Source organism: Sciurus vulgaris (assembly GCF_902686455.1).
Source record: "Sciurus vulgaris genome assembly, chromosome: 5".
Classification (NCBI taxonomy): domain Eukaryota; kingdom Metazoa; phylum Chordata; class Mammalia; order Rodentia; family Sciuridae; genus Sciurus; species Sciurus vulgaris.
Genome location: NC_136465.1, coordinates 73,456,396 through 73,699,437, shown reverse-complemented (window position 1 = coordinate 73,699,437; position 243,042 = coordinate 73,456,396). Strand labels below are relative to the sequence as shown.

Below are 243,042 nucleotides of genomic sequence, written 5' to 3'. Positions count from 1 at the left end.
ACCCCGACTCCAGCTCCAGCTCCTTGCCTTTCTAGGATGGCCCTCCCTTCTTGAGGGCCCCAGAGCCAAAACTGTGTCCATGTCTGGCAGCCACCTGCATGGCCAGTGACCAGGCTTTGCATGAGCAGCAAGAACAGGCCAAGTGGGCACAGGATGAGCAGGGGTGGGAAGAGGCCACAGTGCGGGTGTGATGGGGGAAGCAGCCCACAGCACTCCTGAGGAGACTGCTTCTAGCAGAGGCTCAGATAGAAACATTAACCCTTTCCCCACCAAAGGCCTTCAGAGCCCTTCCATGTTTCTGTCCTAACTCAAAGTATGATTCTTCCCCTTTGCCTCAGGCTTGTCACTTCTCATTACTGTTCCCTGCATCCTGCCTAAAAAAAGGTAGAGAGCTCAGTGCCCATGGAGTGCTAGTAGTGCACTGTGCTGTTGTCATGACAGCAAAGACAGGAAGTGTGGTCATGACGACAGGCTCACTGCCTCCTGTTCCAGGTGACTCAGCAGAGATAAGACTTGGAAAGCTAGAGAAGAGTGGGCAGGCTTCAAGGACACCATGACCAGTGTGACCTGTACATGAAGAGCTAGACCTCCTGCACATCTGTTAACACAATAAGGAATCCCTGGTAGACACACCTTCTTTCCTATAGAGCTAGAGGGGATCATGATGTGCCTTTCTATCAGCAAGGCCAGTAGCTAGTTTTCAGGGATGGGAGCGGGGCACAGTAGGGTATATGGAAGAAATCATTCTTGGTTTAAAGTAGGGTTTCTCAACCTCAGCATAACTGACATTAGGTCAAATAATTCTGTCTTGTGGGCTGATCTACGTATGTAGGATGTTTACCAATATCTCTGGTCTTTACTCATTGGATGCTGGAAGCTCCCTTTCCCCAGCAGGCTGTGACAAAGTCTCTAGGCATTATCAAATGTCTGTTGGGGGACAAACACCCACCTCCCCCAGGCTGAGAAGCACTGATATAGAGCTAGAAACTGTGTAATTCTTCATAGTGGGGCCATCTTGTCACTTGTGCAGGGTGTCACTTGTGCAAGGTCAAAGTGTTGAAGGGGAGCTCATCAGAGATTTGGAGACCAGCACCAGACTGCCTGAATCTGGGCTAATGCGAAGGATGAAACAACAAGCTTAGGACAGAAATGTCTAAAAAGTATATAAAAGCATTTATTCATTAGAAAACAGGAGACTGGCAAACATTATTGCAAAATGAAAGCAGCTCAACCTAGTTCAGGCAGACTAGTTTAAGAGAAATGTATTGCATTTTGAAGATCATATATGTATTTAAAAAAACAAGGTGACAGGCAACAAATATTATACAGGGATAAGAGAACCAGAATTCAAGGTCATCCCACAGGATACCCTGCACAGCAGGGATGAGAAGAGGCAAGATGACTTCCTAAGATCTGTGCCTAAGAGTGGATGCTCTGCGGAGTGGGGTTGTTTTCTTGGGTGTCTCATCTTCTGTCATCTCTGCTGAAAGCTCTGTTCAAAGAATTGGAGGAGTAGGAAAAGCTGAGTCACAAAGATGGTGAAAAAAAATAGATCTCAGAGAACAAAAATGATAGCCCCACACCACACTGTAGAGATAAATCCAAACCGCACAAAACATTATGGAGCAACGGGGCAAAAGGAATCTATACCCCATTGTGCATTACAAGAGGCATCCATCAAAAGTAGTCATACAAGAAGGAGTATCATACCTTCCTCGCTGGACTCATCGCTTGAGAAGACAACCTTGGGTTCTTCTTCCAAGTGTGCTGCTGAGTTTTTGGAAGTTGACGGGTAGTACGGCGAGGCTTAGGTGTGACAAAGTCATTGTCTGCAGAGGCAGAGGCCAAAGGCTGATGCCTAGGGACTAAAAGAGAGATGTGATTAGAAGAAGAGAAAGGTAACTGTTGCTTGTGGGCTTGCCACTGTGGGGCGTGTCCCATACCAGAAGATTGTTTCCTGGCTGATGGGGCTCTCTGGCTACCCTCCTTGGCCAATCTCAAGCTCCTCTATTCCATTTAATCCTCTGGTGTGACAGGCCCGAAGCTTCTGCTCGAATTCATCTATTATAGCCTGGTGGGAAAAAAGTAGATAAACATCATGACTGGAGACATTGTTATTCTATGATTGAAAAGACAGGGCAATGAAAGATGTGGAAGAATGGCAAATGTTTATTGTGGAGTCAACTGAACAGGCTATATACTATTTGCCTTCAACTATATGACATTCTGGAAAAGACAAACCATGAATAAATAAAAAAGATTAGTGCTGCTAAAAGGTGGGAGGATGAAGGGGGGAATAGGTAGAACACAGGAAATGTTAGGGCAAACTAATGATACTCTAATGGTGGCATGTTATGATACTTAGTGAATGCTAATGTAAATTATGGACTTTGGGTGATGATCTGTTAATGTGGTCACTAATCCAATCTTGTCAATGTCAATGTAGACTAATAAATGTATCACTTTGGTGTAGGAAACTGATAGTGGGGAAGGTTATATGTGTGGAGATGGATATACGGGAACTCTGACTTACTATTCAATTTTGCTTTGAATCTAAAACTACTCAGGAAAGTCTATCTCGAGGAGAGAGAGAAAGAAAGAGGAATTGGAGACAGAAAGATCTGGTCCTCAGCCTGTCATGGTAGTGCACACCTGTAATCCCAAAGACCTGGGAGGTTGAGACAGGAAGATCACAAGGACAGCCTGACAACTTAATAATACCCTGTGTCAAAATAAAATAAAAAGGAACTGGGAATATAGCTCAGAGGGAAAGTGCCCCTGGGTTCAATCACTAGTATCACAAAAACAACAAAATTTTAAAAAATCTGTTATCAAGTCACCCTGGTAATTTGGTTATAGTGAAGGTGAAGCTAGGGATAAGTAATGCAGTAATGTGAGCAGAAGAGCCTTAGAACAGTGCCTATAGAGAGCAACCCATATTAAACCATGCTGCTTGCCTTGCCCTCAGGTTTGGCCCCTCTTCGCAATTTGCCTACAACAGACAAAAGAGCTCCGAAGATGGACTCATCTGACAGTTTATCTCCAAAGCAGTCAAAATTGTCGAGCATCTTGCGGAGACCTCGCTCTGTGAGGGGCAGCTGTGACATGCAGTAGGCCACGTCCCGGTACTGTCGCTCAGTTCTGCAGATGGGAAGGGCTTTGTGAGCAACAGCTCAAGGGTTATCCTTCCTCCTAGGTCTTCCTTGGTCCCAGGTATGCCACTGGGGGTTTCTTTCCCCCACATGGCTACTGTTAGCACAAAGATCTTTCAGGGAAGGTAATGTACCGGGCTGTGCGGAACCGCTGACATAGCTTCTCCACCAAGCTCTCGGTCTGCTTGTCCTTGGTGATGTAGGAGAGGAGCTGCCTGCAGAAGGGGAAATGAGGATATGTGATCAGCAAGGAGCACCTCATCCACTAAGGCCTATGCTGGACCCTAACCTAGCACCAGACTTCTCTGCCCTTGCTCAGTAGAAGAATGTTCTTGGTCATGGCCCTCTAATTGCCTCACGATGCTCCTCTTGCCCTCTCCCAGACATTAGAGAACCCACCCCCCAGAAATTTTTATTGTGAATTGAAATTAACAAGAAAAGCTGCCATTTGGGAGAACTACTGTGTGCCTTCTGCCATGGGAAGAATAGTATCTTATTTAATATGAGACAAGTAGTATAAACCTCATTTTATAAAGGAGGAAATAGGCACAGAGAAGGTCAAGTTACTGCTGAAGGCCATGTGGCTAAAAAGAAGCAGACCTAGGGCTGGAGGGGCAAATCGGTGGCTGGGGGCTGGCCAGGGATATGTGAGGCCCATGGGTTCATCCCCAAGTGCTGCCAAAAGAATAAATGGAATAAAGCTGAGCTGGAATTCCAATTCAGGTATGTTTGATTCCTAAGCCTGTATGCTACTGAAAATGTGCTCCAAGGCCCAGGGAACTATACTTCATGATGGTGTGAAAACACTCTTCCTCCACCCCACCCTCGGGGTCTGACAGGCGGCTGATGATATCTGGAAGGAGATTATAGATGGCGTTGCCCTGTAGAGGAGAAAGAATCATGCTAAGAGATGAGGTGATCTACGTACTCCTGCAGCAGGCCCCAAGTTGCCTCTTCACCTCTCACCTTGTGAGAAAGCTCATTGAAGAAGTTCTTGGCTAAGGCAGCGATCTGAGGCTCAGGTCGATGAGCAGCACAGCCATCTCGCTCACCTGCCCCTTCACTTTTACCATGTCCTTTAGGATCAGTGGGTCATCACCAGCCCTGCTGTCTTCCGCACTTGTGGAGCTGGGTCCCTGAGGCTAGGAATGAAATCTCAAGTCATTGGGACCAAGACCTCTCAGCTACATCTTAAAATCAGCAGGAAAGGCCCTCGGCAAGGATCTATTACCCACAGGATGCCATGCTAGAAGCAGTTAGAATGCTGTCTACAGTTGAAAGCTGTAGTTAGGGGGAAAGGCAAAACTTGTAGCCAAAGCACTGCACTGAAGCTTCAATTCCCTTAGAGTCACACTTAGTCAGGGGCCTATACAGGTTAAGTATGAAGTAGATGTTGAAGGTAGTGTCAAGACCAGGGAAATATATACAGTCTTAGTGACTCTCACACTGACATAACAGACTGTGGGAACAATCAGGGACAACTCAAATGCAAGGGATCTCTTACCGAGCATACAGATGAGGTGTCCAGGGATCCACCAAGTTGGGAAAACGGATGGCCAGATCCCCAGTAGCAATCATGAGATTAGACCGAACAATGGGGAGCGAGACTTTTCTAGCATGGTGAACAGAAGACGAAGCTGGGAGTCACAGAAAGTAGCACTAGGGGCAAGGAGAGAAACATCAGAGAAGCCTATCATCTCCGTCCTCTTTTGAGATAGTAACCAACTCGGGGACTACCTGATCATGCAGAACTTGCCAAGGCAAGTGAAGCAGCTGCAGAGAGGTCTGGGTTGCCATAGAGGCCAGGGTGTTGCAGACTTTGGAGCAAAAGTGGAACAAAGGCAGCCAGTATCTGTTTGCCTGTTGGAAGAACAACTCTGTTTGGGATGTGTTATCTCAATTGGGGGAGGTCACCTAGCAATTTTCTTACCATCCAACAGTTCCATCTCACAGATGCTACGGATTAATTCTGCCTCTGTGTCATCAGCGGTGGCCCCCACCAACCCCAGCTCCTCCTCCATGGTGGTCTCAGAGCTTGAATTCTAAAGGAAAAGATCACGGTGATCTGTTCATGAGTGACCAGAGACATCATATATAGCCTAACACTTCATTTGCATGAAGATCTGAGGAAAGGTGATGTCTACAAAACCATTCATAAAATTGCCAAATGTTTGTGTATGTAAAGAGAAAGCTTTTTTTTTTTTGTATTGGGGATTAAACCCAGGAGCACTTAACCACTAAGCCATGTCCCCAGCCCTATTTGTTGTATTTTATTTAGGGACAGGGTCCCACTGAGTTGCTTAGGGCCCTGCTAAGTTGCTGAGGCTGGCTTTGAACTTGTGATCCTCCTGCCTCAGCCTCCTGAGCCACTGAGATTATAGGCATACTGAGAAAGAATTTAAAAAAAAAAAAAAACTTTATTTACTTTTTATGTGGTGCCAAGGATCAACCCAGTCTTACACATGCGAGGCGAGAGCTCTACCACTGAGCTATAGCCCCAACCCAAAAAAGAAATCTTAAATAAGGAAATAACTAGGTTCTCTGTATTTGTTTTTAAGCTGCCAATGCAGATTTCTACACTTTTAAAAAATTCATTCTCATAGAAGAGGTAGTTTACGTATAATGGTAAATAAGTGGATTGATTCCAAACAATGGTTCAAGGTCATAGAGAAGGTCAGACTTTACCCACTGTTGCAAGGCTGTCTTAGTGTTTATAAGAGAGCTGCCTTAGTGGAGAGATATGAGGTCCCTCGATGTGCGGGGCCAGTAGTGAAAGCTGATGGGAAGGGGGCTGGTTCATGATGTTCTAACAAACACTGCCTCAGGTAAAGCCTTTTTTAATGTTGAGTTGCCCAGCTCTGTAGTTGTATTTACCTAATACTCTTCTTCCTAGTGAGCACGGACAGACTGTTCAATCTTTGTTTACACTAATCTTTCCCAGGGTAGTTGCAACAAAGAGGCAGAGAATCTTCATTTAATAGAGAAGCAGAGATCCCCACAAGGAAATGTTTTGACCCAGGTCATGAAACAACTCTGGGAAATTCTGGGGACATGAACCCATTGTCCAAATGCTCTGTTCACCTTCTCCTTGGGGTCCTTGGATTTGTGTTCCTGTTCTTCCCGAAGAACTCGGCGCCTACAGAGCTCTCCACTCACTGCCTGTTCCAAATGCACCAACTGCTGCAGGGCCACATCCCCAGCCAGTGACAGCAGGTTCATCAGCAGAAAAGTGGGGAGCATTGGGACAGTCTCCTCTGAGGAGAGAGAGGAAAGGCGGGAGAAGACATGGTCAAATTCCATCAAACTTACTGTTCCAACTTCAACTTGGACAAAAATGAGACAGTGTGGGCTGAGAGGTTGTAGAAAGGCTGGTAGCAGTAGCTTCTGGCCCTGCAGGGCAAACAGCAGAAGCTGCTGTCCACCCCAAGGCCCAGCAAACCTCTGCCCACTTACTGGGGTCCTCCTGACTGGTGCTCTTTTCCTCCAGCTTCTCTAGGGCCTGCTTGCACAGCCCTGCAACATCTGGGCACAGATAACCTCAGGGCCCTCTGCCAGTTGGTAAGTGAGGGTCACTGCTACCTCTTTGAATGGGATCCAGAGTGGGTCTGGGTGGGCAAAGCCTAAATCAGAGAAGGGACAAGTTGTTCTCTGCAGACAAAGGTCTCGGTTCTGTCCAGAGCCCTTTTGGAAATCTCACCTTTAGTAACTACCTCCTGAAGTCGCTCAAACAACCTATGGTCCTGAGGCAGCCGGAAGGGAGGGTGACGTTTGCCCAGACAAGGCTATGGAAACAAGGAAAACAGAGTGCAAAATGTGTGTAGAGGGTGTATAAAAGGATATCCACTCTCCTTAGTTTGGCATAACCACTCCACATACCTTCCTCCTATCGGATATGTTCGCATGGCATGCACACCTGTTGGGCCAGCCTGTAGTCCTGTGGGAACTTCTCATCCAGCCCTATGCTCACCAGTGTGTCTAAGTTGCTTCCAACAATTTCTGGTTTTCCTCTAGGGGAAAGAAGTCATAAGAGTTAAAAGGCAGGGGGCTGGGGAGATAGCTCAGTCCGTAGAGTGCTTGCCTTATAAACACAAGGCCCTGGGTTCGATCCCCAGCTCCCCCCCCGCCCAAAAAAAAAAGTTAAAGGCAATTATGGACAGACTCTGAGGGACAATGCCAGTAGGTAGGCACCAGCACCCAACATGAGGCTGACACAGGGCTGGCTCCTTGGATCCTTCTGGCTCTGGTGAATCTATTTCTACTAGGCAGGAGGGCTTAGGATATTCTTCATTTAGGTAGCCAACTCCCAGCAGAGCTCAGCCGGGTCTGACTGCTCCTACTAAAGAACAAGTCGCCTTCCAGAACCTTCTTTTCTCTACCACTCTACTGCTTACTGATCTGAGCCTCACCAGGTGCCATCTGCCAAGAACTGACAGAGGAACAGCGCTCCAGAGGAGACAGTGGACCTTCTCAGTGGCCCGCTCCCACAGCACTTGGTCACTGCTGGTTTGAACTCATCCTTTTGCACAACTCACAGAGCTGAGGAGAAAAGAAAGAGGGATCAGGCCAAAAAACAAATCTCTTTGGTTCACTTCTCTGAAAACAAGATTGAGAATCTGAAGCAAGTAAAATTAATCTTTGGAAGTGGAAAAGGAAAAAAATGACACTCAAAATGTAAAATAGGTGCTTCTGTATCCATTTCTACTTTTCTACTCCATGCGCTTTAAAACTACACTTGGTAAAGTGATTCATCACACTGATCTTTTCAAGTTCCATGTGGAGTCCATAGTTCTGACTACATTCTAGAGATTTTCTAGGTTTTTAAAACTATTACCACAAACTCACACTGTCTAAAATGAAAGCCATCATTCTTGCCTGCCTTTTCATTTTGCTAATAGTACCAACTCTCTTATTATATACACTTAAAATTTCAGTCACCTAATTTTTTATGAATTAGTCCTACCTATCTTTCCTTTAATATTTGTCTTTGGCAAGTTCAATTCTGTAGCTATTCCTCCAGGTCAGAGTCTCACCCCTTGTCACTGCACACCTATAATAGCCTCTAGTAACCTTCCCGTACTGTCTCTAACCCCTCCTCCACTACCTTGTATGCGATGCTGGGTCAGTCTCACCAAACATCTGTCTTCTCCCACCATAGTCCTATGGTTTACCACTTTGAAGTGGCACTCCTCTAACTACTGCACAGGCTCTTGACCACTAACCAGCCCGGGCAATTTCAGGCCCCTTACCACCACCAGGATAACTTCTTTTACCCAGGGAAGAGAAAAATATAGCAGGCAGCAGTGCTCCTCCCAGTGGAAGCTGGAGGTCAACACCACCTCTGCCATTCCCACATGCAAATGTGTTCTAGGGAGGTTTGCCTCATTAAAATGCTTGTCCCTGACTAACACAGTTGAAGCTCTAGACTTTGAAAGATATTCAGGGACCTTCACAATTTAGTTCCAACTATATTCCCAACTTCATGTCTGTTCTAGATAGCAGTCTTGAGCCAGAACAATATTCCTCATTTACAAACACAGTTGTCTCCTTGGGTTTCTGACGTGTTCTTCTTCCAGTCTCTCTTTAAATTCTGTTTATCTTTCAAGACTTAAACTCTTAATACCTTTTCACAGCTTCCCTTGGCCATTCTACCACAGACAGCTCTTGTTCCCACTCCATACTTCTCAGAACAGCACAGTAGTTAAGCATGTTTCCTGGAGTTCTCAGGGCCAGTCACTAACTAGCTGTAACTAGCCAAGTTCCTTAACCTCCTACTGAGACTCACAGATTTCTCACTGTAAAAGGCAGAGAAAACTACCTCACAGAGTTGTTGAGGATGAAATATCATTTAAATGTTGTTATTTTATTATTATTGCTATTTTAATCATTACTAGTGCCACCTAACCTAACAATTATCGACTTGCTGCATTATTCTAAAAGTGTTTTATTTTGGGGCTGGGGTTGTGGCTCAGTGGTAGAGCACTTGCTTAGCATGTGTGGGGCACTGGGTTTGATTCTCAGCACTGCATATAAATAAAATAAAGGTTCAGTAACAACTTAAAAAAAAAACTTTTGTGTTTTTGACTATCAACCAGATTGTTTCCTTTATAGTTGGAAATGTGAAAGTAAATAGTCTTACATTTCTTTATGGGTCAAGTAAACTGCTGAATATGTATTTGCTAATATTTGTCGAATGAATAAAAAGAGAGCTAGTGAGAAGACTTACAATTTCCTCAAGACACTGAATGGTCCCAACAGAAGCATCCACTAGCAACAAAGAGAGATTCTGAATCAAAGCCTGGGCCTTGGCCCTGTGGGTATAGCAGAGATAGATGTCATTGAAAGACTGGTAAGTTGAACTTGGAAAATGGGTTATTAGGGTTTTCCCACCACATTGTCAAATAATTGTTTAGGATAGGCTTCACTGAAAATCTAGTCCCACCTGAACTCTATTATAAATCTACTAAATCTATAAAAAACAAAACAAAACAAACAAACAAAAAAACCTGCCTATCAATTTGAAACTCCTCTGGAAGGATGCCACTTTCTTAGCAGACTAGAAAAATCCTGTGAGAAGATAACCTCAGAAAGACAAAAGAAGGCCACGTACCTGGCAGACTCCCCTTTGGGGTTGAGGTAGAGTGGGCGGTAGGCAGTAAGCACAGCTTCCCGACACCAGGCTCCTTAGACCAATGAGAGGCAGCATGCGGCGTACCCCAAACAGGGCCTGGGGTACCCCAAATTGGAATAACCATCACAAAGAATTCTATCACCTCCTGCACCACTGAGAGAACAGATACAAATGTCACCCATCTACTTGGCAAAACTCCCCTAGTATCTACAGAAAAGATCCCTTCTTAACATAGTAACATCCAAGTGGAGACTTTCCTCATTTTCCTGGAGACTGTCAACTCCTCCTATAATGCTTTTATCACAGAATACTATACACATTAAGATATATGAGCTGTACAAAACAAATGGAAGTAAAGATCACTTGCCCTTTAAAGGAGCAGGGAGAGATCAATAAAATATGGATGGGACAAGTTTTCCAACTCTAAGAAACAGTTCGTTCTGAATGAGACCCTGGCCTACCTGTAGTTGTGTTTTCATACATCATCTTGCTGATGATGCCAATGGCCTCTGTAATCTTCCTAGAAAAGCTATATGCATCCTGTAGATACTGCACCAGCATCTCCTGCTTCACCAGTTCATCATTCCCCTCGGATCTCACAGGCTCTGATACACTGGGAGCGTCTTTGTAGTTAATCTGTTCTAGAACCACATTCTTATCAGATCCCTGAGAATTGTTCTTTGTGGAAGATACTGGGCCTAGGAGTTAGAAGTACAGGACAGTTTTTGTTAAGGGAATATGGGGGAATCCAACAGCTATCAACATCCCTGCATTATTTTTTCCCCTGCAACATTAAGTATGAGATTAAAAGCTATTCTAGTGCTGGAATTGTAGCTCAGTGGTAGAATTCTTGCTTAGCACATGTGAGGCACTGGTTCAATCCTCAGCACCACATAAAATAAATAAATAAAGGTATCATGGTCCATCTACAACTAAAAAGAAAATTAAAAGAAAAAAACAAAAAAAACCTGTTCTAAGACATTTTTGTTCATTTCTCAAAAAAAGATTACTGGATAGTCACCCTGTAACAAGGCTGTTCCCATTCCAGAGCAGAAGTATTGCCAACTCCCCTCTGGCCTCTTTTGAGCACCAGTTTCTGTTAGCCAGGACAGTGTCTGACATAAAGTAAATGCTCAATATAGACTAGTTGGAATGTTCATTGACTGAGAAGAAAAAGGATTACCTTTGAAGATAACTCCTAAGATATTTAGAAACCTGGTCTCTTCTGATTCCTCTGGGTCTGTATGACTGAAGAGTTCAGACTCCTGGAAGTGGCCTGTAGCTTCTCGAGCAAGAATGATGGCCTGCCTGAAAGAACACAAACCCATCACCAGTTCAGCACCCAGAAGAGTGTTGCTACAGCCTTTAGTAAGGGTGCCTACCTCATGATTCCATCAAGCTCCTGGGCCTCGTAGCCCAAACAAAAGGAACATATCTCATGTTAGGCACATGCTCTGTCACTGAACAGCATTCCTAGCCCTTGCCTAATTTTCTTAAAAAGATTTCTGCTTAAAAAAAAAAAAAAAAAAAAAAAAGTAACTTAATTTGTACCTACCTAGGGATTAAAAAAAAAAAGTCATTTAAAATATTTTTTTCTAGTTGGCAGTAGTGGCACACACCTGAAATCCCAGCTGCTCAGGAGGCTGAGGCAGGAGGATCACAGATTCAAAACCAGCCTCAGCAACTTGGCTGTAAGATCCTAGTGGACCCTGTCTCAAAAAAGATAAAAAATTAAATGGACTGGGGATGTGGCTCAGTGGTTAAGCACCCTTGAGTTCAATTCACCAAAAAACAAAAACAAGCAAACAAAAAGTTTGTTCTAATATATGCTTAAATTTGTAACTGGAAGCAAAACAACTCTGGATTTGTACTCTGAAGAGTTAGACTCAACTTTGCTATTTACTAGCGATGATCAAAAGTTAGCTAACCTGACCTCTATTTCTATATTTGTAAAATGGGTAGACAATCTGGTATCAGCTACTTAAAAAATCATGGGTAGAGACCATAAAAAATTATACAAATTTAAAGCAGAATATACAAAAAGCAGAGAGGAAAAATTGCTGGTTGTTAGGCTAAAACCTCAATTAGGAATTTGACCCAGCATCTACTGTTGAAGGATTTCTGAAGGGGGTGGGGGTGACAACAGTAACATGAGAAGAAATCTTTGATTGATGGGAGAAAATACTAGAATGCTTAGAGGAAAAAGAAGCAGTCATAAAACTACAGACTTTACTTATGCTTTAGTAAAATAAAAAGACATAGAGAAGTTAGAGGTCAAACTAGCCACCCTTTTTAGTTTTTTTTTTTTAACAGCCTAATTAAGAAAGAATTATGGGGCTGGGGTTGTAGCTCAGTGGTAGAGTGCTTGCCTGGCAGGCATGAGGCATTGGGTTCGATTCTCTGCACCCAATAAATAAATAAATGAACTAACAAACAAATAAATAAAGGTATTACGTCCATCTACAACAAAAAAGTCTTAAAAAAAAACCAGAAAGAAATAAGCAATGTGCAGCTGAAGTTTAAGAGTACATGTTGGCAGTTATAATGGCTTTTGTTGCTAAGCTGCTTTGAAGTTCTAGAGTCACAAAAACACTGGGAGAAATCTTTTCTCTAAGATGGAGATTCAGGTTTATTACTAAAGTAATATTAAGTAAGTTTGATATTTCTTAGTTCGTAGAATTTAGAATTAGAAAGTCTTTAGAAATCATATGAGCTACTCAATTTCTTATTTTAGAGATAACAAAACTGAGTTAAGCAACTTATACAAGATTATACAACTAAAATTGTACTTATAGGTATTCTTCAAATTGATGAGGACTTGTTTAATTATATAATTCTGTTCATATTTTGTTTTAGTAGTTTCAAAAAACATTAATATAAAAGTAGAAAAGCATGCTTAATTGTGGACTATGTCTTTGTTCAGACCATTCCTACAGTGCAAACACCTACCATCATCTGGCAGCAGCATACCTCAGAATATAGTTCATTTTAAAGAGACATTGTGTAACTGTCTCAAGATTAATTCTAAACCCAAACAGATCATTAGAGATCTCATTCTTTCACATACTTGTAACTAGCTTTGGCAAGTAGTTGATGGATGCGTCCTTTCACCTCTTCTGTGGTCTCTGTATGAGCAATTTGCTCAGGAATCTCCTCTTCTTCCTGGGGAAGCTTTAGAAGCTGCTGAAGTGTGGACTTCAATTCTGGCAGCATGGCTTCCCATTCTTCCTCTGGTCTACTGCTGCAGCTGAATGAGAATCTCAGTTAGTTTCTTTCATTGGAGTTTCTGACCATAGGAAGAAGGCTGTCTGGGGTGAGGACTCTTCTCCACACAGTAATTACTCACAAGCAGTGGCAGTTTGTCTCTGGGCTCTCATCTCTTGTAGTTTCTGGGTCTCCTTCTGTAGCGGTCCAGCAAGGTCAGTATCACTAAGCTATCAAGGTAGAGGGAGTATGGGGTTACTAAGTGACATAATTTTGTTTCTGTTTCCATTTCATTCTTTCTCTTTTGAATGGCCCAAGTCTTCTTACCTTGCAGGAAAAGGGATTATTGGCTAAAAAGCTGGCCAGGAGCTGGATGGCATTTTTACATACTAGCACTGACTTGTCTGCCAGACGTCCCACTGCTAAGGCCACCACTGCCTGGAAACGTGTCAGAGGAAGGGCCTAGGTGGGCAGGAAGAGAAGAATCAGCTCACATCCCACTCATCAATTCTGTTCAAGATGATCTTAAAGTATACTCTAAACCAAGCTATTTGTAAAGAAAATTTCTATGGGATATAAAATATGTAAACAGTATTCTCTGTAGTGAGTAAGACACATTACAGTCTTTTTTTTTTTGTAAACAAATGGGATACATATTGTTTCTCTGTTTGTACATGGAGTAAAGGCATACCATTTGTGTAATCATAAATTTACATAGGGTAATGTTGTTTGATTCATTCTGTTATTTTTTCCCTTCCCCCACACCCTTCCCACCCCTCTTTTCCCTCTATACAATTCTTCCTTCCTCCATTCTTGCCCCTCTCCCTAACCCTAACCCTAACCCCAACCCTAACCCCTGCCACCCCCCCATTATGTGTCATCATCTGCTTATCGGCGAGATCATTCGTCCTTTGGTTTTTTTGAGATTGGCTTATCTCAATTAGCATGATATTCTCCAATTTCATCCATTTGCCTGCAAATGCCTTAATTTTATCATTCTTTATGGCTGAGTAATATTCCATTGTGTGTGTGTATATATATATATATATATATACACATGTACATATATATACATATATGTGTACATATATATATATATATGACACATTACAGTCTTAACTAGAGTCATACATCCTTGTCCTTACTAGAGAAATAATTTTATTATTGGTAATAAAAATCCAAATTCTAGACTCTTCTTTAAGGCAAACATTCCTCTTTACTTTGGCCATCTATAGAGGAATACCGTATGACTTTATGACATAGAAGATTGCTTACCTTCTGCTGAACAATTCGAGTGAAGAGCTGTAAAACACGGCTCCGAACAAAAGAGTTGACATCATAGCCATGGGCCTGCAAGGTATCCAAAAACTGATCTCTGGTTTCTCGGCCTGCTTCTTCCAGTTGATCACCATTCAGAACCTGCAGTACCATCTCTGCCATGGCTGCTAACACAGCATTACGCATCATGTAATTCTAAGAGGGAGAAATAAAGTTGGTATGGCCCTCTGTACTTCCATATTAACTTCCCTCTCTCTAAACTTGTGTGCCCATTCAGGCACAAAGGGGGAGCAAGGACTTTAGTCAAGGTTAAGCTTGTATGTGCTTAGCTATGACTTTTCTGGTCACCTGCCTAGGTGTTCACTCCCAAAGTTATGGAAAAAAGCTGAATCTCAGAGGGGACTTGTTTGCTCAAAGGAGAATGTAGAAATACAATAAACAAGAGCCCAAACCAGTTTTGTCCTGTAAGGCTCACTCAGGGAAGCACAGTGGTACAAGCTTTATCTGAAATGCTTTGGACAGAAGTGTTTTGGATTTTTTCTCATTTTGGACTATCTGTATATACATAATGATGGAACTTGGGGATGGAACCCAAGTCTAAACATGAAATTCTTTTATGTTTCAGATATACCTTAAACACACACACTGAAGGTAATCTTATATAATATTTTAAATAACTATATATGAAACAAAGTTTCATGGTATGGAACTTGTGTCATGTTGATACTCAAAAAAGTTTTGAATTTTGGAGTAATTCAGATTTTGGATTAGGGATGCTCAATCTGTAGTTAAATATGAAATCTTATGCACCCACCTACACAAAAGCATTTGTTACTGTCTTTCATCTGAGGTCTCAAAGCCTTTAATTCTTAACAAATAAACATCCTCTTTCCTCCCCACATTCCATCTCACATTTTACTGACAGAAAGTAAGACCCAGGAAGGCAGAAATCAGTCCTAGGGTGCCAAGCAAATCTATTATAGCATCTGGTAAAAATAGGGTTTGGGATTTTTGGCAGACCATGAGCCATAGGATAGAGTCCTCCCCTCTCTCACACTCCAGTACTGGGGATTAAACCCAGGGGCACTCTACCACTGAACTACATCTCCAGTCCTTTTTTATTTTGTATTTTGAGACAGGGTCTCGCTAAATTGCCCAGCTTGCCCTCAAATTTGCAATCCTCCTGCCTCAGCCTCCAAAGTAGCTGGGATTATAGGTGTACAACACTATACATGGCCAGAATAGTCTTTTACAAGAAGTTAAAGTAAATTTGATTTTGAGTGGACTATCTTTGACCTTGACATTCACCTAGGTATGCCCAACATCAGTTTGGGAAGCAGCCAGGTTAGCATCCACGGATGAGAGAAATGAAAGAATTATGGGTCCATTTGAGAACGTTCTTTTTTTTGGATAAAGCAAATCAAGTTAGAAGGTAAGAAGTGCCTTCTTTCTGAGTCTCAGAATTAAAGCTAAGTCATTCTCACTAGACTTAAGCTGTGGACCACACCAGTCAAGAAAGGTGTAGCTCAGACACTGGGTGTATGCTGAGCATGTGCAAAGTCTTGGGGATGATCCTCAGAACTACATTTAAAGAAAAGAAAAAGAAGAAGACAAGGAAGAGGAGAGAAAAGGGAGGAGGGGGAGGAGGAGGAACTGTCTTTTAACAATAGACTTAAAACCCCAGAAAAATCTCAAAGATCCCCAGTGGACCACATACCTCTCCATCCAGATGATCTAGCAAAATGCACATGCTGGACATAAGGATAGCTGGGACTCGTTCTGCAAGTTCTGTCAGGAAGGCTGCAAAACCCTTTGCCCCTAAAGGGTCCCGACTTAGCTCCTGGGGACACTTCTGTCCAATCTCTCTATACAAGGAAAAAAACAGCCAGGGTAAGATTGCTCAATAACGTAGTTCCCAGTGAGAGAAGACTAGTATCTAATACCTGAAAGAATCTTCTATTGTACAGAGAATGTATTTCCCCTTTCTTTATCCCCTTCCTGCAAAAAACAAGAATTAGAAACTTTAAGAAGAATCACCTTACAATTTCTCCCACTATGCTCTTCATTCCATAATCAGTTGCCCACAGACTCACAGCTGCCACCAGTACAGGTGCCAGGTGTTCAAAATGTTGCAGCATTTGGATGATCTTCACAGTGGCACCTGTGGAATACTAATTTTAAGAATTTTATGGGTAAAATGACAAAGTTAGGGCAAAATGGAGGACAACTTACTGAGCATATGGTTATAACGTGTCAAGGCCACCCCAAGCAGGTGTGTTATGGCTTCCCGGGTGGGACGGTTCTTCTGGTGACTAATGGTGGGATTCTCCAGAAGGCGGTAGCAACAGCCAGTAACCAAACTGAGAAGAGATGGAGATCAGCTGTCTGGAGTCAATCATATTGAGGGTCCTGCCTCATTCATTTTTTCCGGATTACTCCCAAAAATTAAGGTCTTCTGTTTTTAAATTTTTTTTTATTATATCACCTTCCATACCAACTTGCTTTGCTCTTTTGACCCCAAATAGATACTCTTTCTTCTGAGATTAGTGACTTTCAACCAGCTACCATGCCAACAAAGATATACACATCAGAGATAGGACAAAGGCACCAATGACTTCTCATTGCTAAATGTAATGGCCAATTCAGTTCTTATCAAAACAGACCTTTCAACTGCATTTGATACGGTTGATCACTTACTTTTTCCCTGAAACATATGCTTCATTTGGCTTCTGGGACACCAACTGAGACACCTTTTTCTATTTCTTTGATTCCTCTTCATTTTACTCTCTTAATGGTAAGGGTGAGCTGGACTATATCCTTAAGCACTGAAAGTGCCCTAGGAGTCCTTGGATTTCTGCTCTTTTATGTTACTTATTGATTTAGTGATCTCACTTAGTTTCAAGGATTTAAATACCATCATCTTTCCAAACATATACCTTTATCCCAGACCTCTGTTTTGAACTCCAGATTTGTACATTCAATAGCTGAATCTGACAACTTTTCTAACATGTCTAATAAGCATCTTAAACTTTGTAAAATAAAAACAGAACTTTTGATCCCTCCCCACAAAACAAGTACCCACAGCCTTTTTTCATACCTCAGTTAACTGACAACCCTATTCTCCCATATGCTCAGACAAAGACCCTGGGAGAATTATCCTTGACTGTACCCTTCCCCTCATACCTCATGCCCAATCTGTAAGCAAATGCTATAAGCTCTACCTTAAGAAAAAAAGTACAGGGCTGGGGTTGTGGCTCAGTGGTAGAGGGCTTGCCTAGCATGTGTGAGGCACTGGGTTTGATTCTCAGCACTGCATATAAATGAATAAAATAAAGGTCTATCAACATCTTAAAAAAAGAAAAAAAAGTACAGAATCCAACCACTTCTGCCCATCTCCAATGCAATTCCATGATCTTGTTTGAGTAACTGGAATGGCCTCATAATGTATCTCTTACTTCTCCTTTTCCTTCATGGTGTGTTTCAATCCAACAACCAGGATGACTGAAAAAACGTTGAGTTAGATCACCTTACTGCCCTGCTTGTGAGTGGCACCATATCACTCTGAGAAAGTTCAAAGTCATCATGTTAGCCTATAAGGATCTGTAGTTTGGCTTCTCACTGTGTCACAGATTACCTCTTTCATCCTCTCAGGCCTTATTGCTTTACTCACACATGCTAAATGCATTCCCTCCTTAGGGTCTCAGTACTTGCTGTTCCTTTTCCTTGCCCTTGCTATTCCTCCAGATATTCTCATAGCTCTCATTCACCTCTTCTGGCTCTTTGTTCAAATGTCATCACCTCAAAGAGGTCTATTTTTTGTACTGGAGATTGAACCCAAGGGCTCTTAACCACTGAGCCACATTCCCAATCCTTGTTTTATTTTTATTTTTGAGACAGGTTCTTGTTAAGTTGCTTAGGGCCTTGCTAAGTTGCTGAGGCTGGCTTTGAACTCATGATCCTTTTGCCTCAGTGTCCCAACCTACTGGGATTACAGGCATACACCACCATGCCCAGCAAAGAGGTCTTGTTTGAACAGCTGATTTAAAAATCACAACTCCTTTTTGTCAACTTCCCACCCCCTACCTCTATTTTGCTCCATAGTATTAAACAGTAAAACATACTATATGTGTTAATTATTTTAAAAATTGTCTTCTAGGGTTGAGGATATAACTCAGTTGATAGAGTGCTTGCCTTGCAAGCACAAGGCCCTGGATTCAATCCCCAGCACCGAAAAAAAAAAAAAAAAAAAATTGTCTTCTAGTCTATAATAATTCTAAAAGGCAAAAACTTTTGTTTCCAAAAGTTTAATATGTAAACTAAATATTTTTGTATACTATAATAATGCTGGCAGTGGGCATTAAGGAAATTCACATCATTTCTAAAATTTATTATCTCATTCTTAAGAACTCCATATTATTATTATGTATTTATGTATTACAGATAGATGGAGGTATGAAATAAAGTCTTTAAAAGGAATATCTATTGACAAATTTCTAGAGACATATGATCTACCCAAACTGATGCAGGAGGACATATACAATTTAAACAGATCAATTTCAAGTAATGAAATAGAAGACACCATCAAAAGCCTACCAACCAAGAAAAGCCCAGGACCCGATGGATTCTCAGCTGAATTTTACAAGACCTTCAAAGAAGAATTAACACCAATACTCCTCAAATTATTCCATGAAATAGAAAAGGAGGGAACCCTTTCAAACTCATTCTATGAGGCCACCCTCATAGAATCATAGAATCACCCATAAGTATCACCCTTATACCAAAACCAGATAAAGATACATCAAGGAAAGAAAACTTCAGACCAATAGTCCTCATGAACACAGATGTAAAAATTCTCAATAAAATCCTGGCAAATCGCATACAAAAACATTAAAAAGATACGGCTTTTTTAGTTCAACATATGGAAATTGATAAATGTAATACAACACATCAATAGACTTAAAAACAAGAATCATATTATTATCTCAATAGATGCAGAAAAAGCATTTGACAAAATACAACAACTCTTTATGTTGAAAAACTAGAAAAAATAGGGATAGTAGGAACATACCTCAACACTGGAAAAGGTAGCTATGCTAAGCCTATGGCCAACATCATTCTAAATGGAGAAAAATTGAAAGTATTCCCCCTAAAAACTGGAACAAGACAGGAATGCTCTCTTTCACCACTTCTATTCAACATCATCCTTGAAACCCTAGCCAGAACAATCAGACAGATGAAAGAAATTAAAGGGATACGAATAGGAAAAGGATTCCAACTATCAGTATTTGCTGACAACACGATTCTATATTTAGAAGATCCAAAAAATTCCATCAGAAAACTTCTGATAAATTAATTCAGCAAAGTAGTGGGATATAAAATCAATACCCATGAATCAAATGCATTTCTATACATAAGCAATGAACCCACTGCAAGAGTAATTAGGAAAACTATTCCATTCACAAAAGACTCAACAAAAATAAAATAATTGGGAATCAATCTAACCAAAGAGGTGAAAGACCTCTACAATGAAAACTACAGACCACTAAAGAAAGAAATTGAAGAAGACCTTAGAAGATGGAAAAATCTCCCATGCTCTTGGATAGGAATTAATATTGTCAAAATGACCATACTACCAAAAGTATTATACAGATTCAATGCAATTCCTATTAAAATCCCAATAATATTCTTCATACAAATAGAAAAATCAATCATGAAATTCATTTGGAAAAATAAGAGACCTAGAATAGGCAAGGCGATCCTTAAGCAAGAAGAGTGAAGCAGGAGGCATCACAATACCAGACCTTAAACTATACTATAGAGCATGGTATTGGCACCAAAATAGACATGTAGATCAATGGTATAAAACAGAAGACACAGAGACAAACACACATAAATATGGCTATCTCATACTAGACAAAGGTGCCAAAAATATATATTAAAGAAAAGACAGCTTATTCAACAAATGGTGCTAGGAAAACTGGAAATCCACATGTAACAAAATGAAATTAAACCTCTCTCACCCTGCACAAAAATCAACTCAAAGTGGATCAAAGAGTTAGGCATTAAAATAGGGATCCTGAGCCTAATAAAAGAAAAAGTAAGCCCAAATCTTCATCATGTTGGCTTAGGACCTGACTTCCTTAACAAGACTCCTAAACTGTAAGAAGTAAAATTAAGAATCAATAAATGGGATGGATTCAAACTAAAAAGCTTCTCAGCAAAAGAAACAATCAATAATTTGAAGAGAGAGCCTACAGAATGGGAAAAAACCTTTACCACACACACCTCAGTTAGAGCTCTAATCTCCAAAATATATAAAGAACTCAAAAAACTTAGCACCAAAAAACCAAACAACCAAATCAAAAAATGGGCTAAGGAACTGAACAGACACGTCACAGAAGAAAAAATATAAACGATTGACAAACATATGAAAAAATGTTTATCATTTCTTGCAATTAGAGAAATGCAAATCAAAACCGTTCTAAGATTTTACCTCATTCTAGTCAGAATGGCAATTATCAAGAATATAAGCAATAATGTGTTGGCAACGATGTGGGGAAAAAGGTATACTTAGGCATTGTTGGTGGAACTGCAGATTGGTGCTACCACTTTAGAGAGCAGTATGAAGATTCCTAAGAAAACCTGGAATGGAACCACCATTTGACCCAACTATCAGACTCCTCGATTTATACCCAAAAGACTTAAAATGAGCAAACTACAGTGATACAGCCACATCAATGTATAAAGCAGCTCAATTTACAATAGCAAAATTATGAAACCAACCTAGATGCCCTTCAACAGATGAATGGATAAAGAAAATGTGGCACATATACACAATGGAATATTACTCAGACTTAAGAATGAAATTATGGCATTTGTAGGTAAATGGATGGAACTGGAGAATATCATGCTAAGTGAAACAAGCCAATCCCAAAAAACCAAAGGCCTTATGTTTTCTCTGATAAGCAGATGCTGATCCATAGTGAGGGGTGGGTAAGGAAGAAGAAGGAGCTTTGGATTGTGATGGGAGGGGTGGGACAGGTGGGGATGGGAAGGACGGTAGATTGAGACAGATATTATTACTCTATATACATATATAAATTTTTTAAAAAAATATTTATCACTGTCAAAAAAAAGACAGGGCTGGGGTTGTGGCTCAGTGGTAGAGTGCATGCCTAACATGTGAGGCACTGGGTTCCATTTTCAGCACCGCATATAAATGAATGAATAAAATAAAGGTCCATCACCACCAAAAAAAAAGAAAAAAAAATTAAAAAAAAAAAAGATAATAAAAAAGTAAAAAAAACAAGTAAACAAATAAATAAAAGGAATATCTAACAGTAGAATCCTTATTACTCACAGCTCAGTATTATCTATAGCCAAAAACTACCCACCTGACAAATTCCTCTTCAATTACTGAGTGGTTCCATAGGTGACGAATGTCTAATTGGAGTAGCTGTGTTAAAAGCTGAAGAACTGGTTGCCTTTCTTCTTCCCAGTCAAAGCCATGAGCTGCTTTGGTTCGGCCTTTCTTACCCTAAAAGGATCATGTATACATTTAAGAAAACATAAGGAAACAAAGAGGGTCAGGATAAGATCTGCCAGTTTGTGTACCTAAATCGTCCAATATCGAGACAAGGTGGAAGGTAATATAGAAGCAAAGTGTAGAAGAACTACTTATCAGGAAAAAAGATGTTATGGCATTTTGGAGTACTTCTTCTTAAACCCTAAATGAGGACAGAAAGCATTTGCATAATCATTGGATTCCCTTCTTTCTCATCAAGTTCCTCATCTCCCATATTAAGTGAGACAGAGACTCCAAATTACCTTCCCACATGGATCCAGGTCCATAAGACTTGTCTGGCTGGCCATGGTCTCAAAGGATTCCAAAAGGCGTATCAAAGCATAGCAGTTCATTTTGAGCAAATTTAGATGGGCACTTCTATCTGATACACTCAAAGCTGCATCATCCAGGATGGCTGGAAGCTCCTGGGAGTGATGGTTTACCACTGTAAGAGATAGAATATGGGAGTTGGTTTCATTTACTTTCTTCATCTACCCTAACTTCAAACTACTCAGAACTTGTAGCCATCAGATTACCAAAGATCTGTGTTTCATCTCTCAGTGGTCAAAACATAGCTAAGTCCTTTGAAACCCCTGACCCTAATACCTCAAACACCCTGTTCCTACTCTCACTCCAGTTACCACAATTTCTCCCTGGCAACTGGAAGAATCACCCCTATTAAAGAGAGGTGGTTCAAAAGTAGGAGAATGTTCTTGTTGGTCTGCCCTTACAATGAGTGCACATAATTCTGTACCACCCACCAAGATTACAGACCTTAATAGGTCAAAGATTCCTGGACTTAGCCAAACCAACTGAATCACAACAGCCTTGATATCATCATGTGGCTGAGAAAATGTAGGAAACAATAAACACACAAACAACAAACACCTTCCATCCCCTACCCCCTGACCCATGAACACCTTTTATCAGGAATTCCAGAGTATCTTCCTTGAGGCCAGGATCTATACTTCGAAAGTGACTATGAAGGAAAGAAAGTGTGGGGGTGAGACAGGAACTGGCAGAGCCCATTTTAACCTAAGGAATCTAATGCTTGAAAAAACACGTGAAATTGCTCAACTATAATAAATATGGTGATGAGCTGGGTAGAGACGCTTATTAGTAGAGATATCAGCATCCACAACCATTTATCAGTGAACCTACAATCTGGAATTTCAGAACTAACATGCAAGATTAGGGTAAATAGCTACCAGTTCTTTTTAAAGTATCAGTTGGGAATTTTACTTACTGTAAAATGCTGTAGATAGTATCAAAGTGCTCCAACATAGCAAGTGGCCCTTGAGCTCGAAAAGCAGACTGAAATACTATAAAGATGAAAGACACTGATCAATTTGGAGGGGAGAGGCCTCTTTGGTAAATTCTATTCAAAATGCCTTTAGTTGACATGTCTTGGTCTTCCCCAATTTTTCTCTTTCATGACCTTGCCATTTTAAAAAAGTGTCACCTAGTTATTTTGTAAAATGTCACTCATTTTGGGTTTGCTTAACATTTCCTCATGATTATACTTAAGTTACACATTTTTGGCAAGTCTATCATAGTAAGGAAGGTCTGGGTCCTTCTCACCCATTGTATCAAAAGATACATGATGGTAGGCTGGGTAAGTGGCTCAGTGGTCAGATGCTTGTCTAGAATGTACAAGGTGCTAAGGTCAGCCCACAGCACTGCAAAAATAAAAAGTATGCGGTGGCAATATTTTATTACTGGTGATATAACTTTGATCACTTGGTAGGCACATGCCACATTTCTTCTCTGTAAAGTTATGGCCCCCTTTGCAATTTAATAAGCATTGACACGTACCAAATAATGATGTTTCAGTCAACCATGGACTGCATATATGACAGTAGTCCCATAAGATTATATCACCTTGTGATGTAGCAGCTATCTTAGTATGTGTAAGTATACTCAATGATGTTCAATGACAAAATTGCTTCTCTTCATCATCTACACTCACTCTAATCTCATGGTTAGATGCAATGTGATTATATATGTACATACAAATCTATATCTTTATTTAACACCTCTCCCTGATTTGATGTCCAGAAGCAGAATAAAAATTTTTTTTTCCTAGCTTATGCTTTTTCTTCTTTTAAAAACTTTATCAGAAGCTTCCCAAAAGACTTAGCCAAAATTGGATCATGTGCTTGTTCTTCTAATGACTAGTAAGGGAAACAGAATTACCTACATTGGTAAAACTGATCAAGATTACTATCTAGGAGCCTTGCTAAATCTGAACAAATAATCAGTTGATCAACAAGGAACAAAGTTGAGTGTGGGCATTGACTGATGGGTGGATAACATCAACAGCATCCATAAATAGACTATTCTGTTCATATTATGTGGGTATATATAGCTGTACACTATAGCATGTTATTCTTGAGTTATTACAGTGCATATAACATATGCGTGTTTATGTGTGCACATACACACACATACACATATATGTTCTTTTTAAGAATTACTTTAACATGATTTTTTGTAGGGCTGACAATTGAACTCAGGGCCTTACATATGCTAGGCAAGTATTCTATCACTAGCCAAGAATCTTTTTTTTTTTTTTTTTAAGAAGAGGTATCATTATGTTGTCCAAGCTGGTCTCAAACTCATGAATCCTATGGAAGGCTCAAGTATTCCTCCCACCTCAGTCTCCCAGGTAGCTGGCACTATAGGTATATACCATCACACCCAGCTGAGATCCATTTTAGAACAATTTCATGGGTATTATGATTTTGGTGTTTAGAATCTAAACATTCCTACTATTATAAACACCAAGATCAAATCATTTACTTCACCAAGCAAGTATTTACTGATCAGATACTATGTGCCAGGCATTGTTAAGAACTTGAGGATATAACAAATAAATAACTAGACAAAATAACAAGAGTTCTTTCTCTCCAGAATCTCAATAAATAAATGTGGAGTATATCAAATGGTTATAAGGATCAGGGAGAAAAATAAAATGAGATGGGGTATGCCAGAGTAAGGACAGACAATTTCTATAAGTGATCACAGAAGGCTTGCTGATAGGTGACATCTGAGCAGAGATCTTAAGGAAATAAGGAGATGACTTATGTAGATTCTTTGGAAGGGCATTCCAAGCAGGCAGAAAAACTAATTCAAAGGCCCTGAAATTGGAAAATGCCAATATAGTTGGAGTGGAGTAAGCTGGGAAAAAGGTCAGGTGGGAAATAGTATAGGTTATGCTAGAGTCTTCTTCCTCATAATGTGATCTTTAATTTGTAGCCTTAGCACCATGATGTGGGAGCTTACTAGAAATACAGGATAAAAAGGCCCACCCAGAGCTACTGAATCTGAAACTATGTATTTCAAGATCCCTAGGTAATTCATAATGATTCCAGCCTATCTCCCCTTGGTGTTTGCTTCATGGTTGTCATATTATCAAGCTGCTGCCTTAACCTACATTTTCTGTTGTAGCAGATAATAAAGGAAGTAGATTATTATTCCTATCTTTATAGATGAGGAAACAGAGACACAGAAAAAATTAAGTAACTTGCCCAAGGTCAGCTTTATAGAGCCAGGCTTTAAATCTGGACAGCCTGGTTCCAAAGTCTTTATTCAATATACCTCTCCAAAGCAACCTGGTACAAAACAATTTCAAGAGGTACAGAGACACTATGGAGTCTTCTTGGTAAAAAACAAGTAATTTTTGGTTATTTGAAGGCTTCTGTAGACAACTTCACTATACACACAATCAGCATAACCTTGTTTCAGTCAATGACAGGCAACATATATATGTGATGGTGGATCTGTAAGATTGCAACAGAGCTGAAAAGTTCCTAACCCCTAGTGGTGCGATAGTCACTGTAATATGTTGCCCAAGGAATTACTCAAATGTTTGTGGTTAAACTGGTGTGAACAAACCTATTGTATTGAATGTGTATAGTACATGTAAAAGTACAGCAAATACAATTATATATAGTATATAATACTTGATAATAAATGTCTATGCTACTGGTTTATGTGTTTACTATACTGTATTTTGTTATTTTAGAGCGTATCCCTACTTTTATAAAAAAAAAGTAGTTTACTATAGTTTGGCACTGTGGAACACTCCTATAATCGCAATGACTTGGGAGGCTGAGGCAGGAGAACTGCAAGTTCAAAGCCAGCCTCAGCAACTTAGTAGGCTCTAAGCAATTGAGTGAGACCCTAGCTCCAAATAAAAAATAAAAGGGGCTGGGGATATAGCTCAGAACAGCATAATCACATGTGGAATGGTTTTTGTTTTGAAATATGGAATGCTTCATGAATTTGCATATTATCCTTATGCAAGGGGCATGCCAGGCTTCTCTGTATTATTTCAAATTTAGTATACATGCTGCCTAAGTAAGCATGGGATGGTTGTTATGAAGTGCTGGGTACGATGACAGCTATGAAGTCTTACCTCTAAGCTGGGATGGCAAATGTCTGATAGGCAGTACCTCTTGCACAACATAGTGATTCACACCTCCACTTTTCAACAACTCCTCTGGGGATAAGGGCAGATGGAACTCATACAGTTGGGGAGACATATTCTTCCACGAGCTCACAAGGCTAGAAATCAAACAGCAAAAATGTCAGGGTGTAAATCTATGACCTATCTTTGCATCGGTTTCAATTATTTCCCCAACTCCAACAAAAATCTGCAGTTTACAACCAGTTGATAACATTATCTTAGAGGATGTGAAATCAACCCTGAACTAGAATCCAATTCTTGTCATGACTCTACCACTGGTCATGTAACTTAATCCCCTGGGTCTCATCGGCAAACCGAAGGTTACTAATTTGATTACATCACAAAGTTGCTCTGAGGAGCAAATAAACCAATGACTACAAAAGTATTTAAGGAACTGTTAAGTGGCATATCGATGCATAAAGTGAGCATTACTATTTTCACTTTAAAGTGCAAAGTTCTTTAGGTATAAAAGAATGTCCCACCAGAGACCAGAACAGTGGCCTAGTATGGGTTAGTTGGTTTCAGAATGTGAGGATCCGCATTGACATTTTTATTTATACGTTGTGTCAGATTTTGTTAGACTTTCTGAATATATCATATCCGATTTTGCCCTCTTAATCGCAATCCCACAGAGGGCATAATAATAAAATTTACTGTACAGATCAGGAAATTAAGGTTGTGCGATTTGCACAAACTACACACTGTATAGACGGGATCTGTCACAGTTTCTAGCACATCGCTCCCCAAAGATATACCTATTACACCTCCCTGCCTATCGCATACTGCCAAAGACTGCGTCATACCGTACCTGACTTTCTCAGCCGCAAACTCCGGGTTCCTCAATCCACGCCTCACCTGTAAACCTTATCCACGGTTCCTCGGATTCGGGTAGCAGAGCAGAAATGGCAGGACGAAAACAGGAGTACACAAAACGCACCAATCAGAGAGGCAGTTTTCAAGTTGGCGGAGAACCCGGCCAATCCTCGGCAGGATGAGACAAAGACCCGCCTGTGAGCCCCGCGGCGCGCGGGCAAAGTCACCACGAACAAGTTCAAATACCAACGGCTGTAAAGGGGCCAATCGCGTCGCTCGCTGGAGCGGCTAGCCAATCACAGAACAGGACCTGGAGCGCGTGTCTGCACTATCCACAGAGCGCACCGACTCCCTCCCAGCCTCCACGTCCCGCGCGCGTGAGGCTTCCTCCGGATGCACAGGGACCCTTTCGCCCTGGTTTTTGGTAGGAGGCCCTAGGAGCGCCTGACAGAGATGTCGCGTTCCTGCTGGACAGTGGTACTGCCTTTGGAATAGTGACCCACTCATTCACCCCCTGGATGAGAGACAAGTCCAGGTTGCGAGTTAGAAGCCTTGGGTTCTAATCCAAATTCTGCCATCTCCTCCGCTAGTGTGACGTCCGGCAAGTTCCTTTCTGTAAAACGAGGGTAGTAAAACGGCTATAACCCAAGACTTTTATGACGCACGAAGAAAAAAGCTTGGTCTGTTAATTCCCCAAAGCTCTAGATTCCAGGTTCTGATCCTTCATCTCCTTCACAGTTGAAGGACGCTCAAAGACACGGGAATGCGTGAATTTTCTTGGAATTTCAATATTCGGAGGCTTTAAGAGCGAACAGTCACCTCCCTTGACCCCGGCGCTCCAAAATTTCCGGTGAATAGACCGGAAGCACCCGGCAGAGCGGGTTGTCCAGGCCCCTGTCGGCCCGAATTCGGGGGGTGGAGCTTGTGTGATTGGGAAAGGAGGGGCCTGTGCCCTAAGCTACCTGGGTAAGGCCCAAGATGGCCGCTCCCAGCTTGGTACCCTTGTGGGGCTAGTGGGGACGGTCGCCTGTGTCATCTCCTTTGAGGTCCCACCGGGCCCTCATTCTGGGGCTTTTTTGGCATTCCGTTGAGAGACAGACAAGAGCAATGACGGGGTTTCTCTCTTGGGCAGGTAGAGGCTTGTGGGGCTTGGTGCCCTTCGCCTGCAGAAGCTTCTCTATGGGTAAGTGGGCTAATGTAGAAAGACGCTTGGAGAACTGCTTCTTAATGGGTAGCTCAGATTTATCCCTTTTCTTCCCTATCTTTAGGTGTTCCGCGATTGTCCGTCCGTATAAGGCTCACCCTCCCGCCCCGCAAAGTGGTTGATCGGTGGAACGAGAAGAGGGCCATGTTCGGAGTATATGACAACATTGGGATCCTGGGTAAGACCCTACCCTCTACGTGGTACGATTTTCAGAAGGGCTGCTACGCGGTAATTACTATCTTTTTCACCTGTGTAGAGATCATGTGGCTGTTTTCAGATTGTTCTGAGTGCCCTACATGAATTAACTCACTTAATCCTCCTTATCTTTACATTTCACTGAGGAACTGAGAGGGTAAGTAATTTTTTCAAAGCTAGTAAATGTCAGTGTCAGAATTTGAGCACCAAGCATTCACAGGCTCCAAAGTCTGTGCTCTTGATACTGTCTTGTCTATAGGTGCTGCTCAGGAAGATGCAACTTTGGGTTGAAGGCTTAGCTAGTCTAAGCTAGGTTCTCTTGTCTTGGTACTAATATGTCCTTTCACATTACACAGGAAACTTTGAAAAGCACCCCAAAGAACTAATCAAGGGCCCCATATGGCTTCGAGGCTGGAAGGGGAATGAATTGCAGCGTTGTATCCGGAAGAAGAAAATGGTTGGAAATCGAATGTTCTTTGATGACTTGCATAACCTTAACAAACGTATCAGCTACCTCTATAAACACTTTAACCGACATGGGAAGTATCGGTAGAATAGAAAGCTGGGAACTGTGGAAGAGGCACATCCGTCACCCTGGAGAAGGGGAACAGAACTTTTCTTTATGAGAAAAGTGTTTCGTATTTTTCTGTAATAAAACGAGGCTTCTTTGAAATCTGATATGCACATAGTTTATTTTCCTCTCCATGCTGCTTCTATTCATTCATGAAAACTATATAAAGTATGACCCTTTTAATTAATTTATTTATTTTTGGTGGTATGGGAACAAACTGGGGCACTGCTCTACCAGCGAGCTACATCCCCAGTCCTTTTTATTTTGCAACATGTCTTGCCAAGTTGCCAAGGCTGGACTTGAATTTGGGATCCTCCTGCTTTAGCCTCCCAAATAGTTGTAATTATGGGTGTGTACCATCATGGCTGGCTCATCCTTGGGTTGTTGGGTCTTATGTTTGTATTTCATTACTTACCCTTACAATCTATGACTGTGGTCTTCAAAACAGAAAAGTTGAGCAGAGTGTGGTAGCACAAGCCTGTAATCCCTGTGACTGGGGAGGCTGAGGTAGGAGGATTGGATTATAGGTTTAAAGCCAGCCTCCAAGTTATCCAGATTCTAAGCAACTGAGTGAGATCCTGTTTCAAAACAAAAATAAATAAATAAAAGGGACTGGGGATGTGGCTCAGTGGTCAAGCACCCCTAGGTTCAATCCTTGGTACCCTCCTCCTTGACCCCCCCCCAAAAAAGTTGGTGAGACTAGTTTATTGTTGGTGCAGAGCCAATATTGAAAGTGTTTCTGTGTGTTTGTGTGTGGGTGTGTTGTGGGGATTGAACTCAGAAACTTATAGATGCTAGGCAAGTGCTTTACTGCTAAGCTATATTCCCAGCCCCTTGAAAGTGATAATTTTTAATTGTTCATCAATGCCACGAATGTTGAGTGTATCTAAAATGAAATATAATAGAGAAATGGAATATAGTTCTTCATTATTCTCATCAAAAAATATTTACCAGGTAACTTCTCTGGGAATTATAGGAAAACCAAAAAAGTCTGAAGTATCCTCCCCATTCTAATGAGACAGTAAAGTACCATGTAAGTAGTATAGATAGGGGATACAAATCCTGACTGATCATCAGAATCATCTGGGTAGTTTAACATTTCAAAAGCCTGGTTCCAGGCTGAAAGTATTGCTTAGTGGTAGAGCACTTACCTAGTATGCATGAGATTCTGGATTTGATTCTTGGCACCACAAAAAAAAAAAAAAAAAAGGAGTCTTTGAAGTCAGACAAGTCTGAGTTTGAATTCAAGCTCTACCTCTCTCTGACCCTAAATAAAGTAGTTATCTTCTGAGCCTTAGAGAGTGTGATCAGTGGAGATTGAGAGTCTTGGGCATCCATGTGGATTTTTAAAAAATTTTAAAGTTTTTTACAAGATTGAACCCAGGGCCTCAAGCATGCTAGGCAAGTGCTCCACCACTAAGATATATCCTCAACCCTGTTTTCATTTTTGTTTTTATTAATGGGTGGTTGAGTGCCCCTGAGTTCAATTTCTGATACCTCCCCCAATAAAATCTAAAAGTTACAAAAAGGGAAATTTTTATTGCAAACTATATTTTCCCCCCCTCTTCAATGACAATCATTCAAGTGCCTCTTTAATCCTCTGACATTTACTGTGCATGCATAAGCTTATATTACCTATCTCCTTTTAAGTGGGATTTCACCAAGTGCAGTCTCCCAGCTACTTGGGAGACTCAGGTGGGAGGATTGCAAGTTTGATTCTAGCCTGGACAATTTAGCAAGACCCTGTCACAAAATAAAATTTTTAAAAAAGGCTGAGGATGTAGTTCACTAGTAGAGTGCTTGTGTAGCATGTGCAACATCCTGGGTTCAATCCCTGGAACTGCCTCCTCCCACACAAGGTAGAATTTCACACATATGTACCTTGGTTTTTCACTTAATATAATTTGGAGATGGTTTTATATATTCACATTATGTACCATATTGACTTAACCAGTTATATTTTGCTATACATTTAGATTGTTTCTAGTTTTGCTTTTTCAAAGTATAACTTCTCTAATTTTAGATAATTCTAATTTAAAAATCCCTCAGGTGATTTATTTTTATTTTATTTATTTTTTCCTCAGGTGATTTTAATTAGCTATGTTTGGAAATCACTGATGTGGATTACAAATGACCTAGATAAGAGAGTATGTCTGACTAGCATAATCGAAAGAGGCTTCTTGGAGGAGGTTGGATTTTGGAAAGCAGAGAGGGAGGACATAGAACATTTCAAGTGGGTAAGAGAAGAATGATCAATGATATTATGATGGAGAGAATATAGATTTGATAGGAGATGGTGAGGTGGGTCTAACTATTGAAGCATACTATGACACTATTCTTTGATAATTACTTGGCTGTGAAACAAATATCTTTGATATTACTAAATTGAGGGGGAAAATGTTTCTACAATTTCTAGAGTTATGTATCCATTATAGTTAAATTTTTTAGTATGTCTCCAGTGCTTAGAATAGTGAGACTTAACAAATATATGTCCAGTGAAATAAGTCATTTGATGTATTGTCTTTTTTTTGGGGATGGGGGGGTACTGGGGATTGAACTTGGGCACTCAACCACTGAGTCATATCCCCAGCCCTTTTTTGTATTTTATTTAGAGACAGGGTCTCACTGAATTGCTTAGAGTCTTGCTAAGTTGCTGAGGCTGGCTTTGAACTCACAATCCTCCTGCCTCAGCCTCCAGAGTCATTGAGATTACATATGTGCACCACTGCACCTGGTTGATATATTGTTGTTGTTCTTTTAATTTCTGAACTCTTATTACATATTAATTCAATTTCTATACGTGTATTGTAATACACACTGCATTCAACCCATACAATAATTTGGGGAATATGACCATCTTTTTTTTTTTTTTTTTTTTTTTTTTTTGCGGTACTGGGGATTGAACTCAGGGCCTTGCGCTTGCAAGGCAAGCACTCTACCAGCTGAGCTATTTCCCCAGCCCTGAATATGGCCATCTTAACAATATGTTTTCTAGTTATGAACACAATATATCTTCACCTTTATTTCTACTGCTCTTAAAGAAATCTTTTATGTGGGCTAAAAGAGCTATTGGTGTTTCTCAGCAAGGTTTTTATAAGTTGATATGAGCAAATCTGTAATACTAATAATAAGAAATAGGGGCTTGGGGTTGTAGCTCAGTGGTAGTATACTTGCTTTGCATGTGTGAGGCACTGGGTTTGACCCTCAGCACCACATAAAATAAATAAATAAACAAAGGTATTGTGAAAAAAATTTAAAAAGAAAATAGGTTTTGGGGGCTGGTGTAGGTTGGTGGTAGAGTGTTTGCCTAATTCAAGGCCCTGGGTTCAGTCCCAGCATTGAGAACGACAATGGCAACAACCACCAAAGAGTCTTTGAAGTCAGACAAGTCTGAGTTGAATTCAAGCTCTACCTCTCTTTGACCCTAAATAAAGTAGTTAACTTCTGAGCCTTAGTTTTATTTTCAGCCTGCTGAATAGGAATAATATGGACCTTTCCATCTAGAGTTATGTTAGGAATAAATAAAATTATGCAGGTAAAAATTTTAATACAGCCAGGCGCAGCACATGCCTGTAATCCCAGCGTCTCAGAAGGCTGAGACAGGAGGATCTCAAGTTCATAGCCAACCTCAGCAAAAGCGAGGCACTAAGCAACTCAGTGATGAATTACTTGTAGATATAGTTTGGGATTTGAAAGTAGAGGAATTAAGGTGATTAAGTATTTTATTTGATTCAAATCCTATAATGTTAAAAGTATCTATGTCAATCCACCCTGAAAACAATTCCTTAATTCATATTCTCTGGGTTAGCTGGTTAGCTGGTTAATTCTTTCCATTTGTTGTGGGTTGAGGTGGATCATATGTTCATGTTCAGCTTTGAACTTATTTTAGACAATCCTGTCCAAAATGTCTTCACTTGTGTTTGCTTCCTCAGTGGGGTAGCTGAGATTCTTCTTACACATGGTCTTATTATTAAGTTATTTAGCCCAGACTTCTTCAGAGGATAAATCCCAGGGCAAAAATAGATGTTTCAAGACTTGTTAGACAAAGGTCAAGAAGTCCTAGTGTCACTTGTGCCACATTCTGTTTGGTCAAAATGTCATAGGCCAGCCCATATTCGAGCTGGTAAGGAAATGAATTCTATATTTTGGTCAGAGAAGCAGCATATAGTGACAGAAATGTGAGAAAATGTTGGCAAACACACACACACACACACACACACACACACACACACACACACTCAAAACTATTTCATGTCTTTGTCGGAACTTTTTCTTAATAAAAGTGAAGTTAGATTAATATGTATTATTAAGTAGATTTTGGAGAAATGAATTGGTGTGTTTATATAAAGTATATTACGGCAGGGAATGGTGGTCTGTAATCCCAGTGATTTGGAATCCTGAGGCAGGAGGATTGCAAGTTTGAGGCCAGCCTCCGCAACTTAGGGAGACCCTCTCTCAGTAAAAAATAAAAAGGACTGGGCACATAGCCCAGTGGCAAAGTGCCCCTGGGTCCAATCACCAGTTTAAAAAAAAAAAGTATACGAGAGGGCTGGGGTTGTGGCTCAGGGGTAGACCGCTTGCCTAGCATGCATGAGGCACTGGATTCAATTCTCAGCACCACATAAAAATAAAGGTCCATTGACAACTAAAAAAAATAATAAAAAAAAAAGTATACAAGAGTGAGTTTTTGGTGGGGTGACTAGAAAGGATTTGGTGGAACTAGAATGAGAAAATCAAGTATCTGAGACTCTTAAGTATAAGTAATGCTAAATAATGTTTTGATAGAATATGTGATTGTTAGTGAAGAGAAAATTAATAGTTAATTTAATAGGTATTTATAAAATACTTCCTGCTGCACAGATACAAAAGATCTTGTTTTCAAGGACAGAACAATTTTGTTTTTGATAGGAAGCAGTATGTGACATTTTCCTTCAATAAACATGGAACTGTTAAGTATAAGGATATTTGGAGAAACATAAATCACCAAGGCAGGGTGAGTTCCTGCCTCCAGGTAGACTTCATCTTACTCAGAAGGTATATGTAAACAAAATATGAATTTGAATATGATAATTATATATGAAAAGTTCTATGAGAGGTTTTTTTTGGGCAGAGTTAGAAAAGATATTGTTGAAGATGAGGGTCTTGAAGTAGATCTTGAACAATCTCAGCTGCTAGAAGTAGGAAGTCAAGTATGTAGGTGTACAGAGGAGGGAAGCATCATGTTGTATGCCATAAGCATATACAATTTTTGTTAATATAAAAAAACATTAGCTGGACATGGTGGTGCATGCCTGTAATCACAGAGACTCTGGAGGCTGAGACAGAAGGATCAAAAGTTCAAAGCCAGCTTCAGCAACTTAGCAAGGCCCTAAGAAACCTAGTGAGAACATATTTCAAAATTTTAAAAACCCAAATAAATAAAAAGGACTGGGGATGTGACTCAGTGGTTAAGCACCCACTTATAAAAAAATAAAAAAAAGAAATTTAAATGTGAAATTAGTGGTGATAGTTGTACAACCTTTTGAATATAATTAAAACATTTGATTCTATACTAAATGACTGAATTGTATGGCATGTGAACTGTACAAAAAAGTGGGATGGGAGACAAAGATTTGTTTTTTGAAATTTTTCTTATTTATTTTTGTGGTACTGGGATTGAACCCAGGGGCGCTTTACCTTTGAGCTACATCCCCAGCCCTTTTGAGACAGGGTCTCCCTGGCCTCTAACTTCGGACCCATCCTGCCTCAGCCACCAGAGTCACTGGGATTAGAGGCATGCCAGGGCAAAGATTTGTTTCTAAGTTAACTTACACTTTACAAATCAAAGCAATACATGCATATAGTTAATTAAACAAATGAAAAGTTATATTGTCACATGTAGCAGCAGTCTTCTCCTTTATCCCAGCCAACCCTCTGGACTAACTTTCCAGAATCAAAATTTCACTTCTTTTAGCTATTTTTATTGTATTTATCATCATAATTTGAAATAGTACACTCAACTGCTCTTTATGACTTACTGGTTTTAGACATCTACTAACTTCTGTTATGGAAATGAGTGTTTAGCTCTCCAGGATTATTTCTTTCAGTGTAGAAAAGAAAATTTTAAAAATTCAACTTCTATTTAGGATTTTTTTTTGAAAAGCTGGGCACAGTGGCCCATGCCAATCCCAGACACTTGGGAGGCTGGGGAGGATTGTAAATTTGAGGCTACCCTCAGCAACTAAGTGAGTTTATAGCTCAGTGATAAAGCATCCCAGGTTCAATACCCTTACTGGGTATTGAACACCACCCCAACACCACCCCAAAAAAGACCCTGTTTCAAAATGAAAAAAAGGCTGGGGTGTAGTTCAGTGATAGAGAACACCTGGCTTAAGTCCTCAGCACCACATATAAATAAGTAAAATAAAAAAGCTTTAAAAAATTAAATGAGGAACAGAAGGAAATTTCCTTAACTTGGTAAGAGTTCCATACTAGAGATTGGCAGCATATATTTAATGGACATGTACTCTTTAAAGTCAGGAACAAGACAATAATGCCAACTATAACTGCTGTGGTTTGATTTAGCACTACTTAGTACTGTTTACTTTTCAGTGGTATTTTTAGAAAAAGAATTTAAGAAATGGAAGCAAATCAAATTGTGATCCTTTTCAGATGATTATGATTTTCATTTTTCTAAACAGGAATTTTAAAAACAATGCAAAGTAAGAAAAATAAAATTTGAAACTATATTTGTGCAAGTTAAAAATACATAAAGGATTGGACGCAGTGGTGCACTCCTATAATCCCAGCGGCTTGGGAGACTGAGGCAGGAGGATCATGAGTTCAAAGCCAGCCTCAGCAGTTTAGTGAGGTGCGAACTAACTCAATGAGACCCTGTTTCTAAATAAAATACGAAAAGGGCTGGGAGATTGGAGAATATCATGCTAAGTGAGATAAGCCAATCTCAAAAAACCAAAGGTCGAATGATATTGCTAATAAGTGGATGAGGACACATAATGGGGGGAGGGAAGGGTTAGTGTTAGGGTTAGAGTTAGGGTTAGGGAGGGGGGCAAGAGTGGAGGAAGGAAGCACTGTATAGAGGGAAAAGAGGGGTGGGAGGGGGGGGGGGGAAGGGAAAAAAAATAACTGAATCAAACAACATTACCCTATGTAAATTTATGATTGCACAAATGGTATGCCTTTACGCCATGTACAAACAGAGAAACAACATGTATCCCATTTATTTACAATAAAAAAAAAATGCAAAGTGAAAAAAAAAAAAAAAAAAAAAGAAAAGAAAAGGGCTGGGGATGGGGCTCAGTGGTTAAGTGCCCCTGGGTTCAATCCCTGATACCAAAACAAAAAACAAATAAAAAACCATACAGGAACAATGCACATTTGCCAAACAAAAGGATGATTATCAATTTAGAATGTTGTCTATAATGGGAAAGGGGAATGAGAAAAAGGGAATAAACAGGTAATGAGGCAGGGTCCTTCCACAGATAAGTGAGATACTGTGTCATGAATTGAACAGCATCATTAACTCCACCTTCTGCATTTGTGGTCTTTCAGAAAAACAGTGTTCTATTCTCCATAGGGACATTTAATAAAAATCACTTGTATTTAAGGACTTGGCATGTGGCATAGGCCTGTAATCCCAGTGCTCTGGAGGCTGAGGCAGGAGGACTGCAAGTTCAAGGCCAGTCTCAGCAATTTAGGTTCTAAGCAAATTAGTGAGACCCTGACTCAAAAATAAAATATAAAAAGAACTGGGGGGATGTGGCTCAGGGGTAAGGTTCCCCTGGGTTTAATCACTGGTTCCAAAACAACAACAACAACAAAACACTTATATTTATTTACTCCTATGTTTTCTTAACCTATTGACTTCTATAACAAGTCAAACACTTTAGCACACTTGCAGGGCCCTTTGATATGTCTACTACCTATCTCACACACAGATATATGTAATGTTTGTTGGGTTTTGTTATATGACACACGCTAATTCAAGAGAGTTGAATTAGGTTGCTAGGTCTGCCTTAACAAAGGATCACAAGTTGGGTAGTTTAAGCAACAGAAATTAATTGTCTCATAGTTGCAGAGGCTAGAAGTCAGAGATCAAGGGGTTAGCAACGTTGGTGCCTTCTGAGGGCTATGAGGGAGAATCTACTCATGCCTCTATCCTAGCTTTTGTGGTTTCCTGGCAGTTCTCAGAGTTCCTTGGCTTATAGATACATCACCATGATCTGTTTTCATGTTCATATGGCATTCTTCCTGTGTGTGTGTCTGTGTCCAAATTCCCCCATTTTATAAGGATACCAGTCATGATCTCTGTTTAACTAATTACATCTGTAACAATCCTATTTCCAAATAAGTTTACATTCAGAAATACTAGGTATTTGGAGGACATAATTTTACCCACAGCAGTAGCCTTCACTCTTCCCAGAGCTGATTTTGTTGTTGTTTGTTTCTGGTTTTTGTTTTTTATTGGGAATTGAACCCAGGGGCACTTTACCACTCACTAAATTGCTCAGGCTGGCCTTGAACTTGTTATCCTCCTGTCTCAGCCTCCACTGGTTGCAGTGCCACCACGCCTGGCTTCCCAGGGTGGGCATTCTTATGGTTTTGTTATTGTTAGTTTTTAAAATTCATGATTCCTTATAGCTTCTATAGTTTCTCCAGTTTTGATTTTTGGGAAAGAGAGCCAATGACCTGTATTAGCTAGTTATCTTGTCAGGAGAATTTATATCCCTCTTCTCTCCCTTTTCTTATACCCTACTGTTTTATCACCATTTTATCACTTCATTATACCACCATTTAAAATCAGTGGTGTTGATATTAATAGAAATTTATACATAATATATTACTGAGCCAAGTGGTATACAGTGGGATAACATGTTTCTTATAAAAATCTTTACATTTTTATTGGGATATAATTTACATATCATACAGTTTACTAATTTCAGTGAGTTTTAGCATATTCACATATACTAAATATATGTACTAGTATATATGCTCCATTACCACAATCAATTAGAAATTTTCATCATTACCCTAAAATGAAATCCCACACCCCTTAGCCATCAACCCTAATTACCCCTCCCTTCTAATTCTAGGCAACTAATCCATTTCTTGTTCTAGTCTGTTCTGAATATTTCATATAAATCGTATCATATAATATGTGACTCTTTAGACTAGCTTCTTCCACTTAGCATAGTGAACCTATGTTGCAGCATGTATTAGTACTTCATTCATCTTTATTCCAAAGAATATTCTATTGTGTGGATATACCACATTAAACTTATCCATAAGTTGATGGACATTTGAGTCATTTCCACTTTTTTGGTTATTTTAAATAATACTGCTATGAACATTCATGTACAGGTTTTGATTTCATTTCTCTTGGGTTTATACCTAAAAGTAGAATTGTGGGTCATATGGTAATTCTGTTTGTTTGAGCAACTGACAGATTCTTTTTTTAAAATTTATTTTTTATTTGTTCTTTTTAGATATACATGAGAGTATAGTGTATTTTGACATAGACTCTTTTCAAAATTGAAAATTCCAAATGCCCCATTTTGCTTTCTCACCAGTAGTATATCAGGATTCCATTTTCTCTAGGTCATTGGCAACACTTGTTATCATCTTAATTTTTTTTTTTTTTTTTTTTTACTATCCTAATGGGTGCAAATTGTGGCCATTTGTATATCTTCTTTGGAAAAATGTCTAGGTGGATTCTTCTCATTTTCTAATTGGTTGATGATGATGATGTTACAAGAGTTATTTATGTGTACTAGATACAAATTCCTTATCAGTTATATGATTTGCAAATATTTTGTCCCATTAAGTGAGGTTTTTAACTTTCTTGATGTCCTTTGAAACACCAACATTTTAAATTTTAATGATGCCTTGTTTATTTTTTCTTTTGTTGTCATATCTAATAAACCATTTTTTTAAAAACCTGTTTTTTAAAAAGTCTATAGTGTTAGTTCTTACATTTAGTTTTTTATGTTGTTGTTTTTTTGATTGATGGGGATCAAACTCAGGCAAGACTAAGCTACATTCCAGCCTGACATTTAGGTCTTTGATACATTTTGAGTTAATATTTGCATATGGAAAGAGCCAACTTCATTCTTTTCCGTGTGGGTATCCAATTGTCCCAGCCCCATCTGTTTTAAGAGTATCCTTTCCCCATGGATGGTCCTGGAACACTTGTACAAAAATCAATTGACATGTGAGATAAACTCCCATTTCTTATCCAACTTTTTGTTTTTCCTTAACAGTTGTCTCTTTTGATTTTTGTTTTAATGTATTTAGTTCTGGCTTGAATTTATTTTATAATCAATCTCAAACATTCTTTTCCTTTCTTTCACATGTCCTGTTTTTCACTTTTAGATTCTTTACTATTCAGACATTTAAGTATTAACTTGACTTTCTAATATTTTAAATTTCCTGCCTATCACCACTGGTTTGTACCTTTGTATCTTGTTCCTTGTTTGCAACTTTTGATTGCAGTTTATTTCTCTTGAAACTGGGAATGTGTATCTGTGGGAATTCCCAAGGCCTAGGTTGAAAATGAGTTCATGTGGGGAGGACTGGCATTGCTTCTGTCAGGTGCATGGTAGTGTTGTCAACCTGAAAACACTTTTAATCCTCTAGCATGTTTAAAAAAATTTTTTTTAGTTGTAGGTGAACCCAATGCCTTCATTCTATTTTTTAATGTGATGCTGAGGATCAAACCCAGTGCCCCACACATGCTCTACCACTGAGCCACAACCCCAGCCCCCCTCTAGCGTATTTTTAATCCACTTTTACATGAGGTTGTAGTCCTTTGGTGTTCCAGATTTATGGGAGGTACCTTCTATTAGATTTCTAACCTTGAGTAAGCCCTAGGCTTTGTCTCCTATGCCATTGTAGCACTCTGTGAAACCACAATGCTCAAGTTCAAATTTTTTAGCTACCTCTCTGGGTACCAGCTTTCCACTTGGTTTTTAAATAGTCTGTGTTTTCTTTCACCTCATAAGTATATTTTAAATGCTTTTTAGGCAAAGGACCTAGAATAGCTAAATTTTGAAAAAGGAGAAGAAAGTGGGAGAAAGTTAAGGCTTACTATATAGCTGTAGTAATCAAGACTGTGATATTGGTTGAAGGATAAACACAAAGGTCAATGTGACTGATATCAGACAGGAACATTCGATTTGGTCACAGTATAAACAAAATCAAGTTGATCACAAATATATGGGCAAGGCTTTAATTGGGGCTTCAGCCAAAGGGGCTAACTAACTGGGACTTCTGCTAAAGGGAGATATCACTGATCGAGCGACCAGGATACTCCCTGAACAAAGGGAGATATAAGCTTTTTATTGATTTAATGGGGGTGGGAAAGTCTAGTATAATTTTCCACTGGCTAGGGATATGGTTCCAAAAAAATGATTCTTATTACACAAGACTTGGACCATGAGTAGTAGTGGTCAATTTGTCCTGGGACTCTTATAGCTGGTGCCGTTATCCTATGCAAACATCCTGGCTTTGTGGCTCCACCTGGGCCTTACAACAGGGCTGATAGACTTTGTGTGCTTGGACTACTACAGCTGCTGCAAAAGCATAGGGTGGGGTAGAAGAAAACACATAACAGTTCAGTGGGTAATCAACAGTCTACATGTAGAATTGCGGAGAATCTGATCCAAAAGTTAAGTAAGTAAAGGGGACAAACATAATATGAAGACAGATCCCATTCCAGTCATCAGACATCTACAGGCCCAAGTGAAGAGTTAATGTTTCTCAGCAAAAGTGGCCTTCAAGTCGCTGAAAAGTAAAGCTAGTGAGACCAATAATGTATTGCCGAGCTGTGTGACCTCCAAAATTAATGATTTTTAAGTTGACTAAGAATAAGTGAAGCCTGAGGTATTTAGGTTTGTCCCTGGTAACAATTTTATCTTGTGCAGATATTCTACTTCTGTGATTTTATCAAGGTCTTATGATGGTTCTTTTTGCAAAGAGCACAAGGGTAGAGAAGCAATTTACCATGCTACAAAGGGCAATAATTTACTGTGCCCAGGGGTTTATTTTATTGTCCCAGTGTGCCTCACCATCGTGGTCTCTTACTGTCTCAGAATCAAAGAAAGAACCCAAAAAATAGACCTGTACAAATGGACCTGATTTTTGACAAAGATACAAAAGCAATCGGTCAGCAGATAAATGGTTAAACAAAGTAGAATTCTACTCAGCAGTGAAAACTACTCATCAGCTAAATTGGGTGACTCTCAAGGGAATTATACTAAATGAAAAAGAAAAGCCAATCTCTAAAGGTTACATACTTATAATCACAAAGAAGTTATATTTCATGTATGTATGATGTGTCAAAAAACATTCTACAGGGCTGGGGTTGTGGCTCAGTGATAGTGTTTGCCTAGTGCATATGAGGCATGGGTTTGATACTCATCACCACATAAAAATAAACACCAACAACTAAAAAATAATTTAAAAAAACAATAAAATCCTATCTTTTAAAAAAATAAAGGTATTGTGTTCATCTACAACTAAAAAAATACATTCTACTGTCATATATAACTAAAAAGAAAAAATAAATAAATTTTAAAAAGGTTATATACTATATGATTACATTTACATAATGTTCTTGAAAAAAGTTAGAAAATGGAAAAGAAATTAGTGTTGCTAAGGGTTAGGAATGGGGGTGGTTGGCTATAAAGAGGTAGCACAAGAGAGCATTGTGGTAATGTAATAGTTTTGTATACTGATTGTGGTAGTGGTTATAAGAATCTATACATGATAAAATTGCATAAAACTACACACACACACACACACACACTTCACAATTGGGTTTATACAAAACTGGTGAATTTTGAATAAACTGTGGATTGCAGCAATGTCAATTTCCTGGTTTAAAAATATTATAATGTATTTATGCAAGGTCTTACCATTGGGGGAAATAAGGTAGGGGCAGAGGGGAAACTCCTTGATAGATTTTTATCTGTACATCTCATATTAATTATCTGAAAATAAAAAATTATGGGACTGGGGTTGTAGCTCAGTGGTAGAACACTTGCTTAGCATGTGTGAGGCACTGGGTTTGATTCTCAGCACCACAAAAAATTAATAAAGGTCCATCAACAATTAAAAAAATTTAAAAGAAAAAATTAAAAGCGCTTTTCTTTTTTTAAAAAAATATGGTGTTTTAAAATTTTTCTTCAGGGAGAGTTGGTAGGGATACTTATATGTTCAGCTTGCCAGGAACTTTTTTTTTTTTTTTTGGGTACTGGAGATTGAATCCAGGAGCACTTTACCACTGAGCTACATCCCCAGTCCTTTTAAGTTTTTTATTCTGAGACAGGGTCTCACTAAGTTGCTTAGGGTCTTGCTAAATTGCTGAGGCTGTTCTTGAACTTGTGATCCTCTTGGCTCAGCCTCCCCAGTTGCTGGAATTTTTAGAGGTTGTTATTTTGATATCGTTTCAGAAAGAGGATGGGATAAACACATATGATTGGTACATTGTGTTTTTAAAAGTAATTTTTCATGATTTTAAGCAGGGTGGTGATATTTGGGTAGATCACGCTGGTTTATAGATTGGATAGGAGGGAAGGCAAGACTGGAAGCAAAATATTGCATTTCATTGATTTCAGGAGGTTCTTTGTTTTTCTTTTCACTTTCTTTTGTCATTTTAAAACCTCTTAAATTGGAATGTTTCACTATAGTTATTAGTCAGACAGTAGTCATACTGTATTTGTCAGAGCTGCTCATGAGCATCAAAACTTGCAAAAAGGGTGCCTGAGACTTGGAAGACAAAAGAGGAAGTCTTAGGAAATGCCATATTATCAGAGTTCTTCATGGCATGCACACAGGACTACATTGTGTAGAAATTCAGGGACATCTAAAACTGAGCCAAAAAACATGACTTATTAAGAATTTCTGTAAGTTAGTAGGTATAATGTCAACTCATTCCTATTTTCCTTTTTATGTAAGCATGAGTGAAATGTGATAAAATCTATATGCATACAAACCTACACTTTCAATAAATGTAAGAAATTCTAAGTGGTAAGAAACAGTCAATTTATTTGTAGCCTTTTCTCAAAGCAGGGCATAAAATAATGGTGAGTTTTATAATTGATGTTCAGGAAAGGGATAATAGAGAATTCTTTAATCATTAAGGAAAAAAATTACTGACTTGGTGAATTTCCTTTGGAGGAGGGGTTAAGATGAAAGGGGAGGAAACCTAGGATGGCTTCCAGGTTTCTGGTCTAGGCCACTGAACCTACCTAGAGGGATTAGAGGAATAGAGTTGGGAGGTGGGGGGTTCAATTTGGGATAGGCTATATTGAAAGAAGCAGATCGAAGCCTTTAGTGTTTGGTCTGACTGAACCCCTAGCCCGAAATTTTGCTCCGGGAGCCGATGGCTCTGCTCTGTCTGTTGGATTCTGCAACTTCAGGGTTGTTGGTCAGAGGCTGGCGGGTGGGGTAAAACGCCGGCCAGGGATGGACTCCAGGGCTGTGCACACACAGCTGAGGCTCCACCTGCCTTAAGGACTCTAGCTTCTGGGCGCCGAGACTAGGCGGGCCCGCAACTGTCAGAGCGAGCGGCTTGATTGGACAGAGCCCCGGGCGATGGGTGGGCCCGGGCCCAGGAACTGCTCAGAGATTGGTTGGGTGGCACCAAAAGGGCCTATCTCAAACCGTTAAGGCAGCTTTCCAGGCTGGGCCATATTTCCACCCCGCCCTATTGCTGAGCTAGACAGGTAAGCAAACTACTGTTGTATTGGTCAGTGAAAATCCTGACCGCAACCGCTCCTTTTCGAAGTCGGAACAGGAGGAGAGTTTTGATTGGCAAATCTGCAGGGACTGGGCGGGATAGTACTGCTATACTTGGACACGAGTCTGGGCGTGGATTGGACTAAGATGTTAACGGTATCCGGGAGGCGTGGCCAGCACTAATAAAGCTGGGGTCCGGCGCGGCAGCTGCAGTAAGTTGCACCGCAGCTAGAGCACCGGGTGGTCTGTGGGAGGCGGAGCTCTACAGTTCCGTTTGCTTCAGCCGCAGCGTTTCTCCGCCGGGTGTCGCCGCCTCAGCCTCCAGAGAGGAGTTGGACTCGCACTCCTGTCAGAAAAATGTGAGTTGACTTTGTTGTAGGGGGCTGGAGACCTCCTTGCCAACTCTCATCCCCAGCGCCCGATTCTGCGGGACTGAAAATGGCGCATTGCAGCAGCTGCAGCGACGCCGGAACCACCAACTCGCGCCGCCCCCAGACCGCCCCCCCCCCCTCCCCGGGAGTGGGGCAGCACTCGGTTCCCGCATCAGCCACAGCTAACCCCCACGGGGAGGGGGTCCCACGTTCATTGCACCCTCTCTTATGCGTGGCGCTTTATTCTGGTCTCAGTATAGTGAAATCCCAGAGAGGGCGAAGGCGGGTATGGGTAGGGAATTTGAAGACCCTATCATGTCATCTGACTGAATCTGTACTTAGAACCTTTGGAAAGACAGTCATGGGTGCACCTGCCAGTGAGTGATTCGGATTGCCTTGAGGCCTCTGGATTTGTGTATGCCCCCCACCCAAAGTGTGATGCACTGTCCTCAAGGCCATAATCAAAGCTCCAGAAACTTATCTGCCAGTTCTCTTTTTGAACCGCACACCTGGCGCCAGGTGTGCAGTTCAGAAAGACTCAAGGGGCATGTGATCCCATGCAACCGTTCATCCCAAAGCCACCCTTATAGGAGATGCTTTCCCGTCATCAAGTCCTAGCCAAGTATTTGGGAGAGAAATAGGGAGAACTATTTCTCCAACATGGCAGAGTTTAGTCTCCAACCATCTTCAACATCATCCCCTTCCCAAGATCTTGAGGGAGAATTATGGCTAGACCAATTAAGTACTTCCCGCTCAGGGCCATAGTATGTTTAATAAAATTTTTTTTTTTTTTTTTTTTTTTCTGATACTACCTGGAATTTTGTCCTGGTCCTCGGTGTATTTGTATTCCTTCTCATAGTGATTTTAAAAAGGGAAAGATTTACTTATATTACATAAGAGTTATAACTCTTCCTGGATGTGATACTGCTGAGTGTTCTACTTAACTCCCAACAAGTAGTAAGTGAATTCAGTCCCCCAAAGGCTTTGTAGCCATTTCGGTTTTTCCTCTTTGATTTCTGCAGTTTTAACTATGGATGATATTCTGTGCATTTTGGACAAGCTCTAAGATACCAATTATTTTCATTTTGGGGAGGGGGATCCTTCTCAGCTGCCTGGTTCTAGATGTTATCCATGTGGGATGAAAGGAGGGATGGAGGAAGCATGGTGGCTATCAGGGAATCACGAGATCTTTGACCTTAATCTTGTCATTGGTGCCACCATCCTGGACTGCTTCCAACACCGGCTGCTACTTACTCATTGTAATTTCTGCCTTCAGTCTAGAACTAGATTGCTTAAATATCTCAGTAGCAGCATAAGAGTCTTAGGGTTCCGGGGCTTTGTATCTTTCCTTCACCCTCTTTGTGACTTGGAGGGAAATACAAAAATGATTCCTTATGAGGCTATCAGTATAATCTTCTAGTATAGAATCTCTAACTGTCTTCCTTTATTTTTAGACTGAAAGAAATTCAGTTAGTTAAGAAAGAGGAGCTTTTAGGTATTAGTTCTGTTGTGATGTATCAAGGAATTTCCTTTTGGGTAACTTTTTTGTGATACATTTATTCTTTGACTCCTCTGATGAATTGTTTTGTGAGGTTCGCCCTCTCTATGAGTTATGAAAATTTATATTCTCCTTCAAATTTTAGAGATTTCCTCCCACCTGTGGTTTTTTTCCTTGGCAGAGAAAATCTCATTCTTTAGGTTAGACTTCTGGAAATTCCTTAGGTGAATTAAGTCCCCATGTGTTGGGACTGGGAGAGAAGTTTATCTTGAAGACCTCACGCTGGATTATTCCCTCCAAAGACTAAGGGATGTCTTAGCCTCCAGTGGTAATGAAAGAGAAACAGTTGCCATGTGTAAAGTAGTGTAAACCAAGATTTCTTTTTGGGACACGGGACTAGGCCAGTCTCCTGAGACTCTGCCAGATCTACAGAAGGAAGGTACAGAATGTCTATAATGCATGTACCTTGAGAACTATTTCTAGCATTTTTGCTTCCTGTCTATGCTCTTGGAACAGTTTCCACAATTAATGCAATTGCTTTGTGCACCAGATTCAATCTAAATGAAACCCCTATCTTCTCTGCCAAAAACAATGCAAACAATCAATCCTGACTCACTCTACCTATATGGAGTTTGCCTTTGGTGACTCTCCAAGTTGTCCTTATAGCAGCACTGATGATATACTGATCACCATGTGAAACAGCCAATAACTGGATCACCATAAGCAGAGTTGGTCAGCTTGCCTTTTCTTTTACATTCAAACGTTGCATGTCCTGAGGTTTAGTGTTTTCTACAGATTTCTCCTATCCGTATTGGGTTTTTCCATTCATCTTCATGTGAAGGCTTCTGACAGCCAGGGAAATGCCATTTAGGCCAAGGCTGGCACATTTGTCCCTGAAGCCATTGCACCAGAAGATGGGCTTCAGTTTGGGTCAGAAGATAGCCCGAAACAGGATCCCTTAATGGTATTCTGAACTCCATCTAAATGTTGTTACAGGATCTTTCATCATTTATTCCTTGCCTCTATGCTGCATCGCTAGAATCCCTTCCATTTGCTTATAACTTAATCATAATTGCTTTGGTGGAATCAGGTGAGAATGCATATGATTCCTATCTTGTCTTGGTTTCTTTGTGTACTCCATCCACTTCTCTCCACAGGTCTGCTCCAGCTCAGCCACCCACTGAAGGGACAGAAGGGACTGCCCCAGGTGGGGGTCCCCCTGGCCCTCCTCCTAACATGACCAGTAACAGACGACTACAGCAAACCCAGGCACAGGTGGAGGAGGTAGGTGGATAGCCATTTCTCTGAGAGTTTCTAAACCTTAGAAGTTTAGAAACAGAAGGGAGCCTCTTGTCTGTTCTCTGTTTTTTATAAGGGTGATATCTAAAGACTCTGGGAGGCAAAGCATCCCGTAGATGGGTCCAGACTTTGTGATTCCCAAGTTGTTGTTTTTTCTTCTATCTCTAGTGGAAAGCTTAACGGCCTTGTTTTTGCACTCCTTTTAGGTGGTGGACATCATGCGTGTGAATGTGGACAAGGTCCTGGAGAGGGACCAGAAGCTATCAGAGCTGGATGACCGAGCTGATGCCTTACAGGCGGGAGCATCACAATTTGAGAGCAGTGCTGCCAAACTAAAGAGGAAGTATTGGTGGAAAAACTGCAAGGTGAATTTCCTTGTCTTCTCTCCCTTCTTTTCCTATGCTTCTACTTGTAGAAGGCAAGAAAACTCTCAGCTTCTACATCTCCTCTCTCTACTGGTGTCAGATCTCTGCCTTGCAGGGTTCTTGGGAGGAAAATCTGAATACCTCCTCCTTGAGATGAGTTACATGAATTGACCACCAGGGTAGGCTAGAGTATTCAGAACCACTTACTGAGAACATGCTACCCTGAGGAGTTTAGAATGGTTATTTGAGTAGCTCTTTCCCATAGGAGTTTCAGGCAAAAAATTTTAACTAGAAGTTTCTTTGACACAACCAGCAGCAGCACAATGATTCAAGTGTGAATGCCCCTGAAATTTTTGAATATGCACTAAACATTTCACAATGAAAACCAACAACTGAATATAAAGATCTAAAGTCTGCTTTTTCATTGGAATTCCTTTTAAAGCCCCCAGGCAACAGGAGCTAAGCAAAAAGGAGCGAATTGCAGGTCCAGTACTGTTTCTGAAAAACTACAGACATGGTGCTGGGGTTATGATCCTATGGGAAGCAAAGGGTTGGGCCTCACTGAGAGGCATGCAGGTGTTTGGGTGATGGGTGGTTTCTTCCACTGTCCCAAGAATAGAGGAAATTCTGTTTCTACATCTTTGGTCCTGGCTCCTTTCCTCCTTCCCCAAGTCCAAAGGCTCATGTTTTGTCCATGTTTCTTCAGATGATGATCATGCTGGGAGCTATCTGTGCCATCATCGTGGTAGTTATTGTAAGTAAGTATCGCTGAGGTTGCTGATGGGGTGAAGAGGTGGGAAGGTCCCGGAGTCTTCTCCCAGCCCTGCCTGCCTGCCTGCCTGCCTGGGGAGTGGGGCTGCTCTGACTGAGGTATGGAGACTGCTGCTGGGGATCATACCTGGTTTGGGAGGGAGGAAGGGCAAAAACAAGGAATTTCCTCAATAGACAAGCCCCTTGCAAGGCATTGTGGGGGATGGCCCCTTCTGTTCTGAGGAAGTGGGGCTATGCTATTTTTCACTGGCTTGGGTCAGAGGGAAACCTTGGGGCTGGGGCACTTGCAACTGAGAGACTTGAATGTCTAGTAACTTGGATGTAATTTGCCCTCTTGTTTTCTCCTGTCTCTTTCTCTTCTCCGTCTGGGACTTCCTGATTCCTGTGTCCAGTCTACTTTTTTACTTAAGAATGTGCCACCCCTTCCCTGTTTTCCGTTGCCATTCAAGCTCATGTCCTTCTCCCTTTGTTTGCTCTCTCAACAAACTTCCCCATCTGCCTTTCTCCATCCCAACCCGGGCCTCTCCATCATCCATTTTTCCTTTTTTGTTGCATTCATTTGCATTCTGTCCCTCAACACTAGAAATGCTGCTCGTGGCACAGTCTTGAAGTCACTACCTGAAGATCAACAGCTGGAGCCTCTTCCTCCCCACTTCTTATGTACTCTTATGTTCCCCCAAGCCCTAAAGGAAATGGCTGCCAAGGGGAGGGAGAATAACTGTGGTTAAGTGCCCAAGAAGCTGTCAAGGTTGTTGGGGAAGAGAAGGATATTTGTATCCATGGTGTCTCCTTGAAAGGCTAGGCCTCTGGCAGGAGGAGACCATGAACATTTGGGAAGTGGTGGCTCGCTCAGTGCTGTACTTGCTAGCTTTTCTCCTGTGCCAGGCCTGTAGAAAGCCCTGGGGTTCTGCCCAAAGGCCAGTCTGGTCCTTTTAGAAAATCCAACCTGTTTTTGGCAGTTATTGCTAATTTGTCAGCCCAAGATTTTCATGTCTTTGGGGAGTCTTATAGTCTTTGTTCTTTGTAGGCCTGGAAAACAAGCACTTATTGATTAAAAAACTACCAGGAGACTCTCATTTCCATCCTAGAAGCAGTTCCATTTACTTCTAATTGGAAGGAGCTGTCTCTCTTTCATGTTTTCTGTATTGTGATGGCATCAAATAATTGCAACTAGCTAGAGTTTGGTGCTTGTGGTTTATTTTAATTATTGGCATAGAGAGAATAGAGAAACAGTGAGTCAGGGGCCTAATTGGAGAATAACAAGCTTGCAGGAAGCCACTTCTTGCCCTCTCGTTAAGGAAGGTCCTATTCCTCCCTTCCTGTTGATAAATGTGAGGTTTCTAGAGGTAAGGTTCTAGACTCCCATAGAATTCTTTCCTCTACACCATCCCCATGAGCCCTGTTTGATCGTGAAGATTTAGAGAAGTCCAGTAGATCCACTAACTCAGTCTTGGAGTGGGAGGGTTGACAATCTGTAACAGGTATGCTTGTATATTGCTATACTATCATGGGGGCCCTTGCATCCAGAGCCACCTCTCTGTTCTTCCTGCAGTATGTTCCCCTTCTAAACTGCCCTCACCCATCTGAATCCCACATTGCTCCCTTTCTTTTCCTCCTCTTTGCTTGCTTTGTGTGCCAGACAGTGGAACCTGAGGAAGGGAGCTTCTTAGCCTATCTTGGGATCTACTGCTGAACTTTAGGATAGCATGTTACATGGGATAAATCCAGATGATAGGGGAGGAGGGCAGGCTGGGAACAGGAGGGGAAATACCCACAGCAATTTATTCCTTCCCTTCTCTGGTCCACAAGCAAAAGAGTTTGAGGACATGCTGGGCTGGATCCAGATACCCACTTTCCATGCAGCAGCATTTCATTGTGCAAAACCATCCTTCCTTTCCTTTTGCCCCCTTTCCCATATTTCCTTCGTCCTGCCTAGGGCAGGACTGAAGAGCTGGAAGAAAACAGTCAGTGTACCCTCCCAGCGTCCCCCTCGAAGGTCTCCACTCTCCTCTGGGCTCCTCCTTGCCTAATGCAGGGGGTCACCGCTGGAGAAGAATCACCACTGTCCTCGATGTGCCCCCAAGCCTGGAGCAAATTCGCCCTCTTAGCCCACCCAACCCTATTATGGGATTTATTTCCTGGGTTTCTGTGCCTCTGAGGCTCACCAAGTATAGTTGGCTTTGCTCTTTTGGGGGTGATATCCCTTCTACTTTCTTTCTCATCCCACCTGGAATCCTCTTTGTGTCTTTGCTATCCCCCTTTTCTTCTACCACCCATGTGCATGAGCAAATATGCAGCTAAACCCTGGGACTCTGCAGTCAAATGAAGCTGAGTTTCCCACATCCCTTTCTTCAGTTTGCCATGAGATGATGTGGGATTTCCACTGTGTGTCTGTCATTACTTCTTTGTCTTTTTTCCTAACCCCAATCTCACACTTGTATAGAGTAATAACAGTTGTACTTCACCAAAGGCATGTGGCATATTTACCAATTTCATGTATTCCGAACAAAGGCAAAAAAAAAAAAAAAATACAAATTCCTACCACTAAACTGGCTTGGTTGTTGTTTGGGTTGGAATAACTGGTGGGGTGGGGGTGTAATTTTTTTCTAGCAGTCTGATGTTGCTAAAGGACAAAAGGACAGCTTATGTGTTTGAGTGGTTTTCATGAAGATTAAAGGTTTGTGTGTTGGCAGAGGAAGTGGTCTGTGCCCTCAATATTTATATCTAAAACAGCCTGACTTTTGCAGGTGCTGGTGAGAGGAAGTGACAACAGGAAGTTGAGTAGGCAAGTCACACTGGCAAACAACTGCAGGTTTTCTTGGGTTTCTTCACCAGCCTCCTTCCTAGTCCCTGGCCTGCCTTTCCTATCCTTGGGGACATGTTCAGATGTGGCCTCCAGCATACACCTTCTCTGCCTATTATCTTCATGCAGTTTTCTTTTTTTAAATATATTTTTTAGTCGTAAATGGACACTTTTTTTAAAAAAAAAATTAATCATTTATTTTATGTGGTGCTGAGGATCGAACCCAGTGCCTCAGGCATGCTAGGCAAGCACTCTACCACTGAGTCATGACCCCAGACTCTTCATGTGGTTATCTTATGCTGAGTTCCATTGTACTGACCAGGCACATTATAGCAGTGAACAATAGGAAAAATCACTTCCCCACAGCTGATGAAGTGGGAGGTATTGTAGGTATTCTGAAGTTCCTGGCAATTGTCTGAAAGATCAGAATCTTAGTTGCAGTTCAGGGTTACATGAAGCAGCAGAGATGAAGTCTTTGTTTCACACCTTTAAATATTTTGCAAGTTGGAGCAGCTAGGATTGGGGACAGGGCTTAATTGTTTTTCAGAGAAAAATAGGAAAATGGAAAAGCTTTGTCTCAGTGGTCACAAAGGACTTTTATTTTTGACAGTTCAAAATTATGTGTGGTGGCCCAACCACTACCCCCTTATTCTATTATTCCATTGTCCCTTACTTGCTCCTTTCTCCATTTCTATTTTTCTTTCCTACCACCTCATCTCAAATATAGCCATTTGTGTTAACCTCCACACAAACATTCTGCCTTCCTATTCCTTCCTCCCTTCCTTCTTGACACATCAGCCCAGGGCACATAGTGAAGGAAGGCAAATACCTGTCCTGTATGTCCTTTTACGCCCAGACCTGGTGCCTCCTTCAGGCTTTTTCTGCTTTGTGACTCAGTATAAGGTCCTTCTGAGAAAACCTGACTACTCTGACTTTATAATTGAGGCAGGAGAGTAGTTATTCAGAGTACTTCAGGGTCTTGGCAGACTTTGGTGAGGAAGCTAGGAGAAAACAGAGGGAACAAGATTAGTTACCAAAAGAAGGAGCCTGTCTGAAGTGGGAGAGGCAGCTGAAACTCAGGAAGTCTGGGCTTCACCCCTGGTGTAGGTGGGGAGGTGGTCAGAATGGGTTGATAACAAGCAGGGTGGGTCAGGGGCCAGAGCTGAGGGTGACCAGGCACTTACCTTGCTGTCTCTGAAGCCCCAGGTATAGTAGTGCAAGAAGGAAAAGACTGCCGACAAAGATGACTTCAAAGGCCATTCTCTGCTCTGTAGGTGAGAGAATATCAGCAGGAATCATCTCATGTGCTGAGCCCTTACTGCCATTGTCCCCCCAGGGAGGAGAAGCACAGACTTGTGCTTTCATTACTCCGCATTGAAAGAGCTGGAAACTGTGCACACAGTAACTTCTGTATTTGTTTAGTGTTGTCTGATGTTTCCGTGTTACTCCACACAGAATTTTCTGCCTCTTCCTATCTTGGTACAACATTTTAAAAGTTGTTTTGTGAGGGAGATTTAGGCATTGACGGGATTTTGTAAATAGCTTTTGTAAACTGGGATTTTGTAAATAGCTGGGAAATGATGTAAACTGGGATAAAACCTCAGTTTTGGGGAAGCCCATAGTTTAGTAAGCAACCAAATAATGCCCCATGTTCCTAATGTTTGCATTTCTTTTTTTTTTTTTTTTTTTTTTGAGGGGCTGGGGGTACTAGGGATTGAACTCAGGAGCACTCGACCACTGAGCCACGTCACCAACCCTATTTTGTATTTTATTTAGAGACAGGGTCTCACTGAGTTGCTTAGCACCTCACTTTTGCTGAGGCTGTCTTTGAACTTGCAGTCCTCCTGCCTCCACCTCCCGAGCTGCTGGGATTACAGGCATGTGCCACCTAATGTTTCCATTTCAAGGTGTAGATTCTTTCCTGACCCTTATCTGTTTAAAACCTTTCACCAACATTCTGTGGCTTTCAGGATGAAGTTCCAGTTTGAAGGACCATGGAGATTGCAGGGTTTAAGTCTGTAAGGGGAGTCAGCCTGCCTGTTTTTCACATTTTTATTAAGTAGGTGACCTTGGGAAAATAACATGTGCAATTGCCAGCTCACACATCTATAAATGGGAGTTGTGCTGGGCATGGTGGCAGGAGGATCACTTCAACTCAGGAGTTCTAGGCCAGCCTGGTCAACATAGTGAGACCCCCATCTCAAATAAGTAAATAAAACAAGAGTTGTAATACATGAGATCATACTTAAAATTTAAGTGCTTCACACAGTGTTTGATTCATGTAAATGCTCAATAAATAGAATTGCCTTTAGTTTCATAGCCATTTTCCCCTTTTCCCATATATCCTTGGCTCTGGCTGTGCTAAACTACTTACAGTTCCCTAAATTTTTAGTAGACTGTTTTATAATTGTACCTTCACATGTACCATTCTCTCTGTCTTGTGTGTTCCCTTCCCCTTAAGCTATCTGACTGGGTTCAAGTATCTTTTCCAGCTCATCTTCCCAGTCTCCCTAGTCTTGTCTCTCCAGCTGAACTAAGTAAGCTTCTAGAGGGCAGGATCAGGTATCTTTCAACCTTGATCTGCAGTCTAAGCACATTGCCTGGTTCCCTGGAAGCTGAGATGGAATGGAATCCCAAGTGATGTGTGGTAGAAGCTGTAGAGGCTGCTACCATGGGAAAGACAAAGCCTGGAGCAGAGGCAGGAGTGTGAAGAAGCTGGGATGGAACAAAGCATATGGGCAGTTAGCACAGGGCTAAAGACAAGCTAGGGACAGGAGAGCCATGAGCCCAAGTGTGGAGGTGGGGAAAGGAGGATACCCTTAGTACCTGTATGTGGGGCAACCCTGGTGCTGGCCCTAAGGGGCTCCTCCAGGGAGATGTGGGTGACCTGGCAGGTATAAGTGGCACCTTCAGGGCCAGGTTCAGCTGTCAGGGAAGAAGAGATGCTATAGGTACCAGCCATGCTTTGCCTGAGGCTGGAGAAGAAGGCACCAGACACCTCAGCTGGGGCTCCATCCAGCTCCTCTCGGATCCATGTCACCACCACATCCAGAGGATAATAGCCAGCAACATTGCAGATGAGAGTGAATGGCAGCACTTCATTTGCCAAGCTCAGTTGAATTTTGGGGGAAGCTGAGGAAAAAAATGAGGAATAAGATTCCAGAGGAATCCACCTGGGGCCAGCAGAGGAACCTGAAGCCTTTCGGCTCCTGTTGATAATGAGGGTAGGTAGTGGAGGCTGAAATTTCTTCCTCAGTGGTGTTTCAAGGGGTTGGGGCTTGAATCCATCTGAATGTAGGCCATAAGGGGGCACATTTTCTAGAAAAGTAGTAGTAAAGTCAATTAAAATTTGACTGGCTAACTTTTTTTTTTTTTTTTTTAAATGAGGAATTGGTGATTGAACCTAGGGCCTCACACATGCTAGGCAAGTGCTCTGCCACTGAGCATGCCCCTAGCCCCTTTGGTTTGCTTCTTATCATTCCTACATGTCAGCAATTGTGAAGGATATTAGTGGCAGAATGCTCTTTTCCTGGTCAAACCTATTCCATTCACCCCTCCTTAGTCTGCTACTGCCCCTCCTTAAGATGTGGTCCAAATGGACTGGGGTGATTGCAGATGTAGAGGATGTACAGGGTAGAGGAACAGGATCCTGGGCTGGATATTTCTTGCTGGAATTATCTTGGAGTTCAGTGGGACACCTTATCTGATGCCATCTGTGCTTCCAGGTTGAAGGCAGCATTAGGTTGTTTAAATGCATCTGCCTCTCAGGAAATTGCCTTTGTGTTTGGATCCCAATCTAGAAAACACTCCCAAGAGACATATTCCCTCTATCCCGAATAACTGGGTCCTAACCTTACCTTGGATGTTGAGCTGGATGATTTGTTGAGCTTGGTACAGAGAGGTGGTGATCTGGCAAATGTAGGTCCCCTCATCTTTTAGAGTGAGGCTGGGGAGGGTGAGGGAGGCATCCCCAGCCATAAGTAGCTGCTCAGGCTCCAGGGTAGCACCATGTCGCTTGGCCTGCCCCTGCCCTCTTATCCAACTGTATACCATCTGACCACTGCCCTTATACTGCAGCCGCCACTCTACGCTGATGAGATCCAGGCCTGGTGCCATGGAGAAGCCACAGTGCAGGGAGGCTGAGGACCCCAGCAGGAAATTCAGGGATTGAGTCTGTGTTGTCACCTGGAATTCCACTGTGGAAAGAAAAGGAGGTGACTTGTGGGTTGCTTCCTCCTTGAGGTTACCTGGTCTATGAGCTGTGAACATACACCTGCCCCATTCTTCTGCCGTGGACAATGAACTCAGTTGAGCTTTTGCATCAAACAACCAAAAAGAAATGGGGCTCTGGAATGGCAGCATGGTACACATGGTGGTCTGAACCATTTTGGGGTAACTTACACTTTAGGTGATCTGATGAAAGCTGTGGACCTCTCACCAGAAAAAAATGCACATACAAAATTATGGGTTGCTGTTGACCTTCAGGTAAGAATGACCAGAGTAGCAAAAAACAAACAAAACCCCTGCAAAAACCCAAAAATAAAACCCTAACAACAACAAACGTGTAGTACCGTGGTTCTTCTTAGTATTTCTGTGATAAGTCCCTTAGTGTTGATAAGCTCATCTGTTTAAGTCAGGTTGCTGTGGCAAACATCTGTAATCCCAGCAGCTCAGGAGGCCAAGGCAGGAGGATCTTGAGTTCAGAGTCAGCCTTGGCAACTTAGAGAGGTGCTAAATAACTCAGTGAGACCCTGTCTCTAAATAACAAAATAGGGCTGGGGATATGAATGGTCAATGCCCCTGAGTTCAATCCCTGTTACAAAAAAAAAAAAAAAAAAAAACAACAACAACAACAAAAAAAGACAATAAAAATAAAAACTACACATACTAGTAGCATTTTTTTTTTTTTTTTTTTTTTTTTTGGTATTAGGGGTTGAACCCAGGGACCCTTTACCACTCAGCTACATCCCCAGCCCTTTTTATTTTTTTTTATTTTGAAACAGTCTCACTAAACTGCTTAGAACCTCACTAAGTTGCTGAGGCTGGCCTGGAACTTGTGATCCTTCTGCTTCAGCCTCCTGAGTTGCTGAGATTATAGGCATGCACCACTGCACCCAGCCCCAGAGCATTTTATTTTTTATTTTGAGACAGGGTCTTGCTGAATTGCTGAGGTTGGCATCAAATTTGTAATTCTCCTGCTTCAGCCTCCAGAGTCATAAATTACTAGGATCACATGTGTACAACTACTCTTGGAGCTGTAATTGTCTTGAAGCATCAAATTAGCTTAGATTTTCACTGGAGGAAAACTGGGGCTATTCTTAATATGACTGAAATGTACAGCATACAATGAATAGTCTCACATGTCCTGTTTACCCACAGATAAAAATTATCTGCACTTTTGAGATAGTACATAGGTTGTCTTTGTGCTTTGACTCACTTGAGTAGGTGCCTCCCAGCATTCTCTTAGGGATGCAGGAATTTTAATTTTTTTTTTTTTAGTTGCAGATGGACACAATATATTTGTTCATTAATTTTTTCATGTGGTGCTGAGGATTAAACCCAGTGCCTCACACGTGCGAGGCAAGTGCTCTACCTCTGAACTATACCACAAGCCTGGAATGCAGGAATTTTTAGGAAGAAAGGACCAAGACCTAGGGAGTACCCTGAGATGCTGCTGTGGTAGATGGAAGTGAACTTATTCTTGTCCTTCTATCCTCCCATCACTCAGGACTTTAAAAAAGCAAAAATTCCATTGTGCCTCTTGTGTTTCATTTTCTCACCTGTAGTCCGCACAGTCCCTTGGGGGCTTTGGGGTAGATTCAGCATAGGTTGCCAGATAGCTCCATTGTCAGCATCCCCAAAAGTTTTCATCACCATGCTGACACTGGGTCCCCCTCTAGATATTTGCACGTTGGTGATGAACCAAGCTGCCTTCTCAATGGTGGCTTCCTGTCTGACTTGGAGAAAGTAGCGGGAGATCTCACAGGTCATCTCTTTCCCACTGCAGTCAGCGTGGAGCAAGGCTTCAGCCTGGGGAATCTGTACCAGGTCCACTGGGAAAAAGGGTGGCACACAGGTCAAATTGGATGCATAAGATGAAGGCTAATGGGAAGCAGGTATGGGGGTATAATCAGAAACGGATGCTCCAGGTGGCTGTCCCAGCAGGGCTAAGAACACAGGATGGACAGAGGGCTTTTACCTGAGGCCTCAAACATAACAAGTTGGTCATCTTTGTCCACTGTACCCCCTTGGAAATCGGTGAAGCTTTCCAGGGAACCATCATCCAGCACTGGTACCTGCTTCAGCAAAAGCAAGGCCTTCTTCCTATTCCCATTGCTGGCAAAAGCCTCTCGGTGCCCACTTTCCATCACCAAGAAGCAGTCTAAGATTACATCCACTGCCTGCCATTGCCTTTCTGCTGCATGGGGTTCTGCAGAGGAAAGGCTGGGGTGAGAACCCTCTTGCCCAGAAAGTCATTCTACACTTGCTTCTCATGCCCATCCCCCAGACTATGGACTCATCAAGGGGTAAAAATTGTCTTATAGGGTCCTAGCTGTCGGTGTGCCTCTATTCTTGCATCATATACAAAACTAGGTTTCTAGGAGGCACTTGCTACTCTAGGTACTTTCTGGTGTGATTCAAGTCCTGGATCTGTCTTGCTTAGAGAGGTATAAGTTTTTACTCTTATTTCTAACTGTGGAATAAAAGACTGTCTTCCGTCACAGGAATTCTTAGCAAAAACAAATCAGTGAGCAAATAGGGCTGGGACACTTGCTGTTGCTAGGGGCAGTAATAGCCATCCGTTTCCCAGCCAGGCTTCTTGAGTCTGCTCTGCTTTCTGCCATTGCTGTGACTTCCCCTCCCCCACCAGTGATCCCCTCCCAAGTAATTTCCTAGCCTGGGGAGCCCCCTTCCTCTTCTAAGGTGTTAGCTCCCAGGTCAGTGCACTCTCCAAAAGACAGTGGCTCTCCTGACACTTCCACAAGCAGGCCCCTTTTTTCTATACCCTTTTCTCAGTTTCTCCCACCCATATAATTGACACCGGCTGCTAAGTCTTTCAACTATTGGGCTTAGAAGGTGATAGGAAACAATTCCTGGCCTCTTTTATGCTTCTAAAATCTTGTGTGTGGCTACCTGGGCCCAGCACTTCCCCGAGCTAGTGCTCCCTACTCACCGGTTCTTTCAGCTCCAGACAGAGCCAAGCAGAGTAGCAGATACCACCCGGCCTCAGTGTCCATGGAGGCTGCTCTCAGGCCCCTCCTCTCCCACTGTGTTTCTCGCTGCCCGTGCCCACCCACCCCCCCGCCCCCACTTGCAAGCCTGGGCTGGAGAAGAGGGGTTCTCCCAATACCCCTTGCTTGGCCAACCACCCCGTGTGTTTCTTCTGTCTTCACTGACTTCTCTTTCGCTTTCACTTAGAGGAAGTGTCACCGTGAGTGCCTTTGCCTCTCGGTGAAGCCATTTGTAGCAGCTGCCAAAGCTCTGCTGGCTGTTGTCCTTTCTCTGTCCACACCCCCAAAAAAACCCCCAGGTGATTTCAAGATCTGGCATCACTGTATTTCTTGCTTCCCATCAGACCCAAGAAAGTGGAGTTGTAACTATGGAAAGGGGGAGGGGTAATAGAACCAGAAGTGGGCTCCTCAGTAGCCTGTCTGCCACACCCACTGTGGCCCCACCACCCTCAGGCTGGCCATACCACAACTCAAACAGGCTGCACTGGAGAAAGTTCCCTCCCCTTTAGATCCCTGATCTGACAGATGAGGCTGGGACTGGCCTTGTTATGGAATTGCAATTTCAGAGAGAAAGCTGGAGAGCTGCAGTGTGGGCGTCTCATTTTTATTTTGCCCATTTTGTTGGTCAAGGCTATAGCATGTGGGGCTTTTGCAGCCAGAAGTGTGTTTTACAGCTAAAGCCTGGGCCCTCCCATAATACAGGGCCAAGCTTGCTGAACCAGTCTCCTGTTTTTTCACTGCCAATCTCAGCAAGGCACTTTTAAGTGTACACAGGAAAGTGTCCTGATGAGAGGACTGTTTTAAATCAGAGGCTGCCAGGTCTGGCTTTCCGGACAGTCAGTGGGGTGGAAAGGAGGCAAGAGCTTTATTGCAACCATGACCTTCCCCTCTACTCCACACCCAGCGCTGACTCAAGGGTAGGAAGCAGGCTCTGGTTTTCGGTAGTCCTCCTGGATGGGTATGGCGCCACCCTCTTCCTCCCTGGGGCAGCTATAAGAACAAGACTCTGCAGGCTCCAGTGGGCTTTCTTTTTTGTCTGCAGAAGGAGAATCAGATGAGAGACTTGGCCAGCAGTGGGGCAAGGGAGTGAAGGGAAGGAGAGATAAGCAAGGGAGGGTCAGCTTAGGGGAGGGTTGCCAGCTTGGGAAGGGTTGCCAGCTTAGGGAAGGTGCCAGTGAACTGGAAAGAGGGGCCAGGTTGTTGCAGATGGGGTTAGGGAGGTTTCACTGAGGTTCCAGGCATGGGCAGCTGGGCTGAGATGCTGGGATGTGGGTACAGGGGCAGAACAGGAGGCCCATATTCTGTCTCTTACTTGATCCATATTTTCTTTGTTGGAGGAACAGGGCTCCTCCCAGGGTGAAAATAAGAAACATTCCAGAGAAGATCACAAAGATGCGGATACAGTTTGAGCTGCACAGGGACCTTTGGTCTGTGAAAGACAGGGCCATATGGTTGTGAGGGTGGGAGTGGTCTAGCCCCTCACTCCTATGCCCAGTCCTTCTGTTTCCCGTGCCTCTCTCCTTTCCCCCACTTTCTATCTCCTCCCGCCAGGGGACCTGCCCTCTTCTAATTGCTAGACTCTGCTTTCCCCTTTTTTCTTAGCTCTATTCCTAGGAACTCCTGGCTGGCTTCTCTCCTGGATGCTCCTGTAAGCATTCTCTCTGGGGGTGGAGATTAGGGAGAAAACTCACGTGGCAAGTAGGTGGAGAGAGTTGGGGAAGGCAGCAGCCTGAAATCAGCCCGAGTCTGCACATGATTAACCGTCCTGGTTTCTGGCATCTCTGGAAAAACAGAGACAGAATGAGTAGCAGCAGGGAACCCCAGAGGGCACTTTGGTCTGAAAGCCTATGGCATCATGCTGCCACAGGATAAGATGGGAAGGCTGTACAGGCTGGCCAGGAAGAGTCGATCTGGGGGTGGGTGAGGTAGAGGAGAGTGCTGGTGGGGTGTTGCCCCTACCTCCAAGTGACTGAACAAGGGGTGGCCTGGAACTTACTTTTGGTGTAAGGTAAGTGGGTGGGTGGTGGGTATGGGCCCAGGACTTCAGATGGATGAGTGGTCAGCAAGGGGTTTGACGGAGGATCACACTCTGTACACTCTTTGTCCCTGCACTGCCAGTCCTTGGGGCAGCCACACTCTGTATTGGCAGTGAGGGTGCAGTTACTAATGAGAAGACCTGGGGGAAGAGGAGGGTTGGGGAAACAAAGGACATACAGATGACCTGTGGGGTCCACTTGCTTAATTCCCCTGACTCTCATCTCAGGCCCACATCTAGGGACATGAATTCCTTTCCATTTCCACTGCTTCATCCACCCCCACAAGGGCCTATCCTTCCCTCAATGTTGCCTATCATCTTTACAATTATTATTAAGAAAGGTGAACCTTTTAGAAAATTCATAGGCTCAGAAATAGAAACAATGAAAGCAGAAAGAGCCTACATAATTTTCTCTTATACTCACTAATGCTTTAATAACTTTTTGTTGAAGTATAATATAGAGAGGGACACATATCATAAGTATGAAACTTAAGAATTAGTACAAATTAGACCCACAGGTGTGCCAAGCAGCATGTCAAGAAACAGGAGATGACCAGCACTGCTCTCTTCTAATCACCAACCTCCCAGTAGTGGCCACTCTCCTGACTTCCTAATACCACAAATCAATTCTGCCTGTTTTTGTACTGTATGGGTGGAATCATGAAGACTGAACTCATTTCTGTCTGGCTTCTTTTATTCAGTCCAGCATGAATTTCATCTATATTGCAGATCATTCATTCTTCTTTTTTGTGGGGCTAGGGATTGAACCCAGGGCCTTGTGCCGCACTCTACCAGCTAAGCTATATCTCCAGCCCAGATCATTCATTCTTATTGCTGTATAATATTCCATTGTATGAATGGCATCATGTATTCATCCATTCTATTAGCAGACATTTGGAGGGTTTCCCAGTATTTAGCAATTAGTAACAGTACTGCTGTGATCCCCAATATATATCTGTATGTATATATATATATATATATATATATATATATACACACACACACACACACACACACACACACACACACACACACATACATACTGGGTGTGCTTAACCACTGAACCACATCTCCAGCCCTCCCCCCCTTTTAAATATTTTTTTAGATTTTGATAACCCTTAATTTTATTCACTTATTTATATGTGGTGCTGAGAATCTAACCCAGTACCTCACACTTGCCAGGCAAGCGCTCTGCCACTGAGCTACAGCCCCAGCCCCTCCCCAGCCCTTTTTAATACTTCGTTTAGAGACAGGGTCTTGCTGAGTTGCTTAGGGCCTCATTAAGTTGCTGAGGCTGTCTTTGAACTCCCAATCTTCCTGCCTCAACCTCCTGAGCCACTGGGATTACAGGTATGCACCACTGTGCCCAGCCCAGTTTTTGACTTTACTAGAGAATTGCTTAATTACAGACATCCTTTGCCTTTAAAGTATAAATTTTGCTCTACTGTAGGGGTCACGTGCTAGTAGCTGCTAATCATTTATACCATGGATGGACAGTTTTGCCCTGGCTGGGGCTGGGTCGGGTTTGCAGGTGTTTGTGATTGAGAGAGGGTGATTTGGATGTGGAACAGGCTTGGTCCAGGGGCCTGGTGGGGGCCTCAGAGCAGCACACTTGTGGGGACTTGGGTAATTCTAGGAGCCCTGGCAGATGAAAGAGGAGTGCAGAAAGGAAGGATGCCAAAGGCCACTATCAACTTAACAACTTTCTTTTGCTTATGTTTTTTTGTCAGGGTAGGGAGAGAGATATATTCCCTCTTTTCATCTTTATGGCCCTGTGACCTCTTTTCAGAATTCTGGCTGTGAGTTGCTACTAGAATTTGGTTTCCTTGTAGCTTACCAGGAACTGTGAGCCAGCCTGGACAAGGATCTGCAAAGGAAGAGTAAGATCAGCCTGGGACAGTGAAGAGGTGACAACAGTGGTGGTGGTGGTGGTGGTAGTGGTGGTTGAGGGGATCATGAGGGCATCTGCTTAAAGGGAAAAGAAAGGCTTAAAGAATGGGTTGAGGATGCTTGAAAATGGAGGAGGTGGCCTGGGGTTGTAGCTCAGTTTTAGAGCACTTGCTAGCACGTGTAAGGCACTGGGTTTGATCATCAGCACTACATAAAAATAAATGAAAAAAGTAAACATATTATGTTCATCTCCAACTAAAAAAAAATATTAAAAAAAAACTGGATGAGGTGCCATTTTTTAAATTTCTTTTTGGTACTGGAATTGAACCCAGGGGCACTTTACCACTGAGCTATACTCCAATTTCTGTTTACTTTTTATTCTGAGACAGGGTCTTGCCGAGTTGCTTAGGGCCTTGCTAAGTTGCTAAGGCTGGTCTCAAACTTGTGAGCCTCCTTCTTCATTCTTCTGAGTCACTGGGAGTGCACTATTGCACCTGACAGAAGTGCCATTATTTTCATTGATGAGTATCCAGAGACTTGGGGGTTCTATTTATTACGTCTAATCTGTGCCAAAAAAAAATCCAGGCTAATTTCAGGCACTTCCTCATCTTATAGATGCGAACAAGGAGATCCAGAGAGGGCCAGACTCACACAGTCTGCTCCCTATCACTTATTCTGGGTACAGTCTCTCTGTAACCTGGTATTGCCTGAGTACTTTGGAATCTATAGACTTAGTCTCACAATGAAGGATCATGGATTGGGCCATCCTGCAGCATAGTGAAGGAACTGAAGACCATCTCAGTAATTGGAAAATGCCTCTTCTGGGGCCTACAGAGTGAGTGGGGGAGACTCTGACAAAAAAATTTCAACACCGCTGAGGCTGCTGGCAAGAGGAGAAAGGCATCTATTAACAGTCATATTTTTAAGTTGAGTGAGAAATATTTTTTTATATATTAAACATATTGCTTTTTTTTTTTTTTTTTTCCTTAATGTGGTGCTAGGGATTGAACCCAGGACCTTGTTAATGCTAGGCAAGCCCTCTGCCACAGAGCTACAGGATGTTGCTCTTTGATTTCTAATGGCAAAACTTGTTTTTTTGGTTTTTTTTAAGAATATAGTATTAGGGCTGGGGAGATAGCTCAGTTGGTAGAGTGCTTGCCTTGCATTCACAAGGCCATGGGTTCGATCCCCAGCACCACAAAAAAAAAAAAAAAAAAGAATCTAGTATTAAAAGACCTAGTGAGACCAAACACATTTGATAATTAAGTAGTTTAGTAGTGAAGTAGTTAAGTAGTTAAGTAGTCCTCCAAAGTATCTTTCTGAAGAACATAAGTTGGAAGGGGCAACTTTAAAGCTTGCTATTCTAGTGTTTACAGACACATAGTTTCTGGATTTCTAGCTAAGAAGGAGAAATAATAATAGAGTTCATAAGTACAGCTGCAGATATTATATCTCTTAATTTTAAAATAAGTTTCTCAAAATATTTTTGTGCAAAAAAAGTTACTGTCAGCTTACATTGTTATTTCCTCAGAGAGACATTTTCCGAGTTCTAAATAACCAACTTACAAATATGCACGCTGGGAACATGGCCAGTTCACTGGTTGGGAATTTCCTGAAATCTGGGGTTCTAGAACCACCTCCTTCTTTTTGTATATCTTTCTTTTCTTTTTTCTTTTTCTTTTAAAGACAGCATCTCACTATGTTGCCCAGGCTGGCCTTAAACTCCGGAGTTCAAGTGATTCTTCTGTCACAGCCTTCCAAGCAGCTGGGATTCTAAGTGTGTGCCACTGTACCCAGCCATATTCCTCTTTTTATTGTATTGATCCTATCCATAGACCCCTTCTTGCTAGTCCCTCAAGTTCTGCTTACCCTCTTCCCTGAAATACTAGATATCTCCTTACATTAATAAAGGCCCTGCCCAGCACCCCCCATTTTTCAGCATTGGCTCCATTTCCTATGAGCCTTGAAGTAGATGAAGTTCTGACTACCTGTCCTCCTTGCTTCTCCATACCCAGTTCTGCTGTCTGGTCTAGCTCCCCCAAATGCTCCCCCAATGTCACTCCCTGCACACCCTTGCCCTTCTCACCAAAGTTACAGTGCCGACAGCTCTCACAATGGCGCCGGGTGTGGTGGTCTGGAGAGAAGGAGACCCCTGGTATACATGGATCACAATGAGCAGCCTTTCTGTGCTGGTCACAGTCCTTCACTAGGAATGTTCCTGTGAGCAGAAGGTTCAAAATCAAGGGCTAATGAAGGTCACTTCTCTTCCCTCTTCAAGTTAACAGACCCCAGATACCTCTCCTTGCTTGAGCTCAGTTTCATCCAATCTTCCCTTCATCTTAAACCCAGTCCCATTTTCCCACTTACCAGTCGCTGCAGAGGCCTGCTCTTACCTGGCTCACACATTTGACAACACAGATTTCCCTGAGCCCAGTAGTGCCTCTCTGGACAACTTTTGGGGGATGGAGTTGCTGAGATCCCTGCCAGGGTCCCCAGAATGAAGAGCCAGTAGGGAGGTGGCCATGCCATGGCTCCTATCCAGGGATCTCTTTCTGGGCTCTGGTTGCTGACCACTGGGTAGAGGTGCCTCTTCTTTGTACCTACTGGGCAGTGGCCACAGTTACTCTCTGAGATCCTCCACTTCAGGTGCCAAGCCAACCTTTGATGTCAGTAGAAACTCTACTGTGGTTGGTTTTTTCTTTTCTCATAACAGCAACCTCAACCCCCTCCTCCCTTTCCGAATGCTGAGGGAAACTCTCAGACTTGCTGCTTTTCAAAGATATCTCCTCTCCGTGGCTTGGCTCCCCGACTCTCCCTGCTTCTCTCTTGGTCCCTCCCTCCCTTTCCCCCCACCTCATATGAAGCATTTAACTCCTCTATGCCTGCTTCTTTTACAAAGAAAGTTGGATATACACAGTTTCTCTCCTTTCCTATTTTCAGACTTGGATATCAATATCCACACAGGGGATCCCACATCAGTTCTCTGCCCAGTTTACAAGCTAATCCACATGTCCCCTCTCTTCCATACCTTTAGCCTTTCTTTCACAGAGATGCCCAATTTAAAGAAGGAAAGGGAGTCAGACTTGCTGTAGATCCACAGACTTTTCTCTGAAACTCTTGGGATCAGATTAATTTCAGATTTCAAATGTTTGAGTTAGAAGGAAATTGGCACTATAAAACACTCTCCTGAAGCTGGGATAGTACTCAAAATCAAACACATCTATGTTGCAAACTATTGAATGTTTACACTAAATGAGAAGTGTAATGACTATAATTGTGTCAATTGAGGTTTTGTTTTATGGCCGAAAGAATTTGCTAGAGCATTGTTCAGAGTTGAAGACAAGGGACTTAGTCTTGTGTCTCTTCTTACCATACTCTGTGCTAGGAGGTCACAATGCTCTCCTTTAATCTTTATGCCAGCCTGTGATTCAGGCACCATACACTGCCCATCAGACCCTTGCTCACCCTCCTCCTTAACCCTAGCACCATCTTTATCCTCCTCTACCTTGAGATTAGTGGTGTCCTGAAGCACCTGGGGTTTCTGGCTCTTGGTGCTTGGGATTAAAGGTGAGTTCCTGTGGGGTCATCTCTCCTGTTTTCCCACTTCTGCTGGGAAGACTGATTTGGATATATTGGACTCTGTGTCCTGGGAACACATGGACTGGGTAGGCTCCCCCTATTCTTTCCCCAGTGACTGTGATGTGGGATGAGTTTTTTCTCTAGGGCACTTCTCATTCAGGGGCTTTACAGTTGTTTTGACACTGCTCATGAAATGTCACAGTCCTGTGGTTGCACCTGGTAGATCTGATAGATTTGTTCTACCTAACTCTTCAGTTTCCTTTCTCTTCATTTTTTCCACCCTTCTGCCTTTCCCCAGCCCCCTCTATAGCTCCTCAGGAGGATCCACTCAATCAGGAAGCCACATATGGTTGTGATTTCAAAAGTTTTTCATGGAAAACCATCCTTCTTGCTAAGGGTGTCTGTAGTCCCAGCAATTTGAGAGGCTGAGGCAGGAGGATTACAAGTTCTATGCCAGCTTGGGCAACTGAGATTCTGTCTCAAAAAATAGTTAGAATTGGGGATGTAGCTCAGTGGTAAGTGAACCTAGGGTTCAGTCTCCAGTAAAGAGAGAAGAAAAGGGAGGGGAAGGGAGGAGAGAAAGAAAGCCATCTTTCATACTCTTTGGCAGGGACCACAGAAAGTGAAAACTATGGGATCTGAGGACTTTTCTGTCACTAACAGTTCTACCCCATTCCCAGGTCACTGTTAATCTTAAACCTTAAGGCAGATGTTGGGAGGTGGGCTGGCTAGCTGACAATAGGCCAATGAGATCTGAGAGGAATGATTAGAAGTTAGGGAGAAAATTCCTGAAATGGGGCTTGGAGTACACTGAGAGCCTAACACCTTGACTAGACCATGAACTTCTTACTCACTTAAGGCCTCCATTGTCTGGGACAAAGCACATCTTCCTCTTCTACATACTAGTTCTCCACAGGGGTCAAAGCAGGTGCAGGGGCTTCCTGGTTTTCCTGGAGTACCTGGTCAGGAGGAGGAGAGCCAGGTTTCTGGACTTTATTCTTTTCTGGGCAAATGAAATGACTTCATCTCGGGCAACTGTGATCGTTTTATCAACTTCTGGCGAGCCTTGCCCTGTGCTAGGCCGGCTCCCTCCACGGTAACTTTTTCTTGTGCAACAGGCCCTGGAAATGCAGCCTGCTGACATTTTCCTTGAAATTATCCATGATCACATTCTCTTTTGGGTCCAGTCTCTCCCCACATCCGTCTGGGAAAGAGATATATGGTCTCTTCCCCAAAATTCTCTGTTTTTCTTGCATCTGCAAAGAGGTCAGTCAACATAAGCCCTTTTCTTTTGAGGACTTTGATCACTTTTTGAAAGGTTCTGACCAAACCCTCTTGCTGTACCACTGTGACCTAGATCTTAGCTGGAGTCACACTGCTCTGTAGTATCCAGATAACAAAGTCCTTGATTTCCACTCAGGGCAAGTCCTGGACAGGGTAGGGAAGAGGGAGTCTGTCTATTGACACAAATTTCAGTGCTAATGTGATATGAGATTGGGGGTGTGAGGTGGTATTTCACTTTAGTTTTGATTTTTACTTCCCTAATGATTAGTGATGTTGAACATCTTTTCATGTGCTTATGAGCTATTTGTGTATCTTTGGAGAAGTGTCTATTAAGTCTTTGGCTTATTTTTTTAAGAATATTTTTTAGATGTTGATAGACCTTTATTTTATTCATTTATTTTTATGTGGTGCTGAGAATTGAACCTAGTCAGTGCCTCACACATGCTAGGCAAACTCTACCGCTGAGCCACAACAACCACCCCTGGCTTATTTTTTTAATCAGCTTTTTTTTTTTGGTTAATGAGTTTAGGAGTTCTCTGTATTCTGGATATTAATCCCTCATCAGAAAGGGGATATTCAAATATTTTCTCCCATTTCATGACTTGCCTTTTTTACTCTTTATATTTGTGAGGGGAGGGGAGTGAGAATGGTACTAGGAATGAAACAGAGGGCCTTGTGCATGCTAGGCAAGTGCTCTACCATTAAGCTATACACCCAGTTCTCCTCTCCCCCTGCCCTGGTACTAGGGATTGAACCCAGGGACTCTACCACTGAGCAACATCTCCAGCCCTTTTTTGTTTTTTATTTTGAGATAGGGTCTTTGTAAGTTGCCAAGGCTGGCCTTGAACTTGTGATCCTCCTGCCTCAGTTTCCTGAGTAGCTGGGATCTATCTATATATATATATATCATATATATATATATATATATATATATATATTTTTTTTTTTTTTTTTTTTTTTTTTTTTTTTTTGCGGTGCTGGGGATCGAACCCAGGGCCTTGTGCTTGCGAGGCGAGCACTCTACCAACTGAGCTATCTCCCTAGCCCCTATATTGTTTTTTGATGCACAGAGATTTAATATTTGTGTGAAGTCCAGTGTGTTCATTTATTCTGTTGTTGCCTATGCCTTTGGTGTCATGCCCAAGAAATCATTGCCAAATCCAATGTTATGAAACTTTTGATTTTTTCTAAGGGTTTTATAGTTTTGGGTCTTATGTTTTGGTCTTTGATCCATTTTGAGTTAATTATTATTATTATTATTATTATTATTTTTTTTTTTTTGCAGTGTTGGAGATCAAACCCAGGGCTTTGTATGTGCCACACGAGTGCTCTACCACTGGATTACACCCTTAGCCCTTTTTCTCTAAATTACTTTTTATATTTAGTTTTAGATAAGGGTATAACTTCATTGTTTTCCATATGGATAACAGCATCATTTGTTGAAAAGACTGTATTTCCTCATTGAATGAAGGGTCTTGGCACCCACATAAAATTTTATTTGACCATGTTTGTGAGAGTTTATTTCTGGGCTCCCTATTCTACTCTGTCCATATATATAACCTGTGTTTTGGCAGTACCACACCATTTTGATTGCTGTAGCTGTGTAGTAAATTTGAAAAGAGGAAGTGTGAGTTCTTCGAGTTTTATCTTTTTCAAGGTTGTTTTGGCTGTTTGGGGTCTCCTAAGCTTCCATATGCATTTTGGGATTTTTTTTTTCTATTTCTGCAAAAACATCATTGGGATTTTGATAGGGGTTGTATTGAATCTGTAAATCATTTTGAGTAGCAATGATATCATAATATTAAATTTTCTAATCCACACACATGATATGTTTCTTTTTATTTATATTTTAATTTTTTTCAGTAATGTTTTGTAGTTTTCATTGTATGAGTCTTTTACTTCCTTGGTTAAGTTAATTCCTTAAGTGTTTTATTTATAATGCTATTGCAAATGGAATTATTTTCTAATTTCCTTTTTAGTTTATTAATTGTGTACAGAAATGCAATTGAGTTTTGCATATTGACTTTGTATCCTATCACCTTGCTGAGTTTATGTACTACCTCTAACAGGTTGTGTGTATGTATATGTATGTGTGTGTGTGTTTGTGTGTGTGTGTGAGAGAGAGAGAGAGAGAGAGAAAATTTATGTGTGTAATCTTGAGGGTTTTCTATGTGTAAGATCACATCATCTGTGAACATAGATAAATTTACTTCTTTCCTTCCAATTTAAATGTTTGGTACAATTCATCCAGGAAACTATCTGGCCCAGAGATTTTCTTTATTGGGAGATATATGATTACTTATTCAGTCTCCTTACTAGTTATAGGTCTATTCTGATTTTCTACTTTATTGTGATTTAATCTTAGTAGGTTTTGTGTTTCTAGAAATTTTCCCATTTCATCTATAATTATCCAATTTGTTGGTATACAATTGTTACAGTATTTTGTAATCCTTTTCATTTCTGTAGAATTTATAGTGAGGCTTCCATTTTCATTTCTGATTTTAATAATGAGTCTTTTCTTTCTTTTTCCTGGCCCGTCTAGCTAAAGGGTTGTCTACTTTGTTGTTTTTTTTTCAAAGAACCAATTTTTGGTCTCATTGATTTTTTTCTATTATTTTTCTGTTCTCTGTTCTCATACATTTTGTGTATCTCTGCTCTAATCTTTATTACTTCCTTCTGTTAGTCTGGGGTTTCATTTGTTCTTTTTCTAGTTCCTTAAGTTATAAAGTCATTTTGGTTATTTGAAATATTTCCTTTTTTAAAAAGTGTTGACAGCTATAAATTTTTTTTGCTGTGTTCTCCTATGTTTTGTTCTTATTTGTATCTAAGTATTTTCTAATTTTGACTGTTTAAGAGTATGTTGCTTAATTTCTATGAATTTGTGAATTTTTCAATTTTTTGTGTCTATTATTCTTATTATTATCATTGATACTAGGGATTTAACCCAGAGGCAGTTTACCACTGAGCTACTTTCCCAGCCCTTTTTATTTTTTAATTTATTATTATTACTATTTTTGGTACTGGGAATTGAACCCAGGGATGCTTACCACAGAGCCACAGGCCCAGACCTCCCAGCCCCCCCCCCCCTTTTTTTTTTGAACAGGGTCTCATTAAGTTGTTTAGGGCCTTGCTAAGGCTTGCTTTTTTTGAAGGGTGGGGTGGGGCTGGGGATTGAACCCACGGCCTTGTGCATGCAAGGCAAGCACTCTACTGCCTAAGGTATATACCCAGGTCACTGAGGCTGGCTTTGAACTTGTCATCCTCCTACCTCAGCCTCCTGATTTGCTGGGATTTGTAGGTGTGTGCCACCGCAAAGTGCCTGATTCTAATATTAATTTCTAACTTTATTCTATTGTGGTTGGAGAAGAGGGAGAAGACCCTGCAGCATGCTCACACAGCCTTTATTTATTTTTAACTAGGCAAAGAACTTTATTAACCTTTGTTTCATACTTAATTTTCCAGGCTTCTTCAGCTTAATTACTTGCAGAGAATAAATTATGTATAAGCAAAAACTGTAAAAAGCTGCCATGTCCAAGGGGCTTGGGCTTAAAAATATTCCAGTATCAATATCTTCAAATGCTACTAAACTGCTACATAGGTCTCACCAATTTACAGCTCTGTCATATACACTACATACACAAATTTTCCATCTTTCACAGCATATTAAAAAAAAATTAGCTGGGCATGGTGGTGCATGCCTGTAATCCTAGCATCTCAGGAAGCTGAGGAAGGAGGGTCGCAAGCTCAAAGCCAGTCTCAGCAATTTAGTAAGGCCCTAAGCAACTTAGTAAGATCCTGTCTCAAAATAAAACATTAAAAAAGGGCTAAAAGGGCTCAGTGGTTAAATACCCCCAGGTTCAGTCCCTGGTACCAAACACACACACACACACACACACACGCACACACACAAATGTTTCTAGTGCTACTTAAAAAAACTTGCATTATAAAAGAGTCGTAAAAATCTTCCTCTAGATTGTATGAGAATGGAGACAGGGACTAAGACATGGTGTATGATTAATCAGACTTGGCTGCTTTCTCTTTTGCTTCATCAGAGGCTGGACTCTCCTTGTTTTTAGTTTTTCTGTCTTCTGCAGGTGAATCTTCTTTAGTTTCTTGGTTAGCCACTTAAGCCTGTGTTCCCTTTGCTCCCTTTTCCCTTTTGTTTGTACTTTGTCCCCCACAAGACATCCTTGCCCACTGCCCTCTTGGACTTTGTGTCCATTTTTGCAGTAGCTATTGGAGCATTTAATTCCTTGAACATTTCTTGCAGAGCGGGTACAGTGGTTAGATGCCCTCAGTTTTGTTTATCTGAAAATGTTTTACTTTCTCCCTGTCTTTGGTATTTTTCTGAATATAGGTTTCTTGGTAGTTTTCTTGTTTTGTTTTTCTTTGTTTTTTTTTGGTACTGGGGATTGTACCCACAGGCACCAAGCTATACCCCCACTCTTTAAAATTTTTTTTTTCTTTTGGTTCTAGGGATTGAACCCAGGGGTGCTTTACCACTGAGCTATCTCCCCAGCCCTTTTTATTTTTTATTCTGAGATAGGGTCTTGTTAAGTTACTTAGGGCCTCCCTGCCTCCCTGAGTTGCTGGGATTACATGAATGTGTCACTATGTCCAGAGATAGGTTTTTGTTTTTGTTTTAGCACTTTGACTATGTTAGTCCACAGCCTTCTGGCCTCCAGAGTTTCTGATGAGGAATGCTGATAATCTCTTTGAGGATTTCTTGTATGTGATGGGTCAGTTCTCTTCTGCTGTGTTCAAGATTTTTGTTTTGGCTTTTGAAAGCCTGACTGTAGTATGTCTTGGTGCAGGTCTCTTTTAGTTCATCTTATTTGGAGTTCATTGAACTGCTTGAATGTTTGTATTCATGGCTTTCATTAAATTTTGGGAGTTTTGTGCCATCATTTCTTGAACTATTCTCTGTGCCCCTTTCTCTCTTTTCTTTGTAACTGCCCCAGTGCACATATTATTCCTCTTGATGATTGCCTGCAGGTTCCTTGATTTTTGTTCACTTCTCTTGCAATGTTTTTTTTTCTGTTCTCTCATTGTTTTATCTTCAAATTTGCTAATTCTTACTTCTATCTGTTCCTATTAACCTTTCAATCCTCCTAGTGCATTTTTTATTTCAGTTATTGTATTTTTCAATTCTAGTATTTCCTTTTAGTTTTCCTTTACTGATATTTTAATTTTGTTCATGTATCATTTTTTTAAACCTTATCTACATCTTTCTTTAGTTCTTTGAGCATTTTTTATGGTAGTTGTTTTAAAGTCTCTGCTTTATTTATCTGCCATCACATCTTTACAGTGACAGTTTCTGTTGATTTGTTTTTTTTCCTTTGAATGGGTTGTACTTCCCTATTTATTTGTAGGCATTTGTGGGGGGTTTTTTTTGTTTGTTTTGTTGTTGTTGTTAAAAACTGGACTTTTGAATTTACTAATAGGGTAACTTGAAAAAGCATGTTTCCTCCCCTTCTCCAGGATTTGCTGCTTTTTTTTTTTTTTTTTTTTAAATCATCAGTTTGCTTTACTGATTGTTGTAAGCTATCTCTGTGTCAAGGATCAGTCTGAAGTGTAAACTTAGTCTTTTCTGAGACTTTTCCTGAGCATGCATGATCACTTTCTAATTTTCCTTGTATGTATAGTTTATTTACTTGTTTGAGCGGTATTGGGGATTGAATCCACAGTTTTGTGCATAGCTAGACAAGCACTCTACCACTGAATTGTATCGTCATTCTCATTTACCAAATAGCCCTATGAAGATATTAACAATATCTTCAATAGGAGACATTATTTTTATCTCCTCCCTGATGTTTTCTGTTATCTATGCTTCACTCAGTAGCGTATTATTTAGTCTCCAGGTGTTGGAGTAATTTCTGTTTTTTATCTTGTCATTGATTTCTAATATCGTTCCATTATGATCTGATAGAACACAAGGCAGTATCTCTATTTTTTTGCATTTCCTAAGGGCTGCTTTGTGGCATAACATATGGTCTATTTTCGAGAAGGTTCCATGTAATGCTGAGAAGAAAATGTATTTGCTCATTGATGGATGCAATATTCTATATATATCTGTTAAGTCTAAGTTATTGATTGTGTTATTGAGTTCTATGGTTTCTTTGTTTAGTTTTTGTTTGGAAGATCTATCCAGTGGTGACAGCAGTGTGTTAAAGTCACCCAGGATTATTGTGTTGTGGTCTATTTTATTCCTGGAATTGAGAAGGATTTGTTTGATGTACATAGATGCACCGTTGTTTGGGGCATAAATATTTACAATCATTATATCTTTCTGATTTATGGTTCCCTTAAGCAGTATGAAATGTCCTTCTTTATCCCTTCTGACTAACTTTGACTTGATGTCCACTTTATCTGAAATAAGTATGGAAACCCCCACTTTTTTACTGAGTCCGTGTGCATGGTAGGTTTTTTCTCATCCTTTTACCTTTAGTCTGTGGATATCCTTATCTATGAGATGAATCTCTTGAAGGCAGCATATTATTGGGTTTTTCTTTTTAATCCATTCTGCCAGTCTATGTCTTTTGATTGATAAGTTTAAGCCATTAACATTCAGGGTTATTATTGAGATATGATTTGTATTCCCAGTCATTTGGGCTTATTTGGTTTTTAACTTGACTTGGTTTCTCCTTTGTTTGGTTTTTCCTTTACAGTAGTTCCTCCATTTGCTGACCTACATTGTTGTTTTTCATTTCTTCCTCATGGAATATTTTGCTGAGAATATTTTGTAGTGCAGGCTTTCTATTTGTACATTCTTTTAACTTTTGTTTATCATGGAAGGATTTTATTTCATCTTCAAATCTGAAGGTTAGTTTTGCTGGGTATAGGATTCTTGGTTGGCATCCATGTTCTTTCAGAGTTTGAAATATGTTGTTCCAGGCCCTTCTAGCTTTTAGGGTCTGGGCTGAGAAATCTACTGATATCTGTATTGGTTTCCCCCTATATGTAATCTGATCCTTTTCTTTTGCAGCCTTCAAAATCCTATCTTTATTTTGTATGTTAGGCATTTTCATTATAATGTGCCTTGGTGTGGATCTGCTATGATTTTGTGCCTTTGGTGTGATGTAAACCTCTTGTATTTGATTTTCAATTTCATTCTTCAGGTTTTGGAACTTTTCTGATATTATTTCATCAAATAGTTTGTTCATTCCTTTGGTTTGTATCTCTGTGCCTTCCTGAATCCCAATAATTCTTAAATTTGTCCTTTTCATGAATTTCCATAGTTCTTGGAGGTTCTTTCCATGATTTATTACCATCTTCTCTGTTTGGGCAACTTTATTTTCAAGATTAAATATTTTGTCTTCATTGTCTGAGCTTCATTCTGTCTTCTAAGTGATCTAGTCTGTTGTCTGTTGGTGATGCTTTCCATTGAGTTTTTTGTTTGGTGTATTGTTTCCTTCATTTCAAAGATTTTTTTTTTTTTTTTTGAGAATATCTCTTTGTTGAAATGATCTTTTGCTTAGGCTTATGGTGACTGTATAGGCTTATAGTGACCGTATGGTTTTCCAAAACCTCTTCTTTAAGGGGGAGATCAATATTAGCAGCACCCAGTACATACAATATGTGGCCCTAAACTAATAGCCCTATGAAGATATTAACAATATTGTCATAATAAACAGAATGAGTTCAATTATTATCTACAGTTTAACAAATAGATTTGCAATAAGATCTGCAGTTTCTAATGGAGGACAAAGAGGATGGGGAGGGGTGTAAGATGTAACTGTTAATGGAATAGGAGAAGAGTATATTGAAGTTCTAGATAATAGAGTGAAAGTATAATAAAAAGAAGTTGGTTGTTAGTATGAGAAAAGGGAGAAAGAGACTCTGAGGAAACAGGTAAACAAAAGGAAAATAGAGTGAGAAAAGTAAAGAAAAACTTAAAAAATTTCAAAAAGGAGAAGAAAAACCTACACTATAACAGTCATATAGTATTCAAACTTCCCAGTCTTCAGTGGCCTGATGTATGAGAGGTACCTGACAATGAGCTTCTAGTCTTTAGCTGGTGTCTCAGGATGGGATTTGCCCCACCTAAAGATGAGATCTACTGCTTCCAGGATAATCCAAGATGGCTGCTCTGGCTTCCAACTGTGTTGGCAAATGGGAAGCTGCAGCTTGGGGTGTGGACATGGTTGGCTAGGGGTCCTGGAGATGGGGTGTGGTTGGTTAGGCAGGGATCTTGGAGATGGGGCTTGGTCAGTCTGGCTTGGGGTCCTACAGGTCCTGGCTGTTGTCTCAAAATGGTGGCAGCCAAGTATAACCACACCTGCAGGTACTGTGACAGTGTACTTCTAGGCAACAGCAGGCAACTGGCAATTCACTGGTGGTCTGTGGTCGGTCTGCTGGCTACCGGTGGACGATCGGCAGGTGGACCTCAGACGGTGGGTGATGGGTAGGTGAAAAGCAGGCAATGGGCAGGCTAGAGGCAGGGAAATGGCAGATAATAGGTGCCAGTCAGTGAGCAATCTACACTCAAAAAGTAGTAGATATGCTAGCAGACTGCAGGTGATCGCAGTAGACAAATGGGTAAACAGCAGGGGAATCGATAATCAGCAAAGACTGCCTCATTGAGAAACAGATATTTTCTGCTTGAAACTCGAGTTATGGAGCAACAAGGAATGCAGCTTCCCTCTAGTCAGCCAGCTTGGATCTCCACCATTTACCTTAAATGGTGCTAACTACAGGTCCTGATTGCTTTGTGCCAGACAAACTTTTTGATTTCCAAGGTAGGGCATTTTGGGAAATGTAGTTTCCCACACTGCCTTATCACTAGGGTGGTCATATGTCTCTCGTTTTTTGGACAGATTGTAGGAAGTGAGGATTGGCCAGGTTGGCCTCAAACTCCTAAGACCAATCAATCCTCCTACCTCAGCTTGAGTAGCTGGGACTACAGACCTGTGCTACCATGCCCAGCATTTTTTATTCTTAAGTAATTAACAGTATCCTTTCACTTTCAAAAGTGTCCTGATTGGATACTGAATTGTATGGTCATGTTACATATTTCAGACTCTATTTTTGGTTTAGAGTCCACATCCAGCCTGCCAGGATACCACCTGCCAACTTTCAGAAGAGCCACTATTAGTGAGGTTTCCTTCTTAAGTTTATAAGGCAGTGAGGTAAGAGTATAGCTTAGAAATCAACTTTTCTGATTAAGGAAAACAGTCTCTTACCTATAATATTAGAGGATTTATTTAATTTAGGTTCTGCTTGGAAGGTTGAAAATGATTTACATGGTTTTAATGTTTTTGTTTTTTGTTTTTAGTCTTTTACCTTGCTAAACCAAACCTCTAAAAGTCAAATGATTGCTTTGATAAATTTTTATAATGGAAAAAAATGGTACATATATGCAATAAATCCAAAGGCTATTAAAAACAAAACAAAACAGGACTGGGGTTTTGGCTCAGTGGTAGAGCACTCACCTAGCATGTGTGAGGCACTGGGTTTGATTCTCAGCACTGCATATAAATAAATAAAAATAAAGGTCCATCAACACTTAAAAAATAAAAAAATAAGTGAATAAATAAATTAAAAATAAAGGTATTGCATCCATCTACATCTAAAAAAAATTAAAAATATCTTCTATCAGTTGGGCATGGTGACATATACCTATAATCCTAGTCACCTGGAAGCTTGAGGTCAGTCTCAGCTATTTAGCAAGACCCTATCTCAATATAAAAAATAAAAGGGCTGGGGATATAGCTCAGTGATCAAGCACTCCTGTGTTCAATTGCAATTACTAAAAAAAATGTATCTTGTATGTATATCTCTATATCTGTTTGTCTACCTATCATTTATCTATCTATCTATCTATCTATCTATCTATCTATCTATCTACCCATCTATCTATATCTGTCAGTTAGCATACTTGGTTTCTCTTTAGTCCCTAATCCCCAAATCAGGTCTTTCCTTTATAAATCCATTATCAGTTGAAGTACTCAGCAGAACCAAGCTCTCTACAAGATCACTCCTTAGAAGGAAGTTCTGTTATATTACAAAGATGTCAAATCATTGTTTCTGGGGCCAAGGATGTGGCTCACTGGTAGAGTGCTTGCCTAGCATGTGTGAGGCCCTGTGTTTGATCTAGTGATAGGGTCTCACTAAGTTGCCCAGGCTGGCCTTGAACTAGTAATCCTCCTGCCTCAGCCTTCTGAATAGCTGGGATTATATGCACTAACCACCACACCCAACTAGTGTTCTTGAGTCTTATCAACCAGAGGCCTTATTTTTTAACTCACTTTGTCTCTCCCTTTTCCATTCCTTCTTCCCCAACTCCTGCTTTATTTGGTGACTACCACCAAAACTCCTGCCCCTACCACTTTGGATCTGTCTTCCCAGCAGGGCTCTGAGAGACTAACTAGGCAGCACAGTGGGGTGAGCTGGTTAATGATAGTCTGGATACTCAGTTCTATAATTTGCATTCCTGATACTCCTCAGTTTGGGTGACATGAGGGACTGAAGAAGTGTGAGCATTTGTTCCATCCTCTGGCCACTTTTTAGAATCCTAGCCCCAGCTCCTAGTGTCTCCTAACTTATAAGGCACTAACTAAATATTAGATGGTCCAGCCTCGAGTTCTGTCCATAATTATCACATTGAAATTTCATGGGCACAAGGTCATAGACTTCCTAAATTTCACTCCCCATTCATTTAACAAGTACTTATTTTTTGCACATCCATTTTGTATCAGATACCTAACTAAGTAATAGGCTATGAAGATTAAAAAAGTTAACAAATGGTTTCTGCCCTTGTGGAGTTGACACACCAATGAGAGTCAGACCTTGATCAAGTACTCTCAAAGACACATTAAGGGCTAGGGTTGTAGCTCAGTGGTAGAGCACTTGACTAGCATGTTTGGTCCTCAGCACCACATAAAAATAAATAAATAAAATAAAGGTATTGTGTCCATCTACAACTAAAAATATATTTTTAAAAAGACATTAAAATAACCATGAGTAATGGTCATTATTGCAGTGCCATGAAAGGGAAAGTCAGGATGCAAGATAGGTGCCTGGAGACTAAGGGGTGCTTTAACATGGAAGCAAAGTTTGAGAACCTCTGAAAGCTGTCTGCTTGAGGATTGTTTCTTCCTTTGGTTTCTGTTTTTCCTTCCTTTGACCACTTCTCTTCCTTCATTCATGGTGTTTTTTTTCTTACATGCAGATTATATAAAATAGGTATACTCTCTTCCTCAAAGCCTTAGTAGAATTTAGTTGTGTATGTGTATTTTGAATGTAGGTATTTCACTATTGATTTAATTCATGTTTTCAGTTTCTTTTGGAGTCAGTTTTGATAGATTATGTTTTTCTGGCAGACTTTATTTAAACTAATTAAAGATTTAATAATTATAAGTTTCAGATTTGTGATCATAAATATATAAAATCTCCACTAGATCTGTAGTTATTTTACCTTTTTCATTTTAATATTGTGTATGTATAATTTCTCATTTTTTCTTGATCCACATTTTCAGAAATTCATCTAACTTATTAATTGCTTCAAAGAACTGCATTTTGATTTCTTTATTTGTTTTCTATTTCATTTTATATTCTGGTATAATCTTAAAATTATTTCCCTCCTTTGACTTTCTTTGTATTTATGTTACTATTCTTTTGCTACCTTCTTGAATTGGATGCCTGATTCATTAATTTAAAAATTTCTTCTTTTCTAATATATGCATTTAAAGTAATAAACTTCCCACTAAGATTTTTTTCCCTCTAAGATCTTTAGCTATGTCTCAAGTTTTGCTATTGCTTTTTCATCATTGTCAGTTTTTATTTTTCCCATTATTACCTATTTTTAACCTATATTTTACTTATAAATATGTTTTAAAAATTTCAGATCTTTGGGGCTTAAATTATTTTTCTTTTTAATTATTTTAAATTTCATTTTATTTTGGTCAGAGAATATAGTATGTGTAGAATAGTGGGCAGAATATTGACCTACGATTCTACATTCCTAGAACCAAATATTTTGTTGTACAGCAAAGGTTAATTAAGGTCACAGATGATCAGAGTTGCTAATCAGTTGACCTTGAGATGCAGTGACTATCTTGCATTATTAAGTAGACCCAATTTAATCACAGGGGTTCTTGTAAGTAGAAGAGAGAGGTAGAAGAAAGAGAACAAGAGAATTGGCAGCATGAGGAGTCTGCCTGATGCTCTTGACTTGGAAGATGGAAGACAAGGCAGTGAACCTTGGAAAAGTGGGTAGGGGAGCTTCTGGAAGCTGAAAAGGATAAGGAGACTGATTCTCCCCTGGAGCATATAGAAAGAATTGCAGCCCCACAACGCTAGCTGAGTGAGACCCTTTTTGTTTTCAGTACTGGGAACTGAACTCAAGGCCTCCATGCATGCCAGGCAAGTGCTCTACCACAGAGCTATACCCCTAGCCCTCCATTTTGTTTTGTTTTGTTTTGCAGGGCTAGGGACCTAACTCAGGGCCTCCAGTATGCTAGACAAGGCCTCTACCACTGAGCTACATCCTCAGCCCATTTTGGACTTTGGACCTGCAGAACTAAGATAATAAATTTGAGTTGTCTTCAGAGTTTAAGTATGAGATAATTTGTTGTAGCAGCTATAGAAGCACATATAAATCCTCTGGCTTTTGTTTGAGATTTGTACTGTGGTATAGTATGTAGCTATAAATATTCCATGTGTATCTGAAAAAAATGTGTATTTTTAATTCTGTGATCTCAAACTTTTTAAAAAAATGTTTTTTCAGTTGTAGATGGACACAATACCTTTATTTAATTTATTTATTTTTATATGGTGCTGAGGATCGAACCCAGTTCTTCACATGGGCTAGGCAAGTGATCTACCACTGAGCTAGAACCCCAGCCCTCAAACTTTTTTGATATTGTACTCCATCAATAAAATTATGTTCAGCATGTATCCTCAAAATATACAATTTTTTTTTTTTTCAGTGCTGGGAATTGAACCAGGGCCTTGTGCTTGCGAGGCAAGCACTCTATCAACTGAGCTATATCCCCAGCCCTATAATTTTTAAATAAATTATATTCATAGATTTGTATGTTCTAATATGTTATATATAAATTTATACAGACACTAAAATGTGATAAAATCTCATAAAATATAAAAAGAATGAGATAAAGATGGAGCAAATGATATTTAAAGATAATTTATGTTTTTTTGTAAAATAAAAGATCTAGTTGCTCTCACTAAAATATTAATATCTTACAATTTTATACAAAATGCTAAAGCATTAAAGTTATTGTACTTAGTAGGAGCACTATGACTTGATGTTTTTCATTATTTAAAAAAAATCTTGCCTTGATACTCTAATAGTGACTAGTAGATCTGATTGTTAAGTCCAATGTTTGATTTTAATGACTGAGTTAGATTAAAAAGGTGTTTTAGGTCATATGGTTTCAAGAATACTTTCTAATTTTGAATCAAGAGTACATCTCACCAGTGGCTTGGGAGGCTAAGGCAGAAAGATTGCAAGTTCAAAGTCAGCCTTAGCAACTTGGCAAGGCTCTGAGCAATTTGGTGAGACCCTGTCTCAAAGTAAAATATAAAAAAGAGCTGGGGACGTGGCTCAGTGGTTAAGTGCCCCGGGGTTCAATTCCTTGTACAAAAAAAAAAAAAAAAAAAAAAAAAGTGTATCCAGCATCTTTAACTAGGCTTTTTCTGTGAGATCTTCGTGACCTTGTTTGAGGACATGTCCCTTCCAAGAGGTTTTGCATTTGCTTTTGTCAGACACTGGAGGAATGTTACTGGCTTGGGACCAATTTCTGTGTTATTTTGGTGGATGAGGTGATGGGCACAGAGTTTGATTTCCAAACCATGTGGATAATTTAAATTTGACCTCCAAATCTAGATGAGCATAGTTCTACAGTTAAACATTTTAAGACATTTTTTTTTTTCTCTACCCAAAAGGCAGACAAAAGCAGACAAACTTCCTTGTTGAGGCTCTGTATTGGTGAGTAGATTTTTCTAGACTTCTTTTAAGGTTTCTACATTTATGTAGAGGAGGGTATCTTTTTGAGTTCTTTTCCAAAGTCCTTTCTGGTGGGTTCCAAGGTCTTCTCCTCCAGACACAGGTGGGCATTAAAGCCTTAGCCTAGGTGACCATGCTGACAGGCCCTCCACCTGCTCCTGTGCTCACTCTGGCAATTTCCATTTTGTCCACTTCTCTAGCACTTGACATTTCCCTTTATTTGTGGAGAACTGAACTCCACATGTGAAAGAATGTTATGCAGCATTTCAAGGTATTGTGGAAGGTAGAAGTCACATCTTCTAGGGTAGTGTTCGGTGGCGATATGACTCAACTCCCTCAGTACTCTATTTTTTATGGCTTGTTGATGCTCAGATTTTATGTGATATATGGTTTAGAGAAGTAACTCTGATCTAAAGTAAAGCTAATTTCCGAAATCAGATATTATGTGAATTGATGTAAGGTTTGAGTGCTGGCTATCGATGTTTTTAGTCTATGAAGCCAAGGAAGGGCAAGACCAGTATTAGAAAATTCTTGAAGAAGAGGTGAAACAGTGAGGGCAAGTGGCTGTAAATGGGACAATCTTGACCTGGAACTGAGGGATGGTCCTAAGACTCAAAATCCTGAGTCAGAAGGATCCTGGGGTTAGTGGAGAGAACCCGACTTTCAGAACTAGACAAACTGGTTGTCCAAATACATCTCTGCCAATTATTACTTGGATCATCTCTGACATGTTCCAGAACCTCTTTGAATTGAGTCTTCATCTGCCTGGGGATAGTGTCCCCCAATACCAGGCAGCAGGTTGGGCCTACTAAGCATAATAGTGTAAATGAAATGCCTTGCTTTGTTGCCTACTTAGTAAATGTTCATTCTTTCCTTTCATTTGTTTTTGAGGCTGCAAATCGCAAGAAATGGGATTGAAGGAATAGCCAATTAACCAGAGAATTAAATCAGTGAAGTGTGAAAGAAACAGAATAGCTCACTATGCTGAACAAGCTGTGCATATGAAGTGTACCTGCTCTATGTATTATTCATTCTCAGAGCTTTCTTTATAATGTGTAAAAGTGATTTTACAGGGAAGTAGGGAGACATTTCCCCTTACAATGGGCTCCTGGCATTTCCTATTTGCTCTTTTTCTGGATGATTTCTTTAGCCTATCAGATGAGTGTAGGCTGCCTAATTACTGCCCTGATTCCCCCCAACTTTTGTTGAGTCTAAAGCAGCCATGAATCCCATGAATAACTTGTTATCTTCATTCCCTCCTCTGACCTATGAGTGTTTCATCTGAGTTTTACCTCTTAGGGTTAGTTCATTTTCCAGAGATGCACTGGAGCCAGCTGCTACTGCCTAGCCAGAGCCAGATTGTTAAATTTTCAGGAATTTTGTAAGCTAATTATACATTGTTAGCTTGAAATTGGCAAATTGGCCATGTTTAGGGTATTTACAACCATGTAAATCAGTCAGTGCTACAAACCAAGGGCTTTTCACCCAGGGAGCAAGCACATTTACCACCTTACTACTATCACTGGCACTTGGATGAGGCCAGTTATTGCCTTTAGTTTAGTTTTTTTTTTTTTTGACCCTGGAGAGAGAGAGATTTCTCTTCTTTCCGTCTTCCAGGGCTTTCATTTTGGCTTCTAACTACAACTACATGTGGTGAACTCTTGTCTGCATACTCCAACCAGTTTAGGATCCCAGACTATCAGAGCTAGGAGGAGGGATTCTGACTCTTGGGTTTGCCACCTCATTTACAGGTATGAGAACCATTGGCTGAGGAGGCTAAATAACTTGTTCTTTGTGGCAGAGTTGGGAAGAACCCAGGTCTCCTGGATCTGAAGAGCCCATATAGAACAGATACTCTCAGATATTCTATGTGTGTTGAATTGACTTTATGCTTGAGGGTACCTTCTGAACTCACCCTGCAGACATGTCTTAGTTGCTCTTCCTGTCCCTTTCTGGTTCCTATCTCAGACACTGTTCCCTTACCCTTTTGCTTTATGAAACCATTCCAACTTATTTTCTTTTGTTAAATTGAAATTTAATTATGTAAGTAATACATTTATAGCATATTCTTATAGAAAATTAAACTTACAGAATGGATATGGTGGTTCACACCTGTAATCCCAGTAACTCTGGAGGCTGAGGTAGGAGTTTTGCAAGTTTGAGGCCAGCTTGGATAATTTAGCAAGACCCTCTCTCAAAATTAATAATAATAATAATAATACAAAGGGATGTGGAATGTAGTTAAATGGTAGGTTCTCTTTGGTTTAATTACCAGTACTGGGAAAAGGAAAAAGAAAATAAACTTAGAATAAAATCCATCAACTCCACACCTATGGATATGCACTAAAAATTTTTGCACATATGCCCCAGGAGACATTTGTAAGAACATTCAAACACTGCTGTTGTAATAGCAAAAGAAAAAAAAAATAAAGGAAAGTAGTTTGACTAATAAATTGTAACACACACACACACACACACACACACACACACACACACACACACACCCCTGGGGAAATATTCATACAATAAAACACTTGTGATGAAAAAAAGACCTAGATCCTAGATACATCCTCATTTGGGTGACTCTCAAAAATACAATATTATACAACAGTGTGAATGTATTTCATATCCTAAGTTGTACATTTAAAAAATGGTTAAAATGGTAAGTTATGTATATTTACCACAATATAAATAAATAAAGTTGGGCACAGTGGCATATGCCTGTAATCCCAGCAACTCTGGAGGGTAAAGCAGGAGGATTGGGAGTTTGAGCTCCTCAGATACTTAGCGAGACCCTGTCTCAAAAAGGGTTGGGTGTAACTCCGTGGTAGAGTGCCCCTGGCTTTAATTCCTAGAATGTCAGCAAATAAATAAATAAATAAATATTAAAATATAATTGGTTAAAAAACATGTGAAGAGATATTGAGTAAAAGAAGCAAGCCTTTGAGAAGTACATGTGTAAGATTCCATATATATAAAGTTCACTGACAGGTGAAGCTAAATTATTTGTTCTTCAGGGGTACACACATAGATGGTAGAAATGAAAAAATGAGGAGATGATGGATACAACCTAGGGCTGGTTCCAACTGGCTGAGGAGAGAATGGTGTGATTAGGGAACTGCTAGGGTTCTAAGGATAACTTGACTTTATGGGTTTTTATATTGCTATTTTTTTATATACCATTTTTATATATGGCATATTCCATGACAAAAATTTCAAATTACTTTAAAAATTGGAGGTGAAAATGAAAAAAAAAATCAAACAATTAGAGATAAGACTCAGTTTCTTTTGGTCAGTCTCCTCTCCCCAGCCTTGGTTCTCCCCTTGCCTCCACAGAAGTAGATGCTGATTCAGTTTAGTGAGTCTTCCAGAACTTTTCTAGACAGGTAAGTTATATGTGCATATTTTAAAAAATTCTTTCAGGAGCATTTATGTCTAAAAATGAAGGGCAACTCCTTCCCTTGTTAAACTGTAAACTAATAAATATAACAAGGAATAAAATCAGAACTCTTAGAGAGACATATCTTTCAGAAAAAATCAGATGGATTTTTCCAGCACAGTCCCTTTTATTTTTTGGTTTATTTTGTCTTGGAATGCTGGAAATTGAACCAGGATTTTATGCATGTTAGGGAAGTACTGTACCAGTGAGCTATGCCCCCACCCTCACTGTTTTATTTTCTACTTGAAATATTATTTACCAATAATCAAATATCTCTCACTCTAATTTCTCAGCCCCTTTCCTGCTGAGGGTCTTCTGCTTGAATTTTTCAGAGGAAAGACAATCCTGTCTTTGGAGAGGTAGGGGAAACACATATAATCCCGTCACTACTTCTCCCTGGCAAGAGGCTTGCCTCTCTCTTTATTTGTGAGATGGCTGACAGTGATGACATTTAACTTTTCCTTTCTCATTTGGGGCATAGCAGGTTACCTCTAAAGGAAATATATGAGGCTGCAATAAATAAAGCCTAAGGAACAAGTCCTGCATTGATTTTTTCCACTGGTTAGAAACTTATCTCTATTCTTGTGTTGCTTTATAAAGTTCATCTTTTTCTGGATAAAAAAGGAACCATCTTTTCTTTATTGGTCTAGTGTTGCAGCCTGCCAGGGCAGAATCCTCCAAGGGCTGCAGCACACTTGTATTTTTGTTTGTGTTTTGATTTTTCATGAATGATGTACAGTGCATATCTTTGTAGGATTTGATTTTTTTCTTTTCTTTGATTATATGTCTCAGAGATCATTTCATTTCATATACATAGACCTGGTCATTTTAGGGAATGAATGTGCAGAGCCTTTTTAGTCATTCTCCTAATCATGACTACTTAGGTTTCTCCTAGCACTCCACTGTTGCAAATGATGTTGCATAAAGCATCTTATGCTTCTCTGTTCATGTGGGAGTGTCTCTAGAATAAATAGTGGGCACTGGAATTGCTGAGTCATAGAGTATGCACATTTTCCTCTTTTTATTTTTTATTTTTTTATTATTATTATTATTTTTTATTGGTGCTGGGGATTGAACCCAGGGCTTTGTGCTTGCAAGGCAAGCACTCTACCAACTAAGCCATATCCCCAGCCCCATTTTCCTCTTTTTAATAGATACTGGCAGTGGCTGTACCAATTTGCATTCCCACCAGTGGGATGGGAGCATATATTTCCTCACATCCTACCACCTTTCCATATTAACAAACCCTTTTTCATAATTTAATTGGAGGAAAGTGCTGTCTCATTGATTCAGTGTGCATTTGATTACTGGCGAGGCTGAGTATCTTGCTGTGACCATTAGCTGTCGATTTCCTCTTCTGTGACTGGTGTCTTTTTATCCTTCTGTCACCGTAAGTGTTCTAAGGTCAACCTTTGGTTCTTCTCCACAAAATTCCTTTTCCCCTGACCCAACATGCAGGACCTCAGCCAGAATGCTTTCTGATATTTGCCATCTGCTTTGAGACTGAGAAAAGCCTGGCAGCAAGGGAGTTTCTCCTTTCCCTCCTTACAAACCTCAGGAGGCTTCAGACCTGCTTGGAGGTCACCTGTCAGGTGGCATTTAGGACTCCTGTGTTAGTACTTGAGACCTTGCATTCTTTAAGATGGCACTGACCTCCAGCTCAGGCTGAATCGCTTCTTAGTGGATGTTGACATTTTTATTGAGATAAAAGGAATCATTTAAAAACATACAGTCCAAATAAAGGTACAGTTCAGCCAGGTGCAGTGGGTGCATGCCTATAATCCCAAGAGAATTTGGAGGCTGAGGCAGAAGGATTGCAAGTTCAAGGCCAGATCAACTGGCCAGCAAGGTTCTAAGAAACTTAGCAAGACCCTATGTCAAAATAAAAAATAAGGGTTGGGGATGTGGCTCAGTGATAAGTGCCCCTGGGTTCAATTTCCAGTACCAAAAAAATAAAAATAAAAAAGGTTGGAGATTTAGCCCAGTGGTTAAGTACCTCTGGGTTCAGTCCCTGATACTAAACAAACAAACAAAAAAGTACAGGGCTGGGGATATAGCTCAGTTGGTAGAGTGCTTGCCTTACAAGCACAAGGCCCTGGGTTCAATCCCCAGCACTGAAAACAAAACAAAAAAAAAACAAAAAAAAACAAACAAACAAACAAACAAAAAAGTACATAGTTCAGTGATTGTTTTGTATATTAAGAAAAACATGGAAATATCACCACAATCTAATTCCAGGACATTTTCATCTCCCCTAAAAGAAATCTTATTTAGGGCTGTGGCTGTGGCTCAGTAGTAGAGTGTTTGCCTAGCATGTGTGAGGCACTGGGTTTGATCCTCAGCACCACATAAAATAAATAAATGGAATAAAGGTATTGTGTCCATCCATAACTAAAAATATTTTTAAAAAATAAATGTTATTTATAGTAATAAGTCACTCAGTTTCCTCCTTTATCCTTTGCAACCACCATTCAATTTTCTCCCTATGAATTTGACTATTCACAATGTTTCATACAAATAGAATCATGCAACATATGACCATTTGTATCTGATTTCTTTCACTTAACATAATATCTTCAAGGTTCATCCGTCTTGTAGCATGTATCAGAATTTCATTCCTTTTTATGACTGAATAATATTCTGTGGTGTGAATATATATTTCATTTTCTTTAGCCATTCATCAGTTGTTTGGACATTGAGTTGTATCTACTTTTCAGCTATTATGAATATACCGCTCTTAACATTTGTGTGCAAGTTCTCATGTTCTTATGTTTTGAATTCTCTTGAATATATACTTACTAGTGGAATTGTTGGGTCATATGGTAACTCTGTATTTAACTATTTGAGGAACTGACAAATTGTTTCCCACAGCGGCTGCACTGTTTTACATTTCCACTAGCAGTAAGTGAAGATTCCATTTTCTCCACATGCTTGCCAACGTGTGTTAATTTCTATTTTAAAAAAAGTTATAGCTACCGTACTTGGTGGGAAGAGCATCTTTTTTGTGCTTATTGGCCATTTATATATCTTTTCTGGAAAAATATCTATTCAAGTCCTTTGCCCATGTTTAAATTGGATTGTCTTTTATTAGTGAGTTACAAGAGTTTTTTTTTTTTTTTTTTTTTTTCTTTTTTTAAATGAATTCTGGTACTATTGTGGGTGGTACTTTTTGCAATACTTTCTCCATCCTGTGGATTATCTTTTTCTTTTCTGTTTTGGTGCTGGGGATTGAACCTAGAATCTTGCACATGGTAAGTACATGTTCTACCATCTTTTTAATTTGATGTTAGTGTTCTTTGAGGTATAAAGGTTTTAAATTTTGATGAAATCTAATTTGTCTATTTTTTTCTTTTTTCGCTTATGCTTTCAGTGTCATGTTTAAGAAACTGTTGTCTAACCCAAGGTCATACAGATTTTCACCTGTTTCCTTCTAAGAGTTTTATAGTTTTAATTCTTATATTTAGTTCTTTGACCTATTTTGAATCTTTCTGCCTTCCTCCCTCGTTGGCCCCTTCCCTTCCTTCCTTCCCTGGTCCTCCCCACATCTATCTATCCATCTATCCATCCATCCATACATACATCCATACATCCCAGGGCCTCATGCATGCTAGATGAGTGCTCTGCCACTGAGCTACACTCCCAGCTGAAGTTAATTTAAAAAAAAAAAATGATTTTAGGTAGAGATCAACCTTAGTTGTTTTTTGTCTGAATAAGCAGTTGTCTCAGCACCTCTTATCGAAAAGACTATACTTTTCATATTGAATGGTCTTGGTACCCTTGTCAAAATTAATTGACCATAGACATATGTGTTGATTTCTGGATTCTTAATTCTTTTTTGTTGATCTATGTTTTATCTTTATGTCATACACAGTTTTGATTACTATAGCTTTATAGTAAGTTTTGGAATTGGAAAGTGTGAGTTATCTAACTTTGGTCTTCTTTTTCAAAATTATTTTGGCTGCTCTGTGTCCTTTGCATTTCCATATGAATTTTAGGATCAGTTTGTTCATTTCTGTAAAAAGAGGCAGTTGAAATTTTGATGAAGATTACATTGGCTTTATAGATAAAATTGGGAAGTGTTGCCATCTAGTCTTTCAATTCTTGAACAGGAAACATCTTTCCTTTTATTTAATGCCTTCTATATGTTTTATAATTTTCAGTGTAAGAGTCTTGAAATTTTTCTTTGTTAAATTTATTCCTAAATTTTTATTTATTTTGATGCTACTGTGAGTGGAAGTTCCCCCAGATTCATTTTCACCTTGTTCATTTGCTCATGTTGCATGTTGACTTTTGAAGGAGGCAAATATTTTCTCCGAAGAGTTGAAAGGTGATGCCTTGGGGTGTAGGTGTGTTGCTATGACACTCTGTGAGTCGTTTCTGGGGCTCTCCTATGACTTATCTGAAGTTGCAGATGGAGCGTTTGATTCTGTGACACAAAGGGAAACATGTCTGACTAATTTTTTCCACAATCCTTTTACTTCTGATGGCTCACATAGCTGGGACAGTGGGGGAGGAAAAGTGGGTTGGTAGCAGGAACCTTACCATTTCTCACAGCTTCTTCCTCTGACCCTTCATTCCTTCAGGGTTTTGGGGCTGTGGTGGCCTTCTGTTTTACCCACAAGTTAGGACAAAATCAGGGATTTATTTTTTGGTGGGGAAATACTGGGTTGAACTCAGGAGCACTCAACCAACTGAGCCACGTCCCCGGCCCTATTTTATACATTTAAAGACAGGATCTGACTTAGTTGCTTAGTGCCTTGCTTTTGCTGAGGCTAGATTTGAACTTGTGATCCTCCTGCCTCAACCTCCTGAGCCACTGGGATTACAGGTGTGTGTCACTGCATCCCTCAGGGATTTTTTAAAATTATTTTATTTATTTATTTATTTATTTATTTATTTATTTATTTATTTATTTATTTATTTATTTTGGTGCAGTACTAGTGATTGAACCCAGGGCTTCACCCATGAAAGGCAAATGCTCTACCACTGAGCTACATGACCAGCCCTAAGATCAGCATCTTGCCCAGTAGAGGAATGTTGAAAAGGCAGGCATAAGCAGGGTCCTAGCAACTGATGAGGTCAGAGGAGTCTAGAGAGGAGTCTAAGGATCAGTAATATGGCAAAGATATGAAGGAGTGCAGGAACATTCAGAATAATTCTGCACAGCCTGGCTCTTGCCCAAGGCTTGCTAGGGGGGCCAGTTGCTCAAGGTCTGTGAATCTGTTTCCTCTATAAGCTGTGGATGCTGATGCTTACCTCATAGGGTGGATGTGACCAATTATGTTTGGTGATATGAATGAACACCCTGCACAGGACATGATGCAGAACAGGTGCCAGTAAATGGTCATTGGAGTATGAGGAAATCACCAGCTTGTTGCCTTTTTGATTAGTACAGGGAGAGCTCAGGATTCCCGGAGTTGGGCAGAGCTGAGAATGGAAGGGAAAGAGTGAAGAAATCCAGGAGTAGGAGGTGTATGGGATAAATTTTACCTTCACTAGAGCACAGAGAAATCAGTGGGACCTTTACAATGGATAGCATTAATGCTTCTGGGGCTGAGAAGACTATCACATTTTCAGACTAAAGGAATGGGACAGGCTAATGAGTGACCATGCAAGAGGTAGAATATTGCAAATTTGTGTATTTTGACATTTGATAACACAAAAAAGAATCACTAAGGATTAAGAAATGTTAGTCTGTTAATCAGTTTAAAAAACTATTGTTCCCTATGCCTTTTAAGTTCAAATTACAAATTTTGTTATCCTATAATGATTCTCATGAAAGTTTTACTTTTGTTTTTCTTTACATTCGAAATATGAATTTTCTAGGTGTGGTGGCTTATGCCACCCAGTGATTTGTGAGTCTGAGGCAGGAGGATTGCAAGTTTGAGGCTGGCCTCAGCAAATTAGCAAGACTCTGTCTCAAAATAAAAAAGAATTGGGGATGTAGCCCTGTAATAAAGTACTGGGTTCAATCCCCAGTACTGCAAAAACAAAACACAACAAAAAGAAATTATGTAGTTTAATTTAGAATCATTAACCAAAGTCATTAAATCACACATCTGAAATAGAATAATGAGGTGAATCAATAGCTTCACTATGTCACATTTTTTAGGAAGGCTGTAAAAAATTTTATGAAAAATTTTCTAAAATTTTTTTTAGTTTTAGATGGACACAATATCTTTGTTTATTTATTTTTATGTGGTGCTGAGGATTGAACCCAGTGCCTCACAAGTACCAGTCAAGTGCTCTACCACTGAGCCACAATCCCAGCCCCTGAGCCTCAACCCCAGCCCCCCAAATTTAATAACAAATGCACACAGATTTATTCTAATAATTAAAAGTTATTTGGAACCTAGCATGAGTTTAATTTGCTTCATCACTTTTTTTTTTTTTTTTTTTTTTGGTACTGGCGATTGAACCCAAGAGCATTTTAGTACTGGCTACAGCCCCAGCCCTTTTTATTTTTATTTTTTAATTTATTTTTTATTTTCGGTACTGGGAATTGAACCCAGAGGTGTTTAGCCACTAAGCCATATGCCCAGTCCTTTAAATTTTTTATTTTGAGACAGGGTCTTGTTAAGTTGTTTAGGACCTTGCTAAATTGCTGTGGCTGGCCTTGAACTAAATTGCTGAGGCTGACCTCGAACTTGTGTGCTTCCTGCCTCAGCCTCATGAGTCGCTGGGATTACAAGCGTGCACCACTACACCTGGCTGTTTCATCTCTTTTGATGTTTGTCAGTTATGCTTTGACTAGAGAGGCAAAACCAATGTGAGTGATGTGGAAAAAGGAACTTATTTTAGAGATAAGACTATGCAATCAGAATTGGCAAAAGAGGCACTGGGAGGCTTTTGTCTCTGCATCTTTTGTGGGCCTGACTGTACTGAAGGTCAGTTGAGAAGAAACACTGGATGTAATGTAGGAGAGGAGCAAGAACCAATTGGAACCTGTATCCCTTACCACCTCCAGTCCTGGGTTGTCTGCAGAAGGGCCTGGCACTCTTTGCTGTGGACCTGCACACATGCCTGGCTCAGGAGTTGAGAGGGGAGGGGATCTGACAGCAGGTGGGAGAGCTACAGATATAGCTGCTGCCATGCAGACAAGGTGAACTAGCTTATCAGTGATGATGTGTGTGAGTGCAGCTACACCTGGCCCCTCACGCTGACTTTCAGAGCATAGTAGCTGATACTCCAGTTCTGCTTTTCTCCTTTTCAAATCTTGCACACACTTCTCTTGTGGTCAATCCTGAACCCAACATCACATTGGGAGGAATTTCTAGGAATATGATTTCATCTTAGTTGAGATAGTACAAAATCACCCCTAATACTTCTTAGAATTAAAAGGATACCTGTCTACTAGGAGAACAGTTTCATTATCTCAAATGGACAGTATAGGACCACAATTTGTGTTACTGTCTCAGGAAGACTGAGTTGTATATTTAGCAGAGATTTCAGGTTTTTGATATCAGAACTGGGGCCCATATACATGTAGGTGAGTCTTCCTGATTTAGTACACTAAACTCCCTTAAATGTTTTAAACCTTTATAAATTTAATATATCTCGGTCTGAATCATACCCTCATTAGAATACCTGGAAGTCTGGAGTCCCCACCCAAACTGCAGCCACCCCTGGTAACTCCTCCCTTTGGCCTGACTACTGAATCCTTTTCTTATTCTTCCTGTTCTGCTGGGTCACAGTTATGTACCCATGAGCACCTGCATACCGCTGCAAGACTCAGCTTACAACCCTGAAATTGAATTAAGGACTCTGAGCACTGAACAGGACTCTACAGGGTCTTAGGAGTAACTGCAGGGAGTGGAAATCACTCAAGATCAGGATCAACATGCAGAGCAGAGATTCTTCCCAGGGAAGACGGGTATTGGTCACCTCTTGGGAAGGGACTGAAGCCAGCAAGAACCAGGCACAAACTTTGTACTAAAAGGAGCAGGTAATCTCCCTGCACCTTCCCCCACCACCGCTAATGGGTATAAGGGCCTTGTGGGTTAGTTACCTAACTTGGAGTTTCAAATTTTGACTCACTGCCTGAGGAGTTTCTCTCCTTTATAGGATCATGTGCTTGTAATAATGGAAGAAGGATGCTCCCTCTCATCTGTCTGTGCTTTGGATGCCCCCTTGTGGCAGAAGAGTGATTTTAGTTTTCAGAGTGTCTCAAGCTCTCTCAGGAACCCAATTCTAGCTTCTAGGACATTACTATTAAAATATAAGGCCAAAGGACTGTGGGTATAGCTCAATGGTGGACTATGTGTGAGGCCCTTAGTTCATTCTAGCACCAAAAAGGCAGAGATGCCAGTCGTCTGACTTCACCCCAGGGCTTTCCTGTGTCTGCAGAGCGGGGTTAGTGTGAGTCTGGGGTTAGTGAGGGATCTGGGGAAGGCCCTAAGGGGGGATGGCTACTGATGTGGACAGAAGGGCTTGGTCCCAAGGACTCCTGTCTATGACTATTTAATATAACCCAAAAGAATGCACCAGAGCCGGGCATGGTGGTGCACAGCTATAATCCCAGTGATTCCAGAGGCTAAGGCAGTAGGATTGTAACTTCAAGGCCATCCTCATCAACTTGGTAAGGCCTTCAGCAATTTAGTGAGACCCTATCTCAAAATAAAAAAATAAAAAGGGCTGGCAATGTGGCTCAGTGGTAAAGTGCCCTTGCGTTCAATCCCCAATATCAAAACAAAACAAAACAAAAAGCACCAGAGCATTATTTGATCTTAAAAACTCCTATACTTTTCAGTCTCTTTTAGCCCAGTCTCTATGCTAGTGGTTCTTAATTAGGCTTTTTTGGGGATCCTGGAGTTCATTTGAGTATCTTAAGAAAGATGTTGGTTGTGTGCAGTGAAATCCTAGCTACTTGGGTGACTGAGACAGAGTATCAAAAGTTCTGGGCCAACCTGGGCAAATAAGTGAGACTCTGTCTCAAAATTAAAAAAACAAAACTTTTTAAAGGCTAGGGATGTAGATCAATGTTGTACCCCTTGGTTCAATCCCCAGTAGCAAGCGGGAGAGGGACAAAGAAAAAGGAAAGAAACATACTTATCTTTTTTCAGAAAATAATGTGCATGCAATATTGTAAATAGAATTTCAAGTAATTGGTGGTTTCTGGGGGACCAGGAGTTATCCGGTTTATACCAGCCCCTATTTTGGATCTCTACTTCTATGAGTTTCTCAGAGGTTTGATGTTCTTAAATAGACTTGCTTCCCTCTGAGGAGATGCATTTGAGAAGGAAAAAGGACTTGGTAAAATTTCTTCTCATGAGATAAGTAGTGCTAACCTCAAAACTGTATAAAGGGTTGCCTTTTGTTCAGAAACAGATGTTGCTTATGAATATATCTGAGAGAGACAGGTAACAGAGATGAATAATGTACATAATCTAAGACAGAGATCATCTCCAGATCATCTAATTTGAGGAATCTTCATGAGATGAAAGGTGAGCCACTCTGGAAGAATTTCCTAAGGCAGATACCACTTTTGACTCATCTCAGATGGTTTGAAATGCTGCTGACAATTCTAAGAGCACCAACTGCTTCTAGCTCAGACACAGTTCTGTGCTGGGTGCTGGTGAGGATACAGTGGGGAATACTCACAGGCCTTGACCTCAGGGGTTTATAGTTAGGGAGTAGTGCAAGACCTGTGAATAAATAGTGAAAATAGAGTAGAATGTGAGTAAGTAGCCAGATAGAGGAAGAAGGAGCACAGGGCTCACATTCAGCACCAGGAGGTGATTTGCTTAAGGCAACATGCCAAAAGCCAGGGTTCAAGGCTTGAATCTGTTCAGTACTAGTATTCTTGTAGGTTTCAAATGCCTTAAAAATGCTCACAATCTGACCCAACAGTTCTACTTCTAAGAATCTGTGCTAAGGAAATAAATGATAGTATGTGCAAAGATTTAGTGAAAAGGATATGAAAAATTTTATGATAGGAAAACAAAACCCCCCAAAATGATCTCAATGTCCAAAAATAAGAGATTGGATAAGTGTATAGTGTTATGAATGACAAAATACATGATAGTTCTTAAAATGATGTTTTAATTAGTTTATTTATTGACCAGGTATGGTGGCACACACCTGTAATTCCAATGATTCAGGAAGCTGAGGCAGGAGAATTGCAATTTCAAGGCCAGCCTAAGCAACTTAGTGAGACCCTATCTCAAAAATCTCAAAATAAAAAATAAAAAGGATTGGAATGTAGCTCAGTGGTAAAGTGCCCCTGTATTCAAAAGTGCCTCTGTATTCAATCACCAGTACTAAAAAAAAGTATATTTATTAATATGGGAAAAGATTAGTGATACCTTATTGAATAAAATAAGAAAATTAAACCACATGCTGAATCTTATGGTTTTTATAAATGGATAAAAGAATTTCTACCTGGTAGGGCAAAGTGGCGATTAACTAAGAGAGATATGATGAAGGTGACTTTTATTTTACACTTTTTGCTAATGTAAGTCTTCTAATTTTTTTTTTTATAATGAATAGGTCTTACCTATGCAGCAACAACAACAGAGAAAGTAATAATAGTATTTACAGAGTTTCTATCTCCTCCTTGGAGATAAGATGGGAACACCTTGTTAGGATTAAATAAGATAAACATTTAAGCATTCAGCACAGGGCCTGACACATAATTAAGCATCATTAAATTTTAGCTACTGATGCTGCTGTAATAACAACTACAATGTCAACTACCACGACTACTCTAGATACTAGTACTGTTACAACAATACTACTACCATACCGTAACATGACCACAACTACTATTACTGGTTGTGGTTCAAAGACAGGGCTTGAGACCATGGAAGAAATAGACTGGAGCTGCAATTGTCATTAAGACTCATTTCAACCTAAGAGGATTCACCCCAGCAGTAACATTTGGATGGCAGAGTTAGGGACTAAACAGTGAGGTTAAGACTCAATTATTAGGTTAGCTCCTGGCCTTGATAATGTCAGGTTCAATGTCAGTGCTAGGTTAGAATTCTGGAAGTGCCTCCATTTTCAGGTCCAAGCAGGCTTGGTCTGAAGGCTTGGGTTTGGGAAGAAGCTGCAGAGGCAGGGTCCTTGGGAGAGCTTCTCTAAGCCTGTTATTGCCATGAAGGCCCAGTCACACTTACCTTTGTCCATATTTCTTTTTTTTTTTTTTAATTTATTTTTATTGTAAACAAATGGGATACATGTTGTTTCTGTTTGTACATGGAGTAACAGCATACCATTTGTGTAATCATACATTTACATAGGGTAATGATGTTGGATTCATTCCATTATTTTTTCCTTCCCCCCCACCCCTCCCACCTCTCTTTTCCCTCTATACAGTCCCTCCTTCCTCCATTCTTGCCCCCTTCCCACCCCCATTATGTGTCATCATCCTCTTATCAGTGAGATCATTTGTCTTTTGGATTTTTGAGATTGGCTTATCTCACTTAGCATGATATTCTCCAATTTCATCCATTTGCCTGCAAATGCCATAATTTTATTATTCTTTACAGCTGAGTAATATTCCATTGCATATATATATACCACAGTTTCTTTATCCATTCATCAATTGAAGGACATCTAGGTTGGTTCCACAATCTGGCTATTGTGAATTGAGCAGCTATGAACATTGATGTGGCTGTATCTCTGTAGTATGCTGATTTTAAGTCCTTTGGGTATAGGCCAAGGAGTGGAATAGCTGGGTCAAATGGTGGTTCCATTCCAAGTTTTCTAAGGAATCTCCACACTGCTTTCCAGAGTGGCTGCACTAATTTGCAGCCCCACGAGCAATGTATGAGTGTACCTTTTTCCCCACATCCTCTCCAACACCTATTGTTGCTTGTATTCTTGATAATCGCCATTCTAATTGGGGTGAGATGGAATCTTAGTGTAGTTTTGATTTGCATTTCTCTTATTACTAAAGATGGTGAAATTTTTTTCATATGTTTGTTGATTGCTTGTAGATCTTCTGTGAAGTGTCTGTAAATATCCTTATCTCATTTGTTGATTGGGTTATTTGTATTCTTTTTTTTTAATCTTTTTTATTTATTTATTTATTTATTTATTTTTATTGTAAACAAATGGGATACATGTTGTTTCTCTGTACATGGCGTAAAGGCATATCATTTGTGTAATCATAAATTTACATAGAGTAATGTTGTTTGATTCATTCTGTTATTTTTTCCCTTCCCCCCACCCCTCCCACCCCTCTTTACCCTCTATACAGTACTTTCTTCCTCCATACTTGCCCCCCTCCCTAACCCTAACTCTAACCCTAACATTAACCCTTCCCTCCCCCCCTTTATGTGTCATCCTCCACTTATTAGCGATATCATTCGTCCTTTGGCTTTTTGAGATTGGCTTATCTCACTTAGCATGATATTCTCCAATTTCATCCATTTGCCTGCAAATGCCATAATTTTGTCATTCTTTATGGCTGAGTAATATTCCATTGTGTATATATACCACAGTTTCTTTATCCACTCATCAATTGAAGGGCATCTAGGTTGGTTCCATAGTCTGGCTATTGTGAATTGAGCAGCTATGAACATTGATGTGGCTGTATCTCTGTAGTATGCTGATTTTAAGTCCTTTGGGTATAGGCCAAGGAGTGGGATAGCTGGGTCAAATGGAGGGTCCATTCCAAGTTTTCTAAGGAATCTCCACACTGCTTTCCAGAGTGGCTGCACTAATTTGCAGCCCCACCAGCAATGTATGAGTGTACCTTTCTCCCCACATCCTCGCCAACACCTGTTGCTTGTATTTTTGATAATCGCCATTCTAATTGGGGTGAGATGGAATCTTAGGGTGGTTTTGATTTGCATTTCTCTTATTACTAGAGATGTTGAACATTTTTCCATATGTTTATTGATTGCTTGTACATCTTCTTCTGTGAAGTGTCTGTTCATTTCCTTAGCCCATTTGTCGACTGGATTATTTGAATTCTTGGAGTAGAGTTTTTTGAGTTCTTTATAGATTCTGGAGATTAGTGCTCTATCTGAAGTATGATTGGCAAAGATATTCTCCCACTCTGTAGGCTCTTTCTTCACATTACTGATAGTTTCCTTTGCTGAGAGAAAGCTTTTTAGTTTGAATCTATCCCAGTTATTGATTCTTGCTTTTATTTCTTGTGCTATGAGAGTCCTGTTAAGGAAGTCTGGTCCTAGCCCGACATGTTGAAGATCGGGACCTACTTTTTCTTCTATAATCTGCAGAGTCTCTGGTCTGATTCCAAGGTCCTTAATCCATTTTGAGTTGAGTTTTGTGCAGGGTGAAAGATATGGGTTTAGTTTCATTCTGTTGCATATGGATTTCCAATTCTCCCAGCACCATTTGTTGAAGAGGCTATCTTTTCTCCATTGCATATTTTTGGCGCTTTTGTCTAGTATTAGAAAGTTGTATTTATTTGGGTTTGTGTCCGTGTCCTCTATTCTGTACCATTGATCTACCTGTCTATTTTGGTACCAGTACCATGCCGTCTTTGTTACTATTGCTTTGTAATAAAGTTGAAGTTCGGGTATTGTGATACCCCCTGCTTCATTTTTCCTGCGAAGAATTGCTTTAGCTATTCTGGGTTTCTTATTCTTCCAGATGAATTTCATAATTGCTTGCTCTATTTCTGTAAGGTACGTCATTGGGATTTTAATTGGGATTGCATTGAATCTGTATAGCACTTTTGGTAGTATGGCCATTTTGACAATATTAATTCAGCCTATCCAAGAACATGGGAGATCTTTCCATCTTCTAAGGTTTTCTTTAATATCTTTCTTTCTTTAGTGTTCTGTAGTTCTCATTGTAGAGGTCTTTCACCTCTTTTGTGAGATTGATTCCCAAGTATTTTATTTTTTTCGATGCTATGGTGAATGGGGTAGTTTTCATAATTTCTCTTTCTGAGGATTCATCACTTATGTATAAAAATGCATTGGATTTATGAGCATTGATCTTGTAACCTGCTACTTTACTGAATTCACTTATGAGTTCTAACAGTTTTCTGGTGGAATTTCCTGGTTCCTCTAAGTATATAATCATATCATCCGCAAATAGGGATAGTTTAAGTTCTTCTTTTCCTATTCGTATTCCTTTAATTTCCTTGGTCTGTCTAATTGCTCTGGCTAGAGTCTCAAGAACGATATTGAATAGGAGTGGTGAAAGAGGGCATCCCTGTCTTGTTCCAGTTTTTAGGGGGAATGCTTTCAGTTTTTCACCGTTTAGAATGATATTAGCCATGGGCTTAGCATAAATGGCCTTTACAATGTTAAGGAATGTTCCCACTATCCCTATTTTTTCTAGTGTTTTGAGCATGAAGGGGTGTTGTATTTTATCAAATGCTTTTTCTGCATCTATTGAAATAATCATGTGATTCTTGACTTTAAGTCTATCGATATGGTGAATTACATTTATTGATTTCCGGATGTTGAACCAACCTTGCATCCCTGGGATAAAACCCACTTGATCGTGGTGCACTATCTTTTTAATATATTTTTGTATGAGATTTGCTAAAATTTTATTGAGAATTTTTGCGTCAATGTTCATTAATGATATCGGTCTGAAATTTTCTTTCCTCGATTTGTCTCTGTCTGGCTTGGGTATCAGGGTAATATTGATTTCATAGAATGAGTTTGAGAGGGTACCTTCCTCTTCTATTTCATGGAATACTTTGAGAAGTATTGGAATGAGCTCTTCTTTAAAGATTTTGTAGAACTCGGCTGAGAACCCATCTGGTCCCGGACTTTTCTTTGTTGGTAGGCTTTTGATGACCTCTTCTACTTCATTACTTGAAATTGTTCTATTTAAATTGTGTATGTCCTCCTCGTTCAATTTAGGCAATTCATATGTCTCTAGAAACCTGTTGATGTCTTCGAAATTTTCTATTTTGTTGGAATATAGATTTTCAAAATAGCTTCTAATTATGTTTTGTATTTCAATCGTGTCTGTTGTGATATTTCCTTGTTCATTCCGAATTTTAGTGATTTGGGTTTTCTCTCGTCTTCTCTTTGTTAGAGTGGCTAAGGGTTTATCAATTTTGTTTATTTTTTCAAAGAACCAACTATTTATTTTGTCAATTTTTTGTATAGTTTCTTTTGTTTCAATTTCGTTGATTTCAGCTCTGAGTTTAACTATTTCCTGTCTTCTACTACTTTTGGTGTTGGTCTGTTCTTCTTTTTCTAGGGCTTTGAGCTGTAGTGTTAGGTTGTTTATTTGTTGATTTTTACTTCTTTTATTGAATGCGCTCCATGAAATAAATTTTCCTCTAAGTACTGCTTTCATAGTGTCCCAAAGATTTTGATATGATGTTTCTTTGTTCTCATTTACCTCTAAGAATTTTTTAATTTCCTTCCTAATATCTTCTGTTATCCATTCATCATGTAATAGCATATTGTTTAATCTCCAGGTGTTGGAGTAGCTTCTGTTTTTTACTCTTTCATTTATTTCTAACTTCAATCCATTATGATCTGATAGAATACAAGGTAGTGTCTCTATCTTCTTGTATTTGCTTACATTAGCTTTGTGGCATAATATATGGTCTATTTTAGAGAAGGATCCATGTGCTGATGAGAAGAAAGTGTATTCACTCTTGGTTGGATGGTATATTCTATAAATGTCCGTTAAGTCTAAATTATTGATTGTGTTATTGAGATCTATGGTTTCTTTGTTCAATTTTTGTCTGGAAGATCTGTCCAGTGGTGAGAGAGGCGTGTTAAAATCACCTAGTATTATTGTGTTATGGTCTATTTGGTTTCTGAAATTGAGAAGGATTTGTTTGACATACATGGATGAGCCACTGTTTGGGGCATAGATGTTTATGATTGTTATGTCTTGCTGATTTATGGTTCCCTTAAGCAGTATGTAATGTCCTTCTTTATCCCTTCTGACTAGTTTTGACTTGAAGTCCACATTATCTGAAATGAGGATGGATACCCCAGCTTTTTTGCTGAGTCCATGTGCATGGTATGTTTTCCCCCATCCTTTCACCTTTAGTCTATGGGTATCTCTTTCTACGAGGTGAGTCTCTTGCAGGCAACATATTGTTGGATCTTTCTTTTTGATCCAATCTGCCAGTCTATGTCTTTGATTGATGAGTTCAGGCCATTAATATTCAGGGTTATTATTGAGATATGATTAGTATTCCCGGTCATTTGGTTCATTTTATTTATTTATTTATTTATTTATTTATTTATTTTGAGACGACTTGGTTCTTCCTTTATTTGACAATTCCTTTAGGATAGTTCCTCCCATTGCTGATTTGTTTCTTTGTTTTTCATCTCTTCCTCGTGGAATATTTTGCTGAGAATGTTCTGTAATGCTGGCTTTCTTTTTGTAAATTCTTTTAGCTTTTGTTTATTATGGAAGGATTTTATTTCATCATCAAATTTGAAGGTAAGTTTTGCTGGGTATAAGATTCTTGGTTGGCATCCATTTTCTTTCAGGGCTTGAAAAATGTTGTTCCAGGCCCTTCTAGCTTTTAGGGTCTGGATTGAAAAATCTGCTGATATGCGTATTGGTTTCCCCCTGAATGTAATTTGATTCCTCTCTCTTGCGGCCTTTAAAATTCTGTCTTTATTTTGTATGTTGGGCATTTTCATTATAATGTGCCTTGGTGTGGGTCTGTTGTAATTTTGTATATTTGGAGACCTATAAGCCTCTTGTACTTGATCTTCCATTTCATTCTTCAGATTTGGGAAATTTTCTGATATTATTTCATTGAATAGATTGTTCATTCCTTTGGTCTGCTTCTCTAAGCCTTCCTCAATTCCAATAATTCTTAAATTTGGCCTTTTCATGATATCCCATAGTTCTTGGAGATTCTGTTCATGATTTCTTACCATCTTCTCTGTTTGTTCAACTTTGTTTTCAAGGTTAAATATTTTATCTTCAATGTCTGATGTTCTGTCTTCCAGGTGTTCTATTCTATTGGTTATGCTTTCTATGGAGTTCTTAATTTGGTTTATTGTTTCCTTCATTTCAAGGATTTCTGTTTGGTTTTTTTTTCAATATCTCTAACTCTTTATTGAAATGATCTTTTGCTTCCTGTATTTGCTCTTTTAACTGTCGATTGGTGTGATCATTCAGTGCCTGCATTTGCTCTTGCATCTCGTCATTTGCTTCCCTGAGCATTTTAATTATGTACATTCTGAACTCCCTTTCTGTCATTTCTTCTGCCATGCTGTCATTGGGTTTCATTGATGTAACATCTAGATTTGTTTGCAGCATTTTCTTTCCTTGTTTTCTCATATTGTTCAGGTATCAGTTGACCGCTGTGATATTGCAGATTTCCTCTATTGTCTTATAATATCCCTGAAGATTTCTATTATATCCCCTCTTAGTCTTCAGTAGCCTGAAGTCTTGGAGGAAGTTGATAATGCAGTGCTCCACAAGGGAGCTGACTCCCTAGGGGTGGTGGCCTTCCGGTGGGGTATATTCCCTGCTAGTGGGCAGAGGTACCTTCACTTGCTGATGAATGGTCATCCAAAAGGGAAGTAGGATGTGGGCTGATGCAAGACCAGTTTGGGCCTGTGTCTCTGATTTTACAGTCCTTTTGGGAGAACCTCACCCGACAGGGAGGAGTCACCCGGTGGGGAGGTCTCGCTGGTTGGTTTTCCTCCCAGAGGTTCCATTCAATTCACAACTACCGCCTGGGCTGGGCAGCCTTCTTCTGCAATGTTCCCAGGGACCTGGACCTACCTCCTGGGCCTGGAAGCCTCACCCTTCGCAAACGAATCTCCTTAGGCTGCCTCTCCTCAGAGAAGCTGCCTGCAGTCCTGGAGCCTTCGCTCCGCCCCTCAGTTTGTCTGTGGGGCTCTTCCACCAAGAATCCGTCTAGGACCCTGCTCTGCACTTTTCGCCTGGCTATGCGGCCCCTCCTCTGAGCAGCCACCTGGAGCCCCTTACAATCGCTCCGAGTCCCAGTGACCCGCCACACGCCTTTTCCTCCGGCAGCCACCTGTTGTTCCGTGCGGTCGCTCTAAGTCCAAGTGACCCACCACGCACCTCTTTCTCCACCAGGCAGTCACCCAGAGATCTGGTGCGTCACGAGTCCCAAGAACTCACTGTGCACCTTCTTGTCCCGACTGCCACCCGTAGCCCTGGTGCAGTCATTTCGAGCCCAAGCACCCCGCCGCGCTCCTCCTCCTTCTCCAGACAACCCCCTTGTGTTCAGGAGCGGATGCTCTGGGACCAAACCACTCACCACGCTGTTCCATTGGATAGCCGCCCAGAGCCCTGGCGCAGCTGTTCCAATTCCAAGCGACGTGCCGAGCCCGTATTTCTCCTTCTCCTCTGGGCAGCCCCCTGTGTTCAGGGATGGTCGCTTTCAGTCCAAACAGCTCACTGAGCACCTTCTCCTTTGGGCAGCCTCCCAGAGCCCGGGTGGGTTGCGCCGAGTCCAAGCGCTGTGGTGAACAGCCACCTCTCCAATGTTCCCAGCTGTCTGTGATCACTGCTCCGGCGGGGGGAGGGGCGTCTCGCCGGCAGCTCTACTTCAGAAAGTTCCCTGCTTTCGGGGCTACCACCCCTTCCGGGACGCCTGCCCAGTGGGAAACACTCACCCGGCTGCTTTGAGTTGGTCCCAAGTCTCTCAATATCTCCTCTTCTTGTGTCCTGAGTCCACGCTGCTCCTCCGGATAGCCGCCTGGAGCCCTGGCGCAGCTGCTCCAATTCCAAGCGACGTGCCGAGCCCGTATTTCTCTTTCTCCTCTGGGCAGCCCCCCCGGCTGCTTTGAGTTGGTCCCAAGTCTCTCTATATCTCCTCTTCTTGAGTCCTGAGTCCCGCGGGTGGGTGCACTCACCCACCTGAGTCGCGGCGGGGACTGCAGGGCAGCCGGGCTGCATGCTCAGTCGCCTCCTGGAAGAGGCAGCCGATCTCAGCTTGGAGATGGGGAGCGGGCGAAGTTGAGGAGCCCCCCACCCATGCTGCGCTTTTCCTGCCAGAGGTGCGCTACCCCCTCCAGGGGTGTCCGCACGCTGCTCTGCCCCAGGTGTGCGCGGGACACCCTCCACGCCCCCGGGACTCGAAAACTTCACCTCAAGTGGAAAGAGTGGGTTGCGAGGGCGGTGCCCGGAGCAGGACTCCTTGTATTCTTGGTGTAGAGTTTTTTGAGTTCTTTATATATTCTGGAGATTAGTGCTCTATCTGAAGTATGAGTGGCAAAGATTTTCTCCCACTCTGTAGGCTCTCTCTTCGCATTGCTGATAGTTTCATTTGCTGAGAGAAAGCTATTTAGTTTGAATCTATCCCACTTGTTGATTCTGGCTTTTATTTCTTGTGCTATGGGAGTCCTGTTGAGGAAGTCTGATCCTATGCCAACATGTTGAAGATTTGGACCTACTTTTTCTTCTATAAGATGTAGGGTCTCTGGTCTGATTTCAAGATCCTTGATCCATTGTGAGTTGATTTTTATGCAGGGTGAGAGATAGGGGTTTAGTTTCATTCTGTTGCATGGGGATTTCCAGTTTTCCCAGCACCATTTGTTGAAGAGGCTGTCTTTTCTCCATTTCATATTTTTGGCACCTTTGTCTAGTATGAGAAATTTGTATTTATTTGGGTTTGTGTCCGTGTCCTCTATTCTGTATCATTGATCTACCTGTCTATTTTGGTGCCAATACCATGCTATTTTTGTTACTATTGCTTTGTAATATAGTTGAAGTTCTGGTATTGCTATACCCCCTGTTTCATTCTTCCTGCTAAGGATTGCTTTAGCTATTCTGGGTTTCTTATTCTTCCAGATGAATTTCATGATTGCTTGCTCTATTTCTGTAAAGTACATCATTGGGATTTTTTTTTTTATGCTGTTATTTTAATTTTAATAAAATAGATAATTTCATATTACATAGAGAGCAAGTCCATCCACACTCATTGTTGATAAAATTTTAGAAATATCTTCTATAAAAAGTTTAGTATTTGATTGGGAATTAGTTCATTATAACATTTCTACACATACAGAGTTCCCATCCTCACCCCCATTCTTAACTTTTGAGAAATCTTAAAAATACAGAAAAGTACAAAAAATAAGACAAGATATCCATATACCACATCCAGAATTAGCCAGTATCTTCATATATTTGCTTGCAGTCTTCAAGAGAAATGGATGTTTATATATAAAAGCTGAAGCCCCCTCCCCACCCTGCCACCCCTACTCATTCCCTTCCCCTCTCACTCTTCACAGGCCATAGCTATTAAGGGTTTGCTCTGTATTTCTCCATTTCAAAAACATTTACATATGCAGAAGTATTCATTACCAATATAAAGAACTGAATTTCATGAATTTTAACTCAAATTTACAAAAAGTCACTATACTAATATGCATAATTCTGCAAATCCTTTTTCCCCCTCAATGCAATTGTTTTTAGATCCTTCTATTCTTCCATTAACATGTGAATCTCATTTGTTGCATTTTACAGATGTAAAGTATCCCGCCATGAGAACTTTTCTTTTTGTTCCTGATGGACATTTGTTTCCAATATCTGGTTACTACAAATCAAGCTACAGTAAATTTCCTGGTACTTATCTCCTGAGCATACACACTCACAAGTAAAACTGTTAAATATTTTTAAATTCGTTAAGATGAAGAAATGTTTCCCTACTCCCAAGGTCACAGCCATTTTTTAGTACGTGGCTTTTTTGTATATCTATCTTCAATACCCATGAATTTTGCTTGTGTGTTCATGGTCTATTTCCTTTCCCCTTCAGAGAACAATCACTTTCAAAAAAAATTTTTAAATAGTTTCGTATTTCCTCATCTGATGGATTTCTTTAATGCTGCATGTTCTACTAAATGCATAGGTCTCTTTCTAAAATCTCTTTCCCTCTGCAGAATGAAACCAACAGTTTTATTACTTATAGATGATCATACCATGTTTTCTCTTCCTTTTTAACACAACTTATTCTTTTATTAAACTGGTGAACAACTTCACATCTATGTTGATGGAGTAACAGGCCTGTTTTTTGTTCAATTTTAGTGGAAATTCGTTTATAGTTTCAGCATTACCCTTATGGTTGACTGCAGGATTTTTGTTTTTGACAGTCTTTTCCTCAATGGCTTCCTCTTCTATATGAATTTTCAGTGTCCTGAAAATCGTGAGCACTTGTGTTCACCTCATTTGTGGTGCATGGTTTCAGAATGACTTTCCAATGCACTGTGAGATATAATTTCTGATGTATGCATTCCCATTTTGAATATATTCTTATTCATAGGGTCTTTAATGAGTATGAATTTTCTGGTGTCTAATATGGTGTGACTTCTGGCTGAAAGCTTTCCCACATTCACTGCACTGATAAGGCTTCTTACCTGTATGTATTCTCAAATGCAGAGCTAGGGTTGAGAATTGAGAGAAAGCTTTTCCACATTCATTACATCCATAGGGTTTCTCACCTGTATGGCTTCTCACATGGACAGTGAGAGATGAACTCTGAGAGAAGGCTTTTCCACATACATTGCATTCATAAGGTTTATCACCTGAATGAATTCTCACATGCACAATAAGTGATGTTCGTTGAGAGAAGGCTTTTCCACATTCATTACATTCATAGGGTTTCTCTCCAGTGTGAATGTTTTGATGCTTTATGAGGTACTTCTTCTGGCCAAAAGCTGTTCCACACTCATTACATTTAAAAGGATTCTCCAATATGAATTTTCTCATGCTCAGTAAGATTTGATTTCCCACTAAAGGTTTTCCCACACTCCTTACATATAAAGGGCTTCTCTCCTGTGTGAGTTCTCTGGTGTCTAATAAGGTTGGACTTCTGAATGAAAGCTTTCCCACAATCTTTGCACTCAAAAGGTTTCTCTCCAGTATGGATTTTCTGATGGGTAAGAAGATTTTCCTTCTGACTAAAGGATTTTCCACAATCATTACATTCAAAAAGCTTCTCTCCAGTATGAGTGTTCTGATGTTTAATGACATACTGCTTTTGGCTGAAGGCCTTCCCACATTCATTACATTCAAAAGGTTTCTCTCTATTATGAAAATGTTCATACTCAGTAAGATTGGATTTGTGGCTGAAGACTTTCCCACATACCTTACAGGCAAAGGGGCTTTGCCCACTATAAATTCTCTGCTGGCTGAGGTGTGACATCTGAATGGAAGCTTTTCCACATTCACAAGGTTTCTTTTCCACTATGAAGTTTTTGACAGATGAGAATTTACTTTTGCCTGAAGATATTTCCACATTTCTTATATTTACAAGGCTTCTCTGTATGACCTCTCAAATGCAGAGGAAGGGATAAAGTTTGTGAGAAAATTTTATTGTACTCAGTTCATTCAGTTTTCTCGCCAATACAAATTTTCTAATATTCAAAGATATTCTGCTATATTCACTGGATTTGCTCCAGCATGAATTTGCTGCTTGATGAGATCTGTCATCTAGCTAAAGGCTTTTCAATATTCTTTAGAAGCACAATGTTTCCCTTCAGCATGACTTCTACATTCAGTGAAATGGGATGTGTGGGTAAAAGTTTTCCCACATTCAATAAATTCATAGGGTTTTTCTCCAGTATGACTCCTCTACTATCAGATGAGACACACTTTTTATACTGAAGGCATTTCCACACTGATTTACACTTATGGGGGATATTACCATAAGAAATAAGCAGTGGTAGAAGACTTAGAGCTAGTAAAAATCAGTGACTGTACTACACACCTTCCCTCATGGTTAAGTTTAAATGTTTTCAAACTCAAAACTTCAAAAATGTGTTTCCTTAAAAGAAACAAGGTCTGTGAACAAATGAAGGATTTTTCCAGTTTTCTTATATTCACGTCCTTTTTTTCCTCGGTCTGTACTTCAATGGATACAACTTGCCTCCCAAGTCTTGTTGGTTCTCTATCTGCTCATCATCTTCTGTCTTCTTCTGACAAGACTTCCACTTTTTTCTCCACCATCCAGTGGATCTTCTTGCTTCAATGGAGGATCATATAGTTTGGTCTCTTTATCACCTGCCACTAGGCAATTCCACTTGGAGAAATCTACTTTAGTGATAGTCCTGCCTCCTATTTTGGCGCCACGTGGATCAAGACACCGTACTGACCCGCGGACAAAGACCAAAATGTCCACTCGGAGGGCCGCGCCTGCGCACTCCCACATTGGGATTTTAATTGGAATTGCATTGAATCTGTATAGCACTTTTGGTAGTATGGCCATTTTGACAATATTAATTCTGCCTATCCAAGAACATGGGAGATCTTTCCATCTTCTAAGGTCTTCCTTAATTTCTTTCTTCAATGTTTTGTAGTTTTCATCGTAGAGATCTTTGCCTCTTTGGTTAGATGGATGCCCAAGTATTTTATTTTTTTTTGAGGCTATTGCAAATGGAGTTGTTTTCCTCATTTCCCTTTCAGATGTTTCGTTGCTTACGTATAAAAATGCTGTAGATTTATGCGTGTTGATTTTATAGCCTTCTATTTTGCTGAATTCATTGATGAGGTCTAGAAGTTTTCTGGAGGAGGTTTTTGGATCCTCTAAATATAGAATCATGTCATCCACAAATAGTGACAGCTTAAGTTCCTCTTTTCCTATTCGTATCCCTTTAATTTCTTTGGTCTGCCTAATTGCTCTGGCTAGAGTTTTGAGGACAATGTTGAATAGAAGTAGTGAAAGGGGACATCCCTGTCTTGTTCCCGTTTTTAAAGGGAATGGTTTCAGTTTTTCTCCATTAAGAATGATATTGGCCATGGGCTTAGCATAAATAGCCTTTACAATGTCAGGTATGTTCCTTCTTATCCCTATCTTTTTTCTAGTGTTTTGAGCATGAAGGGTGTTGTATTTTGTTCGAACGCTTTTCTGTGTCAATTGAAATAACCCATATGATTCTTATCCCTTAAGGCTATTGACATGAATGAGTACATTTATTGGATTTACGGATGTTAAACCATCCTTGCATTAAAAGGATGAGCCCCACTTGATTGTGGTGCATGATTTTCTTAATATGTTTTTGGATATAGTTGCCAATATTTTATTAAGGATCTTCTGCATCTGTATTCATCAAGGCTATTGGTCTAAATTTTCTTCTCCTTGATGTGTCTTTCCTGGTTTGGGTATGAGGGTGATATTAGCTTCATAGAATGAGTTGGTAGGGTACCCTCCTTTTCTATTCCTGGAATACTTGAGAAGTATTGGAATGAGTTCTTTGAAGGTCTCTGTAGAACTCGGGTGAGAACTCTGTCTGGTCCTGGGCTTTTCTTGGATGGTAGATTTTTAATGGCTCCTTGTCATTTCATGCTTGATATTGATCTGTTTAAATTGTGTATGTCCTCCTGGTTCAGTTTGGGAGGAGCATATGACTCTAGAAATTTGTCAATGTCTTCGGTAGTTTGTATTTTTGTTGAATACAGATTTTCAAGTAGCTTCTCATTATGTTCTGTATCTCAGTGGTATCTGTCGTGATATTGCCTTTTTCATCACAAATTTAGTAATTTGAGTTTTCTCTCTCCTTCTCTTTGTTAGTGTGCTAAGGGTGTTTCTATTTTGTTTACTTTCTCAAAGAACCAACTTGTTTGTTTGTCAATTTTCTTGAATAGTTTCTTTGTTTCAATTTCATTGATTTCAGCTCTGATTTTAATTTATTTCCTGTCTCTCTACTAATTTTATGCTGTTATTCTGTTCTTTTTCTAGGACTTTGAGCTGTAATGTTAGGTCATTTAGTTGTTGACTTTTCATTCTTTTCTGGAATGTGCTCCATGCAATGAATTTTCCTCTTAGTACCGCTTTCATAGTGTCCCAGAGATTTTGATATGTTGTATCATCGTTCTCATTGACCTCTAAGAATTTTTTAATCTCCTCCCTGATGTTTTTTGTTATCCATGTTTCATTCAATAGCATATTATTTAGTCTCCAGGTGTTGGAGTAATTTCCCTTTTTTATTTTGTCATTGATTTCTACTCTCAGTCCATTATGATCTGATAGAACACAAGGCAGTATCTCCATTTTTTTTGCATTTCCTAAGGGCTGCTTTGTGGCATAACATATGGTCTATTTTCAAGAAGGTTCCATGTGCTGTTGAGAAGAAAGTAAATCCACTCATTGATAAATGGAATATTCTATATATGTCTATTAAGTCTAGGTTATTGATTGTGTTATTGAGTTCTATGGTTTCTTTGGTTGGATTTTGTTTGGAAGATCTATCTAGTGGTGACAGTGGTGCGTTAAAGTCACCCAGAATTATTGTGTTGTGGTCTATGTGATTCCTGAAATTGAGAAGGATTTGTTTGATGTACAGGGATGCACCATTGATTGGGGCATAAATATTTACTATCGTTTATGTCTTCCTGATTTATAGGTTCCCTTAAGCAGTATGAAATGTCCTTCTTTATCCCCTTCTGACTAACTTTGGCTTGAAGTCCACTTTATCTGATATAAGGATGGAACCCCTGCTTTTTTACTGAGTCCATGTGCGTGGTAGGTTTTTTCCCATCCTTTCACCTTTAGTCTGTGGATGTCTTTTTCTATGAGATGAGTCTCTTGCAGGCAGCATATTGTTGGGTCTTTCTCTTTAATCCATTCTGCCAGTAGTCTATGTCTTTTGATTGATGAGGTTAGGCTATTAATCTTCAGGGTTATTATTGAGATATGATTTGTATTCCCAGTCATTTGGCTTATTTTTGTTTTTTAAGTTGGCTTGGTTTCTCCTTTGAGTGTTTTTTCTCTAAGGTAGTTCTTCCCTTTGCTGACCTCCATTGTTGTTTTTCATTTCCTCCTCATGGAATATTTTGTTGAAAACATTCTGTAGTGCAGGCTTTCTATTTGTAAATTCTTTTAACTTTGGTTCGTCATGGAAGGATTTTATTTCATCTTCAAATCTGAAGGTTAGTTTTTCTGGGTATAGGATTCTTGGTTGGCAACCATGTTCTTTCAGACCTTGAAATATGTTGTTCCAGACCCTTCTAGCTTTTAGAGTCTGGGTTGAGAAGTCTGCTGCTATCCGTATTGGTCTCCCCCTATATGTAATCTGATGCTTTTCTCTCGCAGCCTTCAAAATCCTATCTTTATTTTGAATGTTAGGCATTTTCATTATAATGTGTCTTGGTGTGGATCTGTTGTGATTTTGTGCATTTGGTGTTCTGTAAGCCTCTTGTATTTGATTTTCCGTTTCATTCTTCAGGTTTGGGAAATTTTCTGAGATTATTTCATTGAATAGGTTGTTCATTCCTTTGGTTTGTATCTCTGTGCCTTCCTGAATCCCAATAATTCTTAAATTTGGTCTTTTCATGAATTCCCATAGTTCTTGGAGATTCTGTTCATGATTTCTTACCATCTTCTCTGTTTGGGCAACTTTATTTTCAAGATTAAATATTTTGTCTTCATTGTCTAGTGGTCTAGTCTGTTGGTGATGCTTTCCATTGTTTTTTATTTGGTTTATTGTTTCCTTCATTTCAAGGATTTCCATTTGTTTTTTTTTTTTTGAGAATCTCTATCTCTTTGTTGAAATGATCTTTTGCTTCCTGCAGGTGCTCTTTCAGCTTATTATCATTCATTGCCTGCATTTGCTTTTTAATCTCATCCTTTGCTTCGCGAATCATCTTAATCATGTATAATCTGAAGTCCTTTTCTGACATTTCTTCTAACATACTGTCATTGGATTCTATTAATATAGAATCTAGATTTGTTTGGATCATTTTCTTCCCTTGTTTTTTCATGTTATTCATGTATCTTCCCCTCTAGCAGTGCAGATCTGGGGTATTACAGTTTTTCCCCTATAGGCTTATAGTGGCCCTATAGGTTTCCAAAACCCTTTTTTTAAGGGGAGATTAATATTCAGACAATTCAGCCCAAGTCAGACACTATGCAGTCCTAGACCAAATAGTCCCTATGAGGACAATAACAAAATTGTCATAATAAACAGAATGAGTTCAAATATTATCTTCGGTAAAACAAACAGGTTTTCAGTAAGGTCTGCAGTTTCTAATGGAGGACAAAGAGGATGCAGAGGGATGTAGAATGTGGCTGTTAATGGGATAAGAAAAGAATATACAGAAGTTCTAGATAATAGAGAGGGTGAGAGTGTAATCAAAAGAAATTGGATATTAGCATGCAAAAAAGGGAGAAAGAGACTCTGAGGGAACAGGTAAACAAAAGGAAAAGAGAGCAAGAAAATTAAAGAAATAAAAACTTAAATTTTTTCAATAGGAGAAAAAAGAAAATCTACAGTATAACAGTCATCTGGTAATGAAACCTCCCAGTGTTCAGTAGCCTGATGCATGAGAGGTACCTGACAATGAGCTTCAAGCCTCCAGCAGGCGTCTCAGGATGGGATTTGCCCCACCTAAAGATCGGAGCTACGGCTTCCAGGATCTTCCAAGATGGCCACTCTGGTTTCGAAATGTGTTGGCAAATGGGGAGCTGCAGCTCAGGGTGTGGAGGTGGTCACCTGGAAGTCCTGGAGGTGGGATGTGGTTGGTCAGGCAGGGGTCCTGGAGGTTGGGTGTGTTTGGTGTGGTTGTGGGATCCTGGAGGCCAGGTGCAATCAGTCGGTCTGGGTTCCCGGTGATAGGGCGCAGTCAGTTGGTCTGGGGGTCCTGGCGGCAGGACCAGGAGCAGTTAGATAGGGAGCAGTCAGTCGATGTGAGGGCCCCAGAGGCAGGGAGTGCTCGGTCGGGCTGAGGGATCCTGGAGACGGGGCTCAGTCAGTCCGGGAAGGGGTCCTACGGGGCCTGGCTGTTGTCTCAAAATGGCAGCAGCCACGTGTAACCAAACCTGCAGGTACTGTAGCAGTGAACTTCCAGGCAACAGCAGGCAGCTAGTGCTCCACTGGCGGTTGGTGATCAGTTTGCTGACTGTTGTCGGACGATCGGGAGGTGAACCTCGTGCGTTGGGTGATGGATAGATGTAAGGCAGGCGATGGACAGGCGAGAGGCATGCAAATGGTGGAAGATAGATGCCTGACAGTGAGCAATCTGCTCTCAAAAAAGGCGTTGATATGCTGGCAGACTGCAGGTCATCACAGCAGACAAATGGGGTAAACAGCAGGGGATCAATAAGCAGCAAAAACTGCCTCGCAGAGAAACAGATATCTTCTGCTTGAAACTGGAGTTACGGAGCGACAAGGAACGCAGCCTCCCTCTAGTCCACCATCTTGGATGTCCCCTTGTCCATATTTCATCCACACACATACCAATTGAGAATCCTTCTCTCTTGAGTTCAACCCAGTGAAAATGTTGCCCATCCTAAAAAGGAGATCACACTTCCCTGTAAGCTCTTATCTACCTAGGGGTTCTCCTTCCAATGCCAGACCTTATCTGATCTCACCATCACTTCCCAAATCTGTAGTCAGTCAGTGGTGCCCTCTGGACTGTGCCTTCCTATTGCAATTATCTCCAATTCTGAACTATTGGACTACTCCATAACATTTTAGCTCAAGTCAGTTACATCCTGCCATTTTTGATCATTTAATTGATATAACAGTAGGATCTCTACTTTTTTTTTTTTTTGGTACCAGGGATTGAACCCAGGGGCACTTAACCACCAAGCCACATCCCCAGCTCGCTTCCCGCCTCCCTTTTTTTGTACTTTATTTAGAGACAGGGTCTCACTGAGTTGCTCAGGGCCTCACTAAGTTGCTGAGACTGGCTTTGAACTTGTGATCCTCCTGCCTTAACTTCCAGAGCCACTGGGATTATAGTCTAGTGCCACTGCACCGGACAGGATCTCTAAATTTTAATACCCCAAAGATAATCAATTTTTCCTTCTCTGTTTAACATTTTCTGGGAAGATTTATAATGTTACAGAATATAGAAATGCCTTAAAAGGGCTTGATTTAAAAAAAAATTTTAAGAAGTTGGAATTTATTTCAAACTGTAATTTACATACAATAAAACAAGTATATAGTTTAAGCCAGGCATGGTGGTATAAGCCTGTAGTCCCAGCAGGGATGGAAGCAGGAGGATCGCTAGAGTTTGAGAACAACCTGGGCAGCATAGCAACACCCCATCTCAAAAAAAAAAAATTGTGTGCAATTTGATGAATTTTAACAACTTTATATACCCTCATAACTGTATTCTAACCAAGCTATGGAATATTTCTACCAGTTCAGAAATTTCCTTGTGTCCCTTTCTAATCTATCTTTCCACCCCACCAAATATGACTGCTATTCTAATTTTATTTAGTTGTTGATGGACACAATACCTTTAATTCATTTTATTTTATTTTTGTAGATCACATTTAAAAAAAAAATTCATAACAAATATTCGAGGGTAAGGATGTCTGTCTCACTTCTAGCTGTCCTTCCCATCCCTACCACAACTATTCTGAGTTGATCACCATAGATTAGTTTTGCCTATTCTAAATTCATGTAAATGGAATCCTTATTTTTGTCTAATTTCTTTGGCAAATAATGTTTTTGAGATTCAATCCATGTCATCAGCTTGCCTGTAGTTAATTCCTGTGGGTTACTAGAATATAGAATATAGTGGGTGAGGGCTGGGGCTGTAGCTCAGTGGTAGAGTGCTTGACTAGCACTGTGAGGCAACTGGGTTCAATCCTCAGCACCACATAAAATAAATAAATAAAAAAAAGGTATTGTGTTCAAACTACAACTGAAAAACAATTTAAAAAGAATATAAGGGTAACTACTGTATGAATCCACCACTTTATATCCATTTACCTGTTGATGTGCATTTGGGTTGTTTCCAGTTGGGGGCTATTATGAATAAAACTGCAGTGAACATTTTTTGGGGGAGTGTGTACCGGGATTGACCCAGGAGCACTCAGCCACTGAGCCACATCCCAGCTCTATTTTGTATTTTATTTAGAGACAGGATGAGTTGCTTAGCACCTTGCTATTACTGAAGCTGGCTTTGAACTCCCAATCCTCCTGCCTTGACATCCTGAGCTGCTGGGGATTACAGGCATGCGTCACCATGCAGTGAACATTTTTATACAAATATTTCGTATATATGTGTTTACTTCTTTTGGATAAATGCCTAGGGGTGAAATTTCTTGATCAGAGGGTAGTTATGTTTTTAACTTTATAAGAAATTCCCCTAGGGTTCTTCCAAACTATTGTAACATTTAAACTTGCACCAGCCATTTACAAGAGTTCCAGTTGCTCCACATCCTTGCTGATGTTGGGTGTAGTCACCAATGGATGTCCATTGTAAAGGGGAAAGAGGGATGAGGATGGGCGCAAATGTAGGTATATTTATAAATTTGGTGGTATTTGTTTTGGTGAAGATGGGTGCCGGAACAATCTGTTGACAAGAAGAGAGGAAGGACTTTGACGTTTGAATGGAGAGGTATAAATGGTTATTGTGTGGAGGAAAGGAGTGGGTTGGCCAGAAGTATAGAACAAGATCACCCAGCAGTGCTGAGGGCCACCATGCCTGGTGGGGAACATGACTTAAAGTAACAATATATATTAATATGTGAGACTGCTCCGTGGTACTCAGAGAACTAGTTACATGCATGGAGAAGGAAAAAGTTCAGTTCATCCAGGATTGGGGTGATTTTCTGAAGGTGTGATTGAAGTTCAAAGAGACAAAGAGTTTATAACACTGACTAAAGAGTGATAAAAATAGTGGACTGTATAGCAGGGCACAGTGGCGCATGCCTGTAATCTCAGAGACTCAAGAGGCTGAGGCAGGAGGATGGCAAATTCTAGGCCAGTCTCAGCAATTTAGCAAGCCTCTTCCTCAAAACAAAATTAAAAAGGGCTGGGGTTATGGCTCAGTGGTAAAGTGTCCTTGAGTTCAGTCCCCAGTACAAAAAAAAAAAAAAAAAAAAAAAGAGAGAGACTGGTGAAGATGAAAAGAAGGGAAGTGAAGACAGAAGGAGATGATTACTGAAAATCAAGTAAGAGAGGCAGTGGACTTGCAGACCCTGAGTGAAAACAGGCATGTTGGAAATAGATGAGCAACACAGGAGCTTGTGGTCAAGTTTCTATTTCTGTGAAGTGAAGGGGAATGGCAGAGCTGTAGTGAGGATTGCATGTGACACTAGATGTGCTTCACAAAGTGTTAAACATGACCCCAAGTTTGTTTTTCATAAGACTGTAAGCTTGTAGAAGATAGATTCATGTCTGATCCCTGTCCCCTGGCAGAGTGCCTATGAGTGCCTATTAGAAGGATGAAGAGTTGAACTGATTTCTGTTGCAAACAGTGAGTAAGAAAGGAATCAAATTTGGTTCACAACAAGTGGATTTTATTCATGCAATGCACACTCAACTTAACATTCCTAATAATAGCAATTCACAAATACATTGAAGATTCACTCCCTTGTTCACCTAAAGTCCCCAGAACTTACTCAATGCAACATCTCTTAGCCAAGAAGTCAGTCAATAAGACTGGAGGAGATTCTTCTCAGCTGTAGCCTCTCTCAGCTCCTCAGATGTCTTTTGGATGTCCTTGGGTTTCGGATAAGCTGGAGGCTGAGTGGCAGTCATCGTGCAGGAAAGGTGGTCAGTCATCTGGCCTTGGTTGACAGCGGTCGATCAGCAATCAGCAGCTGTGGACAGCAGCAAGGGCAGTCAAGAGACATAGTGATGTTGAGTCCTCTGGTCAAGGACCAGAGGCTGACAGTTTGGAAGCTGACAGTTTGCTCCAAAGTCCAGGGTTTAAGTAGTGATTTTAGCCCAGTCCATGCTCTGGTCTTCATTGATAAGACCAGAACATGACTAGACTAGGAGCCACCTTTTCAAATCATAGATAAACGTTCATATCGAGATTGTTCAGGAGTGTCATCCTGCCACACAGCAAGTATGTCACCAGGCGTCTTTTAATGATTTACTTTTACAAGTCCAGACAAATACCAAATATAACTTATTATTACTACATAACACACAACTATAGCAATTCCTATTATTTCCTTGTCTCATTACAATTTTCCTTTGAGATTTAGGCTCTGTGAGAATTTTCTGGATCCTCTAGTTTTGAAAACAGCTAGTCCTTCAATATCTTGTATACAAAGTATTGTATACAAGACTCTTACACAGAACAAATCATTGCCCCCAAATCGGAGAGACTAGGAGGTGAATACAGTGAATTACAACTCACCAGAGCAGAAAGTCATGAGGTGAAACCTCAGTGGGAACCTGTGATGGTTGATGAATTGCTGGAGTAAGTCTGAGAAAAACTCCAGGGGGACCTAGTTATCAGGGGTACCCACACTTGTGTGAGTTTTATCTACTGGAACTTTATCAGGTTCACAGGGAATATCAGAGAAAAATCTCCTTATGCATCTGGCAGGGGAGGGAACCTGGCACCATTTTGAAATACTACAGAGCATTCTGTTCTTCCTAACAAGATGTACACTGAGGACAAAGTATTTAACCAGAGTCTAACCTGCTGGAATTTTATCAGAGTCAGCTGGCCTGGGAGAAGGGAAATACCCAACCCCAGGCCCTTCTAGCCACACTGTCCCATCTATGGAGGGAAAATGGAGAAGCACTTGTGAAATCCACAGTCCAGAGGCACAGGCTGAACCAACCAAAGGACTGTGGAAAGCTTCCTCTCTGCATACCCTGCCACCCACATACTCATGGCCTGTTTACAGCAATACCATGTCTGGCTATTAAGAAAGAAATTACAAGACACACTAACAGAAAACAAAACAAAAAATAAATCTTAAATAACTCCAAACAATATATACGCAATGGAGTTTTACTTATCTATAAAGAAAAATAACATGTCATTTGTAGGAAAATGGATGGAACTAGAGACCATCATGTAAGTGAAATAAGTCAAACTCAGAAGGTCCAGCGTTATATGTTTTCTCTCATATGTGGAAGGTAGAGAGGAAAAAGGAAAGGAAAGGATAGGATGGATCTCATGAAAATCAAAGGGAGATCAGTAGAAGAAAGGGACCACGGGTGGGAAGTTGAGAAGGCATGGGGAAATGCTTGAGGGAATGATGTTGGCCAAATTATATTGTTATATTGTGTGCATATGGGAATATGTAACAACAAACTCCCATTGTTATGTACAACTATAATGTCCCAATAAAAATGTGGAAAAAACAAACAAACAAATAATCCAAAACACCCATCACACAGTTTGAAGAGCTCAAGGAACCATTAGAACCAGGCTCAGAGATGACAGGGATGGTGAAATTATCCACTGGGACTATAAAACAGTATGATTAATAAGGGCTCTAATTGGAAAAATAGCCAGCATGCAAGAACAGTAATGGGCAGTGTAGTAGAAAGATGGAAAGTCTTTTTGTTTGTTTTGTTTTGTTGAAACAAGGTCTTGCTAACTTGCTTCAGACTGGACTTGAACTAGCACTCTTTCTGCATCAGCCTCCTGGATAGCTGGGATTGCAGGCATGCACCACTGCAGCCAGTTTTTGAGAGATGGCAGTTCTAAAAAAAGAAAAGATGTTAAAAGAAATGGAAAATGGCTTCAACGGGCTTATTAGCAGAGTAGACACTCCTTGAAGAAAAAAAAAAAAAAAAAAAAAAAAAAAAAAACCCTGGCCCAGGGCCCAGTGTGGTGGCACACACTCCTGGAATTTCAGCAATTTGGGAGCTTGAGTCAATAGGATCCCAAGTTTGAGGTCAGCCTCAGCAAATTAGCACAGACTCTGTATCAAAAAATAACAAGAACTGGGGATATAGCTCAGTGGTAGCATACCTTGGGTTCAATCCCCAGGACAATAAAAAAAAAAAAAAAAAAAAAGAAAGAAAAAGAAACTCTGATCTGGAGGATATCTCAGTAGAAACCTCCAAATCTGAAAAGGAAACAGAAAAGAGTCTGAAAAAGCAAAACAAAAACCAAATATACGACAGAATATTCAAGATAACAGATAACCACAAAAGGTAGAACGTCTGTGCAATGGGAAGGAGAAGAGAGAAGAGGAACAGAAGAAATATTTGAAAAAATAATGACTGAGAATTTTCCCAAATTGATGTCAGGCACTAAACCACAAATCCAGGAGGCTCAGGAACACAAAGCAAAATAAATGCCAAAAAACTACTCCAAGGCATATCATTTTCAAAATAGAGAAAATTAAAGATAAACTGGGTGCAGTCGTGGGAACTGCAGTCCCAGAGACTCCAGGAGTGAGAAGATTGCTTGAGCCCAGGAGTTTGATGCCAACCTAGATAACATGGTGAGACCATGTTAAAAAATAAAAATAAATAAACAAGCAAAAAATATTTTAAAAAATAAATAAAGAATAAGATCCTGGGTTAAGGGTATAGCTCAGTTGTATAGTGCTTGCTTAGATGTGCAAGGTTCAGGGTTCAATCCCCAGCACTGAAAAATCCTGAAAGAAACCTAGAGGAGAACAACAGCAGCAAAGAAACAAAAAACAAATAACTTATCTACAGGGGAACAAAAGTAAGAATTATGTCTGAATTCTCTTCAGAAATCATGCAGGCAAAAGGATAGTGGAGTGAAGTATTTATATTTTTTTGTTTAAAATACCAGGGATTGAACCCAGAGGCACTTTACCACTGAGTGATATTCCTAATCCTTTTAATTTTTAATTTTTAAAATTTTATTTATTTATTTGGGTACCAGGGATTGAACTCAGGGGCACTTGACCACTGAGCCACATCCCCAGCTCTATTTTATATTTTATTTAGAGACAGGATCTCACTGAGTTGCTTAGCATCTTGCTTTTGCTGAGGCTGGCTTTTAACTCACAATCCTCCTGTCTCAGCCTCCTGAGTCTCTGAGATTATAGGAATGTGCTATCACACACCTATTTTTATTTTATTTTTAATTATATATATGTATACTTATGCATAATTGAAGTGAATGACAGCAGTGATGCGAATGGAGGAAGTGATTAGGGTTATTTTGTTATTATAAGATCCTCACTATTTGTAAAGTGGTATAGTGTTATTTGAAAGGGACTTGGATTTATAAATGTATATTTCAAACCCCCGAGCAATAACCAAAAAAGTCAAGAAAAGTGTAAATGATATGCCAAGAGAGGATCGAAAATGAAATCATAATTGGGGTTCCATAACCCCAGTGACTCAAAGACTTCCTTCTAGGCTTCACCTCTTAAAGTTTCCACCCCCTCCTAATAGTGCCAAGCTGGGGACCAAGCCTTTAATATAGTGAACATTTGGGGAACATTCTAGATCGAAACTCTTACAAAGACCCAACTGTATCTTGTCTATAATAAACCCACTTTAAATATAAAGACACATTTAGGCCAAAAGTAAATGGATGGAGAAAGATATAGCATGCTAACACTAAAAGAAAGGAGTAGTATTAATTTCAGACAGCGGAATTCTGAGTAAGAAAATTTATTAGGCACAAAGAGGCACATTGCATAATAATGTAGTCAATTCTACAAGAAGACATAATCTTTAATATGTGTGTACCTAACAACTGTGTCAAAATATATAAGGCAAAAACTTTTAGATCTGCAATGAGAAATAGATTAATCCACTATTATATTCAGAGACTTTAATACTCTGCTATCAGAAATGATCAGGTCTAACATGTAGAAGATCAGTAAGGACCTAGTTGAACTCAAGTACATCATCAATAGTTATATAATGGACACATAGAGATAGCTTCATCTAACAACAGAATATATATTTTCTCAAGCTCACATGGAACATCCAATATAGATCACATTCTGGGCCATACAACACACTTTAACAAATTTAAAAGAATAGAAAAAAATGCAATGCCCATTCTCAGACCAGTGAATTAAACTAGAAATCAATAACAGAAAGACAGCTGGAAAAAAATCCCCAAATGCTTGGAGATTAAACAATTTCACTTCTAAATGCATGGGTCAAAGAAGAACTCTCAAGAGAAAATTTTAAAATATTTGTAATGAAATGAACAATATAACCACAGCTTTACATTTTACAAACCCCAGCTCATGGGACATGGCAAATGCAGTGCTCAGAGGAAAATTTATAACATTAAATGCATTATAATTGAAAGGAAGGAGGATCTAAAATCAATCATCTAAGATTCTACCTTAGAAACTAGAAAAAAGAAGAGCAAATTAAATCTAAAGTAAGGAGAAGAAAAGAAATAATAAAATTGAGAGCAGAAGTTAATGAAATTGAAAACAGGAATCAACAGAGAAATCCAACAATACCAAAACTGGTTTTGAGATCAGTAAATTGGTACTCCTCTAGGGAGGCTTACCAAAAAAAAAAAAAAAAGAGAAGATAATAATTAATAATATCAGAAATGAAAGAGGGAGCATCACTATAGATCCCATAGATATTAAAGAATAATAAAAGGCCAGGCACGGGTGGCTCAGCCTGTAATCTTGGGTGGATTCAGGCTGAGGCCAGGAGGATTGCAAGTTCAAAGCCAGGCCTCAGCAACTTAGCAAGGTCCTAAGAAACTCAGTTAGATCTTGTCTCTCAAATAAAATATTTAAAAAGACTGGGGATGTGGCTCAGTGGTTAAGTGCCCCGGGCTCTAATCCCCAGTACCATTAAAAAAAAAAAAAAACAAAAACCAAAAAACAAAAAACCCTGTGGATTCAATTATGTAAAAAGGAATTATTTACTGCAACAAAATGAGATTTATTCCAGGTATGCAACTCTGGTTCAACATTCAAAAATCAGTTAATGTGACCCATCACATCAACAGGTTAAAGAAGAAAAATTGAACAATATTATTAGTAGATGCAGAAAAAGCATTAATAACATCTAATGCATTTATGATTAGAAAAAAGTCTCAGTGAACTAGGACTAGAGAGGAACTTCTTCAACCTGATGAAGAATATCTACAAAAAACAAAAAATAAATAAACAGAAATCCCTGCAGCTAACATCATACTTAATGGTGAGAAAAGAGCGGCTTATTTTTTCACCAGGAATCAAGAACAAGACAAGGATGTCTCCTTTCACCACAGTTTTTCGACATCATATTGAAAGCCTAGCTGATACAATAAGACAAGAAATGGGAAATGTATAGAGATTGGAAAGGATGAACTAAAATTGCAGAATGGTATCATTGTCTATGTAGAAAATCAATTATTAGGTGATTATAGCAATGCCACAGAATACTGTCAGTATAAAAAAGTCAATTGCTTTCCTGTGTACCAGCAATAAACAAGCAACATTTGAAATGAAAAACAAAATAAAAACAAAAAAACACAATACCAAACATGTTAGAGAACTCCAAAATAAAATATTAGGTCTAAAAAAGTTATGTGCAAGTTCTGTATGAGGAAAATTACAAACTTGGATGAGAGAAATCAAAAACTAAATGAATGAAAGGATAATCCATGTTCATGGAGAGGTAGATTAAATATTGTTAAGATATCAGTTTCTTCCCAAATTCACCTATGGGTTTAATACAATTTCAGTCAAAATGCCAGCAAGCTATTGTGTGAATATCCACAAATTGATGCTAAAATTTTAATTTTTATGAGAGGCAAAATATTCAGAATAGTCAACAAAAATATCAAAAAAAGAAAAAGGTGGGAAGAGTGATAGTATCTGAGCTCTGTAGAAAGTTATAGTAATCAAATCAGTGTGGAATGTGAAAGAAGAGACAAATAAATCAATGGAACAGAATAGAGAGCCCAGAATTGGGACTCACATAAACACAGCTAAGTGATCCTTGAGAAAAGGAGCAAAGCACAACATGGAGAAATTGATCTTTTCAACAAATGATACCAGAACATTTGAGCATTCAATACAGAAAAATCTAAAAACAGAACTTACGGTCTTCACAAAAATTAAATGTTTTAATGAAAATCCATTAAAATCCTAGAAGACAACCGTGGTAATCTAGGTGACCTTGGGTTTGGTGATGGCTTTTAGATTTGACACCAAAGGTACATGCCATTAAAAAAAGAATTGATAGGGTAGGTTTCATTAAACTTTTCAGCTCTGTGAAAAACACTTTAAGAGAGTGAAAAGATAAACCACAGACTGGTAGAAAATATTTGCAAAATATGTTTCTGATAAAGGATTGTTGCATAAAATATACAAAGAACTCTTGAAGCTCAACAATAAGAAAAGAACCTGATTAAGAAAATGGACAAAAAAATCTCAGTCGGCTTCTCACCAAAAAAGATATATAGATGGCAAATGAGCATATGAAAAGATTATCCACATCATATGTCATCAGGACAATGCAAATGATAAGATACCACTGCATAGTTATTAGAATGGACAAAGTCTAGAGCACTGACATCCCAAAATGCTGACAAGAGTGTGAAGCAACAGGAACTCTTATTCATTGCTTGTTGGAAAGCAAAATGATACAACACCTTTGGAAAACAATTTGGCAGGCTCTGACAAAACTAAACCTACTTTTACCATACGATCTTACAGTCACACTCCTTAGTATTTATCCAAATGAGCTGAAAATTGTGTCTACTCAGAAACCTGAACATGTATGTTTTAGCAACTTTATTCATAATTGACCAAACTTGGAAACAACCATGATGTCCTTCAGTAAGTGAATGAAGAAATTGTGATACATCCAGACAATGGAATATTACTCAGCGCTAGAAATAAATGATCTGTCAAGTCACATAAAACAAATAAACAAAAAGCCAACAAACAAAAAAACAGAAGAAACTTAAATGTGCATATTGCTAAAGGAAAGAAGCCAGTCTGAAAAGGCTACCTACTGCATAATTTCAATTTAATGACATTCTGGAAAAAGCAAAACTATAAAGACAATGAAAAGATTAGTGGTTCTCAAGAGCTTGGAGAGAGGGAAGGATGAATAAGTGGGCTGCAGGGAATTTTTAGGAGAGAGAAATTATACTGTATATTACAATGGTGGTTCATGATATTATGTATTTGTCAAGACCCACAGAATGGTACAACAATTAGAGTGCACCTATTATGTTATCAATAGGGTACATTAATCATAATGAATGTATCAGGTTAATGGAAGATGTTACTAGAAGGAGAAACTGCATGTTTAAAGGAGAAGACAGGGTATGTGAGAAATCCTCATACTTCCTCTGTGATTTTTTTGAAAGACTTGAAATTTCTAAAACACAAAGTCAATAAGAACAAACAAAACACCACTTTCCTTCAATTCCACTCCCTTCTTCAACTGTTGACTTATTGCTCTCCTCCCTTCACAGCCAGCTTCTTGGAAAGAATTGTCTAAATAATATGAAAAATTTGTACATTTGTTGATGCCTACTATGTGCCAAACACTGTATAATACAGGTTTTTTATTTACTCCCTGTAAAATTGCTGAGCTATATCTCCAGTCCAGAGTTGTTTTTCTTTTTGTTTTTTAACTAGTAATTTAGCCCAGGGATACTGAGCTACATACCTAGTCTTTCTTATTTTTATTTTGAGTCAGGGTCTTGCCAAATTGCTGAGGCTGGCCTCAAATTCGTGATACTCCTGCTTTAACCTCCTGAGTTACTGGGATTATAGGAATGTACCTCCATGCCCCACTCCAGCCCAGGGTTAATAAAAGAACCAATATTTGATGGTATACCGTTGGACTTTAGAATGCTCTTAAAATATTTTAGTCAAGGATACCATTTCCTCCTCAGATTCTCTGCATTACATAGCAGTATGGAACACTGTTTATTATAGTCTGTGTTCATGGTGTCCTCTGGTTCATAATTCTGAAAGGTGCTGTGTGGAATTGTGCAGTGTGGTAACCCTGCTTACCTCCCCTCCAACCTTTATCCCCCTCTCTTCATTGGATCACTCTTGCTTAGATCAGTTGATCACATTTTATTAAATTCAATAGACACTTTTCCATCTTCATCTTATTTGATCTCTCGGCAGTATTCTACAGATCAATTACTCCCTTCTTAAAACATTTTTTCTCCAGACATCAGCTTTCCTTTCTTCCTACTTCTTTGGCTTTTCCTTTGCAGTGTCTTTTGCCAGTGTTTCCTCCTCTGCCTGTCATTATATGTGGGAGTTCCACAAGGGGTCTTGTCTTATGCCTTCTTCTCTTGTCACTCTTACACATTTTGTAGGTGATCTTATCTTCTCTTGTCCTTCAGTTATCATCTAAATATTTAGGACTCCCAGATTTATGTCTTTAGTCTATTCAACATCAACATTTGATTGTCTCACAGTCACCCCCTAATCCTCAAGGTGGTCTTTCACCACACTAACCCAAGCCTGTTATCTTATTTTCCTTTATGTGTGAAACATACATCCTAGCAGAAAATTGCATAAGTATGGATATATAGTTTACTGAATAATTATAAACTGTAATGATTATGTTATTACCACCTAGATCAAGAAATGGAGCATTATTGGGAATTCAAAAGTCATTCATGCACCCCTTTTTAAAAAATATATTTTTTTGAGTTGTTGACGGATCTTTATTTAATTAACTAATTTATTTATATGCGGTGCTGAGAATCGAACCCAGTGCCTCACACATGCCAGGCAAGTGCTCTATATTTAACTACAACCCCAGCCCCATTCACCCCCTTTTGATCATAACAAACTTCCTCCTTCCTAGAGTGATGATTAAATGGCCTTGGATGATCATTTCCTTGGTTGTTGTTATATAGTTTCACTACTTATGAATGTACCTCTAAACAACATAGTTTAGCTTTTTAAACTTTATGGATGGAATCACACTTTTTTTTTTTTTCCTATCTTGTTTCTGTAGGAGAGGAAATAACCTTTTTCCTTTGCCTTCCTAAGATCTCTGGCTGGGGCCCAAAAGTTAGACTGACAAAAGATTAACAAAAGAGGGATGGGTGTAGCTCAGTAGTAGAGTGCATGCTTAGCACTCCTGAGGCTCCGGGTCCAATCCCCAGCACCACTAAAAAAACAAACAAACAGAATTTATTAATGCATGCATTCTGCATACGTGTAGGAGAAACTCAGTGATGAAAAACTTAAAGCAGGGAAGTTTAGAAGGTTAGAACTTGGGTTTATATTGCATTTAACAAAGAACAATGAATTTACAGAGAATGACAAGACAAAGGAAAAGGGTTTTAGGCTTCCAAGATCAGTAAACTATGGAAAGGTAAATATATGAGGAATTAATAAAAGGCAGTGTTCAGTAAAGCTTGTTAGTGTTATGTAGATTCCATCTTCCTATATTCTATGAGCTAAAAGTCTCCAGTGACTGAGTCTAAAGCCTGCTTCTAGGCAAGTGGTGGAGGAAGGGCAGAAATACTTTTTAATTTTTTTTTTTACTGATTGCATCTATTGTTTTTTTATTTGTCTCCTGCTCAAATAATGTTTATGACCAAGTGCCATATTTTGAAATTGCAATTTCAACTTCCTATACTTCTTTTTCTCAATGAAATGCTTATGAGATTCATATTCATTGCCATGTTTCATTTAGTTCACCCAACTTTCACTACTCTATAGCAATTTCACGGCAATGATTATACCATTATTTATGATAATGAACGTAGTGTTTTATTTGCAGTCTTTTGTAACTGGAATTATGAATACTCTTTTTATTGACTTTAATGTACACAAATCCTGGTAATTATATGCATACATTTCTCTGTGTATATACCTAGGAGTGGACTTGCTGAGTCATAGAGTATTGTCAACTGTACTATAAGTGATTGAACCAATTTACATGTCCTAGCAACGTGTGAGAGGTCTGAATAACCCCACATGTTTGCCCTGTTTTAGTATTGTCAAAGTTTTGAATTTTTGTCAATTTTGTGGCATTGCTTTTATTTTATGTATTTCTCTGATGTTTAGTGAGGCTGAGCACCTTTTTTGGTATTTATTAGCTATTTGAATTTCCTTTTTTGTGAAGTGAAGGGTTAGGTCTTTTTTCCAAATGTATGTCTGGATTCTCACTGTCTCTAACATTTTTTTCCCTGGGTAATCCTTACTATCTTGTTATATTGTTGGTGTTTTTCCATGAGTTTGAGTCTTCTCAGACTGCTGCAACAAAATACCATAAAATAGGTGACTTGTAAACAACAGAAATTTATTTTGCATAGTCCTGAAGCTGAGAAATCCAAGATTAAGACACCAGCATGTTGGATGTTTGTTGAGGGCCCATTTTCTGGTTCATTTAAGGCTATCTCTTTACTTTAATTTCACATGGTGGAAGAGGTGAGGGTCTCTCAGAGTCTCTTTAAAAGGGCACTAATACCAGAAAAACATATACTGTCCTCCACTTCCCACCACCATTGACAGTAAAAATAACACAGAAATACATCATGGAAAAGTTGCAAGAAACAGACTCTTTCTGGGAAACAGTGCAAAGGAAAGACTCAAAGCTAAGTGGAAAGATAAAAACAAGTTATTACTAGAGGAATTTTAAGCCTCTGGTGTGTTGAGGATAATAACAGCAAAAGCAAACATTCAACCCAGCCCATCTCTCAAGGAGATTAACAGAATCCTTCACACTAAAGAGCTAGCAGAAGGAAAGGAATGCTCCTCTTTAAAAAAAATTATGTATATATATAATTCTTGTGGTCCTGGGATTTGAACCAGGGCCTTATGCATGCTAGGCAAGCACTTTACCATTGAGCAATACCTCCAGCCTAGTATAGCCACCTGTCAATAAAAAATCACAAGGCACACATAAAATAGAAATAAAAGCTTGAAGAGATAAAGAAATCATCAGCACCAGACTCAGAACAGACATGGATTTTAAAATAACAGGATTAATTGGGCACAGTGGCACATGCCTATAATTTCAGTGATTCGGGAGGCTGAAGCAGAGGATCACAAGTTTGAGGCCAGCCTCAGCAACTTAGCAAGGTCCTAAGTAAAAGGGCCTCCAAATAAAAACTGAAAGGGGCTGGGGATGTAACTCAGTACAAGATTCAATCCCCAGTATAAACAAAACAAAACAAAACTGAAAAGCAATTAAAATAACAGGATTAATATAGTAAAAGATTTAATGGGAAAAGTAGAGGAAACAACATGCCAAAATAAGATTTTATTCTTTTCAGCAGGGGAAGCTATAAGAATGAAATGGAAATATTTGAAATAAAAATATGGTAACAGAAATGAAGAATACCTTTGAGTGGCTCATCACTTGACTCATTGTAATTGAAGAAAGAATCAGTGAACTTCTATATATAGGTCAATAGAAATCATCCAAACTGAAATGCATAAAGAGAAAAGAGGGAATAAAAAGTAAGAAAGAAGAGAGCATTCAAGAATACTAAATGATTAACATGCATATAATTGAAATTCTAGAAGGAAAAGAAAGAACAAACAAGGAAGAAGAAATAGTTGGAGAGAGAATGGCTTAGAATTCTACCAAATTAGTGAGAGACAGCAAACCACAGACTCAAGAAATTGAGAGAACACCAACCAAGATAAATACCAAATAACAACCAACATTGGGAGGGATGGGGTGGGTGGAGATGGGAAGGACATTAGAATGAGGCAGACATTATTACCCTATATACATGTATATACTTGTATGAAAAGAAATTTTTTTTCCCGGTGCTGGGAATTGAACCCAGGGCCTCGTGCTTCCAAGGCAAGCAAGCACTCTACCAACTGAACTATATCCACAGCCCCCCCCCCAAAAAAAAGCTAAAAAAAAAAAAAAAAATTATCACTGTCAAAAAAGATAATGAAAAATAAATTTAAAAAATATATATATGGATTACTGAGTGAAAAGGGGCATGAAGTAATCTTTCAGAAACTGTGTACCCTGGGATGGTAACATACGAGTATCTACATATGTAACGTTTCTTTGGGCTGTAAATTTAAGATTATCACACATTTCACTATACTGAAAAAAAAACAATGTAGTGGTTTCCTATTACTTTTAGGGTAAAGTCCAAAGTTCCTATTATAGTTTACAAGTTATGTGTGTGGTTTTTTTTTTTTTTTTTTTCTTTTTGGTGATGGTGGGCATTTGAACCCAGGGCCTTGTACTTGTAAGGCAAGCACTCTACCAACTGAGCTATATCCTCAGCCCTTGTTTTTAAGTCTTGATGACCTGTTTCCTGCTTACTTCTCCATTCTCATTCTCTTTATTCCCAAACCTCAGGCAAATTGTTTTTCCTATTACAGGGCCTTTGAGCATACCATTTGTGCCACCAGCCAACTCTTCATTTTCCTTTGGGCTGCATCTTGAATTTCCTCTGGAGACATTTCCTGGTCTCCGAGCCTCGATTAGGTGCCTGATTATGTGTTATGTTTCTCTTTTGTAGCACTCATCTCACTAATTATTTCACAGGCTCCACAAGGTTATGAATCAAGTCTGCCTTGTTGCTGTTTTATCTTAAAATGCCTGGTACGTAGTAAATACTCATTCAGTATTTTTCCAAATGTTAATTTTGAAAGTGAGGCTCAGATTAATTTAACAAACTAGTAGGCAAAGGCCTCAAAATACAAGGTTGAATACAAACCCATCAGCACATCCTAGTAACTGTATTTCCAAGGTATATTCCCAATCCATCCACTTTTCTCATCTCCTTGTTGCAATAGATTCCACCTGATCTCTCTGCTCCCGGTCCTTTATTTGTTATCCATTGAATTGTTATGAAATAGTAAGCTATAGGTACTTCTTTAGCATAGCAAAACCAATACACTTATTTCAACTCCTGCTTAATGAAAAATTGCTGTTAAAATCTGGAATAAGACGGAGATGTCTGTTACTATTTAACATTGTTCTGGAGGTGGGCAATGCATTTAGACAAGATTAAAAAATATTAGGTGCTGGGCACAGTGGCACATGCCTGTAATCCTATGACTCAGGAGGTTGAGGCAGGTGGCAAGTTGGAGTTCAGCTTCAGCAATTTAGGTCCTAAGCAAATTAGCAAGACCCTGTCTCAAAATTTAAAAGAAATTTTTAAAAAGGTCTGGGAATGTAGCTCAGTGGTAAAGTGCCCCTAGGTTTAATCCCCAGTACCAAATTAAAAAAAAAAAAAAAAAAAAAAAAAAGGAATATGAAATTGGACAGCAGGCATAATTTCACATTACTTATGGGTGATAACCTGAGAAAATTAACTGAAAACTATTATATAGAATGAAAGAATTCATTTGGTAGTGGCTAGGTTTTAAAAAATTAAAAGAAAAGATCTCATTTATTTATCACCTACAAAGATAAAGCACCTATGAATGAACTTAATAAGAAATGCTAAAATCTGTACTAAGAAAACAGGGTGGTACCACAGGGACACAAATAGAAAGGTATCAACAAATAAAAAAGTATACTGTGTTCTTGATAGGAAGATGTTAATTCTCTCTAATTAATCCATGATTTTAAGGCAGGCTCAATGCAAATGCTAATAGGAGTTTGTTTGGTAATAATACAATATAAGCAGTTATAATCCTAATTTTGAATGGTGTCACAGGGCTTTGCCTCAGCACCATTTCTTTAAACATCTTTTCTGCTTTTATTTTGTCGAAAAAATGTATAATTTTTTTCTCTAAGCATTCTGGAACAATTATTAAGGATTCATGTTATTTGGCTTTATCATATAGAAGGAGGAGGAGGATTTATCTTTGTAAAGATACAACTTGCCAGCTGGGCATGGTGGTGCACACCTGTAATTCCAGTGGCTCCGGAGGCTGAGGCAGGAGGGTTGTGAGTTCAAAGCCAGCCTCAGCAAAAGTGAGGCACTAAGCACCTTAATGAGACCCTGTCTCTAAATAAAATACAAAATAGGACCGAGGATGTGGCTTGGTGGTTGAGTGCCCCTGAGTTCAATCCCCGGTACAGCTTGCCATTATTTTCTTCCTGCAGAAAGAAGGTGGACCTAATACTTCCAGTCAACCTTAAATGACCCATCCATTCAGTTGGCCCAGAGGATTCCTGGGGTATGTGTTTTGCTGCCATACCATCTTGACGAACGCCAGTAACAGGCTTCCTAAGACTGGATCTATGACAGTGGCCTTTTATGGAAGGAACAGTCAGCTGGCAGGAGCTCTCCTAGCAATCTTTCAAGCAATGATTGCCTTACCTGGCAGCATGGAAGATAATTTGGGGGAGGAGGGCAAATATTTACTAATAAGAACACTAGGGAAGTCTTAACGTTCTTTTTGGGATAAGACAAAAAGAAACAAACAGAAAATCATGAGTGCTCCTGAGCTAAAAGGGGCCAGCCGTATTTCTGTTCAACAGACTATGCACTTGGCCTCCTCTCACATTCTGTTTCATGTGTACATCCTTCCCTTCAACCAGCTCTGGAGAATACTTGTCACTTTGTGCAGTGGCTAAACATTTGGGAGTTGACTGAGACTTAATGTCTGTGGAACACAGAGAGATCCAAGTGAGAAGCCAGCCTCTTCTACCATTCAAACAAATTCTGGGGTCTGGGGGATGTAGCCCAGTGGCTTGCCTAGCATGTGCCTAGCGTAGCCCTGGGTTCCATCCCCAACATCATAAAAACGAAAACAAAAAAATCAAATTCTGGAAGGGTGTGATATATTAAGTTTTTATTACCCTCTAGAGCCGGATTGGGTGCAAAACCTGGCTTTGCCATTTGTGACTAAATTTATCGTCTTTAAAATCAGGGAGGCTGGGCGCATGGTACATGCCTATAATTATTCCCAGTGTCTTGGGAGGCTGAGGCAGGAGGACTGCAAGTTTGAGGCCAGCCTCAGCAACTTAGCAAGGACCTCAGTAACTCAGGGAGAACCTGTCTCAAACAAAACAAAACAAAACAAAATGGCGCTGGAGGTATAGCTCAGTGGTAAGCATCCCTGGTTAAATCTCTAGTACGCCTTTCCCCCCAAAAAATTACCCTGTCTGTGCCTCAGTTTCCTCATTTGTTAAACAGAAGTAATATCTACTTTGTGGAGTTGTTATGAGGATAAATAATTTGTGAGGATTAGATAAATAAGTTAATCATAAAGTATTTAGAATACTGCCTGACATGTTAGCAGTTGCTGGCTAAAATTGTTATTATCTTATTACCTGAATTACATGTATGGGTCTCTCACACATATACCTTTGTGAGATTAATTGTATTTTGATGTCTTGACCTTTGCCTTTGACGTTGCCCTGATGGATTAGTGTTTCTATTTAAATCCCAAGAAAATGAATTATCTGAATCTCAGTCTCCTCTTTTATTTGCATGCGGCTAAATTCATAAATATACTTGCCATTTTCCTCCCCTTCCCAAATTCTCCCCCATACCTAGTAACCCTTCCCAAACTCCCAGTGTTCACTGACTTGCTTTCCTCTCTTCCGGGAGGTGAGGAGGGGTGGTCCTCCAGGTAACTCCACCTTCCTCCAGGGTCCACTCAGTCCACATGAAGTATGGGCCCTCAAAGGGCCTCTGAAACTTGGGGATGAGCACCACAAATCCTTTAGAAGTCCCAGTGATGTCCTTGCAAATGACCATGTGACTGGTTCCCCTCTGTGTCACACTTTGGGTGCAGACTGCCACAATGGGCAGCAGTTTAGCATCACATGCCCTGTCCGTGCCTAAGGCTGAGCTGCTGCAGCCCCGGTGGATCTGCAATGAGGTCTTGGGCCAGTGGTAAGAGTCCTGTGATGGGCACTGTACCCAGGGAGTGCCTGGCCCTGCTCTCCAAGAAGTGTCTGAGGCCCAGTCTTTCAGAGCTCTGCCTCTCGGGGCCCTGCACAGGCTCCATGTGAATTCTGTGTAGGTCGGCAGCCTCAGGGGAGAAGGTGCCCTTGGGCCTTTCTTCTCCTTGTGTTTCTCAGACACCAGCAGGCATGGGTGACCAACTAGCTCCTTGGGCCCTGTTAGAGGGCATGGTACCCCATTGTCTCTGTCTCAGCCAGGTGCCAAGCTTTCCCATCTTCTTGGTAGGGTGTAGAGAGCTCAGAAGGGACAGGGGCACCCTCTTCAGGAATGGGGTATGGAGGCTCAGGGGGAGCTGTGGGGTCTCCAGGACCCCGTGCTCCCCCTAGTACTGGACCATTATAAATGTAGATGTTGCCAGTGACAGTCACAGAGCCGCCAGTGACGTGAATGCCATTGGCACCTGTGGAAAGGACGGTGGAATGAGAGAGGTCAAATGAGACTAGTGAAGGAAGACCCCCATGACAGAACAGACTGCTGCTCCCTGAATTCTGCCAGCCTTTTTCCAGCCTCCTCCCAGCCTCCTGCCCTTCCCTCCCTGTCCCTTCTGTTTGAATTTTTTGCTCTTCCTGTCTGTCTAGCCTCCGCTTTGGTCTTTTTGTTTCGACTGGCCATATTTTCCCTCCCTGCAACCATCCCTCTCTTCCTTCTTTAACATCCCTCCCTCTCCACACTCCCTTCTTCTTGCTGGCCTGCCCAGGCTTACTCACCATGGGCCACGTGCCCTTGCTCTCCAGACTCAGCCTCTAGCTCCCTGGTCTGGACCAGAGGACTCTGCTGTTGTAGCAAAACGGGAGTTGGTGGGGGCCTGGCAGGGGCCGGGGACAAGTCTCCAGAGATGGGCAGAAGTGGTTCTACCAGGTCAGGGAAATGTGGGTTGGCTTTCGGAGCGGGGCATGAAGGGGACTCCTCTCCCTATGGAAAAGAGAGAGAAGCAACCAATGATGAGGGACCGAGACCCCCATCTTTTATATCCTGTGCCATGCTTTGGCAATTCACTGCCCATCTCTACTCCTCAGGGTCTTTGCACCCCCTTTCCCCCACTTCCTGGAGCACTTTCCCCAAGATACCTCCCTAGCTGGCTCCCTCATTTCTTTTCTGCTCAAATATCAGCTATCAGATAGGTCTTCCCTGTCCACTCTGTTTAAAATAACATATCTCCATCCTTTGCCACTGTCCCCCTTCCCTGCTTTATTTAGTATTAAATAACCTGATACATGGTTAACTTTATTCTTTTTCCCTAGCATGTGAATTCTAGGAGGTGAGGTGCTTTACTGCTCACTGCTATACCCCCATTTCCTAGTACACTGCCTGGCATAGAGCTCAATAAACTATTAGTTAAATGAATATATGTGGAAGCCTGAATACTTTTTCTGGTCTGCTCCCCCATCGTACCTCATCACCTCCACCCCTTCTTGCTGTCTTCTCAGCCTCCCCCATTACTTCTGGATGCCTCTTGAGCAGGGATCCTGCAATGGAAAATGAAATGGGTGAAAGGCCTCAAGCCCCCAGCCTCTCCCATCCTCATGTGTTGCTGCCCATCCTGGGATCCCAGAAAGAACAGGCTGTTATTATCCTTGTCCCCTGCCTCAGAATGAGGGCTGGGTGGAGAGAATGGCATTTATTTTGGGGGACAGGCATTGAGAGCCCTGAGGGGATGGGAGGAGGTAAAAGAGTTTGAATTGGGGAAGTTGAATATCCCTCCCAATACCCAACCATCCATGTGGGAGCTGCTGCGAGCTCCTTCCTACCCAGCTTCCTGCAGAGAGAGGGGTGGCTCTTCCAAGTGCAGGCAAGGACAGTGGTGAGGAGCAGAAAGGAGACCAATGGCAACAGGATGGCCAGCACCAGCATCATTCCTGCCAAGAGAGCAGACAGGGGGGTGATGATGGCCGGAAGGGCAGAGGGGGAGGAAACTAAGGAGGAGCTTTCCAGTTCTCTGGCAACCCAGACAGAGAAAAGGAGGAGCAGCTTTTATTGCTCCAGCCACAGTGTAGAATTAGAGCCATTTCCCTTGGAGAAGGGGAACTAAGCTGGCTTGGGAGGACCTCTTGACAGCCACAGAGACCCTGTTATGGATAGAGATGGATGTAGTGTATGTGCCTCTTGCTCAGACACCACCAATGGGGCTGCCTTGTGGGTGAGAGATGGGAGCTTGGTGGGTGGAAGGCAGTAGGGGAGGGGGGTCTTGGGGCTGTAAAGAGAATCAGGGCACAGGGTAGAGCCACATTTCTGTGGCCATGTTACAGACGGGCCACTGCTGAGGAGCTGAGACTGGCCCTGTATACCTTATACCTGGGTTCTTTCCCAGGGATGTGATTTTAAATCATTTCATCTATTTGAGCATCAAATTTTCATACACAAAATAAGCACGTTAGCTTATATACTCTGTAGATAAGTTTAGCTCTAACTTTTCAGTTGTATTTGATACATAGTTAAAAGTTCTGAGAGGACATGAAAAAATATTTAAGATACATTGCTGAGTGAAAAATCAGGTTACAGGGGCTGGGGTGTAGCTCATTAAAAGAGCTTGTACTTAGTATGAATAAGGCCCTAGGGTTCAATCCCCAGCACCAAAAGAGGGAAAGAAAAGAAAAATTGTTATAAAACATTAAAATCCACTTTTAGTGAAAAAAAATTATATGTATAATTTTGCACAGGGAAATGTCTGGGAGAATATATATCAAAATAATTAAGAGTGATAGCTCTGTGGGTAAGTTTGTTTTGCTTTAGTTTTGCATATCTGAGTTTTCTAACTTTCCACAATGTGCATATATTATGGCATGGGATTTAGAGTAAGAAAGACCTGAGTGCAGAACTTAATAATTGCAGTCACCACCTGGGTGATCTTGGGCGAGTCATTTAACTTCTTTGCGTTTCCATTTCTGCATTCTGTCAGTGAAGATAATAATAGGATCTACTTTGTAGAATCATTAGGAGGATTAAATGAGATAGTGAATGGAAGGTGTTTAGATTGCCTGACATAGCTTTCAATAAATAGAAGCTTAATTATAAATGTTTGGTAATTTAAAAAAATTAAGAAACCAGTCAATTCATGGGAAAATCCCAAGAGTCAATTATCTCTCTAACAATGTAAGTATGGAATCTAGTAATGAGGTATTCAGTCTAGTCAATGGATTATATGAAGGAGGCATGTCCAAAATGATGACACTGTCAGTTATAATCACATCTCAGTGTAGGAATATTTCTTATTATATATAACTTTAAAATTGTGTGTGTGCCAGTCAGAATGGCAATCTTCAAGAATACAAATAATAATAAATTCTAGAGAGGATGTGGAGAAAAAGGAACACTTTTACACTGCTGGTGGGATTGTTAATTAGTATAACCACTTGGAAATCACTATAGAGGTTCCTCAAAAAACTAGGCATGGAGCCATCATATGACCCAGCTATTCCATTCCTTGATATTGATCCTGAAGAATTAAAGTCATCATACTACAGTGATACATGCATATCCATGTTTACAGTAGCACAATTCACAAGAGCCAAACTATGGAACTAGCTTAAGTGTCCATCAATGGATGAATGAATAAAGAAAATGTGGTACATTGGAGTTTTATTCAGTCAAAAAGAAAAATGAAATTGTCATTTGCAGGAAAATGTATGGAACTAGAGATCATTACATTAAGCTAAATGCAGAAGGTCAAGGGTCATATTTTTCTCTCATGTAGAAGCTAGAGAGGAAAAAGGAAAAGAAAGGTTGGGGGCAGGGATCTCATGAAAATCAAAGGGAGGTCTGCAGAGGAAAGGGACTAGAGAATGAAGGCAGGGAGGGAGGGGGAAATGATATTGGCCAAATTATATTGTCATATTGTGTGCATGTACAAATATGTAACATCAAATCCCATTGTTATGTACAACTATAATGCACCAATAAAAAAATGGAAAAAAAAAGTGTCCCAGATCCCACTTTGTGTCCCTTAGTCCTCACCCCTCACCTGGCATCTCGGGGGGCAGTGGCTCTGGTGGATTTATGCAGATTGTGTCAGACTCGGGGGTGCCTGGAGCTTCCTCTACTAGGCCTTGGTCCTCACACCTGCACAGGAAAGAGAATTGATTGTGATCTCCTGCCCCTGTCCACCAGTGCCCAACTCAAGGGATACAGGCTGGAAGTGGCCAGATGAGCACATGGAATCAAGGATGGGAGCAGCTGAGACTTCTTTGACGGTGGAAAGGTAAGGGCAGGGGCACTTACCTGGTGTGTGGTTGGCAGTGAGCGTAGGGAGAGGAAGTGTTCTGGAAGTGCCCTGCCTTACAGGGGACACAGTTGTTGTCCTCCTGCCTTACTTCATCTGGCAAAAGAAAGGAAGGCCAGCCCGGATGAATGGGAAAAAAGAGCCCACTGTGAGCTTCCTATAAAAGGTCTCCTGCTTGCCAACCACCCTACCCTGTAGCTTTCACCTTCCCCAAGCCTGCTCTTCTGCCTGCTGTTTTACCCTGCCCTCCCCAATGCTGAGAGGAGCCCCCTGTGAGCCAGCACCCATCCCAATTCTACTTCTCTGCTGATCCCTTCTGTGATTTTTCTGCATGGAATGAGAAGAGGCATTTTATGCCAAAGAGACTACCTAGCATGGCCATGGCACAGTTCCATGCTTCTGCCTGTAGTTCTATGCTCCTTGCCCTTACTCGAGTTCAACACCCAGCCTCCTTTCACCATCTGCCCTCAGTGACCTCTGGACCTTTAAGCTCAACTTTCAGTGGCCAGGCGGGGCACTCTGAAGTGGCTCACAAAACACACACTCAGGTTCTCGAAGGGCACAGAACATTCCTGGCTGGCAGCGGCACTCAGTTTTTTGCGATTTGCTGGTGCAAGGTGGCGACCTTCCTTGAAGCCCAGCACTGGTGGAGAGATGGGAGAGCTCAGAGAAGGGCTATGCTCCAGGAGGTCCTAGCCCCCCAGCATATCTTCCACTTACCTGAGTCCACAGGGGCGACACAGCTGGCAGATGGGGAGGTGGTTCCAGTGCTTCATTGTAGGAGTTTTCAGCACACCATTGCACATGCTGTGTCCTGGCTGTGGTTGCATTCAGCTGAGACATAGGTGCCTATTGATTATGAGTGGGGGCAGCAGGGGCGTCAGGAGGCCAGCATTCTAACCCCTAGCCTCTGCCCCTTGCTTGGTGACTCCCAAGACTATCCTCAAGTCTCTTTGCCCCCTGCATCCTACATGGCTGTTCAGCTACTTTTCAGTGAGGTAAAGGATGAAGAGGCCCTATTTAAGGGGCAAATCTCAGTGCCCACATGACAATGGCTGATGTTTCCTCACTGTCTCTGTTGGCTAATTCTCCTGGGGGATACTGTCTGCCTTTCCTCTAACCCACATCCATGCCTTAGGCTTCCTGGGGCCATTGCCTCTCACCTGGGGGGCAGCCGGAGGGAACAGCAGACCTGATGCTTGGGCTCGTAGTATTCCTTTTCCTGGTCCCAGCAGGTTTTGATTTGATTCTCCGAGCTGTCTGGTGGCACCTTCAAGGGGAGAAGGAGGTTGAAGGGAGAAAGAATGAGTCAGGGGTAAGCTTGGGAGCGCCAGGAGTGGCTGAGAGGCAGGCTGCCCCACACCCTCTTCCCTACATTCACCAGCCACTGGGGCCCCTCCCTCACCAGCTTGAGGCTGGATGCCACTAGGAGCCCGCAGAGGCTCAGCAGGAGTGGCCCCCAGGCCAGGCCGCAGGGAAAGACCCGCCCAAGGCGGCGCATGGCGGCCACCTCGCCCCGCCCCGACCAGACGGTGGGAGGCCTGGGAGGAAGGTGGGAAGGCCTATACGTCCAGAGCGGCGGCGATGGCGGCTGCTTCCCAAGCCAGCGGCTGGTGCTGACGTGCCCCCCCGGGGCCGGGAGCGGCCGGGCCTGGCCCTCCAGGGCTCCAGCGGCCAGGGATCAGGAAGTGGGAGTGGAGCGAGCCGGTCGCGGGGGCGGGGACAGGGAGCGCTGGGAGCTGGCCTGTCGCAATCGCAATGGGGGAAGAGGAACAGGCTTGGCTGCCTCGATGCAGGGCGGGAGGGGGTGGCCGGGAAAGCACGTGAGGACAGCAGGCCCGGAACCGGGCCTCCTCCCTTCTTCGGAAGCCTGACCAGGAGAGAAGGGCTGCCAGAACAGGAGGGCCCAGCTGGTGGGACAAGGGCAACAGAGACAGTGGACAGCCCTCAGGCTGGCCTCCAAGAGCCTGAACCCGGAGGAGGAGTGCACAGCTGGGTGCCAGGTCTGAAAAATGGAGGTTTCAGGGACTGACAGTGTCTTGAGCAGAGACTCAGGGACAACCAGCAGATGCAGCTGTCTGGGACCCAGAATTCCTGCTTGGCAGATGCGTGGGTGCCTGCCCTGCTCTGTGACTTTTAAGACAAATTACAAAGGGATAACAAGTCAGATGGGCCTCCACCCTTCAGACCCCAACCCCTAGGGAGACTTGATAGAGTTGCAGCTGGTTCTGAGCCCGGAGGGTGGAGAGGATGTGCAGACTGAGAGTTCCTGATGAGCGTGGACAGCTGGGCATGCTGCTGGGCAACCCAGTTTCAGCTTCCTCACCCATAAGCCTCTGTATCCTTTGAATATGAGGAAGCTAAGAGCTTCCCAGTGCAGCCCCCTCACCTTCAGGAAAAGACTGAGGCTCAGGGTGCCAGGTAGGGGAGACCTGTATTCCAAGGTTACTTAGCCTGGTGCTTACCTCTTTCTTTCCACCATCTTCTTTCAACCCATTAACAGCCCCACAGGGCTGTTTCACAAATGTTGCCACCCAGCCTGGCTGTTTGGTCTCCAAGTTTCAGTCCTCTTGGCTAACTCCTACCTGTTCTTGAGGAGACACTCTGGCTCTGGGAACCATCTGCTTAGACCATCAGTGCTTCCCTAGGAAAGCTGCTCTCTGTACCCTGCTTCCCAGCAGACTCTGCAGTGGCTGGGACCAAATCTTTTGAGTCTAAACATATTCTGACTTATATCACATGCCCATACAAATTTATGGAATAAATGAACGATGTGCATCTTGCTTGGCCAATCCATGGACTTGGACCAGGCTTCAGGGGTCCTGATTTCCAGGTCCTGGATCATTCCAGCAACCATGCTGCCTCCTTGTAACTCAGAGGTGTCTCCTTTGGTATAAGGAGCTAATTTTCTCTTGTGCTAGTCACCAGTACCCCCTCTCTGGCAGCCTCTGTTTAGCAATCATCTTTACCCTGGTTGGTCAGATGGCCACATAGGCTCTTAGTGGAGGAGGTGGGAGGAAATGCTGGTGCAGGAGTGTGGGGAGAAGAGATTACAAAAGACTGAAGGGACCTGCTTTAGATATTGCACTCTGTGAGGGGCTCTCTCCTCACCAGCACTTGGCATGCTCTTGGCAACTGTGAATATGGATGATCCAAGGATGCCTAGAGAGGGAAGAAATATCTAGATGGTGGACCATTTCTCAGGGCTGCAACTCTTTCCAGATTTTAAGGAGTTGGACTCACCCTGACCTCTTAAATGCATAAAGGAATGGGTATGTAGTAGCTTTAAATCCTTTTTATTAAAAAATTTATTATGGGAATTTTATAACACAATAACAAAGGGGAGAATAAATAATACTGGGATCCACCATGTCCTCATTACCCAGCTGCAACTCATGGCCAGTCTTCTTTTTTGTATGCCTCCTTCCCATACCAACATAAATACTCTGCTAATCCCCCTTGATTATTTTGAAGCACATTCAAGACATCATGTCATTTCATTTGAAAGTATTTCGAGCTTTTACTCCAAAGAAAAGGAACTCTTTTCTTTTAATTGAGGTAAAACATGAATGAAGTGTGTGAAGTACACAATCTTACACATACAGACTGGTGAATTTTCACCCTTAAATATTCTGTGTATCCCTCCCCAACATTTCTTGCACTACAAAAGGTTGCTGCATGCCCTTTGCGGGCACAGATAACCACCTCTCTCAGATCCTTTTTAACCTCCGCTGGCTGTACTGGGCATCTTTACTGTGCCAGTAAGCTGCTGGTTCACTTTTGTATCTGTTCTCCACCTTTCCCTGTACTGGGAACTACATTTCCCAGACCTTCTTTCCCTCTGGCTTCTGCATGGGTTCAGCCAATAGGAGGTGCTGGTAAATGACAAGTGGGTGGAGGAAGGAAGACGCCAGGCCATCTCTCCCCACTGTATTTTCTGGCATCACTTGCAGTTGGTTGTATTTCTACACTCCTTCCACAATCCCATTTCCTATTGGGGAGTCCCCACTATTTGGTTGCTGCTAAATAGCTTTGAGAGCTTGGTCTCTAACACTGGGATACCCTTCTGTCTTCCAGCCGTAAAGACAGAGAGGGAAGCTGCTTCCTGCTTTTCTGCTTTCTTACTGCCTCTGTTGGCTTCTCAGCATTTCCATCATCCATATACCAATTCCCTGTTGATTTTTTCTCATTGGAAGAGTGTTTCATATTTCCCTACCTAACCTATGACAGACACATCAATAAATGACTATTATGCCTACCCAACCATCTCTTGGAGGCAGAGACTCACAAAGACAAAAAATCCATGAATTCTTTGTGGGCAGTACACCGTTCTTTGCTTCTTTCCTTTTGTTGTACTTTGCCAGCTTCCTTGAAGTTTTTACTGACGTCCACTGGGCCAGCACAAGACCCAGATTGAGTACCCCACACATCCTTAGAACATGTGAGAGTGATGTGGTAGTGCACACGTGTAATCCCAGAGGTTCGGGAGGTTGAGGTAGGAGGACTGCAAGTTCAAAGTCAGCCTGAACAATTTAGAGAGGCTCTGTCTCAAAATAAAAAATAAAAAAAAAATAAAAAGGGCTGGGAATGTGGCTCAGTGGCTAAGGGCCCCCTGGATTCAATCCACTGGTACCCAGAACAAACAAACAAACCAAAACATGAGAGTGGGGTCTCCTCCCAGACCTTCTTCAGAGGGGGTTGATGAGAGGGTCCTTCTTCCACAGGCCCATGAAGAATTCCAAAAGGGGATTGGTGTGAATTTAGTCTTCCAAATGTTCTTTCTTTCTCTTCTCTTCCTCACACTACTCTTAGTCAATGGTTGCCCTTGGACAGGATCTGGCAAACACTGAAAAATGAATATAACCATTGAGGGTTGACTTTCTCCACAGTGGGGACAGTGAATACTTTACCCGGTTGTTCTCAACTAGGTGACTTTGCCTCCCAGAAGACATTTGGCAACATTCAGACATTTTTGGTTGCCACTATTTGGAGGTACTATTATCTTCTAGGGCATAGAAAACCAGGATGCTGCTAAACATCCCATAATATGCAGAACAGCCCTCCACAACAAAAGAATTATCTGGCTCAAAACATCAGTAGTGCCATGGATGGTAAATGCTGTCTTCACCAAGGGAATACGCTTTTAATTTTAACTTCTAAGCATTTTTCCAGACACTATCTGGACTAGACTAAGAGTGAAAGGGAGGGATTTTTCTGATCCATCATTTTAGAGTCATAGTTCATAAATGAAGATAAAAGGATTGCTGTTTTTCCACAGTATGTAACCCAGGGTGGAGCAGCTAATTAGCTCTAAGTGGTGAACTAAAGAGTTGTATTTAGCCAGACCTTGGTGACACACTCCTGTAATCCCTGGGTCTCAGGAGGCTGAGGTAGGAGGATTGCAAGTTTGAGTACAGCCTCAGTAACTTAGCAAGACCCTGTTTTCAAAATAAAAATTTAAAAAAGGGCTGGTGATATAGCTCAGTGGTAAAGAGCTCCTGGGTTCCAATACCAGTAACAACAACAATATCAAAAAGAGTTGTATTTAATTAACTCATTTTTACTCTAGAAAGGATATAGGTTGCAAAGAAAAAAGTGGAGGAAATTTAAGTAAATTAATAAACCACAAATAAATGGTTTATCAGAGGAAGTTAGGATTGTTATGTTTAGGGGCTCCTTTCTCATTGCGCATCCCTTTCTTTTAAATATAAATTTTGGATCTTACCAAAGATGCTAATTGTGGGGCTGGGGTTGTAGCCTCAATGTTAGAGCACTTGCCTAGCACATGTGAGACACTGTGTCCTTAGCACCACATAAAAATAAGTAAATAAATAAAGTAAAGGTATTGTGTTCATTCTACAACTAAAAAAAATTTTTAAAAAAAGATGTTAATTCTGCTATCCTCTGCAGAGTGAGTCAACAAATAGTGACAATTAAGACACGAGGTCACCAAGATGAAAAAAACTAGGTCCCAGTCCCTCAGAAAACCCATAACATATGTGTGCATGTGCACATGCCACACACTCTAGCACAATAATAGTAAAGAGCAGCAAGTGCTGAGATAGGCTCTCCCTGGGAGTGTGGAGGAGAATGATTTCCTTCTATCATACTTATCTTTGGAACATAAGAGGCAGGAAGAGCTTCCAACTCATAACCTTTTTCTCATGGAGGACCTTCTGGTTTCAGTTCTTTCCGGGCAACCTTTGTACATTTTTATGGCTATACCAAGAGTTGGAGGGTGGCTGATGTTGGGACAAGGCTGGAAGGAAGAGCTGGGGCTCTGGGAGAGGCAGCGGGTAGCCCTGGGAAGGGAGTGCTTCCTAGATAAGGTCAATAAGACCGCTGACCTCCCATACAACAAGACTCCACTTCTGTCATGTAGCTTTTTTTTTTTTCATGTGGTCCTGAGGATCGAACCCAGTGCCTCCACCACATGCTAGGCAAGTGCTCTACCACTAAGCCACAACCCCAGCCAAGATTCCACTTCTGGAAGTCAGGGAAGCAGTGTTGAGCTTGGAAGCGGGGTTGGGGTGGTAGTGCTGCACAGGGAGGAGGCTAAGTTTTCATTCTGGCCCTACTTCAACTCCTATGTGACTGTAGGCAAGTCAATATGCTTCTGTGGGCCTCGGTTCTCTCATGAGTTGAGCACGGGGCCACATGCAGGTTGTCTGGCAAGGCCTTTGCAACCATCTGGCCTGCCTCACCCACCTCTTCTTGTCCCATCATTTTTCAAATGGGAATGCTGGGGCCCAGAGAGATAAATTGTCTTTTCCAAAGTCACACAGTTTAAAAGTAAAAGTGGAAGTCATAGAATAGTATCTGTAACATGGTCACACATGAAAAAAAAATTGTATGTTTTATTTAAGAAAATACATATGAATCTACACACAAAAAGATACAGACAGGGCTGGGCATGGTGGGGCAAGCTTATAACCCCAGTGACTTGGGAGGCTGAGGCAGGAAGATTACAAGTTCAAGGCCAACCTGGACAACTTAATGAGACTCTGTCTCAAAATAAAAAATAAAAAGGGCTGAGGATGTAGCTCTGTGGTAGAGTGCCTCTGGATTCAATCCTTAGTCCTGGGGGAAAAAAAGAAAAAATGACAGATATAAAGTAATATTAGAGTGGGTCTTTTGGGGCTGAGGGAAGGAAAAGAAATGGAACAATGCAAGCTGTTTTTCTTCCTTATACTTGTGTATTGCTGGGAAACTACTGCGACAAAAATGTATTGGTGTGTTATTTCTACACTTTTAACAGATATTATTTCAAATGGAGTTCTGACAAAAGCAGGAGTCTCAGCTTTCTATTTTTCTCACAGCAAGCTTGCTCTGGCCCATTCCAGATCTACAGTGCTGTGGTCTCTAAGCTGCTCTTGTACCTTGGCAGGACGTGCCAGGATCATCAGACTCTCCAGACCAGACCTTGCAGTTCTCAGCCCTTGAGATGAAGACTCATTCTATCTTAAGTCAATGGTTGGATTTCAGGCACCTGCTAGTGAATAGAAAAGGTAGGACTGGATTTTTTCCTCTCACCCTCCACTTCAGGAGCGGTTGTGCGATCCGATCCATGTAAGATGGCGACTGTGGAACCGGAAACCACTCCTACTCCTAGTCTCCCGCCTACAGAAGAGGAGAAAACAGAATCCAATCAGGAGGTTGCTAACCCAGAACACTATATAAAACATCCTCTACAGAATAGGTGGGCACTCTGGTTTTTAAAAAAAAAAATGATAAAAGTAAAACTTGGCAAGCAAACCTTCTACTGATCTCTAAGTTTGATACTGTTGAAGACTTTTGGGCTCTATACAACCATATCCAGTTTTCTAGTAATTTAATGCCTGGCTGTGACTACTCACTTTTTAAGGATGGTATTGAGCCTATGTGGGAAGATGAGAAAAACAAACAGGGTGGAAGATGGCTCATTACATTGAACAAACAGCAGAGACAAAGTGACCTCGATCGCTTTTGGCTAGAGACACTGCTGTGCCTTATTGGAGAATCTTTTGATGACTACAGTGATGATGTATGTGGAGCTGTTGTTAATGTTAGAGCTAAAGGTGATAAGATAGCAATATGGACTACTGAATGTGAAAACAGAGAGACTGTTAGACATATAGGGAGGGTATACAAGGAAAGGTTAGGACTTCCTCCAAAGATAGTGATTGATTATCAGTCCCATGCAGACACAGCTACTAAGAGCAGCTCCACCACTAAAAATAGGTTTTGTTGTTTTAAGAAGACACCTTCTGAGTATTCTCATAGGAGACTGCGTCAAGCAATTGAGATTTGGGAGCTGAACCAAAGCCTCTTCAAAAGCAGAGTGGACTGCATTTAAATTTGATTCCATCTAAATGTCACTCAGATATAAGAGAAGTCTCATTTGCCTTTGTCTTGTACTTCTGTGTTTATTTTTTTAAAAATTTTTATTATAGTGTCCACTATCCCAATCAAAGAATTACAGTCCACATCATCCTCAGAATCCATAAATGTGTTCCTAGCCCACTCTGTGTTAGCTTAGTAGAATTACCACTACGAACACGTTTTACCCATCCACAATATTTCAAAAGAACTTGCATTTCTATACCTTAATAGGAAAAAAATTGAGTTTATGTTCCATTGTATGCAGGGGCATATTTTGCTGTTTGAAAGAGTATGATGCATACAGTTTTCTAGCAATTTTCTGTTTCTTTTGACAGTGTTATCTTTGCTGTACTCTTGCTGATGGCTGCTAGATTTTAATTTGTTTGTTTTCCCTACTTGATAACATTAGTGATTCTGATTTCAGTTTTCCATTTGTTTTGCTTTTGTTTTTTCCCTCATGTAACATTGGTGAAGGATCCAGGAATATGACACAAAGGTGGAATAAACATTAATTTTGTGCAAAAAAACAAAAACAAAAACAAAACGTTAGGGCTGGGGATATTGTTCAGTTGGTAGAGTGCTTGCCCAGGAAGACAGTCCAGTACCAAAGAGCTGATGAAATCATGGGCTCTATGTGGGAGCGAACAGCCCCTGCCTTTCAAATCTAGGGGCAGGGGGAGCCCTCAAGGAGGAGAATTCTGAATTCCGTTTATAATTCTGATGCTATTCAGTTTTATGACACCAGGTCAGAAAACCAGCTTATCCTCGTGGAGGGCCAATTCCTTTTTCTGGAAAGTGAAGTCAGCTTTTCCTTTTCCTAGTGGAGGTTTCACAAGAGATGTCAAGGGAAACAACCAGACCAGGTTTAGAATCCTGGTTGACACCTGTTTTTACTTTAAGAAATCACAAGAGACAGACACAAGATCAGGTTGTACCCTGACCCAGAGGGTACAACCCTTTTTACCTGGTGAACTCATTCTCCACCATCCAGCTGAGAGGCCAGCATCTCTGGGATCTCACCTGGAAATGAGCACCTCCCTTGCACTCTCAGAGTGCTTGGTTCTTATCTCTGCCTCCAGAATCCTTATCTTATATATTGCAACTACCTGTTTGCAGACCTGTTTCTTTCCACGAGCATAGATCAGTGCTCAGGCTGGCCTGTGCTTGCAGATCAGAGCACATTGGAATGCCCAGGCCTGCTGCTGGAGGGAGGGAGGCAGGAAGAGCCAGTGACCACACTCCTGCACTCTGGGCTGCCTCCTGCAGGACCCGAAGGTGGCAGACCTGTCTTGTGAAGGGCCTGAGCTACACGAATGGATCTCCAGTGTCTCCTTGGGTCCTCTTTTTGGGCCTGATTCTCTGACCCTTCCCTTTTGACTTGCTCACTGCTTAGTACTTCCATCTTTATTCTTTTGCTGCATTATATTTGAATAGAGGTCTTGGAGAAAAATAGCCCCCAACTAATTAGCTCTCTTCCACAGCAGTGTAGACTTGGACCATGCTCACCCTCTTCCTCCCAGACACCTAGAATTGACACATCCCTTTTTGCCCTCTCAGTGCTCTCTGTCCCTGCCTTTCCCTGGCTCCCAGTCTCTACCCGCAGTACCCTGCCTGGCCCCTATGCTACCTCTCAGTGCCCACATTCCTGCAACCCCGTGACCAAAACAGGGGACATTACACATTCTTGGCCTGGCAGTCAATGGTGTAAAAAAGAACAGAATGTCCCAGGGCCCCACCCAGCCCCCAGCTTCACCTGGGCCCCTCCCTGGTCTGGATAAGGCTGAGCAGGGGGGTAACAAGTCTGGAGGGATGAGGATGGAGGAGGAGAAAGAGGCAGCAGGGGTCAGCAGTTATTCCCACTTTTGTGGAGACTCTTCTTTCTCTCTAGGACCTAGGGATGAGGCTGAACTTTGGAGGGACCCGCAGTATGGGGGATCCTAGCTCCTGGAAGCCCTCTTGAGGCTCTCTCCCCTTGCTTTCCTGCCTAGAAGAAAGACTCCCTTTGGGGCTGGCTCTCTGTACTTTGCTCCTCTGCCGCTGTGCCCCAGAGCTTCTCCTTCATCCCTCTGTCCCAGCCCTTCACTTCGACTGTCCTCCTCCTCCTGTCTCCCCTTTCTGCCTTCCCTGTTCTCCTGGTTTCCACACCCTAGTCTCACTCATCCTGGCTCATCCTCCTTCCTGTTTTGCCCTCTTGGCTTTGTGTTCAGGATTCTTCTACCTGTTCAAGATCTCCAGTGCTCATCCACCCTCTCCCCCACCCAGTCTCCTTGCCTCTCAGCTCCTATCAATCCCCAGCTCAGACCTTTCCTCAGGTCTCCTCCCACCTTTTCAGGTCCCTATACTCCTGGGCTCCCCTGCCCCCAGGAGTCTTTCAGAGTGCTTTCTGCCCAGACTCCTCCTCTGCTCCTCCCTCTGCCCTGCTCACCTTTAATTGAGATGCTAATGAGTCTTCTGTCCCTTCCATCCCTGGCCAACAGGCAGGCAGGCGGGCTCCCAGGCCAGGCCGCTGCACCTGTCAGGTGAGGGGGAGGAGAGGCTTGGCTGCCAGATTCAACTGGAAAGGAACCAGTCCCAGCCCAGCCACACCTGGGAGTAGGGAGAAGGAGGCAGCTTAGACCTCCTGGAGCCCTGCAGTCCCAGGGCAGAGAGGGAGTCAGAACAGAGCTTAGAGGCCAGGGCCAGACACTGGAGAGAGGGCCCAGGTGAGAGAGGGAAAGGCAGAGGAGGAAGAGGAAGAGAGGCAGGATCAGAGAGCCTGGCACAGGGAGAGGAGACTGGCAAGGAAGAGGAGAACTGAGAGAGACTCAAAGAGAAGCAGAAGGCAGACAGAGAGGGAGTGAGAGGCAGGAGCCAAGCCACAGTCCTGAAGGAACAGGGCTAGAGGCAGACTGACCAGCAGGGCAGAGGCCTCCTGCTGTGGAGACAGAAAGGGAGGTGCTAGCGCGGAAACCAAAGGTGGCCTTATCTGGGAAGCAGAGAGGCCACTCCAGGGAAGCCCACAGCCAGCTCCTTGGCCCAGACTCCAGCAGGTCAGCTGGCTCCTGGAGAGGTGGAGGAGGGCGGGAGGGAGGAGTGGGGGAAAGTGGACTCAGGGTTTGATGTGGGCATGGCCCGAGCCAGCCTCACTCTGGGCTCAAGTTGTTGATGCGGGAGGGCACCCAGAGCGCTGAGCTCAGCCTTGACCCTGACCATCACCTCCCCAACCCACCTAAGGGCTCAATGAAGGGGGACAAGCTTAAGGAGCAAGACCTTTGCCCTCCTCCACCTACCCAAGGGCTCATGAAGGGGGACAAGCGCGAGGAACAGGGGCTGGGCCCCGAACCTGCAGTCCCCCCGCAGCCCACAGAGGAGGAGGAGGCCCTGATCGAGTTCCACCGTTCCTACCGAGAGCTCTTCCAGTTCTTCTGCAACAACACCACCATCCACGGGGCCATCCGCCTGGTATGCTCCAAGCACAACCGCATGAAGACAGCGTTCTGGGCCGTGCTCTGGCTCTGCACGTTTGGCATGATGTACTGGCAGTTTGCCCTGATGTTTGAGGAGTACTTCAGCTACCCTGTCAGCCTCAACATCAACCTCAACTCCGACAAGCTGGTCTTCCCTGCTGTCACCGTCTGCACTCTCAATCCCTACAGGTCAGTTCATCCTCTGCCACTTGCCTGACACCTAGAAGAGTGGTCAGAGGGCATAGAAGTGCTTATCGGGCAGGCAGAACCCACAGGCCCAGGGGGAGGAGCTAATGTTCTTGTGCCCAGATTGATCACCTCTGGTCAAGATAGGGAGTCCCCCCCTCCCCCACTTGGTAGAATGGTGTCCCTGTCCAGTGGATCCATCCTCATGGCCAGGCTCACCCACAGAAGGGTGTTGGACCAACAGGGCACTCCATTCCCATCCCTCTTCTTCCTGCAGGGGGGAAACTGAGGAGGTGGGCATGCTGATAACTTCCAAAAGGGAAGGGCTGAGCTCAGCCTCATTGCTTCCTGGAGCAAGATGACAACCAAGAACAAGGTCTCTTCCACTTCTGCAGAAGGGTCTGATGTAGGGCTGGGGTGTAACTCAGTGGTAGAGTGTGTACTTAACATGTACAAAGTCCTGGGTTCAATCTCTATCACCAAAAAAAAAAAAAAAGAGTCTAATGGAGATGTGAGGCCAGGTGAGGTGAGGCCAGGCCATGCAGGTGCCCTGGAGGTGCATTAGGTCAGTCTTTGTGGAAGGGGAGCTTGTGGAGAAAGCAGTGTGTGTGGGGTGAAAGTAAGCCTTGGGGGTGGGGGTAACAGAAGCCAAAGAAGAATGGGGCAGGATAGAGAGCAGCCCCTTGTCAGCTGTTCCCAAAAGACCCTGGCTAAGCTATGGAGGCCCCTGCCCAGGCCCCTGACCTTTACGGGTTGTGTGTGCCCTGATGTTTTTGGTTTTCATCAGTGCTCTTTGCCAATTTGGGTCTGGAAATTAGAAAGGGTGGTAACCCTGGCGAAGGGAGGAGGGCAGGGCTGGTGTTTACATATACCTTTTATTTGTATTCACTCAGTCCTGCCACACCTTGGGAACACCTGCTGTAAAGCCAGCCACAGTGCTAGGCACAGAGCAAACGGATTCACTAATAACCTAACAACCATTATTGAAGATACTTGGCTAGGTATTGGGGACACAAAGCTAAAATAAGGTGGAGGGATAGGAATATAAACGAATAACTGCAGCACACTTGTGACAAGTATAATAGAAATCATGTGAGTTGTCTGCCTTCTAGGAGTGCAAGATCTTTTTATGAGTCTTTGTATGCACATGAGTGTATGAGCACACACATCGGGAATGTGTGTGGTTATGGATGGTTGGGATTGGTCATATGTTGCGGGTGGAGGCCCCTCATATAAGGTGTGTTGTGGACTAATAAGGGTTGGAAAGTCCGGTTCTGGAGAGAAAATACTCTTTCCATATAATGTCCAGGGCAGGGGCCACTTGCTGATGAAGCTACTGTGTGCAGCAGTCACTGCTAAGTGCTCAACAGCCAGCTTATGACATTCTCACAAAATCCCATGGAGGCAGGAACTATTATGCCTGTTTTGCACAAGAGGAAACCGAGGCAAAGAAAGACAAGTCACCAGGTCACAGTGATAGTGACTGAACTGTGACTCATTTGTTTGCCTGATCCCCAAACTCTGCTTCTTCTTAATACTCAGGATGTGGGACTTGGAATAAATGAAATCTCCAATTAGGTGTTGTTTACCTCTTATTTCTGGGCCCTCTTTGATTCCTTCCCTCAGCCTCATTTTTCCTGTAAGCTTCCTCCCCCTTTCATCCCCTTAGGCCACGATGGAGGTGGTGAACATTGCAGGAGGGAGAGAGCAGGTCTGGGGAAGGCCATGGGCAGGATAGTAAGCACTCAATAAATATTTGCGGTTGCAAAGATGTCGATGAGATATGGAGAGGGCGAGGCCTGAGTATCTTCTAGAGTTCTTCTGGGGGTCAGGTCCTGGACAGGGCAGGATAAATCTGCAGGGAATAGAAACCACAGTCCCTAGTGGCTCCCAGGTTGGGAGATCCCTCCTGCTGAACAGGGGGGGAGGAAGGGAAGTCTTTCGAGCACAGGGGAAGGAGACTGAACACCTCCTTTGTGCTTCTGTGCTGAGTGCTTTCTAGATACTATCTCGTTTAATCTTAACAAGTCCAGGGAAGTGAATATTTTTATATATTTCAATTTTTCAGATGGGGAAATTGAGGTTTAGCAAGGTGAAATAACTTGAGCAAGTCCACACAATTAATAATAAGCATGACAACAATAATAGCTAATGCTTATATATATTTATGTGCCAGGCATTTTCCCAAATGAATCAAAATCTGAATTAAGCTGGATACAGTGGCATAGGCCTGTAATCTAAGCAACTCTGGAAGCTGAGGCAGGAGGATCAGGAGTTCAAAACTAGCCTCAGCAATTTAGCAAGGCCCTAAGCTACTCAGCGAGACCCTGTCTCTAAATAAAATATAAAAAGGGCTGGGGAGGTGGCTCAATCCCCAGTACCCCCCCCAAAAAAAAAAAAATCCGAGTTAAATGTTATTAAATTATTTAATCCTCACATGATCCTTGAAAGTTGGTATCATTATTATCCCATTTTATGGATGAGGAAACTGAGACCTAGAGAGTTAAGTAACTTGGCCAAGTTCAGACAGGTAGCAAGTGGTGAAACTGGGATTCAAAAATCACTATTAAGAACCAGTGCACCTTAGATTAGCAATCAAAAACCAACTTTGTTTGATATCAAAGCACTCTCTCCCATTACGCTGAAAGTCAATTGCAGGCAAAGGCTTCCTAGGGTTGGGGCAGTGGTGGGAGCCAGTGAGAAGAGTGGCAGTAAGAGGAGTGGTAAGGAGTACAGGGGGGCAGGGATCCAGGCTGGTGGTTCTGTTGAAGGAGAGAGGTAAGGTGGGTAGACAGGCTGATGCAGGCTGGTGAGTGCTGACCTGGGTGTGAATCATAGCAGCCGGGTAGAGGGAGGGAGATGTGTGGCTACACCACTGCAGTCACATTCTCTCTGGCCCACAGAGAGCTTTTTCACCCAAAGGAGAGGGCCAGTCATATTCATGTCCTTGGGGAAAAAAAGCTAATCTAGACCTAAGGGAAAACCTGGTGTTTTTTTTTTTTTTTTTTTTTAAACCTTTATATATATATATATACACATATATATTTAGTAGTAGATGGACACAATACTCTGTATTTTTTAATTTTATTTTATGTGGTGCTGAGGATCAACTCCAGTGCATCACACATGCTAGGCAAGTGCCCTGCCACTGAGCTACAGCCCCAGCCGAAACCTGGGGTTCTTGAACAATGAATCGTGAAATCTTTTTTGGCCCTTGTAAGGAAGAATGGGAGAGGAGGCTGGGCGTGGTGGCGCTAGAGAGTCACCCTGACCGCGGAGGCCTCTACACTTACCCTCTGGAATACTAGGCTTTGCTCTCCAGCCCTGGCAGGAAGACAGCTCGGACTTGGACTCCCTGAGCCTGCCACACTGATTGGGTGCTTCTCTAGGCAGGAGCCTTATTCTGTCTGCAGCCACTACTACTAGAAAGTAGGTAAAGCTGCAGTTTTCCTCCTGGTAACTTCTACTTTTTGGTTCTGGTTCTGTCACTTTGAAGCAACCGTAAAGATGTCACCTCCTCCCTTACCCCATGGCTACCGGTTCAGGTGTAACAGCAGCTGCTTCTCTGCAGGATACAAAGTGCACTCTCATATTTTGATCTTGTATCACGGTGCTTAGATGAGAAGGCAAGTATCCCAACAGACAGATGAGAACGCTGAGGCTTGAGAACCTAGAGAACTTTGCAACTTTGCAAAGTTGCCCAGCTGTGGAATGGAGGAGTCAGAATTGGAATCTGCATCCTTAGTTCTACTTTTGTTAAGATCACAAGGTCACAGGGTAGATAAGTGGCAGGTGGTGCTCCTGTGTCTCCTTACCTTTTTTTTTTCAATAATAATAATAATAATAACAGCAATGATAATGAAAACAATAGTAGCAGTTGTACAGTTTCTACTCTGCCAGGTACTTTGTTCGATCTTTTTCATATACTGACCATTTAATCCCTGTTACAACACTAGGAAGCAGATATTATTTCTTCCATTTCATAGATGATGAAACAGAGACACAAAGAAGACAAGTAACTTGTCTAAAGCTAACCAGCTAAGTGGTGAGGTTAGAGTATGAGCCTGGAAAGCTGATCAGAGCTTAGTTCCTGAAGGCTGTGGGTGGAACTCACTTCAGCAAGAACTTACATTTAACATTTCCTTAAATGAGATGGTTTCTAGACTTCTCACCACCCTGGCTGACCGTCTTCTGAACCGTCATTGGTTTGTGAATTATCTTGTTCTTAAAATGTCGTGGCCAGGACTAAATTTCACATGTTATTCGAGAGCTCAAAACTGACTCTAGAGGGGTGATCTCCATCCTCAAGGAGGCTGACAGGTGAGGGCTACTTGTGGGGCTCTTGCCTGTGAATGTATTGAAGTATAAGCTGAGATTTATGTATGTGTGTGTGTGTAGACTCCATTGAGGTTGTGTTCATGATCTGGGAAACAATAGTGGAGGTGCTGAGAGGAGAAGAATGGGGCTGGGGAAGGGGCCAAAGAAAGGAATGCCAAGGTTTCTAAGTGGTCCCTGGAGGAAGCAAAGTGAGGCTAGGTCCCCAGGTACACACTGGCAAGGCAGGAGGCTTGTGTGTTTCTTGTGCCCAACTCCCCTTGGTACTCTGGAATGCTGGTTGAGAATGCTCCAGTAGGGGTCCCTGGGGAGGTGGGAGCCTAGGCAAGTCCCAAGGCTTCTGGAGGGGGAGTGTGTGTTCTTCCATGAGAGGCCACCGAGGGATTAAGACGGAGGGAGGAGAAGGAAGATGCATAGATGTGAAGAGAGCAGGGGTACTGGCTCCCAAATCTCCCAGGGTCCTTGTACCCCACCAATCTGTCCTTTATAGAAAAGGGAAGCTGGAGGGGAGATGACCAGCAGCAGGGAAAGGAAATGCTACTGACTGATCTCAAGTGCTTCTGAGTGGGAGCAGTAATAGAAAAAGCAGGGCTGTGAGTCCTACAGGTTGGGTTTCAAATCTTGCTTCCAGTACCTCCTAGCTCAGGGAGCCTGGGGGAGTTGTCTGGAGGACGGGCCTCAGTTTCCTGAGGCTGCCTGGTGGACTTATGCAAGGGTTCTCCTGCCCTCCGAGGCTAAAGAAGAAGGGAGTGAGGTCAGTGACCATGGCCTGGGTAGGAGGTCACGACTGGTCTATCTTGCTAAAGCTCCATTGTAGGCATTTTTGATCCTTCTCTCTAGCCCCTGTTCTCCTCAGGACAAGATCCAAATCTTTGGTGTATTTTCTCTGTTTCTTCGGTTGTAGGTGTCAACTTATAGGCTTTACCTCTTATTAGAGGAATTCTAGTGTCAGGGAATTAGAGAGGGAGGTCTGTTGAGAGGGTGGCAGGGGAATCCTTCCTATCTTCAGCCCAAAAAAAGGAGGGAAGTGATGTGATGGAGCTCTATATGGGAGTCCAGCCTCTTCTAGAGGTCTTGTCATGGGTGTCAGGAGGAGGATGGTCAGGGGCTGGAAGACCAGACAGTGTTAGGGTGTGTGCTTATCAGCATCCTCTGGAAGAGGCAGGAGGGAGCCAAATATGATGAACATCACGGAGGGGAGAGCCTGGCATAGGGACGGCAGGGTGCTCTATGGGGAAGAGTAACGGCTTGGAGTTTGTGATGAGTGAGAGGGAGGTATATGAGGCAGTACAGGGACACAGAGGGTGTCATGAAAATAACTCCAGCCAAGCTGGAGGACCTGGGTTCTTTCTGTGTGACTTTGAAAAAGACTTCACTTTCCTGGGCTTTGGGCTCCTGTCTACATCTTCCTGATAACTGATGGTCTTTTTGCTTCGTGTCCCTGAATATTTTCTTATTTAACTCTTCAAAAGTTTTATGCGAAACCAGTATTCTGCCCATTTTTCAGATGAAGAAATGAGGTTGGGATTCAGAAAGGTTGGGTTATTTACCCAACATCTCATAGCTAGAAAGTGTGCAGCTGGGGCACCAGGACTCACATTCAGCTGACTCAGGTTCTGAAGGTCTTTCTAGGACAGAATGAAGAACAGTGTGATGGGTAGAGCACTGTTTGATCCATTTCCTTGCTGTCTTGTCTTGAGCAAATCACTGTGACTTGGGTTTTTTTTTTTTAAATTTTTACAGTGCTGGGGGTCAAACCCAGGGCCTTATGCATGCTAGGCAATCACCGTACCACTAAGCTACATCCCCAGCCCTGCCAGAAAAAGAAAATGACAGTAGTGTTAGCTGAGAGTGGCTAACAGTATACTGAGTCACACCAAAGAATAAATAATGTACATTCTAGTGCCACAGTGCTTAGTTTCTAGTGAATGCTCAGTTAATGCTAGCTATTATTGTCATCCTTTTAATTGCCAAGATCAAATAAGTATCTCAGAAGGCCAAACACGTACCTTCTGCCTGAGTTACATTTTATCCTATGAAAAGATGAGGGGTTGCAAGAGTGGATAAAAGTCCAGTCAGCTAGACTTGTAGAGTGGAAATGGAGATAGAGTCAATTGGAGGAGGATGTGAAGATCTAGCACATTAGGATATGTGGGGGTTCTTTGTTTGTTTATTTATTTATCTATGGTAAGGGGATTGAACTCAGGGACAGTCTATCACTGAATCATCACATCCCCAGCCCTTTTTATTTACTTTTTTGAGAAAGAGTTTCATTAAGTTGCGCAAGTTGCCCTTGAGTTTGCAATCCTCCTGCTTTAGCTTCGGGGATTATAGGCATGCCCAGCTCACATGGGGGCTCTTTTAAACATGGGAGTGTAGCTTCCCTGGTATTTGTGAGGCTCTGGGTTCAATCCCTAGCACCACACATACACACGCACACAAAACAAAACAAAAAACCAACCCCCACCAAATACAAACCACCACCGACAAGAAACAAACAAATAAGAAACAAACAAAAAAAACAAACAACAAAACCTAGTTTGGGTCCCTCCCCAGACCCACTGAAAGTGAATTTCTAGCAAGTAGGACCCTGAATGGTATTTGACTTCTTAAAAAATCGAAGTGTAATTTGCATATAACACTAAGGTTCTACAGTCAAGATCCTGAACATTTCCATTACCTGGTGTCCTTTCCCGTTAATTCCTCTTCTGGCCCTGCATCATTTTCTAAATCACATCACCACCATTAGTTGGTCTGTTCTTAGACTTCATATAAATAGAATCATGCAATAGGTGTTTTCTTGTGTGTGTTACTGGCTTATTTTGCTTAATGTTTCTGAAATTCTTTTTTTTTTTTTTTTTTTTTTTTTTTTGGTGTATCTCAGTTCCTTTTAATTGCTGAATGGTTTTGATGAACATTTGGGTTGTTCCAAGGTTTTTGGCTCTTGTGAATAAAACTTCTATGAACGTTCATGTGCAAGTCTTTATGTTTTCCTTGCATTTGGGTAATAGCTAAGAGTGGAATTGGTAAAATATCTAGAAGTGAAATTGCTGGATCATACGCCATAAAGTCATGTTTAACTTCATAAAAAACTTCCAAATAGTCCTTCAAAGAGGTTGTACCATTTTATATTTCTGTCAGCAGCCTAGGAGAATTCCAGTCACTTTACATTCTAACAGTTGGTGCTGTTGATGTCTTTAGTTTTAGCTCTCCTACTGGATGTTAAATGGTACCTCTTTTTTTTTTTTTTTTTGGCAATATTGGAAATGGAGCCCAGGGCCTCACGCATACATTCTACCACTGAGCTGTGCCCCAGCTCCCTCATTATGGTTTTAATTTGCATTTCCCTGAGGACTATGTTGAGTACCTTTTCATGTGTTTAGTGACCATCTCTTTTTTGCTCATTAAAAAAATTTGTCATTTTATTGATTTGTAAGAGGTCTTTAAGTATCAGGGTACCCTTCCTTAAATATTTTTCTTTTTCCTTTAAAGGACAGCTTTATTGAAGTGCAATTCATATCATCATAATATAATTTACCCACTTAACATGTGGGCAAATTTTTTATTATTTTCACAGAATTGTGCAATTATCACAATAGTTAATTTTAGAGCATTTTCATCCTCCTAAAAAGAAACCCTATGCCCTTTAGCAGTCACTTTTCCCCCATTCCCTTAACTCCCAGCCTTGGGCAACTATTAACATACTTTCTATCTCTATGGATTTGCCTATTCTGAACATTTCATGTAAACTGAATCATAGTGTGTATGGTCTTCTGTGTGTAGCTTCTTTTATTTAGTGTAATAGTTTCACAGTTCATCCATGTTGTAGCATGTATCCATTCTTAATTCCTTTTTATTGTTGAATAATAATATTCCAACGTATGGATATATCATTCATTTATGCTTTCATCATTGATGGATATTTGGGTTGTTTCTACTTTTTGGCTATTATGAGTAATACTACTATGAACATTTGTGCACATTTTTTTTTGTGTGTGCAAGTCTATGCTATTTTTCTTAGGAGTGGAATTGATAGATTATATGGTAACTCTACGTTTAACCTTTTGAGAAATGTCCAGATTGTTTTCCAGAGTAGTTGTACCATTTTATAATCTTACCAACAACATATACTGGCCAGAGAGATCATTTAAAAATGTAGATCTGTTTATAAAAGTGTCTGCCACACGAGGTTATTATAGGATTCATTTGTTAGGTATTTTTATTTTAATTTACAAGAAAAATTTACCTACCTGAAGGTCATGAAGGTATCTTCCATTTTCTAAAGTTTTTATGGTTCTGAATTTAAGTTTTGTTGTATGATTCATCTTGAATTAATTTTTGTGTATAGGGTAAGTAGAGGTCACTTTTTTCCCCCTAACGAGTATCCAGTTGTTTCAGAGTCACTGGGATTACAGACCTGAGACACCAAGTCCAGCCACACTTTTGATTACTGTGGCTTGAGAGTAAATATTAGGTAGTATAAATCTTCCTTGATTTTCTTTTCTAAAATTGTTTTGGCCATTGTAGGTTCTTTTCATTTCCATATATATCTTAGAACCAGCCTGTTGATTTCTTTAAAAATGCGGAAATTTTGTTTGGGATAGTTTAAAACATGGTATTGTTTTTGTGGTTTCATTTTCAGTTTTTGTTGAAGTATGTAGAAATACAATTAATTTTTTTGTGTATGGGTTTTGTATCTCGCAACTTTATTAGGTCTAGATGTCTGCTTTTAGTAAATTGTAGTCCTAAAGCTCAGCTATGTGAATTTTCATCAAGAAGATAATTGGGCCATGTTGAGGAGCAATATGAGGATTTATACTGAAAAACTTTAATTTGTAGTGCTTGGGCTCCACCCGAAACTCATTAAAACAGCCTATGGAGGAAGGGGCAAGAGTGGCTGCGCCATCTGGTATTTTTAGTGTTCTTCGGGAAGATTCTAAAAGCGCAGTTGAGACTTTGATTTACAAGGTGCCTGGCGGCAGACACTGGCCCCAAGGTCACTTTCTCCTAGGGGACTAGGGCAAAATGACCTAGTGGGAGTGTCCGGGCCAAGGACCGCCCCCGCGAAAGGCAGAGGGGTTCCGGGTTCCCGTCCCTGCCCGGACCAGTGGGGTTAGCATGCTGCACAGACCCGCGCTCCCGCCGCTGGCTCAAACACATGGCCATAAATGCCCTCTTGACCGGGGTTCGCTGTGGCTCCCACTTCCTCCGCAGACACACCCTCCAGAGATCTGGTTAACCGAGCTATCTCCGCAGGCTTCAGGCGGATGACCCTCACCCGTCATAGATGAGGAAACCGAGGCCCAGAGAGGCCAGGCATTCGTGTAGGGCCGTCCCGACTTTGAGACCCTCTTCCCATCACCCCTTTCAGGTACAATGAAATTAAAAGTGAGCTGGAAGAGCTGGACCACATCACAGAACAGACGCTTTTTGACTTGTACAAATACAAGTTCAATACGCTGCTGGCCAGTCCCCGCGGCCGTCGCGATCTCGGGGGCAGTCTGCCGCACCCCCTGCAGCGCCTGACGGTCCTGCCCCCGCCCCACAAGGCCCGCAGAGCACGCAGCGCGACCTCCAGCATGAGGGACAACAACCCCCAAGTGGACAGGAAAGACTGGAAGATCGGCTTCCAACTGGTAAGGCAACTGGAAGGCAACGCCCCGCCCACTCGCCCCACGCTGGCCCCGCCCACACAGCAGGCCCCTCCCTTTCAGGCCCGCCTCCTCAGATTAGTGACTCTAAGTGGCATTACCTCATCTGATTGCCGGCAAATTAAATAAATGAAATGAAACGGAATGAAATGGAATGGAAAGAAAAGAGAAAAGTAAAATGTAAAATAAAAATAAAATCACACCTCTCTGTGCTCCAGCTTGTGGAGTCTCCTCGCTGGGAGTCTATGTACCAGCGTTTAGGCCACGGGATGTCAAATCTGTCATGGAAAATGCGCTTTTCAGAATTTCAGTTCTCCCTGGTGGTGCTCAATTGGGACCTTCCAGTATATTGGAGAACTGAGGCTTTACTAGCCTTGGACAGAGAAATGGAGGCAGTAAAACAGGAGACAAAAAAATATTTTAAAAATACAAAATAAGGGTTAGGGTGTAGCTGAGTGTTAGAGCACTTGCTTAGCATGCGCGAGGCCCTGAGTTCAATCCCAGCCCATGAAATAAATAAATAAAATAAAAGGCAAAGTAAGAGGAAATGGCCTCTAGGCCCAACTGTCTGTTAAAGAAAAATAAAAAAATAAAACAAAAACAAAAAACAAAAAGTCCTCTTGATTCCTTAGTCTTTCCACCAGTGAAATGGGGAGAATTCTTGCTCCTCCCCCTGCAGGGAGTATATAAATGAACTGCAACCATGTGTGACTCTTCCCTGACCCACCCTTCCCTTAAATCCACTTTTCTCTGGTCCACTCTTCAGGGGGCTTCTGCTTTTCCCACCCTTTCTGCATTATTGCATTCTTGGCTCCTCATCCCTGTCCATCAACCCTCAGAACTTAAGACAACTCATCTTTGACCCCCAGCTCTGTCCTGCAGCTGGCCTTTGGGCCCACTGATGTTCTGCTCTCTGTGTCCAGTGCAACCAGAACAAATCTGACTGCTTCTACCAAACATACTCATCAGGGGTGGATGCAGTGAGGGAGTGGTACCGCTTCCACTACATCAACATTCTGTCCAGGCTGCCAGCTACCTCACCATCCCTGCAGGAGGAAGCCCTGGGCAACTTCATCTTCACCTGCCGCTTCAACCAGGCCTCCTGCAACCAGGCGTGAGTAGGTTCTGCTGGGCTGGGTGATTCCCTCTGGGTCTCCTTTGGGTCATCCTGAGGCCCATGGGTCCAGAAAATGCTTGATAATTAAATATGGAAATGCCTGTCAGTGAGCAAAGGGGAAGCACTGGCCTCAGGTCCATGCCTCTGCCCCACAGGTCACCCAGAGGTCCTGCTCGGTCTGAGTACAGTGGCTCATCTAGATTCCCTGGGAAGACTGGGGCTCAAGGTATAGCTTTGAGCCAGACAAGGGGGTGCACACCTGTAATCCCAGCAACTTGGGAGGCTGAGGCAGGAGGATCTCAAGTTCAAAGCCAGCCTCAGCAAAAGCGAGGCACTAAGCAACTCAGTGAGACACTGTCTCTAAATAAAATACAAAATAGGGCTGGGGCTGTGGCTCAGTGGTAAAGTGCCCTTGAATTCAATCCTCAGTACCCCCTACTCCTCCAAAAGAATCTGACTTTGGGAAATCAAGAACCAGAAGCATGGTTCTTTCTAAGGCCTCTTTCTCCCTAGCATTAAAGCTCACACAGACCTGGGACGTAATAGTGTAGTAAAATAGCATGGATTGAAGGACTAAACCCCAGTTCCACTCTGGTTCTGTGACTTCCTGGTTGGATGACTGGGTATTTCACATCATTCTTCAGAGCCCTTTGTAAAATGGAAACAAAACAAAACACATGAAATGAAATTCATTCATCCAACATGATTTTTTACTATCTGGGCTATGTGCCAGACACTATTCTAGGCGTTTGGGGCACAACAGAGGAAAAAACAAAGTCCTTGGTCTTTTCACACTTGTACTCAAGTGAAGATGATGAGGTTAACACCAAGTTCCCCGGATAGCAAATGTGAAGACGCTTTCTACACCACTGGAGTGATGGATCTCATTATCTTGTCCTCAAACAGGGGCAGAGGCTGGCACTAGCTGAGGATTCTTCTTACTCTGTTGCCCCTCAAGCATTCTTTATGTTGGGACCCCTGTCATGATGTCCTTGCAAAGAGGTCATGGCTGCTGCAGTGACTCCCAGAGCTGGGGAAGGCTGGGAGTGAGGGGGGTTCCCTTCTGTTGCCTCCTCCTGTGCCTGTCTTCCCCTCCTGCTTCTGCTGCTTGAGTTTTGAGGGCCATCTTCCTTTCTCTGCCTAGCTGAGGAAGGGTGCTGAGGCAGCATCGTCACTCTTCAGGGGGCCCTTCCCTCCTGTGCTGGAGGGCAGCAGGGCCAGGTGTCACCTGCTTCTGTCCCCACCATTCACCCCTCACACACACTTTGTTCAGCGTACAACTTGGTTCCTGTCTCTAGTCTTAGTGTTTGTTTGAGGACAGAAGTGAGCAGCTGGAAAGTGGGGCAGCTAAGCCTAAGGCAGCCCGCACCTGTCACCAAGCCTCTCTAACTGTCACTTTCCCACCTGTAGTTTTCATTTATGTCCTCTCCCTTTGCCTGCTCAATGCTTTTGCCTCCCATCAACAGAAAATCCATAGTTCATCTTTGTTTTGGCATTTAAAGTCACTTCCTCCATTCAGTTCTTCCCAGTTCTTACCTGGATTATTATAAGCAGCCCCTAATTTGTTTTACTGCCTCTAAATCCTCCTTTTGTTCTGTGACCAAAGGAAGCATCTTGGTCTGTTTTCTATTGCTGTAACAGAATACCACAGCCTGAATGATTATAAAGAAAAGAAATTTTATTTTTCTAGTCCTGGAAGCTGGGAAGTCTCAAGAGCATGGTGCTGGCTTTTGGTGCAGGCCTCTATAATATTAAAAAGGCAAGTGAGTTCATGTTAAAAGAAAGCAGGAGGGGCAGGCTTGATTTTTAGTAATGCACTCCCCACCTCCACAATAATGGCCTTGATCCATTCATGAGGATTCTGTCCTCACGACCCAGTCACCTCTTATTAGGCCAAACTTCTTAACACAATGGGGTTAAGTTTCTAATACATGAACTGGGAGAGTTTGAACCATAGCAGGAACCTTTGAATTTCACTATACTTAACAATTCCAGTTTGTCCTGTTTAAAAATCCTTCAGTCTCCTGTGGTCTCCAGAATCATGAATCCTTTAGTGTGACCTTATTATTCCTCTCCTGACTTATCTACAAAACCTTCCCCTCATCTATCATCTTTTCTTTTCTTTTTCTTTTTTTTTTATTTGCATGTGTGGTTCTGGAGATGGAATTTAGGGCGTCACACATGCTAGGTGAGTGCTAAACTGCTGAGCTACATTGCCAGCCCTAAATTTTTCTAGAATTACACTTTAAGATATAGTTCATGTGCCATAAATTCTTCCTGGTAATGCATACAATTTAGTGGCTTTTAGTATATTCATAGTTGTGCAACTAGCACCACTATCTAATTTTAGAACATTTCCCTTATTCCATAAAGAAATCCAGTGCCCATCAGCAGTTCTTCTTCACTCACTCCCCTCCTCCAAGCCCTGCAAACCACTAATCTACTTTCTGTTTCTATGAATTGCCTTGTTGTTGACATTTCACATAAAGGGAAGTATACATCATGGAGTCTTCTGTGACCAGTTGGCTTCTTTCACTTAAACATAATGTTTTCAAGTTCATTTATGTTGTAGCATGTATCAGAACCTCATTTCTTTTCATGGGCAAGTAATATTATAATTAAGAGGTAGTTTATCCATTCTTCAGCTGATAGACATTTAGGTTGTTTACCACTTTTTGGCTATCATGAATGAGGCTGTTATTAACATTTCTGTACATGTTTTCGAACAGGTGCTTGTTTTCATTTCTCTTGGTATATATCTAGGAGTGGAATTGCTGGGTCATTTCATAACTCTATATTTAACGTTTTGAGGAACTGCTGGACTTTGCCAAATGGCTGTACTATTATATGTTCCTAACAACATTGTGTGAATGCTCCAAATTCTCTATACCATACGCTTGTCACTGTCTTTTTCATTTTAGCCATCTTAATGAATCCCTATAATCTTTATAGTAATCTAATACAGTTCTTACTAAGTGCTAAGCACTGTTCTAAGTGTAATTTAGCACCCCTGTGAGGTAGATATTTTTATTATCTTAATTTAACGGGTAAGGAAACTAAGGTTCAGAGAAGTTAAGTATTTTGTTTGGTCTGGCATCTTTTTTTTTTTTTCTCTTTTTGCTGTACTGGGGATTGGATCCAGGGCCTCATCAATTCATCCCACTTTTAATACTTTTTATTATTTAATTAATTAATTAATTAATTAATTTATTTATTTATATTTTTGGTACCAGGGATGGAACCCCTAGGTGTTTAACCTCTGAGCCACATCCCCAGCCCTTTTTTGTTTGTTTGTTTGAGACAGGGTTACACTAAGTTGCTCAGGGCCTTACTAAATTGCTGAGGCTGGCCTTGAACTTGTGATCTTCCTGCCTTGGCTTCCCGAGTTACTGGGATCACAGGCATGTGCCACCATGCTGGTTAGTACTTTCTAGAGCTCAGGGATTCAGTTCTGGAGTCTGTGCTTTTAACCATTACATCATAAGTCTTCTCATAGGCCACTATATTAATGTGCTTACTGTATATTTCTTTGTTTTTGCAAAATTCATATTTAATACATGTAAATGGTGTTATATAGCTCATTCAATCAATCTCTCTTTTTTAAACTAAGCTCTATGTGTTAAAGATCCACCCACATTGCTGATTCCATCTGCTGATTTTACTTGCTGCATGCTGTCCATGATACACATCTACAGCATTGTGTCTATCCCCTCTCTCAGTGGGCAGGGCTCAATGACCCTTTAGGACTGGCCACTTCTGTGGCCTCTTCTTCAGTCCCTCTCTGCATCCAACCCATCTCTGGAAATGCTGATTTCCTAGCACATCCTAAAATATGTCCCAGTATTTCACACCTCTCTGCCTTTGATTTTGAAAGTCAATGGAATATTCTAGATCATCTTGTTCCAATTGATTCATTTTATAGGTGAGGAGAATGAGCTTAGAAAAAATGACTCGTTTAAGGTCATACAGGCAGAACCCCACTTCTTATCTCTGACTAGCCTTCCCCTTCTGTTTCTCTTCATTTCTCCTCTGCCTCTCACAGGCCAAAGTCCCATCTTCCTCTTCACCTGCTCTCATCTCCAGCTCTAAGATAGGAGGGTAGTAGGATACAGATCCCCTCTGTCCTCAGGTGGACAACATAGTCTCATTGCAGTCCAACATAGCCTCCTGGCTTTGGAACCTGTTATTTGCTCTCAGATCCTATTGTTACTGCAACAGCATTGCCTCTGATTGCTTTCTCTGGATTCCTAAACCTGTAGTGGATTAGTTTGGGGCCTATCAGTCTGAGACATGCTGGTACGTGAGGGCTTAGAAAAGCACTTGGCCTCACTCTACCCCTGGGCTCTGGACTTCCTCCTTTCAGCACCGTGCTCATTGTCTGTCTCACTCTTTCCTCTAACCGTGTTTCCCTCCATCTCTCTGCTTCATTTGGTTTTCCATTCATTCACCCAGCAACTATTTGTTAACTATCTCCTATATGTCAGGAACTATGCAACTAACACAAAGATGGTATAGAGATCAATGAGATGTGGCTTCTGTCCTCAAGGAGCTCATGATCTAAATGGGGAACTAAGAAGTAGATGGGTGAGAAGTTAGGGGTACTGCAAGAGTCTTCATAAGGCACAACAGCAACACAAGAAAGGTCACAAGGCAGGTATAAAACAAGTGAGGTCAGATGGCTTGGTGGGAGAAATCTGAGCTAGCAAGTAGTTGTCCTGGGTCTGAATCCCAGGGCCATTTGTCTGTGTGACCTTGGGCAGCTGTTGGACCTCTCTAAGACTGAGCTTCCTCTTGCATGGTGTAAGAGAGAGGCTCCCCAGGCTGTTGGTTGGAGAGACAGAGGGGGAGCATGCGAAAAGCTCCCACCATCAAGCAGACACATACTAGGTGATTAGGAAACCGACAGCTCTGAAAGGTATAACTTGGTATAACTCGTTTAAGAGAATGATTTTCCTCTGCCTCATCTGCCTCATCTGTTCTTCCTCCTATACTTTCCCCTCTAACCCTACCCTCTCTATCTTTCTCCCCTGCTAAGGAATTACTCCCACTTCCACCACCCAATGTATGGGAATTGCTATACTTTCAACAATAAGAACAATTCCAACCTCTGGATGTCTTCCATGCCGGGAGTCAACAATGGTGAGAAACTCCCATGACCTGGATACCCCACCTCTGCCCCAGCCCTTCTCACCTTGGGTCCACATCCTAGTGATGCTGTGTGTCTTCTGGGCCTCACCACAGTATGACCCTCTCTATCCTGGAAGGGATCTTCTTTTCTTTCTCCCCAAGGGCATTGCATAGTCCATTCCAGGCATGAAAGGAATCCTGTCCCAGTCCTTCCTGTCTGCCCCCAGAATTTAGCTCCAGGGTTGCCAAATCCACATGCAGGTCTTCCTGAACTTGCTCTCCTTAGAGATTAGTGACTAGGCAAGGTGGGAGGGTAGGTTTCCATCCCCTGACTCTTCTCTAAGACCCACCCCCCGACTCTGTTCCTGCTGCTTCCCTCAGGTCTGTCCCTGACACTGCGCACAGAGCAGAAAGACTTCATTCCCCTGCTGTCCACAGTGACTGGGGCCAGGGTAATGGTGCATGGGCAGGATGAGCCTGCCTTTATGGATGATGGTGGCTTTAACCTGCGGCCTGGTGTGGAGACCTCCATCAGCATGAGGAAGGCAAGGATGCTGACTGGTAGCCTGGGAAGGGAGCCCCAGATTGGAAAGAGGCAGACAGGACAGGGAACGTGGACTGGACAGCCAGGGACTGTGGAAATCATGCAGGGTGGACCTTGAGCACAGGGTGGTCTTCAGGAATAAGAATCGGGGGAGGGGATGGGTACTGGGAAGGGGGTCCTGGGGAGTGGAGCTTGGGTGAGAAGTGCTGAGGAGTTCAGGGCATGCGTGGGATCTCAGGGGATGTGCTGGGCTTTGAATCAGGTAGTATAGGGATGGGACCTGGGGACCCCAGGGCACATCTTGAGATGGTGAGACAGATAGAGGAGCTGGCAAGATGTGAGATATGACCTGAAACTGAGGGAAGACAGAATCCTGGCACAAGCCTGGGCCACTTGCTCTGACCTCTTGATGTTCCTGGGTTCCTAGGAAGCTCTGGACAGACTTGGAGGCAACTATGGTGACTGCACTAAGAATGGCAGTGACATCCCTGTCAAGAACCTTTACCCTTCCAAGTACACGCAGCAGGTAAGGCCCAGACTCTTTCTCAGTAGCAGCCTGTCTCTTAGGCCCGTCCCGGGTGATCAGGTGATGGGTCAGAGTTGGGGGTGGTGAGAGAGGGGACCTCGCGGGTGGGGGAGCTGGGGAAGAGGAGTGGAGGTGCAGTGTGGTTCCTTCTCATCCCTTCGGGGCTGGGAGGACTTGGGGCCAGGCCTGTTCTCTCACCTCTCCTCTAGGTGTGCATCCACTCCTGCTTCCAGGAGAGCATGGTCAAGGAGTGTGGCTGCGCCTACATCTTCTACCCACGGCCCAAGGGTGTGGAGTACTGTGACTACAGGAAGCACAGTGCTTGGGGTGAGAGCCTGGAGCCCCTGGCCTGCCTCGCTCCTCTGGCCCCAGGGCTTCCCTGAGCTCTCCTCCCAGTCGCCTGTCTGTGGGATGACTGTGGCTCCCACCACCCTGATTAGTTCTCCCTCTCCCTCCTCTTTTTCAACCCTTAGTCTCTGCCTCTCTGTTTTCCTCTCATTCTCTCTATATTTCCTTTATTTCTGTTCCTCCCTGTGACTCTCGCTCTCTCTGCTTTTGTGTATTTGTCAAGGAATTGCCCCATTTGAAAATAACCCACAGCAGAAGGAGGAAAGAGTTTGTGTCCCTTGACCCTTTCCCCACTCTCCCGCTGCAGCACCAGCGTGCATCTGTGGCGCCATGGCATCCCAGCATCCCGCTTACTCACAGGATGCCAAGCAGGACTAGCTCCTAGGGGAACTGGGTGGGGCACAGAACAACTCCAGGGCCCAGGAAGAAAATGTTAGAAGTCATATGTGTCTGTGAGTAGACAAATCCTTTTCCTCTCCATAACTGCTGAGCTGTTCAGCAGGGAAGCTGTGTGTTAGGAAGACAATCCCAAGAAACCTGGACTGGGCACTGTGGTACATGTCTGTAATCCCAGCAACTTGGGAGGCTGAGACAGGAGGATTGCAAGTTGAAGGCCAGCCTCAGCAACTTAGCAAGACCTGTCTCAAAGTAACAAATGAAAACAGTTGGCAGTTGGGGATGTGGCTTAGTAGTAAAGCACCCTTGGCCTCAACCCAGTAACGCCTCCCCCCAAAAAAAGGCATGGAAGCTCTGAGGGGTCATGTTTCTGTGTTCCTGGTGTGTAGGCTTTCATCTGGCACTGCTAGCCTGTTCCACCCCATCTTCCTCCCAGAGCTTTATGAGGAGGTAGGCTGGAGGCTATTTGCTGAAGGGACATGGTAGCAGGCACCACCGGCATAGAGGCCCTCCCAGGAGCTGATCATCTCACTCAGAGTTGAGTCTAGCCCTGCCTCCATTCTGTTAGTGGTGATTTTTTAGCCTTCTTTTCTTTTCTCCCCTCCCCTCCCCACCTTTCTGTTTTCTCCAGATCGGAGATTGAACCCAGGTGTGCTCTATCACTGATCTACATTTCCAGCCATTTTTAAATTATTTGCTACAGGGCCTCACTAAGTTGCTTAGGGCATTGCTAAATTGCTGAGGCTGGTCTTGAACTTACGATCCTCTTATCTCAGTCTCCCAAGTAACTGGGATTATAGGCATGTGCCACCATGCCCGGCTTCTACCTCTTCTTGCCTGTGTCTTCTCTATCAATCTGATAGTTCCTTCCGGTTGTGGCCCCTGATCTTGGAGGATCAGAGCACATCATAACCAGAGAGAAACTCAAAGGCCATCCAGTTTCACCTCCATTCTCAGATGGGCAAGCGAAGGCCCAGAGGGAAGACATGATGCCTCCCAGGATATAAAGAACACTGGGAATTAGGGGGGCTGTGGCCGTGACTCCTCCCTTCCCCTAAATAATTTTTTCTAAGGTGCTGTAATTTTGAAGATCGTTGAGCAGAAAATAATAATATGAATTGTTGAGAAGTTGGGAGGATGAGGGAGAGGAACTAAGGTTAAAAACAGTTTGATGTGTTTCCTAAGACTTAGTCCCCAGAGAAAAAGGCCCAACTGCTTCTCATTCTTCCTAATGCAAAATTCTAGCTCTGGTGATTTGGGTCGGAGTTGAAGGATTTTGGATTGAGTGACTAAAAGTAGCAATGATGACAAAATAACCTTACTTAGAACTTGGCAAATGCTGGTAGAGGAACCCATAGTCCTTTTCTCCACTTCCTACTCCTCCTTCTTGTTTTTCTCTTCCTCCTGCTCTTTTTGTAGTAATTGCTTTATTGAGATAATTTGTATCCCATACAATCTACTCATTTAACATATATGGTTTTGCAGTGGTGCACACCTGTAATCCTAGTGGCTTGAGAGGCTGAGACAGGAAGATAGTGAATTCAAAGCCACTAGTGAAGCCCTAAGCAACTTAGCAAGACCCTGTCTCTAAATAAAATATAAAAAAGGGCTGGGGATGTGGCTCAGTGGTTAAGCACCCCTGGGTTCAGTCCCTAGTATCAAAATAAATAAAATATATGGTTTTATTTTAGTACAAGTTTTAGGTTTTTGGTATAGTCCCAGGGTTGTATAACATTACCACTATCAATTTTAGAATCCTTTTGTCACTCCCAAAAGAAATTCTTTACTCATTAGCAGTCCCCAACTTCCCACCCTTCACTGTCAGTGCCTGGAGAACACTAATTTTTTTGTCTCTATACATTTGTCTGTTTTAGACACTTCATGTAGGTGGAATTTTTTTTTTTTTTTTTTTGCAGTACTGGGGATCGAACTCAGGGCCTTGTGCTTGCAAGGCAAGCACTCTACCAGCTGAGCTATCTCCACAGCCCTAGGTGGAATCTTATCTTATAACAACACATGGTCTTTGTTAGTGACTCGTTTCACTTAATCAGTTCAAGGTTCATCTATGTTGTAGCACGTATCAACACTTCATTCTTTTTTATGGCTAATATTCCATTGTGTGGGCATACTACATTTTATTTGCTTATCTGTTGATGGGCATTTAGGTTATGTATACTTTTTAGTTTTGCAAATAGTGTTGCTATAAACATTTGTGTACAATGTGTGTGGATGTGCACTTTCAATTCTCTTAGGTATATAACTAGGAGTAGGATTGCTTAGATCCTGTGTTCACTGTGTTTATCCTATTTGGGAAGCTGCCACTCTTCCAAGATGGCTGCACCATTTTATATTTCCAGAAGAAGTAAATGAGGTTTCTAGTTTCTCTATATCCTTAGTGGCTGCAAAGTGGTATCTTATTGTGGTTTCACACCATTATTCTTACACAATTATTCCTAGTTTTCTTTGTGACTTTTAGATTTTTGTCCATTTTGAACACCCATATATGGGTGTATCCTCTTTGTTTTTTACCCTGACTTAGTTTGTTCATTAACATTTTTTTGATGCTGCTGTTCAATAGGTGTCATTGTAATGTTGCATAAAGCTCTTGTAAAGTGGCTGGCCAGTCCTGAGGGGAAAACTCTTGGGTGCGGGGTGGAGAAGGTCAAGGTGCCCTCAGGGTACAGGCACTTCTCTGTACCCACAGGCTACTGCTACTATAAACTCCTGGGAGCCTTCTCTACAGACAGCCTGGGCTGTTTCACCAAGTGCCGGAAGCCGTGCAGGTGAGTGTCCCCTCCTCCCAGGCACATGTTGGGGAGCAGGCTGCTTGCCTGGGGAGGATACAAGGTAACTAGCTAAGCTTTGGAGTGGGAGACCCCTAGTCCATCACTGAGTACCTTTCTCCATCTCCAGTGTGACCAATTACAAGCTGTCTGCTGGTTACTCACGATGGCCCTCAGTGAAATCCCAGGTAAAGTAGGGAAGGGAGGGATTGGGGACTTGTGTATATGCCTGTGCATGTGTGAGGGTAACGAGGGTAACTCTGTGACCTTCTCTGGGTGGTGGTGTGTTTGCCCTGACCTCATCCCTCTGCACCTGAGGAATGCAGGGATGAGCTCCTTGACACTTCTGTTCGTTCCCAGGACTGGATTTTCCAGATGCTGTCCCTACAGAACAATTACCCTGTCAACAATAGAAGGTGAGTCCTGTCCTAGTCTCAGCTACAGGATAAGAATCCCTGGGAGGAAAACCAGATCTGGGAAAAGGAATTGGCTCAGTTGATTGGAGGAGGGTTCAAGAACTTAATTTTCTACCATTTCTTCCCGCCTCTCTCCCACTCCAAAGAAATGGAGTTGCTAAACTCAACATCTTCTTTGAGGAGCTGAACTACAAAACCAATTCTGAGTCTCCCTCTGTCACGGTATGACCTGCCTCACAGACCCTGTAATTCTCTTGCAGGGTCTTGGTAGGGTGGTTGTCAGGGAAAACATCTTTTTGCCTCTGTGGGACCAGAAGGGTTTTAGCCTTGAATGTAGGGGACCAAGAAAAAGGGGCGTGGGGTTGAAGGTGAGGTTGAAAGGACTGGAAGGAGGGGAGCTGGAGCTGGGGCCTGAGGTTTGAGATGGTAGGAGGTACGTGTATGCCAGATGGTGGGGAGAAGGCCCTTGAGACATACCCCTGTGTCCACTGGCCTCATTACCAATTTTCTCTGGGTGATGCCAACCAGAGCTGTGTGTTCCTAAGGGGGAGGAGCAGCAGGAGGGGAGCATGGAGGGGCTGAGGGGATAGTTGGGGTCCTCAGGCGGGAAGGGAGATAGCTTGATATGGAGGGGGCTCCTCTGTCTGAGCCCACTCTGGACCCTCTGCCCATGGTCAGCATGCCTCTCTCCCCTCACAGATGGTCACCCTCCTGTCCAACCTGGGCAGCCAGTGGAGTCTGTGGTTTGGCTCCTCCGTGCTATCTGTGGTGGAGATGGCCGAGCTCATCTTTGACCTCCTGGTCATCACGTTCCTCATGCTGCTGCGGAGGTTCCGAAGCCGATACTGGTCTCCAGGACGAGGGGTCAGGGGTGCAAGAGAAGTGGCCTCCACTCCAGCTTCCTCCCTTCCTTCACGCTTCTGTCCCCATCCTACGTCTCCATCCTTGCCTCAACCAGGTCCTACTCCCCCTGCAGCCTTGACGGCCCCTCCACCTGCTTATGCTACCCTAGGCCCCTGTCTACCTCCCTTGGGCTCGGCAGGGGCCAGCTCCTCTGCCTGTGCTCTGGGAGAGCCGTGACAGGGAACCTAGCCCAGTGTGTTCCTTGCACCAAGGCCTGTGCTGCCCTGGTGGGAAGAGCCCAGCCTTGGAAGGAATAAAAGAGGTTTGGGGCTTCCTCTCAAAGCTACCCACTGCCTTTGGTGTGGGGGAAGGAAGCAGGATGAGTAAGGGGTCCAGGAAGTTGCCTAGAGAACAGCAGTCAACAAAGCCGCCCAGAATTGCTTTGGTCCTCCCTGCACCCTCAGTCCTGCCTCTGAACACTGATTTCCACACAAGTGCAGACAAGTCTCCCTTTCCCTTGGATCAGCCGAGCCAAACTTGGAACTTTGACAAGGAACTTTCCTAGGAAACAACCGATGACCAGAACAAAACACAAACAAGGACATGCAAAGGCAAAAGCATGTTCAGGTTTCCTACCCACAGTAACCAAAGCCAATCCCAGCCTGGCCTGGCCACACCACCAATCCAGTGATACAGATGTCTGCTCCTCTTCTTGAACTTGGGTGGGGAACCCCACCCAAAAGCCCCCTTTGTTAGTTCTTGGGCAATTCCCCTTCCCTGACTGCAGGGCAGGAGCTGGAGCAGACCAGTGTACAAAGGTTTGGCCATTCCCAGTCATTCCCAAGACACTTCCAGTCTCATACTCCACACCCCTGCAGAGATGCACCCCAGTGCCTCTGCCCTGTGTCCTTCATTCCCCTGCATGACTGCTCAAGCTTTTTCTTCAGCCTGGATGCTTCCCTCAACATCTGGAAAACTATGCATCCTTTAGAACCCTGCTCGACACCATTACTTCCTTGAAGGCTTCTGCCCCACCTTGTCTTCCCCAGAATTGATCACCCACTCTCCTTTGGACTCCCATAGCCCACTACAACATTTACTGGACTGCTGATGATGCATTATACTTTCATGTTCATCTGTGTCTTCCTCCCTGACTAGACTGTGAGCTCCTTGTGGTCATTTATGGATACTCCAGGTCTAGCCTAGTTTCCCACTTGGAGCAAGTAGGCAGGTTCTCAATAAATGTTTGTTGCACAAAGCAGTGTCTGGAGAGTTGGATGGGGGCCCATGAAGAGGGAGGGTAGGGAATGGACACAAGTCCCTGAATCACTGCCCACCTTTCTGGGAGGTCCTTGGACAAAAAGGGCCAGAGAGAATCCCATGCCCTTGGCTCACCATGGAAGAGATCATTCTTCAGGTGCTTTATGGGAGAGAAACTATCCTATGAGTTCATCCACAGGTGTGGCATACTATCTGCTGTGTGCCCATCAACATATTAAGGTAGAGAGGGAAGACTTAGACTCTGCTCTCTGCAAGATCTGAGCCTCCTTTTCCTTCTCAACTTTAGTCATCCTCATCATTAACCCTCTGCTCACTACTCAGCCACAGTATAACCCTCATCTGACCTCCTTCCCTTCGACGACCTGGTAGCGGTGGAGGAGGACAAGACTTGGGCCAGTTTCTTCTGAAACCTCAAAGCCCTAAGTAGCCTTACTCACATTGCATCATAGAGAAGAGCAGAGAAAATCATTCCAGTTTAAATGAAGGAGAAATTGAAGTCCAAAGAGAGGATGAGGAGTATCTGAGTAGAACCCTACTTTTCTGATCCACAGTTCCTCCATCAACTCCAGCATCAGACCTAGAAGCCAGAAGTGACCCCTTTTTCATTATCTTTGGGATACTTCCCCTGCTGCCTCTGTCTTACTCCTATTAATTACAGTCTGTCTGTCCTGAGGACCCAGAGGAGAAAAGGATCTTCAGAAAAGAGGAGAAAGAATTGGTAAAGGGAGCGGGGACGAAGGAAGGGTCATGACCTGAAATGACGTCGTGACTTCCGACTTCCCTTTCCTAGATTCAAGCTGACGAGGGGGAAATGGTGCTGTCCCAATAGTCTCTACCATCAGAGCCCTCAGGTGCCACCTACTCTTGTCTTCTCTCTGCCATATCCTTGGCCTCAACCTTGTCCCACCCTGTCCTCAGTGCCCTCTCTTCTGGCTGGGGAGTGAACACCTAAGCTGGATCAATTGTAGATGGTGCAGTCAGCACCCCAGCCCCAGTTTCACCTTGCCTGCCCTTACTTCCTCCCTGAGGTCTTTCCTTATCTCCATCTGTTGTCCATGGGTTACTCCTAGGAGTTGGTATCAGGGTGTTAGAGAAAAAAGTGTTTAAGTGGCCTCATTTCCTTATTGGGTTTAGTGAGTACAGTGATTTCCCCAAGTTCATAATTCTTACAGAGTCAGCCTGGAACTTAGGTCTCTTTTCTATGACTCACCCTGCCTCCCTGTGATAGGATGAAGTTCTAATGACAGAGGTGGGGCTAGAACCCACGTCACTCAGAGTTCAGTGCCCTTTTGGGTTATACTTGTGTGTGTTTGTGTGTGGGTGCTCAGGTGCACGTGAGACACAATAGGGGAGGGGCATCTCTGCTAACTGAAGCTCTTCCTCCTTTGCCTCATAAACCCTAACACTGACTCTTTCACCCCCTGTTTTTCCATTTTCTCCCACCCCACCCACCATTGCTTTTTCTACCTCTGGAGGATTACAGTCTCATTTTCACCTCCTCCATAAAACTAGCTGACTTTTCATATCTCTAGCTCCATCCATTTCTCACCATCTTTTCTTCTTCTTTTAAACAAGAATTTTATTGAATGTTTTAGTACCACCTATGTCAAGGGTTTAAACTTTTTTTTTTTTTTTTGTGGTGCTAGGGATTGAACCCAGGGTCCTGTGCTTACGAGGCAAACACTCTACCAACTGAGCTATATCCCCAGCCCAAAGGTTTAAACTTAATGAGTTAAGCAACACTTATTCTAAATCATTAAAGAAATTCTTCTTCTGTACCAGGCTCTGTCTTAATGTCTTCGGCAGTTTCCACAGACTACTGAAATTCCTTATAATATTAAAAATGGGAGACTGATGCTATTAATCATTAATATGAACGATTAATATTGTCACTACTTATGCTAAATATATGGCGAACACTTGCTAAACACTTTATATGCATTTAATCAAAAAATCAACTATGTGAGAGATACTAGTGGGTTTCTCAATTATTTTAACCTTTTTTGTTTTGAGTGCTGGGGTTTGAACCTAGGGCCTTGCTCATGTTAGGCAAGTCTCTCCACTATGCTACATCCCTAGGCCTCCTGTTCATTTTAGATGAGGAGCCTGAGGCTCTCCTGGTTTCTTCACATTGGAAACTGGCCGGTCTAACCCTTGCACTACATTCCTTTCTTTTTTATTTGTTCTTTTTAGCTATACAGGGCAGTGGAATGTATTTTGATATATTATGTACATGTGGAAATTCTTCCATTTTTGTGGTTGTACATGATGGGGAGTTAACACTGGTTGTGTTCCTTGCAGTGCATTCTAATGACGTTTCTTCCAGAGCTCTGCCTGGGACTCACTCCTACTGCCTTTTCACATGGTGGTGAGCCCCTTCCTCAGTGAGTCCACTTTCAACCTACTAGTTCTCCAGAAGCTGGAGGACAGGGTGGAATAAAGTCAGTCCCTCCAGCAGTGAGAGGTATGCTCCATTCCCATGTACAGGTGTCCTGACTTTACAGTAGAGGCAGGAAAAGCAAAGGCAGGGCTGGGGCTGGGAGGTCAGCTAGTGGATCAAAGGGAGAAGAGGCAGGGAGCTGTGTTCTAGGTCATAAAGTCCCAGGATAGCACTTTCTGGTCTCCCTGTATTGCTTGCAGTCTCAGCACCTGAAGGACCTAGAGTTAGGCTGCCTAAGGGGAGGGCATTGTATCCTGTGGTCAGTTAAGCCAATACAGTACTCAGGGTACAGAATTCACTAGGGGGAAGCCCTGCCTAAACTGGGATGGTGCTTTATGCTAACAGAGGGTGACAGTCAGGATATGGGGTCCAACTCAAAGGGACTGAAAGGGTTCTTGACAACAAAACAAATAAACCAAAAAGCAAGAAAACAAAACAAAATGGACAAACAAAAATAAACCCCAAGGGGACATTGGGAAAAGTGGCACTATGTCTCTCATAGACAAAGGGGCCCTTCAGTAGAGAACTAAGAATTGGGGATTCTCTGCTGGCTCTGCCTCTAGCATGGTATATATCTCTGGGCCTCACTGTTCTCATCTAGAAAGTTGGGGGGTTGCCATAGATTCTCTTTCTAGGGTCAGTTCTGATGGATGTTACAAAATATTTGGGAAAAGGATATTGGAAATGGACTAGTGATTCCTCATGGAGATATCCGAATGTCCAAAGCATCTTCGCAAATATGGTCTCATTGATCTTCAAGACCTCACTTTCCCCTTGTAGTTGGGCAGACATTTTACCCGCTTTAATAAAGAGGAACCAATCAAGGCTCAGGAGCAGGTTTGCCTTGATGTCCCACAGTTGGTGGCAGAGCTAGGATCAGCAGCTGGGGACACCTGCCAAGCAGAAATTGGTTGAGAGCCAGAGGGTGGGGGGCAAGCATTAGGGTCCCAATTAGGGCAGAAAACTAAGATTAGTATTACTCTGAGGGTTGGGTTGGATGGGTAAACTCCCACCAAAGAGGGGGATTAGGATGCCAGTGGAGAACTCCCGGGTAAAGGGGAGGGCCACTAAGGAACACTGAGTACTTAACCAAAGTCAGACATTTGTCTTGTTTCATTAAATTCATACAGCAACCCTGTGAGATAAGCTATCTTGGTTTTGCAAAATGAAAAATAGGCTCAGAGAGGTTAGGTTATGCGTCTAAGCTCACCCAGCTAAAAAGTAGAGGATTCTGACCTGGAATTCAGTCAATTTGACAATTTGACTCCAAAATCATGGTTGCTTTTCTGAGAAAGGCCAGTACGGGGGCGGTGGGGGCGGGGGTGGTGTAAGTGCACCTTGGGGTTTGGTTGTGAGTGATTGGATTGGTGGGGTGAGGGTGCAAGGCCGCAGGATCTGGGACTCTGGTGCCTCTGACTGGGCTACAAAGCGTTAAAGAACCTTGGCCCCCTCCGCCCTCCGCCCCCGCCTCCTCCCCGGGCTCTTCCTGTCCCTGTTGCAACACCACCCGCGCCACTCTCCCTTCCCCTCCCACCTCTCTCCTCTCTGCTGTAATTTTCTCCTTTAATTTGAATCCTTCAGATTCAGGCTCCATTTCTGGCCTCCAGGGTTCGAGGTCCCTTGCCCTGAGTTGTGATCTCCTCCCCCAAGTCTTAACGCTCAAACCCCACCCCCACCCCAAGGCCCAGACTGCTCTTGGGACCTCCTTGGCAGACCCGTGCAACTCCGGCAGCCGCTGCCGCTGTTGCTGCGCCGCCGCCGCGAGCCGCAATGGGGGAGTGAGAGGTCCACAGCCGGCCCGACATGGGCCTCCCCGTCGTACCTGGCCTGCTGCTGCCACTGGTAAGACCAGGGTCAAAGGGAAGAGTGGGCTGGTGGGCAGGCGCCTCCTGGCAGGAGGGGACCAGACTTTCCAACCTTGGCCTGTCCCTGGTGCCACCCTCAGGTCGGCTGCCTAACCTCAGCCGCTGACAGTTCAGGTTTCCCACTGATCCTTTTCTAGAAGGGGCTGCACAGAGGCAGGGGCAGTGGGGGCAGTGAGGGACAAGTTTGAAAGGGAGAGAGAAAAGGAAGCTCTGACAGCTGAGGAAGTTTGATTGGACCAGGGGGTGTCTGGGAATTTGGGGGCAGGTGGAAGGCCAAGGGTGGGGTGGATTTGGTAGGGGAGAGGGAAGGGATGGGAGAGGGAGGTGGGTCCTCTCAGAGTCCAGAGGATTCAGAATTCAGTCCCTCTGGTCAGCAGGATGGCTCAGGAGTGTGTTGGGCTGTTGGGTGGGAAGGCTGCCTGTGGAATTTGGCTGAGCAACCTGTTAGAAGAGGGCAGGAGGTAGATGACTTGTGAAACGGGGAAACTGAATCTGGGAAGTGATGATGGATTGGTAGGGTGGGTTTGGGATCTGTGTGGTGGTGGGTATTTGAGAGTGGGAAACTGGGTAGGGACAAGGCAACCAGTGGAAAGTAGGCCCTGCAGGCCTCCCACCTGGGGGCCTTCTCTACCTTTCTGCCTGAGCCTCAACTTCCAGACTGGTGGCTTCTGTTGGATGGACTCTCCCTAGGTAACTAGTACTTCCTTATTCTGTCCGGTGTCCCTGGGCCTGTCTTCCAACCCCCTCCCCATAGACCTGAACAACAATCATTTGGTTTCTTATTCCACAGTTCAGTTTGGGGAAGTTGGTAGCAAATTGTTTTCGTCACTGGAAAATGTCCCTTTCATTTCATGGCCTCAGCCTTGTTTTAATGTATCCTTGATCTTCACCAATGTCCTGGAATTATCCTACTCCGATATCTAGAGCCCCCGGCTCCCCTGTCTCTTGGGGTGGACTTTCCCTCCTTTGTGGGCAGACTCTACTGGTTCCCTGACCTTCTGTGGCTTCTCCTAGTGTCTTAGACCCTTTCTCTCCCCACCATGCCTTCCCTTTCTGTCAGTCTCCTGAGCCCCTTTCCGTCCCTCCCTTCACCTCTTCTCTGATCTAGTCCCACATTTCTAGACTCCAAGCGGCACCTACCTGTCTCTGTTGTGATCTCCTTCTCTTCTCATTCTCCTCCTTCCTGTTTCCTCAGTCCCACCCTGTCTTCCCATCTCAAGACTGTCCTTCCCTTGGCTTCTCTCCCCCCACCATCCAGCTGCCCTGTCTGCTTAATTCTGTTCTCTCTGTGGGGTAGATCACCTGGCTTCTTGCCACAGCTGTGTGAACCTGAGCTGGTTATGTGACTACTTTATGCCTTAGGTTCTTTATCTTTAAAATGGATGTAATTGTCATGACTTTGTAGTGCTGTTTTAAGATTAAATAGATGGATACATGTTAAGTGTTTATTCAGTTTATTAAGTGCCTACTCTGTGTGAGACACTGTATCAGGTGCTGGGATTTCAGTGGTAAATGAAATTCCTACTCTCAAGTTTATGGTCTAGTAGGGGAATAAAGTATAACAGATAAAAAGCATTCAATAAATGTTTAGCTTTTATATTATTGTCATTAGTAGTATTAGTAGTAATTATTCAGAGGCTTTACCTGTGTTTGGAAAACAGAGAGTAAAGGTAGTCTGAATAAGGGTAAATGTCTGGGCTGGGAGTATAGCTTAGCAGCATAGCACTTGTCTAGCATTTGTGAGTTCAATCCCCAGCATGGGGTAGTGGGAGAGTACCTGGCATCTAGCTGCTGCAGCCCCAGTAGGGGGTGTGACCACTAGGGACAGAAGCCTTTCCTGGAGCTGAGGGGGCAACTGGAGGCAGGCAGGGTCTGTATAGGGCTGTTCATGGGCTTTTCAGGTTATCATTGTTCAATAAACAGTACAGATCACATGGTACAGAGCACAGAGTGTATGGTATATGTGAGAGCGGGAGGTGTTGGCAGGAATAGGGAACAATGGATACGGGAAGAGTGTGGGAAAGCAAACAGGAGTTTGCTGCTCTCAAAGAGTTTGCAGTCTAGGGGCCAAGATAGCTTACAGGAAAAAATGATTTCAGAACACTCTGGAGGACCCACTGAGGTATTTTGAAGGGTAGTCAGGAGCACTGAGGGGAGGGGTGAACTGGAATCCAGCTGCCTTTCTTTTCTTATTGTTTGTTTTTTTGTGTGTTTTTTCTTGGTACCAGAAATTGAACCCAGGAGCACTTTACCACTGAGCCACATCCCCAGCCCTTTTTTATATTTTGTTTAGAGACAGGGTCTTGCTGAGTTGCTCAGAGCCTTGCTAAGTTGCTGAGGCTGGCTTTGAATTGTGATCCTCCTGCCTGAGCCTCCTGAGCTGCTGGGATTACAGGCATGTGCTACTGTGCCCAGCTCCAGCTGCTTTTCTTGCTTGGTGAATCTCAGCTCCAGGAAACCCAGGTGTTTCCCCAGCTGATTCAGGTGTCTCTCCTAAGCTGTGGACTGGAGCACCCTCTGCATAGATCCTGGGGCCTTCAGTGTACTGTCTTCAACTCATTGTGAGTTCTTGAGAGCATGATTATCTATCTCAGTATCCCCAGCACCCACATGGGGCCTGACACATAGACTGTCCCTTAACTGTTGAATACATTAAGGAACAAGGAATTGGTTGGATGGGATGAGGGAAGGAAAACCTCATAGAAAAGTGGATGTGGAGCTGACATTTAAATCACCATCTGGTGGCTAAGAGGGAAGAAGGCAGAGAAACTGAGAGATTGGTTTGCAGGAAAGTAGAGGAATGAAGAGATGGGATTTTGTGTTGGGAGGTGGTGGGGACAGGAGCTGAACTTACTAGCTGGAATGGCCATGTGAGGAACAGTAGAAAACGAGAGTGGAAACATTGGAGTGAGTGGGTGTGTGTGAAAAAAGAACCTTGAATATGGATCCAGGTAGAGGAATTCATTAACTATTCTTCAGGGGGCCCATTCTGTGCCTAGACTGTGTTCAGAATAAAAGTGCCAGAGATGTTCCTGACGTGTGCATTCAGGAAAGGAATGGAAATGACGTTTAAAGCCAGGCCCTGGAAATGGAGAAGATTCTCACACTTGTGGTGCAAGTTGAAACTTGAACACAGATAAGAAAGTATGTGGGAAGCCTAACAAGGTGGCTGCAGTCCCAGCTACTTGGGAGGCTAAGGCAGAAGAATCACTTGAGCCAGGAGTTTAGGGCATCCTGAGCAGCATATTGAAGATTGGAGCAGGAAAGGGAAGACATTTGTGATCGTCAACAATCCAGGTGTGAGGTAACCAAGGGACAGGAGAGAAACGAGAAATCACAGACAAATGAACTGGCAAATGAACTGACAAGACAGCAGCAGTGTTAGGGACAGGGGCTGTGAAGAGAGGGCTATGGCAAATGTGTTGGTATTGACACCAAGAATTTTGTGGTGTGACACTTGCTTAGGTGAGAGATGAATGAATTCAGTTTGGGGCATGATAAGTGTTGGAGACAAGTGTTGGGGACTAGCCACGTGGAAGTATGGGTCTGACAGGTTGGAACAGAAGTTCCCAATGTTATTTCTGCCTATTGTTGGTACATGCTTTATTCACTTATCAGTGGGTCTCAGAATCTTCAGTAGAGGTGTGTCCTTGTGTGTGCATATGTGTTGGGGGTACACAGTTTGAAAACTCTCCCCAGGAGATAAGTGTACTTCAATGTGGAGAGTGCTACCTCCCTACTTCCCTCTTGAGGTCATCACTGGTTTCAACTGGAATGGAAGACAGATCAATCTGTCAATCCATGTTAATCTGTTCCTCCAGTTCTGTGGGCCTGATGGTACTGAGAGGATTCCTAGGAGGGGAAGACAGGGTCTGACCAAGATACTTTCTGATCTCTCATTTCATGGGACTTGTGGTCTGTTTGGGGAGATCATATCTATTCATTTGAAATAACCATTTTGTGATAAGAGCCCAAAGTAGATATGGTCACTTCATGTTATTCAGGGTTGCTGGGGGCTGAGCATCTAATGAACATAAGGAAAACATGTGTCATCGTCAATGAAGGACTTTATGGGTGGGAGGTGGGATTTCAATAGGGCCCTTGCAGGAGACATCATCATGAGCTCTTCTAAGATCTTGACATTAAACGAACAAACACATTTAAATTTAATGAACACATTGATGTGGGGGAATGACACAGCAAAGTGGGTCCCTGAGTGATGGTTGGGTCAGGGTTAGACCACAGGGTCCATCTCTGCTTCTCGCTCCACTCTGCAACCCCGGCACTAGCACCGGAAGTCACACTTTAAAGTCTCCCCAGACGGAAGTTGTGTGGGGAGATGGAGAGGTGCTGGTCCACCCCCTCAACTGTCTCTCCACAGGAACCCCCAGTTTCCTGCCCTTTCTCTGCCCCAGGCACAGGCACTCAGGCTGGGGTTGGGCCCTCAGAGCTCTCCTCCTGGTTTTGCAGTTTTGCCACGTAAGGCAAGTCCTATGAATTGGGCTCACTTGGCCAGCTGGTACCAGCAAATGGTGCCCATTGATGGGAAGCCTGATGGCGTTGGCACCTCAGGGTCAGAAAGGGCTGGCCTAGGGCATGCTGTGAGCAGTGAGAGACTTGGGAAGTAGAGCTGGCTCCTCACATCCCTACTTGCTTGCTCTCTCATTCCTGGAAATGAGTGTTCAGAGTTCTGCAGTTTTTCCTGTGCAGTCAGTGGGCTTGGGAAGGAGTTGTGGAGCCTCAGAACTGGCCCTATTTTCTAGGGATTATCTGGGGACCTCAGGGAGGTTCCCAAACCCAATGCAACTGGCCAGAATTAGGCAGGCTGTGGGAATGTGGTGAACCCAGAGTGGGAGGGCAGCTTTGGTTTGCTTCCTGCTGGAACTAAGGAGTGTCAGGAGGCTGGTGCAAGAGTCCAGGGAACGGATTTATCTGTCCCTGACTTGTTGAACTAGGAGAAGAAAAAGGGTGAGGCCAAGTTTAAAGGAAGGATACTGAGGGCGGGAAGGAGCTGAGTGGCCCTCTGGGAGAGGTAGCTATTGACCTGATGGAGAGAAGCCAGGGGTTGAGGGAGACTTCCCTTTGGGATGGACCGGGAGGGAGGCATTTCCCTGAAATCTGTGGGCCAAGTGGGACAGGGGTCCATTGCCTGGATCTATTAAGGAGAGCAGGGGGTGGAAAGGGGCTCTGAATAGAGTGGGAGGGAGAGGCCAGCCCCCTGGAGGAAGGGATGAGATGGGATCCCACTTGCTGGCTGGGCCCTTCCTTCTGCTGACTCATAACCCTTGGGGAGCTGGGGAAGCTGCTAGTTCCCTCTCCTCTCCCCTCCATCCCCCTCCCTCTGGACTGAGTCACTGGGGTGGAGCTGCTGGGAAAAGATTTCCCCTTCCCGGATTTGACTTAACCCCCAAAGTTCTGGATAGGGACTGTGTGCGTGGTCTGAGAAAGCCTCACTCCCTGCCTGCCTCTAGGAGGCTCATTCCTTACTGGCCAGAGGTCCCTGAAAAGCTCCCTCCAAGGCTGTCCTGGGACTGGAGCCCCTCAGTGCCTCTTCCTGATTGCCTCTGCCTGTTGGCTTTGCTCCAAGCCCCTTGGATGGGATTCAAAGTGTCAGTGACCTTAAGTACTCCATGTTTTTCTTCGGGGAAAGGAGCCACAAATTTCAGGGTTGGGAAGTTCTTCCCATAACCAACCCTTCCTGTTGCCCTGGAAGCCCCTGCCCTCTGAGTGTGTGGATGCACCCCTACCTACAGGGGTTGCTGTTGTTTCTGTGTGTGGCTTTCCATGTTTGTGTCTGAGGTTTGGGCTTCCTGACCTGCGCAGCTGCCAGCAGCAGTGACTCCCTGCAGACAGGGTGCAACTTGCCTGCCTGCTTGGCAACTGTAGCTGTTAGGATTGTAGGGCCTGCAGGGAGCTGTCAAGGCTGGGTGGCTGTGGGCTGCCAGGTCCTCTTCTCCTGGGTTTCTGTGATCTAATTAGTCTGTTGTTCCCCAGTGGATGCTTTTTTTTTTTTTTTTTTCTTTTCTTTTTTTTCTACTGGGGTTTGAACCTAGAGATGCAGTACCACTGAGCTACATATACAGGCTTTTAAAATTTTTATTTTGAGGGGCTGGGGTTATGGCTCAGTGGTAGAGCGTTTGCCTAGCACCTGTGAGGCACTGGGTTTGATTCTCAGCACCACATAAAAATAAATAAATAAAACAAAGATATTGTGTCCATCTACAACTAAGAAAAAAATTAAAAAAAAAATTATTTTGAGACAGGATCTTGCTAACTTACTGAGGGTCTCACTAAATTGCCCAGGCTGATCTCAAACTTGTGTTCCTGCTGCCTGAGCTTCTGGAGTAGCTGGGATTACAAGCATTACAGGCATGTGCATCATGCCAGGCTTCCCCAGTGTTTAACATACTTTGAGGACATCCTTGATCATTACGTAAAGAGGAAAAGAAGAATTGAGGCTCAGGGAAAACCAGAAATGAAGCCAGGACAGATTAAAGACCAGTCTATTGCTAAATACTGACTCCTGGCTTTGCTTTCTCCATACTGAAACCAGAACCAGGAAAGCAATTTAGCTGCTGTGGGCCTGACCCAAAGCTATGCAGCTATAAAACCTGCCTTCCAGATACCTGACTGTGCAAAGGGCTTATCCTGGACATACCCTCAGCTCCTGATCAGTCATTTAAGCCTGATCTCCAGCCTCTGGCCAGCTCTAGTTACTTATGACCCATATGCTTTTGCCCACTCCTGCTCCCACCTAAACTTTCTCACCCGCCTACCCCAACCCTTACCCCTGAAGTTTTGCTTTGACTCCCCTCCCCATTTGTCCTTACCAACTTAGGGTATGTGTGTAAATTTAGCTGTGGAAGGTCATGCAGCATGAAGTATGAGGGCAGGGTCCTAGGTAAGGTTTGATATAAATGTTTGGAGAAATGCTTGGCTGCGGGGTGTAGCTCAGTGGTAAAGTGCTTGCTTAGCATATATGAAGCCCTGTGCTGAAAAAAAATTTCCTCCTTTTGCTTCTGCCCACTCCCTAGGAATTGTACCTGCAGGAACATCACTCACTTCCATCTGTCCCCATCTGATTTTCCCAAAATACTTTTTATTATTATTTTATTTATTTTTATTATTATTTATTTTTGTGGTACTGAGGATTGAACCCAGGGGCACTCGACCACTAAGCTACATCCTCATCCCTCTTTTAATGCTTTAGTTTGAGACAGGGTCTTGTTAAGTTGCCCAGGCTAGGCTTGAATTTGTGATCTTCTTGCCTCAGACTCCTGCGTTTCTGGGATTACAGGCATCCCCCACCACGCTCGGTTTATCCAAAATACTTTTTAGTGGTATAACAATCCAGGAAAGTTTACAGATCCTAATTGTTCACTTCTGTAAATGTTTATGAAGTGAATACACTGAGAACCCTGCCAGGCACAGATGGAGAAACACCACCTCAATCTTTAGGGTGGCTTGTTGGAAAAAAAAGGGCTATCATGTAAGTGACCTGCCTGTTCCCAATCCAAAACACATTCCCTGGGCTGGAGGCTTAGCTCAGTAGTAGAATGTGTGCTTGGCACGTGGTGGGAGGACCCCAACACTGCAAACAAAGACAACAGTAAACATTCCTTGAACGTTTGCTCTGTGTCCCACACTGTTGGCTGTGTTGGGGAACTCTGAATCAGGGTAAAATAAAGTCTGGGTCTGGGGCCTGCAAACTTTGATTTTGAAGGAGCAAAAATTAGCACACAGGACAGTTAGAGAACAATTAAGCACGAGATTGCTCTGTACCACCTGTCGAAGGGAACAGTTCCATGAGGAGGGATTTGAGCTGTAGAGGTTTTAAATTTGCTGCCACTAGCCTGCCCACCCCTTCCTCTCCTGATGGTGTCCCCTCTCTGGTTCTTCCCCAGGTGCTCCTGGCTCTGTTGGTGGGGATACATCCCTCCGGGGTCATTGGACTGGTCCCTCCCTTTAGGGACCGGGAGAAGAGGGATAGTCTATGTCCCCAGGGAAAATACAACCACCCTCAAAATCATTCCATCTGCTGTACCAAGTGCCACAAAGGTAGGAGAAAGTGCTAATAGTGAGTCCCCTCAGCTGTGGGGCCTTGAGTCTTCCTTTGCTTGTTCCAGATGTTCCAGAACCTGGGTCCCTGCCCCAGGTCCTCTAACTTTACTGCCTTTCTTGGCCTGGGATTTTCTCCCTCCTTTCTTCTCCTAGAGACTTCAGGGAAGGGATCTAGGCTGGTCTCCCTAGTGTGGGCCTCCTTCGGTGAGTCTGAGCTCAGTCTAACCCTGATACCCCATTCTCAGGAACCTACTTGTATGATGACTGTCCAGGCCCAGGACTGGACACAGACTGCAGGGAGTGTGAGAGTGGCACCTTCACTGCTTCTGAGAACCACCTCAGACAGTGCCTCAGCTGCTCCATGTGTCGCAAAGGTGCGTCTCAGGAGAGGGCGAGGGCTGTAATGAGAGTGTGCATGGTCCACACTTTTGGGGGGACTTGGGTGTCCTGTGAAGTATGTGAATTGGTGCTGGGGGGTGTGGGAAGGAATGAGTGTGCTCATGTGGACCTGTGTGCATGGTGTGAATGTTACAGAGACAGATGCACATGGTGGGGAGGCGGGTCATGGGATACAGGGTAAGGAGAAGTGGAGTTAATATGGAAAAGGGATGCAGGACTCAAGCCCCATCTCCTTCCCTCACCAGAACTATTCCAGGTGGAGCTTTCTTCTTGCACAGTGAACCAGGATACCGTGTGTGGCTGCAGGAAGAACCAGTTCCGCCAGTATTTTAGTGAAAAACGTTTCCAATGCGTGGACTGCAGCCTCTGCCTCAACGGCACTGTGAATATCCCCTGTGAGTGTGGCCTGCCTGATTCCAAGCCTTCTCCTTGCCCTAGGGTCAGCCCATCTCCCAGGAGGAGATGCCACCTTCCTGCACCCCTTCCCCATGAGGAGTGTGCTCCTTCCCACTTTTGTGGTCATGGGTCTGAGGATCACCAGTGCTTCTCTGTTCATTCCCACCCTATACCTCCTCTGTTCTGTGGTCCCCAGGGTGTAGGGTGCACCTCCTTTAGCTGTGCCTTCTCCCCACAGGCCAGGAGAGCCAGAACACTGTGTGTACCTGCCATGCAGGGTTCTTTCTAAGAGAACATGAGTGTGTTCCCTGCAGTGAGTGAGTATCTGCCAACAGCAGGTGTTGGAGTGGGTGTGTTGGGGGCTGGGGTAGGTGGGGTATTTGTGACTGAGAGCCTCTAGCAGAGCAAGGGAGACACCCAGAATGCTCATTCTCCTTCTGACCAGCTTCATCAAGACACCAGATAACCCTTCTCCATTCCCAGCAACATGTTCCTCAAATCTTAAGAAATCTTTGAGCCGGGCTCAGTGACACATTCCTGTAATCTCAGCGGTTCCGGAGGCTGAGGCAGAAGGATCGCAAGTTCAAAGCCAGCCTCAGCAACTTTTAGCAAGGCCCTATGCAACTCAATGAGACCTTGTTTCTAAATAAAATATAAAAAAGGGCTGGAGATGGGGCTCAGTGGTTAAGCCACCCAGGGTTCAATCCCCAATACCAAGGACTTGCAGTCCTTCCTACTCAGGTTTTCAAACACTTGGGCAACAGGGTCTATTATTGTTCATTGATTGTAGGACATCAAATACTTTCACATTTCTGAAATCGGATGGCACCTTACAACAACTGATGATGTATCATATTTTAATAGGCAGATTTGTGAACGTATGTTGTGTGTGTGGTATGTCAAGAATGGTCCTCTTATTATTGAGGGCATCGTAGGTTTGATGTGATATGGTATTTCTGCCCCAAGTCCCCTTGACCAGGCCTTCTCACTCCTTCTGGATTCACAGAGGCTGTTCTTTTCTTTTCTTTCTTTTCTTTTCTTTTTTTTTTTTTCTGTACTGAGGATTGAACCCAGGGGTGCTTTACTATTGTGCTAATTCCCAGCCCTTTTTATTTTTTATTTTGAAGCAGTCTCACTAAGTTGCCTAGGCTGACCTCAAAACTTGCTGAGGCTGACCTTGAACTTGCAATCCTTTTGTTTCAGCCTCCCAAGTCACTGGGATTATTGGTGTGTGGCACCATGCCCGACTCAGGGGCTATTCTTGCACACTTGCTTACCAAGAAGAAATTTTGAGGACTCTCGGAGTTGAACTGACCTGGGTTTAAATTCCAGCATAGCCACTTGCAGGCTGTATAACCTTGGGGAAATTATTAACATCTCTGAGCCTTATTTTTCTTACCTTTAAAGAAGGATGTGGAGCTAGGTATATAGATCAGTGATAGAGCACTTGCCTAGCATTTGGGAGGCCCTTGGTTCTATCCCCAGTAACACACACACACACACACACACACACACACATACACACGCACATATGCACACACTTACAAAAGTGTCTGACACCAAACTATTTATTTCTTTTTTCTTTCTTTCTTTCTTTCTTTCTTTTTTTTTAACCAAGCTTTATCCCTTCTTGAGAGCTCCTACTCTCATCCCACATGATGTTCACCATAAGCCTGTGAGGTGGGCCCAAGTGCCTTTCCCTGCTGTCAGATTTCTGCTGAGAACTCATATTCCCAAGCTCCTTCCAACTTCCCCAATGTAGTTATCACTCCATACTTACCAGTGACAGCTCCCAACACGTGAAGATGTGCTGCTTCTATAGAGGACTCTGGCTGCCCCTAGTGAGATGTACTTTTACATTTTTCATATGCATGTTTGATACCCACATGCCCAAAGCCAGGCACTCTTACTAGCAATGTTATTTGAGAAAAAGCCCTTTAGACCTCCTGAGTTAGTCAGCATTCTATCCCTGTGACATACTACCTGAGACAATCAAGTTATAAGGGGGAAAATTTTAATTTTGGCTCAAGTTTTAGAGGTTTTAGGCCATAGTCAATTGGCTCCACTCTTTCTGGGCCTGTGGTAAGGCAGAACATCATGGCTGGAATAAGTGGTAGACCAAAGCTGCTTACTTCACGGTGGCTGGAAAACAGGGAAAGAGAGAGAGACTGAAGGTGTGGAGGTGAATGGGCTGGGGTCCCATTCTCATCCAAGAGCACTCCCCAGTGACCTAACTTCCTTCCACTAGGCCCCACCTCCTAAAGGTTCCACCACCTCCAAGTAGTGCCTCAGGCTGGGGGCCAAGCCTTCAACACATGGGTCTTTGGGGGGACATTCCCGATCTAAACCATAGCACCCCTTTGTGCCACAATCCCATCACCAAAGCAGTGATAAATAATAACTCATTAATAACTATCATTTATCAAGTACTTACTATGTCAGGCTAATTATCCCTATTGTACTGATGAGGACACTGAGTCTTAGAGGTGAAATGGCTTGCTTGTTTCACAGTGATCCTCAATGAATGGGCTGGAGTTTATATCCTGACCTTGACTCCCTTGACTATTACCCCACCCCCCCATGATGGGGATGGAGCCCAGGGCCTGTGCAAATGCTCTACCACTGAACTATACCCTGTTTTGTGACCTTGACTGCTGTTAACTTTTTTTCAGCATAGCCTTTTCAAGATCCCTTCAAATTCCAAAATTAAATAGTTTTGTGATTAACTGTTTCATTCTTCTGCATCAGTTCTCAAAATAGGTTAAATTGCATTGTATTAAGAGAGAACAAAAAATATTTGTAAAGCAAAGTATTTCCAACAATCTCTCTGCGTGTTTTGTGTTCCTCTTATGGTCAGGTCTCTTTTCACTAGTGCTGTCTCTTCTTTTAGCTGTAAGAAAACAGACTGCATGAAGTTGTGCCCACCCGTATCTGAAAATGTTCAGGTCCCTCAGGACTCAGGTGAGAAGAAGCCATAGTGTGTCCATGTTCACCTGACCTCCCGCTACCCCGTGCATCCCTGGCTGTTCCCCCTCCCCTTCTAACTGACCATGATCTGCTTTGTCTTCAGGTACCACAGTGCTGTTACCCCTGGTGATACTCTTTGGTCTTTGCCTTTTTTCCTTACTTTTCATTGGTTTAATGTGCCGTTATCCACGTTGGAAGCCCAAGCTCTACTCCATTGGTGAGTGTGGCCTTTGGGAGAGGAAAGAGTGTTTGGTGGGGATGTGGGAGATAAGGTGGGTAAGATGGAGGGATATGAGAACAAGTGTCCCCTTAGGTTGCTGTTGAGGATCCCAAGCTGGAGGTGGCCCTGGATGGCTGGTGGGAGGTTATGTGGCATCAGCAGTTCTCTAGTCCCTAGGGCCACATAGTTCCTGAGGCATGTCACCACAAGTCCCTATGGCCAGTCCCAGTGCAAGTTGCTAGGACTAAAAGGAGAAGTGAAATTTATGACACTTTTTTTCTTTCTTTCTTTCTTTTTTCTCAGTTTGTGGAAAATCAACTCCTGTAAAAGAGGTAAGATGAAACCAGGGACCTTCCCCAAACTTCCCTGATTATTCCTATAATGTTGGAATACCCAAATACCTTTCACCACATGGGTTTCAATAGTAATTCCATCTAGCCCCATCCTTCCCCCTCCCCAAGAATAAAGAAGCTGGGGTTCTTTTCCCTTCAATTTCACGAATACTATGCCTTCTGTCTTTCAGGGGCAGCTTGATGGAATTACTACCAAGTCCCAAGCCTCAGCCTCAGGCTTCAGTCCCTTCCTTAGCTCCCCTCAACCCTCCTGCTCCGTCTTCACTCCCAGTGAATGGTCCAACTTCGGGACTGTGTCACCCGGAAGGGAGGTGGTCCCAACCCACCAAGGGACTGACCCCATCCTCACCTTGCCTGTCACCTCCACGCCCATCGTCACCCCAGTTCAGAAATGGGAGAACTCGGCCCAAATACAGCGCCCTGATGGTGAGTTTGGAGGGAGCAGGATTGGTTGGAGGGTGCGAGGCGGGGCCGCCAATAAAGGTTGATTGTCTTTATCCTCTGCAGCGGACCCGGCGACCCTATATGCGGTGGTGGATGGAGTGCCCCCATCGCGCTGGAAGGAGTTGGTGCGGCGTCTGGGACTGAGTGAGCACGAGATTGAGAGGCTGCAGCTGCAGAACGGGCACTGCCTGCGCGAGGCGCACTACAGCATGCTGGCTGCCTGGCGGCAGCGCACACCACGACACAAGGCCACACTGGACCTACTGGGCCAAGTGCTTCGCGACATGGACCTGCTCGGCTGCCTGGAGGACATTGAAGAGGCGCTGCGTGGCCCCGCCTCCTTCTCAACCACACCCAGGCTTCTCCGATGAGGCCACGCCCCCGCCTCCCGGAAGAACACTGCCCTGGTGACCGCTGCTTCCAACTCTGGCAGCCTACAGGGATGGTCTTGCGGCAGAGATGCCCCCGGGACCTCCTTTTCTGGAGAGGAAGGACCTTGGAGGGGCAGGCGAGAGCCGGCAGCCACTTACCCGGTGCTACCCCCGGTGTATATAGCTTTTCTCAGCTGTCTGAGCACTGCCCACTGTGTGCAGCACCAGGAGTGGCGCGGGTCTGCTCGTGGCTTGGCTGAGAGTTTCTACAACCCAAGGAGTGCTTGCTGGGATAGGTGCTCCATGCCTCATGCCTGTTTTGGTTGTAGAGGATCCAGCAAGACTGCTCAGGGGCCCCTGGTTGGTCCCGGGCCCTTTTTCACCATAGATAAGCAATCTTTTTATCAGTTATGTTACACTAATGGAAACTCGGCATTTGCCCCTGTCCTGGTAAGCAGAGTAAGCTGAATTGTCCCATGGCAGGGGCAAGCACAGAACAACGGAACTTCACCTGGAGCTGTGGACTTTTGTAAATACACTAAAACTGGGAATTAAACCTCTGAGTCTGGAGGAGTAGTCATTCACTGTTAAGAGGTTGGGGCAGAGACGGCAAATCAGAGCAGTGCAATGGGGAGCAGCTCTGACTAGGGCCAGTAGTCCACCGCCATCATGCTAGCTTATAGAGGAGAAAGCTAGGCTCATTGTGACTTTCCTCCCCAGGTCCTCTTTCTTCTCACCCTCATCTAGCACAGACCAAGCAGTCATTTTGTGCACAACTTTTATGTGGGGCTCCTGGGTGTCTATGATACATAAATTTACAGTTCTTGACCCCCATTGTCCAAAAAGCAGGAGGCAGGTGCCTAGGTCAAGCTTCTTAGTGGGAAGTGTGGTCCTTGAGGTAGAGTCCAGGTTGGGGGTGGTGACCAGCACGCTTGGGGAGACAGTTCCTCTGAGAGAAAGGTGAAAGGGCCTCAACATTCCTCATACCTCTCTGAAAGGGAAGAAGGTAGGTGTTAAGATCAATGGCAGTGAGGGTCAGGCATGGGGGCCCTTCCCAGCCTTGGTCCCTGCTCTGCACTGCCCTCCTATACCGCCACCCCACCCCCAGTTCCATAATACACCTCTTCCCTCCCATGCCAGCTTCCCTTCCGCACTTACGAAGTAGACAGAGGGGTGTCCAGTTTTATGATGTGATGCCCACGCATCCTCTGCAACTGGGCCCTAGTCAGTTTCCGAGGTCTGCTGTCCCCAGGATCTGGGGCTCCCTCAATCCTTTGACTGGCCAACTCCTCCCGGATCTCTCTAAGCATGTCCTCAGCCCCCAGTGGGCGGGAGCGGGGGCTATAGCTGGGGCCTAGGAAGAGAGGCCCCTCATCTTCTGAGGACTCCCAGGGGCTTTCCTCAGCAGAGTCAGTGTGGGATGGGGAGGAAGGGAGCTGCCCCCGAAGTTGCGCCCGGTGCAGGGTTTCTACCACCACATTCCTCCCCGCTGAGGTCCCCTCTTCCTCCTCTGACCAGGTAGGTGGGTCTCCCCTGGGAAGACTGCCCCCTCTTCGAATCCCTTCTGGCAGTTCAGGGGCACTACGGCGTTGGGGCGCTTGGGGGTCAGGAGGCTGGGGGCGCAAAGGAACATCTCGAAGATCCAGGGTGGAGAAGGTAAGGCGAGGGTCCCGCTTAAGAGCCCTGGGGCGCATACGGTTCAGCCGGGAGTGGGACCCTTTGGGGGAGCTTGGCATCAAAGTGCCATAGCCAGAGTCTGAGGTATCATCCGGTACAGAGGGAGCATCTTCATCTGTATCTTCAGTCACCACAAGGTGGGGGATGATGATGGTGAACTCAGGAGTCCTACGATTAATAACCACTGGTCAGACTCAGATACTTAGGGGTCAAATTCATGCCTAGATGTCTCTCTGGATTACTCTATTCAGAAATGGCTCCTCCTCCAAGCTTATCTCCTATTCCCCTTACATGGCTGATTGCTTTTCTCATTTCACCAGCTACACTGTAAGCTCTAAAAGAGCTTGCACTGCCTCTAAGTCATTTTATCCACAGAACCTGGTCCAGGACCTTGTATCAAACAGGTGGATGGAGCGGACTCAGAGCTGGGGGGTAACTCAGGTTATTTCTCAGTGATGGGTTCTTTTCTCCATAAGCATGGTGCTAAACAGCTGTGTTATCCTGGATGAACCTCTTTCACTCTGGAGATTGGATATGTAGCAACCCTGCAGCTCTGATATTCTGCATATCAATATCCACCTGCTTATTCTGGAGCCTGCTCCTTGAAGGGAGTTCATGTGTCATGTTTCTGCTTCCTTTACCTTGTGCCTATCCTAGGGTCACCCTAGGCTGGTTAATCCTACAGGCTGTTCCATGCATTCCTTCACATGGCTGGTACTAACCTATTCTATTCCAGCTTGTAGCCTGTGTTCCTCTATCTGTGCCAGTTCCCTAAGGCTGTAGTGTCCCTTCTCAACCTTTTAGGTTTCTTCTCTCCCCTTCTTTGCCAGTGGATACCTCCTTTGTTGGTGTGTGAGTCTTACCTCCCCTCAGCACTGCTCTGAGAGCCCTCTGGGGAAGGCGTGGAGGGCCTGGTGCTGGGGGACTCCCTGCCTTGGTCCCGGTAAAGGGCCAGGAGTTCCCTCTTCTGTTGAACATACTCCTCTGCCTTCAGCTTCTGCAGGGTGGCCTGGTGGGAGTGTGGGGGGGGGGACTTTAATTATTAAGTATAAATTATAATTTCTTCAGCAATTGCTGTATGCTGGGTACTGTGCTAAGTGCTTTCCATATATTATCTAGTTTAACCCTCACAATACCCCTCTGAGGCAGATATGTTTACCCCTACTTTACCAGTGAGAAACAGAGTCTGGAAGTTTAAATAACTATTGAGGGATAGTTTTTACAGGGTGGTGCCTGGGTTTGGTGGCACCAAACTCTAGAGCTGGTGCTGGGGAAGAGTGGGGGAAACAGAATGCCCCCTTTCCACCTGTACCCTTCTCCCTGCTTCTCTTTGGTAAACCCTCAGATATGCTCCCTCCTTCAGGCTGATTGGGGTGTTAGTGACATAAGTACTCTGAATGGTACTGGCCCTCAAGTTGCTCTTTGGGAGCATCCTTCTCTCACCACTTGGACCTCTGCCCTGAAGCTGGGAGGTGCAAAAGGGCAGAGGGTGGGTAGAAGCAGGATTTGTCCTAGGCTGAGAACTCTGCTGCCCTTTAAAAGAGGGAAAGCAAGACTGTCTTTGGAAGGATGAGAGGAGGACACATTATATTGCCTGCCTTGTTTCTCATTTTTATACAGGTGTATCAGAATAAATAGTGACATCTAAGAGGATTTACACAGCACCTCCACATGCATGTGGTCATTTGCTACACAGTACCACTCTGCAGGGTGGAAGGCAGGTGCAGTGATTTGCTCAAGGTTGCATCAGTAGAGAGGAGCAAGCTGGCCAGGGCCATTCTCCTTAAGTTCAAGTTCAGTAACTGCATAGATTTTCATGGGCAGCCTTGAAAGGTCAAGAGTTACTGAAGGATGCTAGCTTGGGAAGGAAACAACAGAACCTGAGAAGAGGTTGTAGGTGGAGACTTGGCAAGAGGTGGGTAGAGGTGGCTGCTGTGGGCTGCACTGAGATCAGTACTTACTTGCATGGCCATGTTAAAACTCTGAAGTACTTCCTCAGAGCTGGTAAGGAAATGGCTGCAGCTTGAGCCTCCCCGCTTCCTCCCAAGGCACAGCAGGGTCCTCAGTACTAACCCCACCCCCACTGCTTCACAACCCCTCCATGGTGCTCCATTCTGATTCTTTGATGCCTTATTAGTTGTTCCATATTTTTAGTTTCTCCCCAACTTGAGTTATATGAGCCAGCAGCTCCTGGGCTTTACCAAAGCTTCTCCAGAAACACTGGGGGCAGCTGGGTTAGGACAAGAGACATGTTGGAGAAATGATGAACAGGGATAGGTATCAGGCTGATACCTCTAATTCTTTCCCTGCTCTCTAGTCACTCAGCCAGAATGAAGGATGGTGTTTGGGGACAGGAAATCAACATACAAAGGTCAGGTCCTGTGACTACTCCCTCTTCTCCAGTCCTCATCTCCCAACTCAGTGTGTGGATCAAGAGAAGGAATGACAGAAACGAGGGTGGAGGGGCTGCGGCAGCCTGTTTATCCTGCTGAGATGCAATGCCCTTTTACCTGATGTTCAAGTTTGTGTTTGGGATGCCCAGGATAGGGATGCAGTGTGGAAGAAAAGAATGGGAAGGGAGAGAAGGTTTCTGTAAGGAACATCAATTGCAAGCATCTCCACTGCCCTTGCCCCTTGCCCTTTCCTGGGAAGCAGTGACAGGTGGGGGAAACCCTGGGTGCCAGGCACAGGGCTACCAGCTACCTCAAAAATCACTCCAGAAGCCCTGCAAGGATTTTCTCAGTTTGGGTTAGAGGAGAGACATGGAAGGGGAGGGTAGGAAAGGAAGAGGACACCGGTGTTTGAGCTGGAAGGTGACACTCCCATCCAGTTGAGAAAAGGGAGGAAGGACCCCCCCCCCCACCAAGCAGGATTCAATCTTCCTTGGCCCATGGTGAGGCCCAGAGAAGCAATGCCTCCTCTCCTTTCTCAGGTGGCTCCAGATTCTCTGCTCCCTTCCTGAGCTCTCGGACACTGGCCTTAATGGACCAGTGCTGTTGCTGACCTCCTAAGCAACAGATGCAAATGTGTTCCCCAGCCCAGGCAGCACTGCCCACCCCTTTCTTCTAAGGAGGCTACAACAAACATTCATGAAGTGCCCATGAAGTGCAGGGCCTTGGTGCCAGCCCCTTACACAATTCTCCATCCACTCCGGGTGGTCGTTTCCATTATCACTGTGGTTCTCCAGAATATGGCCAGGTAGAGAGAGACTTGGGACTCATTTACCCAGGAACACAGGCTACTAGTGATGGCTGCAGGCTCTGGCTTCTCTTTGGACCCTGACTCTTACTTTTAGCTGCCTTCTTCAGTCTGTTCTGCTTTTATTTCCTGCTTCATCTTTGATGACTCTTTCTGTTCCCTTTGTTGGTTCCTTTTCCTCTTCCCAACAGCTAACTATGGGCATCTGCCAAGATTCAGTCTTTCCCCAGTTGAGAAGCTCATTTTTCCTAAAAGCATAAGTCACCTCTTCTAGGTCCACTAGGAAGAAACCTCAATATTTCTTCAAAGGGGAAGAAAAAATTTGGATCCCTGGGATTGTTTGATGAAGGGGACCAATAGATGTTCTGCTACCCTCTTCTGTTTCTAGATTTATGGTAGCTGGGCTTGGTGGTGCACACCTGTAAATCTCAGCTACTCAGGACACTGGGGCAAGAGTGCAAGTTTGAGACCAGCCTCAGCAATTTAGTGAGAACCTGTCTCAAACTAAAACATAAAAAGGTCTGTGAATGTAGACCAGCGGAAGTGCACCCCCTGGATACAATCTCTAGTACCTTAAAAGACTGATGGTAATTGAGCAAAGAAATCCCAAAGAATTTGATTTGAGATAACAGCAACAAAACTAAGCATGATGTTTCTGGTTTCTTTTGTTCCTTAAGGGAGGTGAGAGGTCTCAGTGTACAGTTTGGTCTTAGATCAGAAATAACCTGTCTCTCAACCAGGAGTGTGACCGTCAGGGGCTTAATTATTTAGCATATGAATAACAGCAATTTTTAGTGGCCCCTAGGGATTCTGGAGGGGGAAGGAGTGGAAGGGGTTGTCAGAAGACTGGAAAGCAAATGAAGAGGAGAAATTTCTGAAGAGGAGGGTGGTAAAGGAAGAAGACTTCCTGCCAGTGATGGGCACCCTGCCTGCTGTCCTGGCGATGCTTTCTTCCAATTTCTCCCATAGCTCCCCTAAAATGTTGTCTCTCAGCCTTTGGGAAAGCTTCATTAACTACTAGAATGAGGTTAGTTGCCAATCATTCCAGTGCCCAATCCTGTGTTTAGGCCTGGCAAGAATGGTATAGAGAGAAGATCCTGCCAGGCAGAAAGGGGATTGTGGGATCAAGGACCAGGGCAGATGAGAGATGACTCTTGCCCCAAAAGCCATGTGCTTCCATTGATTCAGTGTCCTACCTTCAACCTCCTGGGGCTTGTCCCCATGTCATTCAGGTATTTAAGAAAGTTGCAGTTCTATCATCTGGAGGACACAAGGTGTTTCATCCTAATTTTTCACCTGAATTCCAGGCCCGTGTTTACATACTTCTCAAAGCCCCTAAGATACCCCCATTTGGCTCTCTCCCACTGCCTCAATCTAAAAGTACTTCTGTTTAAAAGTAAGCATTACCATCCAGGACTGGGGGTGTGACTCAGTGGTAGAGCACTTGCCTAGCATACTTGAAGCCCTGGGTTCAATCCCCACCACCACCAAATAAATAAAAAGAATATCACCACCTGTCTCACTCCTTCTAGGAAGCAACACTAAACAAACAGGTTTCCCTTTCTAATGATTCCACTTGTTAGGGTCCCCTTGCCAAAGCAGTCCTTCAAACAGAAGGTTCAGAAGACCATTATCTCTGTCCTTGAGTCCTGGAGTTGTTCTCACCAGTTGCTCACATAAAACCTGTGCTCCAGTCTCAGACACATGTGGTTGCTGTTCCAAAAGTAAATTCATCCCCCATTGCTCAAGGTCTTGCCCAGCCTTAAAAATTCAACTCTAGGACTGGGGATGTAGCTCAGCAGTAGAGCCCTTCCTAGCATGCAGGAGGGTTCTATCCACAGCATCATACAACACAACAAAACACAAAAAACTAACCAGTCAACCAAACGAAACCCCCAAAAGTACAACTCAAAGCTTCACCTTTCTTTGCTCATTCTGCTCCTGTGGTGGGTTGGAAAGCAGCCTCCTCCTTCCCCCAGTAAGATCTAACCCCCAGATCCTATAAAGGTGACTTTATCTGGAAAAAGGGTCTTTGCAGATGTGCAATTCTTAAGAATTTTAAGAAGAGATCTTCTCAAATTTCAGGTAGATTCTAAGTCTAATCTGATCTCTTAATAAAATAAAGGAATGGGAATTTGGACACAGAAGAAGGTTATGTACAGACAGACAGAAACTGGAGCAAAGGACCACCTGGAACCCAACAGAAATTGGAAGAGGCACACATTCTTCCCTAGAGTCTGCCAACAACTTGATTTCCCACTTCTAGTCTCCAGAACTGTAAGAAAAGCAGTTTTTGTTTTAATTTTTTATTTATATACTTATTTATTTTTTTGTGGTGCTGGGGATGAACCCAGGGCCTCATGCATGCTAGGCAAAGGCTCTGCCACTGAGCTACATCTTCATTCTTTTTATTTTATTTTGAGTCAGGGTCTCACAAATTGCTCAGACTGGCCTTGAACTTGTGATCCTCCTGCTTTGGCCTCCCAAGAAGCTGGAATTACAGGTGTGTGCCACCTTACTAACTAATTCATCCCTTCCTTCCTTCCTTTTTCTGTGGTGCTGGGAATGGAACCCAGGGCCCTGAGTATATGCTAGGCAAGTATTCTGCTCCTGAGTGAAACCCCCAGTCCAGTTTCAGTTTTAAGCCACCAAATTTGTGGTAACTAATATAAATTTATTGAGATCTCCTTTTTTTTTTTTCGCACTCCCACTTTTATCACATATATCTGCCCACGTCAGTACTCTCCTTAACACATTTACTGGCTCCATGTCTTCTACAGGGCAAAGTTCAAGTTGTTCACATGATGTACAGAGATGGGCATGATCAGGTGGTGCCTTCCTCCTAGCCTCTCTACTGCTGCATCTCCCTTTGTACTTTAGAACTTTGTACTAGCAATGCCAGGCTACCAGGCCGGTGGTTCTCCTGACACACATGACTTGTATTTCTGTCCTTTTGCTTCTCCATTTGGAGTGCCCTGCCTTCTCACCCTTGTTCCCCTAACATCCTCCTAAGTCTCTCCCATCAGCTCTACAGGGCATGGCTTCTCAGCCTCCCCTCTCCCTGCACCGTCCCTGTCCCAGCAGACCTGCCCTCTCCTAGCTCTCTTCTGTGTAAATGTTTCTATCATTTGTATACTAATTACTCTAACTGGGCTGCAGTGCAGGCTTCTCGAGGGCAGAAATGGCATTTTATTTATTTTTTAAAATTTGCTAGCCCTTAACCTGGTACCTGCACCCAGCAAGTGCTCCATAAGAGTCTGAATGGGAGTCGAAGTTTTAAAAGTTAATTGTTGCCTGATGTGGTGGCATATGCCTGTAGTCCCAGTGGCTCAGGAGGCTGAGGCAGGAGGATTGCAAGTTCAAAGTCAGCCTCAGCAACTTAACGAGACCATGTCTCTAAATAAAATATAAAAAAGGGTTTGGGGCTGTGGCTCAGTGGTTAAGCGCCCCTGATTCAATCACTGGTACCAAAAAAAAAAAAAAAAAAAAAAAAGTTAATTGTTTCAGGATGTGCATGCCACCCTGCTATGTCCTAGGCATTTTCAGTGGCTATCTTGGTAGCTGGTCACAGTCTTTCTTAAGGATGGCCAACACATTGTGACCCTCTGGAGGGCACCTGAAGGGCTGACAGTTCAGTGGGAACCCATATCCAACTGAGCCTCTCTCTCCTCCTCCCTTCTGTGGTCCCATTCCTGGGCTCCTGAGGCACCTGCCCACCCATCCCCATGCCTGGTTTCACCTACCTGGGCTTGCTGGGTCTTCTGCAGCCACCTTGCACGATCTGTTGAACTGGGACAATGTACAACGAGGGCATTTGAGACACACTGGAATTCAGTAAGGTGGATGAGCAGGAAACTGTCTGGGTGGAGGAGGATATCTGCTTTAAGGACCTTATTTGACCTACATCCCAACCCTTCCCTACCTTGCCAAGAGGAAGGGGGAAGGGAAAATTTCCCAGCGGAAAAAACATACTGGGATCTCGCAGTGGTCGGCATACAAGCTTCTCCAGCATGAGAGGGGGGCGGATGACCTTGGCTTTGTCCACCTTGCGTTGGGGTTTGGTCACCAGGAGCACATCAGAGAAGAGGAACAGATACACATCCAGCTGCAGGTGGAGGCATAGGAGAAAGAGACGGGTCAGCTGGAGCATGGGCAAAGGTCTGGTCAGGGATCTGGGCTCAGGTGTGTGTGCATAGGAACCACTGCAGAACCATGGAATGCCAGAGCTGGAAGGGCATCAATTTTTTTGCATCCCATTTCTCATTTTATAGGCATGGAAAAGGGCTGGTTCAAGGGCAAACAAACAACCAGAGTTTAGCCAGAACCATGTTCTCTCCCCAGTGTGCAAGTGCGTGCACATAAACTCCACTTTTCCACTTCCAGCTTTTCTGCCTCCCACCCTGTCTTCCTCCCTGCCTCCCTCCCTTCCTTCTCTAGTTCATCTCCTGTCTTTTCTCTCTGAACCACAGCTCCCTCACCTTCCCATCTCGGCCCTCCTTCATTCTCACAGGTCCCTCCAGTAGCAGCTGCCTGGTGTGCTCAGGGCCAACCCCCAGCATGGGGGACATCAGGTCCAGGGTGCAGAATGGACGCAGGTTCTGAGGGACACAGAGGGGAGGGGATCAGGACTGGGCAGGCATCTACATCCCAACCAAGGGTGGCTTCTTATTCTTCCACCTTCTCTCTTCATCCTTCCCCACTTGGAGTCAAAGCAAACACCCCAGAGTCTCTGTTTTATTCCTTTACACTCTGCCCCTTGGACCCTCACCACTGGGAAGGAATGATGGGCACACCCTTGGTGGTACCCAAGTATAGGGTATTCTGACCTCTGCCCTCTCCTTGCCAAGCTTCCCCTGCATCAATTTTCCCTGGGACCTGACATTTCCTGAGCCACCTTCCCTCTGCCCTCTCACCTTCTCCACTTCCTCACTGGATGGCTCCAGCACCTCGTAGTTTCCAATGCGCTGGGCTGCAGCCACCAAACTCTCCTGCTCTTCACCTTGGCGGACCTGACCATTGATGTGTCGAAGAAATGACTCCAGAGCTGCGATCTCAGTTGGGAGCAGGGGTGCAAAAGAAGGTAGAGCTCAGCTCAGATCGTCCCATATTCTGCACAGCCCACCCATCCAATGACAATCACAGCATTCCCAAACTGGCTGAACTAGTGGGTGTCACATGAGGAACAAGACTCTCAAGAGTCCATGGAGATGAGTTTCCACCCACCAGTCCCCAACTCCCATGCTTCGTGAATCCACCTGAACACCTACCATGGCATCCAGGGCCTCTCGGGCTTGTGCCTCAGGGCTCCTTTTGAGCACAGCTTGCAGCAGCAGCGGGTACTTGGTGATGCGCTGGTGGGGCTTGATAAGTAAGTCACCCAGCGTCTGGCTCCCTGAGCGCTTGTGCTTCTCACACCACTGCCAGGGGAGGTGAGTGGGGGCTTAGGAGTCTGCAAGTACTCTTCCATCTACCCTTGTGACTAACTCAGCCTTGGACCCAGTTGGAGACTGGGGATGACCCGGTTGTCCAATTGTACCCCTCCCACTTCAGGCACCACTTCTCCCACCTGCACAAAGGTGTGGAAGAGAGGGTTAGTGTCTTGCTGCTCCTGGGCATAAGCCATGATCTGCTTCACTCTCAGGCAGTACTGAACATAGGGCTGGAACCGCTGGCCAAACTGGAGGGACAGATATAAGGTCAGGAAGCAGACAGGTGGAAAAAGGTCATGAATACAGACTCTGGCTACAGAATATGGCTGCAGAATAGGGAAGAGAGCCTCACATAGCCCCTTGGTGAAGTTCCTGTCAGTCTCCACCTCCAGGATTGTTCTCATGGCCAGACCCTTCTCTTTGCATTCCAGGAAGGAGCTGAAGCCCCAAGAAATGGACCCATGGCTGCCCTTAGAGCTCCTGTCCACAGGGCCTGCTGTGCTCCACTCCTCTAGACTTATTCTCCCACCATTAATAATTCAGCTAGACTCTTTCAGGACACTGTAGCTCCTATTTCTGTGACCTGTAGGTTGCCTAGAAGCCTTGCTCCTATGGAATGGGGTGTCCAAGGTTCTCAGGAAACCAGCCCACTTCCTCTCTAACCCCTGGCAACATTTTTCTGCAGGGCCTATTTTTATTTCGACTGAGCAGCAAGGTAGAAAAAAGACCCCCAACACTTTCTTTCTTCCTCCTCCTCCTCCTTCTTCTTTTCTGTTTTGGTTCAGGGGATTGAACTCAGGGGCAATTCACCACTGAACGACATCTCCAACCCTTTTTATTTTTTATTTTGAGACAAAATTTCACTAAGTTGCCTAGGTTGGCCTCAAACTTGCAATCCTCCTGCCTCAGCCTCCTGAGTTGCTGGAATTATGGTGTGCACCACTGTGCCCAGCACTTAGGCCCCATTCTTGTACTAACTATTTGTTAATGGATCTGTCAGAACCAAGATTTTATAGTTGACAAGCATGTAGGTGTGACTCTTCCCTGAGAAAGCTGCATTTTCATTTCATAAGGGCCTCTGGATGACCAAAGAACCTTGGGGCAGGTCATCTTGTGGAATGGAGTTTAGCAGGTGATGATATCTGGGAGTAAGAACTGTGCCCTGTGGGCCCCTCAAACCACAGAGAGATTTGAACACGACAGGCAGTACCCTCTGTGCTCTCCTAGTCCTACCCTTTCTAGGCTTCATCAGGCCTCACCGTCAGAAAGCCATTTTGTAGGCTGATGGGATCCAGAGGCTGGCCTGAGGCCCGAGTCTCCTTCAGGAAGGGTTCTAGCACCTCTTCCCAAAACTTCCGATGGGCTCGAATCAGGTTGGGGACATTTCCAAACAGGGTCTCAGCTGACACCTGGAGGAAGGAGAGAACTCTAAGCAACAGGCCTTGGCAGGTCACTCTCAGGCATCATTGGCAGGGTCAGGTGAGACCCCTGACCTTGGATAATGGGAAGAGAGGGTGGGGTGCATCTGACTATGGACCTGGAAGATCTAAGTGGCTCCAGCTCTCTCTCCCAGTCTGTGGCACTTCAACTTCAGTGGGAAAAGCCCTGACAAACTAGGGGACCTGTGGCCTGCTGTAGGTCCAGAGAAAACAGGGAGTATAGAGGGCAGGCGTATTCCAGAAAATGAGGCAATGAGAATTTGGACTGGGCATCCTAACCAGTTCCATGAGCTCGCCCCCACGCCCCTCCCTTACCAGTTCTCACTTACTTCCATCAGCAGTCCCACTCTCTGCAAGTTCAGCAGACCAGCAGCCAGGAGCTAGGTGCAGGAAGAGGGACAAGGACTCAGCACCTTGTCTCCCTCCTCTCCAAACCCCAGGCTAGCCCTCCAGGGCCACCCCCATGCTCACTAACTTTGACCTCTCCCTCTCATCCTAAACAGGTCTGCAATCACAAAGGTCTCCTGGAATCCTGCCCCTCCCTCCTCCAGTGACCTATCCCTTCTGATTTGAGAGGATGGGGGATAATGCAAGGAAGATGGGTAGATGGGTGCGACGGGACTGTGCCTGGGGCTGAGGGGCTCACATCCGTCATGATCTTGAGTTTTCTCACGTAGATCAGCTCAGTAGTCAGGAGCTCCCACAGAGCTTCTTGCTGATGGCAGTGTTCCCGACTCATCTCCTGGGTGAGGACAGTGCTGGTTCAATTGGGGAATGATGATAAGTATAGCAGGTGCCATTTATTAAGTGCTACTGGATCCACTTCACAGGTTCTGGGCACTCTACACATGACCTTTTAATTCTAAACCAGTCCTTCAGTATGTAAGTAGCATTACCCCATTTTAGATATGATGTGACTAAGACTCAGGAGGTCCCTATCTTGACCAAGGTGTCACTAGTAAGTGGCAGAGCTGGACTTTGAATGACTTCAATGTGTCCTCAAATGCTTTTCCCTTCTGACCCTCCATCTCAAGGCTTAAAGGTCATCCCTATTCTCCACTCCAGGGAAGAAGTGAGATGTAGTGTGTGTGTGTGTGTGTGTGTGTGTGTGTGTGTGTGTGTGTGTGCGAGCGCCCGTGCATGTGTGTCTTTCTTTCTGTCACACTATAGGGACAGACATTATCTCATACCTACCTTGTGCCCAGGCACCAGCTCTCTCCAGGATTTCTCGATGGTCACACCGCTGTCACCACCCTCTCCTATCTCCCAGTACTTTCGGTCCTCAGGGGGCAAGCGGGGCATCCCAAACATGCTGAACGTGTGGAGCCTCAACTCCAGCTCATGGACCTTGGCAACTTCCTGGAAGAGCAGAGAAGGGGAACATTTGGCCTCATCCTCAGTACCCAGCCTGCCTGACTCTGAGAGAGCAGTGAGTGCATGTGTGTGTCTGCCATGGCAAGCAGCTCTGAGTGTGAGTGGGAACATGGAGGCTTGGGGGACAGGGATCACCCTGGTTGGAATTACAGGGGAATGGGCATTGCTGGAAAGCAACTGGAGAGGCACCTTGGTTTTTAGAAAGATTCTAGAACTAGGAGGTCTGATCAGGGCACCCTGACCAAAAAAGATACCTTCCAGGGGTCTCCTGATTCAGAACTGGGGTGCAGAGGCAGGTTTATACTTTTTAGAGGAGGCTTCAGAATAGAACTTAAGCAATCAGTAGTCTCAGGTAACATTTTGACATTTGCCCATAAAATGGACATTTTTTTATGAAGGAACATAAATTTTATAGCTGCTTTTGGTACCAAATAACATAGGCAACAGATATTCCTGACCCTCATGCTACCTGTAGGAAGGAGAGGGGTGGGGCTCAAAGCTGGGGTGAGGGATACTGTAAGACCTGGTAATTTCCACAAGCTGAAATTTGAATATTAATAGTTTATTCTTTAAATTATATCACAATGTCTTGAGTCAAAGTCACTGGGTCTAATGCACAGGTCAAGTAGAGAAATATTCCAGAAATAGTCTTTGGACTGAGTTGTGTCTGATTTCTTCCTTTTTTATTTTTTTATTTTGAGACAGGATCTTGCTAAGTTGCTCAGACTAGACTCAAACTTGCAAAATCTCCTGAGTTGCTGGGATTACAGGTATGTGCCATTGTGCCTGTGTCTGATTTCTTGGAGGGGCATCAGGCAGAAGCCCCCTTGGCCAGTGCTCTCAGCCCAGGGGCTAGCTGAACCTGATTATCAGTGGAGGCCTTTGCAGTTAGGGCTGTAAGCATAGGAATGGGAGCAAAGGGACCCCTTACCTTGAGTTTGGGGGAGTGAGGTGGGCCAGCTGCCAAATGACCTCCATGCCTCTTCTCAGGCTCTGGTTCTCGCAACATCAAAGGAGACAGGCCTCGGGAAGGGCCAGAACCCTTGACGAAGGGGACATAGTGCTGGAAGCGTCGGCGACTGGGATCCTGGGGGAGTAGCAGGGGAATTCTGGGGGTACCAGAAGTACCAGAGAGGCAGGGGTGGGGTTGACTCCAGGCATCTTCTCCCATCCCTGCAAGTTGGGTTGGCTTACTGCTCCCCTCAAACCAGTTTGGTGTGGGCTGCTGCTGCCCTGAGTCACCGGGGAGACCAAGCTATGTTGGGCAGAGACATGTGGACCTGACTTCTTGAGGGGGCCTCCGGGCAGAAGCAGGAGCCTCTTCCAGAGTAGGCACAGAGGCACAATATGCCTGGGCTCTGGAGTGTGTGCCCCTGCGTCTGCTCACTCCTATGCATGTTCTCTGCACTTTGGGCTTGCAGGGACAAAACGCCACATGCCACATTCTGAGTTCTTCATGACCTCCCTTGTCTGCGGCCAGCCTCCCTCACACGTGAGGATGACAGCTCACACATGTGCTGCCTCCTCCCTGGGGGCATGTAGCCCATGTCCTATCCAGCTGGGAGCGGCTGCCTTTCCGTGTGAGAGGTTGAGGCCATAGCCACAAGTCTCCTCCCAGGGCAGGCCTGGTCACATTCCTTGATCTGCCTATGGCCTGAATTACACCACATACTTCCTAGTGTCCCTTCCTGCCCTCGGCCTGGGAGAATCCCCATCTCCAAGGGCCAAATATTCCTCCAGAGAGGCACAGGATATCCCCAGTCAGAAGTAGAACAGTTCTCAAGGTGGAGGGGAAGCCTTGAGCTGAGGGACAGCAGGAGCTCTGGTTTCCACACTGGCTTCCAGGATCAGGCTTGGAGGTGGGCCAGGCAGGTGGAGCCAGGGGTGGAGCCAGGGTAGGTCTGCACACCCTCCCCCACTGAGAGCAGGGACACCCTGAACCTTTGCTCTTCCTCAGTCCTGACTCACAGGGAGGCAAGCCTCAGGGAGCCCTCTGACTCCTCCCAAGTAGAGGCAGGAGATGGGAGGTACCATTCCCATAGCTCTAAGCCTCAGACCTGTCTTACAGCACCTCCTCTGTGAGCCTGGCTTCTCCTGGCTTTCTGCCTCTCTCTAGGACTAGGGTGTGAAGTACTGAGAGCTTAGCCCAGGTACTGCCCTCCTCTCCCCCACAGGCTGGGGAAGAGTTGGAGGGTGAAGGACAAGAATAGAGCAGCCTATGAACCTGTAAAGGGACAGTGACTTCAAAGCTTGGGTGTCCTCCCTCTTGCCCCACCCAGGTCACCCTCAGAGCACAGCCTGAACTTACCAGTATGGGGCCTCCTCGAGGATAGTGACTGCCAGCAGGGCTTTGGGTAGAGGCTTGACGCCGGCCCCCATAAGTCTTAATGCGGGAGGCCACTAGGCCCTGGAGGGGACTCTCATCTGGAGAACCAAAGCCCTGCATCCCTTCTCTTCTGGGTTACCTCCAAAGAGTCATAGCTCCATTGTCCAGGTGAAGGGAGGGTCCCTTCCCCTCAGGCTATAAGAGAGAAGAGAAAGGAATGGAAGGGCCAGGTTAGATCAGACCAGGTTGGAGACCAAGGAGAAGGGCAAGAAGATGGAAGGCAGGGGAGAGAGTCAAGGCTTGATCACTTGTTGGCAGGTGGGGTTGGGGGGAATGGCTGCCTCATGTATAACTTGGTGGGGACAGGGTAGACCAGGCACATGCTGGGTAGAAAGCCCTTTGGAGAGAAACATTCTCTTTCATATATTTGTACATATGGGTACAAGCTCTCACACTGGCCTCTAAGGATGCTGTGGTCCAAAGAGTAGCTGGGAGCAAGGGTCACAGACAAGTCCCTGTGCTCTGGATGCCCCCAGGTGGAATGATTACCCTTATGCTTACATACATGTTCCCTTCCCCATAAGTAGCCTGCTAGCAGCTGCAGGGAGGCCATGGGTAGGGTGGGATGGGGGTAGCTAGTGACTGTTCAGCCTGCCATTATTTTAGTGCAGTCTGTGAGCTAAGAATGCTACATTTTTAAATAGTTGAAAAAGTCAAAAGAAAAATGATATTTTGGCAAAAATTATATGAAATTCAAATTCAGTGTCCATTAATACAGTTTTATTGGAAAATAGCCACCTTACTCATTTACTGCCTATAATAGTTTTCCTGTTAGCTGTGACAGATTGGACAGTATAGGTGGCAAAGTCTAAATATGTATTATCTGTCCCTTTATTGGAACATTTGCCCACTCCTTACCTGGATTCTCGAGGCCAGAGACAGGGAGGTGAGGTGGGGCAACTATCAGGCTTAGAGATCAGTTCAGTAGAAGAGTTCTGGTCTCCAGCTACCTTTGGTCCCCAACCTTTGGGGGACACCACCATGAAGCTGGGAGCCAGGTGTGGGGCTCCATTCCTTCTTCCTCAACCTGGATGGAAGACCCACCCTCTGAGTTGGCGATCTTGAAGAAGAGGGGCCTCCGCAGGGGAGGCCTCTAACGCTGTGCAGATAGGTGCTGGTCCCCCATCAGGCGGGCCTGAGGTCCCTTCTCAGTCCTCTCCTCTTACTTTCTCTTTGATTTATGAGCAGAAGAGAAAAAGGTTCATTGTCTCTCCTGCCCCCTCTCATCAACCTTCCCCTTAAGAGTTGTCTCCCTGTCATTTCATCCTCCCTACCCAGGTCCCTTTTCAACTTTGGCTGGGGCTTCCTTTGCTCACTCCCTCGGGAAGCTAGGCCTTCTCCCTGCACCCCAGTTCCCAGGCCCCTGTCCCCTACCCGCCCCGCCCCCTCACCCCGTCCGCGGCTCACCTGTGTGCTCAGGTGTCCCGGCGTCCACTGCCCTCGCTGCCCGCCCCCGCCCGCGGGGCTCCGGGTCGCTGTTGGCAGCTCTAGCGATGCCAGCCCCGCTGCTCAGCCTGGGACTGGGAACCAGCGGCCCGTGGGACAGGGACAGCGTTGGGCCGGGCGGGGAAGGCGGGGGGGGGGAAGGTGGAGGGAAAGGGGCGGAGACGCGGGATAACTCCGCCCGGCCACCGCTGGCACAGCACCTGCGGCGCAGCGAGGAAGGCACGGTGGCTCTGAGCTACTGAGGAGTCCCCGCTCCCGACAGCCACCACCTCCTGGGCAAGGAGAGCTCACTTCTCAGTGCGCTCCTTTGCCTTATTCTTTCCCACCTGAACTAACCACCCACCTGGCTCAGGCGGAAAGCCTAGAACAACGCTTCACCCGTGTGGCATCCCTTCCCAGCCAGACCCTCCGCGAGGCGCCAGAGTAATGAGGGATAAATGAGAGGCTGGGCACCGCTGACAGGAGGTGACAGGCGTAATGACCGAGTGACTTGTGACAGGTGCCCACCTCCCTTTTGGTGCTCAGTGAGTGGGTGGCTTTCCCACTTCTCTGAGGCCATTAACCAGAACAGGGGAGCCGGCCTGCTTGCAGAACAGGCATAGGGGCCCAGGGACCCCAGGCGCCCTCGCAGCTCTCTGGCCACCGAGTCCAAAGTGTGGCCCTTATCTCTCGATAGGCCCCACTGTCCTGTCCAGGCAACCAGGTGGAAGACTGTCTCTGAACTTTGCCTTTGCTACAGAGAGAGGGTCAGGTGCCAGGCTGAGACCTGACCCAACGCTTCTAAGTGTTATCTAAGATGGAATTGGGGAGAAGAAGAGGGGGATATGAGGGAGAGGTCGCCCTCCCTCCTCACTGGACCTCATGGACCCACTTTAGGCTTCCCAAGGGCCACCTAGCACCTACTGCAGCTGCTAAAATAGACACGGCTCAAGAGAGGGTCCTGGCTGCACTGTATGTGAAAGGACCACTGTTTCATATCCCCATGTCATGGCACTTCATCTGACAGAAGCACTAGATGTTTGAAATCAGAGTTGTCCTGTGTATGAGTGGTCATTATACGCTTACAATCATGAAGCAGAAAACCCTTTAGTGGGGACTGGGCAGGTCTGAGGCACTGCCCTGTGATCTCCCTCCTGTTAGTGAGCTATACAGTGACAGGATCCAATCACTTCTGTTTGTAAAATATTCTGAAGTTCATGAAACACTTTCAGAAGTAGAATCTCACTGGGTTACCAGGGGAAAGGGTCTCCATCCTCTTCTCACATCTAGCATATTAAGCACATCAATAATCAGAACATTCTGGACCTTACTGACTCTGATTTGGTCTGGGGGTAGAATCTATCACTGAAGAGTTTCTAATTTTGTGTTTTCTGTCCCCAGCTTCAGATTTGCCCTCCAGGGTCCTTTTCCCCTTCCTTACTTTTCTTTTCTTTTCTTTCTTTCTTTCTTTCTTTCTTTCTTTCTTTCTTTCTTTCTTTCTTTCTTTCTTTCTTTCTTTCTTTCTTTCTTTCTTTCTTCTTTCTTTCATACTGGGAATTGAATCCAGGGGCACTCTACCACTGAGCTATATCCCCAGCCCTTTTTATTTTGCTTTGGGATGGGGTCTTGCCTACAGAGGCTGGCCTCCAGCTTGTGATCTTCTTGCCTCAGTTTCCTGAGTAGCTGGGATTACAGGAGTGTGCCACCATGCTTGGTTTCCAGTGTCCTCTTTTGAGCTTGATGTGATGGCTCTGTACTTTTGGCTCCCCAAATTCTGCCTCCTGCTTGCCTTTCGATTAGCAGGACCAGTTTTAGGGGAAGGACTTGGGTGGGACAGGAACTGCAGTGGCAAACAACCAGTGTTTACCTGTTCCTAGCCCCTTCCTCTTCCCACTCACTCTGTACGTGCATGTTTTGTGAGAGCTAGAGAGAGGGATGACAAAAATTGCCACGAGGGAGAGACAGTCGATGGACCAAAAGGTGGTGATTACTGGCAGTACTAAATGACACCCCAGAGACAACTGGTGCCAAAGGCTCCTAGCCTCTCCTCCCACTCTCTCCAAAAGGTGGAAGGAGGAGCAAGAGGGCAATTGAAATCGAGAGGACACCAGAGGCAAGTCTGGGCTTACAGTGCTCTCTGGGGTGAGCTGGCAAAGCTGGCCCAGAGGACCTAGGAAGAGTTAACCCTTTCTCTTCCCCCAAGGCTGAGGTCCAGTATCCACCCAACAGCGCCCCAGGGCCTGTCTTCAGCCTCCCTGAGAGGAGAAGTTCCCAGGGAAAACTGGAGTCTAGAAGCCAGGGTGTGGCGGGCGCAGGTGTGTGGGCTGGAAGGCAGGGCCTGATGTTCCGCCCTTTCTATTCTGGCCTTGTCTGTCCCTCTCACAACCTCCCTTTTTCATAGCCTTTACTGTGCTGTGAAGACAAGAGTCCTGTGATGGGCTGAGAGAGAAACCCAGCTCAGGAAGTCGAATAAGCCCTCTTCAACTGAAGAGTCGGGAGGTTGGACGCTTGGCTTCTGCTTCTGCAAAGTAGGGGTGGTCCTTGGAGCAGAGCAGACCATGTGGGCACTTGTTTTTCTGTTGGGTGCCCTAGACTTTTCTCATATCTAGCTTGAACCATACTCTTCTCCACATCTTAGTTTCTCCCCTAGTGCAGCTATCCTCCACCAGGCCCCTCGATTGACCCCCAAAGCTGATGGGAAAGGGTCTGTCTCTCCAGGGTTGGAGGTCTGAGGAGCAAATGCTTTTGTCAGGTAGTGGCCTGAGGACAACTTTCCAGGATTGGCATGGGAGTGGAGTTGTCAAGGAAGCTCACCAGTCAGGAAGCTCCCTTGAGCCTTGAGCTCTGTCCAGCCCACACTTCTTAGGATAAGGGCAGGGGCCATCTGAGCTAATGAGGTACTGGAAGGCACCCACAATAGGAGGTGTCCTCCCTGCTCAGAGCGGGGAGAAACTGGGGACTTGAGCTGGAAGGCACCAGGTCACATGAGGCAAATACACACCAGGAGGCAGGCCACTAGCTGCCAGTGTCTTAGACCAGAACAGGGGCTCTCCTTTCCTTCTTCCCTCCCTCACTCCCTCCCTTCCTTCCACTTGTTGACCTGTATAAGGCACTAGGAATCTAGAGATGACTAAGAGACCATCCCAGACCTGTAGAGGATAGCAGACTCATGGGAAAACAGATTGTTGAGCAGGACATTGATTTGTAAATTAGACATGAACATTTATAACGTGGACATGAACCAGGGGCTATGAAGACCCGTTGGAGAAGGCAGAGAAGGCTTCCTGGAAGAGGTGAACTTTGCCCTGGAACTGTAGGGATGAGTAGGAATCTGCTGGGCAGGGAATGAAGGAAAGGCATTTTTGGAGGAGAGAACAGCATGAGCAAAGACAAATGGGATAGAGCAGCTTAAAAAAGAAAACTGGAGGCAGGTGCTCCTTTTTTAAAATTTAAATTTTTTCATGACTTTTAGTTTGGCATTCCTTGTACATTACTGTAATTTTATTTATTTATGTATTTGTTTATTTATTTTGGTGCTGGGGATTGAACCTAGGACCTTGTGTATGCTAGGCAAGTACTCTCTCGACTAAGCTATATCCCCAGGCCCCATTACTATAATTTTAGCATTTCATATATACTTCTTCTGAAGACTCCTAACCCTTTAGGACAAACCTTATAAATTTTACCTTGCAGGTAAATACTGATGGGTGGATACTGATTTCCTGGAATGTTGGGCTACATAGGAGTCTGTGGAGGTGGCTGCTCATAGGAAGGGCACTAAGGTGGCTTAGTTATGTCTTTCTTGGGGGAGAGAGGGCTCCTCTCCCTTGGATAAAGATGTTAGTGTAACAGAGGCTTTCCTTGCATTGAGCCAGGGCTGGGACACAATGAAAGCATGGGGTCTTTGTCACTAGTGTTGTGGTGAGTGGAAGAGCCAGGTCTCAAGGGCAGACTGCCCTCGGGATTTCCCAGGGCAGATTGGAGTTGGGTGTCTGATGTCTACGTCTGTACTCTGACTGTATCCTTTCCTGTTTTTGACCTTGTGGACTCTGAACCAGATCTGTAGGGCCTTTGTAGCTCAGGAGGCCCAGCAGGACCTTAGTAGGTGAAGCTCAGGTGATGACACCTAGTCCCTGACCTGTGGAATGCTCCCTACCTCTTTCTCCTTCCAGACAGTTCAGGACTTTAGGAATGTCAAGCACATTATCCACAGTGAATGACCTCTGGAGGCAAGTCTTGCCTTTCTGTCTTTGTCTCATTGCACCTGGAAGCTACAGTCCTTAATGGCATCCCCTAGAAATGCAATTAGATTTCTTTTAGTTTTGAAGTATGGAGTGGACAAGGCCCCGAGCTCTGGCTTTTTCTGACTGGAGGAGATCCATGCAGCCTTGTGGTCCAACGTTTCTCCCCAACAGGGAAACTAACTAACGTCCTTGGCAGAGGGTCCATGACTCTGCCCTACATCTTGCAAGGAGTCTGGCTTTTCCCACAGTTTGTGCCTTTGCTCACATGGGTGAGTGTGGTCACTTCCTTCAGGCCTCTTTCCTTCAAGTGCTCATTTGATTTCCTCCCTCAGCTCTGAATTGAACTGGATCTCCTCAGGTTTTTATAGTCTAAAGGTGCTTCAAAAGCATATGTGATTGGGCAGTTTTGGGCTCTGTGTCAGTCTTTGCAAATGTTTTCAAAGCTATGAGAGCCCCTGCCTATCCACCATGGTCAATTTCTGCCAGTTCTGTGGCCCTGTGGCTTAGTCCAGGGTCATAGCCAGCCCTGGCTCATGGTACATGTATTTTGAGGCCCGTTTGCCAGGGTGACTGACTATGCTGACCCATCTCATTGTGACACAACTTGTCCCACCCATGAAGATATTTTCCTCTTAGAGTAGACAATAGCCCTAAATCATTATTTCTAATTTATTTTGACAACCCTGAGTTTCAGGAAGTTCTGTCTCATCTCTGACCCAGATACCTCCAGCTCAAGCTTAATTTCCTCATGCTTTGGGGAATACCTTAAAAATTTTTTTTCCTTCATTTTATTTGTTTCTTTTTCTTTTTTGCCGTGCTAGGGATGGAATCCAGGGCCTCACACATACTAGCAAGTGCTCTACCTTTGAATCACATCCCCAACTCAGGAAGCCCTTCAAACAGGCTTTTGGGGGAGGTAAATTTGACTTGTCTAAGTCTCTATCCTTACGTGTAAAAGAAGATAGTACTACTTAAATTTTAGGATCATTATAACAGCTAACTTTTCAATGAAGTGATTAACATATATAAGGCAAAATTAAATACTTTACATGTTTTATTTCACTTAATCTTCACAAAAACAGATATTACTCTCACATAACAAATGAGAAGACAAGCTGAGAGAGCTTATATAACAAGTTCAAGACTACAAAGTTAGCAAGAGAAAAAGCCAGGATTTGAACTTGAATTTGCCTTACTGAGTAAGGTAAGTGTTTGCCTCCTGAACAGGCACTCTTAGTTACTATCCATGGAAAATTAGTAGGTTCTGGTATGTAAGTCTGCCATATGGCAAGGATCTAAAAAAAGAAGATCCCTTCTCTGGGCGGGGGTGGTGCACACCTGTAATCTCAACAACTTGTGATCCTGAGACAAGGAGGATCACAAATTTGAGGTCAGCCTCAGCAACTTAGTGGACCCTGTCTCAAAACAAACAAAAACAAAACAAAACAAATAAAATAAAATAGAAAGGATAGGGGATGTAGCTCAAAAGACAAGTGTCCCTTGGTTCAATCTCCACTATCAACCCCCAGAAGAAGAGGTGATTCTACCTGAAATCCCAGCTATTTGGGGCATTGAGACAGGAGGATAGATTGAGTCTAGGAGTTGGAGATTAGTTTAGGCAATGTAGTGAGATACCATCTCAAAAAATAAATAAATAAACAAGCAAACAAACAAATATATAAAAAAAAGAGAATATATATTACTAGTAATTTGAAGGCTTACAAAAGCTGTACTTGAAAAATGTTGTTCCAGGCCTTTCTAGCTTTTAGGGTCTGGATTGAAAAATCTGCTGATATCCGTATTGATTTCCCCCTGAATGTAATTTGGTTCTTTTCTCTCACAGCCTTTAAAATTCTGTCTTTATTTTGTATGTTAGGTATTTTTATTATAATGTGCCTTGGTGTGGGTCTGTTGTAATTTTGTGTATTTGGAGTCCTATAAGCCTCTTGAACTTGATTTTCCATTTCATTCTTCAGATTTGGGAAATTTTCTGATATTATTTCATTGAATAAATTGTTCATTCCTTTGGTTTGTTTCTCTAGGCCTTCCTCAATCCCAATAATTCTTAAATTTGGCCTTTTCATGATATCCCATAGTTCTTGTAGATTCTGTTCATGATTTCTTACCATCTTCTCTGTTTGTTCAACTTTGTTTTCAAGGTTAAATATTTTGTCTTCAATGTCTGAGGTTCTGTCTTCCAGGTGTTGTATCCTACTGGATATGCTTTCTATGGAGTTCTTAATTTGGTTTATTGTTTCCTTCATGTCAAGGATTTCTGTTTGGTTTTTTTTCAATATCTCTAACTCTTTATTGAAATGATCCTTTGCTTCCTGTATTTGCTCTTTTAACTGTTGATTAGTGCGATCATTTAATGCCTGCATTTGCTCTTTCATCTCATCATTTGCTTCCCTGATCATTTTAATTATGTACATTCTGAACTCCTTTTCTGTCATTTCTTCTGCCATGCTGTCATTGGGTTTTATTGATGTAACATCTAGATTTGTTTGCAGCATTTTCTTTCCTTGTTTTCTCATATTGTTCAGGTATCAGTGGACCGCTGAGATATTACAGATTTCCTCTATTGACTTACAATGTCCCTGAAGATTTCTATATATATCCCCTCTTAGCCTTCAGTAGGCTGAAGTCTTGGAGGAAGTTGATAATGCGGTGCTCCACAAGGAAGCTGCCTCTCTAGGAGTGGTGGCCTTCAGGTGGGGTATATTCCCTGCTAGTGGGCAGAGGTGCCTCCACTTGTTGACCAATGGTCATCCAAAGGGGAACTAGGCTGCGGGCTGAGGCAAGGCCTGTTTGGGCCTGTGTCTCTGGTTTTACCGTCCTTTTGGGGAAACCTCACCCAGCAGGGAAGACTTACCCGGTGGGGAGGTCTCGCTGGTCAGTTCCCTCCTAGAGGTTCCCCTCAATTTACAGCTACCACCTGGGCTGGGCTGCCTTCCTCTGCAAAGTTCCCAGGGGCCCGGCCCTACCTCCTGGGCCTGGGAGCCTCACTCTTCCCAGATGAATCTCCTTAGGCTGCCCCTCCTCAGAGAATCTGCCCGCAGTCCTGGAACCTTCACTCCACCCCTAAGCGTGTCTCTGTGCGGCTCTTCCACCAAGAAGCCTCCTAGATCCTGGAACCCTGCTCTGCACCTAATCACCTGGCTATGCGGCCCCTCCTCTGAGCAGCCACCTGGGGCCCCGAACAATCGCTCTGAGTCCCAGAGACCCGCCACATGCCTCTTCCTCCAGACAGCCGCCCAGTATTCCGGTGCGGTCACTAGGAGTCCAAGAAACTCACTGCGTGCCTCCTCCTCCCACCAACCACCTGTAGCCCTGGGCAATCAATCACTCCAAGTCGAAGTGACCCTCCCCATTCCTCCTCCACCTCCAGGTAACCCCCCGGGTGTTCAGGAGCGGTCGCTCTGAGTGGCTCTGAATCCACGTGACCCACTGCACGCGTCCTCTGGGCAACCACCTGGAGCTCTGGTGCAGCCACTCGAGACCAAGCGACCCACCATGCTTCTCCTCCAGGCAGCCCCCCTGTGTTCAGGAGCTGTCACTTTAAGTCCAAACAACTCACCAATCGCCTCCTCCTCTGAGCAGCCGCCTGGAGCTCTAATGCAGTCACTGTGAGTCCAAACGACCCGCTGCGCTCCTCCTCCTCCTCCTCCTCCTCCTACTCCTCCGGGCAGGCCCCGGTGTTCAGAAGTGGTCTGAGTCCAGCTCGCCACGCAGCCCCTCCTCTGGCAACCGCCTGTAGCTCTGGTATAGCCACTCTGAATCCAAGCAGTCGCGCTCCTCCTCCTCGTCCTCAGGGCAGGCCCCGGTGTTCAGAAGCGTCGCTCTGAGTCCAAACAGCTCACCGCGCCGCTCCTCCTCTGGCAACCGCCTGTAGCTCTGGTGCAGTCACTCCGAATCCAAGCGGCCACGCTCCTCCTCCTCCTCCTCAGGGCAGGCCCCGATGTTCTGAGTCCACACAGCTCTCCTCGCCACTCCTCCCCTGGGCAGCCACCGGAGCCCCAGTGGTTGCTCTGAGTCCCAGTGCTGTGCTGAGCGGCCTCCTCTCCGACGCTCGCAGTTGTCCGAGTTCACTGCTCCAGCGGGGGGAGGGGTGTCTCGTCGGCAGTTCTACTTCACAAAGTTCCCTGCGTTCCGGGACTACTGTCCCATCCGGGACGCCTCCCCAACGGGAGAGACTCACCCGGCTGCTTTGAGTTGGTCCCAAGTGTCTCAATATCTCCTCTTTTGAATCCTGAGTCCTGGAGCAACATGAAATGCAGCCACCCTCTAGGCCGCCATCTTGAAACCTCCCACAAAAGCTGTACTGATGATTATTGTCTTTTGGGTTTTTTTTTCATGTATTTTAACTGATACACAAAATGATCGTTGTTAAATGCATATTTACAATAGAATCACATCACAGTCTTAAATTGACCTATAAACGTATAGTAGGAATAAACAAATGAGCCGAGAAGTGATTGATAAATGTCAGCAGGCTGGAGATAGGTACCTAAAATAAACAAAAAAGAAGGTGACTTTTAATTACCTGATAATTTTGGGGTAAAAGTTAATGAAGATTTTTTCTTATAAGTCTCAATAAATGTTTACCAAAATATAACGCTGAAGTGTTCCTTTTTTTCAAGATGTAATATTCATCTGGTGAAAGTAAATGTGAAACTTTTCACTTCCTCCTCCTTGAAGTCATGCAAAATATGCATAGGAGATCAGACCCACACGAGAGGGCCAAAAGTGCTGGCTGAGCGTTTTCTATGACTAAGAAGTCGCGGTACCAGGGCTTAGAGTGCATGTTGTCGCAGACCAGCTTTTTAAGAATCACGCATACTTTTATGATGTAGATAAGGTATGGCGCTCTGCCATGAGCTTGCAACTGCATATGATAAGGGGCCATCACCTCTAGTATTTCATTGCTTTGTGCTCACGGGACTCTCCCTTCGCACTCAAGCAATATTGGACATTTGCGGGAGTAGAGAAATTAACACCATCATCCCCTTGCTGTTCCACTCTGTTTGAATCCAGAACATTCCAATGTGGGCACAAATGTCTTCTTTTAGTTCCACATTTTGCCCTTAACGAAAATATATACATTGCAGAGAAGACACAAAAACCTACCACAGTTTTGTGGTGATTTGGTTAAAACGAAGATGCATTGTAATCCATATTTTAAATTGTGTTTTTGTTTGGGACCATGAAGCTTTGACACTGCAAACATTATATTTTAAAACTCAGGAGAGGTGAGAGGTTGAGGTGTATTTAAAGCATTCCACATGGCATGGATTATTTTTTTAACATTTCCCTCTTTCTATTAGACAAAATTATTTACAGCAATAATGATGAATTAAAATGACTGTATTTTGCTGGGCACAGTTGTACATGCCTATAATCCCAGGCTGAGGCCGAAGGAGTTCAAAGCCAGCCTCAGCAATTTAATGTGGCCCTAAGGAATTCAGTGAGACCCTCTCTCTAAATTAGGGGGGGAAAAAGGGCTGGGGATGTGGCTCAGTGGTTAAGTGCCTTTGGGTTCAATCCCTGGTAACACACACACACACACACACACACACACACACACACACACACACAGATTATATTTTATGTTGACTCTTACCAAACAAAAATATTGCAGCTTGTAAATTTGCTTTTCTTTTCACTGTTTTATGCTTTAAACACCCATAAAAAGTTTAAGTAGATAAAAATCTAATAGCTCAAGTTTTTATTAAATTTATTATCTTTTTAAAACAAATTTTGTTTTATTTCTGCACTTTAAGTTTTGGAAATTATATTAGTCATTTTTTTTGCTACGGTAATGAAATGCCCAAGGCAGATGAACTTTATAAAAGAAAGAGGCTTACTTTGGCACATAGTACTGGAAGTGGGAGACTGGGTGGGTGCTTTGAGCTTGGTGATAACCTTCTCGCTGGCAAAGCCCCCAGGTGGTACAGAGCATCATGTAGAGTGTGTACTCTCCTTTGTCTCTGCAGCCACAGAATTGTCATTGTTTCCTTTGAGTCCACAACTGAGATACAGAGATACCCAGTTCCATAGGCTGCAGATACTGACTGAGCAGAAAGGAGCTGAAATATTCAGGGAAAAGGAAGCTGTAGAAATTTACTACCAAAAGGAACACATGTAGCTGAGTCTGAGGGTGGCAGGGGCCCAACATATAACTCAAGTTTTTGGAATTAAATTGTATGGCTAGGCATAGTGGTGCATGCCTGTAATGCTAGCTACTGGGGAGGTTAAGGCAGGAGGATTGCAAGTTTGAGGCCAGCCTCAGCATTTCAGTAAGACCTATCTTAAAAAAAAAAATATATATATATATATATATACATATATATATATATGTGTGTGTGTGTGTGTGTGTGTGTGTGTATAATAAAATAAAATAAAATAAAAAGAGCTGGAGATGTAGCTTGGTGCAACAGTTTCCTGGGTTCAATCCTGGCCCCCCAAAGTAAACCTTATGCAGAGTTAAATTCTGTTAAATGTTTTTTCAAAGGCTAAATTATAAAAAAAAAAAAAAAAAAAAAAACTGCTAATTTGAAGTTCATATATTATTGAAACTCAGTGTTCACTACTGCACTTGTTTTGATTTATAACTTAGAACAGGGTTGGAGATGCAGATCACAGGGAAAGTACTTGCCTAAACAAGGTTTGATCCCCAGCACCACAAAAAATACACAAAAAAACTCTCTTAAACCAAAAGATTTTTTTTTTTTTCCCCAGGGAGGAATATTATATCTTCAGTTGACTAGAATTGCTGGCTTTTTGTTGATTACTGTAGACAAGGCGCCTTTCTATTGCCTGCTCTTGGTGGTATTGGAGCAGAGTTCCTACTACCCTGCTCTTGAGCACCTTGGTAAAGAAGTCTTATTTATTCATTTATTTGCAGTGCTGGGGATGGGATCTAGGGCCTCACACATGCTAGGCAAGTGCTTTATCACTGACTTACACACCCAGCCCTCTTTCTTTTATGAAGTGACAGAAGTGTGACTCTTGTCAAAAGGGAGATGAGCCTGGTATAGTGGCTTGCACTTGTAAATCCCAGTAGTTGGGAAGCTGAGGCAGGAGGATCAAAAGTTTGAGGCCACTCTGGGCTATTTCACAAGATCCTTTCTCAAAAAAATAAAAAGGGTTGGGGGTGTAGCCCAGTGGTAGAGTGCCTCTGGGTTCAATCCTCCCACAATGGGAAAAAATGGCAGGTGAGATGAGAGGACTGTCAGATGCTTGGACTGCAGACAGGAGTACTTCAGGAAGGAGGTGACAGGGAATTAGAATTGGTGAAAACTGATTGCCTTCAAACTCTGTCTGAGCTCTCCTTGGTAGATGTTTATAAGACAGCCAGCAGAAGCCCTTACTTGGCCCACCTTCCACTTTCCTGTCTCCATCCTGCTGTTTAGACTGGCCCATCCTGGACCATGAAACTGAGGGACTCATTCTAGGGACAGCAGGATGGGAAAGATCCTGGAACCTTGGGAGCTCCATTTAGAGTGTTCTGTATTTCCAGACTGTGTGAAAGAACTTAGATCCCTGCTTCCAAGGGTCAGGGAAAGTCCTGACATTTAAGCCAAGATTGAAAGGATAAATAATAGGTCTTATCTTCTTAAAGAGAAGGTGGAGAATTTCAGGGAGTGGGAGGCTCAGGTAGAAAAATCAAGAACCAAGTAACATCTAGGTGCAGTGGTGCACCTCTGTACTCCCCATTAGTCAAGAGGCTGAGGAGGATTGCAAGTTGGAGGGCAGCCTGGGCAACTCTGTGGAGGCCTGTCTCAAAATAAAATGGAAATAAGGGCTGGGTATGTAGCTTGGTGGTAGAATGCTTGTTTAGCATGTGTAAGTTCCTGGGTTTGATTCCTAGTACCCCAAATTGGGGGATGGGGGAAGAGAGAGAAAGAGAGAAAGAGAGAGAGAGAGAGAGAGGGAGAGAGAGAGAGAGAGAGATTGCTTCAAGAGACATTATGGTGAGTTGGACTGGAAAGCAGCTCAGGATGGGGGAATGCAGGCTTTCCAGGGGTTCCCAAGAAGGAAGCCCAGAAGGATTTATGTGTGCTCATTGTCATAAGCTAATATCACAGTGTAGGAGCTCTGGGATGCCAGGAGTTTCTCAGAGGCCAGACCAACAAATCCAGGGCTCTACCCTCCCAGAGTTGCTCCAGGCAACTTCTGTTAGTAAAGAATCCTGTTTACTACCATCTGACTCACAGTCACCTGTGGTTTCTATGGTTTCCACCAACAATAAAGCATAAATCCCTTCCTAGAGGGTGGGGTCTGCAGGGTGGGGGTGTCCTCTCCCCTTTCTGGCTCTGAACCTACCTAGCAGAGCTTCTTAGCTTCCTGCCCAGTGTTGAGGGGAGGGGAGAATGTCTTTATCTCTGGAATCTCAGGCCTGGGTTTCCTTGGGAAGGAATGAGAGAGAAGTTGAGACAATGGGCTGAGCGGGGTTAAAGGGCTTATCTGTGCGGCCAGGGCTAACTGTGCTGGAGCTAGCTGAGCAAAAGCTCTGTTCCCTCCACTCAGTTAGAGGAAGAACCCAGAGATGGGAGAGGGACAGAGAACTTCCAGAAAGCTTACTGCAAGATTTGGGAAACCTGGCCACTTTCTTCACCAGGAACAAGGAGAGTTTTGTTCCACAAGGCAGTGGCAGGAGCGACAGATCAGATTTATTAATGCAGAACCAGGATGTTTGACAGCTGGTGCAGACACAAAGGAACCAAAAGAAAGGGCAGCCAAAGGGGCAGATGGATTTTTAAAAGACTGCTGCATCTTATATTTGTGCACAGTGTCTTATAGGTTACAAAGCACTGTAACCTATGACATTACCTCATTTGCTTTTTGCAGAACCTTGAGATAGCCAGGGCAAGAAATACCGAACCATGAACTGGGAATGTATCTTAGTGGTAGAGTGCTTGCCTAATATACATGAGGCTCTAGGTTCAATCCCTAGTACTGCAAAAAACAACAGAAACCCCTATTCTACAATGGGTGAACTCAGACTTATGTAAGTTGCTTAACATAACCAAGATAAAAAATTGGCCTAAAATCTCTAGGTTTGTACTGTAGTGCCCTCCAGTTTGGTGATTTAGTACAAGTTGTTTGTTTGTTGCCACTCTGGAGGTTGCACTCCAGGGCCTTGCATGTGCTAGGCAAGCACTGTACCCCTGAGCTATACCCCAAGCCCTGTCTTTGATCATTTAAATGAGTGTCTAGGCCAGACACTGTGGCACATGCCAGTGACTTGGGAGGCTGAAGCAGGAGGATTGCAAATTCAAAGCCAGTCACAAGTTTTAAAATAATATATTAAAACATTAAGAAAATAATGACAGTGGCTCTGATAAATCAGTGAGAAGGATGTTATTTGTAGTCTTCACTAGAGCATTTATATTCAGCTCAACATGAGGTAGTTTGACAACAGATAGCTCAGACCCCTCATCCTGGAGGTGGAGAGAAAGAGTTCAACTCAACTCATAGCTGTAAGACTGCGACTGGCATCAAGTGCTTTGGGGCTGTCAGTTGTGGATAAGCCGATGACACTTGAACATGGAATCATGGAAAACATTCCAAGGGAAGATGGTCAGTCAAACCACCAGGGCCTAAGTCTACAAGCACAGTATGCTCAAGAGTTGGAAGACTGACTTTATTTTTTCTTCTTCTGGTGCTTGGACCCAATCCAGGGCCTCACAAATGCTAGGCAAGTACTCTACCACTGAGCCACATCCCCAGTCCAAGACTGACTGTTTCAACCTGAGAAGTAGAGGCAAATGGATTCCTTATCCAACCCTTGGCTTCACAGGAAAACACTTCTTTGTGTTCTAATGTAGAATTTCAAAGTGTGTGTGTGTGTCATTGTAGTGAAACATCCATAATATGAAGTTTAACATTTAATCAAAATAGTAGTTTTAAAATATATCCAATAATATATTTTTTATTTTTTTCTTGAAAAAATCAAATGTTGGGAAATAATAAAATTTTGATGATGCAACTGGGCCAGAGTTCTAGCTTTAAGAAATACTGATATTTTATTCCCAACATTAACATTATGAAATTTTGGAGTAGAGATGTAGCTCAGTGGTAGTGTGTGTGCTTGGCATGCATAGGCCCTAGGTTCAATTCAGTACCCACCCCCACAATTGTGAAATTAGTACTGAGTGATAGATTCTGAAATATCACTAAGATATATTACTTGAGCAAAGCACTGGCAGTCAAATACTCTTTAATTAGCATTATCCATATCATAAAGGGTCACCCCACAGTTAAAAAAAGTGATGGGGTGAAAGGAAGACATAACACCAACTGTTTGCAGATGACACGATCTTATGTTATAAACCCCAATAATTTTTAAAAAATGATTCAAATTAATAAGCAAGTTCAGCAAAGGTACAGAATACAAAATCAATACACAAAATATGTTGCTTTTCTGTACACTAACAATGAACAATATAAAATAGAATTAAGAACATAATTCTATTTAGGATAGTATGTAAAAGAAAAAAATACCTAAGGGGTTGGCCTACTGTGCACAAAGTCCTGGATTCCATCTCTAGTGCCGCATACACACAAGAATAAAATACTGAGGCAGAAATTTAACAAAGCAGTGCAAGACTTGTACACTGGAAACTATTGTTGAAAGAAATTAAAGAAAGTCTAAATAAATCAAAGGACATTCTCTGTTTATTGTCTAGAAAACTTTGTATTGTTAAGATGGGTCAACAGATTCAATGAAACTCCTATCAAAACTGCTTTTCTCTCTCAGAAATGGATAAGTTAACCCCCAAATTCATATAGGATTGAAAGGGACCCAGAATAGCTGAAGTAATCTTGAAAAAGAACAGAGACAGAGGAGTCACACTTCCTAAAGCTCAAAACTTACTACAAAGTGACCCAAATCAAGACTCATGCTACAGACATGGAATAGAATAGAATCAAGAGTCCAGAAATCAACCCATATATCTACAGTCATTGATTTTTGACAATCTTACGAGAACATCCAATGGGGAAATAATATCTTTCAGCAAATGATGCTGAGACAACTGGATATCTATATGCAAAAGAATGAATTTGGACTACTATCATATACAATCATATAAATATAAAATCATATAAAAATTTAACTCAAAATAGATCAAACATCTTTTGTAAGAGCAAAACTAAACTATAAAACTCTTAGAAGAAAATATATGTGAAGATTCATGTGTCCTTCATTTAGGTAAACATCACTTAGATATGACACCAAGGCACAGGCAATCAAGGAAAAACTAGATAGTGTGGATGTCATCAAAATTAAAAATTTGGGGGGCTGGGGAGATAGCTCAGTCAGTAGAGTACTTGCCTTGTAAGCACAAGGCCCTGGGTTCGATCCCCAGCACTCCCCCCCCCAAAAAAAAAAAATTAAAAATTTTGTTGGTTAAAAACTTCGAGAAAGTGAAAAACAACCCAAAGTAGAGAAAAAATACTTGCAAGTCATTTATCTGACAAAGGTCTACTATCTAGAATATATAAAGAACACTCTCAACTCAACAATGTAAAGACAGCCCAATTTTAAAAATGGGGAAAAGATTTGAAAGATAGTTCTCCAAAGAAGATATAGAAAAGACTAATAAATAAATATATGACCAAGATTTTTAACATTATCAGCTATTAGGAAGTACAAATCAAAACCACAATGTGCTATCACTTCACACAACCAGGATAGCTATATACTATATAATAATATAATAGTAATGAAAGGAAAACAAAGGTTGGTGAGAATGTAGGGAAATTGGAACTCTCATGCACTGGTGGAGGAAGGCAAAATGGTTCAGCTACTGTGGAAAACAATTTGGCAGTTCCTCAAACAGTTAAATATAGACTTACCATATGACCCAGCAATTCTGCTTGTTGCTATATGAGAGAACTGAAAATACGTTCACACAAAAACTTGTGCACGGATGTTCACAGCAGCCCTATTCATAATACCCCAAAGTGGAAACAATGAACATGTCCATTGAATGATGAAAAGATAAACAAAACGTGGTGCATCTGTACAATGAAGTTTGTTCAGTCATAAAGAGGGATGAAGTTCTGGCACATGCTATATCATGAATGGACCTTGAAAACATCAGAAGTAAAGAAGCCAGGCACAAAAGGCCACATATTGTAGGACTCTATTTATATAAAATGTCCAAAATAGGCAAACCCATAGAGACAGAAAATGATGGGCAGTTTCCAGGGGCTGGGGGAAAGGAGGAAAGTGGGACAGATTGCTAATAAGTCTGGAGCTTCCTTTTGGGCTGATAGAAATGTTCAGGAATGGGATCATCGTGTTGGTTGCACAGCTCAGCAAGTGTGCTAAAAGCTATTTGATGAACTTAAAAGCGTGCATTTTATATTATATGAATTATAGCTCAATAAAAAATGCCCATGAGCACCTTTGTCCTCTAAGGTCAGTGTACTGCACGGTGGGGGAGAGGAAGCTGGCTGCTTGTTTACACCCGAACAGGTTGAAAAGAGTGTTTCCTTAGTGACTGCAGTTTGAATCATGGTGAATCTTTTTTATTTCCTTCAATACTAAATTGGGTTCAGGAGCCATGTTGTTGACTGTCAGTGGTTCTCTGTGAATTAAACGTTGTTCAAACTGGCACTCCAGTGATCATAGTAATAATAATACCAGAATTTATTGAATACTTTTATAGGCCACATTGTCCCAAGCAATTCACATGTACTTCTTCACGACTCTTTACCACAGCTATATGAAACAGGTATTATTTTTACCATTATTATCAATCCCAGTTTTCAGAGGGAAAAATTGAAGTATAGAGAGGTACAACCTCTTTTATTACAATTTCAGCTATTTTAGTTCTCCCAAAGTAAGTGATCTATCTATACTAATTCTACTGTGCCTTTTTCACTCACAGCATAACCTTTAATGAAGCAAAAAATTTTTCTCTTATAGAAGGGTATTGATTTATTTAGTATTGGGGATTGAACCCATGGGTGCTCCACCACTGAGCTACATCTCCAGTCCTTTTTTTTTTTTTTTTTTTCTTTTTTCTTTTTGGTACTGGGGATTGAACTTAGTGGCACTCAACTGCTGAGCTACATCCCCAGCCCTATTTTGTATTTTATTTAGAGACAGGGTCTCATTGAGTTGCTCAGTGCCTCTTCATTGCTGATGCTGGCTTTGAACTCGAGATCCTCCTGTCTCAGCCTCCCCAGCTGCTGGGATTATAGGTGTGCGCCACCACACCAGGCCTATATGGCATTTTAGAAATAAAACACATATTCATTGGGTCCTTTGACCTTGTATATGTTCTTCCCATTTTTTTTTTTTTTTTTGGGAGAAGACCTAAGTTAAGTTCTTTTTCTTCTCTTTCTTTTTTCTTTTTTGCTTCCCATTTTGACAGCTATTTCACAGTCACTATATCCGAATTTTAGCCAACCAAAAAGAGAACTATATATTAGCATACACATTTGACAGTGATTGCTGTTGCACATTGTTTTCTGTTGTTATGTGGCATCCAACAGTGGCATTTGGTGAAACCGTTTCTCTCTGGGTATTTATATCATTACATTGTAGCTGGTTTGTCCAGCTGCTTTGTCATCCAGTGGCTTATACTTGTAGAAGTGAGGGCAACTTTAAGTGATTTGCTGTATTCTTGATATCATGTTTCCCACAAAATTAAAATTGTATTCTGGAAAATGTTATTCTGCGCTTAGTCTAGGAAAAAAAAAAAAAAAAAATCAGGCTCCTGAGCATGACCAACACAAAAACTTTGATGACTTTGAGCCAAGGTTTGACGTTTCACAGCATAAAATGTATTGGGATAGGGGGTGGAAAAGCAACAAAACTCAGTTTCCAGAATCTTTGAGGTAGTTTCTATCTACAGATTCTCTTTGCTGCTTGTACAAAATATCATGCTTATACTTTCCTTTGTCCCAGCACATATAAACATTTAATATTCCCACTGACTCTGCTTACCATTTAAATGGATGACAGTATTCTAAGCTGTCACATCTATATTACTATTGTCATTCCTACTTTTGAGTCAATGAAGCACTTTTGAGCCATGAATGACTTTTGTAATTATAGCACAACTGTATGAATGCATAAAACACATTCTAAAACATCATCAATAACATGCATATAAGGGAAAAATAAGTTAGCTAAGGCCCTGGAAACCCATGTGCACTCTTTGAGGTTGCAATAATTACTAAGAGTATAATAATTATTAAGGACATAATGATATTTTAGTGGCAGCCATAATCAGTGTCCTAGTTAAATGTGTGAGAAGTAGGGAAACAATTGTTTTTTATTTTTCCTGAAACTACTGGTCTACTTAAGAACCATGATTAAGCTATTTTCTTGGGGCCTCACCACTAAAACATTAAATGCTCCAAGGGATGTTAAGTTCTGAGGAGGGCTGGGGTTATAGCTCAGTGGTGGGCGGCACTCGCTTAGCATGTGTGAGGCACTGGGTTTAATCCTCAGCACCACATACCACATAAAATAAATAACCAAACACAGATTATTATGTGCATATTACAAGTAAAACCAATTTCTAAGAGAAGGGGCTTGTGGAGGGAAGGTGGGTGGAAGGAAATATAGGTGAAAGAAGTCATTCCGAAATGTTGAGGGGGCACTCAGGAGAAAGGACTCAGAGGAAGCATTTTTCAAGTCCTCTACTGGGAGCAGAGTTGTTCTATGTAGCAGCTATAGCCTGCCACCAGAGGGCAATGTGGAACTAGGGATACCAGCCTTGGACCCCGTGGGTCTAGACTTGGTCTCAAGGCATTCTTCACTACTAACCACCTCTCAGATATCTCCTTTTAAAACTTTTTTTTTTTTTTTTTTGGTATTGGGAATTGAATCCAGGGCCTCATGCATACTAGGCAAGCTACATACATACTTGAGCTACATACATACATACATACATACTGAGCTACATCCCCAGTCCTTTTGATTTTTTTTTTTTTGGCGGTGCTGGCGATCGAACCCAGGGCATTGTGCTTACAAGGCAAGCACTCTACCAACTGAGCTATCTCCCCAGCCCCCTTTTGATGTCTTATTTTGAGATAGGCTCTTACTAAGTTGCCCAGATGACCTCAAAATTTTGATCCTCCCAGCTCTTCCTCACTAGAAGATGGGATTACAGGCATGGGCCACTGTTCTTGGCATCCCCTCAGCTCTTTAACCATGCTACTTTTGTTTCTCTCTTCACATTCAGGGTTCTTAACCTAATGACCCTAACTTCTGATGTTCAGTCAACATTATGAATTTATATATAAAATATGTTGTGGGCTGGGGAGATAGCTCAGTTGGTAGAATGCTTGCTTTGCAAGCACAAGGCCCTGGGTTTGATCCCCAGCACTGCAAAAAAAAAAAAAAAAAAAAAAAAAAAAGTTAATTAGATGCATTTTATTTTTGGTCCAGAGTGAGGTTTAACTCAAAATCTCAGAAGGATATATAACCCCTCCCCTCCAAATGGCAAGAATTATTGCCTAAGCAGTGATAGTCCCTTGTAAGTGTAGAATAAATTGATGTTAGACACCAGTACACTACCAAGTGGCAAGCACTTTATACATGTAATTTAATGTAGTACTCACACTGCCTTACAAGGTAGCCCCATTTCACTGAGGAAGAACCGGGGTCACATAGCTCGAAAGTAGGATTCCATTCCAGAAATGACTTGCTCTGTGCTATTGTTACACTGAGAAAAAAGGGAGAGAGACTTATTTGTTTATCAACAAAAATACATGGGGTACTGAGGGTGTGTCCAGTGTTGTCTTGGGTGCTAGGGATTGAGCGATGAGCAAAAGAATCTTGCTTCCTGCTGGCATGAACTTAGCATCAGAGATGATGGTGGACATGTTAGTAGGAGATGGACAATAAACAAGTAAGTGCCTAAGTGTAAACTGAGAAAAAAGCTTTGAGGGGGTAAACAGGCAACAGCATAAACAAATGGGGAAACTACCAATAGGCTGACCAGGGGAGGCCTGTCTGAGGAAATCACATGTGAACTCAGAATAAGGATGAGGAGTCTGCCATGGAAGATCTGGAGATGGAGCCTTCCAGGACAGGAGGAACTACCTGCCTGCCTATGAATCTGCTGGTGTGGCGGAGAGGGGTGCAAAGGTCAGCAGGACTTTCTAACTAGTAAGGAATTCAGATTTACTCTAAGTGAAATGGGAAGCTATCATGGATTTAAAGCAGGGAAAAAAGAAACATGAACAAATTTACATTTTTCTTTTTCAACTGTGACAATAAAAACACATAACGCAAAATTTACCATCTCAACTATTCTCTCTTTTTTTTGTACTGGGGATTGAACTCAGGGGCACTTAACCACTGAGCCACATCCCTAACCCTTTTTTGTATTTTATTTAGAGATAGGGTCTTGCTAAGTGCTGAACCTGGCTTTGAACTCATGATCCTCCTGATGCAGCCTCCTGAGCCATGGCATCTCAACGACTCTTGAACCCAGTGTCTTAACACATTTCTCCAATGAAGTCATAAAAGTAGTCATTTGAAAAGGTTTTCAATGTCATTAACCATCAGGGGAAAATAAATCACTATTAACTAGGGACAGTGTCACATGCCTGTCATCATAGACACTCAGGAGGCAGAAGCAGGGGGATGGCAAGTGTGAGGGTACCAGTGAGACTCCACTTCAAAATAAAAAATCAAATGGGCTGGGGAGGTGGCTCAGTGGTAGAGTGCTTGCCAGGCATACATGAGGCTCTGGGTTCGATTCCTAGTACTACTTAAAAAAAAAAAGTCATTTTGAGATACCACCTGATACTTTTTATGATGGCTATTGTAAAAAATACACTGAGGTACATTTCAGTGGTAGAGCACTTGCTTAGCATGTACAAGGGCCTGGGTTCCATCCCCAGTACTAGGGGTAAAAAAAAAAAAAAAAAAAAAAGGTAAAAACAAACAGATATTTACCAGGGTGTGGAGAAAAGGGACTCATTCACTGTTGAAAGAAACAAAGATTGTTATACTCATTGTGAAAAACTGTGGAGTTTTATAAAGAAATTAAAAACAGAACATGAGCTTAGCATGTATGAAGTCCTGGGTTCCATCCCCAGCATGGAAAAATAGATGCCTGTGGTACCAGATTGTTCTGATGCTGAAGGGAATGATCTGATGGAGAGAGAGTGAAGGTACAGTTAGGAGAGTGGGGACAACTGAGGAGCAAGTAGGAGGACTGATACTCAGGGCACCTTTGAGCCACTGACCTCAGAAGGATGAGGTCAACCTTCCTGTGGTATCTGGTTAGAAAAAAAGAGGCTTGCTGTAGGTGGGTGAATTTGGCCTTAGGGGGTTGTCTGATGGCTCTACATTTTCAGTGAAGGGAGGAAAAAAAACCCATCAGGCAAAATTTGGGAGGGGGCAGGAGACCAGGAGCAGTTCCAGGATCCATGGAGAAGAATATGTGTGATAGCCATTGTGGAGAGTGGGAGAGGGAACTCACCTTGAAAATATCTTAGATGCCTGTCCAGGGACCCACAAACCAAATCAAACCCCCAAACCAAAAAAAAACCTAAGGATCGTTGGACACCATTGGGAGCCCACTGGAGCATGGTGCTATAATTTGGATGTTGACTGTCCCAAGACCAATTATGTTAAGGGTTTGGTCCCCACGGAGATGGTGGTGGTGGAAACCTTTGAGAGGTGGGGCCTGTGGGAGGCCCTTAGGTCACTGAGGACACAATCCCAAAGGGGATTATGGGACCCTGGAGCTGCCTTCTTTTTCTTTTGCTTCTTGGAAACAAGTTGAGTAGTTTTACTCTGTCATATGCCCCTGCCACAGTGTGCTGCTTCACCAGAGGCTCAAAACAACAGGATCAATCCATCGTGGACTAGAACCTTCAAAATGGAGCCAAATTATCATTTTCTCTTTAGAAGTTAATGATCTTAGGCATTTTGTTATAGTGACAGGGATCTGACTCACAGGTAGTAAACATCTGGCTGGTTATATTTCTTCACTCTGTGCTTATTTTTATTGGTGCAGCCTGGGGTAATTCATCTGGGGGCTGAGATTTTGTCAGGAGTGTATGATAAAGCCAGGGAAAGGAATTGGGAACTTTTGCAGGGAAGTGGATCTAATGAGGATCCACAGATTCTGCTGGATAAAGAGAGAAGCCAGAGGAAGGTGACTGACTGCAGGATTGGATGATCCCAAAGCACTGGTTCATGGGTTGTCCTGAGCATGTGACCACAGAAAGGATGGCACCTATGCCTGGCAGTTTCAGGTAAATGATAAAAATCTAGGGTGTGGTCCTGGCAGTGGGAGGCCTGGGAGGTAGAAGAAATGGTCATCAGAGAGGAACAGGACAAGAAACACAGGGCCATGGTGCTGGAAGTGTCCCTCATGTGGCTATTAAAGTTGCCTAGAATAATGAGAGGAGTAACCAGGTGTGGTGGTGTATGCCTGTAATCCCAGTGACTCTGGAGGCTGAGGCAGGAAGATCCCAAATTTGAGGCCAACCTCAGTGACTTAGTGAGACCCTGTCACAAAATAAAAATAAAAAGAACTGGGGATGTACCTCAGTGGTAAAGTACCTCGAGGGTTCAATTCCCAGTATCAAAATATTAATAACAGTCATAGCAAGGAGCAGGATCTTCAGGAAACCTGAAGGCCCAAAGATGTCAGCAAGAGGGAGAAGAGAGAGAGCTGGAGCTGGATATCCTAATTCTCAAAGATGTTCCTAAGGGGATGGCAGGGATTAGTGGGTGTGATGTAACTTCCTGAAGCAGCTGTGGGGAACCAGGAGGATATTAACCTCACTTCCTGCCCCTAGGTACATGGGAGATGTGAGAGAAAGATAAAGACTAGATTTGAGAAGGAATTCTTTAACCCTGATAAGTATGAGGCATAAGGACTCTCAGCTAAAGCTGCCCTAGGAAGTGTCTTTTGTTCCTGGGGAGGGTTGGGACCAGAACTGACCTCACCCCTAAACCTTCTCCCTATCTTCCAATCTCTTTTGATGACTGATAGGAATTGTCTGGCTTCTTTTGGCTACAGATTTCATTCACCTAGCACAAATCTGTTGAGTTCTAAGACTCTAACTCTTCTAGGCACTATAGACACAATCAACAAAATGGAGAAGAAATCCCTGCCCCCATGATTGCTTCTTTGCAGGGAGATCTGTTTAAGTTTGTTCTTGATCAACAGCTGTCAAAGGAAGTTAGTTACTCATAGATGCTAGAATCTGGATGTGGAGTGAGTAAAAAAAAAAAAAAAAAAAAAAAGTGAGTCACTGTAGTTGCTTGAGAGAGGGGAGAGGTGGGTGGCAGTGGAGGGAAATGGAAAGAAGTCGAGACATGGTATCTGAGACCAGGAGCTGTGAGAAGTGGAGAAAATATTTGCTTTTCCTGGTAGCTGATCTGTCGAGCAAGACATAATCCCTCATTCCCCAAACGGTCCTGGAATTAAATGAAAGCATTGCCTAAATAATTAAGTGCAATACAAATGCTTATGATGCCATTACTGAAGTCTCCATTTCATTCTCTGAGTATGGGCACAGTAACAGCATCTACCTCCCTCAGGGTGGTTGTGGGCATTAAATAAAACAATATGCATAAAAGGCTTAGTGTTTGGCACACCACACTGGGTAGATGTCTATTTCAATCATTAGTTGGGACCCTGTTCATCTTCAGTGAATTCTCTGCTGTCTGAGGACCAAGCTCCACCAGGAAGGAGAAATGAGTAATTGTCCCAAACTAAGGGCTGTGAGATCGGGTTCATGGGTGGGGTCAGGCATGGAATACGCCTGGGTCAGACCTGCGAGCTGGCAGGGTGCCCAATTTAGTGTCATAGCTCCTTGGAAGTGAAGGAGGGGGAGGAAACCCATCCATACGGAAATCTTTGTTCCTCCTTCCTTCTCCCCTGCACCCCAAAGTTCCTCTCACTGAAACTGAGCCTATCTCCCCCTCTCCAACTTCTCACTTTTTTTTCTTGTTCATATCTACAAGAAAACAGCAAAAATACAATGAACCCTATATATTCTTCGTTTGAATCCCCTAATGGTCACATCTTGCCCGAACTCAGAGCGCAGAGAGAGGGCTCAGAGTTCTGTAGAGACCGCGAGGCCCTGAGAAGGCGCGGCCAGCTGGCTGGGGGACCCCGGCTGCGCGTCCAGGTTTGGCCGCGAGGGGGCGCGTCCGGGCGGGCCCCAGCGGGACAGAGCCCGCTCTGTGGGGCCGCGGTGGTGCAAGTGACTCATCGCGGCGGCTGGAGGATGAGTCAGCCCTCCCCGGGCTTCCTGCACCCGCTCCCTCCCTCGCTTCCCACCGCTCGGCCGCGCCCAGGCCTCCGGCGCAAAGCTGACCCTCGGGAGAGGGCTGGGCCTGAGGCGCGCCGTCCTGAGGTGGCCAGCTCCCGACCCTGCCCTCTTGGGCCGTTTCGGGCCCAGCCCAGGAAGCCTGAGCTTTCCCCGAAGCCTGGTCGGGCCTCCCGACGGCCCTGCGCGGAGCTGCCTGTAGTCCCTTCCGCGCGCCCTCGGGGCTCCTCCGGGGGTTCCCTTTCTGAGTCCAGGACCTGGGCAGAGGCCCGTCGTCACCCAGGGACTACAGGGCTCTGCCCCACCCTCTCCGCGCTCCCCCGGGGTTCCCTTGCTACCCTGAGACTGGCGCCTTTTGGAGGAGACCCAAGGGCAGTGTGCGCGAGCCCGCTGTGAAGCAGCGGCTGCAGCTCCCAGGGCTGGGCCGGGGTGCTTTGCTGCGCGTCTCGCCTTTCCCCAGGCCTGGAATTGCTTCCCTCCAGAGCGCAGTTTCAGGGCCCCGCCCTGCCCGGGCCGGGATCCTCAGGATGTCTTTATGCCACGGCTGGGCTGTGGGCGGCGGTTGCCGAAGGAAACATCCCTCTTTCCAAACCACGGGTGATGGTGGGGCGGGGGAGTCTGCTCTGTTCCCTGGGCGTGTCCGGTGTTTTGGCCTCTTTTCACAGTCTGAAGGACTAGGAATCCCTGGTGGGTCCTAGCTGCGGGCTGAAGAAGGTGCCCGGCCAGAGATCTTGCAAAACCTGGGAATGGCCTCACATGGAGATCCCGCTCAGCAAGAAAGTGACTTATTCCGAGGCCCCAAAGCTCCTGAGTCTGGTTGGGCCTCCCACTCACAAGGTGTTGGAAAGTGCCTAAAATAGTGCCTGGCACATGGTCAGCACTTAATAAACATTATATATTACTTTATACGTGTAATTTTGGATATGTAATTATACATTAATATACAAAACATAAATGTATATGCATAAATATCTTTATAGGGCACCTATTGTATGCCAGGCATTGTTCCAAGGGCTCCTCAAGTACTAATTATCTCATGTGATTTCCACACACTAAGACACACTTTCTCTTAGTATTCCCATTTGGTAGGGGAGGCCAGAGGAATAGAAACTTACAGGAAAGGAACTTCCACAAAAGCATGCAGCTAGGAATCATAGTGTAGGTGCCTGCTTCAAACCGCCTGCTGAGCAGCTTTATTCACTGAGACTTTTGGATATCTGTGGCGTCTAGGGACATATGGTAAATGGTTTACCTTTCTGGGCATCTGAGAGCACAATTTAAACCCAGCCCTGGAAGAAGGAGCCATTTTCCTTGCAGGAATTATTGCCCTTCTGAGTCCTGCCCTATCACCAGTGGATGAAGCTCTGTAGCTGTCCCCAAGGTGCTGTCCCCTGAATACTGCTCTTGTCTTGTTAGCTATTCCTGTTGCTCTGGGGACCTGGTCTCTGGATCCCATCATTCCCCTTCTGTTTTTCTTAGACCACCCACACTTGCTGTTTTGGGGATAGTTGCTTTTAGCAAGGTTTCCTAAATACCTGCCAACAGAGTGGGGTTCATTAGGATATCTCAGGGACATGTTAAGCATGGATTCCCTGACCCATTTGAGAGCAGCAGTTCTCAACTTTGTGTGTTGATTCAATGGGCTTGAAGAAAATGCTGATGCCATGGCTCAACCCTCCAAAGATTCTGATTGAGTTAGCTCTGGGGCTCAGCCTGGGCATCAGTGAGATGACACATTTCTAGGAAACTCCATGAGTTGCTGGGACTGAGAATCACTGTTTTGGAGGTGGAGTTGGTAGGTTGAGGTGGTGCTAGGAACACATACTTTGTAGAATCTGTTCCAGTGATTTTCATGTGCAGCTAGTCTCATTTGCTCACTCCAGATATAGAGCTCCCTGTCTTTTATTTGGAGTGAAGAATGTAGGATTTTTTTCCTGGGAGAGCCAGGGTCACATGTGAAAGCTGCTTGTGAAAGGATCCTGTCCCTACTCATCCTCTCTTAGCCCCTGCCTCAGATTTCTGTCCTTACCAGGCACTAGTGTTCTCTCTCACTCAGTGGGGTTCGTTTTCACAGGTTCTGGCATTGCTCTGAGGTCTCCACTTGGGGCTGGACCTTTGAACTCAGAGCTGACGTGTTGGCAGCCCACAGACATTTCTGAGCTCTCCTATCTGCTTTCCACGGTTCTCCAGGAGATGGTATCATGACACGTGCGCTGGGCTGGGCAACTTGTGTACCCTTCTTTTTCAGTATTGCAGTCCATCCTGGAGTAAAGTTGTATGTGGCATTTCCCTGTTTAGTAGCCTTTTTCATTTCTCTTTGGATACTGGGCATATTTCTAGATACTAAGTGTTAAGCCGGGAGTCTAGGAACCTGTGTTCTGTACTGTGTGCTCTTGTGTTCTTCTCCTCCTCCTCCTCCTTCTTCTCCTTCTCCTTTCCCTTCCCCTCCTCCTTCCCCTTCCCCTCCCCCCTCCTCCTTTTCCTTCTCCCTCTTTTGTATTGGGGATTGAATTCAGGGGCACTCTGTTACTCAGCTACATCCCTAGTCCTTTTAATTTTTTTTTTTTTCATTTTTTGAGACAGGGTCTTACTAAATTGCCCAGGCTGCCTTCAAATTTCTGATCCTCCTGCCTCAGCCAACGGACTAGTTGGGATTACAGGTGTGTCACCACACCTGGTGTTACTTAACCTCTTTGATAATTAATTTCCTCATCTCTTTATTGGGCACCTCACAAGATTGCTATGTGGTTCAAACAGAAGAATCTGCAAAAATGTGCTTTGGTGACTGCAAATCATAACATGGATAGTAATCTGTATTCATTGAGTTGGATAAATGGAGTGTTCTCTTGCCTATTTGGCAGAACAAGGGGTAATTTGCCCTTTCTTAGAAAATCCTCAAGGGGTCAGCAGCTGATATAAAAGTCCTTGTCAATGGAAGATCCTAGAGTCTTGTCTCTGTTCCTCAGTGAATCAGGGTGTACTCACTGAGTGCATACTGTGTGTAGCCAGCCGAGAGGCAGGTGTGAGCGTATCCCAGGCTGTTTGTTGGGATCCTCTCAGAAAAATGAGTCCTATTGGGTGAAAATGGACTGCTATATGCAGTGAAAACTTTCCAATTTCAGAGAGAGAGAGAGCACAATATAAATGGCCAGCGAAGAAATACTTTATGCAGAGGAGGAACCTGACCCAGACAAGCTCAGAAAGACAGGTTGGATTTGGGTGGGGAATGGGAGGAGAAAGAGGTGCCTTAGGAAGGGATGCGGAGCAGGCTGAGGAGGAAGCCTGAGGGAGAGAGGTTGGATGGCGGCCTACTCCTCACCCCCGTTCCTATTGTAACCCAGTGTAGCCAGACTGACCCAGCCATGGAGGCCTCTCAGGTAGCACATCAAAATATGGTGTTCTAACGCATTCACCTGTGTGAAGCCATGGCTGCCTTTGCTTTCCCAGGCAAGAAGGGGCCCCCTTCTCCGAGTGGTGCCTCCTGAAGGAAGACCCCCTTTCTCTCTCATCTGCAGGTCCCTGGTAAACATTTTTGGTGCACTTACAAAGAAGGATAAATTAAAGCTCCCTTCCATCCAGGCCTCTGCTGCCATCTCACTGGAGGGGTGGAGGCAGGACATTCACAGTTTGACAAGTCCTTCTGTGGCCAACACCAATAAAATTGCTTGTCAACAGTAATCAAACTGTTGGGTCACCTTTCCCTAACTCTAACTCCAACTGTGTTAAGTCACCTCCCGTAGGTATCGTCCCTCTTCCATAATCCTCTTTCTTTCACTCTGGGTTCTCTGGCATCCCCTGGTTACTTTCAACCCCTTCCCTTCCTCCCCAGCATGACTTTGGCCATGATTTCCCAAGTGTCCCCACCCAGAGCTGCTGTCGATTGTTCTCACAAAAATTCTACTTGGAAATCACTCTGTTGGGACCAAGGAGGAAGAAAGATGGAAACCGGATGGGTGGGTGATGGAGAAAGTGACTTCCAGGCATCTCTGGGCTTTGACCTGGCTGACAGCGCAGAGTGGTTGCCATGGTGATGGCCAGAAAAGCACATTGCCTCCCCTTCCAACCTCCCACTTATTAGTGGTTGTTCTTTCTGTCCTCCATGCCTAATCTCAGACTCCACCTGGTTTGGAGTACAGTGTCTTCAGGCTTATCTCTTCTGTCTCAGTTTCTCAATCTGATCAAAGAAAGCAGGTGGGGTCAACTTGGATGAGGCAAGTGTGTACATGCCTATAATCAAGCAACGTGGGAGATTGAGGTAGGAGGACAGCCTCAGCAATTTAGCAGGACTCTGTCTCAAAACCAAACCAAACCAAACCAAACCAAACCAAACCAAACCAAAACAAAACAAAACAAAACAAAACAAAAAACAAAAGCAAAGCAAGTGTGCTGGCCATTCCCTTTGCCCTCCAGACCCACTCTCCATCCTTCTCAACCTTCCCTGACCCCAGCAGGGTGACCTATGTGAGTGCTTTTACTGGGTTCCTTGCTCTCTGGTTTCCCATCAGCCAATGGGAGGCCCCAGCAGGAATGGAGGGTGAGAAGAGAGAGGGATTGGCGCTCATTCCTCTGGCCCACTCACAGTTGGGCTGTTGGCCGTTGGTGACTTCGTTCTTTCCTGAGGACACTGCTCCTATTGGGCAGCCCTACCAAAGTGCCAACTCTCTGCCAGTCCCCTTGCATCTTCTTGTCTCAGAGTGGCAATGACTTCTTGTTCTTAGTAGCCCAAGGGTGTCCTCACTGTCCCTATTGCTTTCCCTCAAATGAGTAACCCCTCCATTAAGCTGTCCTCAGCCCATCTCTCTTTTTTTGTTTGCAGTGCTGGGATGAAACCCCTTCCCTCTGGCTTGCTCAACTCCAAACACACTGGCCTCTTTACTTTTTGTTTGTTTGTTTATCTTTTCAGTGCTGGGGATTGAACACAGTGGTGTTTTACCACTGAGCTACCTACATCCTCTGCCCTTTTTAAAATTTTAATTTTGAGACAGGATCTTGCTAAATTACTGGCTCCAAATTTGTGACTCTCCTGCCTCAGACTCCTGAGTAGCTTGGATTACATGAGTGTGCCATTGTGCCCAGCTTCTTGGAGTTTTCTCGATCTACACCTCCCAGCCCTTTTTAATTTTCATTTTGAGACAGGCTCTTGCCTAATTGCCCAGGTTAGCCTCAAACTTGGGATCCTCTTGACTTAGCCTCCCGAGTTGCTGGGATTACAGGCATGCACCTCTGCAGCCTCCTTGGAGATTTTGAAGTGGGTATTTTATAACTAACCCATAATTGGTGAAGTTTAACACAGTGTAATGGACCATATTAAAAACAACCAGGTGCTGTATGTAAGTGTGTGTGTGCGTGTGTGTTTGTAACATTGCGAAGTTATGTATTTGGTCTTCATTCTAGTTTTCTGGCATATAACTCCTAAAATCTTTAGACTCTCTGAATCTGTAGTGTCTTTTTGTATACTAATGAATTGACTGGTGTCTGATAGACTCTAGGTAGCTTCAGGATGGGGGCTGGTCACCAGAAAGACCAAGGCAGGATTAGAGGGTTGGGACTTTCAGCTCTAACCCAACTTCTAGGGAGGTGAAGGGTGAATGGTTAAGTTGTTCATCAGGGGTCAATGATTTAATCAACCATGTCTATGTAATGAGGCCTCTGTGAAACTCAGAAGGACAGCGTTCACAGAAGCTCTGCATGGCAGAACACGTGGAAGTTCCTGGGGAAGGGATCACAGGGAAGCTGTGACCCCTTCTCCTATTCCTTACCCTGCGCATCTCTTCGCCTGTATCCTTTGTAATATCCTTTATCATAACCCAGTAAATGTGTTTCCCTGAGTTCCATGAGCCGCTGAAGCAAATTAATTGAATCCAAAGATGGGTTTTGGGAACCCTGATTTATAGCCGGTAGGTCAGAAGCTTAGGTCAAACACCTGGGGCTTGTGACTGGTGTCTGAAGTGGTGGTGAGGAGCAGTTTTGGGGACTGAGTGGTAATGAGTGAGTGGTAATGGCCCAGGAGCATGGATTCAAGTTACCCTGAATGACATGTTCTACAATGGAAGAGGTTGTTAAGACCTATGGGATCTGACCTGACCTCCAGGAAGACAACTGAATTGGATTAGAGGACAACCCAGCTCTTACCTGCTGCAGATTTGCTTGCTTGCTGATGGGGAGAAATCCCCACACATTTTGGGATGGCAGAAATGATCTGTATTGTGTGAACCGAAGCATCTATATTAAATATCCTTGGTCAGCTGCATTTATATTAAAGATCCTGTTGGCTGCTTGACCTTGGTTCACTAGAACATTGTGATGTGCAGGGAGAGAATGTCAAAGGTCAAGACCCCAAATTACCTTGGACTATCTAGGTGCTTTTGCAGACATTTACCTTAATTTTTGTATCTGGTCTAACTTTTTCCTGAATAAGCTTGGAATGTATCACTAAGCTTATCCAACCTCCAGACTTTACCAACCCTAAAGCTGAGAAGGCTATAGGTAATAATTTATAGCCTGTATAAGATATTTCTCTGCTTTGCTGTAGTTGCTCACTTAACAGTTCCACAAAAGTGTATTGATTTATGACTTCCTTTTGTTCTGTGATGATAAAAAGTTCACATAACCTCTTCCATTGTAGAACATGTCATTCAGGGTAACTTGAATCCATGTTCCTGGGCCATTACCACTCATATTTGGCTGATGCATTATGTTGACATTTGTGAGTGTATTGTGAAAGAAACTGAATTTCTTTGGGTTTTTTCCTACAAACTGTGTGTCAGTGTTCTTAGTTGTAAAATATAGAACTCATCCTTGCTAGTTTGGTCAGAAAAGGAATTTATATTAGGATATTGGATTTTCAGGGAACCTCCTGAGGAGGGCCAGAGAGCCTAGCTCGAGGGTTACACAGTATCTCTCTGGTGAGGTCAGTGAAGGCCAGCCCATCTCTGGGCACAAGCAGTGCATCTTGTACCTGAACTCTGGTCCCCAGACATTGGAACCTTCTCTCCAGCCGGCCTCAAATGCCGATATCTCTCTTCCCCATCACCCAGAGGTGCATCCCATATGGTACCTGCTTTATCATACTCTTTCTTCATCCACAATGTGAAATACGATTTTGATTACCTCTGATTGGTGGAATCTGCTATCTAACTACAGAAGAGACTGGAAAATCAAAATTTCCTGCTTCTACTCTGGAAAAGTTGGATTCATTATGACAGGAACTTTCCCAGACATAGAAAGGGTATTCAAGTTGGGTGTGGTGGAGCATGCCTGTTATGCCAATGGCTCAGGAGGCTGGCACAGGAGGATCACAAGTTTGAGGCCAGCCTCAGCAACTTAGTGACATCCTGTCTCAAAATAAAATAACTAAAAAAGGGACTAAGGAATATAAGTGAGTGGTAGAGTGCCCCTGAGTTCAATCCCTAATACCAGAAAGAGAATTCAAAGGTGTCGGGTCAACCAGAAAAAGTGCCAAATATTCATCACTGTAAAGCTAATTGGGTTAATTGGGCCTGGGGTGGAAGGGAGGAGGCGGTAGAGAAGGTCACAGGCCCCATCAGTCAACGTGTCAACATTCTGGGTTATAGCCCTAAGAAACAGATTCTGGCTAACTCGGACAGAAGGAATTTATTATAGCAATATTGGGGTCTCATACAGTCATTGAAGGGCTGGGGTGAAAGGGGGCCCTTGAAGGTGGGTTAGACCTACTGACCTACTTTTTTTGGTATTGGGGATGGGAACCAGGGCCTCTCACACATGCTAAGCATGCGCTGTACCACTGAGTTACATTCTCAGCTCTTTTGTGTTTTATGTTGAGATAGGGTCTCACTAAATTGCCCAGGGTGGTCTCAAACTTGCAATCTGCCTGCCTCAGCTTCTCAAGTCATGGGGATTAGAGACAGGTATGTGACACCATGCCCAGCATGACCTCTTTCTAACCAACAGAATATGGCAAAAGTAATGGGATGTCACTTCTGAGGTTAGTTTAGTAAAGACTGTGACCAATATCTTGTAGGCTCTCTCTCTCTCTTTCTTCTTGGCTTGCTTACTTTGATGAATCAAGCTGCTATGTTGGAGAGGCCCATGTGGCAAGGAATTGATACCCTCTGTCTTGCGGGGGCGCCCGGCATATAGAACTCATGCCAAGGGAATGTGCCTGGCAGATAACAGCCCATGCCAGAGGTTGGAAACTTCCTCTGGAAGATGTTGGCAAGGACTCGTCGTAAGTTGGGCTCTGCTAAGGCCTTCCTTGGAAGACGCTGGCAAGGACTCGTCGTAAGTTGAGTAAAGCCGGAGCCCCTTCTTCAAAATATTGACTTTTTCCCTTTCTTGTTTTTCTAATGGAAGCTCACCTTGCTACAGTGAGTGATTATGCTCAATAAAGCTTCTCAGTTGAGGGATGGTAGGAATACAAACAATTCAAATCATTTCCAACAAAATAAGTTCAATTGATTACACTAAACACTAATTTTCCTATGGGGAACGCTGAACATTCTGAAGCAACATGTTTTGTGATGTTGTTGTTAGCTTTAGGTAAAGGTTAAATCTTAAAGAAAAATGTGCGTCAGCATGTTCTGTAGGTTTCGGGTCAAGAAGAGCCCATTACGGAAAAATGTTAAGTGTCAGGTGGCACCAGTTGGCTGATTTTACAACCTAACTTCTGTTATCTATTGAAACTTTTAAAGAAGTGGGAGCAAGGGTATATAAGCTGTAAAGGAGTTCAATAAAGTTGTCAGCATTCCAACACTGACCCGAGTCCGTGTGGTTTGCTGTCCATCGCCGACGCTGCGCCGCCTAACTCTTTGGGGGCTTTTACATTTCAGGCCATTGAGGATCCCTGGACTCTGCTGCTAGGGCTGGTCCCCGGCACTGTCTGGCATCTAGTGAGGAACTGAATCCTGCCAGTGGTCATGTGTGGGAGCTTAGAAGTGGATGCTTCCTTCTCCAGGTAAGCCTAGAGATGACTGTAGCCTGGCCAGCACCTGGACTACAGCCCACGACAGACTCTAAAACAGAGGGCTCCACTGTGCTGAGCCCAGATTCCTGATGCACAGAAACCGTGAATTAACAAATGCTCTTGTTTTAAGCTGCAAAGTTTTGGGGTACTTTTTTTAGTATTGGGGATTTAACCCAGGACCTGGTGCATGCTAGACAAATGTTCTACCATTCCTAGAACTGTTTTTAAATTTTGTTTTTGAGATAGGATCTCCCTACGTTGCCCAGGCTGATCTCAAACTTGAGAACCTCCTGCCTCGGCTTCCTGGGCATCACCGGGCTCATTTTAGGGTATTTTTTATAATGCAGTGATAGATAAAAAGCCTCTAGGGACCTCCCCCATCTGTATCTGAATCTGCTGTCCTGATAACTTTCTTTTATTTTATTTTATTGTAAACAAATGGGATATATGTTGTTTCTCTGTTTGTACATGGCGTAAAGGCATACCATTTGTGTAATCATAAATTTACATAGAGTAGTGTTGTTTGATTCATTCTGTTATTTTTCCCTTCCCCCCACCCCTCCCACCCCTCTTTTCCCTCTATACAGTGCTTCCTTCCTCCATACTTGCCCCCCCCAACCCTAACTCTAACCCTAACACTAACACCTCCCTCCGCCCATTATGTGTCATCATCTACTTATTAGCGATATCATTCGTCCTTTGGCTTTTTGAGATTGGCTTATCTCACTTAGCATGATATTCTCCAATTTCATCCATTTGCCTGCAAATGCCATACTTTTATTATTCTTTATGGCTGAGTAATATTCCATTGTATATATATACCACAGTTTCTTATCCATTCATCAATTGAAGGGCATCTAGGTTGGTTCCACAGTCTGGCTATTGTGAATTGAGCAGCTATGAACATTGATGTGGCTGTATCTCTGTAGTATACTGATGTTAAGTCCTTTGGGTATACGCCAAGGAGTGGGATAGCTGGGTCAAATGGAGGGGTCCATTCCAAGTTTTCTAAGGAATCTCCACACTGCTTTCCATGAGTGGCTGCACTAATTTGCAGCCCCACCAGCAATGTATGAGTGTACCATTTCTCCCCACATCCTCACCAACACCTGTTATTGCCGTATTCTTAATAATCGCCATTCTATTGGGGTGAGATGGAATCTTAGGGTGGTTTGATTTTGCATTTCTCTTATTACAAGAGATGTTGAACATTTTTCCATATGTTGTTGATTGCTTGTAGATCTTCTTCTGTTGAAGTGTCTATCATTTCCTTAGCCCATTTGTCAACTGGATTATTTGAATTCTTGGGAGTAAAGTTTTTGAGTTCCTTTATAGATTCTGGAGATTAGTGCTCTATCTGAAGTATGATTGGCAAGATATTCTCCCACTCTGTAGGCTCTTTCTTCACATTGCTGATAGTTTCCTTTGCTGAGAGAAAGCTTTTTAGTTTGAATCTATCCCAGTGGTTGATTCTAGCTTTTATTTCTTGTGCTATGGGAGTCCTGTTAAGGAAGTCTGGTCCTAAGCCGACATGTTGAAGATCTGGACCTACTTTTTCTTCTATAATCTGCAGGGTCTCTGGTCTGATTCCAAGGTCCTTAATCCATTTTGAGTTTAGTTTCGTGCATGGTGAGAGATATGGGTTTAGTTTCATTCTGTTGCATATGGATTTCCAATTCTCCTAGCACCATTTGTTGAAGAGGCTATCTTTTCTCCATTGCATATTTTTGGCCCCTTTGTCTAGTATGAGAAAATTGTATTTATTTGGGTTTGTGTCCGTGTCCTCTATTCTGTACCATTGATCTACCTTTCTATTTTGGTACCAATACCATGCCGTTTTTGTTACTATTGCTTTGTAGTAGAGTTGAAGATCTGGTATTGCGATACCACCCTGTTTCACTCTTCCTGCTAAGGATTGCTTTAGCTATTCTGGGTTTTCTTATGTCTTCCAGATGAATTTCATAATTGCTTGCTCTATTTCTGTAAGGTACGTCATTGGGATTTTAATTGGAATTGCATTGAATTTGTATAGCACTTTAGGTAGTATGGCCATTTTGACAATATTCATTCTTCCTATCCAAGAACATGGAAGATCTTTCCATCTTCTAAGGTGTTCTTTAATTTCTTTCTTTAGTGTTGTATAGTTCTCATTGTAGAGGTCTTTCACCTCTTTTGTGAGATTGATTCCCAAGTATTTTATTTTTTTCGATGCTATGGTGAATGGGGTAGTTTTCCTAATTTCTCTTTCTGAAGATTCATCACTTATGTATAAAAATGCATTGGATTTATGAGCATTGATCTTGTAACCTGCTACTTTACTAAATTCACTTATGAGTTCTAAGAGTTTTCTGGTGGAATTTCCAGGTTCCTCTAAATATATCATCATGTCATCAGCGAACAGGGATAGTTTGAGTTCTTCTTTTCCAATTCGTATCCCTTTAATTTCTTTGGTTTGTCTAATTGCTCTGGCTAGAGTCTCAAGAACGATGTTAAATAGAAGTGGTGAAAGAGGGCATCCCTGCCTTGTTCCAGTTTTTAGGGGGAATGCTTTCAGTTTTTCACCATTTAGAATGATATTAGCCGTGGGCTTAGCATAAATGGCCTTTACAATGTTAAGGAATGTTCCCACTATCCCTATTTTTTCTAGTGTTTTGAGCATGAAGGGGTGCTGTATTTTATCAAATGCTTTTTCTGCATCTATTGAAATAATCATGTGATTCTTGACTTTAAGTCTATTGATATGGTGAATTACGTTTATTGATTTCCTGATGTTGAACCAACCTTGCATCCCTGATGATAACTTTCTGACCTCACTTTCTCCTTTTCTCTCCTTACTCTGTTCCAGACAGGCCTGTTATCTTCTCGTTGCTTAAGCACAGTAAGATACCTCCCAAATTAAAACCTTGGTGTGGACTCTTCCCTCTGCCTAGAACACTCTTTCTCTAGGTGTCTGCAAGGTGAATCCCTTTCTTCCTTCAAGGCCTTTTCATGAGACCCACTTTGAATGTTCTACTTGGAAGTGCACTTTACAACTGCAGTCACTTTTAACCCCTTTACCTGGTTCTACTTTATTTTCTTTTTTTCTTGCAGTACAGGGGCACACTCCCACTGAGCTGCATCCCAAGTCCTTTTAATTTAATTTCTAAAAATTTGAGACAAGGTATTTCTTACTAAGTTGCCCAGGCTGGCCTTGAACTTATAATTCTCCTGCTTCAGCCTTCCAAGTAGCAGGAATACAGGTGTGTGCCACCTCACCTGGCTATATTTTTTCGCCTCACTTATAACCTTTCATGTACTCTGTACCCTGCTTATGTATTATTTGTTTTTTGCAGTGTCATGGATAGAACCCAGGCCTTGTGTATGCTAGGTGAGGGCTCTACCATTGAATTATACCTGCTGCCTATATTATTATTGTTATTAATCAGGTTTGTCATCTCTATCTCACTGCCAGATTGTAAGGTGCCCAAGGACAAGAAGCTTGTCTGTTTTGTTTCCCAAGGGCCTAAGGTAGGACCTGACACACAGTAGGTGCTCAAGAAACATTTGATGAATGAGTGAATGAAGAACACATCTGAAAATGGAACCAACACTGAGGACACCAGTAAATTCTCGAAGTCCGCCCAAGCCCTGGTGGTACCCTTTGTGCCTTGGAACCAACTGCACCTGGACAGTTTGGTTATAGGAAACCAGTTCCTTTCCTTTCACGCATGAATCAGTGAATAGGTTTATTGTCACTTGCAACCAAATAGTCCTGAATAATACAAGGGAAGAATGAGAAATATGGTATGACTGTGATGCTGAAGGAAGACAGAAGAGGAAAATACAAGGAGAGAGAAAGGAAAAGGGTGGGGACAGCCATTTGTGGAGCAGCTATTGTAGGCACATAATTTCTTTTAATTCAC

The 243,042-nt window shown here is 43.2% G+C and overlaps 10 protein-coding genes and 1 long non-coding RNA gene across 25 annotated transcripts; 5 read left to right on the top strand and 6 right to left on the bottom strand.

Annotated features, from left to right (window-relative positions):
• Nucleotides 1-1,406: 1,406 nt before the first annotated feature.
• Nucleotides 1,407-27,966, bottom strand: NCAPD2 (non-SMC condensin I complex subunit D2; the record flags this gene model as incomplete). The annotated part of the gene is given in 47 exon segments (XM_079141125.1): nucleotides 1,407-1,492; nucleotides 1,711-1,752; nucleotides 1,755-1,865; nucleotides 1,944-1,983; nucleotides 1,985-2,071; nucleotides 2,958-3,141; nucleotides 3,287-3,367; nucleotides 3,939-4,033; nucleotides 4,119-4,174; nucleotides 4,177-4,239; nucleotides 4,242-4,294; nucleotides 4,657-4,759; nucleotides 4,762-4,811; nucleotides 4,890-4,914; nucleotides 4,917-5,012; nucleotides 5,083-5,194; nucleotides 6,234-6,406; nucleotides 6,606-6,659; nucleotides 6,662-6,772; nucleotides 6,850-6,934; nucleotides 7,029-7,053; nucleotides 7,055-7,159; nucleotides 7,537-7,606; nucleotides 7,609-7,647; nucleotides 7,650-7,679; nucleotides 7,682-7,688; nucleotides 9,376-9,460; nucleotides 9,760-9,823; nucleotides 9,826-9,843; nucleotides 9,846-9,897; nucleotides 9,899-9,933; nucleotides 10,242-10,478; nucleotides 10,964-11,088; nucleotides 12,848-13,016; nucleotides 13,019-13,027; nucleotides 13,127-13,214; nucleotides 13,312-13,446; nucleotides 14,260-14,457; nucleotides 15,980-16,127; nucleotides 16,300-16,423; nucleotides 16,495-16,622; nucleotides 21,657-21,799; nucleotides 22,090-22,271; nucleotides 22,747-22,805; nucleotides 23,073-23,148; nucleotides 26,247-26,395; nucleotides 27,106-27,966. Coding segments are annotated over 46 exon segments (4,185 nt in total). The 5' UTR covers nucleotides 26,374-26,395; nucleotides 27,106-27,966.
• Nucleotides 27,967-28,080: 114 nt separating this feature from the next.
• On the top strand, nucleotides 28,081-29,187 carry MRPL51 (mitochondrial ribosomal protein L51). Its single transcript, XM_079141123.1, has 3 exons — nucleotides 28,081-28,293; nucleotides 28,379-28,492; nucleotides 28,866-29,187. The coding sequence occupies exons 1-3, from the start codon at nucleotides 28,218-28,220 to the stop codon at nucleotides 29,060-29,062; spliced, it is 387 nt and encodes a 128-aa protein (XP_078997249.1). The 5' UTR covers nucleotides 28,081-28,217; the 3' UTR covers nucleotides 29,063-29,187.
• A 14,796-nt stretch (nucleotides 29,188-43,983) lies between these two features.
• On the top strand, nucleotides 43,984-143,397 carry VAMP1 (vesicle associated membrane protein 1). 3 transcript variants are annotated; one of them, XM_079141120.1, is made up of 5 exons: nucleotides 43,984-44,178; nucleotides 46,846-46,972; nucleotides 47,194-47,352; nucleotides 48,059-48,110; nucleotides 143,259-143,397. In XM_079141120.1, coding segments are annotated over exons 1-5 (396 nt in total). In that variant the 5' UTR covers nucleotides 43,984-44,176; the 3' UTR covers nucleotides 143,315-143,397. The 3 variants fall into 3 exon arrangements, with proteins under 3 accessions (XP_078997246.1, XP_078997247.1, XP_078997248.1); XM_079141121.1 differs by lacking the exon at nucleotides 143,259-143,397 and adding an exon at nucleotides 50,871-51,093 and having other exon boundaries at nucleotides 43,988-44,178; XM_079141122.1 differs by lacking the exon at nucleotides 143,259-143,397 and adding an exon at nucleotides 48,516-50,672 and having other exon boundaries at nucleotides 43,999-44,178.
• Nucleotides 51,498-58,246, bottom strand: TAPBPL (TAP binding protein like). Of its 3 annotated transcripts, none has more exons than XM_079141097.1 (7): nucleotides 58,101-58,246; nucleotides 57,126-57,356; nucleotides 56,707-56,979; nucleotides 54,784-55,122; nucleotides 53,753-53,851; nucleotides 52,111-52,194; nucleotides 51,498-51,927 (listed from the first exon to the last, which is right to left on the bottom strand). In XM_079141097.1, the coding sequence occupies exons 1-7, from the start codon at nucleotides 58,162-58,164 to the stop codon at nucleotides 51,884-51,886; spliced, it is 1,134 nt and encodes a 377-aa protein (XP_078997223.1). In that variant the 5' UTR covers nucleotides 58,165-58,246; the 3' UTR covers nucleotides 51,498-51,883. The 3 variants fall into 3 exon arrangements, with proteins under 3 accessions (XP_078997223.1, XP_078997222.1, XP_078997224.1); XM_079141096.1 differs by having other exon boundaries at nucleotides 53,753-54,058; nucleotides 58,101-58,245; XM_079141098.1 differs by lacking the exon at nucleotides 57,126-57,356 and having other exon boundaries at nucleotides 53,753-54,058; nucleotides 58,101-58,179.
• On the bottom strand, nucleotides 59,056-64,811 carry CD27 (CD27 molecule). Its single transcript, XM_079141108.1, has 6 exons — nucleotides 64,477-64,811; nucleotides 64,170-64,301; nucleotides 60,155-60,334; nucleotides 59,850-59,939; nucleotides 59,471-59,587; nucleotides 59,056-59,194 (listed from the first exon to the last, which is right to left on the bottom strand). Exons 1-6 carry the CDS (start codon nucleotides 64,610-64,612, stop codon nucleotides 59,070-59,072), a joined length of 780 nt encoding a protein of 259 aa, XP_078997234.1. The 5' UTR covers nucleotides 64,613-64,811; the 3' UTR covers nucleotides 59,056-59,069.
• On the bottom strand, nucleotides 127,967-137,609 carry LTBR (lymphotoxin beta receptor). The gene is given in 14 exon segments (XM_079141127.1): nucleotides 127,967-132,055; nucleotides 132,363-132,567; nucleotides 133,048-133,121; nucleotides 133,404-133,511; nucleotides 135,614-135,711; nucleotides 135,871-135,967; nucleotides 136,355-136,373; nucleotides 136,376-136,514; nucleotides 136,592-136,641; nucleotides 136,643-136,666; nucleotides 136,668-136,720; nucleotides 137,035-137,044; nucleotides 137,046-137,141; nucleotides 137,277-137,609. Coding segments are annotated over 14 exon segments (1,311 nt in total). The 5' UTR covers nucleotides 137,373-137,609; the 3' UTR covers nucleotides 127,967-131,813.
• LOC306661847 lies at nucleotides 139,160-147,261 on the bottom strand. 7 transcript variants are annotated; one of them, XR_013763973.1, is made up of 3 exons: nucleotides 146,658-147,261; nucleotides 140,555-142,951; nucleotides 139,160-140,414 (listed from the first exon to the last, which is right to left on the bottom strand). It is a non-coding gene; the product is annotated as an uncharacterized lncRNA (long non-coding RNA). The 7 variants fall into 7 exon arrangements; XR_013763974.1 differs by lacking the exon at nucleotides 139,160-140,414 and adding an exon at nucleotides 145,339-145,434 and having other exon boundaries at nucleotides 142,706-142,951; XR_013763975.1 differs by lacking the exon at nucleotides 139,160-140,414 and adding an exon at nucleotides 145,351-145,434 and having other exon boundaries at nucleotides 142,706-142,951.
• Nucleotides 143,466-144,556, top strand: LOC306661840 (eukaryotic translation initiation factor 4E-like). The gene has a single exon (XM_079141119.1). It carries the CDS (start codon nucleotides 143,706-143,708, stop codon nucleotides 144,204-144,206), a length of 501 nt encoding a protein of 166 aa, XP_078997245.1. The 5' UTR covers nucleotides 143,466-143,705; the 3' UTR covers nucleotides 144,207-144,556.
• Nucleotides 147,262-147,289: 28 nt separating the features above from the next.
• SCNN1A (sodium channel epithelial 1 subunit alpha) lies at nucleotides 147,290-175,020 on the top strand. The gene is made up of 12 exons (XM_079141126.1): nucleotides 147,290-147,867; nucleotides 157,571-157,835; nucleotides 158,774-158,964; nucleotides 164,003-164,106; nucleotides 164,476-164,639; nucleotides 165,066-165,164; nucleotides 165,374-165,491; nucleotides 168,613-168,691; nucleotides 168,822-168,879; nucleotides 169,052-169,107; nucleotides 169,254-169,329; nucleotides 169,807-175,020. Exons 1-12 carry the CDS (start codon nucleotides 147,377-147,379, stop codon nucleotides 170,185-170,187), a joined length of 2,082 nt encoding a protein of 693 aa, XP_078997252.1. The 5' UTR covers nucleotides 147,290-147,376; the 3' UTR covers nucleotides 170,188-175,020.
• A 203-nt stretch (nucleotides 175,021-175,223) lies between these two features.
• Nucleotides 175,224-189,315, top strand: TNFRSF1A (TNF receptor superfamily member 1A). The gene is made up of 10 exons (XM_079141099.1): nucleotides 175,224-175,513; nucleotides 183,441-183,594; nucleotides 183,843-183,971; nucleotides 184,242-184,391; nucleotides 184,631-184,709; nucleotides 187,283-187,353; nucleotides 187,463-187,576; nucleotides 187,883-187,911; nucleotides 188,103-188,358; nucleotides 188,440-189,315. The coding sequence occupies exons 1-10, from the start codon at nucleotides 175,475-175,477 to the stop codon at nucleotides 188,745-188,747; spliced, it is 1,329 nt and encodes a 442-aa protein (XP_078997225.1). The 5' UTR covers nucleotides 175,224-175,474; the 3' UTR covers nucleotides 188,748-189,315.
• Nucleotides 189,133-205,829, bottom strand: PLEKHG6 (pleckstrin homology and RhoGEF domain containing G6). Of its 5 annotated transcripts, none has more exons than XM_079141063.1 (17): nucleotides 205,658-205,829; nucleotides 205,109-205,419; nucleotides 204,173-204,385; nucleotides 202,796-202,951; nucleotides 201,685-201,849; nucleotides 201,137-201,232; nucleotides 200,820-200,870; nucleotides 200,311-200,460; nucleotides 199,189-199,299; nucleotides 198,890-199,039; nucleotides 198,536-198,673; nucleotides 198,101-198,220; nucleotides 197,595-197,727; nucleotides 197,366-197,481; nucleotides 191,288-191,433; nucleotides 189,906-190,592; nucleotides 189,133-189,738 (listed from the first exon to the last, which is right to left on the bottom strand). In XM_079141063.1, exons 3-17 carry the CDS (start codon nucleotides 204,308-204,310, stop codon nucleotides 189,729-189,731), a joined length of 2,367 nt encoding a protein of 788 aa, XP_078997189.1. In that variant the 5' UTR covers nucleotides 204,311-204,385; nucleotides 205,109-205,419; nucleotides 205,658-205,829; the 3' UTR covers nucleotides 189,133-189,728. The 5 variants fall into 5 exon arrangements, with proteins under 5 accessions (XP_078997189.1, XP_078997190.1, XP_078997191.1 ...); XM_079141064.1 differs by having other exon boundaries at nucleotides 205,109-205,277; XM_079141065.1 differs by having other exon boundaries at nucleotides 189,133-190,592; nucleotides 205,109-205,421.
• Nucleotides 205,830-243,042: the final 37,213 nt, after the last annotated feature.

Excerpts from the sequence above, each read along its gene's own strand:
- MRPL51 (XM_079141123.1), top strand. The coding sequence starts at position 28,218 with ATGACGGGGTTTCTCTCTTGGGCAGGTAGAGGCTTGTGGGGCTTGGTG. Across the intron at positions 28,294-28,378 it reads CTGCAGAAGCTTCTCTATGG|GTGTTCCGCGATTGTCCGTC; the intron begins GTAAGTGGGCTA and ends CCCTATCTTTAG. Across the intron at positions 28,493-28,865 it reads TGACAACATTGGGATCCTGG|GAAACTTTGAAAAGCACCCC; the intron begins GTAAGACCCTAC and ends CACATTACACAG.
- SCNN1A (XM_079141126.1), top strand. The coding sequence starts at position 147,377 with ATGCGGGAGGGCACCCAGAGCGCTGAGCTCAGCCTTGACCCTGACCAT. Across the intron at positions 168,692-168,821 it reads AAGTGCCGGAAGCCGTGCAG|TGTGACCAATTACAAGCTGT; the intron begins GTGAGTGTCCCC and ends CTCCATCTCCAG. Across the intron at positions 169,108-169,253 it reads TACCCTGTCAACAATAGAAG|AAATGGAGTTGCTAAACTCA; the intron begins GTGAGTCCTGTC and ends CCCACTCCAAAG.
- PLEKHG6 (XM_079141063.1), bottom strand. The coding sequence starts at position 204,310 with ATGCAGGGCTTTGGTTCTCCAGATGAGAGTCCCCTCCAGGGCCTAGTG. Across the intron at positions 200,461-200,819 it reads GAGTGGGACTGCTGATGGAA|GTGTCAGCTGAGACCCTGTT; the intron begins GTAAGTGAGAAC and ends TCCTTCCTCCAG. Across the intron at positions 199,300-200,310 it reads TACAAAATGGCTTTCTGACG|TTTGGCCAGCGGTTCCAGCC; the intron begins GTGAGGCCTGAT and ends CTGTCCCTCCAG.
- CD27 (XM_079141108.1), bottom strand. The coding sequence starts at position 64,612 with ATGGCATGGCCACCTCCCTACTGGCTCTTCATTCTGGGGACCCTGGCA. Across the intron at positions 60,335-64,169 it reads CTGTCGGCACTGTAACTTTG|GTCTTCTCATTAGTAACTGC; the intron begins GTGAGAAGGGCA and ends CTCTTCCCCCAG. Across the intron at positions 59,195-59,470 it reads ACAAAGAAAATATGGATCAA|ACAAAAAAGAAAGCCCACTG; the intron begins GTAAGAGACAGA and ends CTCCTTCTGCAG.
- LOC306661840 (XM_079141119.1), top strand. The coding sequence starts at position 143,706 with ATGCCTGGCTGTGACTACTCACTTTTTAAGGATGGTATTGAGCCTATG.
- TAPBPL (XM_079141096.1), bottom strand. The coding sequence starts at position 58,164 with ATGGACACTGAGGCCGGGTGGTATCTGCTACTCTGCTTGGCTCTGTCT. Across the intron at positions 57,357-58,100 it reads GTCTGGAGCTGAAAGAACCG|AACCCCATGCAGCAGAAAGG; the intron begins GTGAGTAGGGAG and ends TTTCCTCTGCAG. Across the intron at positions 54,059-54,783 it reads CATCCAGCTCAACATCCAAG|CTTCCCCCAAAATTCAACTG; the intron begins GTAAGGTTAGGA and ends TTTTTTCCTCAG.
- VAMP1 (XM_079141120.1), top strand. Across the intron at positions 46,973-47,193 it reads CCCAGGCACAGGTGGAGGAG|GTGGTGGACATCATGCGTGT; the intron begins GTAGGTGGATAG and ends CACTCCTTTTAG. Across the intron at positions 47,353-48,058 it reads ATTGGTGGAAAAACTGCAAG|ATGATGATCATGCTGGGAGC; the intron begins GTGAATTTCCTT and ends ATGTTTCTTCAG.
- TNFRSF1A (XM_079141099.1), top strand. The coding sequence starts at position 175,475 with ATGGGCCTCCCCGTCGTACCTGGCCTGCTGCTGCCACTG. Across the intron at positions 183,595-183,842 it reads CTGTACCAAGTGCCACAAAG|GAACCTACTTGTATGATGAC; the intron begins GTAGGAGAAAGT and ends CCCCATTCTCAG. Across the intron at positions 184,392-184,630 it reads CGGCACTGTGAATATCCCCT|GCCAGGAGAGCCAGAACACT; the intron begins GTGAGTGTGGCC and ends TTCTCCCCACAG.